At 41.4% G+C, this 227,983-nt stretch overlaps 9 protein-coding genes across 12 annotated transcripts; 2 read left to right on the top strand and 7 right to left on the bottom strand.

Moving 5' to 3' along the window:
* Nucleotides 1-34,367: 34,367 nt before the first annotated feature.
* Nucleotides 34,368-65,430, bottom strand: c1qtnf12 (C1q and TNF related 12). The gene is made up of 8 exons (XM_004070903.3): nt 64,425-65,430; nt 48,839-48,943; nt 48,647-48,758; nt 48,370-48,551; nt 44,173-44,281; nt 41,947-42,040; nt 36,706-36,784; nt 34,368-36,626 (listed from the first exon to the last, which is right to left on the bottom strand). The coding sequence occupies exons 1-8, from the start codon at nt 64,599-64,601 to the stop codon at nt 36,528-36,530; spliced, it is 957 nt and encodes a 318-aa protein (XP_004070951.1). The 5' UTR covers nt 64,602-65,430; the 3' UTR covers nt 34,368-36,527.
* A 2,541-nt stretch (nt 65,431-67,971) lies between these two features.
* sdf4 (stromal cell derived factor 4) lies at nt 67,972-76,520 on the top strand. Its single transcript, XM_004070902.4, has 7 exons — nt 67,972-68,309; nt 69,139-69,463; nt 72,850-72,986; nt 73,061-73,174; nt 73,255-73,413; nt 74,554-74,729; nt 75,664-76,520. Exons 2-7 carry the CDS (start codon nt 69,153-69,155, stop codon nt 75,838-75,840), a joined length of 1,074 nt encoding a protein of 357 aa, XP_004070950.1. The 5' UTR covers nt 67,972-68,309; nt 69,139-69,152; the 3' UTR covers nt 75,841-76,520.
* A 1,899-nt stretch (nt 76,521-78,419) lies between these two features.
* LOC101161728 (homeodomain-interacting protein kinase 1) lies at nt 78,420-91,152 on the bottom strand. Of its 3 annotated transcripts, none has more exons than XM_023956877.1 (16): nt 90,827-91,152; nt 88,389-89,119; nt 86,534-86,907; nt 86,325-86,448; nt 85,267-85,386; nt 85,107-85,193; nt 84,856-85,037; nt 84,622-84,772; nt 83,519-83,723; nt 83,312-83,430; nt 81,969-82,120; nt 81,748-81,894; nt 81,416-81,583; nt 80,904-81,109; nt 80,611-80,741; nt 78,420-79,106 (listed from the first exon to the last, which is right to left on the bottom strand). In XM_023956877.1, the coding sequence occupies exons 2-16, from the start codon at nt 89,115-89,117 to the stop codon at nt 78,699-78,701; spliced, it is 3,303 nt and encodes a 1,100-aa protein (XP_023812645.1). In that variant the 5' UTR covers nt 89,118-89,119; nt 90,827-91,152; the 3' UTR covers nt 78,420-78,698. The 3 variants fall into 3 exon arrangements, with proteins under 3 accessions (XP_023812645.1, XP_023812642.1, XP_023812644.1); XM_023956874.1 differs by having other exon boundaries at nt 81,969-82,123; nt 90,827-91,151; XM_023956876.1 differs by having other exon boundaries at nt 81,969-82,123; nt 84,859-85,037; nt 90,827-91,151.
* Nucleotides 91,153-92,411: 1,259 nt separating this feature from the next.
* Nucleotides 92,412-171,998, bottom strand: LOC101161486 (arf-GAP with coiled-coil, ANK repeat and PH domain-containing protein 3). Of its 2 annotated transcripts, none has more exons than XM_023956872.1 (25): nt 171,783-171,998; nt 141,722-141,779; nt 134,857-134,976; nt 132,858-132,911; nt 123,147-123,205; nt 121,916-122,099; nt 121,082-121,126; nt 120,901-120,996; nt 119,133-119,207; nt 115,758-115,769; nt 111,990-112,102; nt 111,143-111,194; nt 110,850-110,950; nt 109,242-109,353; nt 108,414-108,622; nt 105,879-105,948; nt 103,919-104,013; nt 103,620-103,837; nt 103,420-103,509; nt 103,233-103,325; nt 102,926-103,152; nt 102,122-102,231; nt 100,770-100,880; nt 100,621-100,682; nt 92,412-93,182 (listed from the first exon to the last, which is right to left on the bottom strand). In XM_023956872.1, exons 1-25 carry the CDS (start codon nt 171,827-171,829, stop codon nt 93,076-93,078), a joined length of 2,520 nt encoding a protein of 839 aa, XP_023812640.1. In that variant the 5' UTR covers nt 171,830-171,998; the 3' UTR covers nt 92,412-93,075. The 2 variants fall into 2 exon arrangements, with proteins under 2 accessions (XP_023812640.1, XP_023812641.1); XM_023956873.1 differs by having other exon boundaries at nt 103,420-103,506.
* Nucleotides 171,999-186,177: 14,179 nt separating this feature from the next.
* Nucleotides 186,178-190,527, bottom strand: LOC111947621 (thyroid receptor-interacting protein 11-like). The gene is made up of 2 exons (XM_023956247.1): nt 189,154-190,527; nt 186,178-186,279 (listed from the first exon to the last, which is right to left on the bottom strand). Exons 1-2 carry the CDS (start codon nt 190,432-190,434, stop codon nt 186,178-186,180), a joined length of 1,383 nt encoding a protein of 460 aa, XP_023812015.1. The 5' UTR covers nt 190,435-190,527.
* A 5,917-nt stretch (nt 190,528-196,444) lies between these two features.
* LOC101159587 (tubulin alpha-1B chain) lies at nt 196,445-198,952 on the bottom strand. Its single transcript, XM_004070901.4, has 4 exons — nt 198,819-198,952; nt 197,853-198,075; nt 197,623-197,771; nt 196,445-197,552 (listed from the first exon to the last, which is right to left on the bottom strand). Exons 1-4 carry the CDS (start codon nt 198,819-198,821, stop codon nt 196,572-196,574), a joined length of 1,356 nt encoding a protein of 451 aa, XP_004070949.1. The 5' UTR covers nt 198,822-198,952; the 3' UTR covers nt 196,445-196,571.
* agmat (agmatinase) lies at nt 198,013-208,980 on the top strand. Its single transcript, XM_004070900.3, has 9 exons — nt 198,013-198,096; nt 198,224-198,291; nt 202,044-202,375; nt 203,115-203,317; nt 203,455-203,503; nt 204,582-204,777; nt 205,986-206,165; nt 207,630-207,714; nt 207,811-208,980. Exons 3-9 carry the CDS (start codon nt 202,098-202,100, stop codon nt 207,882-207,884), a joined length of 1,065 nt encoding a protein of 354 aa, XP_004070948.1. The 5' UTR covers nt 198,013-198,096; nt 198,224-198,291; nt 202,044-202,097; the 3' UTR covers nt 207,885-208,980.
* Nucleotides 208,981-213,363: 4,383 nt separating this feature from the next.
* pink1 (PTEN induced putative kinase 1) lies at nt 213,364-221,389 on the bottom strand. Its single transcript, XM_004070899.3, has 8 exons — nt 220,921-221,389; nt 218,791-219,072; nt 218,603-218,706; nt 215,869-216,051; nt 215,595-215,758; nt 215,372-215,499; nt 214,480-214,710; nt 213,364-214,352 (listed from the first exon to the last, which is right to left on the bottom strand). The coding sequence occupies exons 1-8, from the start codon at nt 221,275-221,277 to the stop codon at nt 214,068-214,070; spliced, it is 1,734 nt and encodes a 577-aa protein (XP_004070947.1). The 5' UTR covers nt 221,278-221,389; the 3' UTR covers nt 213,364-214,067.
* Nucleotides 221,390-223,358: 1,969 nt separating this feature from the next.
* LOC101161242 (trypsin-2-like) lies at nt 223,359-227,231 on the bottom strand. Its single transcript, XM_020704889.2, has 5 exons — nt 227,135-227,231; nt 226,753-226,909; nt 225,631-225,769; nt 225,302-225,556; nt 223,359-223,867 (listed from the first exon to the last, which is right to left on the bottom strand). Exons 1-5 carry the CDS (start codon nt 227,223-227,225, stop codon nt 223,712-223,714), a joined length of 798 nt encoding a protein of 265 aa, XP_020560548.1. The 5' UTR covers nt 227,226-227,231; the 3' UTR covers nt 223,359-223,711.
* Between the last annotated feature and the right edge of the window lie 752 nt (nt 227,232-227,983).

The following is a 227,983-nucleotide window of genomic DNA, read 5'->3' as shown; positions in this document are numbered from 1 at the left end:
GAGTCTTCCGGTTCACTGGAACGGCTTAACTGATGACCCACACTGGTGTCACTCGTAACGTGGTTTCCTGAGGCAGGAGAATAGGAATTAGGTTGGGTACGTGAGCAAAACAAAACAAAATAGAGCATAGCAAGACCAGGGGAGTCACCGTAAGGGTTAACGATCTGGCGTCGGCTTGAGGCGTTGGAGCTCCTTAAGAGCAGAAGTGATGATGAGGAGAGTGACAGCAGCTGGTGGCAATCAGGAGAAGAGTGAAACAGTGCTGGAGGGGGAGGAGTCTGCCAGAGGCACCATGACAGTACCCCCCCCTCAACGACCGCCTCCAGGCGGGCCAGGGCGCCGATCCGGGTGGGCACGATAGAAATCCCTGATGAGGGAAGGGTCCAGGATAAGGGAGCGAGAGATCCAGGAACGTTCCTCCGGACCGTAACCTTCCCAATCCACCAGGAATTGGTGGCCACGACCCCGGCGTCGGACGTCCAGGATGCGGCTGACGGTGTAGGCAGGAGCATTGTCAATGAGCCGGGCGGGTGGAGGGGACGCGGAAGGGGGGCAAAGCGCGCTGTCCTGAACAGGTTTGACCTGGGAAATATGGAAGGACGGGTGGATCTTGAGGGCAGCGGGCAGCCGGAAGCGGACACAGGAGGGATTGATGACCTTCTCAATAGTGTAAGGACCGATGTAACGGGGAGCAAGCTTACGTGACGTGGCGTGGATGGGTATGTTACGTGAGGACAACCAAACCCGTTGACCAGGCAGGTATGTGGGCCCCACCACCCTGTGGCGGTTAGCAGAACGGCAGTTGCTCTCCTTGGTGCGGAGGAGAGCAGCCCTGGTTTGGTGCCAGATGTCTTGGCACCGCCGAAGATGGTCCTGAACCGAGGGCACTGCCAAGTCCAGCTCCTGCGAGGGAAACAGTGGTGGTGGGTACCCGAGGGCGGCCTCAAACGGGGACAATCCTGTGGCAGAGGACGGGTGAGAGTTATGTGCGTATTCGGCCCATACCAGATATTTCGACCAGTCCATGGAATTCTGAGCGGCCAGACAGCGAAGGGAGGTTTCCAGCTCCTGATTAGCTCTCTCAGCCTGCCCATTCGATTGGGGATGGTATCCGGAGGTGAGGCTAACAGAGGCGCCCAGCGCCGAGCAGAACGCTTTCCATACTTGTGAAACGAACTGGGGACCTCGATCTGAGACGATATCAGTGGGGATGCCATGGTGTCGGAAAACTTGCTGGACCAGAATTTCAGCTGTCTCTGTGGCTGTGGGCAACTGAGGAAGTGGAATAAAGTGAACAAACTTGGAGAAACGGTCAATGACAGTGAAGATTACTGAGTTGCCTTGGGAGGGGGGAAGACCGGTAACAAAATCCACAGCTATGTGTGACCATGGTCGACTGGGAATAGGCAATGGGTGCAGTAGTCCAGATGGTGGAGCATTAGAGGATTTGGAGCGTGCACACGTGGGACAGGCGGCAACGTACTCCCTGACATCCTTACCCATAGAAGGCCAGAAAAACCGTCTGCGGAGGAGGTTGAGGGTTCTGGCGACACCCCCATGGCAGGCGATGCGGGACGAGTGAGCCCAGGTAATTGTGTCCGATCTGAGGGATTGAGGAACATAGAGCGTACCATTAGGAGGATTGGGGTGGTCCGGTTCCTCACCTTGGGCCTGAAGAACTTTGGTTTCAATGTCCCAAGTGAGACTTCCAATGATGTAGGATTGCGGGATGATGTTGGCGGGGGTGCTGTCCAGTTCATCCGAGGAGCAATATTTCCGGGAGAGGGCATCCGGCTTGACATTACGACTGCCTGGTCTGTAGGTGATACAGAAATTGAAGCGATCAAAAAACAGGCACCAGCGGGCTTGGCGGGAGTTTAGTCTTTTTGCGGAGCGTAAGTACGAGAGGTTTTTGTGGTCCGTCCATACGATGAATGGTTGGACCGCTCCCTCCAGCCAATGACGCCACTCCTCTAAAGCCAGTTTAATTGCGAGAAGTTCCCGATTCCCAACATCATAGTTCCGCTCCGCGGGGGAGAGTTTCTTAGAGAAGAAGGCACAAGGTTTTAATTTGCCGGACTTCTCTTCTCGTTGGGATAGAACAGCTCCTACCCCAGAGTCAGAAGCGTCTACCTCGACGATGAATTGTCTGGTAGGATCGGGTTGGATAAGGATGGGGGCTGAAACGAAGAGTCCTTTAAGAGAGTCGAAAGCTTTTTGGGCTGCTTGGTTCCACTGGAAAGGTCTGCTGGTGGATGTGAGTTGTGTGAGGGGCGCGGCGATAGCACTGTAGTTCCTGATGAATCGTCGGTAGAAGTTAGCAAACCCGAGAAACTGCTGCAACTTTTTACGAGATGTAGGGGGATCCCACTGGGAGACAGCTTCAATTTTGGCAGGATCAGGCCGGATACTGCCTGCCTCAAAAATGTAACCCAGGAATGGGATGACGGAGGAGTGAAACTGACATTTCTCTGCCTTCACAAATAGGTAATTTTCAGACAACCTCTGGAGCACGAGCCGAACCTGATTCATGTGTTGAGTGGGATCTTTGGAGTAAATTAGAATATCATCGAGATATACAAAGACAAATCTATTTATGAAATCCCTGAGAACGTCGTTCACCAACCGCTGAAAAACTGCAGGAGCATTGGTCAGGCCGAAGGGCATGACCAAATACTCGTAATGCCCTAAGGGTGTGTTAAAGGCAGTTTTCCATTCATCTCCCTCCTTGACCCGAACGAGGTGTTAGGCATTACGGAGGTCAAGTTTGGAAAATATACGAGCTTCCTGTATGGAATCAAAGACTGAGCTAATAAGAGGGAGAGAATATTTGTCCTTAATAGTGATTTGGTTCAGCTCGCGGTAGTCAATACAAGGCCTGAGGGTCTTGTCCTTCTTCTCTACGAAGAAGAACCCTGCACCAACGGGAGATGACGATGGACGGATGTGTCCCGAGGAAAGTGCCTCATGGATGTACTTCTCCATAGCTGCCTTCTCAGGACCAGAAAGATTAAATAATCTCCCCTTGGGAAGAGTGGCTCCATCTAGCAAATTTATGGCGCAATCGTATGGTCTGTGGCGTGGTAGAGAACTGGCTTTGGATTTACTGAATACGGCTCTTAAGTCATGATAACAGTCAGGTACGTTAGAGAGATCAATCTCCTCTGGACTAGGGGGAGAGGGGGCTGAAATAGAAGGAACAGCAGACCGAAGACAGTTAGCTAGACAAAACTCACTCCAATTAGAGATGCGGTGATGAACCCAATCACACTGTGGATTATGACGTTGAAGCCACGAGTAACCTAGCACGACGGGATTCTGAGGGGTGTGGGTGACAAAAAACTGGGTAAACTCCCTATGATTTCCAGAGGTGATAAGCAGTACAGGTTTAGTGTGGTGAGTAATTAAGGAGAGATGTTGTCCTCCTAAGCCGGCAGCTTTAATAGGGGTTTCGAGTCTTTCAGTGGGTAACGAGAGACGTGAAACCAAACTATGGTCGATTAGGCTGTGTTCAGCCCCTGAATCAATTAAAGCATGAAGGTCGGTGATCTTAGACGAATGGCAGAGCTTGACAGGAACAATAAGAAAGTCTTTATGTGTAATAATGGATACACCCCCCCCCGCGGCCTGTCTTCTAGCGGGGGGTTCTGGAGTTCAAACGAGCAGTGCACTGGTTTACTTGGTGTCCCTGCTGTCCGCAGCAGAAACAGGCCCCCTCATCTCGCCGTCTTTGTCGTTCTTCTGCAGACAGCTTAGAATGGCCGATTTGCATGGGCTCTTCAGAAGCACTATGAAGTGTGGCAGATGGGGGGGTTAGCGGAGAGTGGTGAGTCATACCCGAGCTGTTACGAGGTTGAGTGGGCCTTTCATGTTGTCTTTCTCGTAAACGGGTGTCAGAACGGAGAGCCGCGGTGACGAGCTCCTCGAAAGAGTGAGTTTCGGGCTGCGTACATAGGTGATCTTTGATGGATTCATTCAACGATTGGTAGAATACTCCCCGTAACGCTGGATCTGACCATCCTGCCTCTACAGCCAGGATCCTGAAATCGATAACATGGTCACTAACCGATCGATTTCGCTGCTTAAGGGCTAAAAGCCTGCGGGTGGCCTCCTCTTGTTTTTTAGGTTGATCGAATACCAGTTGGAACTCCCTGATGAAATGGTCGAAAGATAGGTGGGTGATAGGATTTACAGCCAGAAATGCTTGAGCCCATTGTAGAGCTTTATTGCGTAGGGAGTTTATAATTAATGTAATTTTACTATGATCTGACTGATAGTATCTCGGGGCTTGCTGGAACAGTAGGTGGCACTGTAGGAGGAAACCGCCGCATGCTTCGACATTACCCAGGAAAGGCTCAGGTTGTAGGCGGAAGTTTTCCGGGGTCATAGCGGAAGCGGAAGTGGAAGCGTTGCTGGCAGCCGGGAGCGTAGCTGTGGGTGAAGGTGTAGACATTTGACCAGTTAGATCCGTTAAAGTTTGTGTCAAACCGTCTAGACGTCGAAACAGCTCTTGTTGGGCGGATGCAATTTGGGACAACGCGTCGGCTTGACGACCCAGAGCGATGCCTTGCAGATTCACGGCGACACGGAGTCCTTCTGGGTCAGCTGGGTCCGGAGTCTGGCCAGATCGTTCTGTCATGATTCTTCAGGCTAAGCGAACCCAGATGCTGAAACCCAGAGTAAGACAGGTAAGTGGCAGATGAGTAATCGTTTATTGATTCTCCGTGTGAGGCTGAGATTTAGTCCCGGCGGGGTCCGAATGTGAAGATGGCTTGTGGCGTGGCTGGAGGTGATAACGCGGTCAGCGTACGGCTTAACTGATGACCCACACTGGTGTCACTCGTAACGTGGTTTCCTGAGGCAGGAGAATAGGAATTAGGTTGGGTACGTGAGCAAAACACAACAAGATGGAGCATAGCAAGACCAGGCGAGTCACCGTAAGGGTTAATGATCTGGCGTCGGCTTGAGGCGTTGGAGCTCCTTAAGAGCAGAAGTGATGATGAGGAGAGTGACAGCAGCTGGTGGCAATCAGGAGAAGGGTGAAACAGTGCTGGAGGGGGAGGAGTCTGCCAGAGGCACCATGACAGGCAGGAAGCGGCTTTTGCAGCAAGATGACTGAGGGCGTACCAGATCATTATGTGAATGAACGTGAATACGATGGATGCTTTTGTGCTTTTTAAAATAAATAAATCTGTTCTCTAAACATCCTCCGTGTCTTCAATGCAGTGTAATGAGACACACACAGACAGAAATGTGAAGGTATCTGCTGTAAATCTATGACGTTAATTAATAACAGGATATGATCGGCTAGTTAGTTAGCATGTAGCCTAATAGCCTTCAAATGTAAAGCGACTGACTGCTAAATTTAATAAAAGACAAATCCTGAATATTATTATTCCTATTCGACCCTAAACTACAATATCAGCTGTCTGTCAACCAACCAGCCAGTTGCCCAAATGCCGGCATACATCAAAGAGCTCTGCGGCGGAGCTAGTAGTAGCCTAGCAGGAGCTATCGTATGACAAAGCAGCCTAGTTATCATAAATCTTTTGATATTTTTCTTATATTCATTGAGACGGTAATAAAGTGATCATTTTTGTTTTTCATGTTCCTTTTTTGAACGAATATGGGTCACAGAGACACGGAAGTTACCACTGAAAGCGGCTTTTGCCGGCGTACAGTGAGCATATCCGTGTGAATGACTTATGACGTGAATAATTATTGCGTTCGAACGGATTAATTATTGCGTTCCAACGACACAATTATTGCGTTCGCACGAGTTAATCATATTTTTTCGAGGGAACGGAATAGTATTTTGAGGGAACGCAATAGTATCTTGTGGGAACGCAATAGTATCTTGTGGGAACGGAATAGTATTTCGTGCGAACGAGATAATAATCTGTGGGAACAAGATATTAATCTGTGGGAACAAGATATATTTTTATATCTTAATGTCAGGACACGGCCCCGTACATTTGACACAAAGTTTATAGTATAAACTATACACTGGAAGGTATGTGTGAACCAAAGTTGCTTCTGGCAGCAGACCTGCCTGATAATAGTGGTTAAGATCGTAAGTTTACTGTAGCCCAAATTTGAATTAAGTTGGGTTCAAACCAATACTTTAGCTCTTTGACTATTGAAAACGATCTGCTATAAATAAGATCTGCTTGTGGTGTAGATGTGTTTTTAAAATGAAAGGGAACCAACTTACTCGTGATGAGAAACTAGTAGATACTTGGTGCTATTTGTCAGCCTTCTTTGGTTTTTCAAAAGGTTGCAATCCGGAAGTAAAGTAATTGCTTCCAAATACATTGTTTTTGCCAAAGTTTCATTGAAATAACTATGTGATTATTAAAATATTAGTAGAGGTTAATATTTACTACATCTTTCAGGTCAGTGTGAACTGACATGCGTTACAAGAACCAATTGGTTCCTACGTCAACCTTCTTTGGTTTTCAAACAGGCTACAAGACGGATGGAAAACAACTGCTTCCAATGAAATCCTTTTCACCATACATACCCTACATGTTTTCCAACTAACTACCGATAGCTAACCAGGTGATCGAGGTAATCAGCAGCAGATGAGACAGGATTTTTTGAAAATGCAGCAGGATGTGGACCCTTGAGGCCTGGAGTCTGACACTCCTGCCATAGACTCATTAAAATAAGACATGTTGTTATCAAAATAAAATTAGAGGTCAATGTTTACCTCGTCCATCTATCTGAATAGGTGGGAAGACACAGGACACACTGAAACGACCACATCTCTTGGCTGACCTGGGAATGTCTTGGGGGTCCCTCCAGAGGAGCTGGAGGAAGTAGCCAGGGAGAGAGGAAGAAGATGGATGGATGGATGGATGGATGGATGGATGGATGGATGGATGGATGGATGGATGGATGGATGGATGGATGGATGGATGGATCTATTTGAATAAAGGCTTCTTTGTTAATCTTTTTAAACAGAATTATGCAGCAACAGATGTGATTCCAGGTGATCCGCATCTTTTGTCCAAAGGTAACTGGAATAGGCTGAAACTCCCCCTGCAGCGCTCAGGGACTTAAAGTCCTTATGAGAAACACAAGTCTAAAGAACAAAGAAAGAAAATGTATTCCAAGCTGCTATCATTTTAAACAGGAAATAAAGCATTGGCCCTCAAATTATCTCCGCATTTATTTCAGCTAAAAAAACGGCAAACATTATGTTTGACGTTACTCAAGAACACACCGACGAATACCTGAAGGATTACTGGAAAGGAGAGAAAAAGTCAGTGCAGGCTCTTGTAGTGAGCAACAGTGTTGTGTTATTTCCACATGCAGTTGTTTTTAAAGGTTATGGTCCAAGAATAATATTAGTAATATTGGGGAGGGGTCTTTTTTGGTGAATATAACATTAGTTTCACCCTCTAGCCTCTAACTAACACATTTCATACAGTCTCCATGACAGCAGGAGAGGTGAAGAAAAAGGGGGGGGACCAGAGGGAGAAAAAGAGAGCGATGGCATCTCAGACAGACTGTCTGGCTGCAGCAAGATCTCAGCACTCAGCGTCATATGATTTTCGGGGTCAGAGGTTATCCTCACTGATGAATATCGAGCAGAGCCTCGTCTTCCTCACAAAAGAGAAGGAGTTGTTTTCACTCCCTGCGTCTGGAAAGTTTATTTTCAGGGAATCTGTCTTGCCGGGATGAAAATGTAAACCTGTCTCGAAGCCGAAGAATTACGTGCACAAATAATACTTCTGTTGGAGTTTTATCCGCCTGCCAAAAATACTTGAGATGCTCTTTCTTTTTCATGGAGGTGAGTTCGTTGGAGCGAGCCCACAGCTCTGGGGGAATCAAAGTGCAACACATCTTGGGGATCATGAAGTTTTTACAACTGGGATCTGTGCAAAAGTTTTTCTTTATATATTCTCACACACTGAACACTTCAAAAGAAATATTATGATTTTCATTTCTATAATGTGGTCAGATTTGGTGCACTGTCTCCAAGTTCAAAGATAAACAGAATTTATTAATTCCTGTGTAATTTTTTTTCTCACTTTGCTTCTTAGTAGTCAGAGTCTGTCCGTGTGGGCTCAGGTAACTTGATTAGAATATAAAAGTATGGGGGAAAAAATTAGATTTAGCAAGAAGATGTTTAAAAAAAGCAGCAGAATAAGAATGGGTATTCTGACAAATAGAATGACTGAGTAACAGCTGTTTATTTCTCTAAAGACGTCTATGGGATTTTGGCTTCTAGGAAGCAGCAGGTACTTCCTGTTTGGAATGAGATGGCAAGGATCACTCAATCCAGATCTCATATACAGTCAAATGTCTAGGTAATAGAGGGGAAGACAGGAATGGTTTAAAAGTTAAGTTCAGAGAAAAAAAGGCATCGTTAGTTTTAAAGGAAGTGTGACTTTGTTATTTAATGACTGTACCCATGTACCTAATTTTTTACGTCATTCTCAACTATGCTGGAAGTTATTTTAGGTAAAAATGTGTACATAGCTGTAAATGTACCTTTTGCTCTTTTGTTGAATGTCTGCCTGTAACAGAGGACAGAAAAATATGTTTTTCTTCCTTCTGCTCCCTTTTTTCCTGCATAGGTTTTGAGTGTTCTATGTTTAGGCACGTGACATGCATTCTTGAACACCGGTTTGGCCCATAGTGTTCACACTGGACAAGCAGGGAGGGATTTCTTCTACTTTTTTTCTTTTTCTACTGTTATAAGTGCATGTATGCAAAGAATACATGGAAGGGGCTTAGTGGAAAATGTTGAAGCGGTGCAAATCTCACAAATCTTGCTCCAGTGTTTTTCTATCACAGCTCTATATTATATAGAGTCAATGATCCAGCAGGGCTGGGAACACAACTCTACCACAATATACCAAAAAGTTAACCTTTTGCTTTTACATCTTATTTTGCAAAAGAAATAGTATTAAAAATAGTTATGAACTCTTTCTCACAAACCACTTAAAAGATTTTAGAATTAGAAACATTTTACAATTTGTAGATCTAATACTTCAAAGCCGTGGCTTATAGACTTAATCTGTCTTCTTCTTTTAAATGCTTTTAAAAACTTTTTACAATATATATATATATATATATATATATATATATATATATATATATATATATATATATATATATATATGTATGTTTCAAATTGTGAGGGAATGAACCTTGCTATCAAATCAATGTATTCAGAATTTACAAAATTACCAAGGGGGCAATTTTTTAACCTGTGGAAGAAAAAGCTGTCTATATAGAACTGAAGAAAAAATAAATGACTTTAAAAAGAGGGATGAGGTTTGTTGCCATGTCATCATGTGAACTTCATAGGTCTGTTCCCATCCTGGCAAGCTGCTACATCACCAAACTTCAGATTATTTGAAGACTGGCAGGAAGTCTACAAAAAAGACCCTGACAATTCTAAACCCTTACACTGTGTTCGGGTCACTATAACCCTTAAGTAAGTACAAAAGTAGCAAACGTCCTCTAGAGCTAAACACAATGTGTGTATCTCCCGTGAAGTAACAACTAAAGCCCAATGGAAAGAAGAACTCCTGTTCACATTTATGTACATTTCTCAACAACAATGCGTCAGCACCAGATAAGATTCACAGAACCCATGCTTACAACATCATACATGTATTCTTCATCCAGTGGGCTCATCGCTCGTCACTGCACTTGTCTGTCTCTTTCTCATCATGGCAGTGCTGCTCCTTATCAACACATCATCGTTCTGTGAGACATTAGCTGTTAGGATCCATCTCTGCTGTCACTCTAGGGAAAAATAAAGATAATAAGGGGATATTTGCCCTCATTAGAGTCAATAGTACTTTTTGGAGTCTAATTATGTGTCATGTGGGATGATCTGTTGTGGTTTTTCTGACATTTGAGCTTAGCCCTACTGTTACATAAGAATGTCCACTGTTTTATTGTACAAAGAGGGACAGGCGAGTCATTTTCTCATCAGAAAGTTCAGGAATTTGTCATTTTGAAGAAATACTTGTGATCGGTGTCTATTTGACAGGAAAACACATACATTTATGCAAGTATGTGTGACAAATTGCCTGCCCAAAGGGATATATATTCTCAGCACCTTTTTAAAGTGGGAAATGATAGGTTTTCACAAGTCATGGCTCAGTCACAACTGCTACTATGGGCAGATACAGGTGGTTGAAAAATGGGCAGGTGGCCCACATGAAATCAAGTTTGTAGACCACGTGATGAGCCCATGTAGTGAAAATGCTCATTTACATCTTTTCTACGGACATGCTGTGAAGGACAGGTGGTAGCGAACACATACAACACACAAGGGTAAGGTTGAAGTAGGTGAGATACAGACAAGTCAAACAGATTTTTCTTTTTTTTAACCCTGTTCAGGTCATAAGTGCGTGCTCTTTGCATGCTTCGTACAGGTTGTTTTTTTCCATCAGCAAACAGCTCATATCTACATGTAAGGACAGTAGGGACAAATGCTTTATTAACAACTATCTGCATAAAGGCGCCAGACGACAGCATCACCTGAACGTTATAAGTGTGGCCAAATTATTTTAGCCTTACAAACACTTACCATAAGACAATGACACTTTCCATTTTTAATTGGCCTTAAATGAAGTGCAAGATACACCTCTGCTCCCCTTAAGATGCACCTTGAACCAGCCACTTCTTTTTACAACCTTCCACGGGCCCGGACAACTCAAAAACTCACAGTTCCTATATGGGACAACCTTTAGTATAACTAGACCACAAAAGTCCATGACATTTTAGTCACTAAAGTGAAAGTTTGTATTGTTTCTGCAATTAATATTAAATGCACTGCTAAAAAAAAAGCGAACACCAAAACAACTCAATGTTGCTCCAAGTCAATCACACTCCTGTCTAATCTAACTTTCCAATTAGGAAGGAACACTCACTGACAATTAATTTCACATATTTTTGTTCAAGCTGATTAGACAACAGGTGGAAATAATAGACAATCAACAAGACAACTCCAATAAAGAAGTGTTTCTGCAAGTACTAACCACAGACAGCTTCTCTGTCCTTATGTTTTCTGGCTGATGTTTTGGTGACTTTTGAATGCAGACAGTGCCGTCACTCCAACGGTACCATGTAAAGGCATCTACAACCCACACTAGGCATCTACAACCCAGGTAGCCTTACTGCCATTATGTACCAAGATAAGATTCCCAGACCCCTTGTGGGACCATATGCTGGCACGATTTGCCCAGGGTTCCTCTTAATTAAAGAGAATGCTAGACCTCATGTGACTGGAGTGTGTCAGCAGTTTTTGCTAGACGAACGGGTTGATGTAATGGACTAGCTTGCCAGTTTCCCAGGCCTGAATCCAATCAATCACATCTGGGACATCATGTCTTGGTCCATCCACCAATACCAAGTTGGACCACACACTGTCCAGGAATTGGTGGATGATTTGGTCCAGGTGTGGGAGGGGATCCCCCAGGAGACCATCCAGCACTTCACCAGAAGCATACCCAGGCACTGCAGGGAAGTCATATGGGCACATGGAGGCCACACCCACTACTGAGCCTCATTTTGACTTGTTTCAAAGACATTTCAACCAAGTTAAATGAAAGTTAAATAGGCTAATATAATTATTAAGAATTTTTGTGTGGCTGTGTTGCCAGCACTTGCAACTATGTAGAGAATGAGGCGTTTAAAAATGGTGTTTTATTTGTAGTATGTTTTTCTGTAGTGTTCCCTTTATTCTTTTGAGCAGTGTTCAATACATTTTTTTGTTTTGTTGCAAGGTTTCGGCTGACTTACATCTTTAAAATCCCCTTCTATAGACTCCTATTTATGCTCTAAAAAGAAAACTTTATTTTTTTTTACCAAGACAAACACAGACAGTGTGTTGAGACATAAAAAACCCAGAGCAGACAGGTTTCCAATGAGCACAATAGGTCCTGACTTTGTCTGCGCAATTCTCCCTAATTATGAGAATGATTTAAGGGAACTCCACATTCCAGTGCCTCTTATGGTTTTGCTACTATGTATCTTGGAGCCTGCAGAGCCATTAATTCGATACCAATCTCACCAATGGCTCCAGTTTGGGCCTCCCGTGGGCTCCAGAGTGCAACCATGTCCCGCTTAGGGGAATCCAAAAATCCCTCCCAAACATGTTCTTTGCTCCTCAAGGAGGTGGCCATCAGGACAAACAATCAATAGCAGTGACAGATCCATGTCAGACAGAGGATAATTACGGGAACCTCATTCTGGAAGATTGTGTGTCATTAAAACCCACTCTCTCCTCTCCTACTGCTTCTTTTCCTGCTGCGTCTTGGTGCGTCTCTGTGTGTGCCAGCATGTAAATGTCAGGTATAGCTTCGTATAATGGGACCACAGGTTGCGGAATGAGACCGTAAAGATGATGGAATGAAACACAACAGAGACATGACTTTCAGCTTCGGGGGTTGAATCCAACCGGAGAAAGCCTTCAAATGGTCTCGAAAGCTGCAATCTGAGATCTAAATTGCAGAAAACATGTGCATAGGTGCTGTCAGGGTTACAAACCTTTTTTTTTTGTCAAAGTGCAATTAATGCAAGTGGAGGATGTGACATATTTCGTTTGCACTGGGCTGCTGGAAAACAGGTGCGGCACACGTTTGTTAGAGGAATATTATGTTAATGCCCTACAGGCAATAAATGAAAACATAAGCAGTGTTTGTGCAATCTTCACTTCTTCTAGGCAATAATTAAGTTACTTAGACAAGCGATAAATCACACGGTGGCAAAATAACATGCAAGAACAACTTCGTGGAAATTAATGTCTGTCTGTTTCCATTTCTGCTGTTGGTAGACCTCAGATGGATGAGTTACAGTATTTTACTGTGAAGCTTTTAAAATATTAAAAGAGCCTGACTTTGACTGGTCCTTTTGACCACACAAACCTCTTTTAGACAAAATTAATATATTCTGGTCATGTTTTCAGGTTATCAGGGGTACATTTGCACTGAACAATCTCATAGAAATAACAAAACATGAAACAAATAGTAAACTGAATTTGATTCAGTTTACGTTATCACTGCAATCCTGAGAATGGACCAAACCAGCTGGAAACATCACACAGTAGCAGCAAATACTCATTTGGGGGCAGTATTGTCTAAAACATCTTATGACCAGGGGAAATAGCCTGAAGGAGAAATATTACTAGTTTGTAACGGTTGTGCTATCCTAGGCACTCTAACATTGGGAGTTGGGTCATCTAGACCCACTAGACAGTGCGCTGAACCTTTTTTCTTCAATGATTTGTGATCTTCACTGGTGTACATGGATTACATGAAATCCTTCCACCTTTATCCACCTTTGTTATGGTAGGGAGAACACGTCAATGTAAGGGTGGGGTCATCTAAGATAGCAAAAGGGTTAATGTGGTCCTTAAAAACTGGACCTGTGGGAGTATGCAGATATTATATAGAAGTGGCCCCAGGATGGAGCCTTGGGGAACTCCAGTCAGATAATGTGGTAGGACTACACCACACAATTGTTGAACTCTCTCATGTGTGTCTTTGCACCTGCTTTGTGGACAAGGACTTAAGCCTTTTGCTGAACAAAAATGTATGTTAGCTAATACAATGTTCCATTGTAGCACCTTAACTTTGATAGAAACCCTACAGGCTTGTTGAAAAATATTGCTGCAAACACGTTTTTTTTTTTTAACCAGTTTATTTATTTGCAGACCAAATAATTCATTCTTTTAAAAACAAGTCATCATTATCCCCATAAGGGCGGTTGTTTTTGCAGCCACCATTTCTGACGTTCACAAGTGTGTGTCACGGGTCCGCCGTCAGCTGCCTCCCTCCTCCCTACTCCTCATTGGAACCAGCTGCACCTCATCACCTCTTCACCAGCAGACCTTCTTAAGGAGATCCATCCCAGCATACTACGCCAGTCCGTTACACTCTCTCCGGTGCCTACGCCTGGTCTCTAGTTAAGTCTAGTTTTGCCAAGTTAAGCCACACACTTACCTTGCCTTGTTCTACGCCTTCAGGTCCGCTCCTCCACGGGTGCCGCTGGTTCTTCCTCGTCACAGGTTGTCTACGCCGTCCTCGGCTCCACCACTCGCTCCAAGCTGTGCTCGCCGTCCTCGGCGCTCCACCTCGTCACCGGCTGTCTACGCTGTCCCTGACGTTCCTCCTCGTCCACGACTCGCATCCCCCCTCAGATTAAATCTTCTGACTCTGCCTCGTCTCCTGAGTTTCTTCCGGGTTCCAGCAACTGGGTCTCCATAGTGTTCGACCATGACAGTGTGTTTGATAAGAAGTAACTGTGATTTGACTAATTGAACAAGATGTTCATAAAGTATGTTTTTTCATAATGAAAAAGGGCAAACTTGCTTCTCTAAAAAGACATTTTTACACCTGGAAGCAGTGGAAGCAGTTTTTATTTTTTTCATGATCAGAAGTGTGACTTGTTTGTGCCACTTTATAAAAAGAAAATGTTATCAATAAACCTTAAAAGGTAGAAGGTAGACTTACTGCAGCTGTCCACCAGTCTGCCGAAAAGTTCTGATTCTGTGTGTCATGGACAAGTCTGCTTCATTTTCATGCTTTTCTAAACTACTCTTACAAAAAAAAAAAAAGACGAACACAAGTAACAGGAGTCAACCACCCTCAGTCTTTTCCTGTCACTCTGTAAACAGTGAGCCAGTTTAAAGACTCTTGGCATCAAAGAGAGGTTTAGCTCTCGTTAACACAAGACTTTCCATAGCTGCTTCCTCTCCATGGTTTTTCTGAACAGTCCATCTATGTTCACAATGTAATGAACCCCAATAAGACTCACTTAGGACCTTTTTTTCAGCTAAAAAGAAATCAGATGAGTCTCAATAGCTGCCCAGTCAAGCAACTCTGATTAACTTGGTGACAATGTGCTACGAATTGAACTTTTGGCTGTTACTGGATTACTTATGCAGTGTGGAACCGTCGTTCCATATATTTGCTTATGCATATCGCAAAATTTACGTACAATAGCCTAAGATTCACGCAATATTTGCGTAGAAACCGTGCAAAATACGCGTAAACTGCATAATTCTAAACCGGCCAAAAATTTTGGACAGCCCAAAACTAAATTCACATAAAGACCCGTCGACTAAAACCCCCGACGGACATCTGAGCAAATTGACGAATGACGAAAAGAAACACTTATGAATTACGTATATCACGCATGTATCACGAAAGACCAAACTTTCATACATGGAAAATGCGCAAAATGTACTTGTACTTGTGTGACACAGCCTTAAAGTAGATATTCACTTACGATAGGATGTCAAATGTCGGTTATAGTTGTTAGAGTTTCCAAATGTCCCGGTTAAAAAGTCTGAAAACCGTTCCCCTTTAATTCCTTGAGAAGTATTCTTAGTCTGGCACTTCATTCAAGTCTTTTTTTTGTTTGTTTCTTGCTTTAAAAGTTTAGCCTTTGTGTGCCCTGATTGTTTTCTCTTTGTTCAACACACAGAGGGTGGTAAACACAGCAACAGCTTTGTTTGGATCAGCCTCTGTGTCAGCAGGCCTAAAGTGTTCTGCAGTCTTTGGTGTAGCCTTGGCTACCATGAAAACATCCAAGGTATGTGAAAAACATCATACACAAGAGCTCTGCATCCCTGTGGGACATTCCTGCTGTTTGTTGCTCTCCGCAGGTGATCATGTTTGGAGAAATGAAGCACCTAAAAAACTGGTTCATATCACAACAAACATGTCTGCATTGAACTATTTTAATGCCTGCCCCTCCTTGTCTGATCTGTCACCTTTGTGTCTTTTATATTTGTATTTATGTTTCTCACTGTGTGCATGTTTTATGTATTTTAAATGATTGTTTATTGTACATGTATATTTTCCATTAATGTATTTAATTCATGCTTTGTAGTTTTTAGGTTGACGATTTTAACACCTGTCCAGGGACTACAGATGAAAAATAGCCTTTGGGCTAATTCTGGCGCATATCAGCCATGCTTTTAATGTGAACTGTCCCTGTTAAATAAACAAATAAAAAAAAAATAAAACCATAAAAAATAGGCAGCGGGTAAGTTGCTGGATACTCAACAAATTGTCATTTTTTAATTCAACTACACTAATTGTGTAGTTGTTATTGCTTATTATATATATCTACATCTTTTGCTTTGTTTTCTTTTTTTTAGGGAAAAATATGTAGCCATATATAACAACATACCCCATTCAAGGATTCAACGGGTTTTATTGTCATATGAAAGGAAAGGAATGGAAAGGAAATGGGTTTCCCTGTACAATGAGATGCTTACTTTGCTGTTCATTCTGAATGCCAAAAGGTTAAATAAAATAAAATAAAGATAGGGTAGAATATTTACAGGATATCTGAAACATTCACACCAAATATAAAATATGACTGTGCATCAGTAAATGACTAAACCTGTACACAAATAAGCTGTTGTGCAAATTCAGCTGAAAATACCTGTGTAAAAGAGACTTTTGTGAGCTAAACAGTATACTACACTTGGATGATGTTGAATATTAAGGTGTAAGAGCAGTAATAATAAACAATGAGTATGTGCAAAGGGGCTGTTTGTTGTTCCAGACTCCTGTCAGCTGTTAAGGAGTCTGATGGCAGAGGGAAAGAAAGAGTTCCTGAGTCTGGTGGTCCTGAACTTCACCCTCCTGTTCCTTCATCCCAAGCAGAGGAGAGTAACAGACCTTGTTGCGGGTGGGTGTAACGGAATGTCCAAGGGAGAGAACCCAGGTGCAGGAAGAACGACCCAAATCCAAAAGTTTACTCGAAGGGGCTTTAATGCCAGAGAACCACAACACCAGAGCATAGAACGAAGACGCTCCGACCCAGAAACAAAAACAGAAACGGCATATATAGACAAAACCTAATCAACATAATACAGAACACCTGTGACAAGCGGGAGAGTTCAGGAAGGGAAGGGCCTCCAGGAGATCACAGCAGGAGCAAAGTCACAGGCTCCATGACATAACCCCCCCCCCTACGTCCGGCTACCAGACGGACGATGACACGGTTGATCAGGATGGGCACGATGGAAACGTGAGATCAGGGATCAGTCAACGACGAAACGGTCAGGGACCCACTGGCGATCTGCTGGACCGTAACCCTCCCAGTCGACCAGGTATTGCAATCCCCGTCCCACCCGTCTGGAAGCAAGGAGGGTCTTGACTGTGTACACAGGTCCGCCATCCACGATCCGAGGGGCTGGTGGGGATGCTGGAGTGGATTGAAGGGGAGAAACCCTGACAGGTTTTAACTTGCTGACGTGAAACACTGGGTGGATGCGAAGAGAGCGAGGCAGCTCCAATCGCACTGCCACAGGGTTGATTAACTGTGAGATGGAATATGGACCAATGTAACGGGGGAGCAGCTTCTTGGACCCTCCCTTCAGGGGAACATCTGTGGAAGACAGCCACACCTTGTCTCCCACCTTGTACTGTGGAGCAGCGGACCTCCGACGATTGGCCACAGCCGAGAGTCGTTCTTGGTTCCGCAGCAACTCGAACCTGTACCTGCTCCAGGTTCGCCGACACCGTCTTACGAACGCAGCAGGACTGGAAACGGAGGCCAATTGTTCCTGGTGAGGGAACAGAGGTGGCTGATAGCCATAGGCTGCCTGGAAGGGTGAGTATCCGGAGGAGTTGACAAGAGAGTTATGCGAATACTCAGCCCAAGGGAGCTGAGACGACCACGTCTTTGGGTTCTTGTTACACATGGCTCGTAATGTTGTCTCCAGATCCTGGTTGTACCTCTCTACCTGGCCGTTAGTCTGAGGATGGAACCCTGAACTCAGACTGACCTTGGTCCCAAGGAGGTTGCAAAACTCCTTCCAGAAGGCAGCGATGAATTGTGGGCCCCGATCGGACGTGATGTTCTGAGGCAACCCATGAAGACGAAACAGATGCTGGGAAACAAGTACGGCTAATTCTTTTGCTGAGGGGAGTTTCTGTAGAGGAATGGCATGCACCAGTTTGGAAAAACGGTCTATGATTGTGAGTATGACCGTCTTACCTCTTGAGATGGGTAGACCAGTAATGAAATCCATAGCAACGTGGGACCAAGGTCTAGACGGCACAGGTAGAGGGTGAAGGAGGCCAGCAGGTGGAGTCCTGGGGGTTTTGACACAGGCACACACTGGGCAAGCCGCTACAAAAGCCCTAATGTCGGAGGACATAGTCGGCCACCAAAACCGCTGAGCGATGAGGAAACGGGTCCTGGTTCCTCCAGGGTGACAGGCCAATTTGGAGGAATGTCCCCACCTCAACACCAAGGAACGCAAGGAGGAAGGCACAAACAGACACCCTTGTGGGCAGCCGGCAGGTATAGTTTCTGGATTGGAAACAGAAGCCCTCACCTTGCGCTCCAGTGACCAGCGAGTGGTTCCCAGCACCAGGTGAGAAGGAATAATGGGAGAGGACTCAGCAGGCTTTTCAGACTCCTCCTCCAGCTCGAACTGCCGTGAGAGAGCGTCAGGCTTGATGTTCTTGCTCCCCGGACGATAGGACAAAGAGAAGTCAAACCTATCAAAGAAGAGGGCCCATCTCGCTTGGCGAGGGTTCAGACGCTTGGCAGTCCTGATGTACTCTAGGTTCTTATGGTCTGTCCAAACCAAGAACGGTTTCTCTGCCCCCTCCAACCAATGACGCCACTCCTCCAAGGCTACTTTGACAGCTAGCAGCTCCCTGTTCCCTATGTCATAGTTTCTCTCTGCAGGAGTGAGCTTGCAGGAGAAATATGCGCAGGGATGGACTTTATTATCAGACGCTCTCTGTGACAAAACAGCCCCTACTCCAGACTCAGACGCATCCACCTCAACAATGAATTGTTTGGAGGGATCAGGCTGAGTCAGAATAGGGGCTGAAGAGAAACGTCTCTTCAACTCGGAAAAGGCCTTTTCGGCGGCTTCATTCCAAACAAAACGTACCTTAGCCGAAGTGAGAGCATGGAGGGGTGCAGCAACGCCACTGAAGCCTCTGATGAAACGTCTATAGAAGTTGGCGAACCCGAGAAAGCGCTGGAGTTGTTTGCGTCCAGCAGGAATAGGCCATTCTAGAACGGCTTTGACCTTGGTGCCATCCATCTGTATGTTTCCAGGAGAAACCACATGCCCAAGAAACCGAGTTTGCGTGGTATGGAACTCGCATTTCTCGGCTTTGCAGTAGAGCTGGTTCTCGAGTAGGCGCTGAAGTACGGCTCTGACGTGCTGCACATGAGTATCAAGATCTGGAGAAAAGATCAAAATATCATCCAGATAAACAAAAACGAATTTGTTTAACATGTCACTCAGGACGTCATTAATCAGACATTGGAAGACAGCTGGGGCATTGGTGAGGCCAAAAGGCATCACCAGATACTCAAAATGCCCACTAGGGGTATTAAAAGCAGTCTTCCACTCATCTCCCTTCCTCACACGAACCAGATGGTATGCATTCCTGAGGTCCAGTTTAGAAAAGACAGTGGCCCCGCTTAAAAGGTCAAAAGCGGTCTGCAGCAGAGGGAGGGGATAAGTGTTCCGGACAGTAATGCTGTTCAAACCCCTGTAGTCTATGCAGGGCCGTAGTCCTCCATCTCGCTTCCCCACAAAAAAGAAACCAGCTCCGGCAGGTGAGGAGGAAGGACGAATGATCCCAGCCTGTAGACTCTCCTGCAGGTAATCGTCCATAGCCCTCCGTTCAGGTGGCGACAGGGGGTAGATGTGACCCTTGGATGGTTGAGTTCCTGGCAAGAGGTCTATAGCACAGTCATAAGGACGATGGGGCGGAAGGGACTTAGCTCGGACCTTACAAAATACAGAACACAAATCATAATAAACAGAAGGAACATTGGTCAGGTCAGGAGGATCTGGAGGCTGAGGAATACCAACAGAGTTACGAGCCGGAGCAGAAGAAAGACAATTTAACAAACAAAACGAACTCCAAGACAATACCCGTCCAGTGGACCAGTCAATGTGAGGAGTATGCCTGCTTAACCAAGGGAAACCCAAAATAACCTGTGGACTAAGGGACTCAACAACAAAAAATCTCATAAGTTCAGTGTGGTTACCCGATACAGTCACAGCAATATTAACAGTGCGGGAGGACACGGTGTGGATGATGGAACCATTAATAGCGCGGATGACTAGAACAGGTGACAAGGGTTCCACAGAGATTTTAAGTCGGTCCACCACCTCCTTGGAGATCAGATCCCCATCAGAGCCAGAGTCAATCAAAGTCTCAATCTCCTCTTGTGCTCCTGCATGGGTTACTAGGACCTTGGTCGAAGGTCGTGAGGGTGAAGAAAAAGAAGAGGTACAGCTCACCAGTTCCCTCCTTGCTGGTGAACCATGGCGTTTTCCCGGGCAGTCGCGCACAAAGTGTCCAGACTGTCCACAGTACAAACAGAGTCCAGCTCCCATCCGGCGCCGTCGCTCAGCGGGAGTCAGACATCCAGATCCCAGCTGCATGGGCTCGGAGGGAGGAACGAATTCCTGGCGCGGAGTGCTGGAACGGGACAGTGGATCACTCTCAGGAAGCGATGGGCGGGAGCTGGTGTAGCTGCATCGCTCACGACCTCGTTCCCGCATCCTCCGATCAAACTGCTAGATCAATCAACTCCTCCAGCTCCTCCGGGATCTCCCTCGCCGCCAGTTCATCCTTGAGGACGCTGGAGAGACCCTGGAGAAAAACGTCCACCAGCGCTTCGTCCGCCCAGCGGGTGCTGGCAGCCAGAGTGCGGAACTCCACGGCGTAGTCCGAGGCGCTGCGTGTTCCTTGCTGGAGGCGAAGCAGCTCCGACGCAGCAGCTCTGTGCGGTGTAGTAGGATCAAACACTGTGAGGAGTTGGGTGGAAAATGCTCGAAAAGAGCAGCAGAAGTCAGCTCCGCGCTCCCACTCTGCCAAACCCCATCGTTTGGCCCGACCAGTCAAAAAGCTCAGAGCGAAGGCCACCTTGCTCTGCTCGGAGGGATACTCGTCGGGATTGAAGTCGAAATGAAGACGACAGGAGGTGATGAAGGACCGGCAGTCCTCAGCTGTCCCATCGAATGGCTCGGGGCGACCCAAACGGGTTTGACGGGGCGGAGACGGAGACGAAGGAACATGTTCCAGCCTGGAGAGCCGATCGTGGAGCTGTTGCATCCCGGACATGAAACCCTGTATCTCCAAAGCCAGGACCGACAGCTCTTCTCCAACGGCTGAGCCGCCTTCAGCAGATGATCCAGGTAAGTCCTTAAGTCCAGAATCTCCTGCTGGGTTGGTCATGGTCGGAGCGTAATGTAACGGAATGTCCAAGGGAGAGAACCCAGGTGCAGGAAGAACGACCCAAATCCAAAAGTTTACTCGAAGGGGCTTTAATGCCAGAGAACCACAACACCAGAGCATAGAACGAAGACGCTCCGACCCAGAAACAAAAACAGAAACGGCATATATAGACAAAACCTAATCAACATAATACAGAACACCTGTGACAAGCGGGAGAGTTCAGGAAGGGAAGGGCCTCCAGGAGATCACAGCAGGAGCAAAGTCACAGGCTCCATGACAGTGGGTAGGGTCCTTGATGATGGATGGTGGACCTGTGGACCTCCTGTGGACCCTGCGTTTGTAGATGCTCTGCAGCGAGGGTAGAGGAGTCCTTGTGATCTTGGACGCAGTCTTCACCACTCTCTGCAGGCGTTTGCGGTCCATGGTGGTAGAGCTGCCGTACCGCACTGATGCAGCTGGTCATGATGCACTTAACAACACAGCTGGAGAAGTTGCTGAGGATCTTTGGGGATATGCCGAACTTCCTCAGCCTCCTCAAGAAGAACAGCCACTGTGTCCAGGTTAGGTCCTGGCTGGGGTGGACTCCCAAATATTTAAAGCTGCTCACCCTCTCCACTTCCACTTCACTACCCAGTTGAGGTGTATCTGGTGGCATCTGGTCCAGATTCCTTCTGGATGCCTCCCTGGGGAGGTGTTACAGGCATGTCCCACTCCAGGACACCCTGGAGAGACTACCGGTCCTCTTCTCGAATGACCTGTGAACGCCCAGAGGAGCTGGAAGAAGTGGCCGAGGAGAGGAAAGTCTGATCATCTTTGCTGAGACTGCTGACTGTGACCCGGTCCCTGATGAGCGGAAGAAAATGGATGGGTGGATGGATGGATGGAAAAAATGTATAAAGCTTTAAAATATTTTTGTGATTCTTGTTACTTTGGGAAAGCCTGTGAAATTATTTTCTAGGCTCCATATCTAAAGAGGCTTAGTACCAAAACTGATTTTTCTCTGCTCCATGCTTCAAATATTTAATTAGGAAAAAGGGGGGGAACATTTTTAATTTCAAAAAGGTTTCATCACTGGGAAATCAGTTAGTACAACAAAGATTTTGCCATGTTAAAGATGCACCGTTGAGCTATTTTGGTGCAGTTGGACCTAACAGCAGCCTTTAACCAGGTGGGCTGTGCATTTCTACCATCATACATTGATTTTACTGTTTGATGGAGCAGATCACCAAACAATAAAAATCTCTCACACACTAAAAAGAAAACTACATATCACGTTTCTGCAAACCTTCCAGAAACTGTAAACCTTCAGTGGCAGAGCAAACAGCTAAAATTCACCTCCATATTGATATGGGAGATACTGAAAGGATTTCCACTATGAGAGCTACAACTCAGGATCCCAAACAAAAAAAGATATTGGTGCAAACATAAGTCTGTTTATTTAGAGCTGCCTTTTTGTTTTTTCTGTTTTTTTGTGTTGGTTTCTTTAGTTCAAAGCCGAATTTTCAGCTTGTGAGTTTTGACTTTAATTAAGATAAAAATTTGAGGTAGAAATTCTAAAGTGCAATTAATTACAAATTGTATCAGGCCAAATTTTCCTGTGTTTATATTATGCTAAGCCAAATCTTATTATTGGCTGGTCCAAGATATTAAAACTTTTAGAGACATTTACAAACTGTAATCAAGAAATTTGGCTTTTCTTTTGTTGTTTTCCAATATGTGGTTGCCAGAATTGTGTTAATCTAAATATTCTTCATTGTAACTGTCCTATAGTTTAAAAAGAGGCTGGACTGTTTCAAGTACTGACTCTGCTGTCAAACAAACTACAGCAAGTACAAGGGTAATTGTGTTTCTTCTGTCATCTTTTCAAAATAAAATGTATGTGTATAGTCGGAATTTTGTCATTACCTTACAGACATTAATTATAATTTCATGCTCCAAAAATTATTTGTTATTTTTACTGGGACCAACATCCTTAGTTTTAACTTACTTTTCATATTTCTCTGGTATCGTTGGGTCTGTTGTCTCCAAAACAACCCCCAAAGGAAATATGTAGAGGTCTTTCTGATAAATTGCTTATCTACCTCAAATAGTACCACTTTACTGACGAGCAGCAAAGGTGAAAAACACGGAGGTGGGAGCATCATGTTGCCAGATTTCTTTCTCAGCATTAAAACCTATGAGATTCAAGAGACAATTATTTGGAGACAAATACCAAACATACAAGTAAATCCATGAAGAATAAAGAGGCTTAAACTATCTGGCATATCACTTACTTTGACATTAGAATCCTTTATGTGGGGTTTGTGTTCTCACTTGATATTCGATATACCAAATTTTTCAGACCATAAGGTACACTGAATAATTGGGTGTGTTAAGAAAAACAGAACAGTCAGACAATGTGGTATGACTACACTACCCAGAACACGTAGAGGGGCTGAGGGACTGGGGATTGGTCAGAGTTGTCGATGGGAAGTTTTTCAAACAAACTATGTTATCCTTCATGTTTATTTCTTATTTGCAATTATCAGGCTTTACCTAGAGTTCAATGAGACAGATCAGTCAAACTTCATTGTTTTTCCATTGTAACACTTCAAAAACAAAACAATACTCTCACTTTTTGCAGACTATTATAGAACAGGAATGCTGTTCTACCAGTGAGATCACCCAGTAGGATTTGCAAGATTCTCTCTACTTTGACATTTGCTCTAGTATCTGGTAACAACAATCTTGGGTGAACACCATAGGCTAAACCATGGGGTGGGCAAACTACATCCCAGGGGCCATATGTGGCCCGTTAAACTATTTGACAATAATAATATAATAATAATAATAATATAATTCTTAATAATGTTTTAGTTTCCCGATAATTTCAGTGTGTCCCCATAGATGGTGCACTACAAATAAACAGACTTTTGCTTAGGTGCAGAAAGTTATTCAAAATTCATGTGAAGTTGGAAGATTTGTTGTATTTCTGACATTCATGAGGGTTTTCAGAGTCAAACAGTCATTTTTTTCGATCATTCCAACACAACATGAAGACAGTATTTCTCTAAACATGCACTTTGTTCCCCTGAAGGACATCAATTCATTGGTACAATTGCCACTAAAATGAGAACAAAAGCCACAGTTCTGACATAAAACCTGAAAACTGTTCAAAATTTTACGTAGTACATAAAATCAAAATTAAAGTTTTATTTTGTCCAGATCCCATGTTATTTCATTTTCTTATGAGGTGGACTACCAAAACACACCATGCCTCTGCACCTGGTCCGGGCCATGTGTCTAATTTTAGGACCCTTTGTGGCCCATGTTTCAATAGTTTGGCCACCCCTGTGCCAAATGCACATTCAAAAATGTAGTGGTTTCAACACTTTTAACATGTTTTGCATGTTCTTGGACACGTGTCACATGCCTAGTGTGAACATAGCATGGTCCAAAATATAAATTACATATAGAGAGGACCACTTGTACTCCAACATCACTAATGAATGTCTTTAACTACTTGCACTAACCAGGGACTTTCCTTGTTAAATTGGTTTCTTTCAGTTGTGTCTGTCTTTGGTAAATATGGCTCTTGCGTTTGTTGCCTTAAGTAATTGCACACAGAGGGATTTGCTTTAAAGCCATCATCCATTGAGTCAGTCACCGGAGAGAAGGAATCTTATAATTAGAGCCTTATTAAAGCTAACAGTCCAACTATGTTGGTTTACAGGACAGAAGGGTACCTCAGAAATTCACAATGGGGCCCTTTCACTGTGCCTCATTTACAGAAGGGGAACGGGGAAAAAAACAAGGTTGGTCTTAGCATTTGTGCAGATGTAATTGCAATCTCTCAGTTTGTCTGATGCTGATAATGGGGCAATGGGAAATTCCTGTCAGTGTCGTTGGGCAGGGCGCTTTCGCAACCACTTTGGCAGGCTCCGTGTTCTACTGCAGGGCAGCAAATGCGTTACAGCATGCTCAAATACTGTAGCTGTCATTAAACACACTCAGAAAAAAGAAACATAAAACAATCTAAACTCACAAGTGTATGCCATTCTCCTGAGTCTTCGGGAGTGAGAACTTTTATCGTCCATCATCCCTGTACAATTAAAGCCGTTGAAAGACTGGAGCTCATGAAAAAATGTAAAGTGGCTTTTGTAATCCTATTCAAATAATGCAAGCTCGCTGTTTTTGACAGCTTTGTTTTCTCTGCATGTTTTTGGGGACTGGCAGAAAAACCGAAATTTAAGAAGTATGCACATAAACTAACCAAGTCAAACAGAGCTTCCTTAAGAAAAAGCAGCAACTCTTGTGCTAAAAATACTTTGTTTGCAGCAGGCAGCCCCTTCATGGCAGGAATATGTGCCACATTAGTGGAGTTAGAACAGCATAACACTCTTGTGGTTGGTTGTTGGTTACAGTATGTAACTCCTGGCATCTTGGCTTTTGGAGAATTCAAAGTTAAGTATTCATGCAATGACACCAAGAGCCTACTCTACTTGGTGGACCCGCATACGTACATGCCAACAAATCCAAGGTGTCATTAGAGCTTTGTTAGACCACCCAAAAAAATGTCTAGCTGATGTCAAAGGTTCTAATTTATGACCACAAGTTAGCAACATGTACCTAGAAACTTGCCAACAGTAACAACCATGTTTTATTTTTATTTTTTTTTTGTGTGTTTTACATTAAAAATGTGAAAATATTGGTCATTGGTCATGTAGAAAAAGTTGGCAAAATAGTTTGAACACTGACCAAAAATTACAGAACTTTTTCATTGGGATTTTGACAAATGAATGCTGTAGACTCCATCAATGCTGTAGTGGAGGTGTTTTAGTGAATTAAACTCCATGCAACAAAGATCAGTTGCATCCTTTGGGCAAGGAAAAAAAAAGATGTAGCCTTTTTTCCGAAAGTCTTAGAGTACAATAAGCAGACAAAGCAACAAGAGACGGTTCAAAAAAACCTTAACATCCTGGACACATCAAAACCTTTAGGAATAATGGTTGACAAAACTTTCAAGAGTGGATTAAATATGACTTACTCACTGATCAAAGATAGTTTTGTCAAGTCTTTTGAAAAATCTATTTGTTTATTTTTTCTTTTCCTTTCGGCTTTTCTCTTCAGGGGTTGCCACAGCGAATCAGCTTCTTCCATCTTCCCTCTTCTCTCTCCCTGCGAGCACACCTTACCCCTCTTCTTCTTCGACCAACAATAGTCCAATTTCTATCAGCAAACTGTCGGTAAACAGCACCGACATGGTATGGTTATCATGTGTCTGATTTGCATATTTGGTTTGGCAAACATTTTACATTGGATACCCTCCTTGACACAACCCTCTGTATTTATTTATCCGGGCTTAAGCCTAGCAAAATTAGACCCTGGCTCTAATCATAGCCCGTTTCGCAAAATTTATGAAAAAACAAATTTTATCGGAAGGAAGCTGCATCTTTTAAAATCTTGTTGATAAGAATACAATAGACTGTTTTTTACTGATTTGAGGTCCTAATGTCAACACCATAAATTAGTGACATGAGACATACAGATACATTAAAACACAAGTAAACCACAAATTATAGATTTAAGGGCTTAAGAAGGCATCCATACCAGTACCTGTGATGTTGGTGAGGTTTAGAATGATTTTATACTTTGAAGTGTCAAGTCATTGTATAAAACCATAAATAATAAATATAAATATGAATTCTGCTAATATAATCTTACTTCTGAAACCTGGGAAAGATCCCACATCACCATCCAGCTATCGACCCATATCGCTGATTAATGCAGATCTTAAAATAATCTGCAAAGCTTTGGCGGGAAGGCTGGAGAAGGTAGTTCCCTCTCTAATACATCCTGACCAAACAGGTTTTATAAAGGGTAGACATTCATCTACCAACATGCGCAGATTAATCAACCTCATAGATTATACAACCATCAACAACCGAGAAGCAACCATTTTGTCACTGGACGCAGAAAAGGCATTTGATCGGGTCAACTGGAAATTTTTAATAGCCTCCCTGAACAAATTTGGCTTTGGAAAATCATTTATTAACTGGATTAAAATACTATATGCCTCTCCTAATGCTCGTATCAGAACAAATGATCAAACATCTCCAAGCTTTAATTTACAAAGAGGAACCAGACAAGGCTGTCCACTATCTCCGTCTTTATTTGCACTATTTATTGAACCTCTAGCTGCTGCTATTAGGCAAAGTCGAGACATTGAAGGCATTCAAACCAAAAATTTAGAACACAAAATAAGTCTTTATGCAGATGATGTTTTACTATTTACTCCTAATTCACAATCTTCCATCTGCCAAATCATCTCCCTAATTAATAGATTTTCCTCAGTTTCAGAATACTCCATAAACTGGTCTAAAAGCACAATTTTACCAATTAATTGCAATGATCTAAATCCGTCATCTATTAAAATACAAACAGGCAACATAAAGTACTTAGGTATAAATATCTCCTCTAGGCATTCTGATCTACTCAAGCTAAACCACACCCAACTACTTAAAACAACCGAGGCTGATCTCACTAGATGGAAAACTCTACCCATTTCTCTAATCGGGAGAGTTGCAGCCATAAAAATGATGATTCTCCCAAAAATTAACTACCTATTTTCAATGATTCCTTCCAAACCTCCAACTACTTGGTTCAAATCATTAGACTCATTCATTTCCCAATACCTCTGGGAAGGTAAACCCCCACGGATTAGTTTAAAAACTATTAAAAAACCTAAAGATAGAGGAGGACTAGGCCTTCCAGACTTCCAGGACTACTACTCCGCGAACAGATTGTGTTATGTACAAAAATGGCTGAATCCTGGTGTGCTGGATGAATCCTGGCTAGACATTGAACAAAATCTCTGTGATAACCTAGATATTTCTAATTTTCCTTTCTTCAGTTCTAAAATTAAACAACACAAATGCTTCAGAAGTTTAAACATCAGCTCATCCTTAACAGCCTGGTGGGATTTTCTTAAAAAAAACAACCTCACATTATTTCCATGTAAACTTACCCTCATTTGGAATAACCCTGACATTTTGATTAACAAAAACATGATTCATTTTGCTTCATGGAAGAACAAAGGAATCGAGCAGTTCCAGCATATAATTCAGAATAGAAAATTTATGTCTCTCTCAACGTTATCCTCAACCTATGGAATTAATATAAACAAATTTCTAGAATATCAGCAGCTTAAATCAGCTATAAGCACTAAATACTGCCTGACCCAAATAGACCTAGACCCTCCCCTTACAGTAACACATTTCATGGACCTTAAAAATCCCAAACTCACCTCCAAAATTTATAAGATGTTATCAGACATAGATGAAACCATTTACTTACCCATGACAAAATGGGAGTCTGAGCTATCATTGAATTCTAGTGATCAATTTTGGCTACAGATCTGTTTGAATGCCTTTAGTATGACCAAAAGCCCTAATCTGCAACTTATTCAATACAAGATTCTCCACAGAACTCACTACACCGGACAGAGGTTATTTAAAATGGGTCTCAATCAGTCTGCTACATGCACACAGTGCATAGGTAACAACATAGACGACTATTTGCATGCCCTGTGGGTCTGTCCACCTGTCCAATCATTCTGGCGTAAGGTTTGTGAGGATTTATCAATCTGGTTTAATCATAAGATTCCTGCTTGCCCCAAATTCTGCTTATTAGGTGACCTGAATAACATCAACATGGAATCTAACAAGGCTTATATGGTTCTCACCGCTGTATGTATCGCAAAGAAAACTATCCTCCTAAACTGGAAATCTAAAAATAATCTTAGCATCAACCACTACAGAAACCTCATGTCAGAGCATATTAGTTCAGAGATAATGTCCTCCACAAAAAACCTGTCGGCTTCAGACTCTCCCTGGCTCCAGCTGGTTAGTCACATCACCTAGTGGGGGTGGGATGGTGATAGGTTGAGCCGGGTCCTGGCTGGTTGGGTGGGCCGGGGTGGGTTTGGGGGGGTGGGCTCTGCCGGGCCTGTCGTTCTTCCGGCTCGGGGCTCTGGTTGCCTGGGTGGGGTGGTGGTGGGGGCGCACACTCTGCCGGCAACTTGGCAGGGGTTCCTGGGCGGGTGCCTGCTGGGCGCAGGGTAGGCAGTGCGGCTGACCGGGAACGGCGGCCGGGTGCCGTGCTGGGTGGCTGGTCGCCGTGGCGGGGGCTGGGGGGGGGGGCTTGGGGCTCTGGGGCCTGGGGTCGTCTGCCCGTGGCCGGTGTTTCGCCCGTGGCCAGTAGTTGGCGCGTGGCCTGGCCCCCCGGGGGTCGGCGCCGCAGTCACAGCAGGGGTTAATGGGTTCACTTGGGTGGGTTTATTTCATTATTATTATTATTATTATTATTATATTAATTATTTTATTATTATTATTATTATTATTATTATTATTATTATTATTACTTATTTATTTTTTTTTGGGGGGGGGGGCTGGGGGGGCAGTGTGCTAGTCCTTAGGGGGGCCGGGGTATGAATGGTGGGGCTGGACCCCATACCCCCCCGTTCTGGCACCGGGACCCTTCCTTGCTGGCTGTCTCTCGGCGCCGCGAGGCTCTGGCCTCCAACTGCGGCTGGCTTGGCGTTTCTGGCTGCCCGGCCGCTCTGGGAGGGGGGGCGCCTACCGCGGCCGGCTGGGGGGCCGGTCGCTCGGGGGAGCCTTCTCCCCCGGTTGTGCCCATCCGCCCGCTCCTCCCCGCCCTCACCCAAACAAATATTGCACACAGGCACATAGGGCCCCGGGATCTGGATGGGAGGGGTATGCTGGCGGGGCTCACTGGGGATGCCCCTCTCTGGGTTCTCGTTGGCACCCGCCCTCCTCCCCGCTTTTTACTTGCATATTAGACACTCTGATTCATCTAGGGCCTTGTGGAGAGGGTCTGGTGGAGGGGGGCACGGTGAAACATCCGTGCTCACCTTTCGCTGGCCCCCCCACAATTTTAACTTCCTCTGTAGACACACACACTGCATGCTAGCAGCACACACACAGCAAATACACACCACTCACAGAGGGACTCCGGAGTGGGGGGCTTTGCGGCTTGGCAGCGGTGGATCCCCCCACACTGGTGACCTCCTATTTTACCTGCAGCACACACACAGCACTCCCACACCTCCATACATGGGTGGGGTCGGGGGGGGGCGGCCGGTCTTCACCCACCTGGTCCTCTCAGGGCGGCCGGGCTTATGGGTGTCCTGTCGGCTGCGGGAGGGGTCTGGCATGCGGCGCTGGGGGTCGGCCGGCTGGGGGGGGGGGGGGTTGCTGCTTGGCGGCGGGGGTAGGGAGGGTAACCAGATGATTGTGAGTATGTGTGTGTGAGTGCATGGGTAGGACCGACCTGGGGGCTGGCTCGCTGGGACCCTCTGGGGCTTTCCCTCCCCATCACAGAGAGGGGAGGGCACTGAGAGGGTCGGGGAGGGGGGGTCAGATATTATGGCGGGGGGGGTGGTAGTGCGTAGGGTTCTAGGGGGGTGGCTGTGGCTGTGGGTGCGTGGCGATCCCTGGGTTGCTAAGGTCGCGGGCCTGGGCTGGCTTGCGGGGACGGGGCGCCGGTCGGGTGGTGGCCGGCTCTTGGGTTCCGGGGGCCCTGGCTTCGTCCCTGGCCTTTGTCTCGGTGTCCGGCGCCCGGTGGCCCCCATGGCTGCCGCCTGGTACGGCTAAGCGCTCCTGTCTTGTGGCCTGGGGGCCGGACACTGGGTTCGCTTGTGCCTCTGGGCATTGGGGGGGCCCCTGTAGGGGGGCCCTCTCTGTGCCTGGCTGGTGGGGTGGGCTGTCCCCTCCTCCTCCCCTCCCGGGCTGCCTGGGTCCGGATGCTGGGGGGGCTTCTGGCCTGGGGGGCTCTCCTCCCCTCTCCTGGTCTGGCTGGTCTGGCTGGGTAGGATCTGGCTCCCTTTATGAACTCACGGTTCACGTCGGCAGCATGCATGTATCTCCACCCCCACGTGCACGTGCACACTCCACACTGCTCCCTGTCTGCTTCATCCCTCCTCCTTACCTACAGTGTATTGATGGACAGATATTTTTCGCTCATCTTAGTGTCAGATTTTCACCTTTGATGTAACATTCGTCTTTCCAGCAGATCTGGTATAATTGTTACAGCTTAAATTAATAACTTAGTCAAATCAGTGCTTGTATCCCCCACCTTTTCACCTTTCTTCCTTTTACTCTCTTCCACCCTCCCCTCACATTCTTCCCCTCTCCCTCCCCACACACACTAAATGTAACAAATAAATAAAAAATAATACGACAAAAAGGGGTTTATACAAATCTACACTCTAGTTTCTTGAAGCTATATAACCTCTTTTTGTGATAGTAAAACCTGTCCAACACAAAAAGCCTTCAGCTCTAATCTGTTTGCTCAGCTGTTGGACAGAACAAGTTAAAACAGAAAAAAAAAAAAAAAAAAAAAAAAAAAAAAAAAAAAACCATAAATAAGACTTCTTTAAAGAACTCCTATACCAACAAACAATCGAATTTATTCTTAAAACCAATGCATTTATGCTTTTCTGTCCCTTGAACACTTTTTGTCTGCTTGTTTATATTTATTTCCTTTTTTTTTAACTAAGAACAATACAAATTCTGAAGGAATTTGAATTTATGAAGCTGGATGAGTTGCACTGCCTGAGCCACTTGTGTGGCTTAGACGCCATGGCATTGTTATAGACGCCATGTCATTGTATCGCTGAGGTGACAACACTGTTGGTATTCAAAAGACACCAAAACATCATCCAGGAAACATAAGGACGGAGAAGCTGTCTGTGGTCACTACTTGCAGAGCCACTTCTTTATTGGAGGTGTCTTGTTGATTGTCTATTATTTCCATCTTTTGTCAATTCCACTTGAACAAAAACATGTGAAATGAATTGTCAGTGAGTGTTCCTTCCTAACTGGAAAGTCAGATTACACAGAAGTGTGATTGCCTTGGAGTAACATTGAGTTGTTTAGGAGTTCCCTTTATTATCATTTTAATTTTTAAGCTGTTTAGTTTAAATCCCAATACTAATATAATAGGTATAAAAAGCTGCTAGATAGATCGCTTGTGCACCACTACTACATCTGAAAAATGAAGCTAAAAGTAGGTGAATCAGAGCAGTTTTAATTGTAATTGTATAAAAATACAAAATATGGACAATGTGAATTTTGTTTTAAAAAGACAGATGACATAAAGTAAGATAAAAACACAAGACGTAATAAATACCAACCACTGACTGTCTTATAACAGTACCATTAATAACTTTGCCTGTAATTACATGGAAATGAAAGCTTCAACAAAAGCTGCATTAGGGGAATAAAGTCAAAAACAAATTTTTGTAAAATTAACTTTTGCATAAAAATTTGTTAAAGTTCCTCAAAATGTGTTTTTCTATGGAGCCAGTGACCTGACATGGGTAGAAAAAACATTACTAATTTGTTCCCACGAAATAGTAATTCATTCCTTGAAAAAATTGTGAACTTTTACACACCTCGTATTTTCAACCAGAAAACAACTCAAATGCTTTCAGTCACATATTTACTGTAAACAACATAACTGCTTTCATATAAATAAAACGTGTTTTGCGGTGTATTAAAATTGGCATTGCGCAAACTCCAAATGAAACATTTTTTTCAGATTAAACGAGTCACATGACCAACAGCTGTGCACAGGTAGACAGTATGAATCAATTTTCTTTTTCTTTTTCTTTTTTTTTAACTTGTCCTGTCCAACAGCTTGTCAGACAGATGAGAGCTGAAGGCCTCTTTTGTTGGACAGATTTTACTTTAACAACAGTGGTTATGAATCTTCTGACACAGCAGAGGTATGTCTGAATAAACCCCTTTTGTAATCAAGGCCAAACTTTATTCATTCTAATCGTATTTGAAAATCTTTAGTGTTGGACCAGACGGAAAAGGAAAGGAGGGAGGAAGAAAGAGGGATGTTAGAGAGGGGGGAGATAGGAGGGTGATTGGGGGGGGGGGGTAAAACAATGAAGCAACTTGCTGGATGTTTAATTTTCTCAACCTGCTGTGGCCGCGGGGTTGTTGGAGCCTCTCCCGGCTACGTTTGGGCAAAGGACAGATACACCCTGGACAGGTCGCCAGCCTGTTGCAGTGCCTATGGGGCTGGGGCAATCAGGGTAACCCCTGGGTGGCTATCTGGACAGCAGACAGAGAGCCGCTGTCTGCCACCGGAGCGGCATGGCGAGCTCCAGTGGCGGAGCTCGTTTGCTTGCTACGCCAGCACCCAGCAGCTAGCTCGGGCCTCCTAAATTTTTAGGATTTTTCTTTTTGTTATCAGCGAGACATTAACATCTGTTATCTTGTTATCTGTTATCAGTTACATGGAAGTAGAGTCAGAAATTGGCTTTTGCATTGGTAATGAAGCGTGAAAGATCTCATGAACCCAGACATGGAGGTGTGATTACCAATGTTTTTGTAGAACTTTTCAAAATAAATCAATCAATCTCTAAACATTCATGTCTTCCATGTTTTGTAATGAGATATACGCAGAAAGAAATTTGAATGTATATCTGCTGTTAATCAAAGTTCACATCCGTGTTTATGAATGACTTATCGCGTTAGTTGGTTTATGTTTATTCCCATAAATGATTTAATGGGAATGTGTAATTACGCATTTTGCAAAGTGAAACTTGGCAAATCTCACAAAAAAGATGAGAAGATTCGCTCAATTTTCCACAAAATCTGGGCAATTTACGATTTAATTATTCTGTGGGAACGAATTGCTATTTTGTGGAAACAAATCACTATTTTGTGGAAACAAATCACTATTTTGTGGAAACAAATCACTATTTAGTAGGAATTAAATCCTATATCGCGGGAACGACTTAATTAATTTTGTACCCATGTCAGGCCATGGGCTCCTTAGTTTTCTGTTACAGGTTAGTTATTTTTTTGTATAATCAGTAGTTACATTCTCCCTATTTTCTTTTCTGTATTACCAAAAGTTTTTTTTCTTTTACATTTTACATATGTTATGTAAAATGTAAAATTAAATTAAATTTGAAATTATTCATAAATTCAATGATGATGAAGAAAATGTATTTGAAAAAATATTGAAAATTTCTAATAATGCATATTGGACACACACATAAACCTGTTTTATCTTGGATTGAATACACTACAACTCTAGGGTCAAAAGGAAAGATGAGACAAAGTAAAAACTTTTATAATTTCATTCACTGTTTGATAGAAAATGTACATTTGTAACAGGAAGCAGCCATTGTGTCAATATAAAGGCTACTGCAGTTTTAGGTACAGGGGATTTAGCTAACTTTCGTATGCTTAGTTTATTTGCTTATGTAAATTCCATTATAATATCATCTACCATTATATGAAGATAAAAATGTATAAAGAAGTTCAAGGCACAGTGCTTCCTGCTAATGTTATGCTAGACTTTTGATGTTTAACCTAACACTGAACACAGACTCTGCTTATTTGCTTTATTTTCCTGCTGTACAGTGTTTTATATTCATGCAAAGGTGCTTTTCTCAGAGTCAGAATTTGTTGAAATTACGTTAATTCCGTGAATGGGTTAAGTGTAATGGTATACAAGAACATCAGCGCTGGAGCTAACAGAGTTAAATGGCCCACATTTGACCAAGGGAGACACAATGAACTATGTGGGTAGAGGTTTTAGACACAGTAGTTCTTGATAGAGCTAGCAAACTACTCTCAACTTTTTTAAGTTTCACCATTTGATGCAAAAAATACCATTACATCAACCACTAAAGGAAGGTGCATATTAAAAAATCGGAGGCATAGTTCTTGCCAATGTTAGCGGTCTATACTTAGGTACTGACTATGATATTAATGTTAAGCATATTTACTAGGATTTCATTAAAATATGTTAGCATTGCTAATTAGCACGACAACCCATTAAAGTGTCAGTATATAAACCAAAATAACTACAGGATTTTAAATTTTGACAAAAAAATCCAGAAGTAGCTAATGGAATAATTGGAGTTGTTGAGATCTTAGTCAAAATAGTTCTGTGTTTTTGGTGGAAAAATGTGTCTTAGTTTTGCATATTTTCTTGGTTGATGGAGGAATATAGTTGTAGTCCCGTCAAACCAGAGGTGAGTATCAAAGAATGGATTAATATTACTGAAATAGAATGTAAATGTTGTTTTTCAACAACCAATTTGTGAGCAAAACCAAAAAAATTAAAGATAAAATAAGCTACTTGAGTAGTAAGTGAAAAAAACAATCTTACCACCTAGGCGCAGTTATAAAATTAGTGTGCTAATTCTGGTATTTCCAAACATCAATTAATTAAATTGAAGAAAAAAGAAGAATCCCTTTTTTACAGGCTTTGACAGATATAATGAATGTACAAACAATACAAGTAATGTGAAAATTTAAAACCAATTAAATAAAGTAAAAGTATTAGCTTTTTTATTTATCACTGTGTTGCAGTAAAACTATTCTTAAAAGTAAATAAAAATAAAAAAAGTTATTTAGGAAATTAATATTAAGTAAACTTATCTTATTACTACCTACCTGTGGTTACAAAACCCTCTACAGCTAGTCCAGTGTACTCATAGAGTCTGTTTACTATTTAAAACAAACAGAGAATCACTAATCAATCTAATGCACATGATTCTATATCTGTGGATGAACTTCATACAGTCTCTGAAAGGACAAAGTCCAGATAGAGTGATAAAATAAATGTAAAAACAACATTTCAACCAGGTATCACACAACAGTGCTGACCACCACATTGCCATGCAGCATGTCAGTTTTTGAGCAGCATGGTGTATTTTTAAATTCAAATACCATTTAAATCAAATAAATGATATTTTCCACAAGTATGTACACAATAGATACTGACAGAAACAACATGTCGATATATATATATATATATATATATATATATATATATATATATATATATATATATATATATATATATATATATATATATATATATATATAATTTAGAACACAACTGTATTATTTTTGTTTTATAGTCTGTCTTTTAACAATAGTAGAGATTGCATATGGTTTAGGTTCTCTGCAGTCATAAAATTTACTGTAAACACATTTTTTTTCTCCTTTTCAGTTTGTAACTGTGGTGAAGCCATTTGTGTCCATGGTAGAAGGGGAAGTGGCAATCTTCTGTGAAAAACAAGTGCAGCCTTCGTGTTCTTCACACTGGCCCTTGACTGTATGACAGGCCAAGTCCATGTCAACATTCTCTTCCTCCTTGGAAACTCTTCAACAGTTTGTGTACTGAATCAATTCATTGTATACAAATACAAAAAAAAAAAAATAAGAGAAATGCTGCAGTTTTAGTGAATATTTTACTTGTGGGAAACTATACACCCAGCAGCATGCCCATGAAATCGGAACCATTCTGAATTGTGACCGAAGCTCCAGCTGCATTATCGACAAAAACAGACGTATACTGGCCAGCCTGCAAAAGAAGGAGCACCATTTAGTTAATAATTCCACTTTTTTTTTCTTCCCCCCATATTGTTTGTCCCTTCACTTACCTGCAGCTCCAGCAACCCTTGCACACTGACTGTGAATATCCTGCTGTTACTCTCTAATCCGACAATCATCTCCAGCGATCTGAATCAACAGAAATAACAGTAACATGTTACAGTTGCATTACTCAACACATCAAAAAACTAAACCAAAGTTTGGAAGACATCAAAGGATTAAACACCATTATATGTCTTTTCTCCTTTGAGTTTCAATGCATGGCAAGGGATCATGTCTTCTTTTAATTATCAGGTGGATTTTTATTTGTCCTTCAACTTATGACTGTGCATAAATGTTTCACGCACAGAGTGTACAGGTAATGTGTTTATAGGACCCCCACACAAACTGATTGTCAAGGAACCAGGACGTATGACCTGAACAGCACTGACGGGTCCCTTGCACACCCCGCAGGATTTGGGGGAGTTAGAAAAAATGAAAAATCCAAACATGGCTGCATCTCTCCTACTTCACCCATACTTACCTGTACAAAAAGATTGCAAAACATTTTAGCAGTACAAATTCACCAAGTGGTATGATCGTAACATTTTGTTAAGGCCACCGTGCCCCTTACAGGTTTGCCCATTTTTCGCCCACAGACAGCCCATATCCACCCGTAAGGGAAGTTATGACTGAGACTTAACTCTTGAGCAAAGTTTCTGCAAACAGATGATTAAAGATGTAAAAAAAACTCCATCTAAACAACACACCCAAATGTTTGTTTGGAAAATCCAATTTTGGAACCTTGTTTTTCTATTAGAATTATTTAAATCTTTCTGAAAAGTTTTATTTTGCTACTGTGGTTTACAACAAAACAGAACAACCTGTGCAACCCTGCTGAGAGAATAAAATTTGCAATTACAGTTTTTCTCAGTCGCTTTAGTACAATTCTCAGATCAGAATTGAAGTTTGCAAATACGTGTGTGCATTTCTCAAAACAATTTGTACAAACAGCAAAACACTATGGATTTCTTGCAAAAGCCTGTAACTTGCTCAAAATCTTTAGTTCATCTCTCAAAACTAAGTCTTTATGTCATTGAACATGTCAGTGCCATCAGAATGTCAAGTCCTTGTGTCATTGTCTACGAACAAGACAGTCAAATTACTTAGTCATGTTGTCAATATAACTGTGTACTTTAGAGGGAGGTTCTGATGTAAACTATGGCTAAAGTTTGGATGACAATTATTGTAAAATATAAGTTACACCTTTTTTGTTTGATTGCAAGAGACTGGACAAGATTCACATTTACAGTTTTATTGTTCATATTGTAATTTGTTGACAGACCATGTCATACCAACATAGAAAAAACCCACTGCAAACAGTAACACAAAGGGAAAAAAAGGACTATATTCTGTACAACACTACAGGCAGTGCAGTAGGAATTGGTGTGGTTTTCCTACACCTCTTGTCGTTCCTGTATGTTAGGCCACAAATTCTCATCCACATCACAGCGAATATCCTCTCTTGCAATGCAGCGAAATATGTTTGTCACATTATGACAACTTGGTCAACCATTTTGCAGTTAATGACTTATACGATGAACTAATGACTAGGCGTTTTGAGGAGTAAGACTATTGCACAGTGAACTATATAACACATTTTGATCAACATGACATAAACAATTGATAATGTAGCAAAGAGCAGAGAATTGTACATAATCATTTGCATGGATGTACCAAAGCAATTGCAACTTCTTCAAAGAAGTGAGAAACTGCTTATATGATGTGCACAAGTGACATCATGATGTGAAGATTGAACAAATAGTTTTGGGAATTTCATTCTGATCTGAGAATTGTACTAAAGCGACTGAGAAAAACTGTAAAATGTCTACCATGAAAACTGGTGGGATATGTCTTTAAGCAGACTATTAACTTTACCTTAAAACAACCTTGTCTGTTTAGACTTTTGTTTGTTGTCTAGGACTGCGAGTTTGAGGTTTTTCTTTCCCTTTCTTTTTTTCTTTTTGCTTGTAACATGAGTATCACTATTTGACTGACAGAAAAACTATAACATCCTTTCTGGATTTGGTTCCAACAACTATCAGGAACTTTTGTTTCCCACCTTTTTGCCCATTTGAGGAAAAGGCCAGGAACTGAAGACATCATGTCCAAACTGTCAATCAATCACTCAATTCACCAATCGAATAATCAACCAACAAATCAATTAATCAACCATTTGCCCAATAAATTACCCATTTAACAAACTAACCAGTTTATTAACCAATCAACCAATCAATCTACTAACCAACCAATCAATCAATCTATTAACCAACCAATCAATCAACAGGTCAATAAATCAATCAACTAACCAGTCGATCATTTGATTAATCAATTGATTGACACACGTACATTTCACAGGGAAGGTGAGATCTCGGACCATCTGTCCCCCACCCCATCCCTGTTAGGGGGTACCAGGCCCTCGGCAGTGGCAACCGTGTCCCTTGGGTGCTGGCTACCTGGGCCCGGCAGCGCTCTCTCCTCACAGAGAGAAGGATCTCTAAGTTGTCTGGCAAGACCAAGAGCCGGGGATCACATCACATCTGAGCCTGGGGGTGTCCGTGTCCCTGTGGTGTGGATTCTGGTCCTTGCCCTCGTGCGCCGGCCTTCTCAAAAATTTAAACTATGGGTGAGCATGGTCGGGCCATGTTTACAACACTCCTTGTGGACCCCCACCACTCTTGGGCGTCCTCCTCCTGGGTAGGGGTGGCCGGCCCCTGCCTCGCTCTCTCCTGGAACAACCATGGGCTGGGTGGATGGCTGCCTGGAGCATGGGGTGGGTCTCCATTGGGGGACCCTGGCTCGTGCCTAGGGTTGGGGTGGGGGGATGCTCAGAACTCTTGAGTGGTGGTGGGGTGCTCGTGTGGGGCTGGGGGTGCTCTCCTGGGGTGAGGTCCTGCGTTGGGCCCTCCCGGCGCGGCGGGGGGCTGCTCTTCTGGTTTGGCTGGAGCTTGCACTCTCTGTCCCCACATGCCTCCCTGCTCTCTGACTTTGGGGGCCCCTGTTCTCTATCTGCTACCGTGCAGGTGTTGGGGGGGTCCTGGCTGCCACTGCGGCAGGGGTCTTGGTGTGGGGATGACTGGGAACTCTCCATCCTTCTTTCTACATTCCATCATCCACCTTAGAAGAACAGAAACTCTCACTCGAGCACAGGTGTTAGCTCAACTTTGCACAAATAGTTTGCGTGACTGAATGAAATGTCTCACAGTGAATGCATAGGTATGCGTGTGTGAACATTAGTTGTACAGTGATCCCTCGCTATAACGCAGTTTACTTTTCACGGTTTCGCTACTTCAGGGATTTGCATCGTGCATTGTGTTCTGCATTCTGATTGGCTAAAAAGTCACTCCGCTTCTTCTCTACCTGTGCGTCAATAACGTTGCAGTTTAATATGTTCACGTACATACAATACCACACACACGTGCAAAGTCTCTTGCAATTTCGAGTTTCTCTAAAACCCATAGAAAAAGAGCGACAACAACTGCCTATCACTGTGTTCTTCCCCCGAACAAACACACCTGCACCGCGGGCTTCAAAAGAAGAAAACACTGCAGAGCGGAGTCAGGATGCAGCGGCTCAGTCTGAAGAGCAGTGAAATACACCTGAGTCACTATTTGTCCCACTGTACTTTGTATTTTTTTCATGATCATTTTTAAATTTTCTCCTGTTTAATCCAATTATTCGGGTCGCGGTGGGCGGGGCTAATCTCCGCAATTTGAAGCCTTCTGTTCACATTGATGATTAAAATTATATTTGACAGTACAGTACAGAAGTAATTTGTTGAAAAAAACGTTTCTAAAGTACTTTGATTTGTGAAACAAATGCTTGAGCCTGTAAAATGGCTTGTTCTTTATTTTCAATGTATAATAGAGTAATTAACTGTATAATAATTGTAAAACAAAATTAAGGTTTCTACTTCACGGATTTTGCCTATCACGGGTTCTTTATGGAACGTAACCCCCGCGAAAAACAAGGTTTACTGTATTGTGTAAATGTTGACGTGAAGATTTTTGGAGCCAACAGGTATGTTTATAACATTTGAGTGTACCGTACATACTGTATGTACATATACATACTGTAATTTTTCCCATCTAGTATGTTTTTTCAAGTCTGTTCCCATAAACTAAATTCTAATTTACCTAAACTCAAACTTCACTAGACTAAAACTCATACTCTGTGAAAAAATATCTTACAATCTTTATAAAGAGGCATATTATTTGCTTGAAAGCTTTCATGAAAAAACCCCCAAATGTTTTGCAGCACTTGGCAAAGGAAAGCCGATTTATTAATGTTTCAGTCCAGCGTTTGGCAGAAACTTCATTTTCACTCGTCTGAGATAGGTTTGGAGCCACCCATTCAGCTCTAAGTAACAAAATAGTCCCATTTCTCCAAGCTTAAAGTTTTTTTTTTCTTACTTTTGTATTTTATGATTCTGTATACACAAAACCAATGGCCACACTACAAGAACTGTGACAGAAATGGCTCGTGCAAGGTGTAAATTATCACATGTCCCTTGTAGATGCATCACATCGCATTGACTTTCCAACTCCAATCAAACTGAACCTCATTTTGCATTCTTGTGTAGGACAGTGAGGCCGGCTTGGGTTGAGTAAACCGTCATAATAGTATCATTTACACACTCCCTATTTTATAACAGTCTGTAGGAGTGTGTTTATGCACAGTCCAGGGGAGGCTGCAGGGAGCAATTCATTTTAGCGTTTTTCTGTGAACCCACGTAACTGGTAAGCAGATGAAACCCTGACGGGAAGATTAGTTCTGCCTGTATTTTTATGTGTACGCCATTATAATGTACTTTACTGTCCTTCTCCCATGTTCCAAAACAAGGAGATTTCACTGCTGTGCCGCCGGACGTAACAAGCTCCCCCGAAGGTCAAAGGTGAGTCTGTAAAGATTACTGAGGCGACAGGGATGAGGGCGCTGTTTTTAAAGGCCTGCAATGCCTCCACACAGGAAATGCCAAACAGCTTCTGCACAAAGTGTTACAGTCGGGCCTTTAACGGCTCGTAAATCTGCTGGAAAGTTGAGGCAGAATTAAACACCAATTAAAAAGGCACAGTCTCACAGAAAAGGCATAAAATCTGAAGGCTAAAATTTGAAAATGCAACAGAAAAGAAAAAAAAACATCGTAACCACGGAAGTTTCCCTTTGTCTCACTAAGAGGATATAAACCAAACGCCAAATGGAGGTACTGGTTACTAGTGCAAGTAATAAAAAAAAATAAAAAAATCTCTTACGTGTATCTGTGGCAGAGTGACTCAATGCAGATCAACACCCGGATATTGTCTCGAGCCTTCAGTTGACTTTTGCTCCTCTTCACCTCGTTATGATCTGGAAGGAGACGAAACGTTTTCAGTGACGTGGATTCAGAGAAACACGCAAGACGTTGGTTGCACTTAATATTGAGTGGTTGGAGAGATGTAAAGCAGGCGCAGTCTTTATTTAGAAAGTTTGGTCTGGTCCGCTTCAATACTGCAGTTAACAAAATCTCCCAAAACTACCTGGAAATCACCACCACAGCTGCATAAAGCCGGAGTGTCAAGATTTATTATCTACATCCATGTGTTTGAGCATTTTAGTCTGTTTCTAACTGTGGCATAAAATAGTTAAATTGTACAAATGAAAAAAATCTCTGCCTTGAAATAGTAGAATCATACAAACAAAATTCTAATTTGTGCCCTCAAGTACACAAAAAAATATTAATTCATGGCCACAAAATTGTTTAATCGTGGGAACCAAATACTAATTTTTGGCTATGATGTAGTTAAATCTTTATAAACAAAATACTAATTTGTGGCCTTATTTGTACAATAGATAAATTGTACAAATAAAGTTCTACATTATGGCCTCAAAATAGATAAATCGTACAACTAAAATACTAATTCGTGGGTGGAAAACAGTTACATTTTAAGAACCAAAAATAATAACTGGTGGCAACGAATTTTACAAACAAAAAAATCAACCGTAATCAGTGGTCTAAAAACAGATAAATCATATGAAAAAATTATAAATTAGTTGACACAACATTGTAAAATCACAGGAACTAATCACTCATTTTTGACAACAAAATAGTTCAATTATACGAATAAAATACTTATTCAGGGCACGAAAGACTTACATCGTGGGAGCCAAATACTAACTTGTGGCCATGAAATAGTTTCACCAATAGTTAAAGTAATTGTTTGTCAAAAAACCCAACTGATTTCAGACAAGCTATAATCCACATACAAGCTTTTTTAACTATTTTGATTAACCCTTTAATACAAGAGCAACATGGAATAACACAAGCTTTTGTCTCTCTTCAACCGTTTGTGCAATTAAAACTTAATGCCAGGGAAGAAAAGCACTTTTACGTTAGTAAAGTGTTGCATTGCGGCACAAAGCTGCTTTTGTCCACTTCAGAATCTGATGGAGTCACTTAAATTGTGTAAACAGTTGTGATTGGTAGTTTAAAGAACGTCAACACTGGAGCTAAATCTCTAGTTTAAAGGGTTGAGTTCAAACATGTCTCACTTCAGCTGATTCGCAATGGTTGCATTTTACCTTGTGATGCAGTCAATGAAAAAATTTTTGTTTTACTTCCATGAGTGTGCATGTTTTAGATGAGCTCACAGGGGAAAACACACTAAAGTCTAACCAATGTGATGTGTATAGATGTTGGAATGGGAGAAATATGTCAATATCTGAACACTAACTCACAGTTGATTGTTTTAAAATAATGTTAAAGTTTAGGGAAGTTTCTTCTTCTATTCTCCCTTCTGAACTTTTAGCAGATTTGTCACACCACTGCCCCCCACAGGTGGAAAAGTGGAACTGAGGTTATTTCCTGATCTGTTTTGTTTTTGAGCTTGTTTTCATTCTTTAAATTAAATCTTTTAGGGTGTACCTCGCCATCGCCTAACAGTAGCCAGATGTGGCAGCCTCCTGACCCCAAAAGGGATTCAGTTGGTTCTGAAGATAGATAGATAGATAGATAGATAGATAGATAGATAGATAGATAGATAGATAGATAGATAGATAGATAGATAGATAGATAGATAGATAGATAGATAGATAGATAGATAGATAGATAGATAGATAGATAGATAGATAGATAGATAGATAGATAGATAGATAGATTGACTATGTTGTATTTTTCCCTTACAGTTCCATTAAAAGTACAAGCATCTCAGAGTGAAACCTGGAGGATTGTGGGTTTGAACTGAGACAAACGAAATCACCCGAAGAGCTGCCTTCTCTCCTTCAGGTGATGTTTGTTACCAAAGCCTTTTGTGTTGATAAGGATGATGATTATGCTTAATGGTTTCAGCAAAACCCACATAAGAGGCTGAGGTTAGCGCGATCACCCACTGTCTCCTTCGAATAAGCCAGCGGGAGTCTGAACATCTGTGGGGGTGGACCGTTGGTGCGAGCGAGCTTTAAGGCTTTGGCGTGTCAAATAAAGGAAAGTTACTGTGACCTACCAATGTGCACGTTAGCAGAGAACTGGTAGATGCCTGTGACAGGAGCTGTGAACCTCCCGGTGGACTGGTCCATCCCAGAGCCTCTGAGGAAGGCTCCTTTAGCGGGCGGCTGCAAAAACAGAACATCTTCTGAATAAACTTTAGCGTGAAAACAATCAGTGCACGAAAAATAAAAACTTGGAATTCATCAAAAGGAATAAAACGTGTCGTTAAATTTTTTTTCCTTCTTTTTAAAGAATCTTAAAACAACTTCCAATGTTCATAAAACTGCTAAACTTGCAAAATATGTTGTAGAAATACAGCACATTAATAAAAAAAATATTTTAATTTGACATATAAATATCACCAAACGTTTAGATCAAATGTATTCAGTGTTGCAGCTATTAAATAGTTATTTCTAAAATTATCTTTGGTTTTCATGCTCAGTTTTTTTATTATTTTTTATTAAAACAAGGTTTTTATTCTGTTGTCTTTTATTCATCTTCTATTTATTAGCATGCAACAGCCTTTTCTTATATAGACTCACTTCAAAGAGGATAAAAGTGAAAAAAAGTAGTGAAAATGAAATGAAAGATAAAAATTGTAACTTAGTATTGGAGGCAGGACTTAGAGGCCAGTTGAAAATAGAATATAAAATTGTCGTGCATGTGGTAAATGTGAAGGCTAATGTTAGTGACACGCCCTTACTTGATGATGATGTTGTGCGGTGCCCTTGTGCCAGACTTATTAGGAAGGTGCGGCCCCTTACAGGCTCATTGCAAGGTCCCCAGTATTTGGTAGTGTGACAAAATGAACAACACGCCTGCATGTCATCTACTTCACTCCTACAAGTGTCCTCTACAACTGTCTCCCTCCCATATGGGCTCACCAAGCGGTCTATGACCTCAATGTTTCGTGTGGGCCACCTACATACAGGTCTGCACTTTTTTCACCCACAGAGGCTTTGTTTAAGGCTTTATTTGAACCTACCTTGATTTTGTAATAAGTTGAAGGATGCAGCAAGGATGAAAGGATGTTCTATCTCTAAGCCTGATTTGAGCCATCTGAAGGCAGCATGAACATGAATGTCATGGCAGTTATTTCTACAGAACTACAACAAACACTCCATGTTTTCGCTGGTTCAGCGTGCATACTTCTCACGTTAAATCTGTAAGCCTCCCGTTTGGATTTATTAAAAGTCTGCAGGCAGACAGAGTCTGTCAGACACAGAAAAAGAGGGATTCTGTTTGCGACTTTACACTATGGAAACTCTCTCCTCATAAAGCATGGAACGTGTTGGCTGCCAAGTTCTATTGAAAATTATTACTGCTCATCCTTAAAGCTATAAATGGTGAAGTTAAAGCTGCTATGTTTCCTTTGATCCAGAAATAGACAACCTCAGATGCATATTCGGTTGCAGTTTGTGACATAAGTGTTTTATTATTAATTTTAAAGGACACTCCTCACTGAATTTCAGCGTACTGATGCAAGATGTTGATAACATATTTTCTGATCAGTGTCATCAGACTAAAGATCTAGCCCAGGGGTCGGCAACCTGAACCTCTCAAAGAGCCATTTGGATCAGTTTCCCACAGAAAGGAAAGCACAGGGAGCCGCAACGCTATGGTTGTTAGAAAAAAATTGTTTTACCGAAATATTGCGATAGTTCATTTGGCAAAAACTTGTATAGATTCAAAATGTTGTCAGGATAATTACTTAATTATTTACTTTAATTATTTGTGAGCGTTATGTTTCCTTTGATCTTTTGTCCATTTTCCACAACCTTGAATGGACTTTTCCGTCTATCAAACACCCAGAGTTAAGATGAGTGATACGCTTTGATGCAGACTCCTGTCTATTTATTTATTTTCTTTAAATCCAGTAAACCCAATAAAGTAAATTCATTTTATGGACGACATCTATTTTTTATTAGGAATCAGCTGTTAGCTTGTTGCGGGTCTGGTATCATAAGTGAGTCTAGGGGGGGAAAAAACGCTTTTTTTGGGGTTCGCGCTGCTCTCTTCCTCCTGTCCGTTCGCACTACCTGACGGTGTTAAAGGCACCGCGAAAATCTGAGAACATGATAGTTATTTTACAAAAACACAGAGGGCCGCAGCACAGGGAGGAAAGAGCCGCATGCGGCTCCGGAGCCACACAGAAATCATAATTAATCCTCCGGCTGACTAGTTTTCAAAGAAAAACAAAAAGGGACCATGTGCACATATTACACCTTCCCACCTCCTGGCCTCAGCTATTGACAACAGTTGTAAACAACCGAGTTGCACTGGTGAGCTTCCTTTGCAGGCTAGCTGGGACCCCCCCCCCCCCCCCCCTCCCTCAATAAAGGGGGAAAGGCTCCGTCCAAACCCCTTCACATCAAGAGGGGACATTTTGGATGGTCGTCTGGTGAGAATATCACCCAGACACCTCCCTGAGGAGTTGTTAAAAGGCAAGAACCAAAAGGTAGACACAGGAAAATGGACTAAAATAGACTAAAGGAAAATGGGCCGGATATGCCTGTATAAGAGTTACTTAACAGGGATTTGATGAACTGACCTGGCTCCCCTCTCAATTTCAAACAGGCTTCAAACTGGAAGTCAAACTGAGCTGTTTGAGTTCAAAAAGCTGTAAAGTTAGAGGGTTACATTGAGAAACTAGCTTTTGCACTTGCGCTCAGCTTTTGTCAAGTAACTGTAAAGTGGAGCTCTGTACTTTTTAGAACCGGGAAAAGACTAAAATCCTCTGAGATTTCAGTTGAAAAACTGAAACCAGCCCGTAAGTCTGATTATTTTCTACTGTAAAATTTGCATGGAAGAGAATGGGGACTGAAATGCTTGTGCATAAACCTCTTCCCAGTAAATCCTCAACTGACCTGGATCTCCCTTTCTTTTTTAAACAGGCTTCAAACAGGAAGTCAAATGGAGCCCGTTTAAGTTCCATAAGCTGTGTTAGAACAAGGCTTCTGCAGTTTGGCTCAGCTTTTGTTAAGTAAGTGTAAAATGTGGCCCTGTACTTTTCAAGACCTGGAAAGATCCAAAGGATTTCCATCCATCCATTTTCTTAACCCGCCTTTCGGGGCCACAGGGCTGCCAGAGCCTAACCTAACTACTGATGGGCAAAGACTGGGTATCCCCTGGACGGGTCCCCAACCTGTTGGCGTGACATGCAGCAATCAGAGGATTTCCGTTTAAAAATTTGGAACCAGCTTGAAGAAGTATGTTATTTTCTGCTATAAATGTACTATCTTGCATTGAAGGCCTTGTAGTGCTTGTGTACCAACCACTCAGCATTAATTTGATGAGCTGACCTGGCTGCACTGTCAATTTCAAACTGGCTTCAATGAGGAAGTCAAACTGATCCCCTTGCATTCTACAAAGCTATAATACTAGACAGTTGTGTTTAAAAACACTTCCTCTGCGATTATGCTCAGCTTTTGTCAATATTTTTTGTGATATTTGTCAAGTGTTTGTTGTAGTTTTGTAGAAATAACTGCCATGACAATATCTATCTATCTATCTATCTATCTATCTATCTATCTATCTATCTATCTATCTATCTATCTATCTATCTATCTATCTATCTATCTATCTATCTATCTATCTATCTATCTATCTATCTATCTATCTATCTATCTATCTATCTATCTATCTATCTATCTATCTATCTATCTATCTATCTATCTATCTATCTATCTATCTATCTATCTATCTATCTATCTATCTATCTATCTATCTAAAGCGCAGCTCTTTACTTTCAGGACCTGGAAAAGACCAGAGGAATTCAGATTAATTTGCTCTGATGGGGTGTGTGGCCTTCTTTAATTGTCCAACAGGGCATAGATCTTCCTCTACAGTCTCTATTTTTGTCCTCTCTACATTTTATTCCAAGTCAGAGACAGAGCGCCTTTTGTACGCTGCCCAGAGAGTGTCGTGTGTGGAATTGAAAAAGGAGCTATTTTTGAATCAAAGAGGCAGTCAGTCCTCAGAGTGGCACCGCACGCTTTGCCAATGCCAGTTACCAGGGTGGGGATGATCCTCTCCTAATTCTCTCACATGCAGCGTAAGCAACAATCATTAAGCTCACACTCTTTCACAGTAAAGGCGAAGAAACAGAGGATGCAACCATGCTGAGACCGATTAGCAAACCCGTTTTTTTTCAGGCAGGGATTGAAGCTGAACAGATTCATAAACACACACACTTGTGTTTAAACAAACTCACCGTCTGATAGTTCTGGAGCTCCACCAGAGTCTTTTTGTCCGCCACCACTGGCCCTTTCAGCTTGCAGTGAAAGGCTTCTTCTATGCGGCGGTGGGAGGTCATCCTCTCCAGGGTGAGCACGGCTGCAGGAAGCTGGCTCGGGCTGGTTTTTCTGTCGATGGCAGCTCGTCTCTCGGTGGCCTCTGACAGAAACAAAGTCCAGCGTCCTTCCACATGAACCGACCTCCCAGAAATTAAAATATAAAAGATGCTTAACAGCCTCTCATAGATCATTTACCTTTGATCATCTCTTTGAACTCCTGGAGAAGAATCTCCTGGGTCACCTCAGCGCCTGGAGATCCAGGGGGTCCCTGTGGGCCAGGAGGACCAGGCGGACCAGGTGGGCCGGGCTAAACAGAAATCATCCAAGACATGTTCAGACCTTTAGAGGGGAACGGTAACATCTCCATGAGGAAAGAAACTGGTTTACCAGGGGTCTTTTGCGCTTGCGACACTTTGTCGGGTAGTTTCCCACAGGCCTTTTGACAAAATCAATCCAAGTGATCAATGGGTCCACCCGGCGGGGGTCCGGAACCTGCAACGCAAAGGACAACGTCTTACTTTTGGGAAAAATCCCCTGGACAGGCCCAACAGGGAAACCTTGATGTCTCTCAGTTTGCAGTCACTCTAGCGGTTATTTTTTCACCCTGTAGAGTCACTCAGATGCCACACTGCTTTATTTTTTCGCCCAAAAGAGCTTGGACAAATGTTAACAAACCCTGTCAAGTGAATTTTTCTTTTCAGCACATGAACATTTCCATAAGCGCCGCAGTGAAAAATGAGTCTGTCAGTCTGTGCAGACCGCAGGCCCTAATTACTGCCGTCTCAAACAACACGACAAACACTCTCACCGTCGTCCAGGGACAGACTTATGAGCTCGTTTTTGCAACACGACTCGTTTGAGACCAAAAAAGATGGAAAAGAAAACATACACCAGCCAGATCTTAATTTCTAATTCCCTGATTTGTCTTGTTTATAATAAATGTCTGCAGTGAAGGCCGAGATCTGTTTGGGAGATAAGGGAGCTGGAAGGAGTCTGGAAGCGGCTCTTTTTGAGCAGTTTTACAACTGATATGTTTTCATTTTGGGACAACAGGAATGAATTCCAATTAAAATGAACCAGCTGGGATCTAACTGTTCCCAAATGACTTCAGCGGAGATATGAGAAGGAGATTTAAAAAATAAAAAAAAGATGAAGCATGGAGGTGAGCTGTCTGAAATGGAATTTGTTTAGGTTTGGCAGTGGGACATGAATCACTTATCTGCAGAACCAACATGCCTCATTCTGCTCTGCTTCTTTCTTTTTCCACCGGAACAATCTACCTTTTTTTTTTTTTTTTTTAAATGTCTGGAATAGAACTGTCCATCTTTGAAAAAATACACTCAGTGAAGGGGAACTGGAAAAACAGTGTTCACATCCTGTTTTTTGATTAAAATGATTGACTTTCATACATAAGAAAAGTCTTGTTGCTTTGCAATATCAAAATCCAGCAGAGATCACCTTTATCAGTATTACATTTTTCAAATCAATGCAAATATTGGTAACGATAGCATGAAAGCTTTAACTTACAACTACACACTATCGATTGTTTAGTTGTTTTTTTTTTTTCTATGTGTTGAGAGAAAGCTCAAAAAGTCACCCCTTCATAGTTAGGAAAAAATACAAAATGTAAAACACAAAACAAAATATGCACATTTTCTGCACATTAATTCAGCAAAATGAAGTTTCCCAATATTTGCCAGACTAAGTTCAGCAAAAAAAAAGTGTTAATTTGCAGAAATAAGGATACTAGGTGAGTGCTGTGGCAAAACAAAAAAAATTCAAACAAATCTGTGTGGTAGGAGCCATTTTTAATTGCAGTGACACTAGATTAGGCCACAAACTTGTTATAAAAGCATTAGTTGAACTTCCCTATATCACAAAACACAGAAAATGTACATCTCACATTTTTTCTCCAAAAATTCAAATGTTACTTTTATGATGTTTTGTTAAAGTGTAAGAACTAACCCAAATGAGGTTTGAGACACCTGCAACAAATGAACTTGCTTGGACATAAATTTAAAATGTATAAAAAAGTTTTTAAAAAAAAAGATGGGTTTTTATGAGTAGATTTTTTGCTAAATTATTGTCAGGAACTAGTGGTGTAGGACCCAAAATGCAGGAGACCAGGCTCGGTGGCAGAAACTTAGGCTATGTCCAAATTCCCACACTACTCCCTAACTACTAAAAAACTATAGAGTGCGGCACTAAGTAGTGCCCTGGATTTTAAAAGCAATTCGGACACCATGTTCACTACTTTTTTTTAAACGGCAAATATGACGTCACCAATTTAACAAAGTTAAAATCTACTTGATGAGTGTTTTGCAATCAGCATTTATGAATCCACTGCTCTGAAGATGAAAAGGTTGATATTTTATTTAAAAAATACATTTTCTTTGCAAAAATTGTTCTGACGCAATGCATTGTTGTCTATATTCACCAATCTAGTGAGCATCTATGCACTCTGGATTTTAGCAGAGACTTCTGGGAAATTTCTTGGGCACTCGATTTTGGAATTGTAGATTTGGACAGCACTTCAAAATGGCGAACGCACTATATAGTGAACTATGTAGTGAGTAGTGATGTAGACATTTGATGAATAAACTTTAACAAGACAAATCCCATGGAGAGGCAAAAAAGTGACACAACAGACAGATGACCTGACAAAGATGAACTAAAAACCAGACACTTAAATAGGCTGAGGGCAATTAACTGAAATGACGACAGTTGTGGATCATGATGAAACTGGTGACCGACAGGGCAACTCGGAATGTGATCAAAAACCACATATCACCCAAACAAAACCACAGAACCCTTACAGATACAGCTGTTTTATTATAGATTTATTCTATCTATAGTTTTTGAGAATTATTTGCTGTTTCTTAAAACTATTAATCCTTTTACAGTGGATGCAGTTTATTTATTTTTTAACAAACAGGGTAGTGAAAGTTTGTTTGCTTAGTCTACTTTGCAGAGAACAGATTTATGAACAAACTTGGCATGAAGCTTCATTTGTCACAAAGCTGCATCCTAAATCATGATATCGGGTTGTTTTTCAGACAAACATTTTGAACTAAGTTTACACCTGACTATTCTACTTTTAATTAAATAAAACACAAAAATCTCAGAAGCAATTGAGATTAGTCAAACAAAAGCATCACATGTGAAATTCACTCAAAAAGAAAATATACTGTATTAAAAAATCAACTAAATTAACCAAAAATCTTTTAGCATGTCTTGGGAAAGTCTGTGATAATGTTTAATTGTTCATAAGTTGACACAGAAATGCATAATTTTAACTCAACACTGAAACATTTCATTCTAAAAGCTTGAATTCTTGGGTAATAATTGGTGTTAAAAACCATTGTAGTACTAGCACTGTCTATATTTTCAAAATTCCTTGTGAAAATAGTTTCCATAGCTGATTATGTCATGTGTTCAGAAATTCAAGAAAGTTGAAGTTTGCCCACACATGTCATTTATAATTACAAATCCCGTCAGTGCATGGTGTGAAGATAAAAGGAGCGTATCATTTCCAAAATATCCGTCATACTCTGCACGTCCTCTTCTTTAGCAGACACCATTGTAATTAAACTATTAAACTGTTCCCCCCAGGGATTTTCTGTGCCCATGGAAGAAAAGCTATAACCACAGTAATTATTACCTTCATTTCTGAGCTGAAGGATAACAGCCAATCTCTTTTTAAGTAATTGAATCATCAGCTTAAGGAATGTCCTCGCTGAGACAAAATTTGCCAAAAAAGGATTGATTTGCAGGTGAAAGTGTGGCTCCATCAAGACTTTGAGGACTTTATTCAGTGCAGCTGCAAGACGCATGGTAGTGTAGTATTATTGTGTCATACGTGTTGGATTTTCTGACATATCCTGATCACAAGCAAGTTCCAAACATGGATAACCCTTGTGCTATCTTAGATGACCCCACCCTTGCATTGATGTGTTCTCCCTACCATGACAAAGGTGGATAAAGGTGGAAAGATTTCATGTAATCCATGGACACCAGTGAGGATCACAAATCATTGAAGAAAAAAGGTTCAGAGCACTGTCTAGTGGGTTTAGATGACCCAACTCCCAATGGTAAAGTGCCTAGGATAGCACAAGGGTTACACGTATAAGTGCCCCAGAATTGCCTTGTCTGTCAGCGATTGGGAGCACACGCCTTTCCATCACCAAGAGAATGTGTTGACGAAGCTGTGTAAATATGAAAGATGCTAAGTCCTCTAGACAGTAGTAATCCAAGCTGATGGGACTCAAAGGGTTGCGTGGTTTCCTCAGATGAAAAGATTAATATATATAGACTCATTCGTCCTGGATTGTTCCATAGCAGAAAAAGGTTTAATAAAGGTCATCTGGACAGTTTTTTAAGTTGAAGATGTTTCACCTCTTCAGCCTCTTGAATAAGTGGTTTCAATCTAAAAAACTATGTCTGCCTGACCTTTTTTTTTTTTTTTTAAAAACTCAACTGTTTTTCTGGTTGATATATTGACTAAAGTAGGATCTGTTAATACACTTTAGACATAATCCAGGGCTGTTCAAAGCCCATGGCCCGCATCCAAATTTCCACCGACCTGCTCTTTTCATAAAATTTGCAACATGTCCAGCATTATCTAAAAACTATGTGCACAATTTCTTGATTGTGGTTAGCGAAATTTCATTTAAAGCTGTTGTAAACCTGTGGCAACACTGCTCTGTGACCCCCTGTGACCCTTTTCAGCTCATTTCTAAAATGTTGACAGTAAATAAAAAGGAGAAGTTGACTGCTTCCAGGACAAGTAAAAACTTGCTTTTTTTTATTGTAATATGGACCAACTTTGTCTGCATAATACCGTATTTTCCGGACTATAAGTCGCCCTTTTTTTCATAGTTTGGCAAGTGGTGCGACTTATACTCCACTGCGACTTATATTAGAAATAAATTGAAATAAATACATTGTTAACCCTCCTGTTATGTTCATTTGTGAAGAACAGAGATGATGTTCCTGGGTCAATTTGATGTATGAGGTATGTTAAGTGTTAAGAGTATGTTAAGTGACTCAGAGAATCAGCAAATTTTTTTTTACAGTAAGATCTTGAAGGCTAACAACATACTATTCTATTTTCCAATGATTTCAAAGATTCAGAAATGCAATAAAAATGACAACTGTTTCTACAAATACAGGATGAAAACAGAGTATTAGTTGGCCAATGATGCTTCATGAAAGGAATAAATAAATAAGTATGAGAAAGAATTACTGTGAAATTATTAGATAAACAGTCTGCTATGATTGTGTCATATAAGGTTGTGAAAGTTAAAATGCGACTTATAGTCCAGTGCGACTTATCTGTGTTTTTTTCTACTTTATAATGCATTTTTGGGCTGGTGCGACTTATACTCCGGTGCGACTTATAGTCCGGAAAATACGGTATGCCAAGAGGGCGTCGTTGTTTTCAAGGAGTTCAATATCAAGGTAGACGAAACACGCTAACTACAACAAGCTAAGGGGATAAAAAATTGTCAGGGTTTAGGTTCTTTGCTTTTATGTTCTAGTTGTTTCATGGACTGGCATGCTTTCAGTTCACTTCCTGTTTTATTTTGAAAGGTTCCTGTGTTGTACTTTGGTTTTGAGTTTTACTTTGGTTCCCCTCTGTCCTGATTGTTTCCACCTGTGTCTCGTTGTCTTGCTTGTATTTAAGTGTTGTCTTTCCCTTCCTCCTGTGCTGGTCCATAATTATGTTCTTCCCCTTTGTAGTGTATTTCAAGTTTTCGAGTTTCGAGTATTGGTTAACCTGCTTAGCAGTGGTTTTTCTTTGTAGTTTGTGGACTTTATTAAAGATCTTATGTTCCTGGAACTCCTGCCTCCTCTCCTCTCTGTGCCTGGGTACGTCCCTCAACCCCCCCGTCGTGACAAAAATTGATATTGACAGTAATAAAGGTTAAAAATGTACTTAGATGTATCTGTTTTCTATGTTAAAAAATGAAAGTATGTCATTTGGAATAAAATGTTCATTCAAAAGTTCACTTGTATTTAACGTTATTAAAATACAGTGGCGGACTGTGCATTACACACCTGGGCCTTCAGTAGTTCTACGTCTGAATCACTCAACCCTTCATGAGCCTTTTTACGATGCAGAAACAAGCTTTGCATTGCAGATTAACAATTCCTGTAGCCACAATAAATGCCTCTAAAGAAACTGAATAAACAAAACATTAAATCTTGTTATGCAACTACAGCCAGCAAAAAACATTGAAAATAACCACATAGGGAATATTAATTGTTATAATATTTATTATTTAACTCGTCAAAAAATCTCCTATTTCCTCAAAAACAATTCGATCACCCTGTCATGTAGATTATCAAGCTTCAGTTTTGTCAAGAAGTCATTTTCTATTCCATCAAGGGCAGTTCTGAGAGGCGAGTCTGTCTAGTTGTGTTTCTGCGTAGGTTTTAAGCCGAAAATGTCCGCCGGACAGACGCAGTGGACACAGCGCCAAACACACAAATCTGTATGGCTGCTTCATGATCTCACTCAGATTTTTCTGATGAAGGAAGTCAAGGAGATCAGTGGGAGATTTTCCTGCTAAATCTTCCATGGCGAACATTCCAGTCGGCTCGGTTTTTAACTGCGTCAAACTGGACAAGGTTTTTTGCTGTATTCCTGAAACTTCTGTCAAATCAGAACACTGTGATGTTGCCTAAGCCTGCTAGAACGCCCTGCTGACACCACCTCAAAATCTGATTGGTTGAAAAAAATGAATGACTGACATTGATTTTGCATTAGAAGGCCTTCAACATGAGTTGTGAAGGCCTTCTAATGCAAAAATCAATTCTGCCTGGCAACAAAGGACAGCTGAAATGCGATTAGTTAAATGCTCCCATGTGAAAAAAGCCTGTCTGGAAGCAGCATAACCATCATAAACACAATAGAAGTATATTAATAAAGCTTATATGTTTTTTTTGCAGTGACGTGCTTCCTGTTGTCCCCCCTCAACACACCTGAGCGTCTAAAAAGACATAACAGGGAATTCACTGCTACCTTGTTTCAGTTCAGGGTGTTATCAATGTTTTTGGGTAGGCTAAAGCCCAGGCTTTAGAGATGAAAAATCTTTAACTCATCCAGTGTTCTAGTTTCCTCTCTGATGCTCCCATGCTCGTTATTGACCCCTGCCTGCCTGACCCTGATTTAGCTTTGTGGACTTTTAGCTGAGCTAATAAACTTATGGAGGGTGGTAGATGGAGGGTCAGCAGACACTCGCTGATTAAGTCACTAAACACACCACATGCCCCAGGCAGAGTCTCTGATTGGTTGAAGGTTGGCAACCTCGCCAAAGTTCTGATTTATTAACTCTGGATGAGCCGCACCACTCACATCACAGAGCTGCACCATACCTGACGCTCAAAACATGCCACAGGACCTCAACTCGTGTCTGTACATTGACTTAATACTTAACACTGGACGCCCCTGAAGTGCAAATCGGATTCAGTGGGGACACAGCTTAACTAGATAACTACTACTTTCAACAACATTTCATTTAATAATGGATTGGATTTCCAGATGCTCAAGCACTTACAATGTGTCCATTATTCATTCATACTTGGTGATGGTAAGCTAAAGACGGACAGAGGCGTGGCTGCCAGTTCGCGCCTACGGCCGCTTTGACCATCACCGGGATCATTCGTGCACATTCACACACCAGCGGAGCCACACTGGAGGCAAGGAGGGTGAAGTGTCTTGGCCAAGGACACAACGACAGTTGGCTGGGGGGAGCGGGGATCGAACCGCCGACCCTTCGATCATTGGACGACCTGCTCAACCACCTGAGCCACTGCCATTTCTTATCTATTTTCTTGTAACATGGGGCAAAAGTTGTAAATTTGAGGCTTTTCCAGGTAAATTCCCTCTCACAAGCGCAGTGTGAAAGCAGACTGGCACAAATGAATGCTGGTTTGAAAGCAGCAGATGACTGAGGAAAATAACTAGAAGTTGGATTCTCTTCAGTCTGTGGTTCTTATAAATCTGATTCTATTTACTTACTCCCTCAAAGCGTGTCTGATTTATGCGCTCTTAATCCAGCACGCAGTGTCTTTGTCAATATTAAGCAATGTTGAGGTTTCTGTGTTTTGGACAAGATGTTACATAAAGTTTGGGATAATTAAGCCACCTCTTAACTCGTCAGTCTTCCCGTCATCCATGTGAAATCCCTGCAGATTATTCACTGGGGTCTATATGATTTTATTACCTAGAGGGGAGAAAAATGACTTGTGTTCCCTGCATTTAATGCGTTTTTCATCCAGTTTGGGCAAAATTAGGTTGAATTTATTTGAAGCAATAAAAAAGGGAACTATTTCCCTGGGGCAGCCTGCCACCAAAAACAAACCCAACTGTTAAAACATGTCGGCTGCAACCAGATACTGAAACTCCACTCTCCTGCAGCGGCTCCTGAAATCTTCCACGTGTGCATTTGAAGTTACTGTATCTGTTCTCCCGGCTGTTATCTGTTCATCTGCTCGTTCGTAAACACTGCATGACACGAAACATGTTGATGCTGATAAAAAAAAGAGGGTTGCACATGCAGGTTGAAGGTTAAGGCGGAATGATGGAGGGCTGCTTTTTAATCCCTTGTTTTTATATCCCTGCGCTGCACCCTGTGCAGTCATGCATGCATGAGTGGAAGAAAAGCCTAACCTTAGGCAGATGCCACCCCAGGGAGCATGGGATCCTTGTGGTGTGTGGGGTGGGGGTCCTAGCTGAAAATGCATGCTCATCGGTTGTCATGCAAACCACCACTGCGTTCCCCATCGCTGGCCTTCAAAGGCAGAGATTGACTTGATGATTTCTTGCAGAAGGGCCCAGAACAGTTAGGCATGCAAAGTTGAATCTGCTCTCTTTTTCTCTGCAATGTAACAAACTGGCAGCACCCGGCGCAAAAACATAATCACCATTTCACAGCATGGGGACGCTGTTACCAGCTCACCAAGGGCTGCAAAAACCTGTATATTATACTTCAAGCACTTTAGGAAAATAAATGTTTAAAACTATCAAAGAAAATGTTAGTTTCCCTTTCGATATAATAAGGCTTTGAAAAGCTTGGATCCTCAAGTCACATCTGTTTTGTGTACAAATTACAGCTTTAAACCTGAGTAGAGTGCTTATTTTCTCTGTGGTAGGTAAAATCAGCCGCCGAAACCACAAATGATCCAGATCTAGACGAGGTACCGGGTCCTCCACATGGTTTGGAATAAGAGCAAAGCATTGATGGAAATGGTCGTTAAATTCTCCTCTTCTCTTGCAATTCTTGTAGAATTCTGGACCTGAGTTGCATGCTTTTATTTCCACGCACAACAGTTTTTTCCAAATGCCTGAAGAAAGGAGGTAAGGGGTTTTGCAAATAGAACATTTCAGAGTATGACATGTGGTGCTCCCTACAATTACTTTCATTTCAATGAAGCAAACACAGGTGCCTAAACTTTGACCGCAACAGTTTGTCAGGTTAAAGACCCACTCTGATGAAAATGGTATTTTTGGTGTTTTTAGCATTTTTTTAGCATTTTTCTGACGATAAAAAAACGTATTTGTAAAAATAAGCAGGGCGGGCCACAAGCTCCGTGCTCCGCTCTGCAATGGGGAGGGGGAAGGGGGCGGCATTGCTCTGCTAAAACTGTCCCGCCCACAGAAGTCAATCTCTAATGAACTGCTGCCGCTCTGCAGAAACTGTGTCCTAGAAAACAAAAAAAGTTTTTTGATTTTAGCTAAAAAACAAACAAACAGCAGAGTCATAAATAAAAGAACACTGGGAACGCTTTTACAATAAATCTAAAGAGGATCAGAGCAGGTCATTAAAAAATGTTTAACCCCTTGTGCTATCTTAGATGACCCCACCCTTACATTGACGTGTTCTCCCTACCATGACAAAGGTGGATAAAGGTGGAAAGATTTCATGTAATCCATGGATACAGGGAAGATCACAAATCATTGAAGAAAAAAGGTTCAGAGCTCTGCCAAGTGGGTCTAGATGACCCAACTCCCAATGTTAAAATGCCTAGGATAGCACACGAGTTAAAAAAAACATCAAAGAAAAACCATTACTGTATTTGCGTAAAAATACAGGGATGGTATAGTTGTTCTATTTCCAACTTCCAAAATTCCTGCAATGGGATAAATGGCATGTTCTTATTTAATGTTTTTCAACCCCAATTATATCATGGTCCGGGTGAATACTCAATTCTGATTGGCTGCTGGGTGTGCATTTAAACCTGATAACCGCACGGTGAAAAAAGAAGTTCCGGTCACCTAGCTTAAATGTTTTGTATCACTGCGCCGGCTTCTTTAAAACAACCTTTTGCTTCATCATTTGGACAAAAACAAGCGGTAAGAGGTGAACTTTCTCTGTGAACTGATGCTTTATGCAAGCCATCGGGACGATCAGCATATATATATCGCCGAATCTTGACTGCAGCCTGGTGCGGCACAACGCGGACTATGTGTTACGTGCTCCGCTTCACGTAACTTTTTGTGAGAAAAGCGATCCAAATCGGAAAAAAACAAGAATTAAGGACTAAAACCTGGTTAATATGTGTTGCTTTTGTAAGTGATCATGGAATAAGCGGGTTAATGGCCTTCGAAATGTGCGTTATTACTTTTTAACGGACGCGTTTTTTAAAAAGTAATAACGCACACTTCGTCTGCCATTAACCCTTACTTAAGGCCCAAAGGGCTTTACAATCACAAGTAAACCCATTCACATACTGACGGGGGCTCTGCTGTCTAACACTGGCACCAACCTGTAACAAATAGAAGCAATGTGGGATTCAGTGTCTTGTCCAAAGACACTTCAATTCATGGGCAGGTAAGGCTGAGCAGTGGTGGACCCCTACCTCTGCAACAACTTCAACAACTATACTACTTTCCTTGAAGGCTCAAAGTGCTTTTTGGTTCGATTCTTCCACGCACGCACACATCCACATACTGATGGCGGCTCTGCTGCCTAACACTGGCGCTGACCTGTAACCACCAGGAGCAATGTGGGGTTTAGAGTCCTGCCCAAGGACATTTCGACTCATAGGTGGGCAAGGCGGGAACCGAATCTGCGATCTTCTGATCAGAGGTTGACCGCTCTACTCCTGATCAATGGCCCCTCCACAAAGCCACCCCTGGGGAAATGATTAAAAATCAATTTTCCTTTATGATAATGGCAAAAAAATTGTGATGAAGGTAAATTTGATCACCTTATGAAAGCTATTTTATTGGGTTGTACCTTACATTGAAAGGTTGTAGACAAAAACATGGAATCAAAGTCAATTTTACTATCTTATTTATTTTCCAGAGTAGTTCCATAAGCCCAAAACTTTTCACCACTTATGGATTCAAAGGAATTAGATTGAGTGATGATACAGTTATGACAACTCTATCAGAATTTTCCATCTTCAAAACCCTCTAATCCCTTTCAGGGCCATGGGGTTGCTGGAGAGTACACCCTGAACAGGTCACCAGTCATTTGCAGGGCCACACAACTACACACTCCCATTTACACCAAGGGGCAATGTTAAGTCATTAAGGCTACGTTCACACTACAGGCTGAAACGATCCAATTCCTATGCAACCTGTATCTGATCTTTTCATGACAGTCTGAACGAAACAGATCCGATCTTTTCAAATATGACCCAGGCCACTTGGGTATGTGGTCCTGAATCCGATACGTATCCGATCTTTTCAAATGCGACCGCCGTCTGAACGGCCAAGCCACATTAATCCGACCCGTACGTCATCGATACGCTACAAACTTCATAATTCTGCATTGAAGTAGGCGGAAACGAAAACATAAACATCAATCATGGTGGACGATGCTGCTGAGAGACCAGTCAGTGGAAGGGAAGCGAGCTCACCGATTGGATTAATATTTGGGGTGACAGCTCTATTCAGGCCAAACAGGGGGGCTCTTATATCAACCGGGCGGTTTTTGAAAAAGTTTCCAGCAAAATGGCCGAGCGTGGGTACAGACAATCCTGGCTCCTCTCATCAGTATCCAACCACTCCTGGCTGCGACTCCGCATCCACACGTTTCTCTGTACCGACTTGGCTAACACGGCTCCACAAAACGCCATGGCCAAAAACTTTGCTATCCTCCTTTTTAATTTTCATCTTAAAATGAGAAGATTGTAATGGTGCTGGCTCCTTTGTGAAAATTAATTTAATAATGCAAAAAGAGCTCCGCTGTTGACAACACTGTTGTTGACATCCATTGTTATCGTTAGCTACTTCAGCAAACAACGAGTGATGTCGTTCACCGTTGAGAACTCTTCTGCGCATTCTGGGTCATTTCACGTTCACACAGGAGATCACAAAAGTTCGCATTTAATTGGAAATGTGAACGGCCTCGCAAAAAAATCAGATTTTTTCAAAAAATCGGAATTGAGCTTTAAGACCTGCAGTGTGAACGTAGCCTAATTAACCAATAATGTATGTTTTTAGATTGGGGCAGGTAACTGGAGCACCCAGGGAAATGAGGATAGCATGGAAACTCCACCCTGAAAGAAGCCAGCTGGGATTTAAACCAGGGCCTTCTCTCTGTGGAGTGAGAGTGCTAACCACTACTCTACTGTACAGGCTTCCTTTACAATTTTGACAGAAAGGTTTGTTTAAATATGTTTAAATTACAGCAGAGTGGCTATAAAGAACTCTTTGGTCCATAATAAAATGTTAAAAATCTTCCAGCGTTCAGGCTGAATATGCTTTGAAAAATGGTGTTAATGTCTCTTATGGAAACTTCTTAGTTTCCTAAAATAAGAAGCAGCAGCTCGCTCTCATGTCACAAGAGTTGTGAATATGTGGAAAAATGTGAATTCTTTGGAAAACCCCATAAAGTTCCCTAGAGTGTCTCTAACATATTACAACTTTCCCATTAGTCTAAAGAAAATGTGAATAATACGACAACGCTATGGATTGTATGGACTGTTGATTGATAATGATAAACTGACTTTCCAAGAAAGTGTTTTGCGGGTGTCTGTGTTCCTGTGGCGTGGGTTCTGGTCATTGCCCTCAAGCGCTGGGCTTTGCCAAAATTCCAACAGTGGGTGAGCCTGGTAGGGCCATGTTTGAGACCCCCACTTCTCTTGGGTGTCCTCCTTCTGCTTTGCTATCTCCTGGACCTCCCGCAGGTAGGCTGGGTGGCTGCCTGGTGCGTGGGCCGGGTCTCCCTTGGGGGGCCCTGGCTCATGCCAGTTTTGACTGTAAAGGGGACTGGACTGAGTGCGTGTGACTTCGCCCATAGAAAATGACTAACTTCTGGTTCAAACCAACTGAAGCCAATTCAGTCACCAATTTTTCACCTTACAAGCGCTGCCGTGCTCGAACTGGAAGTCAGCTGGGATAGATCCCAGTCAGTCTGAGTCATCGTTTCTATGCCAACCACTCACACCAATCAGAAGTTAACTTGATGGAAGGCGACAACCATAGCGCCTGAGAGCAGGCTAGGGAGAATCTGTCAATCAAACATTTGAAAACGTTTGACGTGAGACCAGATACTTTTATTGAGGCATCTGATTGATCAATTTATAGCTTGAATAACTGACAATATTGACAAACATGAAAAAATAGGATTAGCAAGAACGTGTTAAACAAAGCTAGCACAGCAAGAATGGGTATTCTGGAACGGGATGGGGTGGGGTCACTCAGTCCAGTTCTCATATACAGTCAGTGGTTTCACCCTGATATTGAAGGTTCAACTGTTGTCCTCCTTCCCCTATGAAATTTTATGCTGTGACAGCAAATCTTCCTCCTCTCCTGTCTCAAATCTGTGGTTCCCCTTTCTCCTCCATCAGTTAGAAACCTTTCCTTCTCTGCCACCACTGTGTTGCTGAATTTCCCCAGAAATGAAAAAATATATATATTGGCAGCTTAAGGGCTCCCAGGGGACTTCCTAGCAGTTCTCCACTCTTATTGCCATAAAAAAATTCCAGGTTAGAGGAGGACAGATGCTAACTTATAGGGTTGTACAGTAGTGTAGTGGTTAGCACTTTCGCCTTACCATGAGAAGGTTCAAATCCTAGCTGGGACCTTTCCGTGTGGAGTTTGCATGCTCTCCTCATGCAATGTGTGGGCACTCTGGTTTTTACTCCCACAGTCCAAAATCATGCTTTGTAGATTCATTGGTGTCTGTAGGTGGGCATCAAACTGGCAAACTGTTCAGGATGTACCCCACCTTTTCCCCCAACAGTAGATCCAGCACCCAGTTACCCCGAAAAGGATTCATCAGGTTTAGAAAATGGATAGATTGAATTTACACACAAGCCTCTTATGTGGGAAAGGGGGGTACAGGCTAATGGAAAGCCTTCAATAGAATTGTCACATGATCATATGAAAAAGGAAAAACATGAAGCGCTGTGTTGTGTGCAGCGCACCAGTAGGGTTGGTGCTGAAGGTCCCACACACAACTTTTCGTCAATCATCACAATGGAAGAGAAAGAGGAAACAAAAAAACTCCTTGCTTCAGGGCAAACCCAGCGATTTCTCAACACGTGGGGTGCGACGTTGGACCCGCCTCTCCCTGTCACAGCCCTCACCAATCCCTCTCTGCTCCCAGCAGTAACAGATTCCTCTCACCCCACAAGGTGGGACCCCAACAGACTGATGGACTGAGATCGCAAAGTGTACACCTCACTGTTGTGATCTCTTTTAAACGGAAAATCTCTGCAGGAATGCAGCACACAAGTGCACGCTTACATGCCAGCAGCCCACACAGGGGATGGGTCAGAAAGAAATGCAGTGGAGAAAACAGTTTCCACTGTTCATGGAGGAGGAAAAAAATGTAAATGTGGAGTCGAAATGTTTGGCCAGCACACTCATTTCTCGTCGTTCAACAGACTTAACAGATGTGTCGTAGGATAAACCTACCAAGAAAAGCAAGTTATCTGATTTTCACAGTGTGTGGCGGGGATTTTTTTTTTTGCTGTTTCTCAAACAGAAACGCAATAAATGCAAACTGGAGTTCTTCCACACAGCTCAGGTCTCAGCTGCCATCCGAGGTGACACCGTCTGGCAAAACACTGCACCTCTGGAGTGATTATGTCATTAGCGTCTGATTGTGAGAGATGAAAAGAATGTTGGAGAGGGGGCAGGCCCAGGGGGCTAATCTTCACTGAGGTGTTCCCTTTCAGGACCCTTTTCTATGGGCCTTTGTGCTGGGGCTCACGGGGCCACACTGCCCCTATCGGATGTCAGAACTGACATTGCCCTCATGTCCACCCGTATTTCCCTGAGAGTTACGTCACAGCCCGCAGAGCTGCGACGCCTCTGTAGGCGTTAAATCTCCTGGGTGTCGGACACAAGGTCATCCTTCAATGACGTTGCTTTTACAAGGCTAACCAAGTCAAATAAACTCTGGCAGGCCGCAACCACCTACAAAGTGTTCCTAAAGATACAAAGGAGACCTCACTGTTTGTGTTAGACTGGAGGGGGGGGGTTAGAAGGTAACCACAAGACTTGGAGGCTGGTATTTCGGGCAGTGAGTCTTACATGGGAACATATTGGGTGGGCTGTGGGCAAACAAACAGCTTGTTTGAAACCTTTACGAACATGCAGAACCAGCAGTAAATAACCGAGCTTGCCTTTCCACTAAAAATGACCCCTCTTTCTTCCCCAAAAACTCAGGAATTTTCTGTGTTTTTGGGATACAGATTTATCCTATTTTACTTTCAGGGTGGAACATGAAAGCAGAAGTTCTTGCGGCGCTCTCTAACTGACGCAGGGATCGCCCTACGGACGTCCACATTCCTGGCATTCTCCCGGAACTCATCCATTTCAGGTTTCGCACATTTTTGTCCGTCACAGCGACTGGAGCGTGACCTGCCGGGGCACACCTGTCCCAATGTGGCTCCTGTCTGCTTATTTTGACAACGCCCCTCGCGCCTGTGCAGGTTTAACCTCTGACTTTTCCCTATGCAGCTCATGAGTGCATAAGAAGCTTAAATTGGATGTGAAACTCACTCCCTTGGAGCCTCCACCGACTTCTTCGCTGTTGGAGAGAGTTCGGTTGTGGGTCTCCGTCTGTTGCGGCGTGACCTCCTTTGGCCTTTTTCTCTCCTTCCTGGCATCCGCCCCCTGCAAAAGGACACACTGAGTCCAGAGCACCGCCGCCACCACGGTCAGAGGCCCACACCTCATCGTCAGGGCTCTCGATCCAGCTCAGGTCTTCTGGATGGGAGGACCAGCCGTAGAGACGTGAGGATGCCCACGAGCGAAGACAGGGCGGGAAAGTGGAGTGGAAAAATGCAGCTCCAGGGACTTCTTATCCAAGAGACTGTCTGTCTGACTGCTGCTGCTGCTGCCGTTCCTCCCCTCTTGATGAGCTCTCAGCCTGCACAGAGCTGCAGGGGCACTGCTGGGTCTCGCCAAGAGAGCCAAGCAGGCTTACTCAACTATGAAATGCGTCAGGGGAATGACAAATCTGCACAGATCTGACAGCAAATAAAACCATTAGTGAGATTTTTCACGCTTTCTACTCTGTCGGGGGGTGAGGTTCACTGGACAAAGGGTATGGGGGGGCACAGGGGGGGGGGGCAAACAGGGGGAGGCAGGGAGGAGGGGCGTCCCGAGCTGAGGGTGGTCTGTGAGGGATGATAGAACTGCTTTCCTCCTTCACTTTGTCCTGTTTTCTCTCAGGTCCTCAAAAGTCTCATCCAAAGACGCAGGCCAGGTCGTGGTGTCCGAGTCTGCAGGGATGCAAGGTAGCGGTCCAAAACTTCCTCCAAGCCTTCTTCTGGTGGGTTTGAAGCCGGTCTCCTCCGTCAGACTCCACAGGCTTCAGGGTGTCTCCTCCCCTCTGGCTCAGGTGCAGCTCGCACCTTTTTCTGCGAATCCGTTATGATGCCGGCTCGCCTGATTCCCTCGCGCCTCCTGTCTCTGTTGCTACTTTGCTCTGAGCTTCCAGGAGGGCTCTCAGCGGGGTTTTATCATCTCTCATTCTCCCTCCCCCTTGCCCCCCCCTCCCTCTCCCTGCCTTGTGTGTCTCCCTCCAAGCAGCCCTACAAGCATATTCAGCTCTGTTTTATCTCATAGCCCAAATGCTCGAGCTGCGCAGGCTCTCTGACAGACAATAAATTGTATTTGTCTGCGTCTGTTTTTTGCTATAATTTTGGCTCCAACCAAAGCCCTGCAGATGGATCCAAGCTGAAAACAGCAAACAAATGCATGAACCTCCCTTTTCTTTTAATGTCTTCTTTAAGTTTCTTATTTTTAAAAAAAATAAAAATAAAAGTTTGCATTCTTAAACTTCAAAGTAGGACATTTGAAGTTTATTTTATTTAGTAAACTTCAGGTATACTGCTCCACTTTCAGTATAGATTAAGTATACTTGTAGTAAACTCAAATAAACTACTTTTTGCTAATGCTGTAATTCTGACCTAATACTTGTTGGTCGCAGTCCAGCTAAAATGTTTACGAAATCAGTTATTAAATACATTGTTTTAATCTTTTTTAAATTAATTTAACCCTTGTGCTATCTTGGATGACCCCACCCTTACATTGACGTGTTCTCCCTAACATGACAAAGGTGGATAAAGGTGGAAAGATTTCATGTAATCCATGGACACCAGTGACGATCACAAATCATTGAAGAAAAAAGGTTCAGCGCACTGTCTAGTGGGTCTAGATGACCCAACTTCCAATGTTAAAATGCCTAGGGTAGCACAAGGGTCACATATACTTGAGCCATAAATGTGGTTCAAACGCAAATTTTTCAAGTTTAAATAAAACACATTTTCTAAAACCAGTGTGTCAGGCACTCACAAATACCGTTCTCACGCAGTGCCATCTAGAGGAGCAGTGCTGAACTGCAGAAATGCTGATTCCTTAGTAATAGATAGATAGATAGATTCATAGAATTTATTCCAGACTCATAGTCCAATCAGTAAAAAGGAGTACACAGACCCACCACATTTAAAAAAAATACAGTGTCAAGAATACACAGCTGAGGTACAGTGTATAGTTCCAGTTAATAAAAAAATTTAATAAAAAATACTTAATAAAAATAAATTAATTAAAAAAGGATAAGATTAAATACCAAGATAAAAAGATTACATATACATACCACACTATAAAAACCTTAATTACAATGACAAGTAAAAAGACAGTCCCTCCAGTGTTTCCAGACTCCAAAGTGCGATTGTTGTGCTTCCGGGGTTTGCTGAAAAGCCTTTGGAGGACTAAGAGCTGCAGAAAAGTTCGACTAACACAGAACCAATTGTTTTTAAGTTAAAAAGTGAAGTCAAACTCAATTAAGCTTGCAAGTGAAGAATAAAGTTACTAATTTGTTGTTTGTGAGCATCAGAAGGAACATGTTTTCTATGTTTTTCTCATACCGTCCTTTCTATAAATTGTTTTAGCAACTAAATTCTCCCAACTCTTTAGTTTCCTCCTTAAAGACACGTTCCGATTGTAAATTGTGTTTTGGTGTTTTTAACATGTTTCATTTTATCCATGATGCAGGACATATATTAAGAAAAATAACCCCATTTCTGGGTTTTTCTAAATTCAAATCTTTGCGATTCAGGAGCCGAGGAAGACATGCAGTTTGAAAAAAGAAAAGAAAACTGTATTTGTGATGTAGAAAATATGCTGCGTGGGCCATTAGCTGCCCACTCCGCTCCGTCCTGATCCAGAAAAATAGATTTATGAAGTTACTATGTGGCTCAGCACGGCTGGATAGCTCCAATATTGCTTGCCATTTTTATTGCACCACTAATGTTATTATTATTATTATTTTTGCACCAATAATATTAGGTTGGTGGTGTGAAGGGCTGTAAGCTAGCGGGAGAGCGATGATGGAAAATGAGGGCAGGTTTACTCTGTGCCAACAGTGGAGTAGGTTTTTAAAGTTTAGTTTTTTACTTTAAAGTGACAGTTTGTAATATATTTAACCCTCCCTTTAGATAAAGCCTTTTAAACATTTTTTTTAAACCCTTTTGGCCTATTTTGATATGTTTGCATCTATTTTCAACATTTTAATCAGTCTGTCGTGTGTTCAGCTTGTCACTTCCGATTCATGCATGTCTAGTTTCTTTTTAAAACTGGTCTGTTTTGGGTTTTCTTGATGCATCAATAAAAGCCAGAAATTCTTGTGTCTGTGTAAGCTTCAATGTGTCCAAGGTTGACTACATATCCATCTTTTTCAAGGTTTTATAGTGCAGTTTCTTGCCTTCATTATAGTTTAGTCATTAGTTGGATCATCTATCTGTATGGTTTATATGTGTAAACCAGAAGGTGTTATTGATAATAACTGAATACTGACTATTTGGTAATCATAGTGTCGGTTGCCAGTGGTTTCAACTTAGCTGTTTAAAGTATGCCTTTCAATATAAGAAAAGAAAGAAAGTCATGTCATACTTAAGAGCAAAGAATATTTACACACACATACAAAACACCAAAACACTTTTCTAAATCTATAATCAAATGTTTTTATTAAATTAAATGTAAGGGGGGGGGGGGGGGGGCTTTTATTTTGAAAGTGCATTCCGGATATCACTTTTGGAGATTTCAGGCCACTTTCTCTTCGCAGCGTTAGCGGCTAATCTGCTAGCAGTTCAACTGAAGGGGGAACACAACAAACAGGAATTGGTGACTCAGCGCGTGCTTGTTTCAGTCCGCCACCGGTGCCCCGGTGCAGTGAGAGAGTAAGGCGGCCCGCATTGTGGAGGGAGGGACCTGTGGTGGAGCCACGTGTACAGGAACTGACAGTCCGAGAGCCACTGCAGATCCCCGGTGGAGTCCCTGTCACAGCCCGACGTTAGCTAACCTGTGTGACACAGCTGATCTGCCGCAGACCACCTCCTCCGACCAGACGTCCCTTCCCTTCAGTGAGACGTTTACAGACAGGTTGGTTGTTCAACTGCCGTATTTTTCTGCCAATTATGAGGATTGTGGCTCATACCCTTAAGAAACCCGTAGGTATCGTTAACCAGGTGGTTAGCCACAGGCAAACTAGCTTTGAAGTAACTCAATTAACTTACTTACGGTATGGCTAAATTAACTTCAAAAACTGAAATTAGATTCCTCTGACATCGTTACATTTATATATTTTGTTAATAAAATAGAGTAAAAGTAGACAATTAAGCAAAGCCTGCGGGGAAACTAAGTGAGGGTTGGTGTAAGTTTCATTTACGACTTTACGTGGCTGTCTGCAAACGCACCACAATGTTTACTTTATATCAATTCTCATTCTGGAAACTTCTTGTTGCGTTAAATGACCCATAGGTAAATTTGTTTAAGCCAAGTTTGTAATCGTAATTGGAAAACTAAACAAATTCCGGACTTCTGCGTGGGTTTATATTTAAACAGCAAATATTAAAACCTAAAGGGAGGAGACTGGGTTTCTATTTGAGCAAAACTAATAGATTAAATCATTAAAATTAACCTTTCTCATCGGACTTCGAGCCTTAAGCGTAAAGTTCCCCTTTTATAACAGAATTTCATAACTGCTAGAATATTACAATCATTCTCTGATGCTTTATGATATTGCTGTTTTTCTCCTTATATTTATCTTTTAGCAATTTAAAATATATATTATTATTGTATCATGTAACGTAATATGAGGCAGCCACAAAACTAAATAAAGAAAATGTGTCCTTGAACACAACATACAAGTTAAACAAACTTCACTTTTTAACGTTGGTTTACGTGACCCCATGCTTTCTGTTCCCCTCAGGTCCAGTACCAGCCATGGCTGTTTGGAGGAATATGTGGTCCAGAAACCTCCTGACTTTCTGCGTCTGCGTTTTCCTGCTGCTCCATGCGATAAACGCACGCCCAGCCAACATGTCCGCCTCCAAAGATAAGGTTCCTGTCAGCAAGGACAAAGACGAAAATGAGATTCTGCCTCCGGACCACCTGAACGGGCTGAAAATGGAGCGGGATGGTCACCTCAACAAGGACTTCCATCAGGAGGTCTTCCTGGGAAAAGACATGGAAGAGTTTGATGAAGACTCTGAGCCAAGGAGGAACAGGAAGAAGCTTATCGAGATCTTTACCAAGTAAGATTTCAGTTTTATTCTGTGTGGTCACATCGAGATAGAAGAGAATAAAAGGTGTGCTGATCCAGGCCACTACATAGTGCCGCACTATATAGGTTTTAGTACTGGTAGTTAGGGAAAAAAGGTGTCCCTTTACTCTCCTCTTTTCTGAGTTCACCCTTGTTGACATCCTTTTGTGTACTGGAACTCTTCAACCGTTTATGCCGAGGGTGTCAAACTCCAGGCCTCCAGCTGGTTTTCCAGAAACCCTGCCTTATCTGCTGTTGATTACCTGGATCGGGTGTGTTTAGCCAACAAGGAGCTTCAGTGGCAGCTTGGTTGGAAAACAAGTAGAACTCCAGCCCTCGAAGGCCTGGAGTTTGACACCCCTGGTTTATGCGATCAAAGTAATTTCAGCGGATTCTGAAGCACAGAAAGTGGCTTTGCGCCGTTATGTTTGCAATGTGTTGCATATTAGTGGAAAACTGATATGAAAAGCCATTTTTTTCCGTGTCTGAGTCAGATGATTGATTAAACGGTTGATGCTTTACGTTATGTCAAAGAATGGGTGTTATTTAGGTGTCTCTGCTGTTAAAAGCTTAACATTTTACCCCCACCCCCTACCACTTGAAAGCAGGCCTGGAATCTATCAATCAAATGTTTTAAATGTCGGATGTGAGACCAGATACTTTTATTGAGGCATCCGATTGGTCAGCTTATAACTTGAATAACTGGCAATAAAGGAAATAAAATGTTTTAACTATGAGGATTATCAAGAAGATATTGAAAAAAAAGGTAGTGGAGCAAGAATGGGTATTCTGATAAATAGAAAGACTGAGCGTTAGCTGTTTATTTCTCTATAGACGTTTATGGCCGTGTCTGAATTCCCACAGTAATCCCTAACTACTAAAAAAACTAGATAGTGCGGCACTATGTAGTGCCCTGGATTGGAAAAGCAATTGAATTGTGAGTTTGACTTTAAAAATGGGACCCAATGCCTCCCTGCTTGACACTCAGCATTAAAGGGTTGGATTGGGGGGTAAAACCAGCGCGGCTGTGTCTGCAGCTCACCGCTCCCCCAGGGGATGATTCAAATGCGGAGAACAAATGTCGCACACCTAGGTGTGAGACAGACAGCGGGACTTTGACTTTGACTCCAGGGCGTGGCTACATGTCAAGTTTTCTTTGCTTTTAACAACAGTATTATTTTGATTGTAGTTAGTGTCTTGTTGCTCTCCCTCTTCTTTTTTTTCTTAATTTTTACAAGTATTTATTACATTATTTAAACTTCAAACTATCAAAACGGGCTTTCTTTTGTCGCAGACAATAAAGAAATCTCTTTTTATAGTCATCTAATGACTAACCAACATGCTGTTACAGCAGAAACACTTGATTCCTGTTTAATAATGGTGAAAACTCCATTCGTTTTCACAGTTTTAACTGTCTAGTTTGTCTTCATGAGCACAGCAGGCGTAGCAGCTTTTTGACATTATTGTTATTATTCTAATAACCTTTTCATGGATTCTGAAGACTGAGAGAAAACTAACCAGAACTAAAGGACTAACCAGAGAAGTGCTGTTTTTTTAGTGATGTTACATGTTGCATGTAAAATGAACTTCTACAAATATTAAACACATATTTGGATCCTGTATTTCAGAGCTGTTTGTTTTTGGGATCTATTTACAGTATCCACAGGCGTAACTGAATTCATGTTCGCTACATTCTCACTGCAAACACTCAGTGTTTGCTCCTTTGTCCCTTTAATGTTTGCGTTTTGTAAACTCCTTTCAAAATAAAACACAATCAAACATTATTTCTACACTTCATCAACTCTACACTTTGCATTTCAGTCACATGAATAGAGAAGCATCATTCTGAATGTGGTTTTGTTTTTTGCAAAGCTGCTTTACTTTGATTGTTTTCTGCATCTTAGATCAGGAGTGTTTAAACCGTTTGACCTATTTCCTCTCCCTGCTGACTTTCAAAATAAAGCTCTCGCCGCAAATGTGGGACGTCTTTGCGAACCGCTGCTGTTATTTTTGTTGAATCCTGACATTGCTGGATGACAGCTGTGCGTACAGTGTTGTTGCAGGAAGTGCTTCACAGTGTCTGGGTAACGCAGAGCAAAAGGAAGAGCTGCTAAAATCCAACTGGTCTGTCTGCATTCCAGGAAAGTCACAGAAAGTAAAACTCCCTAAAACAATCTGGACTGACAGCTGCATGGGAGTAAATCTCTACTGTTTGGTTTGATTAAAAATAGCATATGTAGCAAATGTCAGTTTCAGTTACTTTGGTTGGAAAAATGGCATCTTTATTCTTTCCAAAAAGGGGAATAGATTCCATCTGTTTGGATAAACTGCTGTTTATCAGCAGTGACAATTTCTGTGCATTTACCCCAAAAGGATGAAGATGATGCCACTTCTCTTCCTCCCAGATTCAACCCTTTACTGTCCTGTTAGTCTGCAACACGTGAAGGTTCATTCCAAGGTCCAAGCTGGATCTCCACACGCCAACATGCAGCTATAAAAGCAAACTCTGCACTGAAAACAGCACAGGTGTGCCTGAGAGCCCAAACATCAGTGACCTGCAGCTGCCGGTTCCAATCCTTCCACAGGGATGTGATGAGTTAAGGCTGTGGATAGTTGATCTAATTTGATTCACAGGTCAAACCAGGATTATTACTATTCAGTATTTTATGTTTGGTTGCTATATGTAAAATAATATTTTTCTACCTTTGATTTAAAACAGGAAATCAGAATCAATAAAACATAACAGATTGGTTATGTACTACTTTAAATAATGTCACACTCCAAAGTTTTTCCGTCAACTTCCTGGTTAACTCCAGCAGTAAACAAATCATAAACGCCACTGTTGTTTTGTTTCATTTTACAACAAATCCTGAAAATGTTCTCCACAGTTTTCCCATCCTCAAAGTTTTGCTAACTAGTTACAGTAGAAGACACCAAAATAACACACTGTCTGTACTTTCGGTGACGGTAACACATTTGGTTTATTGCTTTTGCATTGGTTTACTGCAATTTTAGAGTAATAATTATAGTTTATGTCTCCTAAATTCTGCTTTATTTATTAAGATGGCTAAACAGCTGGGCTCTGTGGTCTGATAGCCGTAGGGTATACAAATCAATAAAGTTTGTAGTTTGGACATCACAAATAATCGTACTCAGTTATTCAGGAACAGATTGGGACAAAGTATTGGATTCTGGTTTCAGCCGTAGTGATGAGGTTAATAACAGCAAAGAGAAGGACTAAATAACCGCCGTGTTTGTTCTTAAAGAGCAAAGCGAATCTCCGTTTACTTCCTAGTGTTTTTTTTTAGGTTGAATTGGATCCATTTCTCCCGTAACCGTTGGGTTTCTCGACGGTATAAAGTGTTTTTCTCTCTCCAGAGTTGATGCCAACAAAGACCGGAGTGTCAGCGCCAAGGAGATGCAGCGCTGGATCATGGAGAAGACCGAGGAGCACTTCCTGGAAGCCCAGACGGAGAACAAGAACAGTTTCCGTGCCGTGGATCCGGACGGCGACGGTAAGCCGGACCTCGCAGGTTGCCACCCCTCAGAGGAGGCTCGTTGGAGTCACATGTCACCCTCTTGTGTCCAGGTCATGTGACCTGGGACGAGTACCGAGTGAAGTTTCTGGCCAGCAAAGGCTTCAACGAGAAAGAGGTGGCAGAGAAGATAAAGAAAAACGAAGATCTGAAACTGGACGAGGAAAGTGAGTGCAACCCCCCTCCCCCCTCTGTCAGGCTTAACTTTCAGCGGCTGAAGCTCTGAAGCTCTGTGTGCGTTCTGCAGCTCAGGAGGTGCTGGAGAGCCTGAAGGACCGCTGGTTCCAGGCGGACAACCACCCCACGGATCAGCTGCTGAACGAGCAGGAGTTCCTGTCCTTCCTCCACCCCGAGCACAGCAGAGGAATGCTGCAGTACATGGTCAAGGAGATCGTGCGAGACCTCGGTACGACGCTGATTAGTGATTTTAAGCACTCGAGTTGTTGGTTCAAGGCCTAAACCAAACCAGCAGATAGACTACGAATAATCCAAAACGTATTCTTTCCTGTTCAAATTCTCTCCAATCATTCCGTTTATACCACTCACTGTAGGACTGCACAGATTCTTTGAAGAGTTTGAGTAGAAAATACATCGACTGTTTTTATTCGAGTCAAAAGTCGCTGAAATGTCAGAGAGGGGATGGAAAGAAATCGATCAGAGGGAAAAGGAGTCGCTCCTGAAAGCATGAGAGGGCTGTAGATGATCAGCAGATCCAGAACATCATCAATAATCCAGCAGATTAAAAAGAAAGGTCACAGCCTCAGTCCCAACTGAAATATCAAGGTCATGGACAACTCTGTGAGCCTGTAGAGGGAAGGCGTCCATGCAGTTTCTCTACGGCACGCTGCAAGGGACCAATAGTTGACCACAAAAACGTAGTACACGCACCACAATGGTACGTTCCATTATGATGACGCCCCCTAAGGTTACTTACTGCAAGACGCGCCTGCCTTAAAGATGCAGCCGCTCTCCTCTATGACCCTCTATGGGCCCAGACGACCCCAAACCCCCAACAAAACTGCCTTTTCTGAGTTAACCATAGATTCTGAGACTGCCAAATTAAAAGACAGCCTCTGCCCTACAGGAAGTTCTTATTCTGAAATGACTGAGCCGAGCTGGGAATGAAGTCACGCAGAGGACATAAAGCATTTCTTAGAATCAAAGGCCTTCCTGAGCAGCTGGGGAGACATTTCTACTGAAATTATGACTTGAAAGTAGATTTTAGTGGAGAGCTAAACAAAAGTTAAAAGAGAAGTCCCTCTGGTTGTCAGAGACTGAAGACCGTCGCTGTCCTATAGACGAGGATATGCAAACAATCTAAAGAAAGCAGTCTTTGCTATTGTATGGATATGCAAAATGTTTTTCAAAACGAACAGAAAAAAAGGACGTGACCTTCTGGGGTGGAGAAGTTTCTGTCTGGATCAGACATGAAGGTTTCCTCTGCGTGAGCAGAAGGTTAAAGGGATTTCTAGAAGTTTTGACTTTGTGAGCGATCTGCTTCAAGGCTGCAGCTGAAGCCTCCCTCCCTCTGTGGGTTTGTGTGCAGACCAGGACGGCGATAAGAAGCTGACTGTGTCGGAGTTCATCTCCTTGCCTTTCGGCACCGTGGAGAACCAGCACGCTCAGGACGTGGACGACGACTGGGTGAAGGAGAGGAAGAAGGAGTTTGAAGAGGTCATCGACGCCAACCGCGACGGCATCGTCACCATGGCAGAGCTGGAGGTAACGGCCTCCATCGCCCACTTCCCACCTAGAAACCAGCACGCCCGCACACGTCTGCCGCTACGTTCACACAGGACACGTGACGTGCATTCAAGCACATTCTTACCCATGGTGTTTCCACCGGACAAGCAGGGAGGGCCTTCTTCTTCTTCTACTACTGTTTACGGGCTCATGTCCGCCACCTACTGTTGGTGTGAAATGTTCGAGTGATGCGACTCTCTGGACTCTTTCTGCTCTGTTCCCAGAATTGAAAGACTTGTCGTCCAGCCGAGACAAACCGCAGTTCTTCACGTCGCCTCCATGATCATTATCACTGTCGTTTTGTATGTAGAGCCCAAAAACGAGCGTAGAATCGTCCATAGTTCTGCATGAACATGAGAGCTTGAAGCCCGAAATGCACGCGCTTACATAGACATAGGCAGACTAGAAGAGGTCGCTTGAACGGGCCGTGCAGAGGGCGGCGTGAACGCAGCTTGACGCTGACGTCATGAAGGCAGCATGTGTTTCTCCTACCGTACCTGTATTGGTTGTCTTGTGACATCAGCGTCTCTTTGACCAATCAAAATCAGAGAGCTCGTAACAGTTTTTAGCAGCCCTATGACAGAACAACTCTAATAGGGGAGGATCTAGAGAGCATTCAGTTTTTGTGAATAGAGAGCTTTTTTTAATGATTTAAAATAGAACTATTCATTCATAAATCTGTAAATACAAAATAATACTCAATATTAAATTAATTAGTCGTTTTTATTTAAAAACCTACTTCTTTATTCGTGCCTATATTGAATATTCTTCTGACACCATTTTCTGATTAAACCAAAATATTGATTCATTATAAATAGATGTTTCAAATCTTGGGCTGCATCGACGCGTCGTTCTGCAGCTGGAATAGAAGCGTGTTCCGTTTACGCTCCTCTCTCCGCCCCCTCGCCCTCAGGAGTACATGGACCCCATGAACGAGCACAACGCTCTGAACGAGGCCAAGCAGATGATCGCCGTCGCAGACGAGAACCAGAACCGCCACCTGGAGCTGGAGGAGATTCTGCGCTACAGCGAGTACTTCACCGGCAGCAAGCTGATGGACTACGCCCGGAACGTGCACGAGGAGTTCTGAGGGCCCGCCTCCTCCATCCTCACACTTCAGGGACAAAAACAGGACAGGAGGAGCGCACCCTGCTGGTGTGCACTTTTTCACTGCTAACTCCAGATATTGGACTTCCCCCAAACATCAAAGCCAATTCAGTCTGCATGTGTGTGAGTCTCTGGTTTATTTATGTTGTGGAATAATCACACATTATCGAGCCCCGATCACTTTGTATATAATCCAATTTCTTGCTGAGTCATTCACAGACGAGCTGAGTAATGTAACTGTCCCCATGGAGACCACGTCCTGAAAGCATTCATGCCCCGTCTGTCACCTGGAGCTCATGTTGTTGCACTAAAGATCACGTGTAGACATAAAACACTCATATTTGCATCATCTAGAGGAAAAAGCCAGCAGATATTTGTATCTCTGTCATGTGAGGCGAGATCCAGCCTTTGAGTTCTCCATCGTCCTCCCTCCTGGAGGAACATCCATATATTTATTCTCCTGCAGACTCCTCAACACCTCCCTGTGCTCCTCCAACGTACGGACAGTCAGACATTCCTGCACTTCTCTTTCCTGTGGAGTTTTTTTTTTTTTTTGGTCGACTCGGTCTAATTGTAAAATAAGATTTGTTACTGAATGTGACAGCTTTATAAAAATGTTCTAAAATTATATTAAAATATCAATAAAGTCAATCTTTTGCCGTTCTTTTCCCTATTCATTAATGTGGCTGTAAATAAAATCTGACTTTTGATTGCAGGTTTTGATGTTAAGCTTTATTGTGAAATCCATCAGGAAGCACTTCACAACACAGACCAAAGAAACCTCCGACGTACACAACATCACGTTTCTGTTGGATCCTAAACGTGAACCTAAGCCACTAAAACTCTGACAGGATCCGGTCGTCCGCGCGCGCATGAGTTCACAAACACCACAAGACAAGGAGGATTTTTTTTAAAGTTGAAAGAGGAACATGTGGCTGCAGATGAGAAAAAATTAGGTTGAAAAAAAAAAATGTCTGAGTCTAGATAAATATAAAAAAAAATCCCCACAATGACACAGCATTACACGGCTACAGCTTCTGTTTTTCAGAGTACATGTCAAATACACGCTCACTACATTCAATACAGCAACAGGAACTGACCCATAACACCATAGAATTCCCAAATCTGGGAAAAAGTGGTGAAACTATAGCAGGGGTCTGCAACCGGAGGAGCTGGCACCACATGCAGCGCTTTGACCCCTCCTTTAAAGGTTTCTACTTTAACCCTTGTGCTATCCTAGGGCCTTTACCATTGGGGGTCATCTAGACCCACTAGACAGTGCTCTGAACCTTTTTTCTTCAATGATTTGTGATCTTCACTGGTGTCCATGGATAACATGAAATCTTTCCACCTTTATCCACCTTTGTCATGGTAGGGTAAACACGTCAATGTAAGGGTGGGGTCATAGGATGGCACAAGGGTTACGAAAGTAACCTGCAGCAAAACTGAACAGTCAGAGAAGTTTAACTCATTTATAAATAGTTCCTATCACTCCATGAGGCTCCTGACAACCATACTATACTGTACTACTAATACCCATGATGCTTCAATAAACCACCAAGACATCCAAGTCGAACATTTTGACAGATTTTTGAGCAATTTGGAGGTCAGTACTACTCGAAGCACGCCGATTAAAAGGCGACGTTTGTTTTTTTTGGTTTTTGAGAGCGACATACGGTCAGAAAGTTACAGTAGAACCCTTGTGCTATCTTAGATGACCCCACCCTTACATTGACGTGTTCTCCCTACCATGACAAAGGTGGATAAAGGTGGAAAGATTTCATGTAATCCATGGAAACCAGTGAGGTTCACAAATCATTGAAGAAAAAAGGTTCAGAGCACTGTCTAGTGGGTCTAGATGACCCAACTCCCAATGTTAAAGTGCCTAGGATAGCACAAGGGTTAATTAGCTGTGGTTTTATGTAACGTTGGTTAGATTGACACATTTCTGGCTGAGATGCACCACAAATGGTCAAATAAACTTTATACATATATGTATTTTTACCATCGCTGACATCTCCCTGCCTACTATGACATTTGCTGCATTGAGAGGATCCTATGTGGGACAAGGTGTCTTTTACTTTGAAAGGAAGTCATGTGAACCTCTGTCAAAAGATATAAACAATTTCATTTTCATAGGAAATTTTCTCTAATTTATGCAGAAGAAAAAAAAAACATTTATATCTATCATAATATTAAAATAAATGCAAATCGGTGTTTTGTGAAGTAAAACTGTAGTAAAAAAAAAAACAAATAATAAAAAAATAAACCCAAGTGGGTCATGAAGTGTTAAAGGTTGCAGACCCCTGGACTAGAATGTAGTTTATAGCACAAATATCTCATTTTACTCACAAAAAACACACAAAAAAAACCATCAAATGCTGAGAATATGAGCTTTGTTTGGAATTTAAATACTTGTACCATTGATTTAAAAACAATTGTTTTACAGTAACATTTTACCCAGAAATCCTAATTTTCAGGGTTTAGAAATAATAAATAAGCTACTATAATCAGTGATTTAATGAGAAATGTTTGCTAGCAGCAGCAGTTTCTTTTTTTTTCTTTTGTTTTTCACTAAAAGCAGAAAGTTTCAACCTTGAGGTTGTGTTGATGTTTCTGTTGTGTGTCAGGTGTGATGTTGAATCCGCTTTAACCAGCAGTGTCGTTAAAACCACCGTTCGGCGTCTCCGCCATCGCCGCAGAGCTGGAGGAAGTGTCGGGGCGATTCAAATGTCCCGTTTGTGTTCTGGAAGTGGACAATCTCTCAGGGTGAAAAGCCGTTTCGCCGCCGCCTAAGAGGACCTTGTGCTCACCTGAAGTTGCTGTGGGAACGGCGCCGTTTCACTGGTACGGAAACTGGTTGAGTTTTCTCTGGTAGGCGGCACTGGAGCGTTGGGAAGCCGGGACCCCCAGCGGGTGCTGCTGCTGCTGCTGCTGGATGGTGTACTGGGCTGGAACGGACCCTGGGAGGGTTAAACTAGTGCTTTTCTGCAGCAGGGCGAGGGAGGAGTAAGCTCCGCCCACCCGGCTATGGTGGGACGGGCAGCCCTGCATTTGGTCGACAGCCTGGGACACAGAGGCCAGAGCGGCAGAGGCCGGGTAGGCATACAGGTTTGGGGTTGAGCCGAAGAAGGCGGAGCTTTCGTGGAGGCGGTAGGATGAGTGGGAGGAGGCCGGCGGGTAGGTGGGCTGGCGTCTCAGAGAGCTGCTGCTTCCTGGTTGGTTTTGGGGGGACGGCATTACAGACGGCTGAAAACAACAGATGACAACGATTAAGCTCCGCTTCAAACAGCATGTTTTTGTCTGCTCCTGATTCACAACACTTTGAAGACAGAAATACTAAGAAAGGAGTTTTAAGCTGGTGTGCTCCATCTTCAGAAAAATTGGATCGGGTCTTTAAGACTTTAAAGCATTTTCTGGATCAGTCTGATGTAATTGAAGCTCTAACTTCACTTGCAAGTGAACCCTGAGGCAGTTTAGATAAGGTGAAGGCAGGAAGGAAATCCAACAGGAGAATTTCCATAAAAAAAAAAAAAGAAAAAGTTAGGAAATCAGAATTAAAGGTTACTTTTAAGGTTGTGAGGTTGGCTAAAAGGTTAGCTAATCAAATCACAAAGCAGAGGCAGGACATGAAGATGGGGGCTGTTGCTATGACGACCAACAGACTTAACAGTCCCCTGGCCACTGACTGTAGATGGGAACTGGACTGACTGACCCCTCCCCCCCCCTGGCACACCCACCGGTCCCGAGAAGCCAAAATCCCACAGTTGGTAGTCAGCCATTCTTGCTCTGTGGTAGGGCTGTGGATCTCTAACAAGCTCACTCCTGATTGGTGAGAGTGGTTGCCATAGAGACGTTGACTCAGACTGATTTGGACCAATCAAATTTAAAAATGACAAGGGTGTGTTCCTTCTTTACCAGGATGTTTCAGCTATTCCCTTCAGCCGTCGCCACAGAGAATCAGCCTTCACTGATCAACACGTTGAGTTTGGCAGAGTGTTACACCAGATGCCCTTCCTGACACAACCCTGTAGTACATCCGGGCTGGGGACAGGCACAGGCACGGGCTTGGGCCCCCTTGTGGATTCATGAAGGGTCTTGTCCAAGGACCCACACTGGATGAAGCTCATTGCGCCCGGGAATTGAACCCTGGTTTCCCACGCACTAAGCAATCCAGCAAAGTTAGTTTCATCTTCAAGTTTAAAAAGTTAAACTGCAACAAGATCAAAACAATGAGACTGATTCCAAATATGTTTTTATCTTTAATGTTGAAAGTGTGAAGTAATATTTCATATGTCTTTGAATAAAAACTTTATGGTTAATTTCACTTTATTTTTTAAATAAAGCTTTTTTAACCCTTGTGCTATCCTAGGCACTCTAACATTTGGAGTTGGGTCATCTAGACCCACTAGACAGTGCTCTGAACCTTTTTTCTTCAATGATCTGTGATCTTCACTGGTGTCCATGGATTACTTGAAATCTTTCCACCTTTATCCACCTTTGTCATGGTAGGGAGAACACGTCAAAGTAAGGGTGGGGTCATCTAAGATAGCACAAGGGTTATAGGTTTCCATTAATAAGGAAAACACATTTCTCATTTTAAGAAAATGCTTTTCAACAAAAATGAATATTTTTAAATGTTTCTTTTAAATTCGTTTTCTCAGGGTTTTTTTTCCCTTAGAAACTTTTTCTTTTTTCTCCTGGGGGGGACGGGGGCTCGACGTCCTGATACCTGCTCCTCAGACCCCTTTACCTGACTCAGGTTGAGCGGCTGAGATCTGCTGGATGCGCCTCGATGGGGCCAGTCGCTGGCGGCGTCTCCTGGCCGCGCAGAGGCCTGAGCGGAGGCCTTCTTTGGTTTCCCAGAAGCCCCAGCGGCTTGATCTAGGAGAAGCAGAGGAGATCCCGTGAAAAATGAGAGCACACTTCAAAATTATGAATGACCTCAAGTTTAAGCTTGTTGACCGTAATCCATCCAAAAGATCACACCTTCATCATTTGTTAGATTTCATTCTAAAAACCTAAATGTTTTGTTGTTGTATGGACCTGGAGCTGCCGCCGCCGCTGCTGCCGCCTTGAGCGCAGCGTTCTCTGCAGGCTGAGCCTTCACAGAGGGCATGATGACAGCCAGAGACTTGCTGGGCTGTGTGGCGGTTTTGGGGCTCAGCGGGCTGCTGTTGGACGAGTCCGAGTCATGGGAGTCGTGCACGGTCACACAGCTGATCACGTTGGTCCTCTGACTCGTGCCAGAGCTGCAGGAGGCGGCAAGAGGACACAGAAACACACTTGAGGATTTATCTCACCGAACCGGTAACTACTTCAGAGAAACTGTGAGAAAAATTAACAAGTTTGTGATCAATTTGACTTGGAATCAAACTACATTTATATAGCCCGCTTAAACGTGCGTTGCTGGGGCAGCTCTGACTGAAACAATGTCTCAAAAATAAAATCGTTTTATTACACCAACATTCTTTTTGAATTACTTTTGCATTTTTTACTTTGTAGATTTATTTTCGGTTTTCCCGTATCTTCTGTTGGTTTCATTCAAAGGTGCTCACCAGGTGGTGGAGGCCTTCGTCTCCTCGTCATCCTCAGAGTCGCTGTGGATGGTGATGATGCTGACTGCAGGACTGGGCGTGTCAGAGATGATGATGGGCTGAGACTGGTCTCCAGGAAAAGAAGTGCTGTGGACCACGCTGGAGCCCGAATGGACGGAAGACACCGGCCTGGAGGGAGGAGGAGGAGGATGGTGGGAGACTTCACGATGTCACATCTTTATAACAATTATAACTGTTTTATTTTGTTTTTTTACTGCTGAGTTAATATCCCACCAGTCCACATGAATGTGGAAAAACAAACGGCAGGAGTGGGTGATGGACAGACGCCATACCTGGCTCTGCTCTCAGCATGACGAGCCTTCGGCCTTTTCCCCACCTGGGGTCTGGTGTGACCAGTCCCTGAGCTGTGGTACTGGGTGACGGTGTGACAGCTGACCCCAGACTCCTGCTGCCCATCAAACTGGTTACCGTGACGACCCCTAAACGAGATAAAGTCACGTGGGAGCCGTCAGTCGCAAATCCCCAAACATATTTGAGTCGATGGCGAACCCACCTCCACCCCGAAGCCTGCTGGCTTTCAGATAATGGCGCCCCCACAGGTGAGTCGGTGAGGACCCCCGCCTGCCCCGGGTTGTGGATGGAAATGCCCGGCATCTGCTGCCATGTGGAGGGGATGAGGATCTGCTGGGTTCCTGCAGGCCAGCCCTGCTGCATGAAAGCAAACAAACAGAAACAGATCAAACCTCTAAAGGAGGATGAGTCATTTCTGAAGTCTCCTTTACATTTTTGTTTTTTGGCTGAATCCAAAAAAATCTGGCAGGAACTTCCAATTATCTTTTGATTTCCATGAAGTAATCTAAAAAAGCTAAGTTACTAGCTTAGTTACTACTACTACAAGCTAGTTTAGGGCAACATTGGGCAAGTGGCTGCCCAGCCACATTTGGAGGTCGCACGATGGCAGGAAGTCGGCAGCGTTATAACCGACTGATAGGAGGGTCTCCATAGTCCGATCTGATGATCAGCCATCTTCAGACTGCCCCCCTCCAGCCACCCCCCTGCCTCTGTGCTGCCGTCCTACTGCCACCGTCTGATTGTCAGAAATCGTACGGTAGCAGCGCGTTGGACTGTTGACACGGGCAGGGGGGGCCTGGCGATCCCGGGCCATAATTCCCATGTGTGTGTGCAAACACACAAGCTCCATGAGCTCACTGAGGGCCGCTGTGAGCTCATGGAGCTTTGAACCCCTTTGAGCAGGGGTGCTCATCACGTCGATCACGATTGACGGGTCTTCAAGGACATGAGGGTAGATCGCAGGCCAGCAAAGATAAATAACCAAAAAAATAAAAATATACTTCAAAGAAATTTGTCAGCGAATCAAAATTCTCATGATTAGTACGTGATTTGATTGACATGCAGAACAGCCAATCGGACATCTTCTGATACACACGTCACTGCACATGCATGTTTAAATTCACTGAGCACAAATTCTGTCTGTCATCAGAAAGTCACTACTTGCACTGCGGCAGAAGACCACTCCGGCCCACTGGGGGGTTTATTGAGGCCCGGATCGCTCCGCGTGCCTCTGCAATTCCCGCCCGATGGATCTGAACTCAATGAGGCAGCAGTGGTTTCCTGTAGGACGTGTTTGTCGAGTGCTGCGCATGGCGCCAGCAGCACTTTAGAAATGCCATGCTGCCCCCATTGATCATGAAATACGATAGTCACTGCTTTCTGATTTTGTAATAAAATGCCTCTTCTGTTAATACTAAAGTATTGTTATATAAGTTTGTTATTTATAAGTTTGTTATTTAGGGCCATCTTCACTTTTGTCTTAATTTTGGGGTAATAAACATCAAACAAATGAAAGTTGTATTTTTTTTCCCCTATGCGACCAACCTGTGTCAGCATGCTGGGCTGGATATGAAGAGACTGGGAGGACTGGTTCTGAGGGACTAGTGGTACCGAGTTGTCCATCCTCACTGGATAGCCAGACGGCTTGTTGGCAGTTTGAAGGCCTTTAGTAGAAAAATAAATAAATAAATAAGGGGCGGGGGGGGGGGGGGGGGGTGTCAGGTCCTGTTTTTTTCCTCCCCTTGTTCTCACCTTGTATGGTCGGTGGGCAAACGATGAGAGTCTGCTGGAAGGGCTCGGTCTGAGTACACAGCTGGGTTGGCCGGGTCTGCAGAGGAACGCCCTGCTGGGTCAGGCCCGGGATGTTGATGGTGGCCTGCTGGTAGAGGCCGGGTTGGTAGTTCAGCAGCGGCACATTGCTGCTCAGGGACAGGGACTGACCTCCTGTGGAGGCCATCTGAAAAACATGAGGTGAGGAAAGGGCCCTCATTTAACAAGTCATTAGAGTACAAGTCACCAGGCTGCTGCAAGTCTTTCAATGCTACCCTCAAATCTAAAGGCCCGTACACACCGGGACGAATATTCGCCAGGCGTTATTCGCCAGCGTTTTTCGCCACGTTTTTTGTGTTCACACCCAGGCGATTTTCGCTGACGATGAGCCGAGGGAACATGCAATTTCATTCCCTGACATTAGATGGCGCTTAATATTAAACAGAAATACCCCTGTACACAAGGTGGCGCTGCGCAACTTTACGCTTCTTAAAGTCGCTTTTCTCTCAGAAGAAGAGAGCAAGTATTTACACGGTTGTCAGAATCAAACAAAGAAAACATGAACATTTCAAGCACCAGTAGCTCCAACTGGTGCTTGGTTCGGGGATATTTTAGAATGTCCGTCATATTTCTTCGCGGCAGTGTAGACGCTACTTGGCGTCTATCTTCTTCGCTGGTATGTGTGCTCAGCAAGGCAGTTTTGTGTTTGAGCGCCCCCAAGTTGTGTTTTACTGTAACTTCAGAAGCTCCAGACACGTGTGCAAAAGCACCATTCTCATTGGTCGAATAGATTTCGACGCGAGGCGTCAAAAAAAAAAAAAAACGAACCCGAGGCGTTTTTTTTTTTTTGACGCTTTGATGTGTGGCGTTTTTTCGCGTCGGTGTGCACACTCTCATTGGTGCCCTTTGTTTAGTCACGAGGCGTTAAACGTCGGCGAATATCGCCGAGAAATCAAACACCTAGTGGTTACTAGGTGAACTGAGCTTTTCTATCCAAACCAAATGAAAGCAGGACATTTCTGGAAATCCTTTCCAACGCGCCGGCGAGTAACCCACGTCTTTCAGAAGAACGGGCCAGCGCTCACCTGGTTGTGTTGGTTGAGCTGGCTGCTGAACGTGACGGTGAGGTTGGCGGCTGCGCTGGGCGTGCTGTTGCCGGCAAACATGTTTTTGCCGTTCTCGAAGGCGCTGCACCTGCGCTTGCAAATGTCCATATTTTGGAAGCAGGACTTGACACTGTTTTGAAAAACAAAGGAGAAACGGTCGGTCAGACAAGCAGCCAGCGGGACGTCGCTCTGCACCTGAAGAAGCGGTCTCACTGCGAGCTGTGGGGGAAGTGCAGCAGGTGCGTCATGGTAACGAAGGGGTGGTTCAGCGTCTTCATGGGCGTGATTCTCTTGTCCGCGTCCAGGGTCAGCATCTTCTTCAGCAGGTCTATGAACTCGCGGCGGTCGGCCTTCTCGGCCAGGATGTCGCTGCCCTCCAGGGTTGTCATGTTGACCTGCAGGAGCCCAGCGTTGGTCAAACACTCCGGTGTGGGGGCCCTACCTGTGAGGGGACCTAAACCCACCTGCATCATATCATCCAGGCAGTTAAAGATGTACTTTCTAGCCTCCTTCGACTTGATGCCCATCTCTGCCTCGTGCTCTGCAGGTGTCTGCAGGAAAACAGCTGAGCGTTATTGCATGAACCATAAAAATGCATGTTTGCGTTTCTGTCCAGTCGCCTACTTTTAGTTTCCAGAGAGGGTAGCTTGAGTCGGGGCCCCTGTTGAAGAAGCGGCTCGTCTTGGTTCCGGCGCTCAGCAGGTACTCTGCCGGAAGGCCTTGAGTCTGAGAAATGTAGCGAATCTGAGAGAAACCAGGGGGAGAAGGCGTGACCCACATGAGGGAAGTGACCTCTTCTGGGTCGGTTTTTTCCATCTGTACCATCTGTGACCGAAAAACTCCTGAGATGTCATTAAAAATCGATTTTTACACTAATCTTTATTTAAAATCTGGTACATGTTCGGGAAAGTTTTAGGATAACAAAAGATTTCAAATTAAAACAATCTTAGATTTCAAATCATTCCATCTTACAGAACCTTTTTGAATATTTGAAGGTCTTTCTGGTGGAGCACATGGATGTTTGACTGCTATTTGTTGAACTAACTTTAAAGAACTGCACCTGGAACGTTTGGCGTTCACACCAGAATCCAGAACTGTGGCTACCAGGCTAACAAGCTGCACAGTTCACCTAAACGCGCCCGAGCATGGAACAGAGCCACCGCCGGCCAAATGAACTGCACTCAGGGGTCACGTATGGTACCGATGATCTTAGAAGAGTCTTTCTCAAAGATCCACTCCAATGAAAATGGTGAAAATGAAGCTGAAATTGACATTTCTTTATTCAAATTGTTGCGAATCAGGACGAAGCAATGGCGTTGGGGAAAGAGGTTATTCGTAAGCTGGGCGCGCCACAATCTCTCCCAGCTCCCAGCAATGGGGAGGGGAAGAGGGGTCGGTCCCTAACCCTAACCCACAACTCAGACGGGAATTTCTAAAACTCCTGCTGCTGTGCAGAAACTGTCCTATGTCCTAAAAAACAGCACAATCATAGTTAAAAGACCACCTTGAATACTTTGCCATAAATCAAAAAAAGGTGCACGTGGGTCTCTAAAGTTAGGAAGTAGGAAAAAACAAAAAACAAAAGGCGCCGAAATCTTTCCAACTGTGAAAACCCTATGGTCCTTGCAGTCAGTGACTGCTGCTGCGGGCCATAATAAGTGTTAGTAAGAGCAAAAGCTAACCTGATCATACTCTGAGGCCCCCGGATAAAGAGGCCATCCCAGAAACAGCTCTGCAATGACGCATCCCAAGGACCACATGTCAATAGCTTCACAGAAGGGAAGACCCAGAATGATCTCTGGAGCCCTGCAAGAGAGACAGAAACCACCAAATGGTTCCACGGAGATGCAAATGCTGCTGTGACTGTAGAGCCACCGCCCCAAATCCTCACCTGTAATACCGCGACTGCAGGTAAGTGGAGCAAACGGCTTTGGAGACGTGGCTGGCAGAGCCAAAATCAATAACCTTGACCCTGTAAGGCTGCCGCAGAGGGTCCACCAGCATGATGTTCTCGGGCTTCAGGTCCGCGTGGATCAGCCCCAGACTCTTCAGCTTCATCAGAGCCGTGGCCACCTGCTGCAAGATGGGCCGGATGCACTTCAGCAGCAGCGGGCTGAACTTGCTGTGCTTCAGGAAGTCATAGAGGTTCTGCTCCAGCATCTCGAACACAAGGCACGTGTGGTTCTTGTGCTGGAAACACTCGTACGAGCGGACAAAGTTGAACTCGTCGGCGTTCTCCGTGCTCAGACGGCTGAGGATGCTCACCTGCGGGGTGAAAGACGAAGGGCCGTGTCACTGGAGGTCGACCAGCGACACGAGACAAGGCAAAAGCAGAGATGCGAGCGATCTCAGTCACAATTTGGGTCGTCCAGGCCCGTGGAGGGTCGTAGGGAGGAGCGAGGAGGGCAGATGGGTCTAAAGTTGCCTTTAGGCTCATGAGAGGCGTCATAGAAATGAAACATACGATTGGCGTGCATGTGTACCGCGATGTATTTGTACGGCTAACAGACGTTCCACGCACTTATCAAGCAACAGTGATGCTGTCATCCGGTGCCCTTGGGCCACAGAACCGGCTCCTTACTGACCGCAGACGAGTCCCGAACTCACATGAGATGAACACGTGATACATAAGAGCCCATAGGACACTCGTAGCACGCACACACAAGCTACACACGCTCTGACTGTCTATTTTCCTCAATAGACCACAGACGTATCACATGAAAAACATCAAACAACACTTAAAAAAAGGAAACATCTGTACGACCCCCCCGTACCTGTACTTGCTCTTAAGCTACCTCCACAGCGCCAGCAGCACTGTGCGTTCAAGCGATCACTTCCAAAGTCTAGGTGAACACACGTAAACACGCGTTTACGGCTCCCGTGTTTAAAACTCTCGCCTTCATGAAACGCTGCGCAAGTTTCTCCGACCGCTTTTGGGTTCTACGGACAAAACGTGCTGCCACTGAACGTGCGTTGAAAGTTAAAGCAGGTCTTGCTTTGACCAATCAGAGACTCGGATTTGTGTAGTGATGTGTGGGTAGCGTGTTGTCATTCATGGAAGTCCTAACCGTTTGCAAACTGATCAGGGAGGAGAAAACAATCCATTGGCTTCGTGTCCGGCTGGTATTCTATGACACCAAGTGTTTCATATATCCGAATAGAGCTGTGAAGGAAAAGGTTTCGCACTAAAAGCCTCTTCCAGCTGTAGGTGGCAGACGTGCACTAGTAAACAGTAGAACAAAAAGAAGCCCCTCCCTGCTTTCCCAGTGCGAACACCATAAAAGTGATGCATGTTCAAGAATGCACATTTAGCGCGTTTCTGATGTTGCGTCACATGAACGTAGAATTGCGTGTTGTCTACATGTCTGCTAGGACCTGTCGCCTGCGGCGTGCCCCTGGAAAAGGCTGACTGATCGATCTACGATTTCTTTTTTTTATGCGAGCCACTTGTGTGCCCCGTTTGTTTGCCCATTTTTGGCCCGAATGATCATCCAATGAGGGCAATTGTGACTTAAAGTCCCAACATATGTTTTGGTAAAACATCAGAGCTTGAGCAGGAGAAACAGAAGCTAAAGTCCTTCCTACACCTGAACTGATGAGACCATTGAACCACTAAAAACTGATACCAGCGGGACAAATTCAGGGACCAACACAAAACTGCTGATTCCTATTGGATCACAAACAACTGGGGACAAAATCTGAAGAGTTTAGCTCAACATAAAGGAACATCAATCATTCCTACACACCTCAATTTGGCCTTGTCGAGCATACGAAGGGTGGTTCTTCAAGATTTTTATGGCCACGATCTCATTCGTGCCCCTCTTCCAGCATTTGGCCACCTGCCCGAAGGTGCCGCGCCCCAGAAACTCCAGCACCTCGTAGCTGTTGGACATGGAGCACAGGATCTCGTGCTGCACCAGCTGGTAGTCGCCCTCGCTGTGGGAGTTGCTGCTCTTGGTGGTGGAGGTGGAGTGTGCTATGGACTGAGCGGTGGTGGTGCCGCCGCCGCCGCCCGCGCGGTTCGAGACCACGGGTGCCGAGAGCTCCTCCAGTATCTGGACGCTGTCGCTGCTGTCCACCTCCTCGCTCTTCCTCTTCAAGCTGTACTGCTTCGGGGGAAGGTCGCAGGCCTGAGAGGACTCTGCATCCTTGGGGTTGCGGCTGGAGGAGGAAGAGGACGATGAGGAGGAGGGCGGTGCGTGGAGGCTGCCGGTGCTGTCGGCGGCCCGCACCACCGTCTGCTCTCGAGAGCTAGCGGCGGGTGGAGGGACCTGGATGGAGTTGTACAGCGGGATGAAGCAGGAGCCGGAGGTGGAGGGGGCGGCCCCTTGGGACGGGCTGTGCTGGTAGTAGGCGTTATCTGGCAGCTGATTGGACACCTCCCAGGCGGGGTTCTCCACCTTCAGCCGCTTTGAACGGGAATAGCCACTGGACGATACGGAGGGAGAGGAGAAGCCCTGGAGTTGGGACGCCATGTCTGTGGAGCAAAGGAGAGGCTGTGATGTCCCTGCAGCTGGCTCACTCCCGTTTTCTGGCTTCTGTCAATGAGCAAGGCAGCTAACCTGCCATAACTACCTGTAGATCTTAACTACAGACCTTAGAGCTAGAATCCCTTCCCTTGAGAAGTTTGTGAAATTCAGTAGCGGAAGCCTAAAACATTTGTACTTCTTTAGAAACAAATATATCCAGTTCAACAAGTATCTGAAGGTCCAGACTAGAAAGTCTGCGTGTCATGGAGCACAGTCTGTAATAACACGCTGGAAATATACAACCATGATCAAAAAAGAAATATCTTATCCCTGATTGGGATACAACATCCAAGTCCGATCGATTGACAGAAACTATGTGATCCGGCCCATTTCCAATTATGATTTGATAGTTTTTCCATTTCCAGCAACTTGAAGAGAAAAAATCCAGAAGTTCTGACTATAAAATGGGACATTTTGACATTCAAATAACCCAAAACACAAGAAATGGATGAATCTGATGAATTAATTTGAAAATTGTCAATATAAAGATGAATTAGATTTGGTTTCTGTGAGCAAAGGGAAAATCGAATATTTATTTTCAATTAAAAACATATCAATGCCCATGAGTGGGGGACTTGTATTTTCTCATAAATACAATAAAACGGAAACAGAACAGAGAGAAACGAGTCAACGACGCCTTCGTTTACATACTATAATATATATTATAATACTTATATACATATATAGTACATATATACTGATAGATTCCCTAATAAAAAAAAATCTGGTTCATCAAATTTAATCCGTAGATTCACAAAAATACATGAACTTTATTTGCAACAGATCCAGACTGCATAGAAAATGTCAGGTTAAACGGCAAATGTCACTTTTATTCAAGTTGAGTTGGTGCCAATTTGTCAGAAATGTCAAAAGATTTGACTAAACTCAACCATGTTTATAACTAAAAAGCTCATTTGAATAATATCATTACATGGAAAATATCTGACAAAGCTCCATGATCTATGTTTAATACTAACCAGGCTTGTCACAATAAATAAAAATAGTAAAAACCTAGTATTTGAGTACTACACCTTAATAATCTTAATTTTGTAGACAGTTTAAATTTCTTTATTTTTTCTGATGATTTAAGAAATTTTTAATTTTTCTGACACGCTGAATGTTGTTTTGTCTTTGTTTATTTGATGTTTTTTTTAAGTAAATGTATAAGCATAAATATACAGACATTTAAACAAAGACAGTCTTGTAACAATGTATTTATAACGCAGTTTTTATTTTGAGAGAGATTTGTTGAGATCGATAAAGTTTTTGTCAACGTTTTGTATGTAAAAGTTCGTTGTTTATCAAATATCAAGTGATACCTAACCACTGTTCAGGAACAAACGGTTTTATTTTATTTTTTTATTTTACTTTTTAATTTTTTACGGTTTTTGTCAAGAGAAGGGTTAGAAAAGCAATATTTGAGGCCTCTTTTTAAGTATTTAGTGACGCTATTAATTACTTGCGAGTAAATAACTTGAAGGATCAGAGTGGCTGTTGGGTAATTTTTCTTAGAAACTTTTATTTGCCAAATTAAAACATCTAAAGTTTGCGGGGTATTAACCAATGAGGACACTCGAACACAAACCACTCAAATTAAACGTTTTTTCCCCCCCTCATTTTCTATTAATCCAGGTGTGTGTCAACAGCTGTAGTACCTGACAGCGCACACCGCTCCCGAACGGAGATCTAAGGCCTCTTCATCATCATCATCCTCCTCTCTCTCTCGACTCTGCGTGGAAATGCAGCGAATCGGCGGAGCTCCGTGCCCGAGCTCGTCCCCGCCGCAGAGCTCACCAAGCCGACAGCCTGCTAGCTCGCGACGGGCATCGACTCCACAGTCACATCGTCCGTCTAGCGGGAAGCGCGTGCGGCATGAGCCCCGGAGCGTCAGACACCATGGCGGGGAAAAGCGGCGCGCGGACACGGCTCCATCCTCGCTCGCGGCCCAACCCGCTTCGCTCGACCCACTTCCTCTCCTGCGCAGCTGCAGGACGTGATGGACAGTTTCAGCACCAAGATCGTGTATTTACACGAGTGTGCCACTCTGCTCATTTACGAGCGAGACTTTTATCTTCGACATTTTTACAATAAAGATAGATGAACGCTTTGAACAAATATTTAAAATAGGCTAATAAACATATGTAGATATTTTGGTAACTTTTTATTGGAGCACTTAAAAAAATAAAATAAATAGAAACAACCAAAAGAGACTAAAACATGGTTTCCTAGAGAGAAACAAATAAATTAAAGTTAATAAATAATAGATAAATTATGCCATTTAGAGAAATTTTGACTTTGACATCTGACCTTTAAGGGGTGTTAAGACTTTTCTTTGGCATAAAAAAATGAAAAAACAAGTTTTATGCAACACATGTAAGTATTTAGGTAAAATAAAAATAAAAAAAATAAAATATGTGACCACAAGGGGACACAATATAATGCTTTGCTGTATGTCCCAACCCCATATGCAGAGGGTTGTGTTAGGTAAAGCGTTCAACATAAAACGAATCAAGGGAACTGAAACAAAAGAGGGCCTGCACATCAGTAGTTAGTTAGTTGTTGTTTTTTTTTTTTGGGGGGGGGGGGGGGGGTGACACCAACAACCTAAGTAGCAAATAGTCCTGTTTATAGAATTTCTTTCATTCTTGATCATCAGTGAACCTGCTGGACTCATTCTAACCCAGTTACTTAGAGGTTCACTGTCTTTTATTTACTTTTTAATTTAATAGGCCTATTTTAGGAGAAATCTTTGCCCTAAATAATTAAACATTACTTATGACTGATTCATAAAATGTAATAAAAACAAAAACTTTGCAACGTGCAGTTATTGTTTGTTATTCATGCAGGGATAAACAGCTGCTGTACCTCAGCAACCACCAGATAATGTAAATGTAATCCCTTCATGCTGTGTTTTACTAATTCACAATGTACCATTGAATCCAAGACTCCATTTAATTTTGCATTTGGATGAGAGAGAAAAAAACATTGCAGAATATTTTTTTATACAGTTGGAAATAATTCAGGCATGAAGGGGTTAAAGCATCAAGGTATAACAAACTCAAATATATAAGTTTAACCTATTTTTAATAAATAAAACAATGTATACTTTATTTAATTTTGTATCCAAATAATTGTGTACAAATGTGTGAAAAAGAGTTGTACAGAAAAATCTAAATGCACTACTGCGCTTGAACACAAGAGGGCGGCGTTTCCCGCAGAAAAGAGGCAGGACGAACTGAGCTCCGTTATAACAGCTTTTATTTGCTCTTCTGTCAGCTTTGCTCCTGCGGATTCACATATATTAACGATTCTGCTTCTAAAGCAAGTTCACAGGAAAGTAAAAAAAACAAATAAAAACACAGAAAACAATGCTTTTACATAGTGGTGCTGCAAAGTACATTCAAACCAAAACTCCAAAGGACTACACCAGCATAGTCAATGCAGAAATTCTGCATGAACTGTAACACTGTGACTTTGAGATGACAGGAGGTTATTGAGGATATTAAATTTATTAACTGTAGAATATGGAGTATACCGATGTGCATGCACGAAATATGCTTTAGGGAGGAAATAAAAACACAAAATATCAATCAATTTCCTTCAGTGAATCAAAAATGAAGAAGTAAAAAAATAGTTTCACAAAAACAACCAAGTGCTCAAGTTAAACTTTAGAAAAAGTTTTAACTTTCTTTTTTCAATACATCAAAGAGGAAGAGACCAGCAAATCCTCACCAAAAAAAAAAGTCCTATCAAAATAAAAGCTTCAGTTCAGATTCAATTCATCTGTTCGAATTCCCAGCGAGGTCAAAGCGGTCCTGGAACCCGCTGAACGTTTGCTTCCTTCCCGCTCCTGAACGGAAAGCTGCTCTCTGTCAAATCTTGAAGGTTGGCATTCTCTGCTGGACTACCTGAAAGAGTGTCGGAAGTGCAGACTCCTCCGTTTCAGCTTCTCTGGGTTGTGGGACGCCATGTGGGAGAATTCCCTGAAGATGTCCAGGTATGTGGCGTCTCCTGATGAAAACAAACAATCAGACAAACTCAACTGAAAGACTCTGTTTAGTCAAGCAGAGAAAGCAAAGGATGAACCATGAAAGACCTGAAAGAACGCAGAGGCTCCAAGGAAGCTTTAGGAAAAAGAAAAAGTTTCTCAAAACACTGAGCTTCCACTTGTCTGGTCGTCATGGTAACCTCTCTGAATCTATGTCTGAGTCTCCAGAGAAGATGAACATTCCTGAGTGACAGAGTTACAGACTCAGGATAAATGTAACTTTGTTTTTGTTTTTTCCAGCCTGTAACTGCGGGTTTCACAGCAGCAAACAACCAGACGAATCAGTAAATGGAAGGTTTTTACGATCCATCAATCCCTGGACTGTTTCAGCCTTCAAGTTCCATCAGAACTTTAGAAACACTCGAAGGTTTATGAGTCTAAACCTGCATCTGAATACCGACGGGTTCTTCTGCAGATGCAACAACGCACCTCTGAGCTTGCAGAACAGGAAGTATTTAAGATGAAAGCCATACAAACAAATCATTTTATCTTTTACAGACATAAAACGAAAATAGAAACATTTGTCATCTTTAAACAGAATATGACACAGGAGCTTTTGTGTCTCCGTTTTTAAAAAGGTAGAGAATATTTTTTAAGTTTTTTTTTCTCATTAAATTCTCTTTGCATGTTTTTTTCTACTTGTCCTGTCCAGCAGCTGAGCAAACATATGAGACCTGAAGGCCACATTTATTGTTACATGAGGTTATGAATCTTCTGACACACAAGGGGTATATTTGAATAAACCCCTTGTGTAATTTAGACTAAACCGTCTTTATATTAGTTATATTTGTAACGGTTTTTGTAGGACCGGACAAAAAAAAAAGGAGGGAAGAAGAGAGAGGGATGTTACGGGGGTGGGGGGGTAGGAGGGTGATTATAGAAGGAGGGGGGCTCTTTGCATTTCTTTCTATGGGAAACTTCTCTCTGATGGTTTCCCTTTTCTGTAAGAAACTTCTTTTTTGTGTTAAAAATGTCAAAGAAAAGGTGAATTTATTAGTCCAAATGGAGTCATGGCAGCCATAGTGCCACACAGAGGAGTGTCATTTGGAAGGCAGAGCCGGGGGTTTCAAACCCATAATATCAGGGTAGACGCTCCTCCACTCGGCCACTGATTTGATGACCATCGATCAAAGAGTTTCAGAGCATCTGCAGGACACACACACACACACACTGCTACCAGGGCCACCGGGATGTCAGATTATTGGATTATTTTGCTAGTTTTCTTTTACCTTTTTTTCTTTAGCAGGGACTCGCTGACTGACTGACAGTGCGGCTGATCTCATGTGTGGCCAAGTTTCCAATTCTTTAATGAGTTTTTATCCGTTTTTTTTTAAATAACTGGCTCATTATTGTCTCCTTTTCTTTTGGAGGACAGAGTTTGTACCCAACAAACTGTTTTCTTCCTCCTTTCTGGCTTTTCCTGTAGTCTGAGGGCTCCCAGAACGAATGACTAATACCCAAAAGTAAATATAAGACGCGCTTTTAGTGAAAGCAGAGAAAACTACCATTTAGTGTCCAAAAAGAAAGGATGTGCGTTAGAGGGGTGTTAGTGCTGCAGGATGAACTTAGAGAAGGAAGAGGAAACAAAACACAGACGTGAAGACAGAGGTTAGTGTTTAGTTGGTTTATTTTATATATACATATATCATATCTCGAGCACACGAAGAACCAAACAGAGGAAGTGTTAATATTCACAGACACACGTCTTCGTGTGAGAGAATGTCACAGATAACAGTCAGAAAAGGCAGAAAAATACAAGAGTGAAAGGTCAGAAGCAGAGAGTTTGCTATTTTACACAACAGTCCCTGCAGAGTAATCCTTCAGCGGCAAATGATTGTTTCATCACCACAATGTTTTCATTGTGTAGTCTGTTAGAGCGCCGTGCGTTCAAAGTGCTTCACAGACACGGGGGGGGGGGGGGGGGGGGGGGACGGCGAGGATCTTCCTGTGGCCGCCAGCGCCTTTGGGAGCCAAACAAAAGCCGGAGGAGACTCCAAAGAACTTTTAGGATCTTTATGGGGACAGTTACAAAAATCTGTCATTGCATTTTTTAAAATACGTTGTGAAATACTGATCGATAGTAACTCAGAATTTCGGAGATGTTGAAAAAAACAGAACCTGATCTTTTATTGTGACAAACCACTCAGATTTTCCAGAAAACTAAATTTTCCAAAAATTAGGGGGGGGGGGGGGGGTGATTTTAATGAGATGAACAGAAAACTACAAAAGTTTGAACCCAAACATTTACTCTGTTCTTTCATGACGTTTGCTTTGGTTTCACTCGTTATCGTACTCAGAGTTCTGGGCGTCCAAAAGAAACTATAGCAGCAAATTTAAAATATATTTATAATTCATTATAAGTGATCATTTATTCCAAATTTACTCTCCATCAGTTGAATTAAAATAAATTATATATATCCTATAGGCTCACAAGCACCAACAAGATTTGCTAAAAAACGTTAAGAAGATAAAAGCTGCATTTAATTTCATTGAACTTTGAAGCTCCCATTTTGTCTTTGTTGTTCGCCTTAAATCATTTGTGGGATTGTGGTGCATCTTCTTGTTGCTTAAAATCAAACTTGAAATTCATAATTTAACTTTTTTCTTTTGCATTGCTCCATAACAACTGATTCTGCAGCTATTTATTTGCATTTTTCGATCAAAATAATTGTGTTTGAGAAATTACATTTTCAACAAGATAAGTTTTAAACAGCACCATTTTTAAGGCTCTGATAACAACATTCAAGACTTATTAGGGTATTCTCTCCAAATTCATCAATTCAATGCTTTTCAGACTTCTAAAGACCTTGCAGGACCATAAACAGACATTTTTCTCATGACTTTACTGTCACCTGCTTTGATTTCGACGGGAAGAGAATGGTATTTATGAGTGGCAGGAATGAAGCTCCGCCTTCACCTGCTGAGGAGACGGAGGTCTTTTGGTGCAGGGGGACGTACAGGCAGAGACTTAAACTGGTTAAGAAGTCTGTCCTGGGCTGCACACTGGAGTCCGTTGAGGAGATGGCGGACAGGAGGATGTTGGCTAAGCTAACATCTATCATGGATAAACACCCCCCCCCCACCACCACCACCTATTACACCCACAGCGCAGGAAGGAGCGCCACCGCAGACATCAGACTGTGCAACACGGTGCTGCAGTGACACACTAAGTGCCCACGCGCTGTTTTTCATTCATTCATTTCTTATTTTATTGTTGCAGTTGTTGTTTTCAGTTGTCTTTGTTCTTAAAACGGTTCATTTTACTTTGTCGTGCAGGTTGCAGATGTTCTTCTGTTCTTTTCTAATGTTGAACTGTTAATTTTGCTTGAATGTCACCTTTGCTATTTGAATATATTTTTTGCTATTTGAACGTCATTTTTTGCTATTTTGAATGTCGTTTTTGCTATTTAAATGTATTTATAGCTATTTTGAATGTCGTTTTTGCTATTTAAATGTATTTATAGCTATTTTGAATGTCGTTTTTGCTATTTAAATGTATTTATAGCTATTTTGAATGTCGGTTTTGCTATTTAAATGTATTTATAGCTATTTTTAATGTCATTTTTGCCATTTTGAACGTCGTTTTGGCTATTTAAAAGTTTTTATTGCAATTTTTAATGTCGTTTTTGCTACTTTGAATGTCGTTTTAGCTATTTAAATGTATTTATTGCTTTTTTTAATGACATTTTTGCTATTTGGATGCCGTTTTCGCTATTTAAATGTATTTATAGCTATTTTGAATGTCGTTTTTGCTATTTAAATGTATTTATAGCTATTTTGAATGTCGTTTTTGCTATTTAAATGTATTTATAGCTATTTTGAATGTCGTTTTTGCTATTTAAATGTATTTATAGCTATTTTGAATGTCGGTTTTGCTATTTAAATGTATTTATAGCTATTTTTAATGTCATTTTTGCCATTTTGAACGTCGTTTTGGCTATTTAAAAGTTTTTATTGCAATTTTTAATGTCGTTTTTGCTACTTTGAATGTCGTTTTAGCTATTTAAATGTATTTATTGCTTTTTTTAATGACATTTTTGCTATTTGGATGCCGTTTTCGCTATTTTGAATATCACCTATGCTATTTGGACGTCATTTTTGCTGCTGCAGACAAAAGAATTTCCCCATCGTGGGATAAATAAAGTCTTATCTTAAAGGATGATTTTGTTGGTGTGCTGCACTTGTCAGACTGCCCTGTTTTCAGTCATGACTCAGGCGCTGGAGGAAAGCAGGAAAACCTCTTTTCTCTTTTCACATCCACTAAAAATCTTCTGCCATGCAAGTCCACGGTTTGACAGAGACACGACCATGCAATCCTGGACGTCAAATGTTTGAACCCACAGAGGAGGTTTTTTTGGGTCTACCCGTGTCCTGTTAGAACCTGACACCACTGATCGGATGGAAGCCCACATGTGAAACATCAGAGAAAGCACAAACATGACAACAAACGTATGTACAGAGTCCACCGTCTTCAGCCGTCTCTAATCACCTGTGGGTGGAGCCTCAGGCTCCACCCACAGGTGATTAGATCTAGTGAGACAGCTGAAGAAGTCTAACAAAGTAAACGCATCACAAAAAAACAAGACAGAAGTAAAACCCTGCTGGTTTGGACTGAGTCATTGCACGGCCGACCTGGGAGCTGAGTCAGAAAGGGAGATTTAAAACATGGGGGGGTGGGGGGGGGGGGTGCATCATTTCTGCTTCTGTCCTCTGGATCAATCTCTCGATTGGTGCAGAGAACTGATTGTCTCTGGGTCGCAGTTATTGCTGCTTTCACAGTTTGCCCTCAATGCGGTCGCAGTCTATTTACAGCAAAAGCTCATCCAGCTGAACAAAAACTACATCCTTCTTTTGTTTTTGTTTTTGATATTGCCGACTGCATGCAGCCTGTTTTCATCCCAGGCTCACTCTGTTTATAGAAAGGAGGCGGTTTGGTTTGTCATTTAGTCCAACGTATGTACGCACAGATATGAAGGAGGCGGAGACATGCAAGACGTGAATAAACACGTTCTTTTCTCGACATTTTTTTGATCCGAGCTACTTTTCAGCTGTAAAGATGGAACAATGTTTTCATTACATTCTACCTTTTCCTGTCAAATCCGTTTCTGAACTAAAAACTGCACAGGGAATGTGTACTAGTCCCGCCTACTGATCCCATTTCAATTGTTTGCTTTGCGCTTTAAACACAGAATTTCATTGACTTCCTGCATGTCTGCAAACAAATGCGGCAGAAGCTATTTTTACGCCCAAATAAGTCTGCTGTCACTTTTACTCATCTTTCTTTAGAGAAAGACAAACAAACAAACTAGATATTTGGGTTTTTTTGTTTTTTTTTTGCCAAATCAGGTTTATGGAAGTACTTTGTGTTAGAATGTGTGTCTCCTGGTTGCGGGATCAGGTCTGACGTTACAGTTGGCAAAGTGTCTCTGTTTAAAAGAACATAAAACACGCTGCTTTGTGTTACCATCATACGGGGGTTTTTGTGTGTGTTTTGCTGAGTCATTCTGGTTGATCCATCTATAAAGTCAGTAGTGCCACAGATGGGGAAAAAAGTATCTCAGAGCAGAGACTCGGTTTCATTTTTAAAACAGAGAATTGTTGTAAAGACTGCATTACCCATGATCCTTTGGCACTATTTACAGTGGAGAACTCACATTTAGGAACTTTTGGAAGGTGCAAAGTGAGATCACTGAAGTGACTGGGGTTTGGAGGTTCGGATGATGGTCACAGCAAATCTGTGGTTCTGCGTCGGACCTAAAAACGGCAGCAGCAGCGTCTGCATTGACTGAGCCAACACCTTAAGCCATGGCCCCACTAAGCAAGGAAAAAGAAGAAAAACCTGATGCAAAGTGGATAAAATGTATATTTGGTGCTTCTATAAAACTGTCCATTAAGCAAAGCCCTGAGCTTGACCTACTTTTGAAAAGTCTTTAAAGCATTAAACTTGCATGAAAAATAGTTTTGTTTTTCTTTTATAAAAAAAAAAGAAACTTTTATGGATTGTGTAACTACAAGAGCAAAAGTTCAGAAGGAGAGTTTGTTATTTTACAGTCGCTGCAGAGGAATCCTTCTGCAGCAAATGATTTTTTCATCACCACAATTTTCTTTTAGTTTTTTTTTTGCTGCATAGACTCAGTAGAGGCTTCGCTAAGAGCAGAATGGCGTGCTTTCAAAGTGCTTCACAGCCATGACAGACATGAGTGGAAGAATAAGTCAGAGAGGATTTTCCTGTGGCCCTAATTTCAGTCTATCAGTTTAATCAACGGATTTGTGACTGAAAAAAAGAGGTTTTGTATTATTTGATGGGTAAACAATCATTTTCCTAGAGTTTAAAATGTTTTTAAAGGCATTTTCTGGACAAAAAATATCACCAGACTGTTTAAAAAATTGCTAATTTTACAGTTTGTATCGATGTCATCACATTTTTCATCTCACATCTAATTATATATTTGGTTCTGTTCTTAAAAAAGGGCCGGTATAGTACTTTTATGAGCTTAATACTTATAATAAATGGCAACTATGTATTATAAGTATCTATAAGTACTCAGAAAGACCTCCCTTCTCTGTCTTTGCTGCCAAAAATGTAGCATTCATCAGTTCCAGATCCAGCAAAATGCTCCACAGTGCCCTCTGGTGCCGTTTTACAGAACAACACAAAAGTATCAGGTGTTGTAATGTGACATCGTCACTCCTGAACTCCACCATGCTGTTGATCTCACAAACAAACTTTCCTTTAACACTGGAGTAGTTGGTGGGCAACAGCAATCAACCACATGGTGACCTCATGTTGGGTTTGTGAGCTCGGTGTAAACACTCTACAGGCACAGAGAAGGTTTCCTCTGCTTTAGATCAACGCAGAACCACAAATTCTCCCTGTGATCCAAAGGGTTGAGATCCATTCACTACACGTCTTTGGTTCAGACAAGCCGTCCTAAAATTTTCAGACTAAATTGAGGCTCCAGCTACTGCTTCATTGCGTTTGAACCACTCCTCACTAGAGTGCTTGAAATGGTGGTTAGCATTTCAGCTGCAGCCCTTCTGGCCTTTTTTTGCTCCGACTTTGCCAAAACCATTAATACTGATTCCTCTTCTTTGTCTTTTTCAATTTGGGAATTATATTATTATATGACATTATATGACATAAATAAAAAAAGATAACAGTGTTGTTGGGTCCTGAGAAGGAAGTTGACAGCTGGCAGATTTGGCTTCCAAAAAATAAAAACAAAAAAAACAGCATCACATCCTGGTGATTTGAAGTCTTTAGAAAAGCTTACAACCCAATATTGCATCTTTGTGTCTTCCAGACTGAGTGGTCTCAGCAGTCAGCTATGTGTATACAGATGAACTCCTGAATGCATTTCCTGTACTGCTGCTCAGTGGGGCTGCTGATTGGATAATGACCTGGTTGTCCGCAGGGTCCCTCCGACTCTCGCATCTCATCGTTCATCTTGGCCAGACGCAACCTAAAGCAACGCGGAAACCGAGAGGAGGAGCAGAGTGAAGCATCGAAGCAGAACTGAATTCTTCCGGGTGAATGTGAGGGAACGTACAGCGTGACGATATCGGCGTTGGCTTGCTGCACAGCGATACTCAGAGGGTCCTGGCCTTCTTCATCGCCGTCGTTCTGCGTGGCTCCCCTCTTCAGGAACAAACACACTTGTCTGCAAAACAAACCCAACAAAAAAAAGTTGAGATTGTCTTTTTTTAACCAAACAATAAAAAGCAGAATTCCGTCTTCATTTCTTGATTGTGATTCCAGCCAAAGACTAAAGGAGTCTCACACACTTAGAACCACAGATGCAGCAACCAATCAGAACACTTCGCTCGCAAAATGCAGGACTGCTTGTGGTTCCTAGAATTAGTAAAAGTACGGTTGGAGGTAGAGCGTTTAGCCACCAAGCCCCTGTCTTATGGAATAAACTCCCAGCTCATGTAAGAGAGACCGACTCAGTTTCTACATTCAAAGCTAGACTGAAAACATTCCTCTTTGGACAGGCTTATTGTCAGACTAGTTAGTATTCAGATATTATTTAACTTAATGTTAGTTTGTTTAAATTAAACTTAATAATAACTATTTTTTTTAAAAGGCTGCTAGAAGTTGAAGCTGGGGTAACTATGGTGCACTGGGGTTCTGTCCTCTTTCCTGTTTTTACTTCTACCCTTCCTCTCCTCTATTCTTGATCATAATTTATCATTTAGTTCTCCATGCCTCTGTTTGGTGCAGTGCGATTCATGTATTGTCACTCTTTCCCTCTCCCCTCCTGGGGAGTGGGAGTGCTTCCAGACTCCAGTTGGCTCATCCGTGCTCCAGTTCCTGACCGTTTACCTCGCCTTTGCTCCTGCTCCTACACCTGGCTGTGGATCCTGCCTCTGGCTCATCTCTGGCTCGTCTCTGCTCTGTACCTGACCGAGTACCTCGTCTCTGCTCCTGCTCCTACACCTGGCTGTGGATCCTGTCTCCGGCTCGACTCGCGCCTTTGACTGTCCCCACAACCACGGCTGGATGAAGCTCGTCTGCTGGACTTTTATATATGTAGTTGTAGATTTAGATAAGTTAATTCTTCTCTAAGAGTTCTGGTAAATCGCCTGTCCGTCCTGGGGGAGGATCCCTCCTTCATGTGGGCACCCCTGAGGTTTCTTCGTTTTTTCCGGAATCCGTTTTTTTTGGGAGTTTTTCCTTACCGCGAAGGGGGGTCTAAGGGCAGGGATGCCAGTATAGCTTAGTCAGTTCGTTAGTTCATTTTAGTATTTTTCTATTGAACTCTTTGTATTCGTGATCCTTTTGATTTCATGTTTTACTTCGAAGCCCATCGAGACGACTGTTGTTGTGATTTTGGGCTATACAAATAAAATTGAATTGAATTGAATTGAATTGAACAGCCCTGAGTGGCTCCTGACTCACCCCGTGTGTCCCAGATGCGTGGCGTGATGCAATGGGCCTCGCCCCCTCGCGTCTCTTTGGTTGACGTCGGCGGCATTCTGGAGCAGCAACTCGCAGGCGACCAGTGAACCCTAAGATGAAGATATCGATCATGCAAAGGGTGAAGCTACGCTCACGCTAGCCTCAGCGGCGCGCGACCCAGTGCCCAATTTTTTATGAAAAGTCCGTGTGAACACGAGCACGTGAGCGTTTCCGGCTTCCAAAACTCTCATGTTCGGCCATCGTTAAACACGTTTTTTTATGGACCATTTTAGGCGCAAGATGTGGGATCAGTGAAAAGTAAGCCAGTTGAACAAATAAAACGAGGATGTATGTAGATGAGGCAAACTGAATGCATTCTGTACAAAAGACACGGCACAGAGGAGACTGACTGACAAAAACAATACCCAATCAGCACACAAAACACACTGCACTGGTAACCCTTGTGCTATCCTAAGCACTTTACCATTGGGAGTTGGGTCATCTAGACCCACTAGACAGTGTGCTGAACCTTTTTTCTTCAATGGTTTGTGATCCTCACTGGTGTCCATGAATTACATGAAATCTTTCCACCTTTATCCACCTTTGTCATGGTAGGGAGAACACGTCAATGTAAGGGTGGGGTCATCTAAGATAGCACAAGGGTTAAGAGAACGTGAAAGGTGAACTTAAGTTACATTTTTATGTTGATTGTATTGTATCTTATCTCTCACTGAAAGCGTATCTATTAGCTATAGGTCCCAGTGGCATCCCTCGTTTCTGGTTGCGTTTTGTGGAGCGCCTCACCCCGATCACGGCCTGTATGAGGGCCGTCTTTCCTTCGTCCTCGTCGTTGGCTGCGTTAACATCCGCCCCGTGGGCGAGTGCTTCCGCCATGAGCGGCAGGTTCCGAGCCTTGGAGGCTTTGTAGAGCAGCTCCCCGGGATGGAGCTCCCTCGTGTCCTCCGGGTCGCACGTCTCTGACTCCGCCTCCAGTTCGGCCTCGCCGCTCGAGTCCTCCGACACTTCATCCTCTGCAGAATTCGCAGAAGAGCCTCTCGTGTCAGACTAACGACGGCGGGTAAACCGATCTCTCAGAGATGGAAGAACTCACCCTCCTCCGCGACTCGGCCCACCACGGAGCCGGACACCAGGATGTCCGTGCTGCCGTCCGTGCTGCCGCCCAAGCCGCTGTCACTGCTCAAACCTGCCGGACCACATGGACATGTTAGGCATGCTAGCCCACTCTTACAGAAGTGAAGCTGGGAAATGTGCTTTCAAACTGCAAAACAGTAGCTTACTTCGAGGTCCAGATCCAGTATCAAAGTAGGAAAAGAGAGAATCCAGCTCATCTGGACAAAACAGCGACTCTCGTCTGAACTTAGCAGCTGCTGAGAAGACAAATGATCCACATTAGCTTAAAGAGACAAACCATCAGAGCATCAGGACGTCATCATTTATTAGTCCAACTGCTTTGTTTCCCCTCCATCGCCTGACGCACCTGCAGAGAGGGTGGAGGGAGACGTGCTGCCGTGCTCCTGCTGGTATCGACGCCGCGTTTTGGACACAGCCGTGGCGCTGTTGTGCCGGCGACACTTCTTCACGCTCCACCGCCGCTCCCGCTTCCTCTCTCCGTTGATGAGGACCGCTGTGGAGCCCAGCTTCTTGAGGAATTTCCTCTCCACGTACTTTGCCTTGATCCAGGCCTCTTTCTCTTGCCTGGACAGATGGGCGGCAGATTTGAACCCTTTCAGAAGTAGCCTTGAACAGCAGATTTAACAGGAAAACAGAGAAAGGCACCTTGAACTGGAAGGAAACGGTTTCTTCAGGCCTTGCTCTTGACACGACCCTTCGTAGATGTGGTTGATGACGCTGTTTCCAAGCTCACACATCAACTATAAGATAAAACAAAACGGAAATATCTTGTTGTAGTCAAAACTTCTAAGAAAAGTTGGACACAAATTAGTTTTTGTGTCAGTCGAGAGGGTCTTTGCCTTAAACAGTTGGCAGTTTTATATGATGTTTACGCATTAATACCTGTTATACTCGCTCAGGCTGAAACCAGTTTAGCTTAAAATCTGTATTTCAATAACAAAAAGTCTTTTAATGTTTTTTCTTTTGACTACTTGTATGCTATAGATTTAAAGGCGATAAAACAAGAATGTCAGCTGAATCAAAAGATGCCTGATCTGCATATTTGATGAGTGAATGCAGTAATTTTTACATTTTTGCGTTTTTTTTTATCATCCTTACAGCAATAGATTTATAGAAATCCTTTCTTTTATTTTCCTTATATTTGTCTTCATACGATGGATTTTTTTATGACTAACACAGGTCGGCAGCCTGAACCTCTCAAAGAGCCATTTGGATCCGTTTCCCACTGACATGAAAGCACAGGGAGCCACAACACTATGATGTTAGAAAATATGGTTTTGCCGATATATAACGATAGTTCATTTGACAAGACTTGTACTGATTCAAAATGTTGTCAGGATATTGATTTGATTATTTATTATAATTATATTTGTTATTTATGAGCGTGATGTTTCCTTCGATCTTTTGTCCATTTTCCACAACCTTGAATTGACTTTTCTGTCTGTCAAACACCCAGAGTTCAGATGAATGAGATGATAAAATACAAACAAATACATGAACAAATAAATTCACTTTGATGCAGACTCCTATCTATTTATTTATTTTCTTTACATCCAGTAAACCCAATAAAGTAAATTCATTTTATGGATGACAACTATTTTTTTTTAGAAAACTGCTGTTAGTTTGTCTGGAATCATAAGTGGTGACTCTAAGCCCCGCCCCTGCCTCTCTACCTGTTTGTTGTTTTCCCCCACGTCCAACCCCCCCCTCCAGCGTGTTCTACACAGCGAAACATACGGTCATCATAGCAGCAAGGTGAGAGAATGGTAGGGGCGCCCTAAACGCCCCTAAACCATTTATATATATATATATATATATATATTAGGGCTGCACGATATGAGGAAAACTTGCGATATGCGATATTAGTGATCAATATTGCGATAACGATAAATTTTCGGTAAATAAAAAAATAGAAAAATAAATAAAAACATCATTCCCATTTCATTGCAATAGTTTAAAAATTATACTCCAAATGACCCTCATCGACATAGGGGACAAACGTCAGGGTGGCTAACCCTGGTCCTCAAGAGCCTCAACCCTGTCTGTTTTCCAATTCTCCCTAGACTGCTCAATAATGATAACCAAAATCAGGTGTGTTCAGTCAATCAGGATGAAATCGCTTGAGTCAGCCAATCAACAGCAAGCTGGTTAAGGAGAGCTGGAAAACAGGCAGGGTTGAGGCTCTTCAGGACCAGGGTTAACATAATAGGCCTCCATCTGATTGGTCAACAATGGGAAGGCGTCCATCTGATTGGTCAAAGCATAAAGGGATTTATTTGATTCGTTAAATGCTTCAAGCTGCTAGAAGATTGTTTTAACACATTTTGGGTTTGCGATTTATTGCGATATTAGCCGTCTTTTGCGATATGCATATTGCAGAGCTGGATATTGCGATAACGATAAATTTGCAGTATATTGTGCAGGCCTATATATATATATATATATATATATATATATATATATATATATATATATATATATATATATATATATATATATATATATATATATATATATATATATATATATATATATATATATATATAATCATTAGTCGCAGGATATATATATATAAAATATTAAAGTGGACTGAGAACAAGTTTACCTTTAACAATTCTGGTTCCCATGAGTCCAGCGTCAGTGAACGCACCTTTGAACAATGAACTCCAAGACTCCTGCAACAACAAACACATAAAGGATTAAAAAAAAATGGAAAAAAAACCTGCATTCCTATGTTTTGGAAAGAGGAAGTTGAACACATGGGATAATGCACTGTAGTATGGTGCCATGACCTGATTTGAATACCCAAAAGTGGAATTTCAGGCCTCCAAAGTCATGCAAATTACGGTCTGGTATCCAGGCAACAGTTTCATGTCGGAAACTGCCTGCTTTGTCTGACTGGGCTGTGAGAGGACCAAAGAGGGAGCATGAATATTCAACCGGTGGAGAAACAGGCTCCGAGATGAGCTCAGACAGGTTCCGAGCTCCGACTACAACCTAAAAGTACGCCACTTTTTTTTAAAATTTAAATACTGTTTGCCTGCGTGTGGCCCTCTGGAGCCGTGGCAACAAGTTTGAGAACAAGAATGCAGCCTTATGCAGAGACGTAGAGCCACAGACCTGTGTCCTCTTCCCCATCACAGAGTGCAAACCACTCCACCAGCTCTTGTTTCAGTGAAAACTCTCAAAGCCAGCCTCATCCAATCAGCAGCAGACTCTGCTTTAATCCGCCAGCAGGGTGTGCGGCGGAACGTGACCGCCTTCTTCAGAGGCTCAAAGCCGGAGTAACGATCAGCAGGCGCGTCCTGCTGTTTGGCGAGCCGTTGGCCTGGCGGCAGACGGCAATTAGATCCTTTCCTTAAATCTAATTAAACATATGCTGCTCGGTTTTTGCAGTCTAAATCTGCAAGCCGTCACATGCATGTCCTCACGTTTAGCTTCTAAAGGAGGAACTTTGATTAGAATGTGAGAGCAGCATCAACCCAGGCTGACTTTCTCACTGTAACACTTTCAAAGTTCATCTAGAATCATGTTTTTGAATTCTACACTGTCGGTTTAGTGTCACTTCTATTTTTAATGGTTTAGAAGAACCCATGTGTCCGTGACATGTTCAACATCTTGTGTATGTTTGATATTTAAAGTAGGATGGAGATGGGATCTTTTCTAAAATATCTGCTAAATTCCTTCACATGTATCCTCTTTTCTTTGAAATCACATTTTTTGTAAGCCTGATTTGCTGATATAGGGAAAAGCAGGCCCATATCATGGTACTTCCACAACAGTTTTTTTGTCCATATTTAAAACTGACTCGAGCTGAAAAGTAATATCTTTCTATTTCAAACCCCTGGGCTATTTATTAGGCTAAAAAAAATGTTTGTATTTATTAAAAAAAATCCTCACACATCTGTCTTCTGATGTATCTGTTGAGTGGATTTTTGTTACAGACTAGATGCAGCAAGTGGCTTCAATCTTTGCACACCAGCTCAGTTTTAGAAGTGTTGTTAGTCAGTATGTTAGAAATGCTGTTCTGACCAGTGTAGGTACCAAAAGTATTCGGCCTGCAATAACTGTTCGGGGTCCTTCGGGGTCCTGCGACTAATGATGACGTCACATTATGTGATTGGCTATCTGTTGGTCTGACGACTTTTAAGAGAGTTATTGGTCCCCAAGTTTCCACGCGAACACCGTTCTTCTTGAGAGCTAATACAGTTCAGAATACAGAAACCTAGATGACTTGTACGTGTAAATTTCTCACTATATATCACAAGGGGACTTATTTTAACTCCCCTATCAGCATATCATCTGTGGCCAGCTGTGGAGACGAGCAGAAAATTGGATTCAAGACATTTAGCATTTGTTTTAGTGCTAATTCTTTGTTTTTTGGTTGTTTTTTTGTTTCGATAACTAAAATAATACAATTGAACAAAAGAATAAGGCGTGTGTGCTGTGTTTTTTGTTGTTTTTGTAATTATTATATTAATGCTTTCAACGTGTCTTAAAAAGGAAATATAAACTTTGCAATAATAACTGTTCAAAACTGACATTTGAGCCAATTAAACCAGACTGCACACCATAAATAAACATTTTTCTTACAGTTATTCATTTACTCACATTAGAAAAACATGTTTAGATTGCCAATGTGTCTGCCTATTATACATTTGGTGTAACAAACCATTATGTCAGACACTACTAAAAATTCAAAATGGCATTATTAGTTATGAGGGAAACAAACTTTAGGTTACAAAATGAAACGTGAAACTAAAATATAGAGCAGATCTCGACACTATGTAGCTATGTAGTTTGTCCAAGCAGTGTTACCGTAGCGTGACATCATCATTAGTCGCAAGACCATGAACAGGACCCCGAAGAATTATTGCAGGCCGAATACCTTTGGTATCTACACCGTGACAGACTATGTTTCTATGGAGGATCAAACTTTATTGCAGAAGAACTGGTAAAGTACAAACTATCAGCATGTGGCTTGAAGGCTTTTATAGCCACAAGATAATCAACAACGTATGATCTAAAGTCATTCAAAGTCTTCTTATTTTTGTATCTAAACCACTAAAATAAAGTGTAACCACTTCAAGTTGTCACCTAAGTAAATGAGCTTAGGTGCGAATGCGCCTCTGCACTTCACCTGTGGATCCCTGAGCACTCGATGCACAGAAGGATGCCAAAGTTGATGGAGGCCCAGCGAGGGTCGGCCTGCCCGCAGTCGCAGCACTGCTCGTTTCCCGGCACGCATTGGATCCGCTGCAGGATGTTCTCTCCTCTGGTGCTGCGCTCCCGAGGCTCGCTGGCCGAATCGATGCTGCTGATGGACGGGGAGGCTGTCCTGTCCAGATGCTAAAGAAAAACAACAACGTTCAATGTATTGGCAGGATGTTACATAATGGAAAGAAAGCCATTAGAGGGGAAATGTGGCATGCTAGCCCTCAAATGAAGCAGAGCTTGATACACATTATTACCTAATAATTATTTGCTGAAAAATCCCTTTAAAAACAAAAAGTGTTTTTCTTAACAAAAGAAATTAACAAACTACATCAAAAGTTAAAAGTAATTATTGTTTTCTTTTTAAATTTACTGTTTATACTGAAGTCGTTTCTTTCAAATAATTGAATTCATGTAAAAACATCATTATTATATTTTCATTTATGTACCTTAAAAACCTGCAATGAATACTTTTCTAATTGGCTTTAGATAGAGTGGGTTTAGATTTCCGTTAATATGTGGATCAATTTGTCTGACTAAAGGAAAGTGTATATTTTTCATTTTAAATGAAATATTGCAAAGTGGTCTCAATCTCCTTTTCACCTATTAATAAACCAGGCAATAAAAATAAGAAACGTTTTCAGCAGAAATCCAACACAATTACCGTAGGATAAGGTTAGGAAAACTAAAAGAAAACTTGGTAAATAGAAAAATAAGCAGCCTGTGCTCGTTTTCTTCAGGAATACCAACTTACCTCGATGTAGCAGGAGTCTGGACTCTCCCTGTATGCTGATGCAATGCTAGCTTGGACCGCCTGAATCCACGCTTGTCTTAACTTTTCGGACTCAGCTTGTAGCATGCAGCTCCTGTACAGCACGATAAAACACTTCAAGATGACATGTTTCCCTTCGAAAGTTTTGTACAATATACTTTTATGCATCCATTTGCTGACAAACAACACTTGTAGATCATATAAATGTTCAGTTCCTTTCTCTAAAATGTCCTATTTTTCTTGCTAAGTGAAGAAAAAACTTTTTTTAATGGTTATCTTTGTGGTTTAGCATGCCAGCATCTGCTTGTAGCTATATTCTAGCATGCTACCGTTGCTCATGTTGTTCCTTCTAGTTCATTTTATTTTGTTTTATTTATCCTACTTATATGTATTTTTGTTTATTAATCTGCATACTAACCGTTTCCTTTTTTAACCATGCCGTGTTCTTTTTTAAATTTACATTTCTGCCATTGTGTCAAAATTCCCTCCCTTCTCACTGCTTATTGCCACATATTCGATGTTCACCATTTTTCCGTAGTCTACAAATCTGCAATTCCAAAATTTAGGATGTTGAAAATTTCCCAGAAGTCTGCAAAAAAACCTGACGTACATCCATGCTCACTATATTGGCAAATATTGACCACAATGCATCGCGTTTGATTGATCATTTGAAAACAAAAATGTACATTTACTTTTAACAAATCCTTCAAGTTTTCATCATCAGAACCCAGCGAATTCATAAGTAGTCTTCATCAACTGTTCATGCTTATTAGCTCCTTACTTTGGCAAATGTCATATTAGCCGTTTATCCCCTTTCATATTAGAGGAGTCCGCAACTACACCGATATATCACACGCTCTGTCTTTGACGTACCGTAACGCTTCCACCATTCACGCAATTAATGTGAATGAGCGGATTTTGATGTTTTGATTTCGATCGACTGCATAAGCACTTCACTACTGTAAAGTGTTGCATTGTGGGGCGAGGCTGCTTTTCCCCGCAACAGAACCCACTGGAACTACATAAATAGGTGAAGGTCGAAGAGCTATGGTAGAACATCAACACTGGAGCTAAAGCTATGGTGTTAAAGGGCTTGAAAAAAATAACGTAGTGAGCTTGTGTCCGAACTGCATCATAAACCAAGGTACTGGATTGTAAAGAACTATATGCCATCAGACTCTACAATTCATCTGGTGGCCATGTGTACATTTAAGAGTTTTGAGAGTTTTGCCTGTACATTTTTCTTCCCTGTACATTTTGTATTTATTTTATTTTATGGTGCTGCTACTACAACTGAATTTCCCTACGAGGATTAATAAAGTTGATCTTAATCTTAATATGGACTTTTAGGGATCAGGAAGTAGTGAGGGAATTCAGACATTACATGTTTAGCATGCAAAGTTTTCAGTTAGCAAAGGTGGATTATTAGGTTACAAAAAAATAATTCAATGTAGACTTTGTAAACATTAGCTAAAGATCAAAACAAAGATTTGAATGTAACATTTAAAATGTAAGCATACTATTTGTTGCTCTTCTTTTTTTAAAAATCATTTTATGGTATAGGCATGCTCTTGTTTTTGTGCTTCTTACTTGAAGGGAGACACAACCTCGAAGCAGAACCTTCTCTCAATGTCCTCCCAGGGTTTCACCGAGCACAGCCTCAGGTCCTCCACCACCACCGTGACGGAGTCCTGCCGAAGCAAACACAGTCCTGCTCCAGTCCACAGTCACAATGCAAGAAAAAAGCTGCTGCTTGATTCCATTTTATTACACAACTGAAATGCATTTCAGTTATTTCAAATACAAAACATGAAGTAGAAATACTTATCTTTTCTGAAACTTTTTAATATATCGGTAAGTAACTACGAGACAGTTGGACTTGCCTTGAACTTCTTCTGATACACCAGTTGACTGTTCTGTATGGAAAACCACCGCCTGATGAGAAAAAGGGGGAAATAAAATAATTATTACCCTCAGACAGAAAATTCCTGTTATGCTACGTTCACACCAGGCTCGGAAACACGCGTTCAAGCAGTCACTTCCACAGAAAAGTCTACGTAAAAATATGCGCGTTTCGGGCTTCTGCTTTCAAAACTTGCGTTTACGCATTGCTACGCCAGGCTTTACCTTTGTTGTATGGGCTCTACGAACAAAACGTGTGTTGAAGGTCAAACCAGTTGAAGGGAAGTGCCAACCATTTAAAAGGTTGATAACGAAGGACACATAAAAACGGAGGTTTGAGCCCGGCTGCAATCAAGTCAAGAACATTAAGCAGCTGAATTTGCACCACTTCAACACTTAGTACAGTGTGTGCTAGCATCGGGTAACAACAGTCCTGTGTGAACACCGTATGTCCGTTTAGCGCGTTCTTGAATGCACATGACGGAAACGTCTGTTAGACACTTAGCATCACCAACCCTCTGATGTTTCTTTTTGTAAAGCTTTTTAAAGTCTGACACAGATCCTTTAGCTCGCATCTGTCACTTCCTTTACCCTTCACTGCAGGTTCCAGCAGACATGAAGATTATCATCAACAGATTATTTAGGACACCACTTGTATTTAAAGATTCTTGGTTCTGTGTCTTTCATTTTTATTTTTGTACTTTGATTTTTGTTATTTTGAAAAATGCTTTTTGATTGGTTATGTTTTGGCTTAAATAGGGGAACGCCGAAAGAGACAGAAAAGCCTTAACAGCTTCAAATGATTGACAAATGACATTGTGTGTTCACCTGTTCCAGGTCTTGAAAGCGTTGCTGGCCCTTTTGAACAAATAGCCTTCCATCACCACACCATTGGGCGCGTCCACGTTGAACTCCACCTTTGAGTCGTCATAGGAGAAGTCCTAGAAGCCAACACACAAACGCCGCAGGTGAAAATCGTACCGTCCAAACCTCTCAGTGGGTGACACGCTTTCCCATCATAGCTGGACCGTCAGCACACGCCAACGGAATCAGCAACAATTGTGTGACCGTGCAGAAACGATCACGTGCCGGTCCACGTATGTAGGGACGTTTCACTTTGTCCTGATGCACCGAGGCATTTCATGACTCAGCTGATGTTAGCATGACACAGGCCGTTAAATACACAAAAGGTCAAGAATGAATTTAGTTTTTAGCACTTAATTTTAAAGTAAACGGCTGTTGTTCAAATAATATTACAAAATAAAAGTCTGCACCAAAACTATCACAATTAAAGCCTTTTTTAGTGTGTATTCAGACAGAGTTAAAAACTATTTTGACTAATTTTTATTGAACTAAACTTCAGTCATCACTTATTTTAGCAACAACAGCCTGTTTAAATGCTATATAGTCAAGGTATAATTAGAAATTGTTATATTTCGATATTATTTTTGACAACTAAGGTAAACAGCCTGTATTAAAACAATTGTAATTAATGTATTAAAAAGCTATATTTATATAAAAACTGTACATTTCCCCTACTAAATATTCATTTAAGTGATTATGTGATGTTAAATAAGAGATGATTATCAATAATCCTGAGAAACAGAATGTAAATCCACAGCTGATCCTGTGTCAGTGTCGATCAATATAACGATGGACAAAAAGTGCATCAACAATCATCACGACAGCTTTGATTCAGCATCCATATTGGCAGAAAACGTGCAGAAAGAAGCATCTAAAGTTATGCACCCACCGAGCTGTGGTCACGCCAGCAACAGAGCTTCATTTTCAAGCGCTTAACGTGCTTCAGCAGCATGGAGAACCCCCCCAAAAGTCCGAATCGGCACGGAGAAAACGGAAATGTCAGATCAGAAGCAGGTCTTCCTGCTAAAAGCTGCTGCAGCCCAGAGAGGAATTCCTGCACTGACGCGTCCTCCCCCCCCTCCTGCCACCGCCACCTGCCCACCGAACTATGAACCTCAGGATTACAGCTAATTACCATACAGCTGCCAAAGATTGGCCAACAACACGGAGCTGCACCTGACCCAAAAACACAGCCGGGCTGCTCTGACTCTGCAGGGCTTGCTAAGGCTTAACAAACCCCCTGAAGTGGGTGGGAGTTTTTGCCCCCATGGTGACCCAGAAGGAATGTCTCTGGCCCTCCGCCTCAACCAGCAAACGCGCAACATTTACAGCTGCCAGAAAAACTAAAGCTGAAATGCGGCTTACCTTCTGGAAACACCGAAACAAACTGAGCATCTCTCCGGCGAACGACAAGGATCATCTATTTTTCATCAAGGGACGTCACACAGGCAAAAAAAATAAAAAAGTGAACAAGTGTGAATTATTGAGCAGGCTTCAGAGCGGGCCAATCTCTGCGCCGCAGCAGAAGCAGGAAGGTGCGTCAGAACAGTCGCAGCCGAGCTCACTTCTTAGCAGTGATTACTAAATCTGCTCGTCAGTGCTCCTCCGTCACCTTCCGGGTCCTTCTGTGCCATCATCCCTGCAGAATTTGTCAAACGCCTGCCAGACATCTGCTCCTCTACCTTCCAGCTAATCCCCCATGGACCTGCTCAACCCAAGCTGCGCTTCCTCAACACCTTCTCCTCCAAGACGGACACATCCGGCCCACAGCTGACTGAGGTATTCCAAAAAGACCACAAATCATTGAAAAAGAAGATCTGCCGTCTGCGCTCCGGTGTTGACGGATCCGTCAAAGATATCAGTTCAAAAATATCTGGGCCATCTCAGGCTGATCACAGGAAGTTTGAAGACTTTCACTTATTCTGCTTTGAGAGGATCAAGAAAATCCACCAGAGAGAATAAATCAGCCAAGAAGATAGATTTATACAATTATATCAACTTTGTTCAGGAATCGTGACGCCACAAATATTCACAGTATTTTCATTGCACTTTGCATATTCATTTGTTTTATTGCCCCTAAAATGTCAGATATAGTCTCAAAGGTGAACATTTTTCACCGTAAGGGTTCCCCAAAAACTAAGAATCAACAAGAAACAACATGTAAACACAACCCACAACGTGCAAAAAAGTTAAAGGTGTTAACTAGATCTGAATGTTTTCCACATTGTATCTTGTTTACTGTCCCGTTAACTTGCATCAAAAGGATTTTTGACTATAAATGATTAAAAAAATGGCAGTTTATTGATAACATTGTAAAAAACAGAACCAGAACAGAAACCGTGTGGCATTTTAAACTTCTTTAGAGCTAATCAGCTCTGGTTGTAAGTGTTTAAGGAAAACTTCTGCCTGAATAAAGATCTAAAATAAAAAAGGAAACGTTTCTTTTTAATTTAGTTTGAAAACAGTTTATATCTTAAAGACTATGAAAAAATAGTGTTTTTAACATGTTCTGGTGGCATTTTTCTAGATGATGGATGACAAATATGAAGAAAAGTAAGCTCAAAATTGCATTCCTGATTATTTCTTAATTCGGATTTTAGTAAATCAGGAGCAGACAAAAACAAAAAAAACAGTTCTTATTTGTGATGTAAAAAATACACTGGGTGGGCCACACACCCCCTGCACTCCACTCTCAGTAGCGGGAAGGGGAAAGGGGGATGGGGTCGCTATGTGCCAACAGTCCTGCCCACAACTGCTGCTCTGCAGAAACTAGGTCCTAGAAAAACGACAAAGGTTTTTTTTAAATTTAGACTAAAAATCGCATAATCATGTTTAATGCTTTGAAAATAGATTAAAAGAGGATCAGAAGTAAAACTTTTGAATGCATTTAACGCTAAGCTTTGGGGTAAAAGCAGCAGCAGGTCACTGCAGAGCCACAGTGGAGGTGGATCTGGAGCTAAAGGCAGAGTTACTCTCTGAACAGCACTTCTCCATTAAAGCAGCATTTAAAAATGAATAACTTTGACGGCAGAAGATTTGACTCTGGTTTCCACTTGCTCTGACTGATGACTGGATGCCTCTCCTGTGCTCCTCTAGTTAGCATATTTTTACATGAACAAAGACCTTTATGGTGAAGCTGCATGAGAGCAGTTTTAGGATACGTGAGTTGTAAATTATGGAGAAATTTTTTTCCTTCTCGCAAATTTTAAATTAAACCATTGAAAGCCTTAAAAAACAGATATTTTGATGAAATCCCATTTGTGTTGTTGTGACTTTATTTCAAAAACATTTTATTGCTTTGCGTCAGTCACTTTTTTATCAATTACGTTTGTTTCATTGCAAAATGTCCTCAAATTCTGCCAGATTCTCTATATGTAATGTTTTTTCTCCACTTTTTACTAACTTTACTTTTTAACTTTTATAAAAGTGCAATTATATACGATACAAATCTTAGAACTTAAATATTTATACGGGACGATATTGATGTATAGAAGTATAGAGCAAGTAGAAAAAAGAATATTAGACACAAATAAAATTTTTCATGTCAAAAACTTTAGTAAAGTTTTCTACTCCTTAGAAAAGACTTTTAACACTTAAGTGAGACTTTTAGTACGTTTAAGTAAATTTATTATCTCTTCTAAAGTCAAGTGATTAATTTAGGATGCAAATGATGGATGAATGGATCCGGTTCTTGAAAAAAAGAGACATTCAAACAAAAAGCAGAGTACTGACCTGCAGGAGGGTCTGGAGGAAGACCAGGCCGTTGGAAACATACAAAAAAAAAAACAGAAAAGAAAACAGAGTTAGAGTCTTGTGCAGCAGAATGTCTTCACCCCCAATGATCTGATCATCTTTCAGGTCTGCAGCACCTCTCATCCCCTCTCCTGACTGGACTTCCACCACAGCAGAAACCCTCACGACAAGCTCCAGCTCGCGCCCTCACACGTTTACCACGACATGCTCCCCACCCCCCTGTCAGACTGTAAGGAGCGTCTCCCAGATCCATAACTGGCCACAGAGAAAACCACCACACTGCCTGGAGGGGAAACGTTAAGGGCGAGCGGTCTGACAGATGGCCGCTGATCCCGGGGTACAGGGGAGCCAGACACCAGCCCACCCAAATTAAGGCTTTGTGAATTATTAAACATGCTATCCGGTGTACAGACACGGATGCTGCTTGGATATGATGGGTCATGTGATACGTCCATTTTTTTTTTTTTTAATGTTCACACTGTGAACAGTTAAAACATGAATGCTCTTTGTCAGAAATTCAATTGCAGCTTCTAACCAGTGAGATGGATAAGCTCAAAACACTGTCAGGTGTTGAGCTTATGAGCTTCAATGCCTCATTTGTGAAGAATAGCAGAAAAAGTGTGTGGAGCAAAGGAAAATAGCCCCCTAAACAATAGTTTGAGTTACTGTTCCTATGGTTTCACACTGAGCAGTTTGGTCTAAAGTTGAAACTGCCCTTATATGGGTGGATACGGGCTGCATAATAGGCAGACCTGTACGCAGGTGGCCCTTCTGTGAGCCTGCTGTGAGCAACACGTCATGGCAAACACTGATGCAACATAAGTAAGGAGGAAGTAGGCGAGGCAAGGCGTGTCACACAGATTTTCCATTTTTTAACCCCCCAAATCTTGGGGACTGAGCAAAGAGAACAATTGTGCTGTTCATTTGATGAATGTGGGTTCCTTGAGTGCAGCCTGACTGTTAGAATTTAGGAAATGAGACAACCAGAGCGTAGTTGTGTGCACTACTTACATTATTCTAACAAATCCTAAATAATCCATGTACCACGCGCAGGATAATGGTACGTTCCATTTTCTAAAGCCGCGTGGAGGACTGTGGGCTGCAGCCTGCAGACCACCACTGACATCTACGAGACCAGATGCAGGAAACGAGCGGCCCGCACCCTGAAAGACCCCACTCACCCCTCTGTTCTCCCTGCTCCCCTCAGGCAGGAGGCCCCCCACGGACAACTTGCTAAATCTCTGTGCAATAACTATAGGACGGTGCAATAATCATGGGAATTATTACTGTTATATATTCTCCTCTGTGCAATATTCAATAGAAATCATAATTTATCACATTGATATGTCTCTTCCTGTCTTTCACTGTAAACGCCTGGCCTGGGACCAGAGAAACAAATTTCGTATTATCCCTGTGAAGAAATGACAATACAAGAATCCTGAATTTTAATGAAGTCTCTTGAGGTGGCCGTACGAGCCTCAAGGGGACAGCAAGACACACCTGAGCTCCTTTTAAGATGCGGTCGCTCTTCTCTACAAACAACCCTTCAAGGGCCCAAACAACCCAAAAACCCACGGCACTCGTACAGTTGAACCCCTGGTTTGGGTCCATGTCTAAGACTTAAGCTAACAGGTCATCCAATCACTTAATATTTAATTTATGGAAGCATAAATTTAAAAAAAATGTCCACAATAAAACACATTTCTTCCCACCTCCTAAGGGCCGGTTTATATGCTAACGGGATTTCTAATGGCTCAGGTGGGATCGGTCGCAGGGCCATCGGAGCGGGATCGCCCGATCGCTGGGAAACATGACACCTGCTGATGACATCAGCCACGACTGTAAATTTTTGGCCGTAGTGCAAATCGCCTCATTTAACTTGAATTTGAGCAAGCGATGACGAAATAAATTCTGTCCAGAAAAGTGTCTTTTTAACACTGAGGATGATGAAAACGTAACGGAAGAAGTAAAAAAAAACAACCTAGATTTACAAATGGATAGAAAATAGAGCAAGTAACTGGAAAGATTTATCCTTATATCTCTTATGTTGCAGCACTGAAGAATGCAATTTTCTTTTACTTTTTATTTACCATGATTTAACTCAGCCTGACAATACATAAAAACACTAGATATCATCCAACAGTGTTTTTCATCTCATATCTTAGTATAGATTTATACATGCAAACACTTAAAACGTTTATTTCGGCAGCACAGAGCTTTTTTCTTATCTCAACAAGCACTTTTTATTGGCAAACACTGTTTAAATTCACTAATTATATTGATATAGTGATAAAATAAGTAATTCATGTCTCATAAGCCAATTCTAGAGTACACCAAACCAAAAAGAAATTCATATGTTTTACATGGAGTCCTTTGGAATTGACAAAAATGGTTAAAAAAAAACTATTTGTTGCATTAAAATTCATTCCAGCAGTTTTTTTTACATTCTTTTCAGCCTCTATTATTCTTTCAGTACACATTGAAAATAAAATGTTTCAAATAGAAAGCTGCTTTTCTTCCATCATCTACTTTGATGGTTTCGATCCACTCAGACAGAAATATTTGCAGTCAGCACTTTGAAGGTCTGCTAAGGCTCCGACTTGTGCTGACGGCTGCCATCCTCAGACGTCCGCAGCATGGATTAGGAAAAACACTTAGTTCCACCTGATTTACAGCTTATCAATGTGTGGCTTTTGTTAGGGAGATTAATCAAACACCTCCGAGCTGCGCGGGTCTAATCCCTCCCCAGTCACGACAGAAGGACCGAGCGGCAAAACAGACCGCCGTTTATTTACTTAGACTTCATAAAGCAAGAGACGCGCCGTGATCAGGGGAGATAAAGCTCTGCCAAGGCCTGGACAAAAAACGTTTTTAAATTAGAGAAAGAAAATGTTGAAAAAATGTAAGAATTGGGATCATACTGACTTTTGGGAAGATCAAATTGATTGCGATAAAACTACAAAAATACAGACATGTCCCTCATTACTACAAAAATGAACCAAAAAGGCAAAGTACCACATCATGTTACAATAGCAGAAACGGAACAACTTATTTTCTCCTTGTTTTCTTTAAACATGCAGAAAAGTGAGATAAAAAACAAGAAAGCCGTGCTTTGACAAATCTGACTTTATATAATCATATAAACTACTGAAAAGTAAAGAATTTCTGTTGGATTTTATGCGTGAATATTGTCATCTGACTTTAGTTAAATGACAGGAGATTACCATCAAATGGACAAACTGGACAAATTTTATTTTTTTTACTAAGTGACACAACAGTTTTTATACTTTTAATATATATTTATATTATTATACATATATTATATATTTATATATATATGATATCACAGCTTACCCTCTGCTGGATGGTGGCGTGTTTGTGCTCCATCTCCCTCTTCTCCATTGCCGAATCGATCACCAGCTGATCCAGCTGAAAGGCACAAAGGGGGACATGTCTGACGTGTGCTGGACGACGGACAGTGACGCTGCAGAGCCTGAATGATTGGCAGCAGCTGGCCCTGAATCCTTTTTCCACAGCCGCCAATCAGTCGCTGGCTAACGAAGGATTCAGTGCTGCAGTGAAAACCGGACTGCCGCACAGCCAAACGGTGCACACGAGCGGGACTTCATAGTTCTCTAACCTGCTCGTACATCTAGTTTCCACCATCTTTGTTCTTTAATCTTTGCAATAGTTCTTAGAGTCCACTTCCTGTTCCAGTTCTGAGGGCAGACTCCTTCCCTATCTGGAAAACTATGAGGTCAGAGAATGACCTTTGTGACCCAGTCATCCCTTTGCTTTATGCTACTTTCTAGATGGTTTTTCCTCACCGTCCTCGTCGTAATGCCTTCCTGTGTCTGCTCTTCTTCTTTTCCATGACAGAATGTCGTTGTTGCGGTCATGAACTCCTCTCTCGTCTTTAAACAGATGTTCCAAGGAGTTTTCCTTCTTCTCTTTTTTAACCCCTGTGACCCAAACTGATCACAGACGCAGATGGTCGTCCTTACTGTTCTGCTGGAGCTTCCTCCCATTGATTGTATGTGAGAACTGGACTGAGTGACCCCTCCCCCCTCCTCCTCCCTTGCATTTCACATAGGGAATACCTGCTGGTTCAAAGAAGCCAAAATCCCACCGACTTCTATAGAGAAATAAACAAAATAACCATTCTTGTTCTGCTACCTTTTTTTTTCTTCTTCATTTTTTCTGTATTTCAAGTTATTAAAGTTATAAACCGACCAATCAGATGCCTCAGTAAAAGTATGTGGCCTCACGCTGACAGATTCTCCCAAGCCTGCTTGCAAATTGCAGGGGTGTGGAGTTTCACCAAGCTCACTCCTGATTGGCGATTGTGGTTGTCGTAGAAACGATGACTCAGACTGACTCAGACCAATCGTTTCTAGCTCACAATGTCTGCCTCCAACATGGCGGTGACGGACCTGACCTCATGTGGTTGGAGCCAGAAGCACAGTAAGCCATTTTCACTACAGTAGTCATATTTGGTTTGTTCCTCACGGCAGGACACACCGGATTTTAAGATGGACCATCAATGAATGGTCAATTTCTGAACTTAATGTCATAAACAAGGCGCCAGATGAACTATAGGTCCCATTACGCAAGATGAAACAGTCAAAGTTAAGTTTGTACGTCAGTCGGACTTCATTAGCTGCGCTTACAGTCATTCTAATTCTTGTTTGGGACACATTAGAAGCGTTAGCGTATTCACAATTCCTGTAACCTCGTTTGTAACTACGCTAACTCCCAACCTTCTTAGTAACACTTAAAAAAAACACAGTCTGACACTGCTGTGCGCAAGTCGCATTTACATATTTACAATGACCTTGCTCGCAAAGCATAAGAAAACCAGACAGACATTTTGACCGAGCGCCGTGTGCCTCTCAAAACTGATTCAATGTCAGTAAATACAACCAGAGTTAATCCATGTATAGAGCACTCCGAATTCTAAGGCGTACTGTCGTTTAAAAAAAAAAAAAGGTTTTTAAGTACGCCTTATATTGAGGAAATAGAGTACGGTACAATTAATAGATACACCTTATTCTTTTTTTAAACATGGAGTCATGTCTTAGCTGCCCAGTTGCATGCTGGGTATTAGAGATTGAAAATTCACCTCTGCTGCCAGTTTCTTCATGTAGGGGTCGATCTCATGCAGCAGGTTGAAGCCCTGCTGGAACAGCGAGTACTGGGCGTGCATGAAGGACAACATCTGAGCGGGAAGCACAAATCAGTTTAGCCTCTGTGCACGCACAATTCATGGAAACACAACAGCAGCAGGAGAGTCAAAGACTCACTGCATCAAGGATCTCGAACTTCTTCTTCGCTTGAAGGACATTGATCTGCAGAGAAAACAAAGCGATGAAACAGAGAAATGGATGCACTCAAAAGGGCTTCATGCATGGCGCCGTGCTGAAAAGCCATCTCAATTTCTTGTTTTATTTTGCATTTGTTTTCTATTGTGTATTTTATTATGAGATGGGTTTGTGTGATTTCCTGTTTTGCTTCTGGTCGAGGAGCGATAGGTTCTTGAATGTGGGTGTGTTTAAATAACTGTGGCGATCACTCCCAGCTGGTTAAGAACCAGAGAAAAACGAATTGTTGGCGAATGTGGTTAATTTGATTCTTGAGACATTTATTTGACGCAGTAGGCCAGGTACCACGCAACACTGTAGTGCAGTCACCAACGTGACAGCACGCCGGACTGAATCCCTAAGGCGCGGGCTGCCGCTGCATTGTATGTCGCATCTGATGCGAGCCTAAAAGACATTTTGTGCTACATTTGCGATGCCAGCTCCCGAATATAGCCCTTCGCCCTGCAGCTTTGACTTCCTCTGCCTTGAGACACTTTCAATTAGGCCTCAGAAGGGTCATCTGTCTGAGCGCCGCCCGAAGACGCTGAAGACTGGAAAGACGGCAGGAGCGTCTGCTCTGAATCATCCTCCCCACCCTTTCTTTTGTTGCCCCTCCAGCCGCCATGAGAAGCAGGAACAGTCAGCTCATGTTCCACGTTGACTCCAATTCTTCATCTGAGGGGAGATCATCTGATCCTTCCCTGACTGACTCACAAACCGCAAACGCATCGCTGAGATTTGAAGGAGATCTTTTTTATTTGGGGTTTGTTTTCTGACCTGCAAGACGTAATCCAGAGCAAGATGTCGGAAGCACTTGCGGGTGATGGCGAGCGTGCCGGTGGCCTCCTCCACCTCGTGGGGCTTGTTCTTGGGCGCCTGGGCGTTCTTCACTTGCGCTATTTCCAGATCCTCGCGGACCCTGTCGAAGTGCTTCTTCGTCTCCTTGAACTTTCGGACGTCCCTAAACACCAAAGCAGAAAAGGTTCAAGTCAACAAGTCTCCGATGATTTGATGATGATGACGACACGCCTGTGACATCATGTTTGGGCTGAAGAAGGTTAATCTGTGAAGACCCCCTCTGACAACATTAGGGGTCTTTGGTGTTTTCAACATGTTCTTATGGCATTTTTCTGATGATAGAGATAGATAGAGATAGAGATATTCTCTATTGATCCCACGTTGGGGAAATTCAATTGTTCAGCAGTTCAGTGCAAAATAGAGGAAAAAAAAGATGGAGGACACATATAGAGAAATTAGGCTTAAAGTTTGCATTTGTGAGTATTTCTTTATTCAAATCACTGTGAATCAGGAGCAGATGAAAAAATGGCATTTCAGAAAGGTTATAGCTTTGACAATGGAGTGGGCCAGAACTCCCTGCTCTGCTCCATTCTCTACTTGCTGATGAATAGATCCATAAACGTCTTTGCTTTCCTTGTCTGAACTGGAATCTGAATTAAAACTGTACGACTGGAATGCTCTAATATTGCTAGCTATTTCTGTTGGGGCATGAGGGGCTGAGGGGGGGTGTAAACAGATGGATGATGTCAAGTGGGGACGGGCTTACCGTGCCACAACAGTCCCACCCCCAAATCAGATGCAAACTATTAGTTAACTCCTGCCGCTCTGCAGAAACTATGTCTTAGAAAACAACACCGTTTTTGTTTTTGGCTAAAAACGTCCTCATCATAATTAGAGGAAACACTGTGAAAATTGGGACACCCTTCTTTTTCTACATTATTCTGTTTGTTTTTTTTCTTTCCACAAATCGTTCTTGTGATCTGTTAGTGTTTTCTGTTTTGAAAATATGCTAAAAACTCTATAAAAAGAAATTTTAAAAAAATTAAAAAAAAGAAAATTGGGACACCCAAAAAGGACCCCACGGGTCAACGAGGACGAAACCACCCCTGAAAAATTAAAAAAAAGTTGAAGACTCTGCTCTTTTTTTTGCCCCGGTTGAATTTTTGATGAAGTAGGTTTGTGCAGGAACTGAAAAAGCAGGTCTACTCACTCTTTGACAAAGTTGTGCAACTGCTGCTTCACAGAGCGCTGAGCTTGATCGAACAGGATCTGAAATGCAAAAAGATCGTCATTTTAGAAAAGACGTTTTATAAACATGGACAAGGTTTTTAGATGGAATGCCATGGTTCTCTGTTTAAAACCATTGAACCAATTTGTGGGGAAAGTGAATCGTTGCATCTCTACTGCATATCATTACATTTATGCTGAAAGTGTCAAACACAAGGATTTATTTATTGTTTAATTACACCAGGCTTATTATAAGTCAACCATAAGGTTTTTCTTCATTGTTACTTGCTTATTAGCAATTTTTTTAAACCTTTTTTTGTTGTCCTTTAGTAAAACACAAATCATAAATAGAACTGAAACAAAACACTGACCAAAAATGGAGGTTTGAACTGAATCATTGGGAACGTGAATCATTGAACTACCAAGAATTTAGTTTAACTGATTTCAGTCATTTTTGAAAAATAATCTCTTCTTTTTTGAGCCTCTACACTTATAAATTCCTAAATTTTAGTTCAACAAGTGACAAAACGCTAAAAAAGGGTTTTCATGTGGACTGTAATAACCTTAGCTTTGACGTTTGATCTTTTAATTTTCTCCTTTGTCATATTTTTTATTAAATAAAGAACAAAAATCTAAAGAAAATCTTTTTTTTTAAAATATTGACTTTTATTTACCCAGGATATTACCATCGAGATTACAAACCTCTTTTGCAAAAGAGTCCAGGCCAAAAAGCAGGTTACAAATACATTAAAACATTGAAATAGTAAAATACTGAGTTATAAAGTAAAATAATAAAACTGTGATTAAGAGAAACAATTACAAGATTTCGTGGGGTTCTGTCGAAGTTATTATTGTGCTCATTTAAAGAAATACATCTTGGATTGGGAGTAAAGTGCACCGTTTTTATTTAAAAGCTGAACAAACAACTTAAAAGGTTTTGGTTATATTTCTCCAACTTTGATAAACTGCTCTGTACTTCACAAATTGAGATAAATTGATCTTTTGGAGGCAAATCTCATTCGAGCTGCTTAAACTTTTGACCAACAGAGGGCGACAAAGGACGTCTTGCTTCTCTGCGATTTAGTCATCCGATCCGATGGGATTGGACAGTGATGCCTGTTGGAGTGGCGGGATGGTGAACACTCCGCTCTGACCGGACCGGGTCTGCTTCAATCAGGCAGCACACGACCTTTAGCTGGATGTTCCTAACTCCAGTTCCCTCCCCGCCGCATGCACGCACGCCCTCTTAGACTGACGCCGCTAAATAGGTCACTCGGGCAAAAAGGGAGGGAGAGAGCGAGAAGAGGAGGGAGGGAGAGGGTAGGGAAGAGCCCGCCGGTGTAACGTCACACAGCGGAGCCACTTCCACTGCGGGGGAACCCCAACTGTCGCATTTCCGCAACAATTGGGCGAATAGAGCGGCTGGGCCTTGCATCCATTCATCCCCTTTCTTTTAAAGGAAAGCGAGGATTCTGGGAACACCTGCTCGTCAGACCAGCACAAACACTGCATGCTTTTGGACTGTGGGGAGGATGTGGGTAACCCTGCAACACCGCAGCCCGATCTGTCTCATCCGCATAAGGAATAATATCAACATCGTCATAGTTTGGAGGCTGCTTTGAAAACAAGTGTCAACAGAAGTTTGACCTCAGGGGTCACAGATGAAATATTCCTCTGCTTTTCTGCACAGACTTCACACAGAGGGGAAGTTTCTTTTAGAACAAAAAAAAAAAAAAAAAAGGCTGGTAACTGAAAGCGGTGGCATTTACTGGATCCTGTGGGTTCGGGTTGTATTTACTGCCCTGCCTTTGCATAATTGTCGGCTGCCCCAGACGCTGAGTTGCGCGACTACTTGCAAGTCTTCCAGCTTGTTACAAACAAAGAATTTTTAAAGGCAGTGTCTGATCGAGCACGTGTCCTCAATCTGCTTCCCTAGATGCAGTTTAACAAGCTCTGAGAAAAGTGCGAGTGGGACTTTCTCTCGTTAGAGGCCGGCGCACATATGGAGAGGAAAACGGCCCCGTTTTTTGCAGCAGACCTGAAAGCCAAGGTGACTCGGTTAAAGAAACACACCAGAAGAGTGGTGTTTGTGTTAGGAAGGAGCGCCGCTGAGAAGCTTTCTGGATCGGGAATTGAACGAGGCTTGACGCATTCCTGCGCCGCTTTTAAAGCAGGACGACATCAGGCTTTCATGACTCCACAAACCCACCGGTTGTATTTGCACAGGATCAAAGAGAATCAAGAACCATAAGAAGATAAAAGTTAGCCTTTTGTTTGCTTTGCATAAACATGGTGGACTGACTCCTATCAGTTCATTTCTTTCTAATTCCTATTGACCATCTTTTATTTAACCGTTAGTTAACCCTTTATTATACCATGGTCCGGGTGAATACTTTATTCTGATTGGCTGCTGGGTGTGCGTTAAAACCTGATAACCGCACGGTGAAAAAAGAAGTTCCGGTCACCTAGCTTAAATGTTTTGTATCACTGCGCCGGCTTCCTTAAAAAAAACTTTTGCTTCATCATTTGGACAAAAACAAACGGTAAGAGGTGAACTTTCTCTCTGAACTGATGCTTTATTCAACCCATCGGAAAGATCAGGATATATATGTTGCCCAATCTTCACTGCAGCGGTGGCACAGCGCGACGCAGACTATTTGTTACGTGATGCGGCGCATCGTAACAAATAGTCCGCTTTTTGTGAGAAAACGATCCAAATCAGAAAAGAAACAAGAATTAAGGATTAACAACTGGTTAATATGTATTGCTTTTGTAAGTGACCATGGAATTAGTGGGTTAATGGCCGACAAAGTGTGCGTTATCACTTTTTAACGCACTTCATGAAAGCTTCGCATCAGACAGTTCAGGCTTCCACGGCGTGCGTTAAAAAGTAACCATGCACACCATTATCCCTTACATACCAAAGTTCTCGCCAATGCAATGAACATAATTCCAATGGATTCCGAAGCTGATTTTTATCTGCGTCAGAGTCGGTTGCAATTATATTGATTTATTGATTTCTTGATATTATATTGAATTATTGAATAAATAGTTACGATAATCCAAAGAACGTCAAAACTGGGGCTAAAGTCCTGGTGTTAAAAGGTCAAAAAAAACATCTCTTATCCCAGATGTTAACCATAAAGTTCATCCTTAGCTCTGAATCGGTGCTTCTGTGTGAAACTTGAAGTATATTCCTACGAGGAATACAATGTGGGAAGTATTTTTTATGCTGGCAGCTATATAGCAAGCCGACCGTAGTATTTTGTTAAATGTAGCTCTGCAGCGAACCGACAAATAAAAACTAACAAACCTTAAATTGATATTAAAAAAGGTCACATTGTTTCAGTAAGACCACCACCTAAAATAAGTCGAGATCGCTAAAAGCCAGTTTTTCACTTCCTTCTTGATCAGATTTGATGAGACTGAAGCCTGTTGGCCAAATTAATGAGAGAAGTAAGATTTTTGGGTGGATAATTGTCACATAAATAACAAAAATATTTTTTAAATGTGCTTCTGTTACATTTAAAGAGCCTAAATAATGGCTAATAAAATTTATGGAGGTTTTAAGTGTTTTGTAATGTTAATTCCTCACAAAGAACAACCCCAACGCGGTATTTTGATCCATTCACACATCTCAAGTGGGTTCTCACATTGTGACATCACAAAGTGGGGAACAGCTACTTCCAGGAAGAGTCTCCACTGCCAGCCCCGCCCCCAGGCCAACACAAAAACCCACTTTCTCCACGGAGCTAGCGGTGATCGGCTAAACGCTTTACTTTTCTATGCACAATATGTACATCCCTCTCGGCAAAAGTTTGGCTGGCCGGCTCTAGGATGATGTCATGAAATGGGCGGCACCCACACGGAGGAAAAGGCGGTGCCTCATACATTGAGTCGTCTTACTTCCGGGTTGGAAAATGAGCTGCGAAAATAACTCATATTTCATAAGAAAATCTTCTTCTTCTTTTTTTTAGTGTGCCAATGAACCAACCAACCAGGAAACAGAACACAGCGCGCTGTAAAAAAGAAAAAAAACAGAAACAACATAAAAAAACTGCATAGAAAAAAAAACCTGCATAACAGCGAGAGGGCGAAAGGTGAATGAGGGAATATTGTGTCAAACAGGTCATTGTCATTGTGTGCAAATGCACATTTGGATTGTTTTTTACAACTTTACAGTTAGGCTGAATTATAAAAAAGGGCAATTTTTGGCAGTAAGAGGATTTTGTTACAGAAAAAAGGTCATTATTTTCAACAGTTTCCATTGTTTATGCTAGCCTGGGCTAACTTGGAAATGACTTCTTCACACTGGGTTGATCCTAATCTCATCCAAAAACAATCAAAGCAAGAGAAATAAAAGCAGGCAGCTGAAAATATCAATGAGACCTGAAGATTTAAAAAAAAGAAGTTTTTTCTTCATGGATTAGGACCACTGCAAAATACGAGCAGGCAGAGGAAATCCCGCCGGGTTTTTATTTTTTTTATTTTTTTGCAGTTTCCTAATATAACTGAGACACTGGCATCTCATGTGGGGGTTGGTTTCTCCTCCTGCAGCAGCGCACGCGTTCCGCCCCAAAACATAAATAGATCCAAAGAATTAGGGTTAAAAATGTACAGAGTACTCGAATAATTCCGACTGTGAGTTTTCGCAGCTGAAATGTGAGTCTATCTGCACGTGTGCCCGCCAACCCACCCACCCAGCCACCCCTATCCTTCATTCCTAATGCATGTTCACAGACTCAAACACGGGTGAATAATTAATTCAGTCAAATGTAGCTTCATGCTCGAATTGACCTCAAACCGATGAAAACGGCGGGCTCGGTTTGTTGACGCCGACGTGGAAGACATTCTGGAGGAGGGCTAAACTTGGCTGGCTTTTGACATTCACACAAGACGGCTTGTTGATCTGTCGTGTGCTGCTGGACTGGAAAAAGCAAAAAGCAGAGCCTCTTGTGCTTTTCATGGACCTCGGTTCTGCATGGCGTTCGTCTAGGGCCGTGCAGTGTTTGGATTTCTTTTGTAGGCTTCAACAGGCTCCTGAGAATGGCTGCGACAAGCACGCCTGGCACTCAGCACTCCCCTGTGCACAATGCCATTTACAGGCTGCAAGGCATGTGTGTGCGGGGAGGGGGGGGTTTGGGGGCGCATCCTTCTCTAGTAGCACATACGACCGTCATCATTTCTTATTTATTGAAGGTGCTCCGCAGAGCAACACATTTAAATGCGCGTAGGGTCCTTCCTGCTTGAAGAGCCGACCTGTAAAAAAGGTGGCGAAGTGATGCTCCATCCACATTGTTGTTTCGCCGTTTGGGGAATCCCCTCGCATCAAGGCCTATGTTTGCCCCTCCCTCCTCTGTTCTGCCAGACATCAACGGAAAAGCCTTTGAGAGAATCATATCGGTGTCCGCTCACATTCGCAGCACTGATATTGACTGAAAGGGGAGGAAAGGAAACTAGGGGGAGCAAAACTGAAGTGAAAATTTAACAGCTCCGAGGCCGGAGGGTGAACGGGCAACAGGTCGGTTGCAAGGGACTCAAGTGGATGAGGATGGGGTCGACCCCACCCGGATCCCCACCGGGAATGAAGGCACACATGTGGAGACGCCATTGACTTGGAGGAGAAGCCACAGGTCCTTCGCCCTATGGAGATGAAATGAGGAAGTTGCAGACCACAGGGGGTGAAGGCAAATCACAACATCAATGCCCAGAATCCAGGAAGAGGGATCACACCACCAGTCTGTGTGCTTTAATTCATCTGTCTGTCTGTCCGTCCTTCTGCTATAAGGAGTTTTGTGCTGGGTCACAGGGGTCGCAGGCAGGACACATCCTGGACAGCTCCCAAGTCCATCCCAAGACTAAACAGTCACACTTACTCACACAAATACACACATGCACACACACTCACTCTCTCCTTCGAAGATGGATCTAGGATGGAACTGCTGCACGACTGACTTTTTTCTCCTTCTATCCCCACTTTTAGTGATTCAGATTGATTCTTCAGTTTTCTTTTTGTTATAAAATATAAAAATATAAAAGGTGTGAGAGTCTGAACCCACAGCAGAAAAGCCCTTCAGTGTCACGACCCAACCAGGCCTTATGCAACGCTGCAGTGTGTCGAGGTCACACAGGGCCATTGGTGTCCTGCAGCAAAGTCCAACATACGCCTGCCGGGCAGAGCCATTTACCCCCGCCATTTAAAACTCTGACCCCCCTCCCCACCGACTGACTGAACGGGGAGGGGGCGAGTCTGTGGATCATCAGTGATGCACAAACGCTGCACTTTGCTATGAAGCACTCAGAGAGTTCAAGCTAATGGACATCAAAGTGCCTCAGAGGGGAAGGAGAAGGGGCAGAAGGTCAGGATCCAGCAGCTCTGCTTAATGCAAACAGACAGATGAGGAATGAAAGGCAGCAACAGAGATGAAGAGAAGCTCTGAAAAACAAGCTGAAGGCCTTTGTGAGAGCTGCTGCACTGTGACCTTCCTAAGGGGTCAAAGTCATTTACTGTATTTTAATCCCAAACCTTCCAATTAAGCATGAACGACAAATTAGCTCATTCACGATAATGTATATTTTAGAATACGACTGATGATTATTTTTCATTATGAGGCAAAACAAAGGGCTGTAACGAGTAGCTAAATACCCGGATAGTCGCGATCTGGTCCCAGAATATCAGGTAACAAATATTTGAGATGTCTGAGATTTCTGATTTATGATCTTTAGAAATATAGTAGACTTCAAACAATGTAATTATTTGATTTTTTGATTTGAAATGGTTTATTTCAAGCAATCAAATAAGAATAGTACACAAAAACAATACAATCATCAGTTCTCCATTCATACAATGACATATCAAACTTGGGATAATTAGACATAAAAATTTAATATTGCTTGAAAGGGAGTAGAAGGAAGCGAACTTATATATTCCCTCCCCTGTTGTACTGTAACCATTTTATTACATGATTGATCATTATCAGGTTCATAACTTTATGAGACAGAATTAAGAATCCTTGGGTATCGATAAAGCACGACAAAGATGAACTACTTAAAATATTATGTAAAAAATAAATGTTTGGGAAATCAACATGGCAAATGCAGATCAGTTATAAAAATATATATATATATATTGAAAAAATATATATAAAAAAATACAGATTATGTTAATTACAAAAAATCATGCATATGATTAAAAAAACACTATATCAGTAAAATAAATCCTAAACCTTATGATATATATATATTATTCTTCAAAATGTGCAGAATAGTGTTGAATTTTAAGTAGATAAACTAAACTAAACGTTTGTGCTACAGTCACCCAAAGTCCATACCTTTTCAAAGCTAAGTGGCGGTGAAGGTTTCTTATTTTAAAGTAAAACTATCAGATGTTTTGTTGTTTGTAGTTGACAAAAATGAGCCTGAAGTTCAGTTTACCAGAGGAGAGCCTGCGCATGCAGACAACAGAAATGAGAGCCTGAAACTTGCCGGATTGTGTATCAATAATGGGTTTGTTGGTTACATTGTGTTACCATATTTAAGTTTTTTTTTTTTAATAATATGAAACCTATAATAGTAAAATAAACTTCTTTTTAACCACTCCTGACGTGAGATTAAATTAAGAGACCTTATATGTTTTATAAATCCTCCAAAATTCACACGTCAGATGAATGAGTAATATGATGATCCAATCTATTTTCAGAACTTTTTATTATTAGATTAGGTTGAAAGCACATGTCCTTATCTACTGCACAACTATAGGCACTGTTGTGTCTATAGCTGTGCAAAAGTAAGTTCTTAAATGAGAGAATTGCATAACAAGTGCAACTAAATTCACTGCTTTAAAAAGGATCTTATTTTTATTTTGAAAGGAACTTGAATGTGCTGATGTCAGAGTAAAATACATCATAATTGTTATATGATGATTTCTATTTAAAAATAAAACACATAGTTTATTTATTGTGAATATGTAAGGCTACATCTTATAACTAAATGGCAGACTGACCTCAAAAAAATTAGTTTTTATCAAAAGAGTAGTGAGATTTTGTGGCTCTAACTCGGTTCGTCAGTAAGAAATTGGACCAAATGGTTCTTTTAGAAGTTCCAGACTCCTGGTTTAGCTGTCCAATCAATGACACAAGTCAAAGTACACATGCACACTCTTTATAAAGTACAGACCAAAAGTTTGGACACAGCTTCTCATTCAAATGAATGGGAAGGTGTGTCCAAACTTTTGGTCTGTACTCTACATGTTGGCAGTGGAATATTTACAATGACAGACTTTAAAATCTTGTCCACACATGTCAAATTAAGTTATAATTAATAATTCCAAAAATAATTTGAACTCAATTATTGGTAGAAAATCTGAATTTGAATTATTCTGATCCAGATCTCAGACCATCAGTCATCCCTGTGATTATTTCCAGGATTAAATGAATAAATTCCAGGTTGGCTTCTTTAAAGTTAATACATATAAAAAGAGCCAAGAAAGCCTTTCTTTTGAACGGCTCTTTAAAACGAAATGATGCAAAAGATTCGGCTCCCTAAAAAGAGCCATAAATCGGATCACTATCCACTTCCAATCCTTTCTTCCTCCACCAAAGACGAGATCTCCTCTAAGTCTGTGTGATGCTTCTGTCTGAAGAGACGCAGTTTTCGGCATTTTCAACGTTTTTATACTAATATAACAGATTTTCAGTCCTCTTTGTTGTCTGTGTTTGTGGGGGAGTACTAGGTTTAGGAAAGTATTGATTTAAGGCTGTGCTTCTCAATGATTTTTTGCCAGGCCCCCCCTAAGAAATAGAAAAATGTTTCGACTTTAGACTAAAATTATGACTTATTTCAGTTGTAAATTTACGAGAAATAAGTCATAAATTTAGCCAATAACTTTTAAAGTCATGAATATATGACTTCATTCTTGTAATTTAACAGTTATGACGTTTTTCTCATAAATTTAGGACTTCAAAGTCATAATATTTTTTTTTTTAAAAAGTGTTTGTAAACTGGCCCTAAAACTGCTATAGTAACATTTACTTTATACTATAAAGCATATTCCCCTTATGTCATCTTAAAACACTTTTTATGTAAACATTCTTGCTTATGGGTAAGCATAAATACCAATCAAATTTCAGGATAGAAATGGTAAACGACAGCAAATCTTAAAATAAAAAAAAGATTAATTCAATTCTGAAAAATTGAGTTAAATTCAGAAAAATGGCAGGATTTAAACTTGACACTTTGTTATATCTGTAAATAAATAAGTAGTTTCCTATTCATTAAAAATCCTTTGAATTCATAAAAATTGTATTTATTTTATACATTTTAGTTTTATTGATTTCCTTCATATTTAAAACATTCATAAAATCAGCAAAAAAAAAACCTCTTAACTATTGAAAAATTAATTAAATTCTCAAAAGCCTTCATAAAGTTCTTATGTCAAAGGTTTTAAACCACTTTACTTTAAAACTGCTTAAATTCTTCATAAGGTCAAATGAAAACATTCAGGGCGCTCTCCTGAGTGATCAAAACACATTCAGTGATGTGTTCAAGGACCCTTCAGTTTGGTGTGGCTTTAACTGTGCACGAAATGCAGGAGTAAAGTGTGAACCCAAGAGCCAATTAAAGAAAAAAAAAAAGAAAAGAAAAGAAAAATAAAGGCACCCTGGACCTCTGGGACGGAGCGGCATGCACGACTCACCATGTGGTAGTTTATGATCTCCTGGAGGCTTTCCCCGCATTTTTCCAAGAATTCCTGAAGGGAAAACACCATAATAAAAGCCTTTAATGACCCACTAAATACAGTAATAATCTCAATCACGTTGCGGTTACTGGAATGTCTTTAGAAAAAAAAATATTGTTTTTAAAGGGCTCTCCTGATAAAACCCAAAAATGTAAAACGGAATTACGTAAGGATGTGCTGCATTTACTGTAAAGGTCATTTAAATGGGGCCAGAAAAGTCTCATAATTCACTCTAAATGTTACTGTAAGTGAGGAGATCCTGAGTCAGACACACTGAGCCTACATAAATAAGACTTAATAGGAAAAAATGCTCATTCTATTAAAGTAAAGATAAAAGTAGATAGTTAACACAGTCTCCAGGTCTAACCTGACTATTCAGTTTACAATCAGGTGCTATCTTGTGGGGTCCACTTCCACTCCCAACGTGACTCGGAGGCACGTTAATGTTGGGAGTGGGGTCATCTGGACCCCATAATTATAAAATTTTAAAGTCCAGATGACCCCACCCTTACATTGACGTGTTCTCCCTACCATGACAAAGGTGGATAAAGGTGGAAAGATTTCATGTAATCCATGGACACCAGTGAAGATCACAAGTCATTGAAGAAAAAAGGTTCAGAGCACTGTCTAGTGGGTCTAGATGACCCAACTCCCAATGTTAACGTGCCTAGGGAAGCACAAGGGTTACTAAAGAAATGACCAATCTAAAGTTATTTGCCCCATTAGCATCTTATGGCAGCAGCAGCATGCTGTATCATTGCTCATTCAACATTTATGAACTAATGATACAACAAAACCCTCAGTGTTACAGACACACACACGAATCATGACGTGCTAAGGGTTACCACTAATGTCACAAGTAAAGGTATAGCAAAAGTTTTAGAGGAAAATAAAAGCGTAAAAAAATTAACAATGATGTCAGTTGCAACATTTAGACCTACTGTACTTCAGTTTAAGTCATCGACCACAAAAAAAAAAGGTTTTGATGGTTGACGTCGTGGCAGTAGCACTAAAAACGTGCATCCCTAGCAATGAGAAAAAACCCTTTTCTTCATCTCGCTTCTCTTCTTTTTTATTAATTTATTTCTGAATGGGTGCACCAGATGGCTCTGACCTTTTTTTGTCCATCTCTCTGGTGTTTTGGCGCTTGACAGTAAACCTCCCCACCAAAGTCATCGGCTAAACCCATTTTTACCCCTTGGTGACTTCATCGTTTTGTGTTTCCTAGTTTTGGCCATTTCACACAAAAAAATTAACACAAACAGCAGAATTTTATATACAGTACCTATATGAACATGTAGGTTCTAGAATTCCACGGTTTGACTGATTTTTTAAATATTCTATAAAGTAGACACCCCCCCATCCGTCCACTTTATTTTGAGAGAGACCCACAATTGAACTGATTCCCTCCATCCCCCTTTCCAGTGCCTTCTCAGCAACAGGAGCGCGCACTGCTGCGAGGGGGGCCAATACCCTGTTTTCAGGCTGTTCCAAACACCTTATATAGGTGATAATAGTAAACCGTGTCAGCGCAGATTTTTTCCCCCCAGGCGCTTATCCGGCGCCCCCTTTGAAATGGCGCCCCGGGCAACCGCCTGTACTGCTTGTACCTACAACCGCTACTGATTGTGTTTAGTTACCAAAAGGCCTAAGTACTATAGGCATTCATTGAAAGGCATGGCCCTGCCCCTTACACACAGAGATTCATCCAAATTCTCCTTTTTTTTTGTTTTGATAAAGTAGAGATCTGTAGTTAATGAGATTTGCAAAGTCTAAGCTATTTGATAGTGTTAAACAGTTTGATCCTGATCCTGCTACAGATGTGATGTTAGTTAACCTGTTTAGTTGCTGGATGCTGTAAAGGCTGAATGTTTTTAAAAGTTTGATTTTAATTTTAATTTTATTTATTTATTTATTTTAAATCGGAGCAGCAATTCTTAGGAAGGTCAAACCTTACCGAGATCATCTCATCTTTTTTGCACTGCTGGGACAGATCCCGGACGCCGTTCACAAAGAGCTTGTTGGCGCTGATGTACACCTTCCCGGCTTCTATCATCCCACTGCATAGCTTCACCAGCTGTAGAGACAATAAGAAAGCAGACTTAGATAACGCATCACAGCATCTCACAAGACTTTGTAAACACCTTTCTGTAAGATTTTTAATCCTTAAACAGACAGATGTGATAAACATTCAAAATTCATAAGCCCTTGACAGCCAAAACAGATATTTTAAACCAAACAGCATGGAATTCTATGAAGTCATATTTATGCAACCACATTGCAGACAAAACTTTTTTAAGTTGCAAATGAAAATATTACATATTTGCTTTCAAATACTTTTTCTTTGCTTTCAATTTGTCTTTTTTCTTTTTCTTTTTGCTGTCAAAAACTTGTTTTTTCAAAAAAATCTTGGATTTGTTTTTTTCTTGGATTATCTGATTATTTATGTTGCAAAAGAAAGCCTATTGTGATTAAAGTCAAAGCTGGTCTAATTTTTTGAGCGGAAAGAACTTTGACCGACGTGCTTAAACCGTCACAAAGTGACAAGGACACGCAAAAGCGTGGGTTAAAAGGAAGTGATCACAGGACTGCAGATCAAATCTTGATGCATTACCAAAAAAAGCGTGTATAGGGGACGTCTTGTAAAAGAACAGCTCACGTAATCCTGGCTTCATCTCTGACACACACCGCTGCTCGAAGTCAGGGTCACGGTCGGGCCAAGGACCAGATGGACCTCTGACACAGGCATTACAGGAAAAGCATCTGGCCACCTCATTAGAGGGCAAATAAACGCTTTGAAAGCCAAATTTCATTTGGATGACCTCGTGTTGAACCATTTCGACCAGACTGAGCAGCATTACGATGTTTCATTACAGACTGCTGATGGCACACGCTATTGATGTTGACATCTCCGGATTAGACGCCAAATGACAGAATAACGCAGGATTGAACAGCTGAACCAAACAGTAAAGCTGTTTCATATCCGCTATCCAGTGTGACAGACTGTGGAGATTCCTGGCTTTTACCTCATTTGTTAGGGTTACTTTCAGCATGCAGATTAATGTGGGAAACATGCGAAAGAATTTGCAAGCTCCAGTTGTTGGATAAATTATTTTTGTGGTTTAGAGATGCCTGAGCCTGATTCCTAGAGATTTATATCCCTCTTTGTTTTCGAGGCACCTCTGCCCCACTGGCAGCTGCTCAGTCAGATCAACGGAGCCCAAGAAAACTCAAATGCAAGTGTCTTTTTGAAAATTTGTATTCATTTTTCTATAAATCATACAGAAATTTAACCAGTCACTTTTTTTTAGTGTCTTTTTAAACAATTTTTTTCTTTTTAGATACTGTCATGTCTTTCATGATTAACCTTTCGTCATTAATCAGATTCCTGGACATCACATTTTGGGTTATATTACAACAGTAATTCATTCTCCTGAACTTCATGTGTGAAGCTCAAATATTACATCAAGTCTTGAGATGTTCATTTTATCCTTTTATAACGAAAGCAGTGAGCCCAGTTAAATTAAACACATTACAATTTTCCAAATAATAGGGAAATTGCAAATTGCAAATGTCCTTATTTATAAGGAAAAACAAACATTATCGGAAAACTTTATAATTAGCTACAGGAAAACCTGTGTTGTCTTTGCCAAAAACTACATTAAGATACTTTTCAACCTATACCAAACAAATGGGTTTTACCCACTGTTTTTAAATTATTAATCTTTTAATCTATTACTCTTTTTAGTCTATTGCTATTTTTACTATTTTTATTGTTTTTAATATGTGTATGTGTTTTATGAGTGTGAGCAGATGGCGATTTCTAAATTTCCTCAGGGATTATTAAAGACCTATTATATTCGATTCTATTTTATTTTAAGTTGTGTTTCAACTTTACATCAACTTACATTAATGTTTCATTGCTAACAATTGTTTTTGATTATGGTTTATTTCTTGTTGTTTTTTGTTAGTCACTTGCACCCCTTAGGGGGGGGTTGACCCGTAAGGGTGCTGCAGGTTTTTGGTTTTGTCTGGCCTTGTGGAGGGTTGTAGAGAAGAGAGTCTGCATTCTCAGGGAAGCGCAGGTGTGTCTTGCAGTTCCTCTGAGGCTTGTGTGGCCACTTCAAGGGACATCAAGAAAATGTAATGTACCATTGTTGTCCGTGTAGTAAGTGTATCACGATCATGAAGGATTGTATAAGTTGCTCGTATTTATGACATACAGGTGATGTTGTGGTAGGGTGCCTGTACGCCAAACTCTAGTCATTAGTAAGGTGCAGGTACTGACCACACACAAATTTTGTAAAGCAAGACGAGGCAAGTTTATTTGTATAGCACAATTCGTACACAAAGTTATTCAAAGTGCTGGAAACTGGATTAAAATCGCAATACATAAGAGTACAAAGATTGAAAACATAAACAGTCAGGGGCCATGATTACCCCTAGGTCTCTGACTTGATTTGAAGGTTTTAGACACAGAGAGTGAAGGCAACTGCTGACACTTTCTCTCTGTTTCTGTGGACCAAAGACGATGACTTCAGTCTTGTCTGAGTGTAGCTGGAGAAAGTTGTTTTGCATCCAAGCACTGATCTGTTTGATGGAATAACTGAGTGAATCCACTGGCCCATATTCACCTGCTGTCAGTGACACATAGATCTAAGTATCATCTGCGTAGTTGTGATAAGATATGTTAAGTTTTTTTATGTTAGGTTTCAATCACTGCCTCACCGTCACTTTGTGTGCTTGGTGACATGAGTGCCATCGATATAGAAGAAGGATTAGCATCTATCATTTTCATAACTCTTTGTATTGCCAAAAAAACTATTTTAATAAATTGGAAAAACAAGAAAAATATAAACATAAGTCAACACAGAAATCTGCTGTTTGATCATATCAGCTTGGAAAAAATGTCAGCCCAAAGCTCAAGTAACTTTGAAAGAATTCAGTCTCTCTGGTCTCCTGTGGTTGACTCCATGACTTAGGGGGTGGGGGGCTTGGTCGTCGCTGCTCCTTGCCCTTCTGCCGTGGTTTGGGGTGGGGGTCGGGGCTTCCGGTGCCTGGCGGGGGCGGTGGGGGGCTCCGTTGGTCGGGGGGTCGGGTCCGGTGCCTGGGTGGGGCGGGCTGGGGCGCTGCGTGGTCCTCTGGGCTTGGGTGTGGGGGTGCGTGGTGGGGGGGTGGGGTGGTGGTCTGGCTTGGCTTGGGGGGGTGGTCCCTTTGCCTGTGCTGGGGGGGGTTGACGGGGGGCCCTGCTCGGGTGGGGGGGGCCCAGCGGCGCCGGATGGGCTGCCCATCTGCACCTGGGGCTGGGATCGGCCCTTCCCTGGCTCTGGGACGGGACGGGACAACCCTCTCGGGGCCCCCGGTCGCTCTGGGTGTCACCCGCTTCGGCTGCGGGGTCTGGGGTGGGGTGGGGTGGGGGGCTTGTCGGCCCTGTCCTGTGGGGGGGCGTTCTGGGGGGGAGGGGGGGCCCATTATTAGTACGGGTCGGGGGGGCTAGCGGGTCGGGGTCTCCGCTGAGGCAATCAGTGGTTGCCTCGGCCGGTTGGCCTCCTCGGTCCCGTCGAGGCCTGACCAGAGCTCTTCTAGGGCCGGCGTCTGGGGGTGGGGGCCTGGGCTTGCTCCGGGGGGGGGCGACGCTTTCTGGCTCCTCTCTCTCTGTGTGGGGTGGGTGGTGCCGGGCCTGGGGTGTCGGCGCCTCCGGGGGTGGGCCCCTGGGCTGGGTGGCCCTGGCCCCTTTGCTGGGGGTGGGCTGGGGGACGGCTGTTTGACCACCGGGGGACAGTCTACCAGCTGTCCCCAACTTACCCCCTTCCTTATATAACCTCATATTAGGGTGAGGGGTGGGGGGTCTAGCCTGCGATGCGCCTTGGGGGGGGGCTACTTGGGAGTGGCCCCCCTCCTATGGTTGCCGTATGGAGTGGGCCCCCCCTCTTTCGGTTTTATTTGCACCTTAGACATGTAGGGTCCTTGGTAGGGGGGGTGCTTGGACATCACTGCAAGCAAGCAGCAGATGTCCTCCTGGCACCCTACCCGCCAATTTTAACCGCACCTTAGACATTTAGGGCCCCTTGGTGTGGAGGGTGAGGGGACATCACTGTGAGTAATCAGGAGATGTCCCCTCAGTGCCCTACTCGCCAATTTTAACTGCACCCCCCTTAGTACACACACCCCTCCCCCTTCAATATATACATTCAAACATAAACACACACACATGCACACAAACACCCTCTCAAACACCCATACACGCACACACATTTTACAAGGAAGGTGGGACCTGGGTCCATCTGTCCCCTACCCCTTCCCTGGTGGGGGGTGCGGGCCCCTTGGCGATGGCGGCCGTGTCCCTTGGGTGCCGGCTCCCTGGGCCCGGCGGTGCTCTCTCCGCGCGGTGGGGGGGGTTCATATTACACCTGAGCCGGGGAGGTTCGTGTCCCTGAGGGGTGGGTCCTGGTCCTTGCCCCTGGGCGCTGGGCCCCGCCAAACTTCCAACATGGCCGAGCCTGGTCGGGCCATATTTATAACATCCCTTGTGGGCCGCCCTTTTTTCCCCGGGGTTCCCCCCTCCTGGGCGGGGGCGGCGGGCCCCTGCCTTGCTCCTACCTGGACCAACCGTGGGCCGGGTGGGTGGCTGCCTGGAGTGCGGAGCGGGTCTCCCTTGGGGGGTCCTGGCTCGTACCTGGGGTCGGGGCGGGGGGATGCCCGGAACTCCTGGGTGGTGGTGGGGTGCTCGTCTGGGGCTGTGGGCGTCCCTCTCCGGTGGGGCCCTGCGTTGGGCTCTTCCGGCGCGGCGGGGGGCTGCTTTCCTGGCTGGGCTGGGGCGGCGCTCTCTTTCCCTCTGCGCCTCCCTGCTCTCTGGCTCTGGGGGCCTCGCGGCGGTCCGGCTGGCCCTGGCCTGGGTGGCGGTCTTGGTCGCCCGGGGGGCGGTTGTTCCCTGCCTGTTCCCGTGTGGCGTTGGGGGAATTCCGGCTGCCGCTGCTGCTGCGGCGGGGGTATGGGTGTGGGGGTGGCTGGGCGCTCCTCCTCCTTCTTTTCACATTCCACCATCCATTTTAGAAGAACATAAACACTCACCTGAGCACAGGTGTTAGCTCACCTTTGCACTAATAGTTTGCATGATTGAATGAATGAAAGATTTCACACTAGTTGGTTTAAAGGCATAGGTATGCGTTCGTGAACACTATCTGTTTTGTGTGCATGTTGACATGTGGACATTTTTGCGGCTAGCAGGTGTGTTGATAATATTTGAGTGTGTGTGAACAGGCCCCGCCCTTTTTGTACTACATTTGAACCGTACCGTAACGATAAACAACCAGTAAACCTGTCTGCTCTATGCTGCTTCATGGTCTTACCCCCCTTCCCCTCCTATTATCACCCTCCTACCCCCCCCTCTCTCTAACGTCCCTCTCTCTTCTTCCCCTCTTTCCTTTTCCGTCCGGTCCAACACCAAAGATTTTCAAACATGATTGAAATTAATAAATTTTGGCCTCAATTACAAAAGGGGTTTATTCAGACATACCTTTGGTTTGTCTGAAGATGAATAACCCCTCTTGTTAAAATAAAATATGTCCAACACAAGAGGCCCTCAGCTCTCATCTGTTTGCCTAGCTGTTGGACAGGACAAGTTAAAAAAAAAAATAAAATAAAAAAAAAGATATGTTAATACTGCGAATTAACTGACCTAGTGGCAGCATGTAGAGGTTGATCAAAAGGGGTCCCAGGATTGATCCCTGGGGCACACCACAGTTCAAGGCCATGCAGTCTGAGACACAACTCCCAATTTCAACAAAAATGTTTCCTGTCTGCTAGATAGGACTTGAACCAACTAAGAGCAGAGCCAAAAATTCCAACCCAGTCTTCGAGTCTGTATTAAAGGATCCCATGATCAACAGTGTCAAAAGCAGAGCTCAGGTGTAGCAGGAATAAGACAGTGACTTTGTCAGCGTCAGTGTTTAGGCAGATGTCATTAGTTACCTTTTTAAGTGCAGTTTCTGTGCTTTAATTGGGTGTAAAACCTGACTGGAAAACATCAAATGAATTGTTTATTAAGAGAAAGTCAGCGAGCTATTAGTAAACAATTTTTTCAAGGACTTTTCCTACAAATGGGAATGAGATGGGTCTGTAATTGTTCAATTCTGTGACATCAAGACTGCTCTTCTTCAGGAGAGGTACACCTATACACACAGGATGTGCAGGTGATAACTAAGTGTCCTTAGCTGCCCTTGACAGCCAGGTTGTCTGCAAAGCGTGTCGCACACTTAACACTTCAACAGCACGGACAAGCTCCTTGCGCAGTGCGGAGGAATGAGGGAGATTGTAACGTTGTTGTAAAAAATGAAAACGAAATGCCTGCATCTCACCTACTTCCCCCTTAAATGTTATTTAAGTGTTCCCTACGACCTGTCGCCCACAACATGTCTGTAGAAAATGTGCATGAACAATTTCGCTCTCTGGACTTTCGCGGCGGTCTATGACTTTGTCCCATATAGACAGCCCGTATCCACCCTTAAGGGCAGTTGTGACTTGTGGCTTTAACTTTGCATACAAGATGTTTCAAAATAAAACTATTACCAGCAAGAGTCAGACAGAAATAAATGACCCAACAATGTCTGCTCTTCTACATCATCATATCAACACAAAAAATTAAATAAATAATAACAACAAAAAATAAACAGTAATTCTTTCCAAATTCATTTCCCCTGCCCAATCTATTTGATATATAATGAACGAATGAATGAATAATTAGAAATTCACAATTATACAAAAAACAAAGAACTTTATTTTATTTCATAGGCTAAGTGTGACATTTCTCCGAAGTTTCTTACCTTGTCTAGTTTAGCCTCTATTTCCACGACCTCCGTCTCCACTTCATCAATGTTTGCCCTGAAAAACAAAAGAAGGCAAATCATTTATGACTTTGTCCAGCCCGTTTTGAAGTTTTTAGAAAGTTAGTTGGAGGAAGCTCTTGCTAATGTGCCCCTCCCACTTCAGACTTTACATTTGCTGTCCAAAATCCTACAGGAAATAATCCCTTCTACGTTTGAACTTGGACTTTGTGTTCTAAATATGATGTCATAACAGGCCTGCTATTTACTTTAGATGTATATATGCTATTAAAATATGTCATTTAATTAAATCAAATCATTGTTAGACTTTTGAGACTGTGGGTTTTAAATTATGTTAGCTACGCTCTTGAAAGGCTGCAATGGCTTATGTTGGCCACCAGGTGTCCTGTGTTGCTGTTCTCTGCTGAAACGAAGCTTCAAGGCTTCAAATAATTTTTAGCTAAATTTGATGTAAAAACCTCACATTTTGTCATAAAATGTTAAAACTATAAAAACAGTTTGTTTCTCTTTCTTTTTGTCTTCCTTTCACCTCATTGCTGCTTCTTGTAAAACACTACATAAAACTTCTAGCCTTATACTTTCCTTTCATACTTAGCCCTTCCCGAGGCATTTTTATCCAACGCATCTTACAAATAAAGAGCATTACAATCAAAAACTAGGTCAGAGTTTGATTTTCAACCTTCCCTTCCTTCACATTCCCCCAATCTAGCATTAGAATTAGCACAACTAACTATTACGCTAATATATACCATTCAAACCACTTTATTTTCTATTTGAAAGTATTTTTAATTTTGTGACGTTTTAAAGATTGTATTGTATCAAACAAATTTTACAATCAACAGTATTGAAGTTTTACGTAAATAAACTATACGGTCTTTGATTTATTAATTACCAAAATGACAAATATTCCCTTAAATTAAACATTAATGTCTGATTTGTAATTCTGATCAATTGAAGTGCTTTCTAATCCAACTTAGGCTTTTCAAAGAACATGAAGTCCTTCCACTTTTTCTTTCCTTTCTCACACTTTTCATTTGAGTGAATGCTGGGGTGATGAAAGCGTTTGTGGCGTATATCGGCCAGCGCTGGCAGGACATGCAACTTGGAGCTCTTTGCTTCCTCTCTGGCCTTGGTGGATTAGAAAGCTTGGCCAGATTTCAGTGATGAATGCTGGCACGTCTTCTCCTTATAGCCCCCCTTCCTGCATATCCTTTAGAAATAACGTAGAGAGCAATAGAGGTGGGAATACAACTCCAGACAGGAAGTGTGTGTCCTGAAGAAATACAGACTGAATGGCCTGAATAATAAAAAACCATATCAAATCAATTGTAGAATAATTTTGTAAAGCTCTGAACAATGTTGTTATAGTTAGGGAGTGAGGAAAGTGGTTTCAATTGTTGTCGTTGTGGGTTTCCTTCCTCGTCCCTCAAAAATGCTGCAGTCTAGCAAGTGTTTATAAGGATTTTTTTAGTATAGCTTTAAAAAAAGAGCTTCTACAAAAAAAAGTGTAGCAAAAAAAACAAAAAATCATCTAATTTTTATCTATTTTACTTAATATACCAATTTCAACCAAGATTTGAATAAAGAAATACTCAGAAAGGCTATTTTAAGGTTTATTTGCTTTATACATGTCCTCCATCAATAGAGAAATGCCACAATAAACATGTTAAAAACACCAAAAACACGTGTTTTATCAGAAAAGGTCTTTTAGTTATTATATCTATAATCAAAATACCTTTTTTGGTCAAATAACTCAACTAGATTTTAGATAGTTTCAATATTCAGTTCAAGTTTCAAACAACTGTCAGAGTTTCAGTTAACCAGAAAAATAAAGAAATGGAGTAAATTCTCATTCAGTGGTGGGGGGAGGCAGTTCTGGGACTCTGGCTTTTGTGACAACTCTGTCGGTTTGGAAAGATTCCAAAACATTTTCAGCTTTGCTTCACATCCACAATTTGCTGGACCCAAGCATTTGTTTTCTTTTAACAACCTAAGAAAAAAGAATGTATTGATACTGACAGATTGTAGCTTGTAGCGTATACAACTCAAAATGTGTGCAAACAAAGACTGCAAAACTATGCACCCTACTTGTGTAACAATAAGTCTTTTCTATGAGTTTCAGGACTTTTTTCTCTGTACAGAACTGGGCTTCACCCATCCAGCTGTTGCAGATGTGCTCACTCTGGCTCCCGGGACAGCTTCAAGCTGTATCCTCTACTGCCCCCTCTCCTGCTACATGAGGCTCCTCTGCCGGATGCATATGTTGCTTTGGGCTTGTAGCCATGGCAACTTTCTCCTAAGTGGGTTAGGAGTTCCCTATCGCGCTTCTAAGTTGACCCTTATTTGCACCACAAGCAGCGGAGAGGCAACGACACGAGTCACAACACAGTTTGTGTGACAGCGGTTAAACCCCTGTCTGGAGGCTGTTAAACTACAGCACATCAGCGCCCCGCTCAAAGATCGGCTTGGACAACGCTGACGCCAAACAAACGTGGCGGGGATGAAGGATCGGGAGACGAAACAACAAACTGAAAAACTCCTGAAGTGGAACTGATTTGTCAGTTCTTTGACTCAACTAAAAAAGAAGCAGTTCAGTTGCAGACTGACAACACGATGCAAACAGAAACTGTGATGACCTAGACTGGAAATCCAGACAGGCTGGAGAAAAGGAAAGGCTGACACATAGCCTCCCCAAGTCTCTGAGCCGCTAAACATTTTGACCACATTGATGTCTTTTTTTGGTATGTAACATCAGACCTTGGCTATCAGTAAAATTAAGCAAAGTAACTTTGCTAAATTGGTATCTGAGGCTAATTTACGACCAATACCAAGATCCAACTGGGCTCATGAGAAACAGTTCTGTGCAAAATTCGTATAAACTCCGGAAGAAATGGTAAGAATGGGAAATGGAAAGAGAAATTCTAAATGTAACCAAGAACATCTCGCCCTTGAGTGAATGCTGTAAGAGAAGCAGATGTCAGGGACGCAGCTGGCACCAATGCCCCTTGGGGTTATTTTTCAAAGGGCATTGAGAGCAATCTGGTGTTCTGGCAGGGCGGTGCTGAGAAGAGGGCCAACACTGAATCCAGGTAGTGACCCCTAAAACACAACCAAACCCAAACCCAAAGCTGAGGCATTCTGCCTAAACGCCCAGACGGTGGCCTGTTGTGAGGAGCGAATCAGCTGCCGCAGACTGCGGCATAAGTGCCAGAGTCTAAAAATGGGACCAGCTGGAGAGCAGACGTGATGCGAGCGTCAAGTGAACCTCAGCAGTCAGCACCTTTGTTTGCTCTGTCTTGCTTTGATGGCCATCTTTAATCTCATCTTTAGGGAAACACACCACAGGGTGGAGATGATACAAGGCCAAGAGGATGGAGTCAGCTCTGTATATCGTCGGAGGGCCCCATTGTGATAAAGCTACTTCCTGTCTGGTGAAACAGCAGCATTTTGGGAAAATATTGATTGCTTGAGTTTCCTAATTGCAGCATGTCTGCAGGGTGAGTGAGTGGGAGAGGTTACTCTTTGTACTCCCTTTAAAACAGAGCTTTCCTCAGCCATGTGCAGATGATGGTTCAATATATAAAGTTTGGGCTCTATGGACAAATAAACCGAGAAATCTCTTTATTTCAAGTAAAAAGCCTATCTTGACTGCTAGTTCTGACAACAGCAGTAAGTACAGCTGACATCCTCCCATTGTTCTCCAACAAAAAGACACTGAACTATGATGTGTTTTTGGCCCCAACAACAAGAAAAATCAAAATGTCTAAAGTTTTGAATTGAATAAAAGTAAGATCACATAAATTGTGATACAGTAAGATCACATAAATTGTGATCTTACTGTATCTAAAGTTCGCTTCTGTAGACAGTCTCCATCTTGCTGCTTCCATTTTTGATGATTTGGCTGACCAACTGACACCCACAACAAAAACACATTTTTTAAGTACCGGCACTTAAAAAAGGGGCCCGGATGGTCTAGTGGCTTGCAGATTTGCCGATGTGTCTTATGTATGCATTCTGGTGGTTTGTTTACTGACCTGGAACCAAATTTCTGTAGTACATGGCGCTCAAAAATCTGTCCAAATGTTTTAGTACGACTTTGGTAAACATATCTGCACTCCTTAAGGGATTGCTGGAGCATTATGGGAGATGTAGTCAAGAGCCTGGCTGGAAAAGTGAGATGGACTGTGCTTGAACATAATGAACTGAAAAAGGGAGAGTATTGTTTTGTATTTTATGTTAAAACCGAACAAGGTTGAGAGTTATCCATGTGAATAAAGTTTGATTTATTTTCTGTGTTGCACTCTTTAAAAGCTAATTATTGCAGATAAAAGGGGCAAACACAATTCACAAGGAATCTTTCAATCAGCCCCTCTGACCAAATGCTTAGTGCCTCTTGGCCCCTGTAGGCACTCAGGTAGTGTTGTCAAATAACATTATCTGTATGTTTAGTGACTATTTTGTCAATTAATAGGCTCTATAGTCTGAAAATTAAGGTTTTTGGGGTCTTCCATCTTAAAAATGACTACAACCAGAACTAAGCCCTTAAAAGTGTGTTTCTCTGTCTGTGCGTGAGAGCCCCACAATAAACTGGCGACCTATCCGTTTTGTACACTGAATTCTCTCTGTGATAGCAGGTATAGGCTCAAGTCTAGAAACCCTACAACTCATAGATGACCGACAGACGGGTGGCGGTCCTTCACTCTGAAACCAGAGCTTTAGCACCAATGTTACACAACTAAAATAATTTCAGTGGATTTGGAAGCATAAAAAGACTGCTTTGTGGTGACTTTCAACACTTAAAGTGCTTATGCAATAAAGTTTTGCATATCAGAGCAAAGCTGCTTTTCTTTGCATCAGAATCCGTTGGATGTATGCTAATTGGGTAAACAGTCGAAGACTTATGGTTGTTCAAAGGGCGTGCATTGTTGTCGTAAAAGTTTTAAAATAGCAAGGACTAATATGGAAAAACCTTGAAAGAATTCAAACCTTAAATGAACTTATAATGTCAAAGCTGGGAAAAAACAACCCTTCACATTAAGGAGCCCAGTAACAGAGACGTTCAGGTTGAAGCTAACAGGTGATTGTAAAATGTCTCATGTTTCTATAAAAGGAACCCATTTGTAGATATCAAATCGACATTTGTACCCAATCAGATGGAGTTCTATTTATCTTACATCATTGAAAATGCCTAAATTGAAGCTGCACTAATCTGTAGTTACCCAATCCTAATGCATTTAATGTGCTGAGGGAGTTCAAACGGCTGCAGTAATAGACTTGCTAACAGGATTTTAAAACCTTGACAATTACTTCATAAGCTCAAGCTGGCATTTCCTCATAACAGCTACACTGTATTCCAATCCATAATTTTGTCCTAGGAAGTTCATTTTAACTTCAGACCATCGCAGAGTGGTGGTGCTTTAAACCCTGGTTGACAATGCACATCCACACCAATAACTCTAAAAAAAAAGTGTGCTGCCATAACAGTTTCTAATTTATATTCTGATTACAGAGACCTGGACGCCTTGGAATTTGGCTGCAGTGAAAAGCAGCATTTCAGCTGTGTGAACTGTATGCGTGCTCCCCATCCCAGCATGAACATCTACATAGGACTACACAAGCCAAAAAACTCATGTCGAGTCATACCCAACCCATGACTTACTGTGCCAAATACGTGTGTGTGTGGTCGAACAGCTGACAACCAGCTACTCCACAAGAACATTTATCCACCCTTACAGACAGGCAGCCCACCCACCTCTCAATTCATTCATTCATTCAGTGGATGCAGTGCCGAGACCACCTCAGGATATTGTGTGTGAGGTCTATAGTCTGATCTCTGTCATCGTGAGTAGAAGCTGTCTGCCCTCCAGTTTCAAGATAGATGACTACATTCACAGAGAGCGGTAAATGGCTGATGAGCAATAAACAATGAACTCATTGGTGAGTTAAGAAAAAAACGCAGTCCGTATTCTCATCCGGCAACTGCAGCCCTCTTTGGAAAATAAAATGTAAAGCTCCTGCAACTTCTTTTTATAATAACAGGTAGATATGCTGCTCCTACAGATGATTTTAACTGTTTTGAAAGAAATATGTTTATTTTAAAACAAGCACAGGTTTGAACATCTGCGGTAACTTTTTTTCTGATGGTACAGCACCTTGATCATACACATATTTACACGGATCGGATAATCTCTCCTACTGGATTCTGACTGGTGGAAATGACGTCTGAAGTGGGAGGGACACACTGACCAGAGTTTACTCCGCCAACCTCGAAGATGTCCCAAATTAAAACCAATGAGTGAGGCCAATTAGGGATGGGCCGATATAATTTTTTACGGTCGATACCTATAACAGATATTTCCCCTGCAACTGTGGCCGATTGCCGATATTTGCCTATACCAATTCTTAAGTGTCTACAGTAACACAAAGTTTAGATTTACTGGATACTGGACAATCACATTGTACTTGGCCTTTTTAACGTACAGAAATGGATCTCATAGGAACAAGTATCACTTCAAAACTTTCATATCTGTAAGCATTCAGACCATTTCTTGACTCTTGGACATAACTGTCAATGATAAGCTCCCCATCGCCAGGGATCCATTAGGAACAACATGTATCCCTATCAAAAATAACATTTACATGAAAACAGCCAATTACTGACTATGACTGTAAACATAAGCTTCTCAATCTATTAGGAATAAGTGTACATTTAAAAAATAAACTGTTTCTCAGAACAGTCAGAAGAATATCAGTAGATTTTTTTAATATCGGACCATCACTGATAAACTCAAATTATGCAAATATTGGCCAATACCGATACTAGCACCAATAGATCGCCTATCCCTAAGACCAATCAAAATACCCACCCCTAATAATGCACAAGTTTGACTTCTAATGACTATCCAGACTCCATGGAGAGGAACAGCACAGAAAAATAATGTTAAATAATTTAGCAGTCTTTTTTAAGTAACAATCTTCGGTGCATAAAAAAAAAAACATTTTCAGATTAAAACGTCGCCAAACATCCATTGCATTAACACATTGTATGTTTATCATTTAACCTGGTAAACCCATTGTTTATTGGGTTGACACATCTAAAGTACCGTAGTTCCCTATGGAACACTAAACAGGTGTGAATATTTTTGTGCTCTGACAAGCATCAGAGCTCTGGGGCGAAACTACCATGAGAACCAAGAAAAACAATCATTAAATGATCATTCTGGTGTGGCAGGGTCTAATCTCACTAGGATACCCAAAGGAATTGGTTGCTCAACACTGCAGATAAATCCAACTCTACTGAAAATAACTATCATCATTCTTCAGTTGTAAAATACATAATAATACTCTCCCTATTTCAGTTCATTATGTTGTAGTACGCATCACTCTGCCAGGCTCCTGTCTACAGTACCCATAATGCTCCAACAATCCATCAAGTGGTGCCACTTAATAGTTGACCAAAGTTATACTAAAACATTTTGACAGATTTCTGTTGTTGTCTACCACAGAAAATCAATTTAAGATCAGTAAACACAACCAGAATTTACATACAAAATGCACCAGACTATAAACTGTCAATTTTTGAGTAAATAAAAGGGTTTTAAGTGTGCCTTAACGGTTGGAGACGACCTTTAATATGACCAAAGCCAATATAAAACATTTGGACACATTTTTGAATGTACCACAGAGTATCAATTCCAGGCCAGAAAGCACAACTAGAATTCATACACAAGAAGCAATTTCCATTTTTGAAAAGTTACAGGATCTTTAGTACATTTTATGGTCTAAAATCAGCAGTTTGGGCATTTATCAGACAAAAACGTTACTTCAATGCCCCCTTAATACCATTAGTAGAAAAGAATGTAAGAGATAAAGGCCAATGGCTATGGCAAGTCTCTAAAATCAGCCTTTCTGGTTATGCTCTTTAATTTTTAAAGAAAGATCCACTGGTTTGCCAAATGCTCTTCATCAAATGACAATTTTGAACTTGTTTAGAGTAAACCTTGGTCTTTTTGCATCCTGCTCAACGTCTTCCGCATCTTCTGAGAGTCTGCTGGTCCAGATGCAAGCTGCTCACGAGTTTACATGAAGGTGTTTGTCTGGACACCACAGACCACAGCACAGAAATCCTGAGGGAACCAGGAACTCGTGGCTGGACAAGTTACCCAAGATAGCAAGCAAAACCACAGGCGCTAAAAGTGAAAACAAAATGCTTCAAAGCAAGCAAAGAAAAAATGTCAATAGCTTTTCCAGCATAATCGCGATAGGATTTTGATAAAACCCTTTTAGAAACATTTAATTTCTTTTAAAAAAAACTAGCCTAATAATTTTGTTTTCTATTACAAAAACACTTTAAGGATAAAAAACATATACGATATGTTAAAATGGTGACAGGAGTAAGCATCCATTTAATAGCTTTTCTTTTTAGCCATGAACAAAAAAGGAAGGGTCATTATATTTCAGAGGAACACCACGTTCACCTCAGTTCTTTGGATTTGAAGGCCTTCCCTACTTTCCCTGATTCTCATGATGACTAAGCTGACCCTCCTGACTCAAATTACTGGCCTGTCTCCATGAAAGAAGGCCTGGTTTCTTTGAAAACTCTCCTGAAACAGAGCATCACATTTTCAGGTTTCTATGCCCTCTGAAATCTGTCTGTTAGTAACTCTCTGGACCTTGAACAGTATGTTTTCAAATCCTCCCATGGCAGGGGCCATTCGTTTTGGTGCTGTCCACCTACCGGCTGTTCACAAAGCATCCATGCAGTCAATCCCCACACAGATGAACACTCTTATTTATTAGTAGCGAGTGATTCACATTTTCTTTACACGTGCTCCACTAGAAAAGAAAAACAAATGGAAAGGTAGAAATGTTTAAATCAAATACAACTTCTGACGCTAAGCTTGTTCTTATCATGCCAAGGCATTGTTCTCTGATTCTTTGAAGGTGAAAACCTCAAGAAAGTTCAATGTCAGCATGTTTATTGGTGTTGTACTAGTCAACTAAAAAAACTACTTAGACATTTTGGAAAATATTACCTTCCACGCTTTAAGCCCTAAAAACAAATTTTAACGTTTTGTCCGTTTAAAGGCTGATTTATTTGTGTTAAGAGGTCTGTTCACGTTTGGCTGCAGGACAACAGCCCATTTTTTTTGTCCTGTAGCCCCAAGTTTGATCCTTTTATGACCTTGTTTCCAAATTTTTTCCCATGAACAACTGTCCCACAGCCTCATAAAGTGAAAGAGACACTGTAGCAGAGGAGATTTCAAAATAAAAGTTGGAAAAGACCAACTTAACATAGTTACGCAATTTGGACAACTGATTGTTTTGAAGAACACAGCACATATTCGAGACAAACTACTACAAGGACAATCAATGTTGGCCTTGTGTATAAGCCTCAATCTGTTCATTCACAAAATAATTAGAGCACATATGGAAGCAGCAGCTGCTGTGCATCTTGGGAAAGTAGGAAACTCCCGATGGAAAGGAGTGCCGGTCTTGATACTTCATTAACGGACACAGAAGATGCACCTTGATGAGTATGAACCATCCCAGACACCACTCCATGGTTAGCTCTGCAAAAGGTCTAAATAAAGACCAACAAGTCGGTTGTGTAAAGCTGTCATTTTTTTTCCTTTTAGTAAGAAGAACTAGTTTATACAAAACTAACCAAACGGCTATTGGTCCTTGTACTCAACTACTGATTAGTGCAGCCTAAACAAAGCTAGTACTCTGCAGTTTTGTTTTTGACAATCAAATAAAAGGTGCAAATACTTATGAAAATGTCCTCAAACCATGATACTCAGGTAAGAACTCCTTGTCTCTTCTGTTGTTTTTTTTTTTCACATTTCACAGCATTTGGCCTACACAACAAAAGAGAATTTTCAATTGAACATGAAACCGGTTTCATTATTTATGATTAGCTTAAATCAATAATTACAAATATTCCAAATCAGAAGTCAAGGAGAGGCAAGTTTATTTCAGTAGCATGATTTATGTCCAAAGTTGTCAAAATTTCTTTACAGAAAAACAACATCCTGATTAAGCCATACAAATCACAATTAAGATAGTAAAATAATAGATTCTATCCTTGCAATCCAATTCAGTCCAGATTAGTTTAATAAGGCCAGATTGTCTTCATTATATAATAAATGTATAATAATGATAAAACATAAATGACCAACACGGAACAATTTACACTTTAAAAATAAGTCAAACACATTCTGCAATCATTTCTCATAAAAGATGCTTTTTCTTTCTGTACCAAAGGAAAAGCATCATTTATCTTCTTCATGGACAGAGTCACTTTCCGCTGCACAGCTCCAGGATGCAAGAAAAGCCAGGATTTAATATCAGAAAATATAGATGTGATGCTGATGAATATTAGAACTGAATCTGGTGTCTATATCAGTGTTTTTCAGTCTGTGTGCTGTGGTACACTAGTGTGCTGTGAGAGCTCATCCAGTATGTTGTGTTTTTCAGTTTCACCTACCGGTAATTGGTCTACAAAACATTCAGAGCCATCAGCTCTGAGTTCATCCAAACAGGCCCAGAAGGTAGAAACATGACTTTTTTAATTGTGATTATTAGATTTTTATTCAAGACACTTTGATAATTCTAACTATGGAGTTTCACTTTTTTTATATTTTGTTTTTTTTGGTTGTTATCAAAGAAAAAATAGGATCTTGGCTTTGAAAAGGTTGAAAAACACTGGTCTGACTGTATCACACATTTTGATAATTTTTCTTCAGAAAATTTGGTTACATTCATGCAAACATGATTATCATGGTTTGTAGTTTTACTTTTTTTAAGACAATCTTTTACCTTCAGGGGTCTGAGCATGTTTTAGGAATTTCTTCTCTGACCATAAAGCTGCCATCTTAGTAATGGAGCAAACAGGTTTTAAAGAACATTTTATCTTTTCTGGAAGTCCGTTTGATTCTGTCATATCACACTCCAAAATAAGATAATTATCTAGATCAGAAAATGAAACAGCTTTATACAATTAATTTAGATTAACTGACATACGACAACTGTTGGATTAATATTTACTTTAAAGTACTACTACTTTTTCCCAATTGCTATCCTGACTGAACTTTTTATGAATGTCAGCAACCATGCATGAATTGTCGTAGACAACATGATGGTTTTACATGAGGCAGAAAACCACAAGTTTTATTTTTAGTTATTGAGAAGTTGATTTGAATAGATTTCAACATAATAGCTCCTAAAAGCTTTTGAGACATCAGAGCTTAAATCCAAATCTGTATCTGGAATGAGGAGTAAAACACGGAACAGATGTCAGACAAAAAGATTGATGTAAATGGGAAATTAGCCTAGAAATATGGATGGACATCTGTTTAGTGAGCCCTTAAAAGGACCTTGAGGTTGTTGTGGGTGTGCTGTGAATTTGTACTGGACATCTCTCAAACAATAAATTCCAGCTTTGACATCAGCACAGGGAGGAAACCAGATTCCGGTGTTTGCGGGCGTGAAAACCACCGCAACAGATCCATTTCAAGAACAGAGCAGAACTGATGTTGCAACAATTTATGACCTGTTCCCACCAAACATACAATGCTCATCTCATGTCAAATACAGAACAGAAACAGAAGGTAAAATCCTAATTAAAGTATTTTTTGGAAAGTCTTTACAAAAAGAGGACTTTATTACTCAGTTGAGCCCATTCTGTGCAGCTTTATATCTATCTATCTATCTATCTATCTATCTATCTATCTATCCAAAACTCTGAACAATTTCTGGGATAATTTCCCATTTACATCAATTTTTTTGTCTGTGACATCTGTTCCGTGTTCTACTCCTCATTCCAGATACACATTTGGATTTCAGCTCTAATGTCTCAAAAGCTTTTAGGAACTATTATGTTGAAATCTAACAGAGATGGCTAAAACGCTTTTGTAAGGCCACACAATATCCACATCTATCTTTGCAGAAGTTCAGATGTTTGTTTTCATGGGCGACATGCAGACACGCTGCCGAGGTCGGCTGTAGGTTGACGTCATGAAATGGGCGGCACCCACAAGGAGCGAAAGGCGGCGCCACAGAGATCCAGTCGTCCTACTTCTGGCTTGTAAAAAGGAACTAGCAAAAATAACTCGTATTTTGTTATAAAATGTGTTTTTTGTGTGCCAAAGGTGGCTTATTATCCTATATATCACTATAAATGACTCTAAAAGGCTTTAAAATAGCATGATATAGGCACCTTAACATCTGCAATGCCCCAGATGTTCTTCTCCAGAAAAGTCGGAAAAGGGATCTGGGAAGTCAATAGATTGGAAATACTTCCTCTTCAAGCTAGTGGTTTTACCACTGCTTTAATCAGCTGTTTACCTTTAGTTGGTTGTGTTTGGATGTTGGTGACCTTATTCTTTTAAAGTTTTAGGCTTGTTTTTTGCTAAATATGGCTTGGTTTAGTACAAGCTTTATTTCGACTGCCAAAGGCAATTTACAAAAAGGTTTAAAACAGAAAAGGGATTTTTAAAGACAAGCTTGGGGGAAAAATTGGTTTAAGATCAGCTGGTTTTGATCCTGAAAATAAAACAAAAAATAAAATCCCAGGAAGAGGATGCAAATATTATGAGTTGGTTATTCTCCTTTCTTGAGAGACATATTTACAATGACTGCGCTGCGTACAAGTTAGACCTCGGACTACATCCTGCAGACCATCACAAAAGGAAACATGTTTGAATGGACAGTTTCAACTGAGGTGTTTAGTATGGGATGGGTGCAACATCATAACAGTATTGTAGGAGTGGGTGGGAAGGAAGCAAACTGTGCATAGGCAGGCTGACGCACCAGAGGGAGGTCAGGGGTATGAGAGGTCCTGGCTTGAGCGGCAGGTTTATATTAACCCAGGGTGGTCCAAGATGACTACAACGCAGAAAAATGTCAATGAAGACACGTGGGAGCGGGGAAAGGAGAGAGTGAGCACACACACACACGGGGTGCAGAAGAGTCCTGCATTGGGAGACCCGGCCTGCACAATGTTCCATTGAAGGAGGGGAAGACAATAAAGCCCACTTCTAGACAGTAAAGTGCTATTCGTGGCAGAACACCAAAGCGCCTGGGAAGAATGCAGTGTTCGTACAGCCAATCCTACACCTCAACACTGACATTTTTGATAAAACAGCTTTAAATTCCATCCGGTGACAACTCCCTACCCAGGCTTGATGCTTTATGTCGTAGTGGGACTGGGCTGGGAGTTTTCCCAACATTTTTTGTGGTTTAAACATGCCGCCTTGCAAGCACTAAAAAGACATACCAGACGCGTGAAGCACGTAACCTTTTTTCTTTTTTTTTTCTGTCTAAGAGTTTGAGATGTTCGCAGAAAAACAGCAGCTGGAGCAGCTTCTGTGCAGATCAGGGACCAGTCCTTGTCACTCTGTGGAAGCTTCTAACCGGACAGAAATGTTAAACTGCAGCTGAGGTCAACTCAGAGGTCATCACACGAATGTCACGGTGTTGGCCCAGCACAGAAAGGAGGGATGTCGCTTCCCCCAGGTGTTTCCTCTGCTCTGGAATCAGCAAAATGCCCCCTGACGTCACTTTCCAACACCCCTTCCATGGCCTTTCAGACCTATGAGGTCAGTTCCTTAAGTTACATGTTGATGTGACCTTTATGTCAGCCATAAGAGACTTTAACTACTCCCTAATGCGGCCTGCAAGAAAGTATGATAAGGAAAATATTCCACAGTTTTGAAACCAAAACAGGCTTTTTAGATGTGGATAGGAAAAGAAAGATTAAAAGTGAAGAATGCTGAAGAAAAGTCAGAGTCAGCTCTAAAATGACCCGGGGAAGATAGAACAGTTCTGCTTAAAACTAGGGAAGTAAAGATAGAAAAAGATCGCCGTTTTAGGGGAAATGTGGCTTATCAGCTAGTTGACGGAACCACGCTTTCAAGAAAGAGCTACTCCAAGCTACAACAAACCAGCTCGATCCAGAATGAGAAGGCAAGAAAGTTTAATAGAAACAAAAACTAATTCAATTGGTGGTTTTAGTGGCTAAAATGTGGTCTTCATCCAACTGTCATTAACATCTGATAGCAACCATAGAAAGAACACACCACTTAAAACTTTAAGGGTTTCACCATCAACCAAAGCCACACTGGTGACAGCATGAAATGTCATTGATTGATTGTGAGCAAAAGCACAGACTCAATTACTAGGATAAACCAACAAACAAACGGTTCGAATCAAGAAACAGTTGAAGCTTTTATGTAACTGCGTTGTCTTGACAGACTTTATTGTTTATGACTTTTCATACAGGGAAAATTTTGCCAACTTAAATGCAAATTTTTAAAAAGGTTTACAATAAACATCTTTTGATATTAAGATTTTGATGCTTTCATTGAACTTGAATGTCACATGGAATCTGCAACGTAACCCTACAATTTTGTCAGAAGCATTAGAATATTATAATTATGAAAGGTTATCAAAATAAGTGAAATAAAACTTTGATATTTGAGTTTTCATGTTTATGTTCAGGTGGATTCCACCCCAGGTAGGTGCTCCAGCATTTTTTGTAACGCTGCTTTAGATTGTATCAGGCTTCAACAGCTGCTAATCTGCTAGTTGTTGAGATTTAATCAAGCCCAAAATGCTGCTGATTACGTGGATTAAGTAATCTCATTCAGCAATGAGATATCGCACCCGTGATTTAGACCTTTACCGTCTAAGAAAAAAAAAAGAATCTGTGGCATCTAACTATCACACCACTTTCTCCTAACAAAACTGTATGCATCATCTCTGATGTCACCTGATGGGTTCTGCACCGCGTACAAAACCCTGACATGGGACAGGCACCAAAGTTGACTACCACAAACAATCCAAAAGGGACATTTGGTATGGACAAAGTAAGGTTTAAGGCTCTGTTGGGTCTACCCATGGGTTTATACACAAGCCAATGAAAATAAGAAACACCCTAAAAGGGTCAAACGCGGAGAACAAATTTTGCACACCTAGGTGTGTGACAGATAGCAGGACATTAACTTATAGATGCATCAGGAATCAGTTAACTCAGGGGTCCCCAAATCCAGGCCTCGAGGGCAGGTGTCCTGATGGTTTTCCAGAAACCCTACTTTATTTGCTGCTGATTACATTGATCAGGTGTGTTTAGCCAATAAGGAGCTTCAATGGCAGGGTGGTTGGAAAACGTGTAGGACACCAGTCTTCGAGGCCTGGATTTGGGGACCCCTGAGTTAACCCTTTAGCTCCAGTGTTAAAGGGTAGTCCTTTTAACAACTGTAACCTTTCAACCATTTGTGCAATTAACACAATTCCAACATATTGTGAAGGGAGGAAAAGCAGCTTTGCTCTGATAAAAACACTTTACAGCAGTGCTGTGTTTAAGCAAATCACCGTAAATTGAAAAGCACCTTCAGAATCTGTTGAAATTATTTGCGTAAACGGTCTAAAAAGTTTAAAAGTTTTAGTTGTGTCATTTCCGGCCGCCGGTGACAGCTTCGGTATTAACACTGAAGTAAACGTACCGATTCTAACCTATATATCACGACATCCTTAGTGAGCTCAGATTAAGTGACGTTCAGTTTCCCAAAAATTCGGGCCTCAAAAGCCTCTATCTTGAATCTTTACCCTTAACAAAGGTTTTGTTGGGCTCTGCACAGTCAGACCACATAGACAAATTGTGACCGCTCTCCTCATAACAGCTTTATGATGGCTCCTTGCCTGGTGCTCCACCCAAGAACAATTTGTTTTTGGTGCCCATACATAGCCTCTAAGATCCCAGAGTGTAAATGCGGCCATGTATGAAGAGGACAAGAAACCCACATTTCAGAAATCTCCATTTAATATTCTACAGAAAAAAGTGAAATATAATTCGGAACATTTAAATCCCTTCCATTAAATTGCATTTCTGAGTGGTCGGCTGGTATTCTGTAGTTGCTATTTAGATAATGCTATAAGGTGTTTCAGGTCATGAAAACTGACAAAAGAGTCAGCGATGTTCTCGGCATGTCATCCTCTTGGGGCTGTGCCCTTTAGTCCAAACCTGCTTTCAATATTTGAGCGAGCTGACGCACTTCCTGACCCATCCCAAGTCCCGGTACTGGCCCATCTTTGACAAGAAGTCTGCCCCAGAACACAGGGAGGAAGGAGGGGAGGATGGAAAAGAGGAGAGAGAGTGAGAGGAATGAACCTAATCAAAAACAGATGCTTGCACACGTGTGATTCCGTATTTCAAAAGAAAAAAAAAAAGGAAGACAAGAGCCTGAACTTGCACTCATTCTTTATTCCCCAGGTGACCACAAAGAGCCACAGCTGTGCAGATGAAATCTTCACTCCTATCAATGGCTTTCACTCACTTCCTGACTCATGGGGCAACAACTGCGGACTTCCCAGCCATGGCCCTCTTAAAGATCGGGCCAAGACATCATTTGACAGAGAAATCTGTTAGTCATAACTTTGCTTTTGGCTTGCTATATCCATATTCAGCCCTGTATGAAACTCATTAAAGTCTAAAGAGTGTTGAGGTAAAACTAGGGGCAGATACAGGTTATTGTGTCCTCTATCTGTTAGTATGCCAACAAGTGTGTCACAAGCAAGAAGCCGAATCAGGTCACACACTGCTTTCAACCGGGCTAAAAGTTTATTAGGTCAAGTTTGACTACAATCGAAGATGCCGGTGGCTTTGGTTTGCACATCTTCTATTATATCATAGAGAGAACCTACCTATCTACCAATAACGATATATTGGTAAAACTACCATGAACCCATTAATTTATCTTCCAAGCCCCCAAAATTCCCTTCGGGATCTCGGAGTAACTGGAGCCTATCCAATGTCTTATTGAGCAAAGGCAGGGTACATCCTGGACAGATCAGTCACAAGTTTGCATGGACCAATTAAAGGCAGACTAAATTAAATTAGAACTGAAACAGCATCTGCTTTTTGAAAACACCTAGGTTTTAACGTGACTAATATAATGACTGTATTCATCTGGTGAGTTTTAAGCATGTGACTCAATTTGGACCCAAAGGAAAACATTTAAAGGAAAACAGTGCCTAAGCTGACTCTGACCTATCCAGGTTCAATCATTGATAAATGAAAGTTGGTCCCAACCAATCGATTACTGTGGTTAGGTTTAACGGGACAGTATTTGCCAAAAGAATGCATCCAAAAGTGTTGCTGCTTGATAAACAGTAAAACAGAATAGAAATTATAAAGCCTTTGCATTACCAGTAGCACAATTCCACAATTGGCTACCACTGACGGGATAACAGCAACGCAACTGGCTTATGTTTTCACTGACCCCTGAAAAGTAAAGATTTTCACAACCATCGTCGGCATTTAGTTGGTTTTACGACATGACACAAATAAACTGAAAGTTCAGAAGAAAGTAGGCAGTTTGACTTCTGCCATGTTTAATGACATCAGTTTGTGCTTTGGTCGGTCAAATAGGTATGCCGCACCAGAAAACACACCCAGTAGTGTTGCTGAAAGTTGTTCTATGCTCAACAAGTAATATCTTTCCAGTGCAGGGTTGTGACTCAAATGATTGAAACACATGATCTGGCCTAGGTCCAGGGAAATTGGAACCCTTCCCCTACATATCCAAAGAAAGTGAATTTTCTGCAACCAATGGAAGAAGATATCTGACATCTCGAGGTTTAACAAACTGAGATCAAATGCTCCTCTGACATTACCATAATTCAATCTGCTGGGAAAAACAGTACCAAATTGTGAGCGATGTTTTTCAGCTTTGAAATGGGGGAAAACAACCAAAAAAAGCTGGAATTATCAGCGTAAAACACTTCTCAGAGTTTGAGGGACTGTGTTCTCTGGCCCAGCTCTTGTTTTTCAAGCCCCCTGCCTCACATCACTTATTGCTGCTCTCTTTCACCATGGGTTGCGCAAGGAATACTAATGTCATTTTACTACAAGTCATCCATCATTCAAAGCTCAACATGTTACCATGGAGCGAATTTCCAGCACACTTGTAGTGACTGGCAACCCAGACCGGTTGATTTGAAACAAATGGCAATAAAGTGACTTTTTTTTTCAGTTATAATGTCCCCACTTTAGATTATTTATTTGCTGCTCAGGAAAGCAGGTCCACGACCTTAATCACCCTTCAGGATGTCCAGCAGAAACAGATTAGAGGGATGCTTGGTATGCGGGACCCTGCTTTCATTTGCTCTTTGTCCATTCGCCATGTGAAACATCCTGGCATTCATTAAACAGCAGGACTGCTCCCTGCAGCACATCACCTCTTCTTTACAGAAAGCCACAAAAGCGGTGACATCATCTGTGCCTCCCAAATCATTTCAACAGGGATTAACTCCAATTTACATAAAACACATTTAGAGGAGCATCTTATGCAACACTTTACAAAGGAACTAAAGCTGTTTGGTGACCTCTTTTGCATGATTTACAAAGGCTTGGTTTTTCACTATTTCGCCTTCCTAGACAATTTCATATATTGCTCCAAAGTGAAATAACCTGCCTATTATGTAAGGAAAATGTGTGGGTATAGAAAAAATACTATGAAAGCTTAAATATAGTTTTGAATCCATTTGTTATGGGCTGCACAGTGGTGTTGTGGTCAACACAACTCACAGCAAGAAGGCCCAGATTCAAATCCCATTTGGGACCATTCTGTGGAGAGTTTGCATGTTCTCCCAACACAAGTTTTCTCCCACAGTCTAAAAAACATGCTTCGTAGGTTAATAGATGATTCTATATTGACCAGGTGCAAAAGTGAATGTGGTCTTGCGACAGACTGGCAAGCGACAGCTTGGATAGGCTCCAGCAGCCCCACGACCCCAAAAGGGATACAGTGCGTTCAGAAAACTGATGGATGGACTCTGGAAGTAAAGCTGTACAGAATATGAAACTGCCACAAGCGCTCAAATGTCATTTTATGATTGCTAAACAGTCTAACTCTCTTTTAGTTAGAAATGTTGCCACACATCTAATAATGAGGACAATAAAAGTGAGGGAAACAGTATTCAAAACTCCAGGTCTACAAGGACTCAATAATAATAATTGATGACACTGACAAAAAATATTTGTTATTTGGGGTCAAACTGTACAGGGCTATAACGATTCCTTATCAGTCTATAATGATGACACGAAATAATGTACCGGTAGTTGAAAAGTGACTCTAAGGCTGCAATGCCTAATCAACATCAATAAAAAGATGGCAATAACAATGACCTAAAGGGCTGTAACAGAACTCATCCTGATGATGATATAAAAATCTGTTGTTTGGTTTCTATGATCTATTGCATCAATTCTGCTGAAAGGGATCCATTACCATAACACTAAAAATATGCCGACACTGACATTTTGTGGAAAGCAATTGGAAAGATCAAATTGTTGAGTTACAGAAACCAATTCATTCACTTTTTTTCAAAACTGTTTTTGTCCTTTTGCCAGTCTGTTGCAGGTCCACAATCTCATCCACACTGCGAGTGTCTATGGGACAATTTAGAGTGACTAATTACCAAATCTCCCAGCCAGGGCTAGAACCGGGGCCTTCTTGTTGTGAGGCAAGAAAATGTAGTTGAGAATGTTACAGCCACTGCTAGATATCCAAATTCACCATGTGTCTACTGACTTGTTAGTCTATATCTTAGCAGCAAAGTGAGCATTTGCACTAGAACCGAATGTGCATGAGTACCTATTGCATCTCATGTGAGCAAATTTGGACATTTGTTGTTAGATGTAGTATGTTATTGTTCACAAATGGGCTGAACATAACAAAAATATGTATTGTAGCTTAGAGCAGTGTTTTTCAACCAGTGTGCCGCGGCACACTAGTGTGCCGTGGGAGATGGTCAAGTGTGCCGTGGAAAATTGCCCTCATTCACTGATCTCAAAACATTTCCCATCTCCAGGAAATCAGCTCTTTGTTCATCCAAACAGGTCCTGATAAAACACTGAGTAGTTAGGAATATGAAAGATCATAAAATACTTTTTTCTTTGTGTTTATTTGATTCTATTAAAGACATTTTTATAAGAATGACGGTAACGCGATTTAGCTGCAGCTATAACTGTTTTCTGAAAAGTCCCGCAGCTTTTACTGTCTCCACGACTCCACCAATCATTCTTGAAGGCTTAATCACATGTCATCAGTCTGACCAATCAGAAGTGTTTAAAGTATTCACTTCCTTGTTCCAATTTAGCTCATAACTCACTCAGTTCCAACAAAAACACCAGATAAAGCTCGTCTTTAGCGGTGTAGCTTTCCACAGAATCCGGTATCAGACCGTGGAACAAGTGAACAAAACCATGAAGCTCAGAGACGCGAGTCTTTCTGCCGTTTTCACACTACATCTCCCATGATGCATTGGCTTAAAGGGACAGCGCCTCAGCGTACAATAAGTCGTCCTTGTTACATGTCTTGTAACCACAACGAACATACAGTTTGTATATAACTTAACTTTTATTACATCTTTTAGAAAAAACATCTGCAACTTCCTGCTTTTTCTGCCACAATTATCACAAAAATGCACGTCAGATTGCCGGGAGGGGGGGGGGTGCTGTAGATCAAAACAGACTATGAGTTTCTGCTTTCTTTTTTTTTTTTTGGGATGCTGGTGTGCCGCGGGATATTTGTCAAGGTTAAAGTGTACCGTGGCTCAAAAAAGGTTGAAAAACACTGGCTTAGAGTACAGACTTCTTTTTTAATGGGATTCATTAGGGGTGTAGGGGAAGATCTATTCAGCAATGTGTCAAAATATTTCATTTGATGATACTTGTACCAATTGAAAAATGCGGTCAAGACAATATTTGTTTATTTATGAGCGTCCTTCAGCATCTGACTATTGTTTTCCACTTAATTCCCCGACCAGTAGTTGGCAGCACAACACACTGGGCCTCTTTGAACAGCTCTACACCGCACCAAAACAACAAGATCTCACGAGAACCAGACATGCACTATAGTTTTTACTTGGTATGGGTACTGAACCCAAACTCTGTGCCATGTTGCTGCCAGTATCAGATAAAAACACTGATTGCGGTGCTTTATAGCAGGCTCAGATAGGAACGAGTGAAGCAGTGCCGCTGCACAGCAGCTCATGCACGTAGCATCGTAGGTCCATAGCATCAGTCAAAGTTCTGCAGAACCTCACAGCGATGGATTCTAGTTTTGCGACCTCGTGGATCAGAGTGATGTGTACAATGCTCTGAAAAAAGGCCAACGTCGTGGTGATGAGCGGTGAAATCTGTGTTTACTTCCGTGTATGAGAAAGCGGAGCTGCAGCTGCAGTGACTGTCATGTAAAAGAATGGAAAGAATTGAAGTTTTTATTTTCTAATTTTTATTTTTGAAGCACCTGAACCATTTAAAAGTACTGGAGAAGCTACCTTCAGCAATGTTGAAAATAAACAGCCCTTTATTTCCTCCATCATATTTTTAGAACCTTACTGGTTAAGGCATATTCATTGTGTTTTTCTTTTCTTGTACTGAAATATATTTTGTTGCGGAAATCAGAAAATATATTTTAATTTATCAAAATAAAAGCACTATCAATTTGTTTGGGTAAAAGCAACTTGTCTATGAGATACAGTTGTAGTTCTTAACATTTTGTTCATTAAATAAAGCTAATTTTACTTTTATTAAAATGAAAGGTATATTAATATTCAGGCAGTGCTTCTTTTCTACGTCATACTCTTAAAAAAAAGAAATTGAAAAATTGTTCCGGTAGAGTCTTGTATCGTATTGCCAGACTCTTCTCAATACACACTCCTGGAATTCACGCTGCCAAATGGGACAAAATAAATGTCTTAGAGCCCACAGTCTTTACTGTAGGCTTATATATTATTGTTTGGCTGCATTCAATAGCTCTCCTATATTGTGAAAAGTACATTTTTTTAATTTACCGGTTGGTTATGTCCTATCTTTCCTTACACCAAGCTATAGATAAACATGTCGGTATGACTTTATGTTTCCTGACACTAAAACTATTCAAATAAATCTAGGGTTTTTATGTTGAAGTTTTTCGAGCTGAGTCTGCAGCTTAAAGGCTTAAGTATTAGCTCATACATCACGTTTTATGCAGCCATCATGATATTTAATGCATTTTTTCTGTAATATCGTACAATCCTATCAACCTTGCACTCTTGATTTGGGATTAAAATAGTATTTTTCCTCAATTTTACATTTAATGGTTATGAAAAAAGTTTCTTGAATTATTCCCAGAACCAAAGTGTCCCCCTAACACAGGCTTGATAATGACTCCTTATTTTGGTTCAAATGGTTAACTCATCATCATCATCACCAATATTACCACTTGCCAAACATGCTTTCGAGCTCGCCGGCTTAGGGGCTCCAAAAGGGAAAAGCCTTTCATCTGATCTGGTATTAAAATGATAAAAGACCATCAATCAAAATGTGGCCGCTCACCAACACAGTCGTGTTGCTTTGGGTATCACTGGACCTGTTTGTGTTTCTTCGCTTTGGGATGAGGATAACTGCATGTTCGCCTGGCAGGTGCGACACCTCGCCATCTGCAGGCGTCAACGAGCAAATGTGGGCCAATCCCTGCTTAAGCCAGCAACCTTTCAGATGTTCTGCGCGAGCCTAATCCCCGTCACTTTCATCACCTGGAGCACACCGAGCGCACGGTCAAAGAGGGAAAGAACTACCAGTCACCACATCAAAATGTAAGAAATAAAAAGAGCAGAATGCACTTACAACAGGAGGAGTAACAGCAGACCCTCATGCATGAAATGTGCTTCATTAAAACGGATGCCAAATGGGACATCATGAGGTCCATTGTACAGAGTTCCACCTGAGTAACAATGTGCAGTACGGAAGAAAAACTGTACAAATTATTCATGATTAAAGAATTTTTAATGAAGTTGAATGTGAGAGAATCAGCAAATTTTTTTGTTTTTTTTCTCTTTTATAATAATGGTGCACCACCCACCCTCGGAGCCTCAGAAAAGCAGCGTCGGCTGAAACGAGGAGCCAATGACATAGATTTTCAAAGATGGAAGGAGGTCAGTCTGAAGTGGAGCAGAAAGCAACAGACCTCGCGGTGAAAATCCCTTCCAGCTCCGCACAGCCGGAGACCACATCGTCTAGAAAGAACACGGAATCCCAACTGCCTGATGACAATGGAGGGCTGATGACTCAAAGCATGGCAGTATCCAGTCTACTGAGGTTTTCTGTCACTCAAGCTCCTACACATCCATCTTTTTTTTTTAAACGTCCTATCTATGCAAATGATCTAATCCAAGTTCACAATTCTACTGATATTCAAATCTTATAAACGTACGTATTACCAATTACCAGTGTTTTTTTTATTTGAGACACATTTATTGATGCAGGCAGCAGCCAATCATGGCCATTTGGATAGCCATTCATTCATTTCAGTTTGTTGCAGAACTCCTCTAGATCTTATATATCTAAGAACTCTTAAGAATAAGACTTTACTTTGCAGCTGTTATCAGATTCTGCAGCTATGTCAACAGTTGGAGGAGCATGCATGGGCAGTAAAGTTGCTTGACACAGAGTGTAGTAGTACCTATAAACTTTAGTTCCAGATTTAGTCTGTTAGAGATCGGCTCACTTACGGTTAGGGCTGAGCGATATGGCCTAAAAATAAAATCTTTGATTTAATTTTTTCTTTATTCAATTTCCGACCCCCCCCCCTCCCAAGTAAAGCCATAAGTACAAACGGCAGACAACTTAAAGCAAATTTTGCTTTTATTTAATCAAACGCAAGACAAATGTAACCCCCATTTCAGGGATAAATAATAAATAAATGAACACACTCTTGGAATCAAAGTCCCAGCTGTGTTTTAAGTCACACTTTGGAGTCTTGACTAAAAGGAGACAAACATTCACCTCGAGAGTAGCACCATTTTCTAAAGGACTAACACTACAGCTCATATCTGGGGTCTAAGGTTTTAATTAAATTAAGAAACCCCGTCTCCACCACGTTATATATGGGTACCATGTCTTTATGCAAAGCGACCGCTTCTGTGATTGTTCTCCACCATGCCCCTTTCCTAGGGATGGGTACCGAGCCCCGGTATTGAACGAGCCCCGAGGCAACATTCTTCAAGACCACAGTATCCGTAAGATCTGACCTCAACAGTTCTACTATTGGTACTACAGAAGTCGCATTTTTTTGCGCCCCACAAGATATTAACTAGAGCTGTGACGGTGTGGGATTTTTGATGAATCAGCAGGAGTCGCAACCAAGCAGGCCTACTTCTGGTTTTCTCACAACCGGACTACAGTATATGTTTCCCAAAATTGTGATATTTAACATTAGTATTCAAACGACTTGGAGATTTTGCCAAAAGCTACCATTAGACAGAGCTACTAAACTTATGTCCTTGGACCAATAAACAGCTCGCTTGAGATAATAGTAAAAGATTTTATCTATTAAATTAATACCTATATTATCCAGAGCAATGTGCCGATGTGCAGTCCCAATCTTTCTCCTTATCTTAGGCACATCCCTTTTTGTCTCTCCGTTCTGAATTTGTCTCAAATATTTCTCCATCCAGTCATCTTCTCAAAGATACTGATGCTGAAGAGTCAAAAGTCAGGTTAACGTCATCAGGTTCCCAGGCTATGGGAGTCTCTTTGGAGCTCATTGCGAAGACTCTTTATCCGAATGGAGATAGAACCTAAACTCTCTGCCTTCCAAGAACTCCTTGCCCTTGGGCCATTCAGACAGAGAGGAGAGTCTGTGTGCTAGCGGAAGCAACAAACTCACTGGACAATAGTCATATTCTGCAAGAAGACCGGATCCCAGGGGAGCGGACAAGAGGGAGCGCTGAAACTCCTGTCAGACTGACTCATGCTTTCGGATCATTCATGAAAGTTGTGTCACAAAAAACAGACATGAAGAAAGCTCCAAAAATGTTAGTGTTAGTGGTAAATCGCCACAAACACCTAAAAATGCCAACTTCTGTTGCATGAATGTAAGAAGACCAGATGTAGCACAGATAACAGTTAGCCCAGACAACTACCATCTTCTAGTGTTGTGCCAAAAAAATACGGGGTGACAGACGGGGTGCAGGGGGACTTTTTTCAGAACAACAGCTGACTAGTCAGATAGATAGACTCTAAAGACTTGTTTCCAGCAGCCTGGTGCAGACCAGTCCGGTTTTTTGAGCGTTTCCATTATGAAGTGGATCCATAAAGCCAGACCAAATCACACTATCTTTGGGACCCCGTTGGTTGGAGGTCCATAGAAAAATCGAACATACCACTTAGGGGCAGAGCTTCTGTTGAAAAGCCTTGATTAGCTGAAGGTCATTATGACAAAAAATAGCACTAAGAAAGTGGCTGTATTCCTCTTCGCTGCCCGCTGTCGTCTCTCATACAACGCTAAATCCTATGGAAGTAGTACCAAAAGCCAAGCGGAGAAAAATGAGCTGCTGGATGACCTCCATTGTTGTTGTTGATAGCTTCACGCCGCACCCAACTTTGAATGGAAACGCTCATCTGAATTGCCTGGACCATTCTAAACTGGACTGGACCATTCCAAACCGGACTGGACCGGACCGCTTAGTGGAAATGAGGCTTAACACAACAAATGCAGTTCCTTGCCTGTGCTAGAACCATCTCAGAGAATACAGAGAGTCAATGGGCTAAACCTACTAAAGTACCGATGGTATAAGCAATCTCAAAAATATTCACTTTAACCCTTGTGCTAAATTGTGGGGTCCAGATGACCCCACTCCCAATGTTAGAGTGCCTTGGACAGCACAAGGGTTAAGTTATTCCAACATCATACGGTAACATAACAAACACATTTCCTTGGTTTAAAAAAAGGAATTTAAATAAAAAATATGTTATTTCTACAACCTTTATTGAGCATATCATTTTAAACTGCATTACCGCATTGTCTTTTTAAAAAACATTTCTTTATCTGAATTTACAAACAAAATCGCTATATAAGCATATATCGTTACGGTATAAAATTAGTCATCTCAGGTTATGAATTTTGCTCATATCGCCCAACCCTAGGCATCCCCGTGACAAACGCTGAGATCAGTCTGCCCTGATTGAGTCCGACGGCTCTAATTGGGGGTGACATAACAGCAATAGTCATCACATGTAATCACAAGTTTCTTCCCTCAATCATGGTCTTAGTGGATGCTTGTACCAAAGCTTGCTCAATATCAGAGGGTCAGCTGTCAACAATGACACATGTTGATACATTTAACCAGGCCGTGACAACACTTTTATTACCAGATTTAATGGAAGACCGGTTGTTGTTTTTTTATAGACAAGTATTTATGTTGTTTTGATCATTTATTTTGCTACAAAAATAATAATACAGACTAAATATATGAGTTTGCTGTGTTTCTGATTATGACTTAGCAACAGTTGTTCTCCCTCTATCTCGTCCCCTGAAATGATCTTGGTTTGGCCTATTTGTAGGGTGGCGGGTGGGAGTTCACTAATCAGTTAACAGTCTAGAGAAAGCAACAACAAAAAACTCATAAGATGTGTCTTAAAGAGCACTACTTTTTAATTTATGTATTATGTTGCTAACATAGGCCTAAGTTGACTATTAATAACAAAAAAGATTTATTTAGCAAAAGTACCAAAATTGTTGCCCTTGGTCCCTCCATCAAAGATGTTTTCAACATGCAAACATTTAATCAGTGTGCAGTCTGATTCCTTTTCATTCTAATATTTTGTGGAAAAGCTTAAATTTGGACTTCCTGGTTTAAAAGGTGGATGGAACGAATGAACTACAAGTGTGCCAAGTGTGTAAAATTGCTTTCCAAAGTCAACCAACTGTTGCTTTATTGAACTTCCAAAACGTCATGCTAAACAGGTTATTCTTTTCATAACAGTACTGCAGATGAATTGGCTCCTCTGTTTGGTGACGTCTTGTGGCATATGTGTCTGGATACGTTCCTTTTGCCAAATATCCTATTACCTTTGGCTATTATAACTTGTTTCTTACAACAACAAAAAAATATGTGCACAAATTAGTCTAATGAAAAAGGCTGCCGGTAAAAACAAAATATGTTCGGCCACATCACACACAAATGTTCCCTGGGGGAACCCTGAGGCCACAGTTGTAACGGATGATAAATGTTCCAACTTGTTTATCGTTTCAGCTTTTCCTTTAACCTCAAAGACTTCCAATAATGTCACAGGTGAAGCACAACCATTGTTCCGTTTTTTTCCCCCTCAAAATTTGTCTGACCTGAAAAAGTGAAAAAGCAGCATTCCTACAATTCATAACTTCTAAAACAATCAATGTTTCAATAATTTCTCCAATAAATGTACTAAAGGAACCCCAGCTTGATCTGGGTTTTGCTATGTCTGGGCGGCTTCAGGAAAACCTTTTGAAGAGACTTTTCTCTTCAAAGCAATCGATCAATAAGTGGTCAGACAAACAGAAAGGAAGACCCTTGAGAGCACGCCGCACATCTGTGTTCCTCCCTTATTTCAGGAGCGTGGGAAACCGTTGTGAGTGCGATGTTGATCCTCGCAGTTAAACACTTGATTTTCCTGCTTTCCTGCAGCCATCCACCTCCAGCGTTTTTACGCAACAGTCCACGCGGCCGTGCTTTCAGCTCTACAAAGGAGCTGAATGAATGCACTCTGAAAACAAGGTAAAAGGCTGCATTGAGCTCTACAACATCCGTTTGCCGTGTGTTTTAGCATCCTGGGCAAAAAGATGAATGGAAATTGGAGGTTAGCTCACTTGTGAGAATGCCTCTCTGTTTAGCAAGAGAGAAAATCTGAACAGCAACCGTTTTGATTCTAGATTTCATCTTTTGTGTCTTTAGCATGCAGTTTTTTGGGCCTTTGCTGTGATGTTTAGCAAAACAAGGACGACTGAATGATGTGGTTTTTTTTCTCCAGCTGCAGATGTTGTTGAGATGCTGCTGCCAAGTCGGAAAGTCTTTGAAGGAGGGAGATGTTTTATCAGCAGTGTTGGAAAGTAACTAAATATGTTCACAGAGCCAGAATCCAAACTTCACTGTACCTTTTTTTTCCTATACAACAAATAAAATCTGCTTGAAATGATAGAATACAAAAATGAATAAGTGTTAGTCAAATGTCAAGCGGTATCAATAACCACTGAAATGCACTTTATAAAACGAAATAAAAAATGATCTTAGAGATTCCTGGAACTCCTCTCACTGCTGGACTACAGACCCAAGTTTAGATGTGGGTGTAGAAAATCCCTGATTTATTTTTGTAACCTTTTGCTCAAGCCAGTTTAAAGTTTTGATTGAATCAGTGGGAATCTTTGTTTTTTTTTCCCATAATGCTTTGGTTTTCAAACTTTTGTTTTTTTATTCAATCCCCTGTCAATTAGTTTTTAGCCAAATTCCCCATAATCCCCACATCATCAATACCAAACATATCAAAAAGGGTTTGAAGCACTAAAACACCTTTTTTTTTAAAGAAAAGAAAAAAATGTTCTTTAGGGATAGGACATTTTTGTCTGAGGAGACCAGCACTGAAACCTGTTTGTGTAGTTTACTAAAGTTCCAAATGTCACGACTTAGAATTTTGAGAAAAAAAATATGGAATAGAGAAACAAGAAACTTTTAAGGACTATGCTGTACATATAATCTTTTTTATATCTTTTTTATTTATTTAGGCAAGTAAAGACATTTATTTATTGAACTTTTAATTTACTTTTAGCATCCTCAATGTGAAAACAGAATAAATGTATCGATAAAAAATAATCAATTTATAAACTTATTTAGTGGAAATGTGTGTTAAATAACAATTTTAGGGACTTTTTAAATCCCATTTTAGGCACTTCAAAACTATTTTCTAAACTGTGATTTAAAATAGGTTTAAGTCAGATGAAAATCATGTTTTAATTTCAGTTTTTGACATTTTTCTTATGAAAGAGAAGAAATGCAATAAGAAATCATTTCATTTTTGCATTTCTGAGTATTTCTCCTTTTAAGTCGCTGTCAATCAAATTGCCAGGCAACAGCCCAGGAGGGCATGTTCAAGCTCCCTGATCTGCCCCGTCCAACATACACAAGCTCTGGGGCAAGGGCTGTGTTCACCACACATATATTAATTGCCTCCAAGGCTGGATTTTGTTGTTGGTTGCACATATTTAAAACGAAAACTAAAGTTAAAGTCTCAAATGTCTTCTCCACATTTGTGATCTCTCTCCGACTGAGTTTGAAGGCAGAAAGGGTCAAGCTAGAGACAAGAATAAAACCAGAGGACTTTTTTTATGATTGAAAATATCGAAAACGTTCTGGAGGCCCGAGCAGGCTGGCTCCCCATCCCGCAGTGGGTCTGTCCAGTATGTACCCATTACCGGCTCGGATTACTGTTGGGTGATTTGGTTCAGACGGTCCCGAATAGCGTTCGGTTTGAACGCAGCTTAACCGTAACCTGTAATAATCTTAACACTTCCTCTGGGTCCGTGCGGCCAAGAAGAAACCGTTCCCCTTTCTTTAAACTTTTGAGAATGGAGACTGTCAGTCTTGCCCCCGCCGAGGGCGTGGCTACTCAGCTTATCAACAATGGCCACGCCCATTTAAACGGGGATTTTGGAGAGGCTTCATATAGACATGAAATGTGGCTTTTTAAGACATTTAGGTTTGTGGGATTTTGGTTTAAACTTTATAATCCTCATTAAAACACAACCAGAAACGTTTTTATTAATAAAATATCATAGGGAGACTTTAAGGAAAATGTCCTCCTTCTTATTAACACTGATTTTTATGAAAGTAATAAAAGATTTCAGAACATTAACTGGGTCTTTTGATAAGCACAAGAGATCTGAAGTGACCTGCCAGGACCCCAGTGTTCATGATGGGATGTAGTGTAGTAGGACAGTTGTAACAGACGGTGATAAATCTTTAAATATTGTAACCTCAATCTTTCTGGATGCGGCTCCAAATCAGACCACGTGACTCGCATTGATCGTGTTCCCAGTTTTTAAAATGCGCATAAATCAGACAAACTCTCATCGAACAATCCATCCCTACACGAGGCGTAACTCAGTCAGAAAAGGGCGTGTTTGTTTTCATCAGTGATCAACAGTTCGGCGGTATAGGTTAGAGTTTTGTCTGCCTTTCTCACCTAAACCGGGGGGAATCCTTAATGCAGTCCTCAAAGTCAACCGTCATGTTTGGACCGGAGACAAGTACCCGCGCGCTCAGAAAGCTCCTCGCATCTCCTTATGTGTGGACGAAAGCTGATGTGGAAGTATCCGACTGATAGAGAATGTCCTCCGTTCCCGACCCCTCCTGCCCCGGCTGTCTCCACTCACCGAGTCCCGCTCTGTCTGGTCTGCGCGAGCCGCTTCCCTCCCTACACATCCCCTCTGCTGCCTTCAAGGTCTCCTATTCAGCTCGGATTTTATAGAATCTCAGGTGAAACCTGGCAAACGTGTGATAGAAATCACTGGATTCGGTGAAAACAGAATGATCTAGAAAGCTCGATATTTTAGTTCTCAATCTTAACTTTTTTATATTACCACCAAAATCTGCAATTTTGCAACAAGGTCAAGATTTTATTTAATTTAATCACAACTTCTATATATTTGTTTCAGTTTTTTACTAAGATTTTCTAATGTATTGTTTTACACAACTAACCAAAATAATAATAATAATAATATTGATTATAAAGATAGGAGGATGAAGAATAAACAGTAACAACTTTCCATACATTAATTTAGTTTATTTATTTTAAGATTATTTAAGCATTCATGGAACATTGATATCTCAACGATCCAACAACTCCCATTTCCAAAGATTTTTGAAAGCAACATTGGTGACGTGACGTCACGGCCTTGTAGTTTTTGAATAGAGCTGAAAACACGGGGATTGTTCTGAATTATCACCTTAAAGACTCAGCACTCCTATGAAAATTGTGCTTTTTGCTGTTTTTAACGTGTTATTGTTGCATTTTTCTGATGCTGGGGGACATGTAAAGATAAAATTAAGCTAAACATTGCATTTCTGAGTATTTCTTTTATTCAACTCACTGTGAACTAGGAGCAGACAAATGAAATGCAGTTGGAAAAAGCTCGGATTTGTGACGTAGTAAATATGTTGGGCGGGCCTAAAGCTCCCTGATCCATTCTAATGCATCCACCTGTTGACCAAATCCATCTACGTCTTTGTCTTTCTCGTCTGAGCTGGCATCTGGCTCAAAACTGTACGACTGAATAGCTCTGATTAAGCTCACCATTTTTGTTGCACCGGTAATGTTAGGCTGGGGGTGTGGGGGAGAGCATGTAAACAGAGAGCTCTCAGAAACGGGGAGGGTAAGTGGGGGCGGGTTTACTCCGCGCCAACAGTCCCACCCTCAATTTCTAATGAAGCACTGCCGCTCTGCAGAAACTATGTAAAACAAAGTAGATCAAAAGGTGATCAGAGTGTGACTTTAGAGGGATAACATGAAAGAATGGATCAAAATAGCAGGTGGAATGCAAACCTGGTGAAGACCTTCAAAAACTCTTCGACCCTGGCCCACTTCAAAGCGAGGGTACCAGTCTATCTGTAAATGAACCCATCTACCTGAGAGTAAATGCCCCCCCGGGTATGAAGTGAAACAAACAGGAATAAATGACCTGTGGATCACAAGACCACAGAAAAAACAAAAAACCTAAACCTGAATGAGTGCAAATCACATCTAATAATACAATAAAAAGAAACACGTGGGTAAATACGGTGCAGAGAAAAGCTGCAAACAAAACAAAACATTTTTTGAACTCTTGTGCTTTTTTTTGTATTGAGATATACACAACCTCTGAAAAATAAGGGCAAAATACCAAAAAGTCTTGACTTTCAACAGAGATAAGACAGACTACATGACAGACTACATAGTGAACCAAATAACAGACAAATATACATGGATCCAAAAGAAAGAATCAGAATCCGAATCTTTTATTATCATTCTGCAGTGCACATTGAAATTTTTTCCATCAACTCTCTTCCAACAATATAAAAAGGTAGAATTAAATAAAATAAGGATAAAATAAGGAATAAAATAAGGAAAGAAAACTCAACTCAACTTTATTTATATAGCACTTTCATTCAACAGTAGTTGAGACAAATTGCTGAACACAATAGTAAGAGACAAACATTAAAACATGTTAAGGGGGGAGAAACACAGAGGGAGATAAAACTATAGAAAACAGTAAACAGTTAGAAAAACAGTGGTCTCATATTGGGTTAAAAGCCAGGGCATAAAAATGGGTTTTTAAACGGGTTTTGAAAATGGACAGTGAAGGGGCTTCTTCTGAAAAGACTATTTTAGTCTCATAAGTAAACAGTGTTGTTACAGGGTGCGGTGAAAATGTTCAATTATGATTTATAGACAGAGGTTTAGCAGGATAAACTGGTTTTCTCCTTTGAAATCACTTTTTTCTTTGTGGTGCGAGCTAGGTTTGGCACGTACCACCCCCAAATGATTTGATTTTAAAATTCTTTCATTGGTTTATGAGTGTTTTTATGGTCCTAGACCCTCATATCTATTAGACATGATTTTACAGTATGAGGAACAGACCTCTTATGGTGTTTTCAGACTGGAAAAGTCAGTTGATCCGGTCTGAGTCAGTTTACCGGTAATTTGGTCCGGATTGAATTCTGAACCTTGAGTTTGGTCTGTTTTCAGGCTGCCTTCAACTGGACATTTCTGTTTCAAACCAAAGCATGTAACCAAAAGCATGTGACTAAAGGTCTCTATAGTCATTGGCCAGGAATTACGAGGGTCAAAGCACAGAGAGAAAAAATAATGGAAGTGCTGCGCTTTGCAGACTTTGTTAGGATAATTCACTTATTCAAACATTATATTTCTCTGACCAATTTTGAATGCCTGTATCAACGTCACATACAACACTTTTTACTTTGGTGCAGTGGAGGCATGCTGCAGGGCGGTTACCGGGGAGACGACGGCTAGGAAGGTAAACTGAGAACTGTTCACGACATATACTGTAAATTGTCAGGAAAACAGTGAGCAGCAATGTGTATCACATTAAAAGTTGTTTCAATGAGCTACACTAAATCATTCATCCAACATTCATCATTAAATAATTCATCCAACCACATTTTAATGAGTTGCTGTTGCTCCATATGTGCCCGCGGCATTTCCTACTCTGTTTACAGTCTTTAATGCCTGGTTACGGTGGTCATTTTGGTCCAGTTGTTCCGCTCCGAGCACAGAGCCTATTTGGACTGAGGAAACTAAGAGCGAACTGGAGCTCAGTTTGATTGGAAATGAACCAAGACCACCTTGACAGATGGGTCCGAGAGCGGTTCCTGCTTCTGGACAAGGGTCCACTTTGGTGCGTTCAGACTGAAAATTTGTTCCGGATTATCGGGGGAAACGAACTCTGGTTCACTTAAAGTGGACCTAATGTTTTAGTCTGAATACACCCTAAGTAATTTCTACAGTTAGAACCAAAGCTTACAGCAAGGCTTCCTTCAGTTTTTATGGACCTCACCTGTGGAACAGCCTCCCAGGGAACCTCAGAGCCGCAGAGACGGTTCAGGTTTTTAAAAGAAAGAGTCAAGACCTACCTTTCTAATCAGGTTTTTACCATAAATTTAGGAATATATTTATTTGAAATGTAAGCTATTTTAAGAATTCATACTTTTTTCTTTTTCCTTATTTGATTGGATCTTTTCTGTTTATTTTAAATTTCACGTTTGGTGATTTATATCTGTCCATTAAGGTTTCTTTATTTATACATCTGGTTGATTATCTAAGTTTTTACGTTTCTGTATGTAGTTCATTTGCATTTTGTGTTTTCTTTATGTTGAGCCTCCACATCAGGGATGGAGCCTCCTCAGTAAATAGAGTCGTGATCTCGTGGGTCTGGCTCCTTGCTTTAATGGAGGATGGGTCCAGCGGAAGGGTCACTGGTGTGGACAGGTCCCCAAAATATTTTGTCTCTTGAAGTATTATAAGTGTAATGAGATAAAGGAAATGTATCAACTATATTTTTGTTTTAAAATGGTAAAGTTTCCTTTTTCCAAAAACTACAAAATATCTCGCATTATTTAATTTTATTCCGTTTTAGATTCATTTTGCAAAAATCCTCTGTAGGTCTTTTTTAGATCACCCATCTACCATCATTTCCTCCTATTGCTCCAACTCTTTTCATAAGTTGAAGATCAAAGAGTCCACAGAGCTCCTTTGTGAATCTGTAGAGTCAGCAGTTGGTAGATTTTAAAGTAGCACACTACTGGAGAAAGTCTGCAGCTACATAAATGCATGAACGCATGCATTTAGTGACCCGGTTTGGGTTTTGTTGATACAGAATGCAGGTTTAGCGTGTGGCATGCAGAAGATCTGATATCCAGTATTTTCTGACATAGGCGCATGCGGACGCCACCTTCAGTGACACTAAGTGCTTGAGGTTTATTTTATGAAAGGGATATTTGAATATTGACAATGGGTTCTCTCTTTTTATTTTTTCATTCTTGCTTTACATATTATCAGCAAAGATGAATCCATTTGTTGCTTATTGTTTTTTTTCCTAGCTGTTTTGTTTGTTATATTTTTGTGGCCAATACCGTGTGATGCACCTAGAACGTCCCTCTGCCTTTTGTGTGTGGAGGAGAGAAGCCGTCAAGTCCTATTTTTGCCCCTCTTCAGACGCCGTCTGATGGCAGGCGCAAGCCCTGCTGTAACATGGAATCGCCACGACAGATGTGTAGGTATCCTTGGATGGTGACCTACTTTTTGCCTTTCCTCTTTCGGTCTTCTGAAGACAGCCGCCAGCGGCACTTGCAGGCGGTGCATCTTACAGCGTTATCGTTTCTGATGGCAGGTGGGAAGAGTTACAAGCCTCTATCTACGAAGAATGTACGGATGATGTGGAGCTGCTCTAAATGATGCATGTGTAACTTCTCAGCACAAAGGCACTTGGGGGTCACATTAAAATTAAATTGGATCTGTATTTTCTGTGATTCTGGCAGACTTCCTGATTTAGCAGGAAGTGAACAGGGACATTTAAAGGGTAGGTTTAAGGTTTGACAGTTAAGGGAAGCACTTGCCTAGAATGAGATTTGTTTTTAAAGGGACTTTATTAGCAAAATGTAAAAGTAACAATGACAAAATTAATTCAGATTTTGGCCTAATCCTCAAAATGTATGTTTTTTCTGCATGTATATGGGAGTGGAAATTTAAAATGTTTGTCAACTTTGTTTGCATGCTTCGTGTTAGGTTTTTAGTTCCTCCTCTTTAGTTCTTGTCCTCTAACCTTTCACTGTAGTCCAGAAGATTTTCAAAGGCCTTGAAAGCTGCTGTGATCAAGCCCCTCCTTAAGGCTTTGATCACAACTGCCCCTTATGGGTGGATTTGAGCTGTCTGCGGGAGGGGGGGGGGGGGGGGGGCAAACCTGTTGGGGGCACGCAGGTGGTACACAAAATACCAAGGTTGTAGACCGTCCAGCGACATTTTGGTGAACCTTTTTTTTTTTAACTGACCAGCAAGCAACACGCAACATGGAAGGGTGAATGGGTGAGAAGCATTTTTGATGTTTTCAACCTCTTCCCCCGAATCCTGTGGACAATGCAAGAGGTCAGAGGTAAGTGCTGTTCACGTCATGAGTCACGTCATACTCCCTGCGTGCCCCGAACAGGTTTGGCCATTTTTCACCAACAGACCGTATCTTGTTGTAAGGCCAGTTGTGACTAAGGCCTAACTAACAATGCACTTACCACTACACAACAATTGTACGTTCCATTTTCAATGAGCCTCAAAGTCCCACTCTTGTCATCTTTTGATTATGATTATGCCACTTTTTAAGGCAATGTAAAAACACCTGTGTTGTTTTTGATGTTGTTGTACTGTATTCTACAAAGCGGCAGGAGTTCATCACAAATATGCTTTAAAGTTGTGTGCTGGACTGTTGGCCCGTGAAACCTGCACTCAATTTCCACAATCCTTTTGTTTGCATGCTCTCCCGCTACGTTACACCCCCTCACAACCCCAAACTCACTTTAGCGGAACAACAAAAAAAGGCAACACTATCGGAGCTCTCCAGCCGTACAGTTTTGAGCCAGATGCCAGCTCTTACAAGGAAAATGAAGACGTAGATGGATCTGGTCGTCTACGAGTGGCTGCATCAGAATGGAACGGAGCAGGAAGACTTTGGCCCGCCCATTGCAGTTTCCACGTCACAACGGCAGGTTTTTTACGAACTGTATTTTTTCATAGGCTCCTGATTCACCACAATTTGAAAAAAGAAATACTCAGAAACACAGTTTTAATCTTACATTTCTTTAGATATATGTCCTCCATCACAAGAAAAATAGCACAAGAACATGTTAAAAACTCCAAAACACACAATTTTTATTGGAGAGCCATTACTTATGAAAGCCACAAAATAGCATAACTCTGAAAAAAAGAAAAAAAACATTTAAAAAAATGTCAGTGAAAGAGTATAAAAGTGGATTTAAGTTGTTTTAAAGCTGTTTGTTGTATTGTTTTGAACTGTTTGTTGTGTCTTGTAGCATACGGTACAACCCAGTCTGGATTAAAAAAAAAAAGAACCAATGATTTGAAACGTTTTATCCCTCAGTGAGATCCCTCTTTTTTGTGTTTCCTTCTCAGGCCGGAAGTATTTCACAGATATAATTTAGTCAAGCAGCAGTGACAACAGCTAACTAAGCAATGTCACCTCACAGTGGGAAGGCCCGCATTCAAATCCTGTCTGGGTCCTTTTTGTGTGCATGTTCTCCTTGTGGATGCGTGAGCTTTCTCAGGCCGCTCCGCTTTCCTCTCACAGTCCAACAACATGCTTCACAAGTATCTCTAAAGTGCCTCCAGGTGTCCATGTGAGTGTGTGACCCTGCAACAGACCGGCGACCCGTTCAAGGCGCGCCCTCCCCTTCACCCAACAGTAGCAGGATAGGCTCAAGCAACCCTGTCACCATGAAAAGGATTCAGCGTGTTTGAAATACGGACAGCTGACTTTAGAAATATGGGTAACTCGGAGCAAAGGAAAAGCTTCTGGAGGATTTAAATGTAGAAAAGAAACAAATTAAAGAATTGTAAATGTGACAAAAATCCCTGAATTAACCTCTCTTCATTGAAACCTATGTAATTCCATAGAAACTGTAGCTTCTGTGAAAGATTTGCCCTCCTGAGAAAAATGTAACCTTTGATAACCAAAACTGGGTCAAGACTAAATACAACTTCAAATCAAGCAAGTTAAAGTCATTAAGCAGTAAACTAACACAATAGAATGTCAGGATGAGTTAATGATACTCGTCTAAATAAATTATACTCTGCATACTGGGTCGCATCCCAAAGGCATTTGACTTCTGACCTTTTTCTTATTTAAGACTGGAATTGCCAGAAGCTGTTTGCACTTACTCTAAGATCGCTGCTGACTTATTTAACAGTCCTGCCAATGTACATTAGCCGGTGCAGTTGCTGGTCTCAACCTGAGTGTCTCCCCACATCACTCTTGGCTGTGAAAGGCCAAAACTTTAAGGTCAGAAACTACACGGACGCTGAAATTGTACCACTGAAACGTGCTTTCATGTCTTAGAAAAGATTTGTCATCTTTGGGATGCAGCAACAAAGGTTGAAAATGACAATAAAGGTCACTCTGATACCTAAAAAATGTCCTGTTTGTAAAAACAAATAGCTTTGATTTAAAACAAAATGTTTGGGATTTGGTTTAGACTCTTGAAGGCTTCACTGTCACATTGGATTATGTCAAATTGGCATTATTTAATGTTTTAAACACAAATCATTGTGTAATAATTGCTCTATTTAGTTATTATTTAATCTTTTTATTCTTAATTTGGTTTTCTTCTATGCTTCTGTTGAAGTTCTGACAGTTTTTTAGGGTACAAATAACTGATTCAAATCAAAGGTTTTATATTTGAATCCTCCAGAACCTCTTTCTTTACTCTGAATTACCCATAATTCTAAATTCTACAACCCTTGATAATTATTTAGTGAGCTTGAATAAGCCTGTGCTTGATTAGCGGCAGGCCATAACATGACAAAATCCAAACAATTTGTCAGGAAGGGCGTTCAACCTACAGACTGTGCCAATTCAGATATGTGGACAACTATGATATCAGACACAAGTTACCAAAAAGAGAGGAAGAGGAAATCTCCTTCACAGGAAATGGTGAGAAGAAAGGTCATGCATGTGGAATCAAGAGCAAGTATATTGAGAAAGACTGATAAAAGGAGAGATCTGGCAAATTGGTGAATGCAGAAAAAGGTGGATGTGTCCAGCATTTACAAGACCAAGTAGAGAAATTGAGCGTTGTAGGAATAACACTGGAGGAAGAATTTAGCAAAAGTGCAGGAAAAGAGATTTTGGACAAAAGCTGAAGGACTGAAGTAAATATGAAACAATGGAAGGTGAAAGAAGAAATGTCTTCTTTTTCGTTCTGCTTTTGCCTTTAAGGGTCGCCTCAGCAAATCAGCTTCCTCCAACTTATGTCTGATTTGCATATTTAGATTGACAAATATTTGAAGTCGGATGCACTCCCTGACGCAACCTTTCGTATTTATCCCGCTTTGGATTTAGACTCTGGCTTCGGCCCCCTCGTGGCTACATTACTTTTACTGTAGGTGAAAGGTGAAGAGGGACACACCTGTGAGAGTATTTTTGAGGACGAAAGAAAAGGACCCGAATCATTAGGAAAAATAACATTTCAAGAGGGGAAGATGTCATGACTCAGCTTTAAAACACCAAAAGCAGGAAGTATGCCCACATCAACAATTTGCTTGTTCAAATACACCCTAAAAACTATGTCATGTTTGTTAGATGAAGGTCATTTTTTGTTCTACTTTTTAAATCCATTTTACATTGATTTCTTCTGTCATAGCATAACATTTTACTGAAATAATTGGGATTTTTTTCCATTCTCTGTGCTTTAAATTTGTCTTTTTGACGTCCTTTTCTTTTCAAATCTCATTTTAGCATAACATTTTACTGTTTCAATTCTTATTTTTACTCTTATCTGGTCTTTTAATTTGTCTTTTTTAATGATCTTGCACATTAAATGAGTAGCACAAATAATTCTACCTTGTCTTATGGGAAGAAAGCATTGAATGCTAAAGCAATTGTTAGAATAGACATAAACAAAGAAATCAAAATAGAAAACTACGTAGCAGTATTTTATTTTTTACACTGTTTATAGATAACTAGGTGATAATATGCAAATGTGAACCAAAAAAAAAACCCTTTCCTTCAGTGTTTCTTCTGCATTATCAAGCTCATTTTATTTATTTAATCAGGACACTGCAGGCCAATGAAGGTCAACGTTTGTTTTCAGTGCATGTTGTTCGGTATTGTGCGGTATTGTAAAGTAGGGCAGGAAGGGCTGCAGGCTTGTCGAGTCCCCGCCTATTGAAGCATAGCACAAACCCTGATCAACTGAGCATGGATGCATGAGAGCAACAGTGACTTTACTGCTCTAATATCCCACTGAACAAACTGGAAAGCACATTTTTTTTCCCCCTCCCCTCCATCAGCTTTCTGCTTGCGCATGTCAGGAAGTGCTTGATCTCCCGCCGACTGACTCATCTCACAATCCATTGAAAACATGAAAGGACAGATAGAACATCAAACGACCAGATGCTGTCCTGTTGTACCGGCTGGATGAAATTCGCAGAGAACTGCTGTTGCTAGGCAACGGCTGCTTTGCTGGGAGAGGCGGGATAAAGGGTGATCATGGGAAGGGGTTGCTACTGAAGTCTGTAAACTTTCCAAAACCTATTATCTCATACCTTAGCTGTCTGAAATATGTCTGTGTCACACAACAGCCAACCAGTTTACATTCTTTACCCTCTTTTTTTCTTTTTCTTCTCAAAACCTGCACACAGATTTACATATCTAGCTTGCCAGATTCTAACATTCTTTTAGGAAGTTTTATTCAGTGATCTCTCTCTGAGATACAAAACTAAAAGTGAATTCAAGCCAGGTCATGACTAAAGAACCGCAATATTGTTTGTAAAACTTTTAGTCATAAATTACTGAAAGAGGCTGAGGTTAAGTGATATTGCAGTGAACTATGTACTAGTGCAATGCTGCCACCCTGTGGCTAATTCTTTGAATGCTAAATGTAAAGCTAAATGTACTTTATGCAACACATTTTACAAACGCACGTTACTTACAGAAATGGCTAAATTTCAAAGGAATGTAAATAACAATATAGCATCATACATCAAAATACTAATATCACTGTGAACAAAAATCAAAGAACCAAACATTGACCATTGGTTTTTTTTCTTTTTCCAACAAGTTGAGTTTTTAACTTTGTCTAAACTTTGGTAAGTCTCTTTATTCAGTTTGGTAACATTGGTAACCGAACACGTTTCTGTCCTGAAGAAGATTTGATGCTGCTTGATTGTTGTGTTTTTGTGTCCGTCCCCATAGTCCTCCATGTTTCCTCTATTCCTGCTCCCAATTGTGCCTCAATGATACTCTTAACACACACAGACCATAATAGTATTTGTGTTAGACTACAGTAGAATTTGTACATACCTATCCTGGTGTTTGTGATAGACTATGATGGTATTATTCGGTGGCTGACTTACCATTAGACAAACCGGTAGGTAGGCAATTGATGTGTGAGATTACATCTCCTTTCCCTGAAATAATCCCACCTTCTTGGTGAAGGACAGGTGTCAGGGGGTGACAATGACTTTCAGCTATTCATCAGATGTGGGGAGGAAGAGAGAGGGCATTGGAGGAACAAAAAAGCATGTCTTCACCACAGACTGACCTGCTCGTGCACCTGAGCCCCATAAACTGGATATAATCATTTTATTAAAAAAATTTAAAAAACGTGCCCCTTTCACCCTTCCGTGGGTGGTTTCTCACACAAGCTCGGGTCCTCTACCAGAGGCCTGGAAGCTTGAGGGTCCTGCGCTGTATATATATGAATGCATACATATATACATTACAGACTAAAAGTTTGGACACACCTTCTCATTCAAAGAGTTTTCTTTATCTTCATGACTATGAAAATTGTAGAGTCACACTGTCAAAACTGTGAATTAACACAAGTGGAATTATATACATAACAAAAAAGTGTGAAACAACTGAAAATGTGTCATATTCTTCATAGTAGCCACCATTTGATTTGATTACTGCTTTGCACACTCATGGCATTCTCTTGATGAGCTTCAAGAGGTAGTCACCTGAAATGTTTTTCACTTCACAGGTGTGCCCGTCAGGTTTAAGAAGTGTGATTTCTTGCCTTATAAATGGGGTTGGGACCATCAGTTGTGTTGTGCAGAAGTCAGGTGGATACACATATGATAGTCCTACTGAATAGACTGTTAGAATTTGTATTATGGCAAGAAAAAAACAGCTAAGTACAGAAAAATGAGTGACCGTCATTACTTTAAGAAATGAAGGTCAGTCAGTCCGAAAAATTGGGAAAACTTTGAAAGTGTCCCCAAGTGCAGTTACAAAAAAACATCAAGCCCTACAAAGAAACTGGCTCACATGAGGACAGCCCCATGAAAGGAAGACCAAGAGTCTCCTCTGCTGCAGAGGATAAGTTCATCCGAGTCACCAGCCTCAGAAATCGCAGGTTAACAGCAGCTCAGATTAGAGAGCAGGTCAATAGCACACAGAGTTCTAGCAGCAGACACATCTTTACAACATCCAAAGGTCGTGGGGAACATTGATGGCTGCAACATAAGAATTAAAGCCCCAAAAGAAAATCCGGCTTCTTACTTTAACAGGAAGCTTTTTTATTCCATTCTAACGCAGGCTGTATGTGATTCTAATGCCAAATTTCTAGATATTTTTGTTGAGTATCCAGGATCAGTCCATGATTCACGGGTTCTGCGTTACAGCCCAATTTACGCAAATCAAACATACCCACCTGAAGGATACATCCTTTTGGGTGATGGTGGGTATCCCTGCATTGTCATTGCACATCGCATCACGCTGCTGACACCCTACAGGGAACCCCTGAGGAATACAGTTGGGTAGCTCAGTTGGTAAGGTGAGAGACAATTCTGTCCTTCGCTTTCTGTTGTCCATATTCAGTGTGGTTCACACATTTTCACCAAACAGCAACATGACTATTTGTCATATATATACACATATTTATATATAGGGATAATCTCCTTGGCTTCTTAAGTGTGCAGATGTGAATGTAGCCATTGCCTGTCAATTGAAAAAAGTGAAGGGAAATATAGACTAGAATAGAAATGAATTTTATTGATTCCAATTAGTGCTGCACAATATGAGGAAAATCGCGATATGCAATATTAGTGATCAATATTGCGATGACGATATTAATGGGATATATGAACTATAGCAAAACAACCAAAAACATAATTTCCATTTAAATTTCAACAGTTTAATTTTAATAAGAGACAGCATACCTTTAATTATACTCCAAATGAAACTAGTCTTCATGGGAGGGAACATCTAGCATAAAAAAGTGCTCAGTCCAATTGGTAAAATACATAAATGGATTTTTTTTATTCACTAAATACTTCCAGCTGCAATAAGATTGTTTTAGCACATTAAAGGTAACCATTTATTGCGATTTTTGCCCTCTGTTGCGATATGCATATTACACAGCTTGATATTGCGATAACGATAAATTCGCGATATATTGTGCAGGCCTCATTCCAATACATTGATTTGTTACGATTGGTCTATTTTCTTCCATATCTTTATGTCATTATTGTTATTGTTTTATTCTTTGGTCAGACCATTAGTTACAGTAGCTCCAAGTTAGCTTTCTTGTTTATATAATGATTAACGTTTTTATTTGATTAACCAACTCTCTTTTTACTGCAAAAATGGAAGACCATATGTCAAACCATGGAAACCTCAGAGAGGCTTGAAATATTTCATATTTGCTGTGTTTTTCAGCTTCAGAGTCAATAACTATATAGGAAGCCCTCTGTTGGTTTAAGCTTGACTTAGATGTCAGGGATTTGAGTCTTTAGGCGCTGGAAGTTCTCAAATGTAAAATGCTTCAACCACATTGCATCTATTTGAGGCAGAATTAATGAATTTATTTCTTTATTTGTTTCAAATTCTAAATGTATTCATCACCAGTAGTTGGGGATGTTCGAGTTGTCACTTTGTCTTCCAACATGACAACGACCTAAAACACACGGCGCTCCTGATGAAGAACTACCTTCAGAGGACCACGGTGAATGTTTTTGCCGGCGCTAAGCCCTGACTTGAATCCCATTGAAAATGTGGGATGAACTCAGGGTAGAACATTTGTATGGGAAGGCGAGAGGGGGGCAAAAGACTTTGGAAGGGTGGTAAATGAGAACAGCAGAGTGGAAGGCCATAACAATTAAAATAATCATAAAGATGTATTTAAAACAGTTTGAACTTTTTACAGATTTTATATGTACAGTTTTAACTATTTACACATAATTATTTACAGTTTTAACTATTCACATTTACAATGTATTCAGGGAACCTCTGGAGATGATTGAAAAATGTCCTCAGTCTCCCTGCTGGCCCATTTATCCGGCTCTGCTCCTGTGCTGGTGGATTTTCAGGAGCGTTGTTTTTGCGTGTTGAGTCCCTCCTGAACCAGCGTGGGGGTTCCTGCCAACATGGCTGCTCTTACATCCATCGTCTTTAACATCCACTAAAGATACTAACAACAGACACCTCCATCTCAGCATCTTTCAACGTGGGTAACATGTTTACATTTTCCACACAAGTACTGTGATCAGGACTTGCTAATCACTAAAGCTTACCTGGAATCTCCTGAGGATCTTGGATCAGGTGGATTGATCATAGCCTGACGGTTTTCTGGAGGAAAGGAGCCCTCCACTGGTCTGTCACAAAACTGAAACCAGAAAATGTTTAAACAATTATTAAATTAACTACAGGAAACATTTACATCAACCATTAAAATTGTAGGAAAGATTGCTGCAAAGAATTTTTTGTGTTGCCGTGGTAACAGTGCTTTGTTGACGTTTTCAGCTGCAAAGCGGACTCGCTTTGACTTGCATCATGCAGACTGTGGAATGCGGTCCTTTCCATCCGTCTGCACCATCTTGTCTGTTAAATGTAGAAATGGAGTACAAATCTAAGACCGCTGATCAGAAATAAGACATTTCTGATGCTACATTAAATTCCATCAATAGTTGAGCACCTTTTTTGCAAGTTTTTCCAGAAAATTTCCTGGAGAAATAACTTGTGTTTTTTTCTCCTTTTTCTTTTTTAGGGAAAACAAAAGAGTCCAAATGAATTACAGAGACTTCTCATGTCTGTCTGTCAGTGAAAGGGTTAGGATGGAACAGTCAGAAACTCTTTGGCATACCTTGTTGTCTCTGATCAGCTCATCTATTTGCTCCTGTAATTTAAATTGGTCGCTTGGTCGCTTGATTGGTCTGTTCCTTTTGAGTCATTAGTTGGGATTGGGAGATGTCAAGCTTCCTCTCCAAACAATGCAGGTGTGCATGCATGGATTAGTTCATCAATACAAGCATCATTCCACTTGATGCTCCTCCTCCTCCATCTTCTCCTCCACCTCACCTACATCTTCCAGTGCTTCACCTTCAGCTCCTCGGTGGTCTCGGCCAGTTCCTCGGTGAGCTCCTCCAGCTTCTCCATCTGGCTGGGCTGCTCCCTAAGCAGCTGTTCCAAGATAGTACAAGGGTTAAAATCTGTCCATGAGGGTTCTCCGTCCTCCAGTTGACGCTTGGATGAGCGGTGAAACGTTTCAGTCCAACTTTAGACGACACGTAAAGAAAAGTTCATTTTGAGCAGAAATACAAAAATAGGTGGATAATAGTTCCTGTAAAGTAGCAGCGATCATTCTGCACGTTTGAATCCACCTGATCGTGGATTTTGCAGGTGGGCACGTGCGCGCTGGGGTGGGGGTGTCCACATTTTAATAACAAGGTGTAGTTTTTAAATCCCCAAACTTTTTTATTTATGGAGTGATATTTCTGCCACCACATTGCACACAAAACTTTCTAAGTTGCAGGTGAAATTATAAAATATTTGCTTTTCAATAATTTATTATACTGCTTTGATAATTTTTTTTTTGCTTTCAAAAACTTTTTTCAAAAAGTTTATTTTTCCAATAGCCTGGTTATGCTTTTGCAGTCCAATTACCCCTACAAAGGACATGGAAAATTAAAGGATGGATGCAAAATAACGAAATCTAAATATTTACAATAACCCAAAAATGTGTCTCAGACATATTAAAAATCTGTGCCATAATGACAAATTTAAATAAGTTAAGAGGAATACATGTGAAAATTAATAAACCTGTTCTTGTAGTTATTGTGCATACATACCTGAATCTGATGTTTTACTCAAACATGTTGCAATAATTTAAAGTAAACAGAGAAATAAAATATTTCCGAATTTCTTTATGCACAAAGAATGTCAAGAAACCTTTCCATCCATTCATCTGCTGAGGTTTATTTTTGTGAATTGATAAAGAAAAAGGAGCAAACCGCCTTCAACTGTCACCCGAACCATGATGCTTCAGTTCCTCATCCGTTGGTCCAGGGAGGAGTGATTTTGTGTCTTTTTGCCGGGCTTGACTCGACCAGGGTTCATGGGAAGAGCCCCGGCCACCAGGCCCCCATCTGCGAGGCCTGGCCTGACTGCAACCTGTGTGTTGCAACTGGATCTTGTTCTTTCTGACTCAGTTGAGGGATTCTGAACCGCTCTTAGTCTGACTCATCCCTTAGAGCCTGTCTGTTTTGGGACACCATGCCATTGGCATTGGCCCTGGACAGATTAGCTTCTTGGATCACTTGAGTGCGCAAACCCCTCCACCACGTTAAGGTGGCGGTTCACGGAGGGGATAAATTTAGTGTGTAGCAATTCTTTCTTTTTCAACTTTTTTCATGTTTTCTTTTATGAATGAAATTAATTTTAATAAAAATAAATAATCAATTTATTACAAATTTTACAGGACCTGTATTTTGGTAGGGTGGGGGGGACTGAAGTGCTCAAAGAAAACCCACACAAACACACTTATTAGTGTGTCGCCCTTTTTTTTCATTTTAAGTCAGACCAGATTTTAAATAATTTAATCACTTCTAATTGTTTTATTGTCTGTTTTTTGTGTTCAACTCGCAGAAAGAATTGCAACAATTTCTTTTCTTCAATTCACACATTTTAACTGATAATTATCCTAAAGACACTAGATTCAGGTTGGGTGGGGGGAACTGAAGTGCTCAGAGAAAACCCACACAAACACACTTATTAGTGTGTCGCCCTTTTTTTTAAACGCCGGAATGGAGTTTGACAGATTAATTAACCCTTTTTTCATGCCGGGACATAGTGTGTGTTGTGTTTGCATTTGTCCAGTAGGGGGGCGGCAGGCCTTTTAAAAATGTGTACCCCCCTCAGGTCCCCCCTAACAAGTGACTTTGCTTTTTAGGGAGGCGACCTGATTGGGTGGGGGGGTACTCTATGTGAACTCCCGCGCCCTCCACCAAACACATGCACACAACACACATACATACACCATATCCCAAATAGCGCAAGGATTATGAAACCAATAAAAAAATATTTTCCCTTTTTATTACATTATTTTTTCCCATTTTTAATTTTTATTTTTTTTATATTTCTGCCCTTTTGTGTCCTACTATATACATAAAAAAGGCTTTCCCCAATTTTGACTCCATTTCTGTTTTCATTTTTCCTGTGACCCTGTTCTAAACATTTGTTTATGCCTTTTTGTGTCCTAAAATGTACTAAAAATAAGGGCTTTCCCCAATTTTGACCCCATTTCTGTTTTTTCCTCTATGTCCTTATTCTAAATATTTAAGTCTATTTTTTTGTCTTCCTTCTGATTAGATTTGGAGGTTTTTCTTCCCTGGTCAGATCCTCCTCCTTCACAGCTTTGTTTTGGTGCTGTTTTCGTTTGGAGTTCTAAGTCCTTCTTGTCCTGAATCTGCAGGTCTTGGAGTTCCTTCTTGAGAAGGTCATGTTTCTCCTTTGCCTTCAAGTGTTCCTCCTTTGCTTTTGAAATATTTCCCTCCACATCATCCAAATTTTAAACCTTGTTCTGCAGATCAGAAACCTGAATTCTAAGGTCAGAGATTTCATCCTCCACAACGTCTGTTGCTGCTGTTATCTCCTTGTATTCAGTCTCCAATGTTTGACGGTGTTTGAGAAGATCAGTCAGCATGGTTTTTTCATCTCTGAGGTTCTTTGTTTCTTCTTGAAGAGGTTCCAGTTTGCTGAGTACCTGGTTGTATTGCACAGCCACTTCACAAAGTTCCTTTTGCTGCTGTTTTAGTCCTGCAACTTCACCCTGAAGCTGCTTCTTTTTGTCTTCAAGTTGGGACTTTTCTTCAGAGATTCTGTTAAACTTCATCTCTGAGCTCTTTTACTTCTTGTTCCTCTCTCTGGAGATCTTGGATTTCTTTCTCTAGAGCAGCAGTGCTCCCTTTATGAGCCATGATCTGAACTGTAACGTATTGCAGTTTTTTTATAGAGACGGTCATATTTCTCTTCTGCCCTCAATTTGTCCTCCTTTACTTTTAAAATTCTTGTCTCCTCATCTTCTAGCTCTGAAAGTTTCCCCTTCAGAAAATCAATCTCCTCAAGAGCTTGACAGTTGTAAGCTTCTGCCTCGCGAGCTTCTGCTTTTATCTCATTGTATTCAGTCTCCAATGTTTGACGGTGTTTGAGAAGATCAGTCAGCATGGTTTTTTCGTCTTTGAGCTCCTTTGTTTTCTGTCGAAGAGGTTCCAGTTTGCTTAGTAACTTGTTGTATTGCACAGCCACTTCACAAAGTTCCTTTTGCTGCTGTTTTAGTTTTTCAACCTCGTTCTCTGCCTTTACATTTTTCTCCTTTTCAACATTCAGTTTTTCCTGCACCTCATCCATGTTTGAAACCTTGAGCTGCAGCTCGGCAACTTCTGTGTTCAGGGGGAGGAATGTTGTCATCAAGTCATTAGTTTGTGCTTGCAGCTCCTTATATTCAGACTCCAACGCTTCACGGTGTTGCAGTTCATCTGCCAGTGCATGTTTCTCTGCTGTGAAGGCATTTGTTTGTTCTCTGAGCAATTCCAGTTCTCTTCTTTCCTCCTCACGTCGAGCAATCATCTGACGTGTTTCCTCCTGCTGCTGTCTCTGATCAAAGATCTCTCTTTCCAGTTGAGCCCTCAGATCTGTGAGACGTCGCCTATCTTCTATCATGCTAGGATAGTTGTCTGCCATCTTCTTTTGTTCCTCATTTTGTTCTTGCAACTCCTGAAGGTTTTGCCTCAGTTCTTCAGTTTGTTGTTTTAAAGCCTGGAATTCATTAAATTCATTTCTCAAATCCGGTTCCAGGTGTGCTTTGTGGGCGGTCTTCTTCTGGAGTTTCTTCAGTTGGGATTGCAGATCTCTCTTCTCCCGTTCCAGAAGTTTACGTTCAGCTTTCACGCCAGAAATTTCTTGTTCCATTTCTTTCAGCTGCTGAAGTCTGGTTTGAAGAGAGGCTATTAATGTTTTCAGGTCTTGGTTACTTTCCAAGGCCTGAGATGTTCTAGTCCTCTCTTTTTCACACACATTTTCCACGTGGATCTGCTTTTCCACGTCCACTCTAAGACTCTCCAGCTGCTTCACCTGTTTTCTGTTTTCCTCCATAGCAGCTTTCCGTGTCTTTTTCAATTCCTTGCATGAAGCGTCCAAATCTTTCCTTTTCCGCAAACTCTTGCAAATGTTCTCCAGATGTTTGCTCAAAGTGTCATTTTGCTGCAGAATGTTCTCTGTGACGTTATTTAATTCTTCAATTGAAACGGCCGTCTGCTGAAATTCTTCGCCGTGTGACATTTTGAATGAACTGGTCAAGAAATCTCAAAACGTGGACTCAAACTCAGTTCTTGTTTTCTAAAGATGTGAAACCTTCCTGTTTCTCTTTCTCTTGCGTGCCTTTGCAGACGAACTCTGAGATACTTTTACTCTGAAAATGCCTCATATTTAAGGATAAAATGCAGCAGCTCAAATGATGCCTCTGAAGACTAAAATTAGAAGTGACATAATCCACCTGCTGATGTCAAATTATGTCATTACCTCATGATGTCATTACTGATGACGTCACTGTGCAAACTTTTTTCCCTTGAAAAATAAAAGTATTTTTGGTGCTGTCCAGCAGCTGAAACAGACATTAAACGAGGGGTCTGTTGTTTCCAACAGGATTTCACTTCTATAGCATTTTCAACAGTCACTAAGAATTTTGAACACATTTTTACTACTTATTTGTACAGATATCAATCATTTTTCCAGTTTTACTGATCTTATTACCAACCTATGGCATTTTTGACATGCACATGCTTCCCCTGGAGAATGCCATCAGACGTCACAACATCCGCTTTCATGATTATACCCAGCTGTACATAGTTACATCTCCTGATGACACAAGACCAATAGAAGCACTTTTTGACTGTATTTAAGATGGGAAATCATGGATGGCAAATCATTTTTTGCAGCTCAACCAGGAAACAACTCAAATTTTAGTCATTGGTCCTGAAGCCAAAAGAGATAAACAGCTATTGAAGCTAAAATACCTTTTATTAAGTTACTCAGAAACAGTTAGAATCCTGAGCGAACTCTGCTACACGAATTCTCACCAAGACCAGAAGGCGGGCTCACATAACCCCGATTTTGAAATCCCTGCACTGGCTCCCCATATGCTGCAGTATTGATTTATAGATATTTTAAATATTTATTTATATTTATATATAATATGTATTTTTAAATGTCTTAATGGTCTTGCGCCTTCTTATCTGTCAGATCTTTTAGTCAAAAATGAACCAGGGTCTTTTATTAGCCACAGTTGATACTTCTTGAAAAGCAAAACTACATTTTCCAGCATTTCGTAGCGTTTTACAATCCATGTCTGACAACAAGTTGAAAGTGCCATGCATGCTGAACTGATGAAAACTTGACCTGCTTTATGGCAACATAAATTCCCATCATCAATAGCTTGATGTTGAAATTCTGCAACAATTTAAATTCAAATTTGTTAAAGTTTTTTTTTCCAAGTATTTTTTTTCCTTCAAAATATTACAATTTTTAACATTTCTGTTTCTGACTGTACGAACCCTGTCGCATGCACCAGTAGTTCATAATTCTGAAAAAAATGTCCACATTTTTAGATTAAAGTCAGGATTTCCCTTTCTCCATTGGCATAAGAAGTCCCTAGAAAATTAATTTATTCCCGTGTCTGGGAAGTACATTATAAATGCATTTTTGTTAAAAAAAAAAAAAGTTAGAAAGCAGGGTTGCATTTTAGAAAAACAATTTTAGAATACCAAAACTTAAAAAACATAAAAGAAAACAAAAGTAATTTCCATAAAAAAACCTAAATGTTCAAAAATAAAAAAATGTTTCCAGAACCGGAAGAGGTAGGTACTATGGGACAACGCTGATTGGATGAGGACGTTTGTCCATCATATGAACTGAAAGTTATTTTAAATGAAGCAATGTTGGATTTTATGGTCCAAACAACAATTTCTCATAATAATCCACGCATTTCCCCATTTACATTTTAAATCAAAAATGGAGCAAATTACATGATTTTCCTAGCATGGCGGACCCAGGTGCTGGAACCCAGAAACAAGACAGGTGAGTGGCAGGTAAGAATAGATTTATTTCTTCCAGGGTAGTGAGGCTTGGAGTTAGCGATGATCCAGATAAGACTGTGGCTTGTGGCGTGGCTGGAGGTGCTAGCGCGGTTAGCGTAGGCCGAGAGCTCCACTGGTTTTCCGAGGGGTTGATAGGGAGTCCAACTGGCGTCACTCGTGAAGTGATTTTCCTGGAGCAGGAGAACAATGTTAGAGCCAGAACGAGAGCAATGACAAGAACAGATCATAACATGACGAGACCAGGCTTAGTCACCATAAGGGGCAACGAACTGGCATTGAATGATGGAATTGAGTCTCCTTTTGAGCTGCAGGGCTGATGAGGTTGAGTGGCGACAGCTGGTGGTGGTTATTATTATTATTATTTATTATTTTTTTACTTAATATATTTCGCCTGACACACAAGAGTCACCCGGAAGTAGTTTTGTGGACTTTTACTATGAACACTGCGCAAAAGCTGCGCGGCTCATGCTATCAAGTATCGTCATTTTCCAGGTAAGAATTAATTCTGTGATCTTTTCTTTTTTCAGTCACGTCTCTGAGGATGTTAATTTGCTAAAAGTGCAACTTTGATAAGATAATCATTGCTATTTTAACAACAATTAAAATAATAATGATTAAAGGAACCGGGTGGAGACTTGAACGGTCTTCACATGAACAGCTTTTCCCGTGTTCGGTGACAACATGACAGAAGAAGCTTCGAGCCAGCCTGGATGATTCCCTGATTTATACAGTAATTATATGGCATCACTGTTGCTAAAATATACTCAAGATTGAAAATAGATTGAAATCAGTAACCAAGTTAATATGTGAAACAATATCATCAAAGTGCATTGTATACTTCTTAACCATATACATAACTTGACACTTAAGTGATGAACTTTAAAAGTACATAAAATACTATGTTGAGTTTAAATGTGTTATTTCTGCAGGTGAAGTTTTGTAGAAGCAAAATTACAAAAAAGTTTGTGCTGTGCCAGGAGAGATGGGAATACAAAGAAGACAATGACCTTCCACCATGCAGTAATTAGCTAAATCACCATTATGAATTTCACAGATTTATGTGCAATGTAATCCTTAAATATTATTTAACCTTAACCTCCAATTTTTTAAATTGCAGGTCCTTTAGAAAAAAAGCCTTTTTACCTGTTGCATAAGCCTGATTGGTTGTAAAGGCTGTGTTGGGGAGTGGAATAGGAGCCATGATTCCTGCCTTAAGCCTCAGGCTGATTATCTGGAAACCACATCTATGAGGAATCGCATCAAACACTTGTACAATTCCAATCAACTTAATGTTCATTTAATCAAAACTGCAGTTTAAAACGTTCATATTAGAATTGCTTCATTTAGGAGTTGTTCCATGTTTACCATTTTAAGTTTTAAAGGTTTATTAACAAAGTTGATGTTTGATTTTCAAAGCTGTTGTTTAGAAATGTTTCTTTGACGGTGAAAAAAACTGAATTCTGACGTGAGCATTATAATAATGGATATGAAAAAAAACAAAATTGTTTGCAATGCAATATATTTATTACAAACTTAACATGAATATGTTTTTCAATAACAGAAAAAAAGAAACAGTTGTGTATATTACTCTATGGGCTTCTTCATACATTCAATCAAATGTTACATTAAAAATCACTCAGCTCAGCATATACTCAGCATATCTGTCAGTCACATTTATTTGATGAAGCAGTGCATCTGGGAAAAGTCTGTTTGTGCTAGACTGTATCAAAAAGAGTCATGTCAGGGAAAGTCTGTCCACATCGCTGCTCAGCATCACGTCTGTTGAGTTTGTTGGGAACAGATCCTCTCCAAAGAAAGATACCCGGGTAAGGGACCCAGTTTCTGCTCAGACATGCTTGCAGCTTCAGCACTGGACTCCAGCTCCACTGAAATCCCTGATAGACAACCATCAGTTGCTGTTCATCTTTCATTCAGGAAAAAGTCGAGTTCATCAAAATGAGGAGAAAACAGGTTATACCAGAAAATCATTAGGGAGGGGTCAAAACAGCAAACTCAGATTAGAATAAATTCTTTCAGTTTTATAAAAATACAATCTATTACACTTTGGTATTCCTCCTATGCCTGAAAATCTAAAATGTTTTTTTTGTACTTTGTGACATGCTGCAGGCATAACAAAACCCACATACTTCCCTACCATTAGTGACACATCCAGACACGTCTGATCATGTGCACATCCAGTCATTTACAGTCAGGTTTATGTACATTGACACACTCACAGTCACAGATCTTAATAAGTGGGAATAAGAAGCACTTATAAATGTTATTCTGGGACACAAACTGCTACAGTTTAAATGACAGCTTAGCTGGTTATGCTGCTGGTACATCTGTCTGAGTATCCTGCCCACTTGACATCTGTTTCTTCACAGCTGCTGCTTCAGACAAAATCCTCTCACAGACATTTTTGAACATTTGTAAACCTAGTTGGTGTTGATATTTCTGTGTGCGCTCTGTCACTACATCTCTTAAATATATCGAGATTAAAGGTTAGATTGACATTTATCCTTTCGTCATTTGCTTTCATTGTTTACCTGCAGAACGTCCGTCACCCACACAAACTAATTCCGGGTGGCCCTTCTGCTTCAGACAAATCTTAAAAAAAGAAATAAAACGTTCATTAACAGTTTGCTCCATTTTTGATTTAATATGTAAATGGGAAATACATGGATTATTATGGGACATTGTTGTTAAGGACGATAAAATCCAGCATTGCTTCATTTAAAATAACTTTCAGTTCATATGATTGACAAACATCCTCATCCAATCAGCGTTGTCCCATAGTACCTACCTCTTCCGGTTTTGGAAATGTTTTTCATTTTTGAACTTTTCGTTTTGTTTTCTTAAATGTTTTCCTTTTTTAATTTTAGTTTCTGGAAATTAATTTGGTTTTGATTTTTTAAGTTTTGGTTTCTGAAAATTTGTTTTGTTTTCTAAAATGTAATATTGCTTTCTAACTTTTTTTTAATCTTAAAAATGTTTTTGTTTTCAGTAATTTCTTGAATGATTTGCACTTCAGGACCACTGCACTCCATGGACCTCAGGGACCGGCCTCCTGCGGGTTCTCAGCGTCAGGACTAAACAAGGGGAATCAGCCTTTCAGTCGTATGCAGCTAAAAGCTGGAACAGTATCCCTCTACTGTGTTTAGGTTCAAATCTAGACACAAAACATTCCTGTCTACCTGTGTATATAACTGAAGGGTCCTTATTGACACCTCTTTTGATTTTCCTTTCTATTGCCTTTCTTTTAAAGTAAATTTTATAATGCTTTTTTATGTTTTTAATCTTTGCTCTATTACGCAATGGGATTTTAATGCATTCTGCGATGTGCTGAAGTCTGTCAATAGGCTTCAGCCGTCAAATCTTTTCCTTTCTTTAAAATAAATCATATATTTATTATGTATATTTTTTATCTTTGCACTGTTATGTATTGTGATTTTAATGCATCTTTCTGTTTTGTGAAACACTGTGAATTACTTTGTGTACGAATTGTGCTATACAAGTAGAAAAAAGAAAGAAAGAAGAAGATGGTTAATTAATTACTATTTATTTGCTTTATTTTCTATAAAGATCATGGAAAAATATATATTTATATAAAAAGATTAAATCATCGTTAAAAATAGGATTTGGACCTTACTTAAGTCAATTTTTTCAGAAGCATTGAAATTTTTTCGACACACCAAATTGTTGAAGTGCAAATTGGATGTAAAAAAAAATCAATCAAATTACTTTATGGAAAAAGACACAACAGTGGCTCAGGTGGTTGAGCGGGTCGTCCAATGATCGAAGGGTTGGCGGTTCGATCCCTGCTCCCACCAGCCAAAAATGTCGTTGTGTCCTTGGGCAAGACACTTCACCCTCCTTGCCTCCAGTGTTGCTCCACTGGTGTGTGAATGTGCATGAATGCTCCCGGTGATGGTCAGAGGGGCCGTAGGCGCGAACTGGCAGCCACGCCTCTGTCAGTCTGCCCCAGGGCAGCTGTGGCTACAACTGTAGCTTACCATCACCAAGTATGAATGAGGAGTGAATGAATAATGGACATAATGTAAGCGCTTTGGGTGTCTTGAAAAGCGCAGATAAATCCAATCCATTATTATTATTATTATTAAAAGTCCTAAACTAATGTGTTCCACTTTTGTACGTGTTGGTGTTTACCCAGAAATGAGCATAAACAACACAAATGCATTCACATTACAACAACTTTATTTTGAAAGGATCCAGACTGCCATGCAATAATCACAGCTCTGAGCAGAAAGATGCAGTTTGGAAAATGTGAAGGACCCTTGCTGAATTTCCTGGGTACCACTTTTAATACTCCTCTCCTTCTTCTTCTCCTTCACCCTCAACGGTGTCGACTCCAACCTCCTCATAATCCTTCTCCAGAGCCGCCATGTCCTCTCTGGCCTCAGAGAACTCTCCCTCCTCCATACCCTCACCCACATACCAGTGAACAAAGGCGCGCTTGGCGTACATCAGGTCAAACTTGTGGTCCAGCCGAGCCCAGGCCTCTGCAATAGCAGTGGTGTTGCTCAGCATGCACACCGCCCTCTTGACCTTGGCCAAGTCTCCACCAGGAACTACAGTGGGCGGCTGGTAGTTGATGCCAACCTTGAAGCCAGTGGGACACCAGTCCACAAACTGGATGGAGCGCTTGGTTTTAATGGTGGCAATAGCAGCATTCACATCTTTAGGCACCACATCGCCACGATACAATAGACAACAAGCCATGTACTTTCCATGGCGGGGGTCACATTTCACCATCTGATTGGCCGGCTCAAAGCAGGCGTTAGTGATCTCAGCCACTGAAAGCTGCTCATGGTAAGCTTTCTCTGCAGAGATGACGGGGGCGTAGGTGGCCAGAGGGAAATGGATACGTGGATATGGCACCAGGTTGGTCTGAAACTCTGTCAGGTCAACATTGAGGGCACCATCAAAGCGCAGAGAGGCAGTGATGGAGGACACGATCTGGCTGATCAGCCTGTTCAGGTTGGTGTAGGTGGGACGCTCAATGTCCAGGTTCCTGCGGCAGATGTCGTAGATGGCCTCGTTGTCCACCATAAAGGCACAGTCAGAGTGCTCCAGGGTGGTGTGGGTGGTCAGGATGGAGTTGTAGGGCTCCACCACGGCAGTGGACACCTGAGGAGCTGGGTAGATGGAGAACTCCAGCTTGGACTTCTTACCATAGTCCACAGACAGGCGCTCCATCAGCAGAGAGGTGAAACCAGAGCCAGTGCCTCCACCAAAACTGTGGAACACCAGGAAGCCTTGAAGACCAGTGCACTGGTCAGCCTGAGGAAACATATCGAACCCAGTAAGATACAGATTGGGAGTTAGCTTCATATCCTTAAAATTAACCCACCAGTTTGCGAATCCTATCCAGAACCAGGTCAATGATCTCTTTACCAATGGTGTAGTGTCCACGGGCGTAGTTGTTGGCAGCATCTTCCTTACCAGTGATCAGCTGCTCAGGGTGAAACAGTTGTCGGTAGGTCCCAGTGCGCACTTCATCTAAAGAGATGGGTCCAGTCAAGATGTTGAATCGAAATAAAACCCACAGGAAAACAGTGACGCCAATAGTCAATACTTTACCAATAACAGTGGGCTCCAGGTCCACAAACACCGCCCTAGGGACGTGCTTGCCAGCTCCAGTCTCACTAAAGAAGGTGTTGAAGGAATCATCCCCCCCACCAATAGCTTTGTCACTGGGCATCTGTCCATCAGGCTGGATTCCATGCTCCAGACAGTAAAGCTCCCAGCAGGCATTGCCAATCTGGACACCAGCCTGACCGACGTGGACTGAGATACACTCACGCTGGGAAGAAGAAGTAAAATGGTAAAAAGAAGAAATGTATTTTTTTTTTAGAAATGTTTACATTCTGTTAAAAAGAATCTCTTTAGCCTTGTCATTCCCGCTCTTGTTATGATCAAAATATGTTGAAGGCATTTTTATTTTTTTTCAGAAAATTCTGCTGCAACACTGAAGTGGGGTCTGCACAGAGGATAACAGGGGAGAGGAAGGAATATCTAGGTCAGACATGTTGCAGAGTGTTGGTGCTCAAAAAGCCACAGCCATAGGAGCAGTCACAGTTACAAGGAGATTAATGCATTTTTTGTGTTGTTGTTTTTATCGATGTTGAGATGTCCTGCTTTAATGTTTTTTGTTTGATAAACAGTGATCTGCAAATATTGTGCATGAAAAAACTGAAGGCAGAGAATTTATATAACATGAAACAAACATGGATGACAAATGGGGCAACCAGACTGGCGAATGAATGGAAGCCCGGTGAAGAGAAGAAGACGTCTAAGCTGATTTAGTTGTGTAGAAGAAGATTAGGCGTCTGCATAAATACTCAGTATAATATCGTTCAGGGTAAATGCACATTCTTATTGCAGTTGCAGAAAATTCGTGTTTTGACAATTCTAAGATCTAAAATACAGCAATCTAAAAATATAAAACACAATCTTGTACAAATTAAACATGATTGCCAATTTACCAACATAGTGCACCTTCATCTTCAAAAATTCTGTTAGAAGAAATTATATAGTCATGCTTACCATGGTCACTCGTCGTTATTATGTCATGTAATGAGACAAGTTTGAGGATGCGTGAGTCTGCAATGTGCAGAGGCAGAAGACTGAAGCCGCTGCTCTGGTCACGCGCAGCTCGCTGAGTCGCTCGCACCCCAGCCTCCCCAGAGGATTCAGAAAGAGGGCAGTGGGCATGCGCGCCGTGAGGTATGGCAAGCCAAATAGCTGAATAATCCTCAATTGCGACCGAAGGGCTAAATTGTTTATTTTCTTTGTAAAAAAAAACCCAAAACGCATTACACATTATTAGGAGCACCCCCTCTCCCCCACAAAAAAAGAAAAGAATAGGAAAACAAGATGGAAATGGAAATTGCTGCAGATGTTCTGGCAGAAGAGAGCAGGAGGGCTCAGTTGGTTGAATGTAGGACTGCCTCATGGGAAACCAAGGTCCGTTTCCCAAGGGATGCAATGAGTTTCATCCAGTGTGGGTCCTTAGGCAATAGCCTCCACACTACTGCTTAACTATGTAGCCATAATTAAGGGGGCACAGAGTCTGTAATCCCCTGTGATGGTTCCACCTGGATAAAATACAGGGTTGAGTAAGGGCATCTGGCAATAAAAATCTCTGTCAAACCTCCTGTCGAATCAGTAAAAGCTGAAATGCTGTGGCAACCCCTGAAAGGAGATGCTGAAAGGTGAACAACTCTCTTGTGAAAAATTTGAAATTTATATCAATAATAAAGCATGGGGTTGTGTAGGAGGGGAGACATATATTTACCAGGTGGTTTGACTGAAGGCAAACTCAACAAACAAATATCTCCTTTAACTCTGTGCAACTAAGTCCTTTTTTAATATTTTGTTGGGGATTTCTGAAAAATGATGTGATCTGGAGCTAAAAGCCTAGAACCAGTTTAGCAAATTCTAGGACTTTGAGCTACTGAGATGTGTGACGTCAGACCTGGCTGATGCGCCAACTGGGCTGCTGTTTCCCTGTACGACGGACGAAATAAGTCTTTCACTCCAATCAACTTAGCAATTAATTTGTTCCTTTATTATTTCTATTGTTGAAAATGGATTTGACTTCTATTACTTCATTTCCCGCACCAGCGGTCAAAAACCTTTTCTCCTTCTGGCTGATCCACACCTGTCTGAGGTCAGCTAATCAGTCTCAATTTATAATAGACACGAAAAAATGACATCAGTGACACAGACAGGACATGTTAGTCATGCATTGTTTTCCATCTATGAGACATATAGATACATGGTCAATGCTTTTATGTAGTGATGAGGCTAAAAATCTTTGACAGTAGCTCCTCCCACACAAATCTGGAGCATCAAGTTCATAATCACATTTTTAGACAACTGTCAAATAATTTTTTTTACACGTGCCAAAAGAGAGGAGGAGGATGCCAATTTGAAACACAAATTTCATTCAGTTTTAACATGAAATAAGGAAAGGACTGTCGTTACCCAAAACCCACATGGGCTGCCTTAAACTATGAACCAAATCTAAATAAAAACATGAAAAATTAGTTATGATGTAAAAGGTTTCAGACCCAGAATGGTAATTCTGACAAATAGAATGACAGTAATATCTTTATATTTCTTTATTGAAGTCTATGGGATTTTGACCTTTGGGACCAGTGGATCCTTCATGTTTGGAACTCTGTTCAGTTCTCATATACAGTTAATGGTATAACTAATAATTGGTTAATGGTGTTTGTTTTCACCACTATGAGGTGCAGATTTAGAGGTCAGGGACGTTTGCTTCATCATTCAAGACTCACTGATTTAAAAAAAAAATGTTTTCAGTGTATTTAACATGTTTTTATGGCGTGTTTCTGCTGAAGGATGACATATCTAAAGAATTTTAAGCTCAAAATTCCATTTTTGAGTTTTTCTCCATTCAAATCATTGTGAATCAGGAGCAGAAGCAAAAAGGCTGTTAGAAAAAGCCTGTAAGTACAAGTAAGTACAGCAGAGGTGTCCAAACCTTTTGCAAAGAGGGACAGATTTGGTCAGATGAAAATGTGTGAGGGCCAATCAATCGGTCTGCATTCTCTAAACTTTTATTATAACATCCATCAATAAATTAGAATGAACTAACAATATAATAAATTAGATAAATAAATAATAAATGAAAACCAAATATTAATGAAAACTTTATTCATACCTCACATAAAACAGAAATACATCTAAACAAATCTTTACCAATATCACTGCAAATCTCATATTACAAGACCAGGAATAAAATAAAGAAAAAGTCTGTGTGGAAATAAAAATTGTTAACATAAAATCTGGGTCTACGTATATGAATTGTTATATTATTCACTATTAAATGCTCGCTTTAAACTTCTAAAATTAAAACGTGGCAACAGAACAGAAGTGCAAATAATTGTGGTTTTGATTGCAGAAACAAATAAGTTTGTCCTCATTTGGCCTGGTGGTTGACAGGTTCACAATAACTTATAACGTAATTTAGCCAATCCCAATCAATAAGTTGTACACACAATTCTCAAGTGCTAGAAGTCGCATGTCATCGATTTTATGGCAGGAGCCTGCGAGCCAGGGGAAATTGGACCACAGGTCACATTTGGCCCCAGGGCTGGACTTTGGACATGCCTGACCACGGCAAGCCATAAACTCCCTGCTCTGCTTCCTTCTGATGCATCCACTTGTCCAAGACCAGATCCACGTACGTCTTTGTTTCCTCGTCAGAGCTGGCATCTGGCTTCAAACTGTACGGCTGGATAGCTCCAATATTGCTGGCCTTGTTTGTTGCACCGGTAATGTTTGGTTTGGGGTATGGAGGCTGTAAGCCATCTTGTAAACAGATGGAGAATGGGGAAGGGGGCGGGCTTACTCCATGCCAACAGTCCCGCCCACAACTCAGAGGTGATGAATTTGTAATGAACTACTACTGCTCAATGCAGAAATTATGTCCTAGAAAATGATACAGGTTTGCTGATTTTTTTGCTTAAAAAGAAGGCATAATCATAATTTATCATGATAAAATGTAATCATTTTTAGGCTTATCATTTCTGTTTTCAAGTTCATCAGTGTTGAGACTTTATAGCGTTCACTGATGATCCAGAAAAGAAAATGGTTATTATTATTATTATTATTATTATTATTATTATTATTATTATTATTATTATTATTATTATTATTATTATTATTATTATTATTATTATTATTATTATTATTATTATTATTATGCGTCTATGCCTTTAATGACTCCTCGTTTTCCAGGAACTTCTCAAGCGTCGACTTCGCCCCCTCCGCCGCTTCAGAACCAAGAAGTCAATGCAGAGAAGAATGTTCCCACGTTGGAATAAGTTGAGTTTAAAAAGCGCTGCAGCGGCGCACTTTTTGTCCTTTTCCTCTCCTCGGAAAGCTCTGACTCCGAGCAGAAAGTGCTCCGGGAAGCGGTTCAATGTCCCGCCGAGCGCCGAGTTCGTGGCGCGGGTGTCGGGGATCCCCACCATGGCCAAGCTGCCGTTCCGGGAGTCCGCAGACGGGCTGGACGCGGCGTTCGTGGGCGTCCCCATCGACACCGGGACCTCCAACCGGCCCGGGGCCAGGTGCCGACGCCGTTTTTCATACTTCTGACTGAACGTTTGTTTACAAAGTAGTTTCCGCAAAAGATGTGTTTTGGACTTTGAACTACTGACGATCACATGGTAAAGTTTTGAGAAAAATTGAGGGGTAAATGCAAGAATCGACCATTCAGACTGGAAAGCCGTTGGTTCCGGACCCAGCCCGCTGATTTGGTCCGGATCGAGCTCTGAACCTTTGGTCTGTGTTCAGACTGCTGTCAGCCTTTCCTGCTTTTATTTATTTATTCAAACACAGATGACATACTGTAAATAAAGAACATTAAACTGTAAATTGTTTAAAGTAAACGCCAGTGGGGATACATTCAGAATTATATTAAAGCAAAAACTGTTTTAATTGTTTTTTGGTTTGTACTGGGGGAAATGGAATGCAAGTCAAATCTAATTTTGGGCCAACAAATCAAAGCTATTGGGACATTTATTGCTAAATTTAGTTTTGTGAATATAAGAATTGGTTAACAAAATCAGGAGATTTATTAAATGTAATTGAGATGAAAGTTTATTATCATAATTAACTTAAGATGTTTTTCCACGTAAAACTAAAATCTGGATACATTTTAGTTTTTAACAGATTTGTTAATCCGTCCCAAATTTTTTCAGTGTACCTGCAAGCCAAAAAAATGTGTATCCACACAGAGCAGTTTCTTTTGGCAATATGTGGCTTTTTCTCAGCTTTCATTGAATATTTACTTTTTTTTTTTAACAGGTTCGGTCCACGGCAGATTAGAGTCGAGTCTGCCTTGCTGCGGTCTTACAATAGCGGGACCAGAGCGGCCCCTTATGAATCCCTTGTTGTCGCTGACATAGGGGATATAAACGTGAACGTTTATGACCTGAAGGACACCTGCAGGCGCATCAAGGAGGCCTATAGAAAGATCCTGAGCACTGGCTGCATCCCGCTGACAATGGGTGAGAGTCAGTTAACACGCAGACCCTCAGTGTCTTCTTCAGAATCCCAGAAAGTCAAAGAGAAGCTGAATTTAAGAGCTCCTAATACTTAAAGAAGCTTTTGGCAAAATTATTAAATGAGATATTGATGTGTGCAGGTGGGGATCACACAATTGCATACCCAATACTCCAAGCTGTTGCTGAGAAGTAAGTGAACCTTTTAGCATGAAGCTTTTGCACTACTAATAAATGACATTAAAGTCCCACTTTGATCATATTTTATTCAATTTTTTTAAGCGTTACCAGTGATCTTCTGATTAGGCAGTTTTTTTGCTGCCAAAATCAATAAACCTTTTGTTTTTAAAGGAGATAGTTTCTGCAGAGCAGCAGTAGTTCATTAGAAATTCACCTCTGAGTTGGGGGGTGGGACCGTTGGGTGGAGCAATCCTGCCCCCATGCTTTCCCTCCTTCCCTCTTCGTTGTTGAGAGCTCAGAGCAGGGAGCTTGTTGCCCACCCAGCATATTTTCTACGTCAAAAATATGGTCTTTTTTAACTATTTTTTCATCTGTTCCTGATTCACAACAATTTGAATAAAGAAATCCGCAGATATTAAAAATTAAATTTTTTGTTTATGTCCTCCATCATCAGAAAAATGCCACAAGAACGTGTTAAAAACACAAATTGAATTTGAATTTGGAATCTTTAATTCTTCAAAGGTGACACCTGAATAACACATTCCCTTTGACACACTGTAACTGTGACTGTTTACGCCATTAACGTGAATCGTTGTATTCGTTGTGAATGTTGCAGCACATTTTTAACATTAAGTGTTGCATATCGCTGCAAGGCTGCATTTCTCCGTTTCAGAATCTGCTGGAATTATGTTATTGATGTAAACAGCATTGAGTTATGATTGTCGAAAGAATGCCAACACTGGAGCTAAAGATCTGATGTTAAAGGATAAAACTATTTTATTTTTTACAGACTAATGTTTTGCATTTTTTCTCTGAGATTTGACATGTTATGTGAGGACGAAATTTTGTTTTGACTGGTTTGGACAATGCATCCTTGAAAACAACAAGACTATTTTTACAATTAAATGTGATCTCCATGGCAACAAATGTTTATTGAAAAGTTGTCTTATATTCTTAGCCTTTGTTTTTCTCATAGATGAGGAAGCTATCATAAGTTTCATTGCATTCTCCCATCATCATAGATGCTTTCAAGTTCCCACAATGCCCTCCTGTTCAATACACTTATTCCCATTATTTGATGACTTATCAGGTATGGCCCGGTGGGTTTGGTGCACGTTGACGCTCACGCTGACACCAGCGATGTAGTCCTGGGGGAGAAGATCGGCCATGGGACTCCTTTCAGACGTTGTGTGGAGGAGGGGCTTCTGAACTGTGAGAGGGTGGTTCAGATTGGCCTGCGGGGTTCTGGGTACTCTGCAGATTCGTATGAATGGAGTCGTGCACAGGTATGACTACCATGCTGTATCACTGACAGTTTGGAGACACACATCAAGCAGTTCTGCCAAAAAAAATAATCAGAAATTCTTTCAGATCAAACTGTTAGAACCTGACAACAGATGTCAGTTTATGGAAGTCCAAGTCTTATACCCGCTGAAAATAAGTGTTCTATTGCCACACATCGTCAATGTATATTAAAATAACAACTGGTAGTGATGTCATATTTACTGTCTTCCAACCACAAAATCATAAGTACAGGAAGATGAAATCTGCTAATCAGTGACTCGAGTAATTTCTCATCCTGATTGGCTGAACACACCTTACTTTAGTTTGTCAGCATCAAGCAGTCCAGAGAGAGCAGGAAAACAGACAGGGTTGACGCTCTTGGGGACTAGGGTTGGCCAGCCTTGCTCTAAAACAAGAAATAAGCCTCAATTCTTGGTCAAAACTGCCCTTACAGGTGAATTATGGGCTGTCTGTGGGCAAAAAATGGCCCAACCTGTTTGGGGGCACTCAGGCCGTAGACCACCTGGTGAGCGTGTTGAGCACAGTGTCATGCACATTTTTTTTTCTACCAGCATGCTGCAGGCAACAAGTCGTAGTGAAGACTTAAACATTATGTACGGTTGAAGTAGGTGAGATGCAGGCATGTCGTACAGATTTGTCATTATTTTAACCCCTCTGAACCTTGCGCACTGTGCAAAGGGGACCCATTAGTGCCGTTGAAGTGCGCAGTCAGACAGCTAGCTTGTGTGTGGTCTGTAAGGAGCCAGTACAAGCACCTTACTAATGATTAGAGTCTGTAACCCTTGTGCTATCCTAGGCACTTTAACATTGGGAGTTGGGTCATCTACACCCACTAGACAGTGCTCTGAACCTTTTTTTTTCAATGATTTGTGATCTTCACTGGTGTCCATGGATTACATGAAATCTTTCCACCTTTATCCAGCTTTGTCATGGTAGGGAGAACACGTCAATGTAAGGGTGGGGTCATCTAAGATAGCACAAGGGTTAAAATGCAGCCGCTCCTGTCTACGACTCTTCACGGGCCCAGAGAACCCCAAAACCCGCAGCACTCGTGCAGGTGGACGTGACTGAGGCCTAAGTAAAGATTAAGACTTGAGTTCCTGCCTGCTTTACTTTAGGATGACTCAGGTCAATGTCCCAGATGTTTAAACATGTATATTTCTGAACAAACATCCTTTCACTTCTGCAGGGTTTCCGTGTGGTTCAGGTGGAAGAGTGTTGGTTCAAATCCCTAGCCCCTCTTATGTCGGAGGTCAGGGCTCAGATGGGCAGCGGCCCGGTCTACCTCAGTTTTGACATTGATGCTCTAGACCCAGGGTTTGCACCAGGAACTGGAACACCAGAGATTGCAGGACTCACACCCATACAGGTACACGTTAGACAGGGGAAAATCTGCTATTCTGACATTTTGAAGGCTCACTACTCCCCTCCTACATGTTCAGACAAGCAAGAACCAAGAATGTCTTTACGAAACAGTGGCTGAAGTGAATGACAGTGACATTATCAGTCAGTATCTCTTTATCATGGCACGCTCTATTGGGGGAGAAATATCAGGCAATTAATGGAACATTGTCCTTTTGTGTTGCTTTGTTAAAGGTACCAAAAAAACTGGTGGCTGCACAGTGGTGTAGTGATTGGTGCTCTTTTTTACAATAAGAAGGCCCTGGTTCAAACCCCAGCTGGGTCCTTTCAGTGTGGAGTTTGCATGTTCTCCTTGTGCATGCGTGGGTTTTTCTCTTGGCACTCCAGTTTCCTCCCACAGTCCACAAACATGCTTTCTAAGTTATTTGGTATCTCTGAATTGTCCTAAAAAACGACACAGGTTTGGTTATTTTGGCTAAATACGGCATAATTATTATTAAAAGATGACAGGGAGCACTTTAAAAATAGATCAAAAGATGATTGGAGTCAGACTGTAAACCTTGTGCTATCCTAGGCATTTTAACATTGGGAGCTGGGTCATCTAGACCCACTAGACAGTGCGCTGAACCTTTTTTCTTCAATGATTTGTGATCTTCACTGGTGTCCATGGATTAAATGAAATCTTTCCACCTTTATCCACCTTTGTCGTGGTAGGGAGAACACGTCAATGGAAGGGTTGGGTCATCTAAGACAACATTTTGGTCTTCCTATATCCCCAGATTGCATTCCGATTGAAGACTTCTTTGGGATGTTCTAAACCAACCAAATACATCTATGAAAAGGATCCGCAGCCTCTATATTGGTGTCAAAATCAGGAACTTTTTGGGTTTGGCTAGAATTCACGTCTCACCAAATGGATCATATTTTCCACAGCAGGTCTGGAGCTGCTGGTTCAGATTTTCCATCCATCTACCATCTGGGTCACAGGGTTGCTTTAGTCTATCCCAGTCACTGTTGGGTGAAGGCAGGATACACCCCAGTCCATTGCAGTGCAACAACCACACACACACTCACATTTACACCACAGGACAACTTAAAATTAATGAACCTATAAAGCATATTTTTGGACTGTGGGAGGAAGCCAGAGAAAACCCAGACACGCACGAGGAGAAGATGCAAACTCCACACTGGAAGGGTCCAGCTGGGATTCAAAGCGGTGTCTAAGCCCCTACACCCCCGTGCAGCCCCTGCTTCAGATTTCGTAGGTGTGGTATACAGATCATCTTTCTTGCCCCCTAAATGTTTTCAATTTCTGAAAATTCAAATAAAATGTAATTCTATTTTATTTGACATATGCAAGACAAAAACTAGCATGCAAATTCCTTTCTTTTGCATATAATCCTGCAGGTATCATGCAGTAAAGTGCAGGGGGTCTTTCTTGGATAGTAAAAATGTTTCTTATTGAATTCAGGGCGTTGAGATCATCCGGGGCTGTCGTGGGCTGAACCTTGTAGGATGTGATCTTGTGGAAGTGTCGCCGCCGTATGACACAACAGGTAACTTCTGAAGTTCCTTAGCATTAAATCACCGTTTTCATTTGTATGTTTAAAAAAACCCAAAAACGTTTTCTTTTGCCTTTTTCCTTCAAACAGGAAACACAGCTCTGACTGGAGCCAACCTCCTCTTTGAAATGTTGTGCGTGCTTCCAAAAATGAAATACTACTGAGATTCTGACACAGCTGATCGACAAGAAATAATCGTATGCCTTTGATTTGAGTCTAAGATGAATTCACTTGTTAGAAAAATCAAATTGAATATTTGCACTTTGGCAGTAGAAATTAAAGACCCACTCCGCTCATTTTATTATCAAAGCTATCCCAGTGGTCCTTTTTACTATGAATATGCTGTTTTTAGGCAAAATCAACAAACCTGTGTTGCTACCTCTGTTGCTACCCAATCGAGTTTGTCTTCGAATGTTTGCATCGTTTAGATTTGTGCTGTCTGTCTGTAATAACATCAATAGTTGATTATACAGTGGTGCTCCCAGTTAATGAAGAAAATATCAATTCTTGTTATCACAGAGTTCTTGCTCAGACAATCAAAGAGGAGGCAGAACTGTCGGGAATTGTGACCGGGAACTTTGTTATGTTATATTATGTTTTAATCATTTATGAATGAATTACGAGTTTTACCATCTTAGAATAACAAATGTGAAAAAATATACAAATTACGGGAGCTAATCTAATTCAAATTACCTAATTGTTGCAATGTTGGCAACAAGAGGAAGTATTGTAGGTGGGACCGATCAGGTAGCAATACTCCAGCTAGTTTACAAGAAGCTTGTGGCCCGCCCCCCCATCATAATTTCCACAACACTAATATGCTCTTTTTCAAACTGCATTATTTTTGTCTGCTCCTGATTCACAACAATTTGAATTAAGAAATACATTTTTATGTTGAAATACAGAAATACATTTCTGTCTTGAGGATCACTGTGTCCTTATTGTTTGATAAGTTTGATAAAAATCTTTGGTCCCCATGATGTGTGACATGATTACAGAAGTTTAGGGCACTTATGGACATTTTAAGCCACTGTGACAGTTTGAGGCACTTACTGAGATTTGGAACTATAGATTAGTTGTTGGAGGAATTGGGGACATAAGATAATTATTTGAGTGGCTCCACTGTTGCCTTTTTTTTACAGAAATAGTTTTTTGCCTCCCCTCTGGAAAGAAATGTTGCAAAATTGTATGAATTTAAATATATAAAGCTTGCCAAATACCAAATAAACTAAATAATTGAATAAAATAATATGACTTGTGTCTATTGTGACTACATTTTTGACATTATAAAGAATCAAGATGAATTGCGCTAAGCTGAGCAGGTAAATTAGCTCCTTAATCAAAATGAAAGGATTCTAAAACTTTTTGATTACTTCTTGCTTTTCTTTTTTCCCCCAGAATGCACATTTAAGGGTCATGGTTAATCTCAAACTCACAATGCCACATGTCCACATGCACTCTCATTAAAAATGTTTAGTATTTTGTGGCATTTAAGAAAGTATGAATACTTCTAGTTCCTTAAAAAAATGGTTCAGAATCTTTGATTGTCTTCTTTGCTAAAGTAAAATATCAAAGATGTCCCGAAGCAGCTGCTCTCTACATGCAGGCCTGTTGTGAATGCTGCCACATCTGTGGTGGTGATATTTAAAACATGAACATTTTTTATGTCAGTGGTTTAGCATAAATTTGCATAATTTAATGTCCCACTCTGATCATCTTTTGATCTACACTATGTTATCAAAAAGATTCGCTCCCCCATCCAAATGCTCAGAATCAGGTGTCCTAATCACTTGGTCTGGCCACAGGTGTATAAAACCATGAGTCAGGCATGCCGGTGGTTTTCACTAACATTCGTGAAAGGATGGACCGCTCTCAGGAGCTCAGTGAACTCCAGCGTGGAACTGTGATAAGACGCCACCTGTGCAACAAATCCAGTCATGAAATTCCCTCGCTCCTAAATATTCCACAGTCAACTGTCAGCTCTATCAGAACAAAATGGAAGAGTTTGGGAATCATGCAAGAAATGGGATGGTTTCAGCTTCCGAAAATTGTGTACAGATCCTAGAAAAAACGGGACCGTCCATTGTCATGCTGCGATGGAGATGTGTTACTGTATGAGGAAAATGCTGGTGACATCAGAGGTTGTAGTCATTACACTCTTCATTTTGAACAGTACACCGGAATGGAATGACCTTCATTGAACACACAAAGGTATTCTCACTCATTGATAACCCACAAAACCCTTCTTGGCTTTGTTGAAACCTATTTAAATTCTCTTCTAGAAAGGTCAAGAAGTCATTCTTCTTTGTTCAAGGGACTTTTATATTTTATAGCTCCTTTTAGGACCAATTCTGTGAAATAAGCTTTTAGTTCTGCTGCATCTTCTGCCTGGAGCACTACAAACTGAGGTGAAGCTGTGGAATTAAGTTCCTCTTAGTACTTTTTGCATGATTTCGAAACATTTTAAAAGTGCTTTGAACAGTACTTTTTTTTTCAATTTTGTACTCTTTTTGATAAACTATTCAACTCCTCCTAATATAAGATAAGATATGAGATGAACTTCATTAATCCCCGAAAGGAAATTTAGATGTAGTAGCAGCACCACAGTATAAGATAAGTGATAAAAGATACAATAAATACAAGACACAAAATATACAGGGAAGAAAAGAAAAATAAACAGGCGTAAACTCTAGAACTCTCAAAAATCTTATGTACATCCAAGTCTGCCATATGAATTGTGAAATCTAATGGCTAATGGCAGGAATGACTTCCTGTATTGTTCTCTAGCACAGCGGGGGTGTATAAGTCTACCGCTGCTTCTCAGTTTGTCCGACTCTCTGAAGAGGGAATGGGAGCGATTGTCCATGATGGTCCCCAGTTTAGCCAGTAGTCTGTCCCCCACCACCTCCTCCAGATTGGCCAACTTGAAGCCGATAACAGACCCTGCTTTTTTTACGAGTTTATTCAGTCTGTTGGCGTCCTTTGCTTTGATGCCAGCACCCCAGCACACTGCAGCAAAGAAGATGGTGAAGACTGGTAGAACATGTAAATCATCCTGCTACAGACATTGAAGGACCTGAGTCTCCTCAGGAAGTAAAGTCGGCTCATGCCCTTCTTGTAGAGCGCCTCAGTGTTCTTTGATCAGTCAAGTTTATTGTCCAGATGGACGCCCAGGAACTTGTAGGACGAGACAATTTCTACATCCGATACAGACTGGGGAGGGCGGAGACTTTCTCCTACTAAAATCAATCACCATCTCTTTTGTTTTGGCCATGTTCAGCTGCAGGTAAATATCCCCAGACCACCTGACGAAACACTCCACAAGGCTCCTGTACTCCTCTTCCCGTCCATTTTCCACACACCCGACTACAGCTGTGTCATCAGAGTACTTCTGGAGGTGACAAAGCTCAGAGTGGTACTGGAAGTCAGTTGTGTAGGTGGTAAATAGGAAGGGGGACAGCACGGTTCCCTGAGGGGCTCCTGTGCTGCTTATCAGGGGGTCAGACACACAGCTGTGCAGTCTCACAAACTGTGGTCAACCTATCAGGTATTCCTCAATCCACGAGACCAGGGGGGCATCCACCTGCATCTTCCCTAACTTCTCCCTCATCAGTCTCGGCTTGGTGTTGAAGGCTGGAGAGAAGTCAAAGAACACGATCCTCACTGTGGTGTTTTGGCTTTTCCAGGGAGGGGTCTGCCCTCTTCAGCAGGTATATCAGTGCATCATCCACTCCAACCTTGGGTTGGTGGGGCTCACTGCCAGTCTTAGGCATGATCTTGGTTCTGTATGTTTAACCCTTGTGCTATCCTATGACCCCACCCCTACATTGATGTGTTCTCCCTACCATTACAAAGTTGAAGAGGATTTCATGTAATCCATAGACACTAGTGAAGATCACAAATCATTGAAGAAAAAAGGTTCAGAGCACTGTCTAGTGGGTCTAGATGACCCAACTCCCAATGTTAAAGTGCCTAGGATAGCACAAGGGTTTATACTTTTTATTGTCTTTTTTCTAGTATTTAACTGTTCTGTTTTAATGACGTGTGCTTCTAACCAGTTGCACCTAAAAAAAGAGATCTGTTAATGTTAAAGAGTCTTTGTCTGCTTAAATAAAAGTTAAAAAGTCTTGGCCACAAGATTTTTTAATGACGTGTGTGGTAGTGATTTAAAATGGCAATAATCTTTACCATCATTGTGACATTGTTTTGAGCTAATAAATTAAGATTAAGTTTTCAACTTATCATAGTTTCCAGACACAAGTCAATAAATCTATTAACCTTCGTTTAAAGAGTTATTTCTGATAAACAGTTGTTCAATATAGAACAAAAGAAAAAACGCAATTCATCCAAGAGTTTTTATACTTTTATTTGCAAAACGCAGAAAAATATTTTTATTAATTTCTTTATTTACAACCATACATTATACATTCTTTCTGAATGTACTTCTGCAGAGAAGTATGTCAGAGTAGTTCAGGACATGTATGAGAGAAGTATGACGGTGGTGAGATGTGCTGTAGGTCAGACAGAGGAGTTCAAGGTGGAGGTGGGACTACACCAAGGATCAGCTTTGAGTCCTTTTTTGTTTGCTATGCTGATGGACAGGCTGACAGACGAGGTAAGACAGGAATCTCCCTGGACAATGATGTTTGCGGATGACATCGTAATTTGCAGTGAGAGTAGAGAGCAGGTGGAGGAACAGCTAGAGAGGTGGAGGTTTGCTCTGGAAAGAAGAGGTATGAAGGTCAGTCGTAGTAAGACAGAATACATGTGTCTGAACGAGAGGGATCAAGGTAGAAGCGTTAGGTTACAGGGGACTGAGGTGAAGAAGGTGCAGGAGTTTAAGTACTTGGGGTCAACAGTTCAGTGTGATGGGGATTGTGGAAAAGAGGTGAAGAGGCGAGTGCAGGCAGGTTGGAGCGGTTGGAGGAAAGTGTCAGGAGTGTTGTGTGACAGAAGAGTGCCAGCAAGACTCAAAGGAAAGGTGTACAAGACAGTGGTGAGACCAGCTCTGCTCTATGGGTTAGAGACGGTAGCAGTGAGACAGAGACAAGAGGCTGAGATGGAGGTAGCGGAGATGAAGATGTTGAGGTTCTCCTTAGGAATGACCAGGTTAGACAGGATAAGGAACGAGTACATCAGAGGGACGGCTCATGTTGCCTGTGTTAGCGACAAAGTCAGAGAAGCCAGACTGAGATGGTTTGGACATGTTCAGAGGAGGGATAGTGGATATATTGGTAGAAGGATGTTGGAGATGGAGCTGCCTGGCCGGAGGGCAAGAGGACGGCCAAAGAGGAGATATATGGATGTCTTAACAGAGGACATGAAGTTGGCTAATGTTAGGGTAGAAGATGTTCATGATAGAGTGAGGTGGAAAAGGATGATTCGCTGTGGCGACCCCTGATGGGAAAAGCCGAAAGAGAAAGAAGATAAATTATACATTCTTTTTATAGAATAACTTCCTGGGAGTTACAAACCCGCTTTAATCTCAAATTATCAACAGTTATTTTTCGAAATTTACTGAGTGATTCCATAATAACTGACAATCTTGTTAGTTTTTCTGTTAAAAAGTGCAAACAGGAACAAAGTCACATCGATCATTAAACATGCAGGAGACATGCAGGGACTGCAACCTGACACACACGCTGATAAATAAATGTGAACCTTTATGACTACACAGCAGAGAAAAATAGTGCAACGTTTTTTAAAGTACATTGAAGGGGATCCAGGGCACAGGCGAGTCAACCTCGAGCGGCGCAACAGTATCAGAGTGCATGAAAACTTTAAAGCCATGTTCACACCGCCCTCTGCAATGCGCGTTCAAGCAGCACTTCCAATAAAAAGTCTACATAGACACGCGTAAATGCGCATTTCAGGCTAGCGCTTAAAACCTTTGCATTCACGTGTCGCTACGTACATTTTAAAGACAATTTTTGAGCTCTACATACAAAACGCACGGCCATTAAACCCGTGTTGAAAGTTAAACCAGGTCGAGCTGAAATAGCCAAAATTATACGACACCAGGTCTTTTGTATGTCGGAATAAAGCATGGATTTGCACCGCTTTGACATTTCCAACTGTTGGTGGTGGACATGTCAGTAAACAGTGGGGGGAAAACAGTTTTTTTCCTGCTAAATGTGCCTTCAAAAACGCGTCTTGAACGCGCATCACATGCCCGGTGTAAACGCAGTTTCAGAGAAGCATCAGGAGCGTCTTTAATACGTCAGGATTATTCAACTTCAAAAGCAGCATATACAACCTCCCAACTTTAATAAAGTGTCTGAGAACATATAACCGCAGAAAAACTATCATAGATATCTGCTCAGCTCTGGTTGCAAAATTAAAGACATCTAAGCAGACGGGATGCGGGCCGTGTGCTGGTTTCGTCCGTAGATGAGGAAGCCCATCGCTGTGCGCAGCTCCTCAAGCTCCAGGTTCCTCAGGAAGTTCCTCTGAAGCTCCGCCTCCACCCTGTTCCCAGCAGGTCCACTGCAGCCCTTCAGCAGAACCACAGCAGACTGGCACAGTAACCACTCAGCCAGCTTTCTCATGCCAGCATTTCCCTGTTTATCCAGAATCCTCTGACCCCAAAGGGTGAGGTGCAGCATGTTTGCTGCTACACGAGCACTGGGGCGCTACACGGCAGAGATAAGACAAACACATTGAATTTATTAGATTATCGCTATATCTGCTCCTATTTATGTAATTATTAACAATAATGATTACATGAATTCAACCATTTTGAAAAAAACTTTGCTTTACCTTTGTAGGACTCCTCCTGAGGAGTAATCGAATCACTAACTGCACATCAGCGGGGGCACTGGAATGCAGGATAGGGAGCTGCTTCTCCTGGTAGCTGATGCTATGCAGTCCAACAGCATGGTAGAATGGATTTGGTTCACCAAAAATCTCGTAGGAAATGGCGCCCACAGCCCACGCATCGGCCTTGCTGTAGTCGATCACGACTCTGCGCCCAGGGACTGCAGAGGCCACCTAATGCCAGAAACGCACAGAGAGACGATGAGCCCCTGCAGCCTGCAGACACTACACCAAACGGTCTATCCAAATTAGTAAAGTAGTGATCAAACAGCTAAGTGAACTGTGACACAGCCAATTAATACATCTCTTGTATTTTAGTTTTATGGAGTACCACAGGGAAATATGTTGGGGACTCAATTTTTTCTTTTTTACGCCATCTTTATCTCTTTTACTTGATGCTAAAATACACAATTTTATGATTTTTATAATAAATGTATTACGTTTTACTAACGTCAATCATTGGTTGGGGCATCTTACATTGAAATCAATGGAAATGGACATATTACAACAAGCCAGGAAGTGGTCACTTGATAACCTGATCTGGCAGCAGATACTTTTGTTTTTGGACCTGCTTCAAACAGGAAGTCATGGTGTTTCGCATGGATAATGCATGTTTTTATGATTATGACAGAGACATTTTCTTAATAAACCACTTCTGTTTTGATGATCAGGTGGTCGTAAACACTTGGCATTTGAATAAAAACAGAAGTCATGATCACTCAGTCATTGGGATCCATGACAATTAAGACATGCTCATATGTAAGCCAGTCCTTTAGTCTTCTTTATAAAAACCACCATATGAAGATTATTTAAAACAAAAATAAAGTATTTATACCTCAGGGGCCATAAGAGAGGCATTCCCCCCTCTGTCCACCCACTGGCTGTTGAAGGGCAGCTGCAAACTCTGCTCACTTTCAGCCAGACAGCAGCCGAAGTCTGTGATCACTAAACGGGGGCAACCATCTGTGCATAAAAACAAACAAAAATAAGACAAATCCGTGGAGCAGCTGATGTTAAATAAGGTGTTTTTCCAATCAAAGTCTGGTTCTAGAGCTCACCCGAGTCAAACTCCAGCAGCACGTTGTCTGATTTGAGATCCCTGTGAGCAACGCCCTGCTTGCACAGATGGTCCACACCCTCCAGGAGCTGCAGCACCATCACAGATCTCTGCTTGCGGCTTGGCGTGCACACTTGCAGGTACTGACGGAGCGAGAAGGGGTAGCTTTGACAGAGACAAACAAGCTGGGAGTTACCACACAGAGACAGTTGACTTCTATTTTAACAAAACTCCATAAAGTTTAAATCCAGGAGTGACGTACGAGGAGGTCTTACTTTTTCATCACCAAAAACAGAGTGCGATTGTTGCCCAGGCCGCTGGGGTTGAGCCTGGCAGGAAGCACGTCTGGATACTCGTCCTGAGCGCCTGGCAGCAGCGGGACGTCCGCTGTGAACGCCCGGTACACTCTGATCACGTTGGGGTGAGCTGACACGCGTCTGGGCACGACTCCAAAGTTTCTGCACAGAAATAGATTTGGGATATTTAATATACTGCTCCTGATTCTGGCCTGAAAGACAGGACTATAAAGACATAGGGGTCAAATGAACACCTTTGACCTCAAACTGTTGATACTGCATTAATTGGGTTTCTGGAATTATCTGTGGTGAGGAAATTGTTGACTTTGGGGACATTCACACCGGATATGCAACATGTGTTCAAGAACACGCTTTCAACAAGCAGCGGGCTTCTTCCTCTTTTTTTTTCCTTTTTCTACTGTATAATAGTGAAAGTTTGCCACCTACAGTTGGAAGAGGGAAATTGAAACGTCAAAGAGGTGCAAATCTTGTGAATTTACAGCTCCATTCTGATATATGAAAGACTTGGCGTTATAGAATTCTGGCCAGACACACACCTAAATTATTCAGCTCCTCCATGATTATTTCTAAGCGTTTGGTAATTCTGTAATTTTAAGGGTTGCCATCAAATACAGTGATCCCTTGATTATCGCGGGGGTTACGTTCCAAATAGAACCCGTGATAAGCAAAACCCGTGAAGTAGAAACCTTTATTTTTTTACAATTATTATACAATGAAATTCACTATTATACATTGAAAAGAAAGAACAAACCATTTAACAGGCTAAATCAATTGTTTTTTTAACAAATAAAAGTACTTTAGAAACGTTTTTCAACAAATAACTTCTGTAGTGTGCTGTCAAATAATAATTTCAATCATCGATAAGAACAGAAGGCTTTAAATTGCGGAGATTAGCCCCGCCCACCGCGACCCGAGTGGATTAAACGGAGGAAAATTTAAAATGATTATGAAAAAAATAAAAAAAGTACAGTGGGACAGATAGTGACTCCGGTCTACTTTTTCACTGCTCTTCATACTGAGCCGCTGCATCCTCTGCAGCGTTTTTTCCTTCTGAAGCCCGCGGTGCAGCTGCAGGTGTGTTTGTTCGGGAGAGGAACATAGTGATAGGCAGTTGTTGTCGCTCTTTTTTCTTCTTTGCTAAAGATCCTTATACACCGACATGCCACCATCGATTATGTTGGAGAACTGTAATGAACGGCTCATCAAAGGGTCCCATTCTTGAGCTACTCGCTGAGTGACTTTTTAGCCAATCAGAATGCAGAACACAATGCACAATCCAAATCCGTGAAGTAGCGAAACCGTGAAAAGTAAACCGTGATATAGCAAGGGATCACTGTACATCACTAGAGTCCCTGATTGGTCAAAGCTCGACCTGGTTTCACTTTCAACGCGCGTTCAGTGGCTGCACGTTTTGTACACAGAACCTGGTGTACAAACCATTGGCCCCACCATTGGTTCTGGTGCAACTCTCTGGTCTTTCTGCAATACTGGGCTTCTCGTCTACCAATCTGGTGTGGTAAAGTGAGCGCCAGGCCTCCACCCATGTATGGTGAGAGCAATGGATAATCCATTAGATCAGGGGTTCTCAACGTTTTTGTAGCAGAGGGCCAAATTATGAACTCGACATTACACTGGGGGCCAATTTTGGTGAAAAAAAAAAAAGTTGTTTTTAATAACTTTAATGACCAAATGCCATTAACCAGGCCCTCCAGATGTTTTCCCAGTTGCGGTCGGAGGTTGCTGCCCAGATCTTCTACTCGTCTGTTAATAGTTTCATTTGACAGACTTTCTTTTGATCTGGACATACAATGTCAGCTACTTCCAGCATACATTGTTTTTACAAACTCCCAGTCAATGAAGGGCTTGCTTTGCTGGACCAAATTTCCAATTTCCAAAGCCACAATGTAGCTAGCTTCTGTCACAGCTTCACTGGATGTAGCCATTTTTGTAAACATCTGCTGTACAGCATAGCCTCGTTGTAGTTGTTGGAGATTATAGTTGCACTCCTTGCCGGTTGTCATAGTTTTTATGATTTGTGACATAGTGATGATTTTTTTGCTTGCAAATAAGGCACATGACTTTATCCAGCCCATGAGGTACGACAAAGTAAGCATTTGTCCACTTAGCTTGAAAGCGCCTTTTCTCCTCGCCAACACGTTTTTCCTCAAAGGAACCTACTCTGGCTCTCTTTTATCGAGGGCCACAAAAAAATCTTCCCGCGGGCCACCATTGGCCCCCGGGTCGCACTTTGAGAACCTCTGGACTAGATAATTCTTCTACATGCTCTTAAAATTCTAGAATGATTTTTGTGTTGCGATGGGATTTTGCTTGTTCTTTTACGGTATATATTCAAATCCCTTGTTCTCCACAAGGCAGTATGGCCTCATATCTGCCACTATACACTCTGATGGATTTTGTCATCTTTTTAAATTGCTGTGATGCAACCCTTTACGTTCATAATACGTTACATATCTATGCAAAGCCGCTAAGAAAAGCCGCTTATCTCCACGTCAGAATCAGCTGATACAAGTTGGTCACGTAAATGGTGGAAGAGTTACGGTACCTCAAGTGTGTTATTCAAGTGTCATGCTAACCGATCATCCTCCTCCCGAATAAAACACACCCAACTGTGGCTAGTGATCAGGTTCAGTAATGATTCGTTGCAGCCCTTTGACTTCGTTAACATATTTACCCGTCTAAAGTAAGTTGCTGTTTTGCTGGCGCCAGAGCGAGGGGGTCTGTGGGAACCAGCTCATGGGACATCGATCTAAAGATCGCCTCGTTTGATGACCCTGCCTGCAAACACATAGAATCACAACACCGGTCAGAAAGCGACCTTTCTTCCCCTCCCCACATACATGGGTGCTGGCCATGACCCACCCCAAAGTTCCACAGCATCTTGATTGCCAGCGGGAAGTTCCTTAGAGAGCAGCAACTCAGAGATGGCATGACGCGATTTCCTTCCTCGCCCTCACTGTCTCGTATCTGCACCGCGGCGGGCTCACCATCGCTTTTCTTGGAGCAGAAAAACTGAGGTGCAGCTTCATACACAGCTGCGTTGGATCCTTTCCCAATCTGGTTTCCTACAATGTAATCCTCCAGTTTGTATCCATAGGCCAAGGGCTTGAGCGGGCTCTGGAACTTCTTCTTTCTGAACACCGCCTGCAGTTCAGGAGAAATTAGATTCAGGTTTCATTAAAGCAGAGTTCAAAGTCTTTACTTTGGTATGTAAATGAAGTGTCCTTTTGAAATCTACAATTATACACTTAACTTTTAACACTAAAACAGCCTTGTAGAAGCCGATGCTCTGAGATTTAAGAAGCTTGACAAACTACCAGCGTGGTATCATTGATTAAAATTGTCTCATGAATTCATACAAACCTAATAGCATCAAACCAGTTATTTTTGCTAAAACTACTGCTAATGGGTTTACATTTACTCTACTTTCCTTCAGGCTAACTTCCTTGTTTTTGTTTTGTTACTTTCATATTATTGACCTCTTTTTGATGGACATGGATATTTTTTCACATAATCAGTGTGATGGCATGCATGTCACCCCTTTTTGGGCTAATTTCCACCCCTTCTGGGTCTCAAGCGGGCTGCAGGTGCATCATTTACAGCAGAGGGGGGGGTGGGGGGGTGGGGTGTCAGACTCCAGGCCTCGAGGGCCGGCCTCCTGCTGGTTTCCCAAAAATCCTGCCTTATCTGCTGCTGCTGCTGATGACTTGTGGATCAGGTGTGTTTAGCCAATAAGGAGCTTCAATGGCAGGTTGCTTGAAAAACATGTTGGACCCTCACGGCCTGGATTCTGACACCGCTGATTTACACAATCAGTTGTTGTTGCTTGGCAACAACAAAATGCTGCTAGAGAAGCGACCAGAGGGCAGGAGAGGCTAAGGAGACTGAGGTCCTTCAGAAATTGCAGGACTCTTGTAGAGATTTCATGATGGCACTGACAGGAACAGTGTGAAGATCCAGCTCCATTCTGGACATTCCTCTTCATCATCAGGATTTACTGCAATCGGTGCACTGAGGAGCTCCTTCAGTCAGAGACTTGAACACTTAGCTACAGGAATGAGAGCTTTTGCAGATCGTTCCTCCTGTCAGATATTAGACTCTAACACCTGACACTGGTCAATAGTTATTGTTATTCATTTTTCTAGTGTTTTATTTTTTTTTTGTTATTTATTTGCCGTTGTCAAAAGAGGTTGTAACAAGTGATTGATAAAGTTATATTCTATTCTAAAGTTTAAGTTTGTGTTGTTGTCAGTTGCAGCATAACTTAGTTTGTCACTTCCAGGGATGAGCTTGTACTGTCGGTTCATTTCACATTGACATGTATCAGGAGCAGACGAAACAATGCCGTTTGAAAAAATATCGTATTTGTGATGTAAAAAACATGCTGGGCAGGTCACAAGCTGCCTGCTCTGCTCCATTCCAAAGCAACAACTTGCAGACAAAGATCCGTGTTCGTTTACCTCTGGATAGCTCCAATATTGCTCACCATTTCTGCTAGGGATGAGGGTGTGGGGGCTGTAAGCTAGCGGGAGAGCATGTAAACAGAGAGCTCTCTGCAATTGGGAGAGGAAAGGGGGCGGGGTTGCTCCGTGGCAACAGTCCCGCCCACAACTCAGGGGTGAATTTCTAATAAACTACTGCAGACACTACGTCCAAGAAAACAAACGTTTTTTAAATGGAATAATCCTAATGAAAAGACCACTGGAAACGCTTTTAAAATAGATAAAAAATGATTAATTAATACATATTTTACTATAATAAATACTAACCTCATTGGACCCAATAAATGAAAGAATTAAACTTGTCAATTTATTTTATTTGAACAACAGATTTACACAGCTATGTTCTAAATTTTGTTTTTTCTATAAAATTACAGTAAAATCGATGATTTTTTTAAGTAAGTTTTAACATAAAACAGTCGCTATAAAAAACGCAAATATAAAATGTCAGATCTACTGAGGCTCAGACTGAAATGACAGCAGGAATTCATACCTTTATCTCATTGCACGTTGCCAAACTCAGCCTGTCGTCCTCAATCTGCTTCTCGATTAATCCCACACCGAGGCCAAACGCCAGAAAGACGGCTCTGTTCCGCGGTGAACCTCCGGCAAACCTCCTAACGAAGCCAGCCCACTGGAGCTGAGCTGCCAGACCCCTCAGTGAGGTGCGGTAATACCGGTATCGGAGAGGCAGGAAAGCCTGAGGCTGAGCGGTCCGGAAGGCCGGGCCCGCACGAACTCGGTCAGCTCGGAGCTTCGCTGCGACCCGACTACCTGCTTTCAGGACCCCCAGCTGAAAAATCGACCGGCCCAACTCCAGCCCTCGGCTAATAGCGTGTTTAACAGACATTGTGAGCCCAGAAGGGTTTTTAGAAACGTTTTAAAGCCCCGGGAATGCAGGTCAGCCTCAAACAGCTGCCGCGAGGAGCAAAGTTAAACAAAACAAATGCTACTGAGCATGCGCAAAGGACCTATGGTCATTGGTTTAGATAAAATACATTCATGGCCCCCTTCAACGAGTGGGAACCACAATACTGTATATTTCAGGCCTCAGCACCTTAGCGCATTTATTTTGTGTTGTGCAGTTAAAATTATCGTCTATATTTTTAATTAACGGTAATTGTTGTAACAAACTGAGTTAGAGCTGTTTGGATCCCAGCATCATTGTTTTTTTTTTCTAGTTACGGATATACTTTGAATGCATCATATTCATCCCCTTGACCCATCCTGAGAAACAGGCAGGATTGGCAGAATGATTTTAAAGGGGCGGGGAAAATACCAGTGCATTTTAAGGAAAGTTAATTATTTTCTTTGGATATTAATTTTAATTTTCTTCTTTTGTCTTTATAATGATAAGTAGTTTATTTGTGACATAAAAACTGTATTATTGAAGCAGGACCATAGACGCAGGGTAGGACTTGGAGGTTCCTGCTGAGCTTTGGTCAGAATTTGCACTGGAAGGTTAAAGGAATGATGTGACAGAAATAAAAGTTATTTTTAACACAGTATATGATGACAAATGCATAAATACATCTAAATCAGCTAACAACATTAGCTTGATTAACACATTTTTTTTATTTGTAATTATTCTTTCCCTCAATGTTAGAACTTTGTTTTCTCTGGGGGTTTCCAGACTATGTCCCTAAGTCTCTAAGATATGGAAGTTTTGTTTCACCTATAACTCAAAGTAATATTCAATTCTGAATTGACCATATCCCTGTTTAGTCCCAGTTTAAAATGCATTTTGCGATTTAGAATTCATAATGATAAAATAATAAAAAAGCATAATTAATTAAAAGTTGCAAAATGCATTTTATTTGAATTGTAGTATCAAAAAACCGTGACAGTTAATTTTAATTATTGTTCATTTTGAATTCTAAATCACAAAATGCATTGAAATGCCAATTGCAAAATGTGTGATCAAATGGAAAATTGAATTGCCTATTGAGAATTGCATGTCACTTTGAATTATGAGTGAAAAAACTTTTACAGGTACAGTTGCAGGTACCATATCAAGGTCATATTAATTTTTGTGTTAATGGAAATGCACACATAGGTTATTAAAAATCAAAATCAGTCCTATTACTCCTTCTATTGTTATTTTCACCATGAAATTGTTACGTCTGTGCTTATTCAAAATCCCTACAATAACATCAATTCTTACATTTATGACCATGATCCTTGTTATAAATATGAACAATACTAACATCACTGTTCCTTAATTCATTCATATATTTAAATTAAATTATTAATCGATATTATGCTTCTGCAATTTGGCTTTGGTTTGTTTTTCCTTTTTTCTTTTAAGGAGATTTTTTGATGCTTGGGTTTTGTTTTTCAGTATCTCATGGCCAAACAAGCCTCTGTGCATTTTCAGTGTATATTATGGGTAAAAAATCTTGCCCTCAAAGATTACAGAGAAAAAAGAATGTTCTTGAGCCTTGCTGACTAGCGACTGGTCCAGGATGCACCACGCCTTTGTTCAACATGAGTCGGAACGTTCCAGCAACCCCAAAAGGGATTCAGCAGTTTAAGAATATAGATGACGGAAAGAAATTTCCTGGACCAAAAAAAAAGATATTCATCACATAAAGCAATCTCATTAACGTTTAATTATTTATGCAACCTATCTAACAAAGGTTTTGGAAGCAGATATTTGATTTTTTATAACACTTACAGGTCAGAAATGTCTGGCATCTTTAAATATTTCCTAAAGGAGCAGTCTAAAATGTGTTTTATGGTGAGTAATTTTGGTTATGAATTATTATAGGTTCAGGTAGTCACCAACCATGCTGGGTCTTCTGTATTTCCTAAAACATATTTCAGAGGCAGAGATCTTCTTTAATTTTTTATTATTTTTTATGATGAGGAATAAAATAAAATGCTTGAAGAAAATGGAAACACTTTGAAAAATAAAACAAACAGCTCATCTTTGTTGTCATCAGATGCTTTATTCTGGATTGTCTTTTAGATGTAATAGCACTAGAAAGGTTTAAATGTCAATTCTTTGTCCCAATGTGTTTCTGTGCAAAGTTGCAAAATCAAGAGCTTCTGTGTGGCAAATTGTATCTGTGATTTGAGTCAAATGAGTCATTTTAAAAGTTTCCACTAACTGACTAACCTTTGACCTCTACAGATACTTCTCAATGTCATGTATTGACGAGGGACAATATATTGTGGAAAAAAACTGACCCCAAATCCCCTTTTGACATAACTTTGATCAACAGGTTACCTTTACATCAAACAATAGAAGCAATATTGAGAACAAGCTTTTCAGTGACGGCTCATGGAGAGTCATTGTTAATAATCCAGTTGATCCATTTGACGTACTGCCTCACTTTGGTGTAGACGCCGGGGTAGTATGGGTTAGCGCAGCTGATGCCCCAGGACACAATACCCTCAAAGTAATCATTGCAGACAAGCGGACCCCCGGAGTCGCCCTGTGAGGACACAAGAAGTAGTGTTTACTTTTAGCCAATGTCAGACTGTTATAGTCAGCTGTAAACGTTTTCTTCATATTTGCAGTGTCAGCTATTCAATAGTACAAATCAGCAGATTTTTAAGTAAGAAGAAAAAAAAACACCTTCAACCCTTGTGCAATCCTTGGCACTTTGACATTGGGAGTTGGGTCACATAGACCCCACAAGACAGTGCTCTTTACCTTTTTTCTTCAATGATTTGTGATCTTCACTGGTGTCCATGGATTACATGAAATCCTATTCACCTTTATCCACCTTTATCATGGTAGGGAGAACACGTCAATGGTCATCTTGACCCCATAGGATAGTACAAGGGTTAAATGGCAGATGGAAAAGATTTCTTATAGTATAAGTTATACACCTTTATGTGATATGATTATTTTTACAGGAGCTAACCAAACCCCAAGAAAAATCCTGCAGTTACAACAAATGCTCAATGTAACCCTTGTGCTATTTTAGGCACTTTAACATTGGGAGTTGGGTCATGTAGACCCACTAGACAGTGCTCTGAACCTTTTTTCATCAATGATTTGTGATCTTCACTGGTGTCCATGGATTACATGAAATCTTTCCACCTTTATCCACCTTTGTCATGGTAGGGAGAACACGTCAATATAAGGGTGGGGTCATAGGATAGCACAAGGGTTAAGAGGGATTTGATTGAAACAAATGAGTGCAAAGAAAACCCCAAAATCCTGCTAATCCTCTGAGCAACCCCACTAAGAGTACTTTCACTATAAGAGTCCCACAAACTGTGCATGAGTAGGGGAGGAATGTGGAAGCATGCACACATTGATGTCTTTTGATTTGCTTTCACAGGAGACTAAAGATTTGACCCAGTACGATGAAAATAGTGTTTTTGGTGTTTTTAACATCTGATGCATTTCCTTGCGGAAGAATAGATTCATGTAGGTCTTTGCTTTCCTCGACTTAGCTGACATCTGACTCAATCCTGTACGGCTGAATAGCTCCAATATTGCTCACCATTTTCTGTTGCACCGCTAATGTTAGGCTGGGGGTTGTGAGGGGTTGTAAGCTAGCGGGTATAAAAGTGGGGGCAGGATTACTCTTTGCCAAAAGTTTCACCCACAACTCTAATTAACCACTGTGGCTCTGCACAAACGATGTCCTAGAAAATGACACAGGCTTTTTGATTTACGCTACAAACGGCATAACAATATTTAAAAAGACCACTGGGAACATTTTTAATACATCAAAGGATGATTGGAGTAGGAATTGTCACAACCTGGTGAGGTGCAAAAGACGAGGTGCAAAATTTCTTCCATCAGACACCTGATGGCAGGATCCACAATAGAGGTTTCATGGGTACCATGTGCCAGAGGTATCTTTTGTTGTATCAGAAACAATAAAATACAGACATTTTCGTTGCCATACCTGACAGGAATCTTTTCCACCGTAGATAGATCCGGCACACAGCATGTTCTCAGTGATTCTCCCCCAGTAGTACCAGTTGCAGTAAGGTATTTCTCTCACGTCCACAGCCCGGAGTACAGGTGAGAGGGTGTAGCTGTAAACCTGTGTCACACCCCAGCCGCTCACAGTGCACACGGCCCCGGTAATAGATGGGGTGTTGTCATCTGGTAACTTAGCTGGCTGGACGTTAGCGTTCAGCTGTGCCGGACGAGATAGCTGAAACACAAACCAGAATTTACAAGAGGAGCTGACTGAGGCTGTGGAGGTGGCCTACTCTGTTTTCCGCTAACCTTGATCAGCATGATGTCATTGTTGTACGTCCTGTAGTTGTAGTTTTGGACATATATCTTTGAGACGTTGAAGACCTGTTCAAACCCCTCGGTGACGATGAGGCTGTGCTCGCTCAGCACCACGGTCATCAGGTAGCTCCTGTGAGTCACAGAGAGTCCAAACTTAAAACATAAAGACATCACATCCACACAACAGGAACATTTTCTTAAATGTAAATAGTTTGAAAAGGATCAGTTGGAAGTTTAAAGTCTCTCTTTATTTTATTGTTTTCAGTGCAACAAGTAAAAGTATTACATTTACTGTTCCTGGAGTTTAAGACAGGTTTGATAGCGCTACCAAATGTCAAGATATGAAAACAATTTATTTTTTGCTTAAATATCCACTCCGACCGATCATCTTTTGATCTATTGTGAAAGCATTCACGTTGGTCTTTTTAAAAATTATTATGGTGTTTTTAGACAAAATCCAAAAACCAAGTGTCATTTTCTTGGACATAGTTTCTGCAGAGCGGTAGTAGGTCATTAGAAATTGGCCTCTAAGTTGTGGGCAGGAGTCTTGGTGTGGAGCAACCCTGCAGGGAGCTTGTTGCTCACGCTGCGTATTTTCTATGCAACGAGGTTTTGCTTGTGTGCAACTCCTTGTTTCTAGACATTAATATCTTATCAGAATTCTTTTTAAGTAAAAGTTACTTGATGCAAGGACAGATCATTTTAATACTTTCTAGTGATTTGATTCTTAACATTAGTGTCTTTTGCTGTTTTATGCATAAAGATGCAGTGATGGGAGGAAGCAAAATTCATGTTTGTTTTTTTAAACCTAAAACATATTTTAGACCTGTTGTGTTGAACCTCAGTTCTGCCACTGCATGAAAAGCTGCAATGGTGCACTTGATGCTAAAGCTAAACATACATTACATACATTCTAATCAGGAGATGCAAATTCCATAGTATTTTTCTCATGACTAGATGAGATCTTAATTGTTTTTATTTCACATTAATTTTTATCTTTAAAAATTTCTAAAAGTATATAACAAAAACGCTCCCTAAAACACAGCAGTGGAGCAACTTTCTCTCCTTCTCATCTCAGGGCTTTTTCATTTCTTAAACAGTGTCAGTACTCACGGTCTCCAGCAGTGGGCAGCAGAGACCACCCACTGCTCATCCACCAGGGTTCCTCCACAGTAGTGGTCCCTGTTCTCAGTCTGCAGGGAGACCTGATACTTGATGGAGTACGGCTGGACCTCCTGACCCCCAATGATTCTTCCTGCAAACACATCTGCTAAACAGCAGCCAATAGCAAGCATCTTAGAGAATGTTGTATGTAACTCAATTGTTACAGAAAAGCAAAACAAAAGTCGGTTGAACTGTTCTTTTGTCATTTGAACGGGAAATTTGGAGAACAGTAATATGCCCACTTTTTCAATTGGTTTAATTGAAAATTGAATTCAACCCCCACACAATAAAATAAAAAATAGAAAAAGTAAACTTTTGCTGACAAACTCACGCGAAAATGATGACAGGAGCATAAGAAACAGAACTCTGGACATATTCTGTAGGTACATGTTGGTAAATTTGTCCTGAAATTCAAAAAGCATCAGCTTTAGTGCTACTGATATTTTGTTTTTGACCAGAACAAGATATCTAACACTAATAAAAATGTATCTGAAATTTAAAAATAATAACAACAAAAATACGTTATATTTAAGGTTGACTTTCAGGGACTCACGGATATCATATTAGAAAAAACACTAAATAGCATAAATTCACACAAAACAAGCAAAATCATGACAGTGCTTAAAATCCGACTCTGTTATGTTTGTGGGTTAAAAGCAAGTTTAAACGATTAAAGTCTTGGGTGCCGATGCGGAAAGGGTCCAGGAAGTTAGTTGAACCAAAAAAAAATCCCATCATTGACGGGAAATAATTTAGGGTAAACCAGGAAATTTAAAATGTTATACATGCTCACCTTAAGAATCAAGACAGCAGAATGTTCAGAGTCCCTCAAACTGATGAAAGCAGTGTTCTCCCTTTTCCCTTTATAGAGAAACTGTATCCTCACATAAATCTTTAGCTGGAGTTATCCTTCCATCTTTTTGTTGACTGTGATTGTATAGTGCTGCTACAGTGAAGCTGACCCACTAATTAACAAAGCAAACGGATCACCTTGCATAACATCCATTTATGTCTCTGAGTTTTAGATTGTTTGGAGATTGGACACGCACGGTGGGAACGCCTTCTCTTCTCTATTGTCATGAGGTAACAGAGAAAGTACATCTTTGTGTTCACAACATGACATTGCCCTTGAATTAATGACGTTTGAATAATAGTTTAAAAAAATCCCAATTGCGTGCAT

Source organism: Oryzias latipes, chromosome 7, assembly GCF_002234675.1.
Source record: "Oryzias latipes chromosome 7, ASM223467v1".
NCBI classification, from domain to species: Eukaryota; Metazoa; Chordata; class Actinopteri; order Beloniformes; family Adrianichthyidae; genus Oryzias; species Oryzias latipes.
Note: the sequence above shows the minus strand (reverse complement) of the source record. Positions and strands in the feature narration are given on the sequence as shown.

Coding starts and splice junctions, on each gene's coding strand:
- LOC101161486 (XM_023956872.1), bottom strand. CDS start 171,829: ATGACGGTTGACTTTGAGGACTGCATTAAGGATTCCCCCCGGTTTAG. Junction 108,623..109,241: donor CAGACTCCTGCTACATCGAG/GTAAGTTGGTAT, acceptor GTTTTTCTTTAG/CATCTGGACAGGACAGCCTC. Junction 103,510..103,619: donor TCCCTCCACCCTCTCTGCAG/GTGCGTCAGGCG, acceptor TTGTCTTCTCAG/CAGCTGCTAAGTTCAGACGA.
- sdf4 (XM_004070902.4), top strand. CDS start 69,153: ATGGCTGTTTGGAGGAATATGTGGTCCAGAAACCTCCTGACTTTCTGC. Junction 72,987..73,060: donor CGTGGATCCGGACGGCGACG/GTAAGCCGGACC, acceptor TCTTGTGTCCAG/GTCATGTGACCTGGGACGAG. Junction 74,730..75,663: donor TCACCATGGCAGAGCTGGAG/GTAACGGCCTCC, acceptor CCTCGCCCTCAG/GAGTACATGGACCCCATGAA.
- c1qtnf12 (XM_004070903.3), bottom strand. CDS start 64,601: ATGAGGTGTGGGCCTCTGACCGTGGTGGCGGCGGTGCTCTGGACTCAG. Junction 48,552..48,646: donor GTTCAAAGAGATGATCAAAG/GTAAATGATCTA, acceptor TGTTTCTGTCAG/AGGCCACCGAGAGACGAGCT. Junction 36,627..36,705: donor AAGGGTTGCTGGAGCTGCAG/GTAAGTGAAGGG, acceptor CTTCTTTTGCAG/GCTGGCCAGTATACGTCTGT.
- LOC101161728 (XM_023956874.1), bottom strand. CDS start 89,117: ATGGCGTCCCAACTCCAGGGCTTCTCCTCTCCCTCCGTATCGTCCAGT. Junction 81,584..81,747: donor CATGCTGAGAGCAGAGCCAG/GTATGGCGTCTG, acceptor TCCTCCCTCCAG/GCCGGTGTCTTCCGTCCATT. Junction 79,107..80,610: donor AGCCGCTCAACCTGAGTCAG/GTAAAGGGGTCT, acceptor TGTTGTTTTCAG/CCGTCTGTAATGCCGTCCCC.
- pink1 (XM_004070899.3), bottom strand. CDS start 221,277: ATGTCTGTTAAACACGCTATTAGCCGAGGGCTGGAGTTGGGCCGGTCG. Junction 216,052..218,602: donor CAGCAACTTACTTTAGACGG/GTAAATATGTTA, acceptor ATTTCTGTGCAG/AAACTTTGGAGTCGTGCCCA. Junction 215,500..215,594: donor GCTGCTGGAGTTTGACTCGG/GTGAGCTCTAGA, acceptor TTTTATGCACAG/ATGGTTGCCCCCGTTTAGTG.
- agmat (XM_004070900.3), top strand. CDS start 202,098: ATGCAGAGAAGAATGTTCCCACGTTGGAATAAGTTGAGTTTAAAAAGC. Junction 203,318..203,454: donor CTGCATCCCGCTGACAATGG/GTGAGAGTCAGT, acceptor TGATGTGTGCAG/GTGGGGATCACACAATTGCA. Junction 206,166..207,629: donor CAGGACTCACACCCATACAG/GTACACGTTAGA, acceptor TATTGAATTCAG/GGCGTTGAGATCATCCGGGG.
- LOC111947621 (XM_023956247.1), bottom strand. CDS start 190,434: ATGTCACACGGCGAAGAATTTCAGCAGACGGCCGTTTCAATTGAAGAA. Junction 186,280..189,153: donor AGGAGACAAGAATTTTAAAA/GTAAAGGAGGAC, acceptor ATCTTGGAACAG/CTGCTTAGGGAGCAGCCCAG.
- LOC101161242 (XM_020704889.2), bottom strand. CDS start 227,225: ATGCTTTTTGAATTTCAGGACAAATTTACCAACATGTACCTACAGAAT. Junction 226,910..227,134: donor GCTCCTGTCATCATTTTCGC/GTGAGTTTGTCA, acceptor GCTGCTGTTTAG/CAGATGTGTTTGCAGGAAGA. Junction 225,770..226,752: donor GCTGCCCACTGCTGGAGACC/GTGAGTACTGAC, acceptor TGTGACTCACAG/GAGCTACCTGATGACCGTGG.
- LOC101159587 (XM_004070901.4), bottom strand. Junction 197,772..197,852: donor CCTGGAGCCCACTGTTATTG/GTAAAGTATTGA, acceptor CCATCTCTTTAG/ATGAAGTGCGCACTGGGACC. Junction 197,553..197,622: donor TGGATAGGATTCGCAAACTG/GTGGGTTAATTT, acceptor ATGTTTCCTCAG/GCTGACCAGTGCACTGGTCT.